The sequence below is a fragment of the Lepisosteus oculatus genome, chromosome 10 (assembly GCF_040954835.1).
Source record: "Lepisosteus oculatus isolate fLepOcu1 chromosome 10, fLepOcu1.hap2, whole genome shotgun sequence".
NCBI classification, from domain to species: domain Eukaryota; kingdom Metazoa; phylum Chordata; class Actinopteri; order Semionotiformes; family Lepisosteidae; genus Lepisosteus; species Lepisosteus oculatus.
The window spans coordinates 1,166,417-1,370,132 of NC_090705.1; the positions used below are offsets into that span (position 1 = coordinate 1,166,417).

General features: G+C 47.7%; 13 protein-coding genes across 29 annotated transcripts; 7 read left to right on the top strand and 6 right to left on the bottom strand.

Annotated features, from left to right (window-relative positions):
• Window positions 1-227: 227 nt before the first annotated feature.
• On the bottom strand, window positions 228-7,712 carry fam221a (family with sequence similarity 221 member A). Of its 2 annotated transcripts, XM_015357978.2 has the most exons (7): window positions 7,621-7,712; window positions 5,412-5,585; window positions 3,786-3,976; window positions 2,768-2,974; window positions 2,118-2,207; window positions 967-1,055; window positions 228-524 (listed from the first exon to the last, which is right to left on the bottom strand). In XM_015357978.2, exons 1-7 carry the CDS (start codon window positions 7,683-7,685, stop codon window positions 435-437), a joined length of 906 nt encoding a protein of 301 aa, XP_015213464.2. In that variant the 5' UTR covers window positions 7,686-7,712; the 3' UTR covers window positions 228-434. The 2 variants fall into 2 exon arrangements, with proteins under 2 accessions (XP_015213464.2, XP_015213465.2); XM_015357979.2 differs by lacking the exon at window positions 2,118-2,207.
• On the top strand, window positions 7,712-18,164 carry ccdc126 (coiled-coil domain containing 126). Of its 5 annotated transcripts, none has more exons than XM_015357984.2 (3): window positions 7,712-7,801; window positions 12,825-13,227; window positions 15,041-18,164. In XM_015357984.2, exons 2-3 carry the CDS (start codon window positions 12,993-12,995, stop codon window positions 15,211-15,213), a joined length of 408 nt encoding a protein of 135 aa, XP_015213470.1. In that variant the 5' UTR covers window positions 7,712-7,801; window positions 12,825-12,992; the 3' UTR covers window positions 15,214-18,164. The 5 variants fall into 5 exon arrangements, with proteins under 5 accessions (XP_015213470.1, XP_069050824.1, XP_069050822.1 ...); XM_069194723.1 differs by lacking the exon at window positions 7,712-7,801 and adding an exon at window positions 8,066-8,138; XM_069194721.1 differs by lacking the exon at window positions 7,712-7,801 and adding an exon at window positions 8,254-8,345.
• Window positions 18,165-20,013: 1,849 nt separating this feature from the next.
• Window positions 20,014-25,591, top strand: tra2a (transformer 2 alpha homolog). 4 transcript variants are annotated; one of them, XM_069194726.1, is made up of 9 exons: window positions 20,014-20,199; window positions 21,789-21,922; window positions 22,205-22,358; window positions 22,543-22,596; window positions 23,195-23,383; window positions 23,692-23,807; window positions 24,070-24,186; window positions 24,410-24,480; window positions 25,047-25,591. In XM_069194726.1, the coding sequence occupies exons 1-9, from the start codon at window positions 20,164-20,166 to the stop codon at window positions 25,055-25,057; spliced, it is 882 nt and encodes a 293-aa protein (XP_069050827.1). In that variant the 5' UTR covers window positions 20,014-20,163; the 3' UTR covers window positions 25,058-25,591. The 4 variants fall into 4 exon arrangements, with proteins under 4 accessions (XP_069050827.1, XP_069050826.1, XP_015213466.1 ...); XM_069194725.1 differs by having other exon boundaries at window positions 20,015-20,199; window positions 22,193-22,358; XM_015357980.2 differs by having other exon boundaries at window positions 20,015-20,199; window positions 22,193-22,358; window positions 24,073-24,186.
• A 13,963-nt stretch (window positions 25,592-39,554) lies between these two features.
• Window positions 39,555-80,218, top strand: igf2bp3 (insulin-like growth factor 2 mRNA binding protein 3). 3 transcript variants are annotated; one of them, XM_015357968.2, is made up of 16 exons: window positions 39,555-39,962; window positions 40,457-40,658; window positions 41,769-41,829; window positions 52,442-52,490; window positions 66,628-66,679; window positions 66,768-66,831; window positions 70,063-70,347; window positions 70,897-71,031; window positions 71,241-71,363; window positions 71,456-71,591; window positions 72,999-73,127; window positions 77,731-77,850; window positions 78,785-78,859; window positions 79,124-79,255; window positions 79,541-79,654; window positions 79,929-80,218. In XM_015357968.2, the coding sequence occupies exons 1-16, from the start codon at window positions 39,885-39,887 to the stop codon at window positions 80,028-80,030; spliced, it is 1,857 nt and encodes a 618-aa protein (XP_015213454.1). In that variant the 5' UTR covers window positions 39,555-39,884; the 3' UTR covers window positions 80,031-80,218. The 3 variants fall into 3 exon arrangements, with proteins under 3 accessions (XP_015213454.1, XP_015213455.1, XP_006636109.2); XM_015357969.2 differs by having other exon boundaries at window positions 39,556-39,962; window positions 77,734-77,850; XM_006636046.3 differs by having other exon boundaries at window positions 39,556-39,962; window positions 40,478-40,658.
• Window positions 80,219-83,330: 3,112 nt separating this feature from the next.
• On the bottom strand, window positions 83,331-85,804 carry malsu1 (mitochondrial assembly of ribosomal large subunit 1). Its single transcript, XM_006636205.3, has 4 exons — window positions 85,479-85,804; window positions 85,001-85,176; window positions 84,300-84,381; window positions 83,331-83,799 (listed from the first exon to the last, which is right to left on the bottom strand). Exons 1-4 carry the CDS (start codon window positions 85,747-85,749, stop codon window positions 83,633-83,635), a joined length of 696 nt encoding a protein of 231 aa, XP_006636268.2. The 5' UTR covers window positions 85,750-85,804; the 3' UTR covers window positions 83,331-83,632.
• A 1,571-nt stretch (window positions 85,805-87,375) lies between these two features.
• Window positions 87,376-100,164, bottom strand: gpnmb (glycoprotein (transmembrane) nmb). Of its 3 annotated transcripts, XM_015357765.2 has the most exons (13): window positions 99,899-100,164; window positions 98,331-98,510; window positions 96,818-96,958; window positions 96,145-96,288; window positions 95,390-95,566; window positions 94,478-94,639; window positions 92,116-92,439; window positions 91,915-91,986; window positions 91,216-91,458; window positions 90,821-90,926; window positions 89,868-90,073; window positions 89,210-89,306; window positions 87,376-89,101 (listed from the first exon to the last, which is right to left on the bottom strand). In XM_015357765.2, the coding sequence occupies exons 2-13, from the start codon at window positions 98,398-98,400 to the stop codon at window positions 88,957-88,959; spliced, it is 1,887 nt and encodes a 628-aa protein (XP_015213251.2). In that variant the 5' UTR covers window positions 98,401-98,510; window positions 99,899-100,164; the 3' UTR covers window positions 87,376-88,956. The 3 variants fall into 3 exon arrangements, with proteins under 3 accessions (XP_015213251.2, XP_015213250.2, XP_015213249.2); XM_015357764.2 differs by lacking the exons at window positions 98,331-98,510; window positions 99,899-100,164 and adding an exon at window positions 97,063-97,720 and having other exon boundaries at window positions 91,915-91,983; XM_015357763.2 differs by lacking the exons at window positions 98,331-98,510; window positions 99,899-100,164 and adding an exon at window positions 97,063-97,718.
• Window positions 100,165-101,068: 904 nt separating this feature from the next.
• Window positions 101,069-106,586, bottom strand: nup42 (nucleoporin 42). The gene is made up of 7 exons (XM_015357753.2): window positions 106,268-106,586; window positions 105,465-105,762; window positions 105,064-105,152; window positions 103,666-103,742; window positions 102,814-102,900; window positions 101,958-102,039; window positions 101,069-101,770 (listed from the first exon to the last, which is right to left on the bottom strand). Exons 1-7 carry the CDS (start codon window positions 106,389-106,391, stop codon window positions 101,265-101,267), a joined length of 1,263 nt encoding a protein of 420 aa, XP_015213239.2. The 5' UTR covers window positions 106,392-106,586; the 3' UTR covers window positions 101,069-101,264.
• A 436-nt stretch (window positions 106,587-107,022) lies between these two features.
• Window positions 107,023-116,677, bottom strand: klhl7 (kelch-like family member 7). The gene is made up of 11 exons (XM_006636045.3): window positions 116,541-116,677; window positions 115,946-116,048; window positions 115,463-115,556; window positions 115,043-115,167; window positions 114,108-114,283; window positions 113,427-113,601; window positions 112,696-112,838; window positions 111,808-112,048; window positions 110,703-110,904; window positions 110,146-110,243; window positions 107,023-109,263 (listed from the first exon to the last, which is right to left on the bottom strand). The coding sequence occupies exons 1-11, from the start codon at window positions 116,664-116,666 to the stop codon at window positions 108,980-108,982; spliced, it is 1,767 nt and encodes a 588-aa protein (XP_006636108.1). The 5' UTR covers window positions 116,667-116,677; the 3' UTR covers window positions 107,023-108,979.
• A 1,003-nt stretch (window positions 116,678-117,680) lies between these two features.
• On the top strand, window positions 117,681-126,552 carry LOC107078710 (uncharacterized). Its single transcript, XM_015358144.2, has 5 exons — window positions 117,681-117,763; window positions 118,994-119,048; window positions 121,345-121,548; window positions 122,214-123,046; window positions 124,537-126,552. Exons 1-4 carry the CDS (start codon window positions 117,707-117,709, stop codon window positions 122,579-122,581), a joined length of 684 nt encoding a protein of 227 aa, XP_015213630.2. The 5' UTR covers window positions 117,681-117,706; the 3' UTR covers window positions 122,582-123,046; window positions 124,537-126,552.
• A 1,747-nt stretch (window positions 126,553-128,299) lies between these two features.
• On the top strand, window positions 128,300-162,701 carry hycc1 (hyccin PI4KA lipid kinase complex subunit 1). Of its 4 annotated transcripts, none has more exons than XM_069194728.1 (12): window positions 128,300-128,432; window positions 129,292-129,450; window positions 145,381-145,462; window positions 146,415-146,516; window positions 147,779-147,958; window positions 150,948-151,028; window positions 151,588-151,703; window positions 152,570-152,665; window positions 155,768-155,884; window positions 156,522-156,609; window positions 157,406-157,565; window positions 160,686-162,701. In XM_069194728.1, exons 3-12 carry the CDS (start codon window positions 145,412-145,414, stop codon window positions 161,249-161,251), a joined length of 1,557 nt encoding a protein of 518 aa, XP_069050829.1. In that variant the 5' UTR covers window positions 128,300-128,432; window positions 129,292-129,450; window positions 145,381-145,411; the 3' UTR covers window positions 161,252-162,701. The 4 variants fall into 4 exon arrangements, with proteins under 4 accessions (XP_069050829.1, XP_015213649.1, XP_006636107.2 ...); XM_015358163.2 differs by lacking the exon at window positions 129,292-129,450 and adding an exon at window positions 159,081-159,367 and having other exon boundaries at window positions 160,686-160,774; XM_006636044.3 differs by lacking the exon at window positions 129,292-129,450.
• A 2,990-nt stretch (window positions 162,702-165,691) lies between these two features.
• On the top strand, window positions 165,692-175,493 carry LOC102696924 (ferroportin). 2 transcript variants are annotated; one of them, XM_069194729.1, is made up of 9 exons: window positions 165,692-165,817; window positions 167,444-167,603; window positions 168,132-168,199; window positions 168,635-168,794; window positions 169,449-169,564; window positions 170,595-170,721; window positions 171,465-171,716; window positions 172,267-172,941; window positions 173,709-175,493. In XM_069194729.1, the coding sequence occupies exons 2-9, from the start codon at window positions 167,501-167,503 to the stop codon at window positions 173,966-173,968; spliced, it is 1,761 nt and encodes a 586-aa protein (XP_069050830.1). In that variant the 5' UTR covers window positions 165,692-165,817; window positions 167,444-167,500; the 3' UTR covers window positions 173,969-175,493. The 2 variants fall into 2 exon arrangements, with proteins under 2 accessions (XP_069050830.1, XP_069050831.1); XM_069194730.1 differs by lacking the exon at window positions 165,692-165,817 and having other exon boundaries at window positions 167,355-167,603.
• Window positions 175,494-177,450: 1,957 nt separating this feature from the next.
• tomm7 (translocase of outer mitochondrial membrane 7 homolog (yeast)) lies at window positions 177,451-188,868 on the top strand. Its single transcript, XM_006636201.3, has 3 exons — window positions 177,451-177,646; window positions 185,307-185,355; window positions 188,604-188,868. The coding sequence occupies exons 1-3, from the start codon at window positions 177,544-177,546 to the stop codon at window positions 188,617-188,619; spliced, it is 168 nt and encodes a 55-aa protein (XP_006636264.2). The 5' UTR covers window positions 177,451-177,543; the 3' UTR covers window positions 188,620-188,868.
• A 2,809-nt stretch (window positions 188,869-191,677) lies between these two features.
• On the bottom strand, window positions 191,678-194,765 carry LOC107078662 (interleukin-6). Its single transcript, XM_015357803.2, has 6 exons — window positions 194,721-194,765; window positions 194,432-194,622; window positions 194,056-194,178; window positions 193,391-193,528; window positions 192,045-192,454; window positions 191,678-191,890 (listed from the first exon to the last, which is right to left on the bottom strand). The coding sequence occupies exons 1-5, from the start codon at window positions 194,734-194,736 to the stop codon at window positions 192,266-192,268; spliced, it is 657 nt and encodes a 218-aa protein (XP_015213289.2). The 5' UTR covers window positions 194,737-194,765; the 3' UTR covers window positions 191,678-191,890; window positions 192,045-192,265.
• Window positions 194,766-203,716: the final 8,951 nt, after the last annotated feature.

Here is a 203,716-nt window from a genome sequence, read left to right on the forward strand (position 1 = left end):
CCTGGACTCCCATGGCTACATCTTAACACCTTGTCACACTAGAGGGATGTGTTTTAATTTCTTCAGCAAGTAGAGTGGAACGAAACAGACTTGCACTGAAATTAATTTTGAGACAAGATCAATGTTTGGCTCCATTTCATAATCAAGTGTAAAAGAAGTCCGTGTGACCAAGAAAGAGCTGAGGTTCGCAATCTGAAGCTGACACACAAACATTACATTGTGATGAGTAAACCACAAGAAAATCATTTATTAAAATTCCACTTTATAACAATCAAAACCTTTTGAACTCTAACGTGCATCAGTGGCTCTGAACATTTGTTTGCTTGGGGTGACCCATACCCTCGTCACTTCTCCTGGACGTCGCCAGTAGTGTCAATGCTCTCATCCTCTAGGTGAAGCAGAAGTATCACGCCCCCTGCAGGCCTGCGGAGAGCTTACTTCGGCGCCTGCCGAGGTGTCCTACTTGGTAATTTGGCCCCAGACACAGGAGCCGTTCGACGATTTGCCATCTTCTCCATTTTCAGCTGCAAGTGTGAATCACATGAATGCATCTGGTTAATCAACTTTACATTCTAGGTTTGTAAACAGAAAACGTTCAAGCTGACTGATCCTGAGCTCCAGGCTCCGGGACTACCTGAGGAGCCTCTCGCTCATACTCATGGAAATATATAGCCTTTCCAAACAGCCAGGCTCACCAGGGATACATCTCAAATTTAGTGCTTGATGGTGGAAATAACGTTTTTTTCCTGGAAAATGCTCTAACATCCCAGCCATATCTATGAAATTCATTTTAAAAAAATCTCTCTTTAGCTCTGCAGTGTGTCAGGTCTGCAAGATTAAAAACAAACAAAACAAGGAAAGCTGAGAACATGTCGAGGCAGAGCGGGTGGCTTGTTTGTACACTGTACTGGTGTAAGAGCTGAGCTCTGAACTGTGTTTCCAGAAGAAGCGCTGCCCAGAACTCACCCTTTCCTGGTAACGCCTCTCAAAGTAAGCCATGTCATCCTCTTCGGGCAACCTCAAGCCTGGCACTGGCCGCGCCCCGGAGTTTAACTCTAGGTGGAAAGGAAAGAAGCAGGACTGTTACAGCGAGTGACCTGCAATAACTGACTATTTTCAATATTTGTCATGTTTATTGCCGTTTCTGGTGCTGGTGTTATTTATGCATCAAAGAGGGATAAATCGGAGCCTTACACAACTTTAGAAGGCACAAATACAGTACATAACAACAAACCTCTCACAAACTACTCGGCTCACCATGGACTGATGCACCCTAGCAATGGAGCCCAGTCATCCACTCTGTGTCTCAATGATTCCAGCTCTGTGCACTTGAGTGAAGGACCACCAGGGACTCAGGTCCCTCACCGGCACTGCGACAATGTCAGGGCTCTGTCAAAGCATTGCAGGCAGCGTGGCCTTCGACATTAACACACAGGGGCACACAGACACACAGCGGTAGACACCGGCCCTTTTTTTTTACCAGTAGCCAGTTGTCTTTGGAAACTGGAACAACGGTAGAGAACCCACACCAATATGGGGAGAACATACAAACTCCACACCGACAGCACCCCCATGTCCGGAACTGAACCCGCTGTGAAGCAGCAAGGCCCACCACTGTGACATCAAGCTGCGATGCAGCAATGCAAAACTTCCGTTGCAGAACTGACCGAAGCTTACTTAATGACTTCCAGGAGCCCTTCCGAGGGTTTGATACGGGAGGACAGCGGCAGCTGTGAATGGCTGCCGTGAACGAGGTCTTTACTGCACATCTACTACAGTCACGCAGCTCCACCTGTGGGGAAACACTGCTCCTTGTTCTGGGTTCGTTTTCTTGTGTTTTAAAACATTCAAATCGATCATTTGTTCACCAAACGCAAGGGCACCTCTAACTTGCGCAACGCTGATCTTCCCAAGAACATCCCCCGTGACTGTGTTCTGTGGAGGAGCCGGAACGCCGTGCCGGGACTGTGAGCCAGCGCCAGGTCACACGGGCTCGTCAAACCGCTGCGGAGACCCTCCTGGCCTTCAGGCCCAGCTGGGCTCCAGGCGCCGGGCGAACCCGCGGGCCACCCGCCCAGGGCTGCCTGATGGCAGCGAGACGCGTGTTGATTTCTTACCCCCGCCTGGCGTCTGCGCCCCGAAAGCCTCGACCAGCGTGTGACCGGCGGCGCTCCCGGAGGGTGGCACAGCGAGGGACGGGGGCACACCTGAAAGCACAGCACACCACAAACGCATGGCAACCGTATCCCGGGGACACCGCTCTGTACCCGGGGATACAACCCCAATACAGCCTGTCCTGCACGTGGAATCCCTCTCCCTTCGAGAATCAACTGCACCTTTTCAGGGAACAGGTTGCCATTTTGACTCCGGGGTACCCCCAACAGGCCAGGATTTTGAGCCAAGATGGTGGCTTTCTCACAGCACTACCTCTATCTCCAATTTTCTCCATTCATTGGAAGTTTCATTTCACACCTCTCTGCACCCATTCTGACTTCACACCTCTTGATTGGCCTCTCTTTCTGTCCCCTGCTCCCGCCTCTCACTCCTCCTCCCTCCCAACCTTTGTTCTCCCGCTACTTTACCTTTGCCTACTGCCCTGTCTCTCTCACACCTGAAGAAGGCTCCACGGCCGAAACGTTGTGTTCGTTGTGTTCTCTTTCTCCTTTTTTTCAGCATGGAATAAACCTATTACTTGTTCCTTTGCAGCCTACGCATGCTGACGCAGCTCCCCACCTGAACTACTACCTCTATCTCACCGAGCCCGTACCTGCTCCGCTGGCGTCCAGCCTCAGGTAGCCCTCTGCCAGGGAGCTGAACCCGGTCAGGCCCCCCATGGCGGCGTAGGGGACGGGGCGCCCCACGGGCCGGCCGCGAGCGCGCCGCTGCTCCTCCGTCTCCACCAGCGTCTCGTGGGCGTAGCCGGGCTGGCCGCAGCCGCAGGTGGACGGGCACCGGAACCCCGAGCAGGAGGCACCTGCGCGACCGGCCGACACGCAGAGCGTGAGCTGACCCTTACCGCCCGAGGGAGTGGGTGTGGCGCGTAACGCACAGCGCACACCACAATAATACTGTAATAACTCTCCCTTCAGGAAACCAGGCTTTAATGGCAAATACAGGCCTTCCTTAAGAACTCAAGCATAACTAATGAATTTCAGAGTGACAGGAAGCCATTTTTAATAATAATAATAATAATAATCATAATAATGTTTCTTTATTAGCCCTATACAATTTCTTGCATTAGGAATTCGTCTTTTCGCATACCCCAGCCTTTTTCTCCAAGGAGACACAGACACACAGACAGGGAGAGAGAAGCTGGGGGTCAGAGCGCAGGGTCTGCCATTGTACAGCGCCCCTGGAGCAGCTGGGGTGAAGGGCCTTGCTCAGGGGCCCAACAGAGTAGGAGTCCTCTGCCGGCCGCGGGATTTGAAATGGCAACCTTCCAGCCACAGGCGCAGATCCTGAGCCACAGAGCCTTACTGGCCTTTACCATGTACTGATCTTGGAGGAGGCTGCCCCCTATTTCCTACATTCCAAACATGTCCTAGATGCTGCAGGCGGGGTTTTTTGATTTGTACATACAGTATATTCTTTTCTCCATGCAGACATCTGAAATTCCTTATGAATTTCCTTCCAAGTGACAAAAACCCGTAGGCCACTTTTGACGTTCTATGCCTCGTGGGTTTTGTAAAAATAAAATGAACTGAAAAGAACGGCGGTGTCTGTCGGAAGGACGTCTCCCCCCGGGGGCAGGGGAGCAGGGGAGAGGGGGAACGAAGAGGACGTACACCTCCTGCAGGCCAGGCCCGGCGCCTCGCTGTGCTCCTCCGCGGCGTGCTTGCAGCTGCAGCGCGCGGGCTGGGAGCCGCGCCGCGGGACGTAGCGGTAGGACTCGCAGCCGCAGCCCCGCGCTCGGCAGGGCAGCAGGGGGCGCCGCAGCCCCGGGAGCCGCTCGAAGTCCGTCCGGTGCTGCTTGTACCTGCGGCGGAGACACGGAGGCAGAGCCGTCGGGCGCGGGTGCGAGAGAGCGGGGCCAGCGCCGCAGGGGCGAAACGATTTCACCCCTTTTTGTCGTTGCCACCCGCAGCAACGAGTTTGATGAAAAAACGACACTTCCTGCCCAGCCAGGGACCGTGGTGTTAGACCAGCAGACTCGACTGACCTTGCGAGTCTCCCGAGACCTCCACAGATTAGAGACGTGGTAAATAAATAGCTAAAACAGGGCTGAGCATCCCCAGTCCTGGAGAGCCAGGCCCCCGTAGGGCTCAGAGCAGGCTTCTAACTGCCCCTGGAATAAGACCGGGAAATCCCAGCTGACCAAACTGCTTACCCACTTAATTGGCTAATTAACTCACTAATTGTCAAAATTGCCCATTCCTGATCTTGGACTTGAACCCTGTTTTCTTTCTGTGCTATGCAATCCCAAGCACACAACTAACGGATGATCCTCATCATGTCCGGCTCCAGAGCAGCGGAACATGAGCGTGTTGTGACACAGCCCTGGGCTGCATGCTCTTGGTGACCTATAAACAAAATAAATGAATTTCTAGCACTTCCAAATGTTTGAACAGCTGAACAGGAAGATCCCGCCAGTGAAGGACTTATCGAGCTCAGCAGCGTTATAGCCTTGGCTGTAGCAGAGCAGAAAAACCCTGGTCAAAGTCCAGTAGGTTTTATACCTTAACCTCAAAATCATCATTCGCTAAAGACGGGGAAACCTGAACTGTGATCAGTTAAAAGAGGTCATGTCATTTGCCAAACCGCTTTGTACCATACAGTGTCACGGGAATCCGCAGCCTTCCTGACAAACAACGAGCACAAGCCAGGGTTCACCCTGGGCAGGGCGCCAGTCCATCGCAGGGCAAGTGCAAGCCAAGCATACATGGGGACAATTTGGAGGCCATGGTAAAAGCTGAGGGGGGAAATTTTGGCCCAGACACCTCGATAACTCCCTACTCTTATCGAGAAATGCCCGGGGATCTTTAATGACCACTGAGAGACAGGACCTTGGTTTAATGCCTCATCCGAAAGACGGTGTGATTCGTTAAATTAGTTAATGTAAAGGTCATTTGGAACAAAAGTCACAATACCAATACTTTGAGCTCTTAAGAACCAGAGCTGACCACAAGGCAAAAGGGATTAGTGCTCTCAATCACCAGACCTGGAGACCCCCGGCTGATAGTTTTACCTGCAGGGGGGCAAGTCTTCAAAAAAACATGACTCAATTTTACCAAACTTGCAAAAAGCGTAACTGCATCACAGAGCTTTTTTTTTTTTGCTTTGTTTTAAAAGAAATGGTGAAAAGGCACATTCCAGCGCGCGGGCCCTGGCCAGCCCTGAGCACCGCGCGTGTGTCCTGGACACGAGGACCCACCCGGGCAGCACCGCAGTGCCCCGAGCTCCGCGCGCCTCACCTGTGAGTGCAGAAGCAGGGCGTCTCGGGGCCAATGAGCTTGCAGTCGATCCCGCCCGGTACCCCCCAGCTGACGTACAGCCGGTTCCGCAGGCGCGAAGGCAGGACCCTCCTCTTGTACTCCTCGTACTCCTCAGGGGTGAACGTCTGCCCCCCGTCGTCATCGCCGACGATCCTGAACAGACAGTTCAGGTTAGACTCTTCTGGCCCCCAGAACTCCTCACCGTTACCTTTCTTTCAGTGCTAATGATTCTGTCCACCCCCTCATCCCACTGCTTCATCCAACTCAGGGCCGGGGGGAGCCGGAGCCTGTCCAGGCCAGCAACGGGCGCAAGGCGGGATTCACCCTGGACAGGATAATAGCCCATCGCAGGTCACACACAGACACAAACACACTCACGCCAGGGCCAGTTTTCCCAGAAGCCGGTTACTAGCTTCTCTTCCGACTGTGGGAGGGGTCTGGAGCACCGAAAGGAAACCCAGATGAACATGGGGAGAACATACAAACTCCACGCAGATACAGCACCCCAGGAATTGAACTCGGGGCCCCAGAGCTGTGTGGCGGTAACGCCGACTACTGCGCCACCGCTGTTCGTGAAAAACAATTCTTCTAAACCGAAGGGCAGCTGAGATCGAAAATGCAGATGATTCTGTGGCTAAGAGTTTGTGTTTGACCCAAATATCAAGCCATACCAATAACTGGTGACTATTTCATTTATCTTCAGTCACTGATTTAGCGATTGGTTTCAGGAGATAAACCAAGTCATACAGAGTGGGCCTGTGTAAGGGGATGTGCACCCAGCTATGTGCCACATGCAGTGACAGTTTCTCCGTCACAGCCTGCTGGTCACATCAGGAAGCAATCCAGGCTACAGAACCATGTCCCACAGCCCATTCACTCCGAGGTCCGAGGATCCTGCCACAGCCCCTCGGAGCCCTTTCAGGTATTCCCTGAACCCAAGCCGGAGCTCAGGTGCCAGGTTTAGCGGACAAGCCCTCCTATTTTCAGGAAACGGGACCGAGCGGATGTGGAGACACAGCACAGCTAAAGCATCACATCAGCTTCCCTGCTTCCCGGTGTTGTTTCAACAGGACGAGCCCTGGAGCGGCACACCTCCGGCATTACAGGTGTGGATGATTACAGAGCTCACAGGGAACACTTCGGCTGTGGAGCTGGAGACCCGTCACGACACTGTCCACTGTTCCCATGTCCGTCACCGGGCGGGCTGGCGCAGAACAGGACGCTCAGAGGTCCAACGGTTCATTTTGACAACAATCTCCAGATGCTTACTAAACACACACCTCCTGCCAGGGAGTGGAGGTCATGCTGTAGCCCAGGGACGGCCCTGTTTTAACAGAACTAAGTGACCCTTTTCTTTAGCTTTCCGCTTGCAATTCTGAAATGTAAAAAGGAAACTCAGAATTGCTTAGCAGGCGCATCAGGTGACATCTTGATGATTCGTACACCTGGAGTATTTTTCACGACTTGCGTGGCAAAAATGTTCCCTGTGAGCTCTGTAATCATCCACAACTGTAATGACGGAGACTCCTTCAAGGTGTCACCTGATGCGCCTGCTTCGCAGTACTGAGTTTCCTTTTTACATTTCGTGAAAAACACTTAAGTGTCGCATATCAGTGTGCTTCAGTACTCCATCTTGATGAATTGTACATCTGGAGTACTGAAGCACACCGATATGCGACATATCAGTGTTTTTCACGAAATGTGAAAAGGAAACTCAGTAGTGCGAAGCAGGCGCATCAGGTGACATCCTGATGATTTGCACACGTTGATCCTGCCGCGCAGTCATCACGCTAGATCGAAAGCACCGGCTTCGCACCATATGGTTTCTTTTAAGGGTGCGACAACGTCTATCAGAAGCGAGGTTTTCTAAAGCACTTTAAGAATGCTACAATATAATAAGTAGGTCTCACTTCCTTGAATAATATTCTCTGGCTAAAACTAGGTAAGTGCCCCCCTACGGCTGTTTGATTTTGTCTTACTGTTGCGCGTACAGATCAACGTGAACTAAATCTCCTGAACAAATGCCTCTCTCCAGCCTGAGCTGGATCATAACGCAGGTGAGCCGTCACCCCGCACACCAGCCCGTCCGAAAGGCCGGGGCGGGCTGCGGCTCTGTGACTCGTACCCGGCGCCGGGTCGCCGTGAAGCCGCTCGGTGCACTCAGGGCACGGAGACGCGCTGTACACACCTCCGGTACTCCAGGTACTCCTCCACCGCCAGTGACGCGTCCCCGGAGACGCTGATCTTCTCCATTTCTCACCAGGTCCCAAACCCTGCAGCAGCCGGCAGGACTGACCCGGCTCGCTCGGCTCGTCTCGTCTCCCCGGCGCTGCTGCGGTTGCCTAGCGACGACGCCCGGCCCAGCCCAGGTAAGCGCGCTCCTGACAACACGGCGACATGTAAATAAACTCCCCGGAAAAAAAATAAACAAGCTCCATTGTAGGCAGTATCGGAGTGGTTGACTATAGTAAATCGATCACATTTCTGGCCCGCCTAGTTCTCCAGAGCAGGATACATTGATTTTTAGTAAAATATTCCTCTGGTAACAAGGAAATTGATCCCAGAGATGCATTTATTAATAAGCGCGCAGAGAAAAATACATTTCCCACCTCCCCCCGCGGCCGACTCGAGACCGGAAGCGGGAGGCGGGAGCGCGCCGGGCGGCTCCGAGAGCGGCCGCCTGGAGAGAGAGAGGGAGAGAGAGAGGTATAAACACATGTAACGGGAAAACAGGAGCGAGAATGGAAACAGGACGGGCAACCGCGGACATCCGACTGGGCAGAGTTTACAAGGCGGCGGGGTTCTCGGGGAAGGGCGAGTAGAAGCGGGCTGCACCCCCGCTGCGGGTCTCCGGTCCGCCGGCTCCGGGCGCTGAGAGCAGTCCGGCTCGGCCCAGCCCGGCTCGGGTGTCCGGTAAGGGAAAGCGCCGCTGCTGCCCGGCCCCTGGTTGGCGAGGCGAGGAGGGGACAGTCGGCTGCCTCTTGGCAGGAAGGAGAAGTGAGTGGTCCTGCTGTGAGTTGTGGCGTGTCCGGACACTCCTGGTGCGATCTGACGAGGCGATGTCACGGGTCGTCACCAGCGACGCGTGTTTCTTTCTCACGGTTTGCTGTGCCGAAGAGGCGCAGATTCCGAGCTCCTCCACCGGTCCTGCGGGGCCGTTAGCCTTTGGCGAAGCGGGTCCTGTCAGGTGTGGTGGAGCAGCGTTCCCTGCGCTCTGTAGCCGGGGCTGGAGAGGCGGGGGGGTGCGCCAGGCACAAGCCAGCGGAGCTCCGGTGCCCAGACGGGGTCCTGTCCTCCAGGTGGCCTTTGACCCCCCAACGGCCTTGCCTGGCCTGCGTCTCGGCACCCACATCGCACCTGAGCGATCCCAGCCTCGACCCAACCGGCCGACTGCAAGCAGGCAACGGGGGAAAAAACCCGTGGTTGTGAGCTCATCACGGCGGATATTAACGGCTCGAGTTGCAGGTCATGACAGCCAGTTCATTGCAGCACTTGTTCCACACACAAAAGGTTTTTGTAATTTAGGAACAGCAGACCGGAAGGCCGCGGAGACGCAGGGTTCAGTAGCAGTGCTGCTCTGGCCCAGTGCCTTTGTGCCGGTCTGAATGGGGACGGGCTCCAGAGGACACCCGAGGAAGGGGGTTGACATCGGACCTGTCTGGAAGTCCGGCACCCGGCACGCCCCTGCTGCTCCCTGCTCGTGAGATGGCAGCTCGGAATGTCACTGCTCCTGTCGGGAGTTAAGATTCCAGCTGTGATAAAAACCACAGCTTTGCGTCGATTCCTGGAGAAAACCGTCTGCGTGCGGGAGGAGTGTGGCGAACCCCAGGGGGCTGAGCTGTGTGGTGATTTTTATTCTCGGGGGGGGTTCTCACTGCCCTGTCGCTCGGCGTGAGACCACCGCGACTGTGTGTCTCTGCCAGGGCCGCACAGGTGGGGCGTGGGTCGGACCCGGGCTGCGCTCGTTGCCTCGGCTCCTGTCCCAGGAGGTTCGGAGAGAAGGCTCATCTGCTTCCTCCCGCTGCCGGTCTTGTCTCCTCCCTGAGGGATAGGCGGGAGCTGTGAGCGCGGATAAAACATGACCCGGGACTGTTTCTGGGAGCACTGTGGAGAAGGTCTGGGCTCCGGAGTGTCGGAGGCTATCCCTGTGGTTCTGGGAACGCTGTGGAGAAGGTCTGGGCTCCGGAGTGTCGGAGGCTGTCCGTGTGTTTCTGGGAGCGCTGTGGAGAAGGTTTGGGCTCCAGTGTGTCGGAGGCTGTCCGTGTGTTTCTGGGAATGCTGTGGAGAAGGTCTGGGCTCCGGAGTGTCGGAGGCTATCCCTGTGGTTCTGGGAGCGCTGTGGAGAAGGTCTGGGCTCCAGAGTGTCGGAGGCTATCCCTGTGGTTCTGGGAGCGCTGTGGAGAAGGTCTGGGCTCCGGAGTGTCGGAGGCTGTCCGTGTGTTTCTGGGAACGCTGTGGAGAAGGTCTGGGCTCCAGAGTGTTGGAGGCTGTCCATGTGTTTCTGGGAATGCTGTGGAGAAGGTCTGGGCTCAGGGAGTGTCGGAGGCTGTCCGTGTGTTTCTGGGAACACTGTGGAGAAGGTTTGGGCTCCAGTGTGTCGGAGGCTGTCCGTGTGTTTCTGGGAACGCTGTGGAGAAGGTCTGGGCTTCAGAGGAGGCTGTGTGAGAAAACTTACATCTAGCAGGAGACATAGGTATGCTTTTGAGATGTCGTTACCTGCAGATGCTGGTACTGTACGCGCAACACGATAAAACGAGGCTTGATGCCCAGCAATAAAAATGCCGCATTGCAATGAGGTCAGAGGGGCTCCTTGATAGTACTGCTCACCATTCAGTCTTGGCTGGTTAGTAAGTAACTGGGCACAGTTCCTAGTTGGGCTGCCTTTCTTCAGAAAGTGTTTATTGGCAGGTGCTGTGCAAAGATGGAGAGTAAATGTTTGCAGAGGCTCTGCAGGTGTGTTTGGCACACTGAAGGCAAGGTGAGCTGCAGCTGTCTCTCCTCCGTGTGCAAGGGGGCTGTGCAGCACTGCCGCCAGGCCTGCAGGACATAGTCAGCCAGCGTTCGTCTTTCCACACACTGTGGTGCTCTCAAACTGAGAATGTCCTTGCTCGTCTAATAATAACTTTATATAGTTTATATAGCGCCTTTAAAGGTGGCTTCTCAGAGGGTTTTACCGAATGATGACAACAACAAAAAATATACACAAGATATGCACAATGAAAATACACCATGAGAAGGGACAGTAGTTGGGGGTACTGCATACAGTAGGAGCAAAGGGGTAGAGAACAGAACCAGTTTAGAAAAGGCCCTTCTAAAGAAGAATGTTTTCAGTCTCAATATGAAGGAGTTCAGGGAAGGTCACTCTGATATCCTTGGGGAGAGAGTTCCAGAGCTTGGCTCTGGCTGCGTTTCCCTGTCGTCACCTTTACAGCACAGCGGTGGATTTACTGAGGAAACCCACACACACACACACCGTGCCTGGAAAAGAGTTTAGAGCAGCCAATCGGAGCTGCACGCAGTCTGTAGGAGCTGGGAGGAAACCAGAAAGCACAGGCAAAGCACACGCTGAACAGAGCCCCAGCCTGGACCGGCCCCGGCGCCTGGCAGCTGGAGTTGAGCCTGTCCTTCCTTGGACCGTAAGAGACCGTCTGTTTGTTTTGTTAGGCTGCGGTGCAGGCGGCGAGTATCAAGTCAGGCAAGTCGCAGTGTCTCCCTCGGTTCACCCTGGAAGCTACAGATGGCAGTGCTCCTGTCTCTCTCCTGTCGTCTGTCTGTCCATTTAGTTACCATTGCTTGCTTTGTGTTGGTAAGGCAAGATTGCTTTCTACTTACACTCCCTGGATGTTGTGTAAGAGAATTACAAGTGATTTCCTAAGAGGGGTTTCCTGTCTGGTTTGGTGGTGCTGTACGGTGCAGGACGTACGTCCCTGTGTGAGCTGGCAGAGCTGCGATGGCTGAGACCAGGCATGTCCTCCGAGCTGTGAGCTGGGCACGCCACAGATGTGATCTGGTTGTCCAGTCCTTTAAAAGGGGCACTGCATCTCTGGGGCTGCATCGGATGCAGTGAACTTCTCAGGTGAACTGGTTGATGGCTGTCGCAGTCGAGCCACTGCAAATAAGGCCCACTCTTGCGGAAGTGTTTGGAAGGCGGAAGTCCTCTTCTCGGTGAGACTAGAAGGTTGCTGCCCGTCAGCAGTCCTCAACCAGCCATACAGGAGAACAGGTGACAGTTGCGCCAGCCCAGTGTGTAGAGTTGGCAGAGACTTGTCCAAAAAGACTCTCAGCTGTTATTGCTGCCAAACGCTTACTTACGCTTGACCCGGCAGGGTGGATACTTTTGCTGGTGTATTTACTGTGTGAGTCTTAGATTTTGTCTTTGTAGTTTTTGCAGATATTTACCTTCTTTCACCCATCGGTGCGATTGGTGTCGCTGATAAATTCTCACTTTGAAAGGGTATAGACATCATGTGTAAACGGGGTGGAGCATCGTTGGAAGGTGGTGAATAATCATCGTTATTAAGATGTCTTTCTCCACAGTCCTGTAGTGAACGGCAGATCTGACACTATTTTGATGTCTTTTTGGGGTTATTTTTGTTGCTCGCACCTGTTCTGGAACAGCCAGTTGTGTGTTGTTCAGTTTGAAAGCTGCCTATGCAAAACCTCTGCAAGGGACTTGGGTGGTTTCCCAAAACCTAGTAACTCAGTAACTGCAGCTACAGGGCTCACAGCAGTTACTAGGTTTTGGGAAACCACCCAAGTCCCCTGCAGAGATTTTGCATAGGCAGCTTACAAGGTGGCTCTCGGAGAGATGGGTGGCACACGATCAGTGTAGTTTGACTGGTTTCTCAACAGTCTGTGCAAAAATACGGCACCTTGGGTCTCGGGTCCAGCTGGTCCAGCTGTCGGCCCCAGACTCTCCTCTGAAGGTGAAGCTCCAAAACTGCCCCACTTTTTCTCAAAACCTCTAAAAACAAGAGAGCAGAGAAAATACATTTCTGGACTGCTGTGAGATGTGAAGTGGACAGTGGACAGAAGTGGCGTCTACCTACAGTCCCTTCTTAATTCATCTGGTGGAGCAGTTTCTCTCTCCTCCCCCTGTGCTGAATGGCTGCTGTGTGTCTCCCAGGTGGGGTTACTGGTGCAGAATGACATCTGTGTGTCTTTCAGGTGGGGCTGCGTTTCAGTGGTGGAGGAAGTGTCCTCTCCTATACAGGATGTGTAAAGTGCTTTAAGATCCTCTGGGGCTCCAGCAGTATAAAACTATGAGGAAATGCTATTAAAAGCCTTTTCTCCATTGACTCGAAGAACGGGGAGAGATTCCCTGTCCTTGTGACAGTGCCGGTACCTGGGAAAACTCAGAGATCTTACTAAAAACCTTGTCTGGTTTTGCAGGGGAACCATTCTTGGCCTGTGGGAATCCCACACTAGAAGCTGGTAGGCAGCCCGGAGAGCTCCCGGCTCCAACACACAGTTCCCTGTTCCGCCACGGAGGTGAACACCGGACTTCATGTTTGGCACGCAGGCAGCGCTCCGGCTCTGTGGTTGTCCTTCTGAAAGACCATGCTTGGAGCTCTGCTTCGGAGAAACATGTCCCAGAAGCTCAGCGTGCTGCTGCTGCTCTTCGGCTTTGCCTGGGGCCTGATGCTCATGAGGTACACCTTTCAGCAGCCCCGGCCGCAGAGCAGCGCCCAGCTGCGGGAGCAGATCCTGGATCTCAGCAGGAAATACGTCAAAGTGCTGACTGAGGAAAACCAGAATGCAGACGGATTGCACGGCACATCCATGGCTGGATACGGTACGTAGCAGGGGAGCACGATGTGTCGGAGGCTGATATATTATTCTCCGGGAAATTATTATTATTTATAATTATTATAAATTATCGTTCCGTTCAGTTTATTTATCAAAGTTTATTTGATAAATAAACTCTGATTTGATTTATTATTATCGTTCTGATACTTGGATTGCAGCCGATAAGGCGGCGGCGCCCTGTTTCTGTCCGTGCAACTCGTGTGTTTCATGTGTGCGCTCCGACGCACCAGACTGGGTCCAGTACACCTGCTGCAGAGGGAAAGTGTCGACGGTGGGGAACTTTCTCACCATTTCGGCAGAGGACAATGGAATCGCAATGTGCGACAAATGTGCAGCGAGGAGGAAACGGAGTAAAGATTGTCGATACCACTGATCGAATTGGTCTAATTGAAAACCCGTCATTCCAGTGATTTTATTTAAAGAATATGAGGCATTAGCAAGTGAACAAAAACGGTAGTGAGTGCAGCGTGCAGGCATGTGAAAATTGCAGAAAATGTGCCAAGGACAGTCCGAGGGCTAGGGCAGTCACAGACACAATCGTGGAGTTTACGGCACTTGATGACCAGCCCTTCTCGACTGTGGAGGATCGAGGATTCAATCAACTACGTGAGCGTTTGGAACCCCGTTACACTCTCCCAGGCCACCACTGCTCTTCTGATGTTCCCTTCTCGGCTCTGTATGACGCTGTTGACACACACACACACACACACACACACACACAACCTGATCAAAACTGACGTCGGAGACATGAGCTTCAAATGCAAAAAAGTAAAATGACCCGTTATCGGTATCAGTCGGCCACAACAAGCTGTTAATTATCGGTTATCGTTATCAGCCCAGGAATTCCACGCCGGTGCTTCCCTGGTGTGTGGTTTTACTGATGTTTAGGTCCCAGGCTGAAACAGTGGTGTTTCAGTTCAGTAGATCTTTGGGCTCGTGTTTCAGCTATAGGTGTAAAAGCAACAATGATTACTTGGGTTCTATAGAGTGACTGAATCAAAAAAGGATCCCTAAGCACTTTGTACACAAGAGGGGACCTGTGTCATCCACCACTGAAGTGAGGCGCCACTCTGGGTGATGTGTGTCAGCCGTTCTGTGCCGAAAGCTCTACCAAGCAGCAGATCAGATGTAGGAGTGAAAAACTGCACCACTGACTGAATTAAGGGGAGGCCTTCTCAAGCCTGTCAGTTCAACTCAATTTATTTTCATGTAGCGCCTTGGGGCAACCATGTCTGTTCAATACAGACCAGAAGACAACGGAGGAGAGGAACCAAAAACTCCTCAGTAAGGAAAGAAAAAAAACGCTAGGGGTCCAAGGTCAACTGGCTGCCCAACCCCTTTGGGAATGCTAACATATATATATATAATTTAAAAAAGGAAACGATGAGGGTATTAATCCGTCCAGCCATCATCTTCTGTGTGCATATCTCTGTAGACCAGTAAATTCCTCCTAAACGATGGCTATATCCACGATGTCCCTCTGGGATTCATGGCAATGATGGAGCATTCAACTCAGATGGTGGCCAGTCCGGGCGCCATCCAGACATGTGGGGAGGAGAGTAGGATAGTCTGGTCAGAACAGATGTATCGACCTGGTGGGCCAACAGAGACACACAATGGCATGTATAGTGGCACCAGCAGCCATGGCTGCAGAGCAAAAGCAAAGCAGAGGTGAGAAGTGACCGGTTAAGAGGCAGCTGTAAACTAAATCCCCCGGGGGCCGTGAGGACGCAGGGCGGCCCGCGTCGGGACTGTGCGAGGTTTGTTTTCATCGGCCCTGCGGTGTCCCTGTGTTCCAGCCGACCTCCGCCGGACGATCGCGGTCCTGCTGGACGACATCCTGCAGCGCCTGGTGAGGCTGGAGGGCAAGGTGGACGTCGCGGCGAACGGCTCGGCCGCGAACGGGACCGGCGCCGTGACGGCCCCGCCCCTCCCCAGCGGGCCCGCGGAGAGGCCGGGCCGCGGCAGGTAGCTGGCTCAGGGGGCGTCTTCCACTGCGCCCCCCCTCCCCGCGGCTGTCCGGCACACAGACGTTTCCGAGGGTGACTCTCGCCGTGGGAACCTCTCTCCTCTGGGGTTTATTTGAGCAAAATCGGATTCTGTTAGCGAGCGCTAAGCAGATCCACGGGATCTGCGGTTTCTGCCCTGAGACATTGACACACTTGCCTTTATCACTTTAATGCCCCTTTTCACCGCGGAAGACTTCGCCTGGCAGTCGTCGGCTTTCATCAAGATCGTGCGTGATCCTGCTTCAGACATCTACTTTACAATGTACAGTAAGAGACGAGTTAAAACCCAAAGAATGTAATTATTTGCACTATATATGAAAGCTAGGCTGTTTTTAATTTTAAAAAAAAACTGATACAAACTTAAAAGCGCCGGAATGCAAGCTTTATCTAACTTTAAAAAAAAAAAAAGAAATGTACGGAGTGGTGTTGGTCAGGCATTGTTAGTGCTTTTGAACTTGTAAACATCCTGACGTGGAAAGTCATCTATATTAAAAAATCCTGTTTTATAAAGACTGGAAATCTCAGCCAATTCTGACTGATAAAGCCTTAAGGTCCTGACTATCTCTGTCTAGCAGTCGCTATGACGTGCTCATTGTGTGCCTGATAAGTGTAGAAATGCAAAATGGATGATGTGGTGCTGGGGGCGGGGCGTCTCTGTGAGTCTGCACCCTTCTGCCAGGCTGCCAGGCGGGAGGCTTGCTTGCTTTCCAGCAGGTGTTGCCTCATTTCGCAGCCAGCTGGAAACCAGAAACCCAGAACAGGTCTGGCTTTGTCTGTGTGCGTGTGTCCAGGCTCACCGCCGGCCTGGGGCGTCGCACGCCTGCAGGAATGAAGCAGTCTCTCCTGTGCCAGTTGTACATATCGATTACTCACCTGTGCGCTGCCTGTACTGCATTATTAACTTTAGCATTCAAATCAAGGCTAGGCCACGGTAGAAAGGGAGATGCAGATATCCACTTTTTTTAAAACAATATGAGAGCATGCCTTAACAGGCTATTTTCCTTGGGTCTCTGTTCTGAAGGTCAAATTGTAAGGAGTGTGACAGTGGATGTTTTGAGCAATTTTTTGTCTCGGGTTACTGTATTTGTGAAAATACATACCTATGAATGAATCGTAATGGTCGTTCTGATTTTGAAGACTGAGGGGAGAATCTGCCTCTTTCACGAGACTGCAGGGAGCACTCATTCAGCTTCATACGCCTTAACCTTTATCACTTAGAGAGAGGGTAAAGGACGCCTAGAGAGGGCGAGCCGGTTTCTTCGTCTTCTGCCTCCCGTCCACTCAGAACGTTCGCCGGTCATGGAGAGCAGCACTGATCTCGGTCTACATTTACACTCTCGCCCGCTGTGGGGGAGTCCTGTGACGGACCTGACAGCGACTGTTGAGCGACACTGTTACACTGTGGTCACTCACTACAGGGGTCTCGCCCGTCGATTGGGAAGCTGCTGAGGTAGTACAACTTCACAAATACTCAAGTTTTTTGTAAGGAAATTAATTTGGCAGATTTGGCCTTTGAAAGAAAACTTCAGGAAGTGAAGAAATGAAGCGAGTAGTGTCCATGGCTTGAGGATCTTGGTGTTTGTTGTCCTGCAGGTTCAAAACACAGACAAAACTGAAGCAAGTAACTTCAGACCATCAAGAAGCCTGTTGGTCTGTTGCCTGTAAGGTTGTGCAAATGCGGATTGTAAATGACCTACAAGAACATTTGTGTAGTTGAGGGACTCTAGGGGATAATGCAGGTTAGGCTAATATTGATCTTTCAGCAAGCAACAGCAGTACGGCACACAGAGAATGCATCACAGTTTATTCAGAAGGCCTTTGACAAAGTTTCTCATAACAGATTAATTCTCATAATTCAGGCAGTCGCTATTCGAGAAAATGCACCTGGCTGGAGCAAGAGCTGGATATTTGGAGTATGATAGAGAGGCAAGGGCTCTGACTGGGGTGATCAAAATAGAATTCTGACATCGTTATTGGACTAGTGATCTTTGGGGATAGAGTAGAAGGATAAGTGGACTTTTGAAGTTGCCAAGGAAATTCCAGAGGATCAGAATTCAAGACTGGGCAAAGATCTGGCAGATGACATCACTTAATGCAGACAAGTGCAGAGCAGCTGGTAGCAAAAACAAACTATAGATTGAAATGGGCAGCTTGAGCTGAGTTTGAAAAGGCTGCTTTGTTTACCATTGTGGGAAACCAATAGATGGTAGCAAATAGACTGTTAGGGTGTATAGTTGAAAGTCCGGAACTGTAATGAAGTGGTGTTATATTAAAATTGTACAATGCAATAGTAAGACCTGTGTACAATTTAGAACAATTTGTTTACCAGTTGGTACTCAGGAGTGACTGCTCTGGAGTCAGCGCAGTGAAGATCCATCTGGTCCATTCCAGGACTCAGAGGATATCCGATCCTAATAGGATAAAAACACTGAATCTTTTCAGTCTTCAGCTGAGAAGATTAAGAGGGACCTGATCCAAGTCTTCAACTGCATCGACAAAGCCAACCCAGCAGACCTATTCAGGATCAGCGATGGGCCTCCTGTAGTGTGTAACCCTTGTTTTTAGTCGGAGGCGGAATGAATGGAAAGGCCACAGCATGGTGTTTCTTTGATTTCTGAGTGCTCACAGCCTGTATTCTCGTGTCTTGTATAGTTTCCCTCAGTTGAAAGGTAAAAAAATGTCCATTGTTAATTCTGAAATGTGCAGCACTTGAAATGTGTACCTAGAAAAGCACCATGTAACTTTGTCAGGTATTCAAAATTTTCTATCACTTCTGTATTTTTTTTTTTTTGCTTGTTGCATCCAAGTTCATATCAAATGATAAACCACTGTTCATTGTTTTTACACAGACAAAGGGTCTCATCAGATATTGAACTCAATAATCAATAAATCTATTTTGATTACTTTCCTTCAATGAATTGCCTTTTTTCTCATAACTATACACATAAACAAGGGGTGGACAGAATAATGGAAACACTAAGCAGCATATAAATATTAATTGGAAAGGAGCTGGGCCTCCCTTTGCCTTCAGAACGACCTCAGTCCTTCCTGGAATACTGTTACACAAGATATTAACTGTTTCTAGCAGGAGAGTAGTTGAAGTAGGGAGCTACCAGCATGCGTAGGCTGCACAGGAACAAATAAAGGTTTATTCCCTGCTGAAAAGAGAAGAAAGGAAACAACGTTTCGGCTGTGGAGCCTTCTTCAGGTGAAGAAGAAGGCTTGAACCGAGAGTGGGGGTTCTCCACAGCTAGGCCATCAGAAAGGCTGAAGACATAACAACCTGCCTGAAACTGCTCCTCTGTGACTACGTTCAGGCAGTCACAGTGTAAGAGGAGGACAAGGCCAACAAGTCCCCCAGCCTCTGGCCTGTGGAAATGTAAACAGTAACTGTTAATGCTGAAGGGCTTTTGCACCTCAAACAGCCCGCAGAAACGAATGTCCAGAGACGTGATCATCTCAAATAACATGCATCGCATGTAACTATTTTCAGAGCTGTAATTTATTTTTGCAAGAAATAAAGCATAAACCCATCCAGATGTAGGGAAAAGAGTAAAAAATGGCTCATCAGGCCATATTGCTTTCTTCCACTGTTCCGAAGTCCAGGTTTTGTTTACAGATTTTGTTGTGACTGTGTCACAGAGGTGTCCTGATAAGTGTCCATCTGTCCCTGTCGATGAGCTTTGATCTGTGACCACTTTCCTGATGCTGTTTTCCCTTGTGTGGCATGTGTCGTCATAACGTTTGACATCCTTCCCACTGACATTAAATCATGTTGGACTTTCTGTGACTGACACACCTGCAGTTCAGTCACCAACTACTTAATCTCTTTCAACATCTGTTAGCTCTCTCGGGTTGATGTTAAAGTGCAGATTATATGATGTCATTTATAGAAGAAATATATTGGTAGTAAGTATTGAAATAAATATGATCCTAGAAGAGGCTACGTATGAAAAATAGATGTTGAGGTTGACGCATGTTTTACATCTTCTAGACAATGTAGAGAAGTAAATTAAGAGACAAACAAAGTGCTAAGATATATAGTGACCAGTGGACATGGAGACCAATGGACATAGTCTAAGGACAGTTCCATCGCACTGCCTGGCCAATGGGCAATGAGACAGGCCGTTAACACACTGCCTGACCAATGGGCAATGAGACAGGCCGTTACCACACTGCCTGGCCAACGGGCAATGAGACAGGCCGTTACCACACTGCCTGAACAATGGACATGGAGACATACATATTCATTTTGTCAATGTCTTTATCAAGGGTGATTTACTGGTAACAGAGTTACCATGGACATTGTCAACTTAGATCCAGCTGTACAAAAAGTTGCTACCACTGAACCTCCTCACTGTCCTCCAAAAACATATTCCAAAAGGAATATTTGTAGACATTACCATATGTTAAATCATAGCAACCATAACAATAAATGTGTTAGGTCATATTTATTAAGAGATAATCACAATTCCAAACTTAGAACACTGGACCAAGGCAGAGGAAACAAACAGTATCACACATTCACAAATGTGCTTAGACATGGTCGTCTTCCACTTATCTGCTTATGCCACTTTGTTGTGAATTAATTTTGAGTAATTTTATGCTTCGTTTCTTTATTTTGAAAATAAACTGCTTTTGATAGTAGCGCCAGTTACACGAGACAAGCTTGCGGTACCACCCGCCATTTTGTATTGTCGCTGAGGCTCATGGGAAGAAGAAGGGCGGGCTTTGTGACGTAAAGCGCCCGTGCCCCACCTCCCGTGAGCAATAAAAACCGAAAACAGCCCGTCGCCATTTTCTCAGGCTAACACAGGCAGCAACGTAGGTTGTTTTGTAAGAATTTCTAAATATTATTTTCCTTTTAGGGTTAGCAGTAGATTTGTTTTATATACTTTAAACGTCCGTAGAAAATGAGTGACATCGAGGACAGCAATTTCGGAGGACGAGTAAGTATTTTTAGTTAAAACGATACGTAGTTACGTGTGTTTTTTTTTCAGGTCGTTGTGCCTTTTTTTTTGGGCTGCCGTCGCTTCAGTAGAAATAAGGCAGTGCTGGTACATCACGTATCTAGTCAGGAAAACCGTGATGTTTGTTTGTTTTTTTGTTATGTAATATTCTGTCGAAGGCGGGCTGATGTAGCCGAGCGTTAGGCGAGTGGGCCGAGGCGCCGCTCGAGCCGCGGTCGGGCGCCGCGCGGCTCGCGGCGGGAGCGGGCCCGGGTTGCCGGGGTGACCGTGCGGCGGCCGCGTGGGTGCTGTGCGCCGGGCTCGGCAGAGACCGATCCTGCGGGCTGCGGAGAGGCGGCTGTAACCCGGCCGGGCTCCCGTCGGGCGTGTGAAAGCTTAGGGCTGCAGCCGGGGGGGGGGGGACAGTGCCGGCCCGGTGCAGGCTTGCAGCCTGTCGGCAGGAGCGGCAGGGATGCGGGCACGGCTGCCCTCCGATTAGCTGCGGTTCAGCGAAGCCTGTCGCGGCGGAGAGCGTGTGGGGCGGCCTGTGCTTGTCCGTTTTGAAGCGCAGTCCCTCGCCGAACGCTGTTTTAATGCTCACTGAAAATGATCCTAGCGATCCGACGCATTGGTCGTCTTGAATTTGCCAGCTCCGTGACCTCGTCAGCCCCTGGCGCTTTGCTAGACAATATCTATAATTTGCGTGGTCTTCCGTGGCTAGGAGATCTGATTTAAAGTGAATACAAAGTCTTCAGCAGCCTTTGTGTTGCAGCTTGTAGTTGGTGCACCCTGGGTCTGTAATGGCGTGCATCATAAGTGGGTTACCTCCATACAAGGCCTGTAAACATTTGTGTAGCAACTAGTGCAATTGTTCTTTTTATCCTGCTGGATAAGATCTTTTTTTTTAAACTTGCCTTTTAACGTATAGAAAGATCCAGCAGGCATTTTTTTCTTTTCAAACCCCATGTTCTTAATTATACTGAATGTTCTTTTTTCGTTAAGGTAATTGATCGTGAAGGATTTGAAGAGTATTATCCAAGAATGTGGAAGAATATCCAAGATAAAAGAAGGCTAATGAAAATTTGTACAGATCAGAAAATAAAATGTGAAGGGAAAAAATGAACGGAAGAATGGTCAGATAGAAGCACGTGCGTTGTTAAGTCTTAAGTGAAACGGTTTCAATTTGGGGAAGAAAACCCGGAATATGAAACGGAAAAACGAAGAATGAAGAACAGTAGAAAGCCTGAGAGAAGTAGCATTAAAAGAATCTGGAAGAATGAATGAGTCCTAGGTTAAGTAAACGTATGGTTTATGTTCCAAGTGTCTGTATTCTCCTATTTGTAGTCTAAAATGCATGATCAATGTAGTTTATACTATGGTGATCAGGTGTAAGTAGGGAAATGTGTTTAATTCAAGGGATACTGTTATAATACTGTCAAATTAAACAGTAGAGGGTGATTTATTTTTAATAAAATGAAGTGATGGAATCTTAACCCTTTCTCCTACAGCACATGAAGTTCTGTTAATGTATTGCAGCCTGAGCGCGTGTGGTTTGCAGCGTGTTTTTTAACGTGCCCCTGTAACACTAGGAGTCCCGCTCTCAGTCGAAATCAGACCGAGGCAGCCCCGCTCACGTAAAGTCCGAGAGCAGGTCTGCGTCCCACAGCCCCTCCCGAGCCTCCAAGCGGTCCGAGTCCAGGTCGCAGTCCAGGTCCAAGTCCAGGTGAGTCCTGCCTGGCGTGTGTGTGAGGCCCTTGCCCTTGGGTGGGGGCCGTGCTGCTCTGGGTTTCTCCAGGGCAGGTCGGGCGGCCGCTTGATCTGGGGGCTTGAGTACGCCCGCCGTGGCGCCTGTGTTTCAGTCGAGTTTACCTGAAGCGGCAGGTCGTTCCGCCGCGGGCAGTCGGGAGCCCGGCGTGGGGGGGTGGTGGTGCTGGGGTTCCCCCGTGGCGTCGGGCGGCTCTCACGCTCTCTGGGGGGTCCCTCCCGCCCCCAGGTCGCGCTCCAGGAGGCACTCCCACCGGCACTACACGCGCTCCCGCTCCCGCTCCCACTCGCACCGCAAGAAGTCGCGCAGCCGCTCCTACTCCCCCGACTACCGCCGCAAGAAGAGCCAGAGCACCTCGCCCATGTCCAACCGCCGCCGGCACACGGGCAGCAGGGTGAGTCTCCTCCGGCTCCAGTCTTGGGCTCTGACTTGCATGGTCTGCGGAGTTTTAACACTTGCTCTGGTACCGATGCTGTGATTTCGCCTCTGCCCGACGAAGTGTGATGTTTGCATTTCACTGATCAACGGAAAGAACGCCGTGGAATTAAACAATTTTAATAACCCCTTTTATTCAACAGACCAGATTCAGCAATGACTTCAAAAAAGAAACATACAGTCATAGTGATGCCAGGGTATGTTGAAATTTATCCATCTTTTTTTAAACTGAATAGGTAGCTTTACGTAGATGTGAATGAGTGTCTAGAAATGAGGTGTCAGGTGTTTTTTTTATGTATATTGTGATGTTTTTGAAGGATTTTGGAAGGCACTTTCTCAAAAGGGGTTATTAAAACTGTCAAAACAGTTACCCACAAATGTCAACTCTGTTTTTGTCGTTTTTATTGTAAAACCTTAAATTAATGCTCTGTGAACATTTAAATGTAATGGAAATAATTACCTTAGTTTAAAGAGGGCTGTATATTTACTTACAGGCTTTTGGACCTTTTAAAGTGTTATTTACTTATATTTGCCCATTAGTTTTCATATTCCATCTTGTCTTCTGGAGGAAAGTATAATATGTATTGATAAATAAAGTGGAGTCTGTGTTGAAAACTTTCACTGTTGACAAGACGAGCCTTGCTTTAAACACTGTTGCTTAAGCTGTGGTCTGTCTCCAGGCAGTTAGGGAAACCGGAAGTACACTCCACACTACTGTAATAAGTGAAGCTTTAGTGTGAAAAAACGATATTGCCCTACTATATACTACTATCAGTGAGATGCGTCTCCCCGCAGGCCAACCCTGACCCGAACACCTGTCTGGGGGTGTTTGGCCTGAGCCTGTACACGACGGAGCGGGACCTGCGCGAGGTGTTCTCCCGCTACGGGCCGCTGGCAGGGGTCAACGTGGTGTACGACCAGAGGACCGGCCGCTCGAGGGGCTTCGCCTTCGTCTACTTCGAGAGAATCGACGACGCCAAGGAGGTGGGTTCCCCCGACCCGTCCGGCGCCAGGCGGGGGCGGCTTGGGCAGGGCAGCTGAAGGGAAGAGAGATGAGCGGTTCTGGGGTTTAGGAGCGCGGTGCCACTCCACAGTGTCTGTGGCAAAGTGCATGATGAGCTCACCTGAGCTGTTCTGGACAGTTCCGTGCCACAGGCTGATATGTACCACTGGGTGGCAGTGTAGGACAGTAATACACTGTCTCCCTTTCTGTGCCTTTTGCCAGTTAGTTGTGCACCTCTGTACAGGGTAAGGGCTTTCAGTAGGTGTAACCCTGTTCTCTGTGCACGTAGGCGATGGAGCGTGCCAACGGAATGGAGCTGGATGGGAGGCGCATCAGAGTGGACTACTCCATCACAAAACGCCCACACACGCCCACCCCTGGCATCTACATGGGGCGGCCCACCCAGTAGGTTTCTCTTGAGTTCCGCTGACCGGTGTCGTCGTGCCGCAAGTAGACATCATTGCACAAAAGCCAATCCAGGATTTTTGGTGCTAGTTTACATTTTGCTTAGAATTACGAGGTTGTGTTTTTTTTTGTGTGTGTGAAATGCATGGCGGTCTGTCCCTTTTTGATTTAGTAGTCTACAGGAATTCAGTTGTGCTGAATCATTCCATGTTGTGTTCTGCCAGCAGCAGAGGTGGGGGAAACCCACTTTTTTATTGAAAAGTAGTGTGTTCTCCTTCAGCAATGGTGGCAGCAGTAGCGGCGGGCGTCGCCGGGACTCTTACTACGACAGAGGCTACGACCGATACGACAGATACGACGAGTACGATTACAGATACAGGTGAGCAAGAGCGTGTTGGTGTTCTGTGTCAGCTAAGTGCGTCATCTAACTTCATCCAGTATAAAGAGCTGACCGGGCAGCTGTGTGTGAAAGCCCGTGCCTCCGAAATTGTAAAAAGTTGCCCGGATGTTACCATGGGCTGTAAATCTCAAATGCCTTGTGCAAGATCTTGTGTGAAACTTGTTGGCCGGTACTGACGTTGTGTTTGTCTTCTCCCCTGTAGCCGGAGGCGATCCCCGTCCCCGTATTACAGCCGATACAGATCCCGCTCCCGGTCTCGCTCGTACAGCCCCCGTGAGTATCCGGCAGGACTGGCCAGCGCCGGTGGTGTCCTCGCTGCGCCACTGGGAGCCGAGCGGTCTTCCCCGCAGGGGGGTGGTGTAGCTGAAGCGGGTCGCGCTCTGCTAGGGCTGCACGTCGGGGCCTGGCGTCCACACATCCGCTGGTCACGGCGTTGTGAGGCACCCCGGTCAATGACGCTGACCTGCTGGGAGCGGCTTGCTAGATCGGTGGCCGAGAGATGGCGCCCCGTGGTTTTAACGTCGGCGCGTTGTCGTGCCATCCTTGGGGTCCGACGAGGTTGCGAATGTGTGGGCCTGTGGAGGGGGGGTGATGCAAGTCGAGCTCCTCTGGCCGCTGGCGGTCCCAGAGCGCAGTTTAGTGGGAGTTTTTTCTGGGGCAGTGAGATCAGCATCCAGCTGTATATAGGTGAATCTATACCCTTAAATTCATCAATGAAAACTGACGGGGCCCTTCTGGGTTAGGGGCATGGTGTCTTCAATTGTAGTCTGCATCTGCAGTTAAGACCTTAATGTTGCAGTCATACACTGAGGTGACTTTTTTCTTTTTTTTTTTTGCAGGGCGGTACTAAGGAGAAGAGAACACTTTGGGAAGTTTTTTTCATATTGGATCTTTATAAGTTCTTTGACTTTTTTAAAAGAAATGTGGTAACTTTTGTGGCATTTTAAAAATGTATGCCAACACTTATTACTTAAAAGCTGTTTCTAATTCAACTGAGTGTGATTACCATAAAAGGTCATGTTTACTTTTTGATAGTGTCTTGTATAAGTTTTTGTTGGACTTTTCGTTCATCTGTGTACAGCATAATGAGGTAATTCAGAATATAAAACTTTTATTTTTCTTGTGTATACTACGTATTCATTGTGATTTTTCCTTATCTCAGTTGCAAGCATAGAGAGGCAGATTTGTTTCTGAATCATTATCCTCTTGTGAATATTGTTAGTTAATAGTTTTTTGAAACCAGGTAAACTCCTGAGCAAAGTTTGCTTTGAACAGAAAATGTCATTCAGTTCAGATATGATGAACTGGTTTATTTTGATAGGATGTGATTGTTTTTTTTCTTTTTTTTTTTTCAAAAACAAAATTAAAATTTATTTAAAACTGACTTGCCTGTCTGGTTTCATGTCTTTTACATTTTTTTAGATTTTAAAACAAACGTAACACTATTAACTCCTTCTAGACAACTTCAGCCTGTTAATTTGTGGTTTGCAGAAGAGTAGTTCTCACTCCAAGTGAATATTGCAGTGTCCTGCTTGTAGTCTTATCTTTACACTTAAAAAGCGGCACATCTCAAGCTTAGTAGCTGGAATCTTAGCTTCCTGTTTGTTCATATTACTCCTGTTCTTGAATCTGGAACCTGGCATTTGCATGTTGTGACTTCTGAGTCTTTGAACTTTGGTTTGTTCTCTTGTACAATTATCTCCTGCTTCTTACAACATTTGATCCCAAGACCAGACTGAACTTCCGTGTCCAAGCACTTAAGGGTGGAATGCGTTTCCAAATACAGTTAACACTTTTGACTTGAACCATTTCCAGTTGGTGTCCGAATATCAAGGACTCGTGACCCTGAACATTTTGACTTGGTGGAAGTTCATTGCATGTATCTTGACACTGGGGCTGTTATTAGAACTGAAGATGTGACCTACTGTTCTATGGTATGATATTTGAGATCTATGCTAAATTGTAACATTTGGGATTCTGGCAAGCTTGTAAAATGTAGAAGTAACAAAATGGAAAGCTGTTGCATAACTTCTTTAAGAAGCTCAGAATGGGCACTACTTTTGCCTGCTTTAAGAAGAACAGGCCAAAGGTCACAAGCTGCTAATAGGCAACAGTATAGTGCTCCAGTCATGAACACCATTTTAATCTGCAAGTTACAGAAGTACAGTGTGGTACTCTTAATCATGTTTATATAAATTATACAAATACAAACCTCAGTATATAGTAGAGGACTTTTTTTATTCTGCAGTGTAGAATAACAAATGATATTTTACTTTTTGCAGCACACTGTCAAGTAGCTTAAACAATTTGTATCTATTTTTTTCCCTCCACCAATTTTAAAACCGTTACAGTAGGTGTTACAGACCCTCCTTGCTGATAAGTTGAGAGGTCTGTCAGATAACTATGCACTCTACAACACAAGGTAACCCTCATGAAATAGAAATCCAGGATCTAGCTAAACTTCACAGAAAGCTGGAATGTCAAATAAGCTGTTAAAGTTTGAAGACCCCCTTTGACCTCATTTGCCTTACAGATTTGACCAGGAATCAAGGCAGCAGTGGTCATATCGCACATGTATGTTGTGCTGTAAATAGACTTGTGAGTACTCACTACTCACCTTTGAAAAGTCTTGTTTGGACTGACGGACACTATTTTGGGTTGCGCATCAAACTGAACCGAACTCCATCCTCTGGCAAACTGATGGATGATGGGCAGTGCCATGCACCTCATGTGACTCATACTGTAAGTATCCACCATGGGCTTCATGCAGCTTTCAAACAGAGCAAGCAGGGTGGTGCAGTACACTGTAAAGGTTAATTCCACATGGAAAAGATCAACCTTTCTGCTGCATGTGGGAATCGAGGGGCAGGAATGTGTGAAAGTGTTGGGGAAGATGGAAGACTAATTCCGCGGGAGTGCAAAAACCTGTCAATGGAGAGGTTGATGTGGTAAAGGATATACCCTCACACCTGAAGAAGGCTCCACGGCCGAAACGTTGTGTTCTCTTTCTTCTTTTTTTCAGCATGGAATAAACCTATTACTTGTTCCTTTGCAGCCTACGCATGCTGACGCAGCTACCCACCTGAACTACTACCTTATAATAATTGCTTACACTTATATAGCACTTTTCTGGACACTCCACTCAAAGCGCTTTACAGGTAATGGGGATCCCCTCCACCACCACCAGTGTGCAGCCCCACCTGGATGATGCGACGGCAGCCATAGTGCGCCAGAACACTCACCACACATCAGATATCAGTGGGGAGGAGAGCAGAGTAATGAAGCCAATTCATAGATGGGGATTATTAGGAGGCTATGATTGGTAAGGGCCAACGGGAAATTTGGCCAGGATGCCAGGGTTACACCCCTACTCTTTTCGAGAAACACCCTGGGATTTTTAATGACCACAGAGAGTCAGGACCTCGGTTTTACGTCTCATCCGAAGGATGGCACCTGTTCACAGTATAGTGTCCCTGTCACTACACTGGGGCAGTAGGACCCACATGGACCACAGGGTGAGCGCCCCCTGCTGGCCCCACTAACACCTCTTCCAGCAGCAGCCTTAGTTTTTCCCAGGAGGTCTCCCCTCCAGGTACTGACCAGGCTCACACCTGCTGAGCTCCAGTGGGGCTGCCAGCTGTGAGCTGCAGGGTGATATGGCTGCTGGCCAATATCCCCACTCTTTCCTACTTTTCAGAATGGAGTTAACCTCTGCGTCATTGCTTGGCCCTTCCAAATATAGTTGTCAGCTCTGTTCTCTTCACCTGAAATGTGCCAGTCCTTCAGAAAAACGGCCTCTGCCCGTGATGAAAACATGTAACAGTCAAAACCGGTGTCCTGCGATCAGCAGCGGGGGTGAACCTGCCCTGCGCGTTCAAGTGGCAGCCCAGGAAGCGCCGCCTTAGAGAGAGGGTTGGTTCCTGCCAATGTGTCTAGAGCTCAAGAGGGTTCAGACAGATTGTTGCACTCGTTGCTGCCTCTGGCCCCCTGTGCCACCTCATTGCAGAGCGTGGCGGCTTTAAGTGCACAGAAAACTGCGAGCATGCTCTTAAAGGCCCCTAGGGGGCGCTGTCCCTACTGTCTATCCAGGCATTACCAAAAGCTTTAAGTGTCTTTAGCGCCGGGCACTGATGCCAATTCACTGATTGTGAATCTTCTGTCGGGATCCCTCCCTATCTGTATTTAACTCGAAAGAGATGCCCTTACCCACAGGAATGACTGACTCTCAACAGGACTGATTCCAGAGCAACAGTAGCTTTCTATAGGGAAGTAACCAAAATTGTACACAAATATTACACAAGGTCCTACTTGTGCAGCGTACAATTTTAACATAACATCGTGATTTAAATTTAAATTTAAAAACTACTGCAGCCCCTTTCAGCTCGTCCAGCACTGTCGCAGAGCGCTTCAGCACAAGGCAGTGGTACTCCAGGCCTCTGCCATTCCTGCAAAGCCCAGGCAGGTGTTGTGCTGGATTCCAGGTCAGGATAACCACATCTTCCTGAAGCCTTGCACTCTGTTAACTCAGGAGAAACACCTTTACAACTGCAGAAGTGAAATTTCTTTCCATAACAGCAAGGTTTCAGAACTGTTCTTCTTTTAATTTACTCCATTTAGAATGTAGCTGTCCCGACACCAGGTGTAGCTACAGTGCTGTAAATCAGTCAGTTCTTTCAATTTAAACGTTTGAAGTGTATTACGTTTTTATGATTATTACTGTTTTCTTTGATCAAAGTAAAAATACATAAATCTTAATATGCAAATATATATATATATATATTTTTAAATGTCTAAAAAAGTTGCATAGAATAGATTACTTAATGTTATTAGCTCACACCCCCCTCTTTTCTATTTTTCCCATCATCGCATTCTGGAAAATTCCATATCGGCGTAGTCAGCTGCAGGTCAGGATTAGGAATGGCTCTTCCAGTGTTCAACTATGTTAGCAGACAGACCTTTGCCCAGTGTGTAGTCAAGCTGGAACATCTAGGAACATGTTCTATTATGTGGAAACATGTTTTCTGGTTTCTTACCAGTGTAGAAATAATTAATAATTACAGGCTGCAAACTTAACAGCGTTTCAGTCTAGTCTAGCTCATTCTTGGATTCATCTTTTGTCCTGCAAGGTCGTGCTCTGACGCGTCCAGCTGGCTCCTCCTGGTTTAATGCAGAATAGCGGACATCTCCATTATCAGTCCGCTCTGTGCTTTAACATTTATTGCGCGGTGGAGGATGCCCTAGCGGAGTTAAGAGAACTTGCCTCCGGCAGACGTTCAGAACTCATTTCCAGAGTTCAATGGTCCAGTGTTCGGGTTCTTTTTATCCTGGTTCTGCTGCTGCCTTCCGGCACACTGCTGTGCCTGCCTTCATACAGCTGCTTCGGCTCAGCCTCACACCTGCAGTAACTGCAGACCTGGAGCTACTGCCTGTCCTGAAACTACATGGAGTCAAAAAGTAACTTCTGTGGCTGAGCTGTGAAATACAAACTCCGTTGTGCCCAGAAGAGTTTAAGCATGTAACACACACCCTGGCAGCAATTTAATTTTAAACAGACAGGTTCTCCAAAATCATGCTGGAGAGCTCAGGCTGCATTAGCTAAATTACTGCAGCCATTTCACTAATATTCAATAAACCTGCACAACCTGAGCAATTTTCAACAAACTCACATAACTGAGCTGAGAAGCATCTAGATCCACAACAGATGAGTATTATAATTTAATTTTCTTGTGATTTAATGCTCTTCTGTGTGTGTGTGTATATATATATAGTGTCTATATATTTAACAAGTTTGATGAATGACTGCCTAATTAATCTTTTAAAATATAAAAATAGAAATGCTACTTTCAATACCACCTGCTGAGTCTAAGAAAATCTGTCTCTGAAGATTTTTTTCAAATGAAAATGGCTAATGTTAAGTTCACAAACACTTTTTCTAAGGACTACATGCATTGGAGTTTATTAATGTCCACATATCCTGAGGTGGTCTAATTTACTGTAAACCCACCTGGTTCATACGGAGAAGAAACACGAACCACAGACCCGAGAAACAGCTGCAGTGCAGGACGGCCCAGGGTGGAATGTGTGTTAACTGTGGGGTTAACACTCTCACCAACAGAGCCCCGAGATCTTCAATGACCACGCAGACAGGACCGCAGCTTATCCCTGGAAATACCCCAGCTCCTGCAGCCCTGTGCTCTCAGTCACCACAGCGAGGTATCTGTAAAACCTGGACCAGAGAGAAGAGCGCCGCCTACTGGTCCACCTCAGCAGTCCTTAGAGGGGCGTGCTCAGCTCCTGAGGACAGTGAGATCTGGCTACACAGTCAGTCCTGTGAGCTGCGCACTGTGGGATCGACAGGGGCTGAGCGCTGCAGGCGTTACCTTCTCTTCCACAGACTGCGAAATCCGTAGCCAGTAATCAACTTTTAAAAAGTGCAAAACAATGATTGGAAGTTAGGCAGCTGCTGTCAGAAGACAGGAGCTCATGTTTGCAAGCTGCTCCTGCTGTGCCAGGGATTCCCGTCATGGGGACAAAGTGAGGCAGCTCCAGACGCCGAGAGAAACGTCTGCTTGCAGGTGGGGTGTCGAAGGGTTTCGGAGCAGGGGAGAAGCAGTGGCTGGGAAAGGGGTACACGCCTGTCCTGTGCTCTCAGTCTGTTCTCACTCAGCTTCGCTCCTTCTGTGAGAGACAGTGTGAACCCATGGCGCCCTGTTCCACCAGCCAGTGTGTGGCCTAGTATCTCTTAGGTTTACTCACACGCACAACATTCTGGTTTTACATTTTTTGCACTACTTCATCCAGACCAGAACAACAAGGATTTTGTTGATTCACTAGAATTACACAATCTGGCACATCATCCTATTCCTCCACACTTCAATTGGATCTTTGTTTTCAATGATATGAAAATTAACTCGTATAGTGTTATTTTTTTCTTTTTGTTTGGGTGGAGTTGCTTTCTGGAGGTAGAAAACACCCCAGGAATACACTGCAGTTTATTTAAAGAATTCAAAGAATTCAAAGCTGACCCCAATCCCAAACTAAGATGTCTCAGAAGCCACTAACTCTGAAAAAAGCACACTTCTTGAAGTGTGGAAAAACAGTGTAAACACGCTGGGCTAGTGTGTTCATCTCCAGCTTGGATTCCTGAAGCCCTTCCTCAATCCCTGCGTTATTCCATTGCACTCGGAGGTCTGAAGTCCACCTCTCACAGAGTGCATGTAGAATCTCGGACAGTTCCAAAGCTGGAGCAGGAACAGCCACAATCATGTGCCATTTGCACACTTTCATGCAGCGTGTCTCAAAGTACCTGTGTGCTCTGAAAAAGAATGCAGATATTCTGTTGTAACACCTTCTTTCTACTCTGGCTCACATCGAGATTTTTTCAAATTAACTGTTGATTCAGAAGAATGGGAAAATACTTTGATTTAAAAAAATCTTCGTCTGAAGTGTGTGCTCTGCACTGAGGTCTGAGTGTTATGGACGCACTGTAATTAAAGCCTTATATTTAGTGGCACGAGGCTCTCTTTCAGAAAGAGTCATTTCGTCCGTACTTTCTGCCTGCTGCCCCCTTACTTTTTGAGAAAGTTTGAGAAATGAAACGGAGACCTTTAGGAAACTGAGATAAAGGCCTGAGGTGTCTTGCAGAGTAGTTTGCAGATTTGCCTATTTCATCACAGTCTGAAGAAACCACTGAGTAAGAGCGCAACACCTGTTCGGTCTTTGCACAGCTAATAGGTAAAGAATGTATTTTCAAAAAAGGAAAACTGACCACAGCTGAGGCAGATGAATCGGTAAACAAAGCAGTTTCCCCAGTAACACCCCCTAAATTCTGATGTTTCTGGACACACAGAAAAATGAAAATTCCCTCCTGCCTGCTTCATGAAAAAATACTTACATGTGGTTGTATTGTTTCAAAGCAGCAAAAGTATCAGAGAATTCGCAGAAGCCTGATGATGCCCAGGACTTCCGCATGAAGAATAACCAGTTCAACAGTCTAAGAGCTGGGAGAGTGTAACCTTCCATACTACACACTAAATAAAGTGCTGGGAGAACCAACTTTTTTTATTTAATCTCTCACTATCTGTCAAAGTGTATTGAACAATTTGTTAAGTGGGGGGTGGGGGTTCATGTTTATATTTAATACAAGTGTTAAAAAAATAATACGTGAAAAATTAAATTACAAATGAATATCCACATTGTAAATAACATTTTAATGTAAGACTCAGAATTATATTTACACTACAATAAAGCAAATACATTTTTTCACAACACATCACAGTAAGTATTCACACAGCAACAAAATATATTTTTACTCTTTCAACTAATTAAATGGTAAAAAGAGAATGCAATTATAATTACCAATTAACCTGAATACAAACTTGCAAAACATGATTACATATAAGTTCAGAAATTAATGTTAAAATAAAACCATTCTAAAGAATAAAAAGCTACGCTTTTCATTCATTCTGATTATGCCAGAAATCAGAATAAAACTGACATTTTAAATCTTTAAGATTGTTATCAATTTGTTGTTTCTTTTAATAAATAAAACGAAAACCATTTCCTTCAAATTAATTCTCTATAACCATTCTTGTGTGAAAACTCTACAGTCTTCTTAACATGCAGAAATACTTTGTCTTAATAAATATCTTTAGAATAACTTCATCAGTTGTTCTAAATCTACAGTTCACTTGAAATACGTTGATTTTGTCCTCCATCTAAACACAACATTTTACAAAACGACCTGAACCAGTTATTCGGTGGTTAAGTGAATATGTACATACTGAAACCAACCAATTGTCCCCTAAATAAAGCGAGAGTTCAGACTTCATAACAATCTATCACCGAGAACCCTCTTTCCCAGAAAGGTCGAAGGTGAAAACGATTTAATGCAGTTTATTGCGAGCAGTTACGGGCACAATAAACTAAAAGTTAAAATTCTGTTAAATTTCTAAAACGAATGAAAAAAAAACAATTCAATTAATTTAATCAAGTCGTTTTCAATTCCTAAATGATTTTTGCAACAAAAAGTGAAATACTTTCTGAGACACCGGAAGAATGATTTTTCTCATCCTTGTAAAGACATAAAGAAACCGTACTGAGAGATTACTTGCAATAAAAACAAGGATCGGATAATAAATTCGTTTCACTGCACAGAGGAAATTTTCACAGAAACAAAAACACGAAATAATTGACACCAGGACCTTGCTTCACGAATTCTTTACAGCTGAAAGGACAAGTACATTTCTAATCAGATGCCTCTTCCGTACAACAGTAAATAATAACGTCCACATTAAACGATTTATGAATCAGAAATGTTAAAGCTTTTAAAAACGAATCTCTTAAGCAAAGTTGAGATTTCAGGTTTGGAAAACGACCGCATAAACCTTCAAATTTACACGAATATCTTATTTAAAAGGAGATTTCTTTACAATATTTTTTTTTTTCTTGAGGGAGGGGGTGGGTTCTTAACAGTCTTATGGAAATTCGTTCGGGTTTTTTTTTACATCCCGACCACTTTCAGGCACGGTAGGTTAATTCTACCTTCTAACAAGCGATGCGCTTTTTTTTTTTTATTTAAAAGAACACCGAAACAATTTTTCTTTTAACGGCGACGGGTTTTGATGTTTTTTTTCTAAGAAACTTACCGCGTTGCGCAAGCCGAGAGCGCGTCCCCTATACAATATGGCTGTATAGCGCGACCTCCCCCGGGCAGCGGGGGGAGGCGCGGCCGCTATAGAGAAGCTCTCTCCCCGCGTTCACCCCCTCTTCTCATCTGTACATCTGCTCGGACTACTGCACGGCTTTCGTTTAGAAAATACAGCATCTCTAATGTATAGCTGTGGGCATCTCTGTTGCATCTCAGGAGATTCCAGCCCCATGTGTTTACGGGACGGGACACGGCAGTCTTAACACTAATAAATATATATATTTATATTTTTTAAAATCATGATATGAAAATCTCTAAATAACCACGAAACGATGCTATTTTGGGCGATGATGAACAGTCACCTTGGTGACACAAGAACCACCCCGAACAGTTGCACTTCAGCCGTAGGTTAAGAGTGTCTTCATTGTGCCTAATGGGCAGCTCGTTTTACTGGATTAATTAAAATGGCCACTGGCTTAAAAACTGAAGGTGAGCAAAAATAAACATAACCTCCATTTGGTAAATGATGAGTGTTTATTTTGTTTGTTTTTTTTTCTGGGGGAGGACTCAAAAGGATTATTGTTTACAAAACCTCTAGCCTCTGAGCACAATAAAATTAAATGCGTTTTGAAACACCTAGAATAATATCGTTCATTCCCTAAAGAAAACATACACGGCTTCCGAATGGGTCAGTACAATAATTCTCTCCGGATAAAACATTTCAAAATATCGCAACAGCTCCGCGTGTGCGACCTTTCCAAGATCTCAAATAAGCACCCCGGGTTGTACACGTGAATCTGCTGCCGGTCCACACAGCCTCCCGGTTTCCGTCGGATCTGTGACGACGGCCGGTTCGAAACGCAGAAGTACCGTCTCTTCGCGCCACAGCTGCGAGCGAAGCCCACGGACGGGCGAGCGGATGTGGACCCGGCCGAGCCGAGCAGAACCGAGCCCTGCGCGCCGTGCGCCCCCACCCAAACCACAGCGAGGAGTTCGAGTCAACGGCCGGGGATACCGGAGACAGGAGGATTGGACCCCCAGTTTCGCCGTTTTGATTTATTTGTGACAGACCGCTCCCAATCGCACTGGTGTGTGGTGGGGGTGCAGTCGGAAATGGCGAGTCCAGATAGTGGACACGGGCCCATGCGCATCTGATCGTGAGTGTCACATGTCAAGCAATGGAAAGGTTGACGCCTCCCCTCTCCCCCGCCCTCTTGGTCTCTGAAATGGTTAAGATTTTGCATGTTAAAAGACCGGTTTCGTACAATTGCAAAAAAAAATCTCCTCCCCGCCCTGGCGGCAGGGTGGGTGCTGTGCGCGCAGAGGACGAGCTTTTCCTCTCCCGCTGCTGCGGCGCCTGTGTGAAGCAGTTTCCTCTTCTTCTCGGGGGGGCTGCGTGGTAACACTCGTGTTCTCTGAAAAGTAGACTTCCACGCCTGACAATACAAAGAAAAAAAAAACCCCACGCAGACGTTCTTCCCCGGGCGTGAGGGAGACGGAGAAGGTGCAGGTGTCTGTACAGCTCGGACGGGGTCTTCTCTACAGTATTAACCTCTGCTTGCTCCAGACCGGACCTAGTTTCATCCACTTGGACACGGGCCGCTTACCTGCTCCAGCTCCGTGTGAAGGGGAGAGTATCAAACTTCGGTCTGGGAGACAACGGCTCAAGTTCCCGCAGTTCCCCAAAAGGCAGAGTACTCGTATAGGAAAATAAAATCCCAACAGTATAGATCCAAGTGCTATTTAAAGATTGGTTTGCGCAGTTTCCGGTTATTTAATAAAATCCATGTACGCGTTATTTCTGTAAGATACAACGCAAGGCTCCACAACAAGCTCTAATTGCAGAACAGTGTGTTCAAGCACATTTTCAAATCTTTAGAACACCGAAGCACAAGTCCCTGGCTTTGCAGAACAGACAGCAGAATATTTGGTTTAATATGTGGAATACTTATTTAATAACTGGAAAATCACAAGGTACGTCGTTGAAGTTGTAGTGCTTTTCTATTTACATTTGTTCTGTTGACACCAGACTACCCGTAGCGATGTCTTTTCGTCGTAAAGCTTGAATGCTACGTAGATAATTTGATCTTTCTTTCAAAATCTTTCAAAAATATATTGAATATTCAGCCTGAGTGGTTTCATTCTAGCCTTTGCACATGGTCTCACACATACTTAAAATATCTTATTAAAAGACACAGCTATCTTGAACTGTTAGCATTTCTTGTTCCTCATCCGTTTTGAAACAGCGGAAGTTGAATGTCCGCTCCTAACGGCGGCGGCAGTGGTCTGAACCCGCGGCCGGGCCTGCTCACGGGACCGATACAGGACCCGATGGGCTGCCAATGACCTGACTCGTCAGGACGAGCCAGACGAGGGCCCCGGCCTTCAGAGGGCGGCTGGAGAACCGCTGGCGATTCCTCCAGGAGACTCCCTCTTCTCCCCCACGGCTGGCCGCTGCCACGCTCGACACGGAGCTGTGAGACGAACCCACAGGTCCCCAATGTGCCCGGAGCCGGGTCGATATCCCGGGAAGAACGGGAAGCGGTCAGTGGAGAAAGAAGACCGCCAGGCGCGGGGGGCCGGGCGGGCCTGTGGCACGGTCCAGGCCTGCGGGACCCGGGTTCACCCCTCTCACAAGGGTGGCGAAGGGCCTCGTCCCTAAACGCGCCCGAAGACGAGATGAAAGGGCCCCCAGCAGCGGAGACGTAATTGGGTCGTCCAGACGGTTAATATCAGTTATTAGTCCTTACTTGCTCATTCTGCTTCATGGGAGCCGGGGGAGAGGCTCTTTTCAAACGAGCGAGAAGGGCTGGGCTTTGCGATTGCACCTTTCAAAGAGACACGGGACGTGCACCGTCAATAGGTGTCATTTATATCCCGATCATGCAATTTAAGAAACGTTTTGTCAGCTCATGTTTAAAGCACCGCACCTGGGCGAGAGTGTCATACACTCTGAAGCACAGCAGCGCAAGACATTTTGTATTTCTGAGTAGGAACGCAGCAGCTACAGGTGACCTACATGTGTGCGAGGATCAGGATACAGGCTAGCGAACTGCACCAGACACACTCCCGGGCAGCATCGAACGCGCGTGTCGTGGACAAATCGGGTTCGGGTCCCGCGCCAGCCGTCTGGAAAGCGGCGCAGAGCACGCGGCGTGGGGCAAGATGGCTCCTGGTGATGGAATGCGCGGTCCGCTGTGACATCACCGGCAGATCAGGGCGCCCATGTCGGGGATGAGCGCTGCTGTGACTGACTCGGTGCACAGACATGTCTGCCGAGGGGAAACGCTCTGCTGCTCATTCCCATGCTTCAGAACGTCTCACAAAACCGTGAACCGCCCTGTAGTCTCTCCGCGGTGCTGTCAGCTGTCAGCATTTTCAGACGAACACGTAGCCTACATATAAGTCTCCACATGCGCGTTATATGCGACGTTTCGCAGTAAATGCAAGTTCTGTGTCTCCGCAGAAGCCTGTTTATCAACTAATTACACACAACACCAGAGCAGAAATAACTGAACATCTTCTCTTAGCCAAGAAAGAAAATAACATGTTATAAAAAGCCTGCCATTTTAACAATCCAAATACTTCAACAGTAATATTCTAAGATGCAGGATTCGACGTGTTGTATGCCGAATTATGTGGGCTTCTTCTCCAGCTTTCCCTGCGCCTCCCTCGTTCGATATTCGGTGGCGATCATCCGCGATGGGCGATGGACCCGAGAGCCGGGGGCGTCTGCGGTGCCCGCCCTGCGGGTCAGGGCGTCTGGAGGCCGAGGCGCCGAGCCTTCCACGCAGGCAGCTGCGAGGGTGCTGTGATTTGTGAGCGTTATTATCCACTGCCACCGTCAGCCCTCCACGAATCCCCCCTTAATTAGGGGGGAAAAAAAAACTTTAAACGAGCAAACGGTCAACGTGTCTTGGAAAGCTGTGAACCCCTTTAGTCTTGGTAGGGCACTGCCACCCCAGACAAACTGGCACACTGGCAAGACAAAGCCATCACCCGTGTGGCTCATCTAGAAGTGCGGGAATATTTACTAGCACGGGAACTACTAGTTGTCTGAAACTGGAAGAAAACTGAAGCGTTTTTAATCACGCACGCTGTTCTCAAAAACATCGAAATGGAGACGATTTCAAAATAAATCACCCATGTACTGTATATTTGGACAGGCGATACCGAGTTATGCGGTGTAGAATTCAACTTTGCATCGTATATTTCAGAGCCACCGGTAAACTACATCGTGCACTGAAACAAGGTTTTGTAGATCTACGAGTTAAATATAAAATATCCTTTTACTAGCAATAACTATGTCGTGCCAGCACCTGACCTCTCAGATCTCTTAAGAGACTGTCTTATTTTTGTGAACAGATTTGACAGGTAATTTCCTCTTTCCCCACACTTGCTACATTATGTGTTGTTTTTCTTTTTTAAAAAAGGGAGTTTTTCCCGGAGTTAACCGCATTACCTTTGAGCACGTTGAACTACTTGGAAATGTACAGCCTCAAAGGGGCACTGAAGGCACGATCCCGCTAAAGAAACTGGAATGAACGAATGATTGTTTTTCATTAAACCGCCCTCGTCGCCTTGTCTCTTATTCACAAATACACACATCCCCACCAGTGTTTCACTGAAACGACGCGACTCTGTTCAGCCGTGTGCAAAGAAAGGGAGCCCAGCTACAGATCCTCGCTCGCTCGCTCACGGCTCGATACACATGAACCTGTTTTCGCTCCCCTCTCTCTCACCCGTGTCCCCAGCCACCACTGGCCTTGGCGCTCCGCGGCCGCCCTTTCTTGGACGGAGCGGAGGGGCCTGATGAGCTGCGCGCCGGGCTCTGGTTTGTCACAGTCCTGCATTGTCTGCGCTGGGCTCGGCTACAATGGAGGCCGCGGAGGGGAAGACAGGAACCCTGACTGTACTGCTGCTGCTCCCAGAGCAGAGTATCCCCACCACCACCACCACCAAGACGGCGTCCCCGCATAAGGGCACGTCGGCTACAGCCACACGTACGCGTACATGAATATGTTCGTGGCCTATTCGTACGCGAAAAGGCCTAAAGAGGAGACTTGGGCAATGCGTGTTGTGGAGATCAGAAACACACACACAGGCTACAGTATCCCTCCCCCTCCCACCCCAAACCCTTCACGACGTGTCGGCCTCGCAGAAAATACTTATACACACTAAAGCGGAGGAATTGTTCCCAGAGAAAGTACTGCATTTACCATATGGTCACACTATCGTTGAGGTACCGCTTTATTTATGCAAAATGGGCCTGTTTTTAGTATCGAAATCTAAAAGGTTATTTTTATTTTATAACCTGGAAGTACTCGGACGAATCCCACTGCTATAGATCGGGGTTATATTCCTGCTCTTGAAAGAATGTCTGAAACTAGCACTGTGCGTTTGGGTACACGCAGACGCAGTTGTTTTAGAATGTGCGCCACAACCTTTTACTTACGAGGAAGATTAATGTCGTCTAGCTATGAATCGAGCAGAAGTAATTCAGAGGGATTCAGCCCCTTCCCCACCCCCCCAGAAACGACTGTGCGGCGGAGGCGAGCAGAGCAGAGCCCCAGCACGCCCTTCCCACTCGGGAAATGGTTGCTGTGGCGGGGGGCCCGACGGTGAGGAGGAACAGTCGGACCCGTGTTTTGAGTTCCGGCTATACGGGCACTGGGCAGCGTCACAAGCCGGTCGTTGGCCGAGGCGCTCGGCTCCTCCATTGGGAAGGAAGGAAGAGCGACGCTTTTAAAAATGTGGTTTGATTCTGCTCACGGCGACACCCGCCTCACGCGTGGAGATGCATGCCCGCGGGTGAGGGGGCTGGAGAAGACGCCTCTCGCCCCCAGCAGGCGAGGGAGAACACATCACCACAGCCGTGGCCCTCGCACACGCCTATAGGCGCTCTCCTATAGGGCGCCCGCGGCGCGCCCCCTCCCCCGCCGCCGTGCAGCGCCCCCCCAGCCCCTGGCAGGCCGGCCGGCCCAGACCCTCGCCCGCGACGCGGCTCCACTGTTTCGGCCAGCAGCCAATGAGAAGCGGAGCACCGAGAGAAAGGCACCCGCATGAGATCCAAGAGCGATACGGCACCACACAAGATATCCTTAATGTACGTAGGTTTTCCAGTACTAATCCTCTTCCCAGCTCCCCCTCCCCTGTCCCCACCCGACTCCCGTGGCATTTTCCCCAATCTAGTATTTAATTGAGGAACTGGGATTCCTCACGTGAGAAGTTGATTTGTAGTTTGAACACGTGGCTCATTCAAAAAGCCGGAATATTCAAGTGATTTTTCCTCTCGGTTTTATTTAGAGGCGGCGCCTACATTAACGTGTGTGACATTTTCACAGTCTGTCTGCTAAGGGGGTTCGGAGGACGACAAAAAGTAGTTTTCTCCTCCTTTTCGCCAAGCCCGCCATCCTTAGGAAAGGCTGTTATAAAATATTCTTGTTAACTTATCCTGGGGGAAGAGTGCGCGCGTGAAACATCCATATATAAATATACTCTATATAAATAACACTCTGGTTGGTAGAAGTCCGTTTCACAAAAAAGAGAGAAAAAAAAGGCTGTACATCTGAGCGCATAAGTCTGCCTTTTTTCTGAAAGGTTTGCATTTTCGCCGTGCAGCACACCATGAATAAGCTTTATATCGGTAACTTGAGTGAAGACGCGAGTCCCGTCGAGTTGGAAAGTCTCTTTCAGGAGTGGAAGATTCCTTGTAGTGGCCCGTTTCTCGTCAAGACTGGTTACGCGTTTGTGGACTGCCCTGATGAGAAGGGTGCTATGAAGGCCATCGACACGCTCTCAGGTAAGAAAGAAGACCAACCGCCGGCGAACCTGGGTGGAAACCGAGTGCTCAAGAGTGTGTTTTGTTTTTGCTAATTGCTGCGGCGATCGTTTTAAATAAGAAAGATCCGTGCTCATTGAAACGAGGCGTGTGTGTGTATATATGTGTGTGTGGGTACCTAGGCTCCCCTTGTCTCGTACACTACCGACCTCGGCAGGTCTGGAGCCCGGCGCACGGGGCTCAGTTAGCAGTCCATGTTCTGATTACAATTGAAAATAAGCACTGCGATTGTTAGGCTCATACAACAAGTTTCAATTATCAATTACCGGGGGCCGAGGAAGCTGAGCGCCTGAGCTGCTGCATTTTACGTACAAATAACCAGCGGGCCAAGAAGGCCGATGACAGAGAACAGTGTACTTATGCAAAGTATTTACCTTCTAAACAAATTTTAATTACTATATTTATAGGTTCTCAAACAAGCCTGAAGTTTTTTTTTCCCCGCATTTTTTATATCGGGCTTCGTTCAAATAAATACCACCCTCTACAGAATTGTCTTTTTCGAGAAAACTGATATATCTAACTTAAAAAAAATGTTTTTAAATGTGTTTTGTTTAGAGTAGCGTGGCTACACTGGTGGTAGGTCCTGTGTCTTATTGTGCATTGCTACAACGTAACGAAAGGATCAAATACTTAAGGGATTTTTTGTAACGAATTTAAAGAAAAAAACACAGCTTGTAAATTCGAATCGAATACCTTTTGGTGGAAACTAATCTCTAAAAAATAGGATTTATATGACTGTGTAAAAAATATTCAACCTCAATTTACAAAGCCACTCAAATAGTCGTCTTGTACTTTGTTGTGGATATTTCCGCGGGGCAATTCGTCAGCCATAGCTGTTGTACTTCACTTGTGAAAAGTGTAAATTAGACCACACTTTGTTCGTGTTGTTTTTTTAAATCTTACGCTTAACATGACGATGGGAGTTAATTAACATTTTAAAAGGCCGAGTGATGACTGAAATTATCGATATTCTCTGAAAAGCCATCTCTCCATTTTCTCCTACAGTGCATTTTCCCGCTTTACTGGCACAGCAAAACTTATTTTTTTTTGTTTTTTTAATTTGTTTTCAAGGTAAAGTAGAACTCCACGGAAAAGTTATAGAGGTGGAACACTCAGTCCCGAAAAGACAAAGGTAAAGAATTTGCAACTCCCTCTGCTTGAACAACAGTTATTCATGTGGACTACCTGCTGTGTTTCGTTGTTTTATTTTTTAAAAAAAAACACATCAGTCTGCCAAGTCTTTTGAAATGAATATAATCTATCAATGATCATTTATGTATTTGACATCTGATTTCCCTCTAACTAAAAATCAACCTAACAAATTAACTTTACAAGCCAGTCTGTGGTCTTCGTGTGGATTTTAAAACCAAGTGAGGCACAGGCCTGCTGATATTTTCACCAAGGCAATACTGGGGCGTTAGCAGGAAATGAGGCAGGTTTTGCATTAATTTTAGCAAGCACGTGTGCATTTTAAATATTTGGTGTGTGTGGTGGGCTCTGAATTTGGGGTGCTTCAGGGACTTTCGTTTGTTCTGATGGTTAGGGTGACAAGAGGAGAGGTGGGGATGTCTGTGCATAAAACTGAAAACATTTTTTGAATAAATTGTTTTTGTTCGCTCACATCTGGCATCCTGCTCTCATTCCTAAATGTATACCTTCGCCTAACAAAATATTCTCCAGCGCCCGACGTGATCGTGAATCGAGGCTATTTATGAAACCCTTTCCTGGTGAATTAATGCAGAGACCGCAGTGGGTGTTTTCTTGAAAATGGTGTCGCCTAGCGAACCTCCGGACTCTCCATTTCACGTGCCACATGGCTTCCCCTGGCTTTCCTCGCGCAGGCTGGGGTGCAGGGAAGCGGCACAGTGGGTTTGAGAGACAGCAGTGGGGAAGAGGTCCCCAAATCCACTTCATTAGGGGGGCTAAAGGACCTACACTGCTCTTGTACAAGCTCAATAGTCACATTTACCGACTTAATAAAATTGATTTGTCTCGCGGTGCCATTGCATATGTATCACGCATATGAGTGCATGCATTTATTTTTCCATAGCATGGAAGGCAAGGGCCTAAGCGTGTATTTCTCGCTGCGAACGTGTAGCAATTCTAGATAGAGGCCTGTGCGTGTATGCATATGTATTGATATAGCGAGGTGAGGCGGGTAGAGTTTAAACCCATGTTTTATCGTGAATTCAGTGTTGACTTTTTGGGGAAAAAAAATCAGTAAATGAATGCTGATGTTCTAAATATTTGTTAAGGCTTGCACATTTTTCAAGGAGGCACTTGGCGAAACGTTTTTATGCTTATTCGCTATATGTGTTTTTGTATACGTTAAACGTATTTAAGTCCCTTTGGCCTTCGGTTTTTATAGGTGAAGCAACCTTAAGAACACATTTAAATTAAGTTTGATACAGGTGTAGTGTTACGATTGAAAGCATGTTTTAAAATGTATTTGGATGTTGGGGCGGGAGGCAGAGCTGGAAATTTGTGAGACGACATATAACGTTTTCTTGACGACTCTTTCATCTGCTGATGCGTACTTTTTCTTTAGAGTAATTTTACGAATTAATTTTGTATTTGAGACTTCGATACGTCTAACTTTGCCGTCTCTCTCAGTGTATTTTAATTTTGAAACCACGAAAAAGGTGTGTAAATTAAATGTTGGGCTAATGGATATATAACAATTGCATCAAATCGAAAATGACTGAGCCCCCCCCCCTGTATTGATGAAGGGTGTTTTTGTGCTGAGGCGCTCAGTGTACCTGTCCGCTGTGTCGTGCGCAGGTACACGCGTGCTCGTGTGTGAACGTGCCGCGCCTGTCTGCGCGCAGGGGCCCCCCAGTTTCCTGTCGCAGGCCTGCTGTGCGGTGACGTGTTCCGGGCTGCGCTCGCTGTGAGCTCCAGGGGTGGGTGGTGGGTCAAGACGGGGGTGCGCTCTTTCACGTGTTTGGCTTGCGTGGCCACCCTCCTGCTTCCCGCAGTGCCGCCCAGACTGCGTGGACACCTAAAACCAGTCCCCCCACAGTGGCGTGCACAGTGGGAGGCAACACCTCTCCCCTCCAGCTGTGATGCTCTCCAGCCCCGTGGGGGCCTGCATGGAGACAAAGGAGGGGAAAATGGCTCTCTGCCTCAGCAAAGCTTGGGAGGCGTTCACCAGGAGGCTCGGGAGGGAGAGCCCACTGGTGGCTGGCTTGTTGTTGGGAGTGAGTGTGGAGTGTTGCCCCCTCTCCGGGGTGTGATGTGGGACAGGGGTGCCCGTGAGCCCCCAGCTGAGGGCTGGGCTGGCCAGGCCTGCCGGGTGGACGAGCCTGTGCCGGACAGCCCCTGTGGGGCCCATGGGGAGTGTCTCTGCTGGCTTCCTGCTGCTCCCAGTCTCCGAGTGAATTCCTCAGAGGTGTGTGTTGCACGCGGAGGTGGTGGGGCAGTCTGGGGGAGTGTTGATAGTCCGTATCCCTGCTGCGGCATGGACTTCCGGTCTGTCCGGGAAGGGACACCGGGGTGTCGTTGCAGTACAGGGGGATGATGCACGAGCTCCAGCCTGGTGGTGCGGATCTCCGGCTGGCGGTGTGTGTGTCAGCGGGGGGGAGGGGCTGGGGCTGCACCCCAGTGTGTGTGGGTTCGGGTCTCCCTTGGCGCAGTCCTGCAGCGTGTAAAAGAGTGTCTGTAGGCCCCTCCCCCACGGACGCGAGCTGCCCCTGGGAGGTGGGGGAGGTGAGCGGCTGGGTGGCGCCTCCCCCTCTCCTCCTGCTTGACCCTTGACCCCTGTGGCCAGGGCGCGCAGCTGTCGTGTTCTGGTGGGCACTGCTGATGACGGCCCCGTCCTCCTGGTGGTCTTGTTTAAAACCTGGTTCGTTTCCTGAAGCAGAGTGTGGAAAGGGGGTTTGGTAACGCACAACATGTCTGCACACAGAAGTCCTGTGGTCTCGCTGACTGCACATGCCTGTAGAAAACAGGAACAGGCTCCAGGCGAGGTCTTGATTACAGGCAGTGTGATCCTTTAGGTTTCCCTTCCCCTTGTTTTATTGTGGAATTCTTTAAAGGATTAGATTTGTCATTTTCAAAAAGAGACCTTGAGATTTTTTTTGTGTGGTTTGGCTAAATTTGGAAGTGTAGAAATTTAATTTTTTGAGGATTTAAATGCCGAAACAGAAAAATCTGGTAGTGACAGCGTGTGTACGTGGTGACCAGATGTGAGATGGTAGTACTGATCTGATACATTGCTGTAATCGTTTTATTACTGTAATTTTGAATATTTAGGATGTTTTAGTTTTCATCCTGCACAACGTGTGAGCAACGTGCATAACATCTAACCACTGTTTCATTGTTCCTATTGTTTTCTTGCACCGGTGAAATTGCAATCTTCAGATCTGATCTGCCAATATTCCTGACTGAACCTGTTTAGTGATTTTTACATTTAAGTGGAAAAGTGCACTTGGAGATGTTCCTTTTACAATCTATGGTTTGTCTAAAGAGCGCACACAGCTATGGCAGTATTTTGACAGTAGAACCTTGGGAAATGTTCCTGTTCTAGGGTTTTGACAAAGCTTTTTATTTTCTCTAAATACAGCATCATTAGTTGAAATAATGGACTGCTACATTTTTTTTTTTTTGCCTGCAGTGAATTAATTTGACTGATGCTTTCATCCAAGGCAATTTCCAGAGGTTTTCTATAGGGAAATGAAATGAATTTCCAGTGCTGGGTTTTTGTCGCTGCATTTTGCTCGACCGGTCTCCGTGTGCTCTGGGGTTGAGGTAGGAAGGGAGACACCATGGGGCCCCGTTTTTGTTTTTTACCCTCTACAGATGTGGCTGACAAACCTTGGTCTGCCTCCCGTCAGTGCTGACCTCCGAGTTGTCGCGGTTCGAGGCAGAGGGAGGCTTGCCCTACTCTGAGGCGTTCCCGCCTTGCTCCTGGTGAAAGAGGAGAGAGTGCAGCTCTGGGGCTCCGGAAATCCGTCCCCAGGACCCGGTGTTGACTGGGAGGAGGCTCGGCTGCCCCCGCGATCCATGGTCTGGGTGTGCTGGGCTGGAATTAACGGAATTGTTTTGGAGGAGAGGAAGCCAGATTCTCAGAGCTGCAACGTTTCGGATGTGAAACATTTGGGGAGTTTTCTCCTGTGTAATCCCACTGGAAGTGTGACGATTGATTTCATCTAGAAAAAATTTAAACACTGTGCTTTGAGAATAACGTGCGACGCTACTTCAGATTTTTTTTTAATGCATGAAATCTTTGTAATTTGTTAGAATTTGATATTTGAGGACTGTGCTGTGCATTATGAAGAACTGGGCAAACCATCCATTGAGAAATGCAAAGATTAATCTGATGCCATCTGGTTATTTTTACTGGTGGTTTAGATTGTGTAATGTGAAATTATTTGATCCTGTTAAATGCTCTTCAAGCCATGGGTGAATTGTGCTGTTTTGCAGCACTTCACAGCATAAAAAAAAAAATGTTAAGACCCAACGTACTTAACAGCAACTTCCAGCTGGAATATTGGATGGATATGTAGAACTTCTTAGAATTAATATTAACATTAATAACTGCTCTAGCAATACAGCTGATATCTTTGATTAAACGTTTTGCATGTTGAAGAAGCTGGAAACTAAATTTAATGTAATTTCTTTTCTTTTTCTTCTGCGGAGCAATGGCTAATCATGTTGAAAAGATCCGGAGCTGTGAATCTGGCTGTTTTGTGTTTTTCTTGCGTACCAGTGGTTGGTGCTGTGTATAAAAGGGTTAATTTTATGTGCATAGTGAAGGTTGGGAGAATATTTATGCTTTCTTTTAATGAGTTCCTTTTCGGTTTATGGAAGCAAAAAAATAATTGATTAAATGTTCTCATTTGCATTGAAATTGTTTATTTTTTACCTCGGGAATTGGTCGATATTTAAAGGTGTCTTGCATAAAACTTTTAATCCTCATCACTTTATTTTAGATGTGAAAAAAATATAATCAAGTTGGGGGAAAAATCTTATTTTAGGCCCTGTTAAGATTTGAAGTAGGGGTTATTTTTAATCCTAAAATTAAGGGACGTGTCCAGGGTGAAGACTTTGAAGTGATTGTTTCCCCAGACTGAAGAATCATTAGTTGAACAAAAGTGAAGTTTGGATTTTTAAGTTCTAGTTTATGTAGGAACTATGGCTGTGATTTTGTGATTATTCTGTCCATCATAATAGATACATGTGGGGAAAAAACCATTGTCAGCTGAGTAATTGTTGGTCAATCTTGTCTACTGGCAGTGTGTTTCATTAACTGTTTTTAAGAAATTATAAAACAAGCTGCCCTGTACAGCTGGTCTTGACCCGTGTCCCCTGTGAAAGCAAATTTAAACTGCAATAAGTACTAAAAAAATCCTTAAATGTAAAAAGTGAATTAAATTGAGCCAGTAAGTTTAGAGGTAACATATTGCATAGATTCCATTTTTAAGGAATGGAAAAGGTGGAATTTTGCATAAAAGAGATGCAAAATCCAACTAATGGTCAGAGAAACAATTGTTCCTTTTCGTTTTAGACTTTAACCTTAATTTAGGTTAACTAAAGACCAGGCATCTGGTGTGATTTAAGAAAATATCGCCTGTAGAATTTTGTAAAAGTCCATTTTCACCAACAATCCAAGGATGGTGCTCAGGAAGGCTACTGCTTTATAAAAAAATCAGTTTAGTTTTAAATTTAGTTTAAATTGAAAACTGGGATTAGCGCATTTTTGCTTGTATATATCATTACATGCGCGGTATATGGACAAGTTCTCGGAAGGACTTCTGTGAGCAGTGAATGTGGAATGCCGTTACGAGCAGGAGTTCTCGGTGTGGTCAGAGGGTCAAGCTCCCCTCTGTCTCGAGAGCGGGGAGTCTGTTTGAACACCTTCCCTAAGCCGGCTTGGTAGTCATTGGTTTCTGCTGGTTAGGTGAGCAACCAGAAACGGAATTGTTAGAGAAATATTGTCTTCATGTTTGTGTATTGCAGAATACAATTTTGAACTGAAATTGTGCAGTTATCCTTTAAATACTGTTCATTTGTGCAAACTTTGTGTACTGGCTTCTCTTGGTTTAAGGTTCTCTGACCCAGATTCCTCCTTAAAAAGTTTCTAGATCAGCTTGTTCGTGCGCTCATCCCTTGTTAAACACACAGGTGAACGTACTCCCTGAAGTGAGCAATGCGTGAACACACCCGTTCTGCTAAACAAGTTGATTTAATCCCCTCTAGTACAACCTCTAACCCGTGTCTTGTCCTTACAGTTTTGTTACCCCTCTTGGTCGTCTTTTCTATCTGAACAGATTGTCAGGGTGTTATTATTGTACACAACCAGTACTGGCAATGGAAAGTGTTGAGGATTTTGTGAATCAATACTGTTAAGTTTATTTTGGTTGTGCGTGCTATGAATGCAGAGTGTTGATCACCTGAGAGTCTGATGCTCTTACTTGTACAGTTGTGGGTTTCATTCGGTCCTTGACTGGGCAATATTTATTAGTTTCAGCATTTTTGTTTAGGATGAAATTGTGTTCTGTAGAGATCGTGCAAGTTTTATTTCTCCACGTAACTGGTTCATAATTTAAACGTACCAGCTTGCATGAAAAATGTGCTGGTAAATTCTACTGGTTATAATGTATGCTTAGTAACTTATGCTGCTAAATTGTTTAAATACATCCGAAAAATACATTTATATTGTAAAAAAATCTTTAATTTGTTCCATGTTAGAGCATCACAAAATTCACATTAAAATTTTTGCCTATGAACTAAAATTTTGGAAGATGTGTTCTTAAAGTAGGGGATGATTGTATGGTGTTGACAAACTACAAACGTGTAAAGTTTCTAGGTTTTGTATTGTTAAACCAAACATTTTATGTTCCAGTGGACTTTTTATATCTAGGTCCATTTTATTTTCCCCACAGTGAACTTCCTGAAATATTGAAACATTTATATAACAAATCTGCATAAGTTACATGAACTGGTTAACCGCCATGGTTAAACCGGGTTTAAAATCTCTAACTACTGTGTGCACAGACACTTATCTGTGGACTCCTAGCATGACATTTTATTTAAATATTCACTGAACTTTGGTCCATTTCTGAAATGCATAGTGAATGGGTATCTGTATTGTTTTTAAAATCCCTATTTCCTACCCTGCCGTTAAAAAAAAAAAAGCTTTTTCAGAGGAAAATGAAGTGAAAGTGTGGAATTGATTGAATAGAAGGTCTATGGGGAATTATTCCCAGGGTTACAGGACATTTTTGCCCTGAACGTGCCCGTACAGGGTTCTCTGGTGGTGGTGTTCTGTGAAGACTGAATGGTTGGTGGTCCTTTCAGATGAACAGGTTCATTAACACTGGTTTAAAACCTTGAAAGGTGTTTTTGTGTAGCTTTGAAGCGGCTGTGGGTGAAAGGTCGTGTATCTGCTCTGTGGTGGTGTGTCCTCCGTCTGCGTGTAGAAACAAGGTGACATGGCGCACAGCGCTGAGCCTCCATGCTCCTGCCTGGACTCGAACCCGGCTTCTTAGCCGGCACAGCGCCTCTCCCGGCGCTGGAAGAGTGGGTGCTGTGGGGTACGGTCTGGGGGTTTCCTCTGCGCCAGGGTGAGGTGTGGGACCAAGGAGGACCCGTTTAAAAACGCGTTGCAGAGATCCAGCACCTGCTGGGTCACGCTGCTCTCTCGCCCCCCTTCAGACAGCGGTGCAGGCAGGAGTGTGGAACCCTGAGCGCTGCTCCTGTCTCCGGCCTGTGACTGGCCTGGGGGCGGGGCGGCTCCTCGGGCACCAGCCTGGCCGGGGCGTGGCTGGGAGAGGGCGTGAGGTCTGGGCCAGTCTTGGGACCCCCAGGTCTGAGGTGTCCTGCCATCGAGCTTTCGTGTCCCTCGGTCCATGTGAACGTGAGCAGGAGGGGAGAGTTATAAAGGTCGGATCTGTAACTGTTTCCTGTAAATACCCCAGCAGCGAGGGGAGGAAGTCTTGCATCACCTCCTGACCTTTGTCCTTCTGCTTCATGGCTCTGCAGCAGAGCTCTAGGCCATGTGCAACACCCAGGGCTCTGTGCTGAGTGCTGGTTTCCTATGACCAGAAATGTGACAGGATGAGTAAGGATGTCATTGATGGCTCCATTGATTTTTTTCTTTTTTTTTTGGAGACCATGCGACTTCTCCGACATGCTGGTCTAACTGGAGCTGTGGGTGCAGATTTGTTTTCCACAGGTGTGAATCGGCTCTCCTGTGCTCGGCGGTGTGCGGGGTCGAGATTGGAAGGGTTATACAGAGCCCTGGGAGAGCTCTCGAAGCACCTTGATCGCCCAGCTTCTGCTCGCGGTGTCTGGGATTGTCCAGGCAGGGGCTCTGTGCGGAGGCTGGGAGCGGGGTGACGGGTCAGCGACAAGGAAGCATCAGCCCTTGTCAGTACTGCTGGAGGCTGAGTCCTCCACCTAATATTTATCCTGGAAGGACACTAGGTCTTATTTGGTATTTGGTTGAGCATTAAGTTCTCACCCAAGTGAGAAGGTTTCATGCATTTTAAAATCGAGTCAGTTGTTCTGTGGAGGGGAAAATGTTTACAGATTTTTTTGTATACATATGAGTATTTTTCCAGTAAGGCGAAGACTGCAGTATGTTTTATTTAATAAACATGTAGATTTAGAGATCGTTTGCATCTCCATGATGCATTCATCTTTATGAAGAACCTTTGACGATGGGCTCAGTGTCGTAGAACCTTGAGCAAGAGGTGTTTTTTTGTGTTCCCCCTGTGTTGTCATGCAGGATCAATTTTCAGTCACTGACGATTTTTCATGTGACTCAACAGGCATTCATGAAGAACAATTTGTCAAAAAGATATAGCAGGCTTTGTAATTGCTGTAAAAGTGTGTGTGTGTACTGCAGGGAATTGTTGAAAAGAGTGAGTTTTGGTCTTTAGGTTTTTGTGTCCAGATGGACTGACTGACTGTACAGTGTGGGTCTTGTCTGCACAGCCACTGTGCTGTTATTTGCAGACTTTCATGCTCAGCTAAAGCTGTTCTGATTCATATACTCGACATAATTAGTCAGTGTTGGGGCATGTGATTCTTGCTCCAGATTTGTCATGGTGTGAAGAACGGTCTCTACTTCTCGCCATCCTGCCCTGCTCCCATATCTCCATATTTATTATATACGAAGTTTATCATCATCTTTTATTTATAAAGTGCCTTTCCAAACCCAAGGACGCTGTACATGGGGATAAAGAAAAAATTGGAAAAGTACACAAAAGCTGACAGGTTCCTACAGACAGAATGTAGGGAAATCGGGTATAGGTCCTGGTAAAAAGTTCCGAGTTTGGGTTTGAAGAGAGTCAAAGAATTTGTTTCCTGAAGAGTCCGAGAAAGGGCATTCCATAACCCTGGAGCAGCAACAGGAAAAGCATGATCTCGGAAAATCCCGGATTTTAGTCCCAGGTACTGTGAGCAAAGGACCGGCTTCAGCTGACCGGAGCCTACGAGAGGGAGTATAAACACGGAGGAGTTCAGAGATGGCGGAGGCAGATTGCTTAGAGCCTTGAAAGTCAGTAACAAGCTCTTATATTGGATACGTGGCTTTGTAGGATAACAATGTAGAGACTTAAGCGTAGGACTTCAGTTCACACACAAAGGAATCAAAGCAGAATTGGTTCCCTTTGCTTTGTGCTTTCATTCGTTTCTGATCCCCTTCACTGGTTTATTGCGGCTCAGGCCTGGAGCAGGAGGCCTGTACAGAGTGGGGGTCTGGATTGCTAGCGTCGGCGACGGGCGTCCATGTGGGTTTGAGCAGAGTAGTTTTTAAACTTGTTAAAGCTCTGGTCTGAGTGTTTAAATGGCAAACAAAAAAAACCCTGTTAATTCCGGTCTTTGAGTAGATGGCGGCTTAAAAATGTACATTTTTGCAGACGCATCTCGGTATGTACAGGACACAAGATGTGCTTATTTACCGGGCAGTAAGAACATCTCTGGTAGTGTACAGAAACAGACGGGATGAATGGGTCTTCAGTCTTGCAGGCTTTTCTCACCGTGCTCAACAGGGCTCGTTTCCCTTTTTCGGCAAAGGGATTGTGTGGGTTTTCACACTCCTGGGGGCTGAAAAATACTCCAATACTCCAAAATGCTTGTCTGCCGAACGCACAACTGGGAGAGCAGGGCTTTGACTTCCAGGATGAAGAATGTGAGGAATGCCCGGACTGCACAGCGCTCGGTCGAGCCCCTCTGCGTGAGGGAGGGTTGGGCTCCTTCTCCGTGGTTACTGCGGCTGCCCATGGCTGCCGATTGCCTGTTTTTAGAAGGAGAAGATGAACAATCGACTTGCTGGTGAATACTTGGCATGGTTGTCACCTCCTTACCGGCTGCTTGCACAGTCCTACGCAAGCCAGCGCAGCCCAGCGCCTGCTGTGCTTTGCTCTGTTGCATTGGAGGCGTTCAGCACTGAGGTTTAACTAAGGAGGTCCGATAGTTCATTTAGTCTATTCTACTTTTTTATTTTTTGCTCTCAAGTTCTCTATAGCGTAAGAATGAAACTGGTTAAAAAAGTTAGCTGCCCCTCCCCCGAGACAGTTCACAGACTGTTTCTGTGAAGCTCAGCTTGTGGTTTGTTTTTCCTGCTGTCTGTTCGGGAAATAAGCGCTGGGTGCTGCGTCTCTGCAGTGTTTGGGTGAGAGAAGAGCCAAACAAGATGCCTTTTTCAGGGACACACTGCCGATCTGTGAAGCCTTGTGTGCAGCCGACTGGACTGTGAGGGTACGCTGGTGTTAATGTGGGCTCTCTCTTCACAGGAGTCGCAAGCTACAGATCAGAAATATCCCTCCACATCTGCAGTGGGAGGTAAGTTATTTTTTTTATATTGGAAGTATTTATCCTATCCTTGTCAATGTTGCTGTTTTTCTGTAAACTAAGCTTTCCTTGCAAAGGCTGTGAAGAGTTTGCTTTTACTCAAGTGTTGTTCGAAGGAGCTCCTCTGTCAGGGGTTTTGCCTGGAAGGGCTGAGGGTTTCTCGCCACCTGTTACTCGCGGCGCCTCAGGTGGGAGGGAGCTGTTCGGCGGCGGCTGCAGCTGCTGCGCTCCGGTGCAGCGGTCCTGCCTGGCGGGAGGTGAGGAGTATCCGCTGGGAGCGGTGTGGCGGCTCCGACGGCGCTCCTGGGGCAGCGCCACTCCGCCCCGGAGATCAGAGAGACCGGTATTGACCGGAGTTTTCTCTGGGTGGTCAAGTCAGAAGCCGTTTTGTTGTGTAGCTTCGATTAGTTTCCCAAGCTGGAGGAAATCCTAACCAGAGATGTTATCTGTTGGCAGTGCTGTTCAAATGTTCCTCAGCTGTGCGGTCTCTGAAATACGGGGCTCTGTTCCATGGTAGCGCAGAGGAATCATCCTCATGAAACGCTCCCTAAAACGAGCATTTTTATCTTTGGAGAGGAATAGAAATTTATTTGGCAACCGACTTTCGTAACTTATGCTAAATACACAAAGCTTGTAAATGTGAACTTAATTTCTGTTTTGTGTGTGCATCTCTGCTACCCCATTCAAAACAAGGAATTGTATAACATTTTGCTCTGGATCAATTGATCACAGTTTATGTATCAAATGCACAACAATACAGTGTGCAGCAGCAGTAGTTCCTGGCAATGAAATGTCTTTTCTGCTACGGGAGGGGGTACCATAATCGTGCATTTCACCGTTTTCAAAAACTGCTGTGAAGTTCCCCTTCCCTCTGTGTGTCCAAACACCTTCATTTCTTCAGGTTTCTTGCTGTTGCTCATGCTGGTCCGTTAGATAAGTTCAAGCTGCCCTTCTCTGAGCCAGCAGTCATTCCTGTGACCTGGGAGAACATGTTGCTCATTGGAATGGATACATCTTCATCCGAATTGGTGTTTGTAGGTTTCAGGTGCTGGTTGGTGACGATCAGCTGGTAGTGGCAGTGGGCTAGTGACTTCTTGGTCTCATTTCCTGGTTCCTCTGCAGTTCTGCGCCTCTGAGTCGGAACGCTGAGATCTGTGGCTCCTATGATGTGGATTAATAGGAGTATAGCGTTGGGCAGCATGTGGAGGGAGATGTGGGGAGTTCTGGAACAGCTGTCTCTTCAGATGTCTTACTACTGTTTATTGTAGCACTGTTACGAAAGGGTGAGCTAAGTTCGTTGTGTATCGATACGCTTGGCAGATTTTTCCACTCTCGTGCATGTTTTATGTGCGCATTAATTTGTTATCACTTGAGTAAAGCATTCAACGTCAGCCCTCTGAGGGTTAGAGCTGAGGTTTGGACTTTCCTCGACGGGGGATTGGAAGGGAGTGACCCTCTGTACAGTGCGTTATGAAATCACCCACCTTCCTTTTAGGTTCTGGCGGAAGTAAATTCTAGTTTTTAGTTAATGCAACTTTGCATCACATTCTTTTGGCTATCAGGTCTTTCCAGCACATGTTAAAAATAAATGCAATAAAAGTAAATCCATTAGAGCTGCCTGTCCAACCCTGGTTCCTGAGGGGTTTCTGTGGTACACGAGTCCTCTTTTATGAGACATTTGTAGTTTTTCAAGCAAAACATTTTCCTGTCCTCGGAATTGATGTCTTTAAGGTCCAGGTACTGGATCCGGGTGTGGGTTAGAGCTCGATCTTGAATACAAGAATATTGGGGGGAGGAGAAATCTTCATTTATAAGTTTTGGTTGATTGTATGTGTTAGAGCATTTGTCATAAATTTAAAAAAAGTCAATATTTTATCATGGTCTTGACAAAACAATACCAATACTCTCAAAATGGTCCTGAAGTGGTGTTAATTTGGCCAAAGCACTTGGTTGTCAGCTGTTTTAGAAGATTCCAGCAGATGAGCAGATCTTCAGCGAGGAAAAGGAAATGAAGCAACACAAGGCTAACAGCTCAGGCTTGCACTTTGTGCGTATCTGGGTTTGGCCATGTGACTCGAGTGTCGACAATGGAACGGGAACAGTCTGTACTGGATTTGCTACAGACCTGCCCTCTTTATCTGCGCTAAGGAAGGGAAACTCAAAATCCATTTTGTGAGCTGCTGAACATGCATGGTAGGCAAACATATCCTGGACACACAAATCTTTTCGTCAGTGGCAGCTGGCTGTGGAACGACAAGGCCCTGGTCTCCAGTCTCATGCCACGCTCCTGGAGTGCTGGGGCAGTGCAGAGAGCTGCAACACTTTGTCTGGATTCATGTGGATGAAGTAGGAGCACTGACATTCCTCATTAAGAAAACTAACTTCACTTCAGTCTCTTTTCTGTTTCAAACTGCTTTGAGCAAAGGCAAGAGAATTTTATTTTTTAGTTGCTTCAAGTTTTACTAAATGGATATTTTTTTAATTACTTGAACATTCAATGTTGGGTTCACTTTCAAGCCAGTTTGGGTTTTCAGAGTAGACTTGTCATGGTCAACCTCCATTATGCTAAATATAAATGAGTAATTAAGTTGCCATGAAACATTTCAATTCAAGTTTTGTTGTTTGTTTAAAAAATTAAAGGTTGCGAATGAAGTAAGAAACTGACCACCTATTTGGGAGTTAGATGTCTTGAAAGGCAGCAACACTTGTTGCAGATCACAGATGAGGAGCTGATACTTTAAAAATATCTAAACATTACTGGTGTGTACCTACATAGCTTTTTATTTGCTGGTTTCATAGTTGTTTCTTCAAAATCCTGTTCTGAGGTATTGGAGAAGGCTGTCGCACAGTTTTGTCAAAAAGCCTTCTTGAATTTTGATCCATCTTCAGTTTCAAAGCTAGAATACATGTTTTGAAGATTTTCTCCAGTGTACTTAGGGCCATACATGTGTCTGTAAGAGGTGGTAATGAGACATTCTTTTAATGTGGACCTGAAAGGTTTTGCTTCTGAATTCAGGAAGCCTTATTTGAGAGAGGAAAAATGAAAACTTCATAGAAAAGACTTAATGTGCAGATGTGGTCAAACCTCTGCCCATTAATAACTGGTAAGTCCAGAAATGACTAAAGAGTAAACCTGGTTTAGGTTACCCCCTTCAGGGTAAACTGCTCCGTTGTAGAATCGGAGGAATGAAAGTTGCTCTGCCAGGTCAAGTGGTATAATCGCTGAGAGACACCGGTAACGTTCTAGTTCATATGTCATAGAAGAGGCTTAATCAGGGGCCCAGTTGGCTTAATCAGTCGATCAGGAAAATCAATAAATTGAAGAGTAACGGCGTCCAGGTAAGAGAGTTTATTGAACAGCAGGTTATGTAAATTCTATGTTAACAAGACAATGGGAGACGCATACCTGTGGTGGAGGCTCAGTTGTGTTTAGTATTACAGCTGCACAAGCCCAGGAAGGAACGAGGCTCAAGAGGTGGTCAAGGGGACTGGTAAGGTAGGGGTCCACCCAGCCATTTCTCTGAGGGCTCATTTTGACAGATGAGAAAGATCCTGAGCTACTTGGCTAGCACATACTATCAGTATAGTCATTAAATTATATAGTTATCGTATTCTAACTGTTTAATATGAAGGAAAAATGAGCTGGTCTGTATTTCAGCGTGATCAGTGAAGCTGTGTGATGGGCAGCCACCCTGTACGGAGGTGTTGGTGTTTGTTGGCTGGAGATATTGGTTTGATAAAGGAGACCCTGACATAGAGCTGTTTGGGTATTGAAGCGTTTCTCTTCAGAAGCCAGGACTTCGGAAGCCAATCGCAGCTTGCCTCGATTGTAGACGAAGGTCATTTTGCAGTCGTTTCCAAAGGCCCGTGCGCCCAGATGTTCCAGATGCAGGCGTGTGAGGGACACTGGGCCACGGCTCACCTCGAGGTCACTGGGCTCGCCCGTGCAGGAGGCCAGCAGTGGCTTCGTTTCCTAACAGCCTGTGGACCACAGATGGCAAATGTTGCAGTTGCTTGTTCTGCACTTGCTGTACTCGGAGATGGAGTGTCAATGTGAGATTTCACTGTGCTCTTCATTCCCGCGGTTCTCCCCAGTCTTGCCTTTCACAGCTGATTCACACGGTTCAGTCTTTGTGGCATGTCTGGTCTCATGTGTGGGACTTCGCTTGTGTGACTCGGCGAGAGTGTTGCTGTGCCACAAGGCCTCGTGTACAGGAACACCACCGGCTCACAGTTCGAGAAACAGTTTATTCTGTTCTGCACAAGTAGAATTAGTAACTGGTGTCCTAACCAGATGAGGTGCCTGTTGGTGAATGACAAATGGGGGAAACTGGAGTCGGCTTGGTCATTGCTTGTGCACCATAGGTTACCGATACTAGCTTCCCGACTAGCGCGTTCATTTGCATAGAATAGTTCTTAACCTTGTTAACTACATGACTCCTCCTGCTTGCAGCTTTGAAAGGCAACAACGTGAAGATGTCCTCGTGTGGGCCAGGGGCGTGCACACTCCTCTTGCCCTGGTGCTCAGCTCTGACTGCCCCCTGGAGCTGGAAGGCATGCCTTCGGGCTTGCCCGTGAAGTCTTCGCGGTTGTGCCGTCTGTGAATTCGGCTTTGGTTTAGACTCCTCGTGCTGCTTGTTTGAAAGGGTGGCTCTGTTACGGCAGCAGCTGTTTCTGCTGCTCCAGTAAAACCCGCTGGCTGGCAGCATTGCTCTCGCCCTGCACGTTGGACTGGCAGGCTTGTCTCCTCCTCCCACCCTGCCCAGCGTTTGCCCCGTTGAGCCCTGGGGCAGGTTGCAAATCTTTGACTGTCGGTTGCGTGTCCCCCTCACCCTCTCGGTGCATCCCGAGAGCACTTTCAAAAGAAAATGATTAAGCGGTGGTCAGGATAAATCTTTCTGGGACTGAATTAAGTGAAGCATTCATAAGGTGTTTAAATGCAGCTTTTCAAAGCTTCTTGCAGATTAGTCAATGGCAGATGAACTGCAAGCTGCTGGTGACCCTTTAGAAGATGCTGAAAGAGAAATGGCTGATATTAAATTAGTTTCAGTCAGATGTTTGCCAGGAGGAAATTAATATAATTCTTCAGGCTGAAGGCCTGCAGGTTCTATATTTAATAGAATAATTCTAATTGAGTGAGGCAGAAATTACAGGTGGTAAAATATTAGTAAGATAGAGATGCGAATGACGAATATTCCTGTCGCCAAAAGGTAAAAACCCAGCTACTTAATTGCTTGCTCAAATCGTAATTTTTACACTTTCATGGAAACAAAAACAATTTAATTTATTTCTGCGATTTTTTTCCCCTTATTTCATAGTGGTGTGAAGTGAATGTGGAGGGAGACTGGAAGCAGTTAAGAACAAATATTCAGTGACTGATGGTTTTCTACCAGTTGTACTTCAGGAAACAAGCAGTATCCGTTATAGACTCGCATTGCTCAGTGCTGGAGTAACACAATGAGTGGAAAATTGCTAATGTCACACTGATCCATAAAAAGCATCACAAAGCCGAACCAAGTAATTCTAAACTAGTAAGTCTTCTCTTGCATGTGAGGTTGTGGACATGTTAACTTGTAATTTAGAGGCTCATTGGTATTTCAGTAAGATCCTCAGGGATAATCTGCATGGTTTTAAAAAAGGAAACTCTTGCTTAACTTGTTACTGTTCTTTAAATAAGCAAAAATGGCAGTGGGCACAATCTGAGCACATGATAGTCTTTTGAATTTCATACGGCATTTGATTTGCTAGGATTAAGCTTAGGTAAATAGGCCAAACAAACTGCAGGAATCTCCTGTACCAACCTCTCTGCCCGTTTGTTGATTTAGTTGGGAAAGATTTTGCCCTGTTGAACGTCTGTGGCACTGTGGTTCACAAGACTATGAACTTGTGAAACTCGCTTATATTCTATTGTACACAGCTGCGTTGGTGTCAGTTTTTGTCAGGCAGATGTAGGGAAGCCATATCATTGTGATGAAGCATGAATTGGTTACTGGGCTAGTTCTGCTCTGCTCAGTGTTCACGTTGCTGGAGGTCTTTTGCTTTATTTTGGGGAGAACTTACTTTTGCTTAGCTGTAAAATAACAAACCTGCTTTCAGTGAGAAGTGCAGGGCAGGGTGACAGTGGTGATCATGCTGCAAGCGTTGCACAAAGTAGGTCACGAAAATTCCCCTCCAGTTCGATGTTCTTCAGCGTTTTCAGAAATGTAACCACAACGTAGTGAGGACAGGCTGGACAGGCAAGAGGTGAATGCTCAAGCTGGGGTGCTGTAACTAGTGGTGTCCCACATAGATCTTTATTAGGGCCACTGTTTTCCCCCTGATTGAGATCTGGGTTCTTAGTGGTCTTGCATCTTATGGGAGGAATTATAGAATGGTCTGAATGAGAGTTCTTAAGAGAGGAAACAAAATACTAAAAAGAAATGGTCTGATATTCAAACCTGGAGAAAAGGGTGGAAAAGTACCCTTTGCAGATTCCGAGTTCCAGCTGTTTTCCGGAAGGCAGACTGCAGAGCATTACAGCAGTCTGTATAACCACTGCATTACAAGCATGGGGTGGGATCAATATACATTCCCACACCTGTGTGACATTGCAAAGTTCCCATTAATATCATGGGCAAATGGGTTTTGGATGGGTGCTGAGAGAGTTAAAACAGCAGCCGAACCACCCAGATGACTTATACAAAGTGTTCCAGGATAGTTGGACCAACTTTCCACGGTCCTTCAATGATTAAACTGTATGAGATCAAAACAGCAAATTAATGTTCTGAACAATGTATTCATTCCTCTTTGCATGTTTGCGTTATGAATTGATTTTGTGTCAGTTTATTTATCGGAGCTTCTCATACTGCGATGAAGAGGTTTAAGACCTTTAATTGTGCCACTTGGTTTAAGAGGAGTGGTGGTGAAGAATCTTTACAGCTGAGATGCTCTTATACAGTCTGTAGCAAATGGGACTGTGCTATTAAGAACGCTGAAGTTCATTTGTCAACTACTCTGATGTAGTTCTGTTCAAAAGATCAGCGAGGCACATGAATATGGTAATAAATGCCCTGTGAGGGTCACAGTGACTGCTGTGGGTAGCCCCGTTTGCAACTTGACTGTAGAAAGACCCTGTATCCTGGCATCCTTGTGCACGTGACTGAGCTGGCAGGAGCCGTGTTCCCCCTGCGGTGAGAGCTCGGAGCACTGCCCCCTGACGTTAGCCCTGGCCAGGAGAGTTTCCCTATGACAGGGGGTCCTTAAGGCTCTGTAAAATGGTAATGAGATGTTGCCGTTGGGGGGGGGGGTTATTGCAGCTTGTGCTGCAAAAAGAGATTCGGGAGCATCATGAAGACCTGGCGCCTGCAGGTGGGATTGATATTCAGTATGGACGGCTAGCTGAGCCGCTTCTCTGCCGTCTGACCAGACGGATGTCTCTGGTTCCTGTGCAGCAGTGGCCCTTCCTGAGCTCTGTCCTGTACGTTTCGCTTAATTCTGCCTCTGGTCTCGCCAATACCAACGAACGTCGATTATAACCGTTACAAACTTACCAGATTTTAGGAAAGTGACACTTTTTGTAGCAGATGAACTGACACTCAATTTAATGGCTGTTGCATAAATTGGTTTATTATGCTCATGAGCATTTGTCGTCTTGGGGAGGAACATGAGCACAGTTTAGTGTGGAACTTTTAGAAAGCGATTCTAGAAAGAGATTTAATTCTAAGGAAATCCTTCCTAGAATAATGAATGAATATACTGGGGAAAAATTCAAGTATTTATCACAGATGCCAGTCAAGGACAAAGTAGAGATAAACTTAATTTAGACTAAAATGAATACTTTTGCAAAACAAATTTAAAATGAGCATAACCAAGTAATACAGTTTAATGTTTAGTTTTTTTAATTAACATCATAAAAGCACACTTACTTTTATTTAGGCTTTCAGGTATCTTAATCATGTAATTAAAGTGTTCAATTAATTCAAACTTGGTGCATCATAGTGCCTGCTGTCATCTACTTCCATCAGTCTCTTCCGAGCTCAGGATGCTGCGTTGTGACTGACATTTGAAGAGACACCTCTTGCAGAAGCATGCTCCAGCCACAGCGGAAGAGCCCTGAGTGTGCGACCACCTCGTTCCGCAGTGCAGACCCAGTTCACGGTTACCGGACTGCAGATCAGCAGCAGGGTGGCTGGGTTGACCCACGTGAATGGCATGCTTCCCTCCCCGGCACCTGCCGATCAAACTGTTTCCCCTCGTGGGCTCAGTAACCCTGTAGTCCTGTTCCAGTAACTTGTTCATTGGATTAAAAAAAATAACGTTGGGAAGAGCTTCACTACCTAATATTAACGCACTACATCAACCACGTGTCTGAGTGCAGAAATCTCTAGTCTAGTCGAGTATGGAGTCCACTGGCTTCAACAGTTCCCATTTCGTTGGTGGTCAATATTAATTCACAGGAACTGGGGTGCTAATATTCTGGTCTTGTATGACACTTGATTTCCCCGACCAAGAGTCTCAAAACCTATTGCGACATTGACACTTCAGCCCTCCTCACGTCTCCCGATCCCGGGTGTGTGAGGAGCTCTTCCCACTGGAGAGCGAATCCCAGCAGCTGTGTTACTGTTTCTGGACAGCATAGCCGGTCATCAGCGCTGCCTCTCGGTGGGTCTTGTGCGTCGGGTTTGGAAGTAAAGGAAACCAGTGATGTGCCGTCCAGGTTAATTAGCAACCGGACAAGCTAGATGGAGCACATGGTCTCCTCTACTCTCATCTGTAACCTTTTTCTTGGTGTCCGATTGACCGTTTGACCTGAAAATGAGAGAAAACTAAGATACGCATACTTGTAACTCAAAAATAAGAATTATTAATAGGTAAGAATTCTATCTGAAGCACTGGAAAGCAGCAGGTTTTTTAAAATAATTTTTCTACCTCAGATATTTTAAGAGCACGTGCAGTCTTTTTTTAAAAAAAAAAGTCCCCCAAATTTCACACTGTACGTTTTTTAGCCTGTGTTTTAGCCCGTAATTTGGGAAGAAGAGTTTGTGATCGTCCTGAGCTGCCTGTTACTGCTAGCTGTTGGAGATTTCTCCTAATATGGACCATATGAGTCCACAGCGTGTATATGATGAATTTAGTTCTGGCACAGTAGTTCAAAGGAAGATGTATGCTGGGTAATGATTGGTACAAGAGAATAATCAACATGTTGATATAGCTGATAGTATATTCAACGACTGAATCAAATTCGTTTCAGAGTGGCGATGCAATTGTTGCTAAGAGTTACGTCAGAAAAGAGCATTCCAGGTTGTGTGCTATATATGACTTCAAAATACTCTTGCTAATTACTACTAATACTCTTGTTAATTTTGTGTGAGCAGTCATTAACAGGGTCTTTATCTGGTTCGTGTCCTGTTAAGTATCTACGTGAACAGGAGTTGCAAGCCTGTTTAAGGGAGTTTGACTTGATAGTAAAGCTGTGCATGTCTGCAAATCCTCTATATAGCTGGCAACAGTAACTCTGCCATGGGACTGAAAGGCTATTCTTTGTGTAGGTCTCGGTTCCATGTATAGTTCATACAAAAAAGCCATTATTTTCTGTGCGCGATGCGAATCTGCACAGATGCCGTTGGAAGCTGCGTAAATCCGCGTGGTATAGGATTTCTCTCGTGACCGCCGTCTCCTCGCCCGCGTGCTGTAAGTGGACACGCCAGGACGTGCCAAGTGGCGGAGCAGAAGGCAGCATTCCGAGGCTTGGCTTTCACGGTATCCGGCACCTCTGTGGAAAGGCTTCCTGTTCCCAGCTAACAAACGCTCGAGGCCCGGCCGGCTCTCCTGTCCGTCTGCGTGGAAGCGAAGCCTCTGGTCTTGGGCAGGCCCATGGCCTCTTGTGGAATCTGATTCTAGTTTTTCAGAGTTTATCCAGCAGGTCTGAGTTTGAATCTTAGTGACAGCCTGGTATTTTTTTTTTATTATTTATTTATGGGCAAATGGCAGTCAACTTTTTTTTTTAACAAAGACCTGTTAATTTGCGAAGAGGTTTTCCAGGTTCAGTGTCGCTTTGCTCCTTGATTGCTGAGGGAGTGTCCAATGCAGAAGGCAGCTCTGACGTCTGGCATGTTTCATTATTTGTGCTTGTATCCTGCACGTCTAGAGTCAGTACTAAGTATTTAAAATGTCTACTAGAAAATCAAACCTATAGCACCTGAGTCTTTAAATGGTAAAAAGCTGAAAATGGAGTTTGATAGCACCTGAAATTTGAGCAAAAAACCTGCAGTATTGCAGTAGCAGTATTAAAAGATATTAACGTCCATGTTAGACTTCGGCCTTCACAGGGATCATGTGTTAATAAAATGTTTTTTCTAATCTGGATAGTGAAAGTGTAACTTTTCTTCTTTGTAAGGAAGATATTTCTGGAAATGCAACATTTGGTCATTGCTTGTTTTTGGTCTCAACTAAGCATATCGAAATAGATTAAGTGAGTTTTGTTAAAACTAAGTGTTCATATCGCTGATCTATTCACACCCTTGTTTGCTGCAGCGGAGAGTGTGGCTCATGTATGGGGAACTGGTTCAAGAGATGGCCTGGTTGTATTTTGAGTCTGTATGGTAGGACACCTATTTTGACCGTTATTCATTGTGCATGTGTTTGGTAACTACATAGGGAATCTGTTTCTTTGGAATCCTGGAACACATTAAAGGTTAAGACTCAAGAGTTTCTGAAGCCCGTTTGGTGATGTGTATGATGTCATTCTGCACATTTGTAAGTTGCACTGAACATGCCTGAGTGTTTGAGTAGTATGGAGCGCACAGCTGTCGTCGTGCCTCATGTTGCCAAAGGGTGGTCTGGTTTGCCTGGCACCCCAAATAAAAGCCTGTCAAATGTTTTCGAAGGTGCGTAGGAAGTGAACAAATGCCTGAGTTCTTGCATTTTGCAGCGTGTAGAAATCTGGAATTGGCATGGGAAGTTGCTCGCTTGCATTTTTCGCCCATGGCTTTCATCCGTCCGAGCGGGTTGAGCTTCGCTGCCGTCTCACTGCAGTGGTCCTGCTGATCAAAGTCTTGAAGGAAGACGGGGATTAAAGTGAGCTGCTCTCCTGATTGATTTCTTCAGTGATCCACAATAAGCCCACCAGAGCTAGCAGTGATCCAAACTAAAACCGGTAGCGCCATTGCCATGGGTATGTTTTTACTTGTATGAAACCATTCTTTTCTGGCGCACAGAATCCACCAGCCAGTTTACTTTGGGAATTGTGCCTGTAGTGGAGGGGAAAAATGAGGGTAAACAAGAATTTTCACCCGATTAGCATCTTCGGTGTCGGCATTTCCTGTTTACAAAGTTGCTTCCTTTAGGTTTATCTGGGATCCCTGAAAGCTGTTAAAAAATGAAACGTTCTTGTGATCTTCAGCCTCTGCCTTGATTCAGGATGGCCTTGTTTTTTTGACCAAGGGGGCAGAGTGTTGTACAGCACAGACCATGATGCTAGAAGCCTTGGCCAGGGACTACAGCTGCCATACAGAGGTAGATAATTGCTTACACTTATATAGCGCTCTACTCAAAGTGCTTTACAGGTAATGGGGACTCCCCTCCACCACCACCACTGTGCAGCCCCACCTGGATCCCTTCTAGAGCTAGAACTGCTTTTTTTCCCCCAACGTACTGCTTTCAAGGTGCCAGTAGCCATTCCAAAAGCCACCTGGCCCTGGCACAGGTCTCACGTTGTTGCTTTGTGATGACTGCAAGCTTTACTATCAGGTGGCTGTTTATATACATATACAAATACATTCGCTCCACAGGTTCAACACAAAAAAAACGAATAAATAAAAGGACAAGATACAATCATGAGCTCACCATTTTATTTATGTATTCACACCCTTTGTTTTGGCACATAAATGTAGGTGTATATAATTATCTTAAGCAGCCCCTCAGTTAGGCAGGTCTGTCTGTGCAGTAAGAGTGGTTTGCGTGATTCAGAATGAATACGACTGTCATTTTTTAACAGCTTTTGGGGATTCTGATAAATAAAAAGGAAGCAACTTTGTGAACAGGAAATGCATCCGTCAAAATATCATGCAAAGATTCAACCATGAAGACCAAAGAGCTTTTCAAGCAACTCGCAGCTTAAGCTGTATAAGAAGTCACAGTTGTGGAGTTGATAAAATTAAATCAAGAATCATATTCCACCTGAACACTGTCTCGTTCAAGATGTCCTTATCAGAGCTGCTGAGCGAGGAGGAAACGGGGGAGTGCTGTTGCTGGGAGGCCAGTGGTGACGAAGCTGGGGTTCAGTGGCTGAGGGAGAAATCTTCTACTGTGTAACAATTCCCGTCACTGCTCAAAGGGGGCTTGCATGGAGCTCAAGAAACACATCCGGTCCCATGTGAGGTTTGCAGCCATCGCAGAAGTGGACAAGGTTTTGTAGTCAAGTCCAAATGGGCACTTTTTCTGGTCTAAATGCAACACGTTCACATCTTCCACAAACCCAGCACAGTGCATCACGGTCGGCCCGTCCTTTCTGTGAAACATAGCAGCAGCAGGTGCACAGCAGTGTGGATGAGGGCTGCGAAGTCAAGTCTGTCTGCAATGGGCTGTATTCTTAGTGTGTTTAAGAAGGAGTTTCATTGTGCAGCACCTCTTGTTAGAGACCTGCGTTGTACAGGGCAGAACTTGGTTTAAGTGTGGTGAAGGAACTCTTGTTCCTCGGTGCTCTTGCTCACTGGCACTAACATGACCTCTGATTGGATGAAGGGCTTGCAGTAGATCTGTTTGGGTTGCTTTGATTCACTCCTGGTCCTACACGGCTGCTCTCTCTTCTGGTTTTATTTTCCTCCCTGACTCTTATCGACTTCGTTTCACCTCTTTCGGCCGTACTTCGATCGCTGGACGTCTCGGAAAGGCTTGAACATTGAGTTCATTTCCCGTCTAAAATTCCATCTGAACACTGGTGCATCTTCATATGGAAGTGCTGTTTTTGTAAGAGCCTGACTGCGCTCAGAGCGGATGTTTCCATCGCAGATTCAGAATGACCCACTAAGCTCGGTTTTCCATATTTGTACAAAATGAATTTACTTGTCGTGAAGAGCTGAGGCCAGCCCTAGAGCACTTGCTTTGTGTGCTAGGTGTTCCAGGCAGTTTTTCTCCTGAAATATTCTTGCTCTTGTACGGACTTCTACACTTGGCAGCAGACGGAAGCTTTTGGGAATTATAAATGCTGGATTGCTTCCCAAAGGATCTGTTGGATTTGTGAGCCACCTGTTCTGCAAAACATGAATCCAGTCCACAGACATGCAAAGAATCCTGTTCAGTTTGCACCCTCTCCGCTGAGCTTAACCCTTTTCTCCAGAGCTTGAAGATTTATCCGTGGACAGGCTGTTAAATATGGAAAGCCCTGTCCACCACAGGCAAGGCCAGACCAGGCTTCTGGCAGCATCACACGTGTGACACGTTCCATGACGTGCACACTGTAGACTGGTAAAAGGAAAAAGCATCTATTTCAAGACCACTGAAATTGTTTATGGTAAAAATAAACTAATTTGGGGTTTCTGGTTTCATAACCCTGAGTGAGAAATTTGTTCAGTTGAAATCCTTTGATGGAGATTAGTTCTGCCCTCCTTGTATCAGACTTGTGGTCTTGACCCAAAACCAAACTTCCCCAATGATTTCAGAGAAGAGGAAGAAGTCTTCCCCATGAACGCGGAGGCCCCGTTTTCTTGAGGAGTGTGGACCCCGAGAGCCCATTATTTCAAGCTGTAGGCCATTTTCTTTGTGGTGTTCAGAAAAGCTTTTCTGCCTCGGCAGGACTCTGATTTAACTGACAAGCCTGCTGTGCCACCTGAAGGGGTGCAGACGCCCAGCCCCGGAGCTCACTGGCGCTTGTGTCGGTGTGGGCTGCTGAGCCTACAGGTGCTCCCGGGAGCCGCGCGTTTCCCTCGCTGGTGGCTCAGCGTGGCCCTGCTGTCCACCCCTGGACAGGGCTGTACCTCTGTGGGGAGAGGGAAGCGATGTTGGGCTCTTAGTTAGTTGACGCTGGAATAATGCAGGTGCTGTTCTTCAGGCAGACCTGGGGCTTGCGAAATCTTGCACAATGTTCGTTGTAGGTCTGAAATTTCTTCCTGGATTTCATACGTTCTGACCTTGTCCTTTCTCCTCCCCGCAGGTATTGGACAGCTTGTTAGCTCAGTACGGCTCTGTCGAAAGTTGTGAACAAGGTACGTTCGTTTCGAGCTTCATCTGATTTGAACGCGCTCCGCAGCGCAGAGGAGGGCCCTCTCCAATGGTGTATCTTTTTCCCCGCAGTGAACACCGAGACGGAGACCGCCGTCGTCAATGTTAAGTACGGAGCCAAGGAGCAGGCCAGACAGTGAGTACATGGAGGGCTTCCTGTCCAAGACCGGCGGGAGGGTCTCTGGCCGGTGGGGTCCTGGAGAGCTCGGCCACGGAACAGCCTTTTTGGGGGGGAGGGGGAAAAAATCGAAGATCCGTCGAGCTCCTTCTTGCTGTGAGCACGAAAACATTTGGTTGGTACGGGGGTGTCTGACTGGTCCAGTTGACAGGTCAGCCCCGATCCCCTGTTTTAAGGGTCAGCAGCAGTGACTTGCAAGTAACATTCCCGTGAAGGCAGATCTGCTCCTGGAGGGCTGGAAGTTATTTTGTTCCATGTGATCTTTAGATTAGTGAATTGCACACACCTCCTGTTTAATTGATATTTAAGTTGTTCCAGGCCTTTAGAAATCTGATTTTTGAAGGCTGGTCTGTAAAATGTGCTGGAGTGGGGCTGTTCAGGACCTGAGATGGAGACCTCTCTGGGTTCACACATTAATTTTGTTGGAGAATGTTGCATACTGTTGCCCAGAGCTTGGCGAGACAGTTTTGTTCCAATAGAAAGTTGGATGAATGTATATCGTTATTGGCGTTTTAATTACTGACACTGATACTGTGGGTATGGTGACTGATAAATTCTAAACTTAATTTCCGAATTGAGTTTTGTAATGATCCGAGTACGGGAAGTTTTCCCCAGTGATCACTGCTTTATCTTAGCAGTTCTGCAGCTGAAAGTGTGGTAACGGTTTATTCCCACCCTGCGGAGTTGTCCAGCTTTTGTTTGGCTTCTTCGCAAACCTGGAAGCATCTCCTGCATCTGTGCTTGCAAACTGAATGTCATCAATGTTCTGTTCATAATCCTGGTTTGGCAAAGTTGCGAAAGTTTTGTCTCCTCTTTAGAAAGATACCACCCTGCATCCCCCTCACCTTTACTGGAGAGTAAAATTTTAAAGTGGTTAATGTCCAGGATTCTGGAAAATCAGATTTGTCCGCATTTTTGCTATTAGATTTTTTTTTACCTTGAGGTTTTCCTTCAAATTGAATATGGCTTGTAGATTTATTACTCTGCCAGAAAGTGCTGTTGAAAAGACTCGCCACCAGCTCAGCATGTGGACTCTTCACCACTTCTTCCTGAGAGAGACTGTGCTGCGTCTTCCATCACTCGGTCATTACCGCTACAGAGTCGCTTGATTTGAAACTATTTTGAGAGCTACTGTGGCACTGATGTTCCTGAAAGAGCAGGATGTCATGCGTCGGTAATGGACAGTGTTTGGAATTCCAGCGTGTGTGGATTTATATTTGTCCGATTTAAGTCCCTCTAGATGAAGATGGTTGATTTGACTTCGAATCAGATGGGTTTTCCAGGCACCTGGCTTAGCAGGGCCACTTGTGTCCTCAGGAATCATTGCAAGAAAATCCTCTATTTGACGTCACTTGGCTGTGTTCTTAGAATTCCATATTTCAAAGCTTCATTTCTGCTACAGGAACAGGATTTCGTTTCCTGATGTGGGGAAATGTTTTTAGATCCCCTGTTTCATGTCGGGGTTCCCTTTGCTTCAGTCAAGATTCATTCCGGAGTCTTCAGAGGTCTAGGAAGTCACCACAAATGAACAACTGTGTTATATGACCAGAAACGGGCGAGGTGCACGCTTGGGCATGGTCATCCTAAAAACATGGTGGCAATGGCGTGTTAGATAGTTGATTTTTGCAACAGCTTCTGCCCTGAGCATCCTTGAAAGGAGACCGTAGCCGGGTAGAGAGCTGCTATTAATTCACAGGCAGGAAGGAAAGACATTAAATAGAGATATGAGGTAAGATGCATAAAATAAACGTGCACATTCCCCATGGCAGTATGATGACTTGCAAACTCTGGCTGCAGACGCTTGCACGTTGAGTATTCAAGGGTGCGTATCCATTACATCGTGGGGATTAAAAGAACTTGAGCACAGTGTTTGAGCACGGTCGTCGGGCTCGTGCTTCAGGTGAAGAGGCTGTGGAACTGCGAGAGTTCACTGGCGAGTTAGTGGTTCAGCAAGTGCCTGGAAAGCATTGATCTGGACAGTGTGCCCGTTGCGTCTGAGCTGACGGGGTGGACGTGGCTGTTGCACTCTGGGCCAGCAGGTGAAGACACACAGGTGATCTGTGGAGTCTTACTGCTGCTGGGTGGCAATGACGGGCTCAGCCGCAAGCTCAGTCCACACCTCCAGCCACTGAGACGACCTTCCCAGGCCGCCCGCGGGTCGGAGCCGATGGCGTGCTGCGTGTGCGGTCGTGTTCCCAGGATCTCCGTTAGTGCTTCTTCACAAAGGGGGGGTAGGACACTATCAAGAGGATTTCGGCTACTCTTTGCACAATGTCATCCGTTAAAACCAAAATTATTTACATTTTCAAGATATGGAATTTGGTGGTTAAATTGGCACCAGGAAGATATTTGTGGATGTAGCACAGCAGCTTGTCATACAATGAAGCAACTGCTGCCTCCCAGTGTCCAGAAAGCTCACTGCAGCCATGTGTGAGCTGTTGTGCAATTTGGAACACAATTTAGTTGTTTGGGTGCCACTATTATAGTTCATTTTTGAAACCTAAACTTTCTAATTTCATTGTACACAGTCACTTGTGTAAAAAAAACAATTTTTCTGCCTCAATGGTTTTGCACTCCAGTTCAGGCTTTTATGAGAAGTTCCCTCAGCAGCAGTGTTAAATACAAGCATGATAAGCAGCGTTTGGGTTTTTCACAGTTGCAGAAGAGGAGTGGTAAAGTTTCTTTGCAGTTTTGTTCCCCGTGTGCGTGCACACGCGCATGCCTTACACACACCCTAGAGGACTGCATTATTAGTGTTGTAAGGGGGGGGTGTGGGTAGGGAGAGAGATCTGTACACAAGATGTCTGGGTTTAAAATGTGCATCTTCACAGTCATGAAGGAGGTGCTGCTGGAGCTCCGAGCGGCCGAGGTCCATCCAGGTAGAGCTCAGCGAGACTGATCACCCAGTGAGTGGCTCTAGTCAGTCCTGGGTCCACTGCCCAGGTGTTCTTGAGCTGGGGACTAGCTGGCACTTCTCATACAGGTGCAGACCTCCACTCCTGAGGGTCCCCTGTCCAAATTGATGCCAGTTCATTTTAAGTGCTTGAATGTTGATCTTTCCTATTAATTAAACTTCCATTTTTTTCTAAACATCTGTCTGATCGTTGAACAGTCATAGCTTTGGCTATGCTCGTGTAGGCTGCTGCTGTTTTACATACTGACTCGGTTTCTCTCTCCTGCTGCGCTCAGAGCCATTGAGAAGCTGAACGGCTACCAGCTGGAGAACTATGCTCTGAAGGTGACGTACATCCCCGATGAGATGGCCACACAGCAGCCTCCTCAATCACACCCCCTGGCCGGGCGGCGCGGGTTCGGAACCAGGGGTCCACCCCGCCAGGCCTCCCCCGGGGCAGGTACCCGCCCCAGGCAGTCCGACGTGCCCCTGCGGATGCTGGTGCCCACGCAGTTTGTAGGTGCTATAATAGGCAAAGAGGGAGCCACGATCAGGAACGTTACAAAACAGACACAGTCCAAGTAAGTCCGGGACCTTTCCCAGTCATATTCCTGGAGTTTTTTTTTTTTAGCATCCTACATCCGTTTAACTGGTCTGTCTTGAGAAGATCTATAAATATATCTTGACTCTTGGAGTTCTCATCTAAAAAAACTAGCCCTGTATATATTAGCTTGGGGTGATGCCCCTGTCCAGTGCAGCGTAAATATCTTCTAAGGCTTGTATTGACTTACATTCAGTCAAAGGAACGATCATGGAAGGTCAAATAAATTGTCAGTAAGTCTAGCACAGGCTGGAAGAGCAAAGCAACAAGTGCACTGGGACAAAATGTACACGGGAGGAGCTCAATCTCTGTACAGTGTTTGGACACAAAGTGGAGACTGATGGTTGCTAATGGGCAAGATGGCTAAGAGCAGTAAGCCCATGGTGAGCTTGAGAGGGAGAACATGCGAGCAACAGGGTGCGAGATGGTGATTGGAGTTGGGAGATCACCCGTGCCTTGTCCATGTTTCTCCTGACAACGAGCGGGGCTGTAGCTCATGTCCGTGAGGCTGCTTTTCCTTGTGTCCCAGGATTGACATTCACCGGAAAGAGAACGCGGGAGCCGCGGAGAAGCCCATCACCATTCACTCCACGCCAGAAGGCTGTTCGGCTGCTTGCAAGACCATCATGGAGATCATGCAGAAAGAAGCTCAGGACACCAAATTGTAAGATCATCACTATCTGTAAAGATTGTGCTTCTGTTTCTCCTACTCTCTCCTGCCTTCCCAGCTTTGTCCAACAGTATGGGTTTCAAAGTTCAAGACTCGACATGGCATAACTGAAGCAATTTAGTTTTCTGCAAATTTGACCACCTCATCTTTGTACTTGACTTCTTGCTGCATAAGTGTCCAATGTTTTTTTTTTATTGTTTCAGTACGGAAGAGATCCCTTTGAAGATACTGGCGCACAACAACTTTGTCGGACGCCTTATAGGGAAGGAAGGAAGGAATCTGAAGAAGATCGAGCAAGACACAGACACGAAGATCACCATCTCTCCGTGCGTGGTCCTTGGTCCCTTCATTTGGCTCATCTCTCCCCTCCCCCCCACCCCAGGTTTGGACAAATGCTAAACCCTGTCTCCTTCTCCAGATTGCAGGACCTGACGCTCTATAATCCAGAAAGAACCATCACCATCAAGGGCACCATTGAGGCCTGTGCCAAAGCTGAAGAAGAAGTCATGAAAAAAATCCGAGAATCTTATGAAAATGATGTCGCCGCCATGAATGTAAGTGTGATGAGCAGTTCAGTTGTGTCCATCATCATCGCTGCTGCTGAGGGCTTTCTTGCTGTGAAAAAACACACGTACCTTAGCTGTCTTGTGCCAAAAGCAGTAGCACTTTCGCAAACAGAGGAAATTACCTCTCCCACTGTCCTGCAGTGTTCAACAACTTGCAGTGAGACACAAAAGCGCAAAATATCAATAACCATTAAGGTCTCTTGAGTCTTAAACATGCGGTTATCTCAGTTTATAAAAGCAGGAGTCTACACACTTATGAGTTTGGTTATTACAAGTTACCATTTTTGCCTCTAGAAGCGGCTGTTGCTGTTCAGTTCCAAGCTGAGAGCTGTGTGCACACACTCTGGAACCAGCCCTCGTTAGTGCTGCTGGTCAGTTATGCTTTCAGTTTTGTCCTGTTGTGCCTCAGCGCTGCCTTTGATAGTCACACCACTCACACAGCTAAAAATACGATGAGCTGAAGAGCAACAGCCCCAGAGACAAAAATGGTAACTTATAATGACTGAACTCAAAGTGTTTAGGCTCTTGCTACAATGTTTAGTTGTTCAAAAACTCATGCAGCAAATTTTTGTATTTCTGCATTTTTTGGTGGTTTTAAATCTAACAAATCGGTTACTGCTCTCTCCTCATCCAATTTTGCGACACCTGGTGTCCTGCAGGTCTCTGTTCTCGGTCCCATTCTTTTTAATATCTCTCCGTTCTCTCTGGGCGTCGCTGTTCGTGTCTTTGCCAGTGACATCGCAGTTGGTTCACATGAACCTGGACATGAATCAAGTCTCGCTACAGTATTTAGATGGATACATCAGAGTTTTGCATTTCTGTTCATTGTTTTTCTTTATCCACTCTACTGGACTGATGCCAGGGCCAAGTACTCAGGACAAAAACCCCTCTGAACTCAGCCTTGCACTTAAAGCGCATGACGGTCACAATATAGTGAAGGTCTTATTCCTTTGAAATGTTCTTTAAAAGGTTTTCTATCCTCCTACATCTCTGCCAGTCTGATGCAGAACCGCCTGGGCATGTCTTCATGTTTTCCTAGCTTGATGTATGACAAAGCAGTGCTTGCTGGTATGTTCAAATAGCTGAAGCTGCGGTATGTTCTGAACTCGGCTGCTCGGATCTTAAGTAACGTGGGGGTTCATACATCGGTTATAGCTTCCTTGCACTGGCTCCCTGTCGATTTTTTCAGGAACTTTTTAAGGGGTTTGAATGGTCTGGCTCCCAGCTGCATCAGGGGGCTGTTAAGTCCTTTCGCACCGACAGGTGGTTTGTGCTCTTCACACTACAGCCTTCGTCTAGCTCCCGGTATGAGGCTCTGGGCGCTGTGAGCTGTGTGTGTGTGCTCTCCCCTACCCTTCCGTTTACCTGCTGATGCGCCTCTCTCCTTCCTCGCAGCTGCAGTCGAACCTGATCCCGGGGCTGAATCTCAATGCCCTGGGCCTGTTCCCTCCCTCCAACCCCGCCATGACTCCGCCGATGATGCCCGGCCCCCCTGCCGCTGGCGCCGCTGCTTATCCCATCTCGGTGAGTGCGGTCCTGCCAGGCCCCCGTCCTCCTGGGGTTTCGGGGTCTCGAGACGCGCACCGCATCGCGGTCGGGCACCTCCGAGCCGGCGCCCACCCTTGCATGAATCTCTCTACAGGTATTTTCTTCTACGCAAGTCGGCTTTAGATTCCCATTCTGTGACCTTCTCCATTTCACTTGATGGGTGGATTCTGGCAGAAGTAGGAGAGTAAATATCCCACTTCTGGTGACACGAGAGAGCCTGTCCACCACGCCCCAAACAGCACATTCCCTCCCACAGCTGCTAGTGGATTTAAAAGTTCCCCTTTGTTATAAGATCCAGTCTTTGCCATTTTAAAAAAGAGCCACAGCTGGCAGTTAACAGGGGAGACAGCTGCTTCAAAACCGGTTGTTTTGAGACAAGGATTTTGGAAAAGGCGAGACTCCTTGAGTTGGTAGAAGCTGAGAACTGTTTCCCTGAAGCACATCCAAAGCGAACCTGTCTTAGCTGGTGTGTGAGCAGCACAGAGAATCGCCACTCTCAGTACGGCAGAGATCCTCCTTTATTCGCCCCCTGCTGTCCGCGAGTGAGGAGGAAGGACAGGAGAGCAACTGCAGGCTCAGCAGGGCTCCTCGTCCTTGTGCGCCCAACAGGTGTGTGCTGGCGAGGGGGCAGCAAGAACACAGCAGCAGCACAGTCCTCTAGGGAGAGAGAGAGGAATCTCCTCCAGTTATACTGGAGGAGAGAAATAATGATGAATGAAAGTTTTAAAGCTCTAATTACAATAAATATCAAATTCACATACACTTAAAATAGGCAGTGCAGTTAATTAGACAATTCTTTGAAATTGCTACCCTGCACTGTACTTGGGCGCTTCCATGACGAGATTGAAATACAGGTTCCTTGTGATTTTCAGTGAAGAGGTGCAAGGTAACATGCAGTCGTTCCCTTGCCTGCGCCACAGCAGAAACAGTGTGAAACTGTGTGAAATGGAGCCCCAGGGGAGACGCGTTGTTGTCTCTGTTATTCATCTGCAGATGATCTTGCCACACAACCCTGCTCTCTGCATCTCGCACACTCTGCTGACCTGCAAAGTCTTACTCCAGGACTGAGGCGAGGATAATTGTTACTGAATATTTGGAATTCTATAAATAAGCCACTTTTGTTTCTAGAAAATATGTTCTATAAACTAGTTGGATTTTTGCGTTTAAGGGCAGAAAGCAGATAAATGTACATGCATTCCCATCAATATCGCATCAAGAGCAACTTGATACTGAGGAGATTTGTCATTCAGGTGCATATTTCTCATTTTGCTGTGAATTTGGAGTGCATGCATGGTATGAGATTCTGGTTTCCTGTGTGGACATGAACATTATAGAACAGTTGGGTCACTTCTAGACCATGGGCATGCTTTACATGTCTGCCTTACTAAAGGTTGTTCGATTTCAATTTCTTTGGTTTAAATCATGAAAATACAGAGGCATTAAAATGCAGAAAGATTGGTCTGGGCATTTTGTTGCATTTTTAATGGCTTTCCTTGTATGTGAGCTGTGTTACCAGCTTGTAGCCTGATGTGGTCAGATCTCGGGTGCTTAGCAAGGCTGGGCCCGGTCAGTCCTGGGATGGGAGATCTCCAGGAAAACCAGGTTGCTACTGCAAGTAGTTTTGGAGGACCAGTAGGTGGCGCTCTTGTCTGTGGACCAGATTTTCCAAACAATGCGGTATGGTGCCTTGTGCTTTTGCAGGTCCTATCCTTTGGATGATGCACTAAGCTGAGCTCTTGATTTACCAATAATGGCAGAGTAACTGTTGGAGTGTTACCCCCTTGTGTCCTTTCTAAACTCCTCTCCGGGTTTGAGCAGCCTGGCATCCTAAAAGATCCCCTTTTTTTTCCAATTAGTGAAGAAGTTTTCAGGAGCAAAATGGCTGCTGTGTCACCGAAGTGGGGCTGTACTTCAGTGGGGGCTGAAATGGATCCCTTCTTTATTCTATAGTGCTTGGTTGTGGAATGTGTTCATCAGTATTGTAAAATAGTCCATTTTAAGTGAATTACAGACTGCATGTTTGTGAGTCTGGGTTATTTTCAATTGCGTGATTCGAGTGGGCACATGAGCAAGGGGTTGGTCACAAAGGCAGTGTGCTTGAAGGATTCTTTATAACTGAGCTGTGTGAACTGAAGTTCATGCATAACTGACCCACAATCGAGGTTCAGTTCTGTTTGTGTAGTTCTGATTTCTGTTTAACCTGTGGTGTGTCGGTTCCGTTGCCTTGTGCTTTAGCTTTGGGCCCTTATAAAACTGTCGTTCACTTCTCTCCTGTGTGCTGTAGAGCTTCCCATCTGTGAGTGATGCCCCCTTTTGGGCATCAGTGGTTGGAGCAGGAGGCCAGCAGTTCTCTGTGAGTGAGTTGCTCCCTGGGGCTGCCGTGCACGGCTTCTGTAGTCTGAATGACTGAAGGGTGAGAGCTGGTGCAGCAGGAAACGGCTCGTCTCTTAAACTACACTTACTGCAGCTTGTCCTAAAGAGAAGCTCGTTATCTTTAGGGCCAGAAGATGTAAAGGGACAGTGTTATCAAATAGAGATTCTTGCACAGCCTTAACTGGATTGGGCAAGGTATCATTTACTTTGTTACGCTGGTGGGAAAAACATCAGATATTTACTGGAAGATCACTTTTAAATTGGGGAATTCAGGTTCACGGTGACCTAAACATCTACATCTGTCTGTTAGAGATGCATCTTGGAAAGCTTTTTAAAAAATTGCACCTCTGTTGGTCTTGACCTGGTGTGCCTAGCTTGTCCACAGAACAAGGTGCCGTTTTCACATTACTGGCGATTTGGATTTCTGCATCGGTATAGGAACAGTCACCAGCGCTTCAGTATTGCCTTCCGAGTGTAATGCACGAGTTAAAAAGGGCTAAATACTATTAAAGTGTACGTTTTTTTATTTGATTTTCCAATTAAGGAATTGGACACTTAATCTTCAAAGTTCCCTGCATCGCTTCTTTAATTTGAAGCTATAAACTTCTGTCAAGGTGTGGCTGGCAACGCCGGTCCGCAGGCCAGCGAGAAGGCAGGCGCCTGGCCTGCGCTCTTTATCCAGCTGCAGCGTGGGGCCGCTTCCGACATCATCCCGCAGAGGAGCTCGTGGGCGCGATGACCCGGCAGCTTTGGCTGAAAGAGAGGCTCGAGATGGAACACGCGGGGTCTCCGAGACTCGGACCCTCGGGGGGGGGAGTCCACCGCCAGCCGCGGCTCCTCCTCGCCAGCAGGGCGCCCCGGCCCGAGTCGGAAACGTCCTGTGCAGTGGGCGAGAAAGGGACTGGGGGAGTGGGGTGGGGAGAAATTGTGTCCTTTGTGTGGCTTTATCAGCTCAGGCGCTGCCCGTTCTCGCTGTGGCTGCTTGTGTTGGGTGCCTTCTCTCCCCCTGCTCTGCGAGAAGGTGTGGTGCCTGCTTCTCCTTCGCTCGAGACTGCCTGGTCTCTGGTTTGCTTCGGGAAGGGAGCCAAGAACCTGGCCTTTACATAATCTTATGCAATTGGGCTCATTGGCAGACAAAAGCTGGCTGTCTACCATCTCCAAACAGCCACACAAGTGGAGTTATGCAACTTTAAAAGTGGAAGATGTGTTATGTAATGTGTATTCTTCTTGCGGTTTTCTTTTTCCAATTAATGACGCTGCTTTTTGTTTTCTTGGCGTGGGAGCAGATGGCACCAGTCCACTCACTTAGATGTGGGGTACAGAAATATTTAACGATGGGGCTTGGCTGGTGGGGGAGGGGGGGCGCTGGCACGTCGTGTGTGTAATTTGATCGGCGGGCCTTGATGCTAGACGCCGCGCCGGTGCCACAGCTCTTCGTGGCAGGGAGGGCGGCACACGGCGGGGCGCCTCTGCACTCACACACGGCCCGCTGGGCCGGGGCTGGCGGCCCCCTGAGCTAGACGAGCCCGCGCGTGCCACCTCGGCTCTGGGGTGGAGGGCTGTGAGCCCCGGCGCTGACCGAGGGCGTGAAGCCCCGAGGGTCCCGGCTCCGTGCTCTCGGAGTGGGAAAATCCCCTTCTCCTCCCTTCCCCTCGGCCACGCAGCCCCTTCGGGCTTCGACTCTTCCGACAGGCGGCTGCACGGCTCGGAAAATGATTACTATATTAATGCGGATTTTTGTTTCGTCTGTCATTCTGACGGGCGTGTAAGTAGAGAAAAAAACGGCCTCGGAAAAGATTTAGGAAATTCCTGTGTTTTGCACCCCCCCCAAACTTTGAACTTTGCAAAGGATTCTGGATTCTGTCAGTCTTGATATTAACGTGCCTTTCCATTTCCACAGATTAAGATCACTTTATTGGCCATGCACAATTTCTTGCCTTAGGAATTTCTCTTTTCGCAGACCCCAGCTTGCTCTCCGTGAGAGAGACAGACGGGGAGAGAAGCTGGGGGTCAGAGCGCAGGGGCAGCCGTCTATACGGTGTCCCTGGAGCAGTTGGGGTTCAGGGCCTTGCTCAGGGGCCCAACGGAGTAGGGTTCCTCTGCCGGCCGCAGGATAAGAACCGGCAACCTTCCAGCCCCAGGATTCAAGGTGGTGGTGGTGTCTGGTGTTCCAGCTCTTTTACCTCTTTCTCTCTCTCTCTCTCAGCAGCAGCCGGAGTCAGAGACGGTACATTTGTTCATACCTGCGCTGGCAGTTGGAGCCATTATTGGTAAACAGGGGCAGCACATCAAGCAGCTGTCCCGCTTCGCAGGAGCGTCGATCAAGGTATGACGTGCTCTACCCCTCCAGCTGGGGCATGTCTCGCCCTGCGAAGCTTGGTCTTTCCTCTGAGCCAGCCTGCAGATGTCTACCCTGTTAGATGTGCTTCTTCCCCCAGTGGTTTAACCAGTAACTTCTCCCGAGTTGCACTTCTCCTGTTCCATAAGGAGACCTTGTGTAGTCATGAGCGGCAGAAGGCAGGCAGGGTCTGCTTGTTAAATACATCTATGTGCTACTTCAGGTCATGATCATGGCAAACAAAACTGCACTTTTAAAAGCAAGAGATTATGGTAAATCATCCGAGCAGATTAGATGTGTGCAGTCTAGGAAATGTCCTATACATACACATTCACCTCTGGATGTTTCGTACCTCCTTAAGTTGTGAAGTGTTTTATTGAACACATCCTCCACGTGCTGTGCTTTTTCTGCCATTACAGTTTAAAATCACAGTGATAGTTTGGAAATGGATTCTGAGCCTGCACATTCAGGAATCAAATGCATCTTTTGTCATGACGAGGAACAGAGTCCCTTCGTCAATTAAATTAATAGAGAGTCAGACGTGGTGATCGAAGCTGCGGTTGACCAGTCTGAACCAACAGATTTTACAGACAATTCTCCTAAGAGAACAGACCAAAACGGCTTCCCCATGCTTGAAGGCTTTGTCAGGCTCATTTGTTTAGAACTCTTTCCAATATCATGGTGAATTATTCTCTATTGAAATAGCATCAGTACTGCACTTGGAACTGTTTGGGGACAGGTCATAAAGTGCACTTGGAAGATGCTGCCTTCTTTATTAAGATGGGTGTTTTCCCTTAACAGAAGGGATAGTGGCACAGATTATCGTGAAAGGTAGCAGTGATGAGGTTCTGTAGGAGATGTTTTTCGGGTTGTAAATGTGAAGTGGAGAACCCGTTACCCTTACAGCTGTTCTGTGTGTCAGATCACCCCAGCAGAAGGGCCTGATGCCAAGCAGAGGATGGTGATCATCACAGGCCCACCAGAGGCCCAGTTCAAGGTGGGTGCTGCCTATAATCATGCACGGAAAGTCTCTGTTCAATGCTGAAGTTGTGTAATGACATTTCAAGAGTTTTTTTTGTAGATCAAGTCAATGATGTAATACTGATGCTTATGATCCCACTACTAACACCAATAACACCGCGTTCGACAGTTAAATGATGTTGCTTTTCCAGGGAGACAACCAACAAATACTACTCTCACAAGAGTACAGCGGTGACTCATGGACTTATAAGTGTATTGTTCCAACACTGTTCCTTCCCAGGCTCAAGGAAGAATATTTGGGAAACTAAAAGAAGAGAACTTTTTTGGACCGAAGGAGGAAGTGAAGCTGGAAACCCATATTAAAGTGCCATCGTACGCTGCAGGCCGGGTCATTGGAAAGGGGGGTAAAACGGTAGGTGTTCAGCCCTGGTGAAACCCAGGTCTTTACCAGGCAATATGAATCAGGTTGGGGTACCTGGGTCTGCAAGACCGATGCTTTTAGTTCCTTTTGAAAGACCAGAGGTGTAGTTAGACCGGGCCAGAGCTGAAATGTTTAGTTTACGAAGACCACGCCTGTCTGGTTTTTGGGGAAACTCCCGAGGGTTGCGGGGTGCTGAGGAGGAGCTGTACGGCACTCGCGGCTGCAACAGCACTGAAGCATTTCTGCTTTGCTAAGAGAACCTCTCCCGCCTCGCAGGTGAACGAGCTGCAGAACCTCACCAGCGCGGAGGTGGTAGTTCCTCGAGACCAGACCCCCGATGAAAACGACCAAGTAATAGTGAAGATAACTGGCCATTTCTACTCAAGCCAGGTATTATTCTCGCTCCCTCTTTCTAGAGAAACGGTACCTTCTTTTGCACGTGCCAGGGCACTATAGCTGCACCCCGAGAGCTTTTCAGGCCTGATCTTGATGGGGATGCTCTTCAGACGGAGACTGCCGGTCTCGGGGTGGCTCCCTGCTCCTGCAAGTCCTGACTTTAGCTGCACTACCGAGACGTGGGCCAGAGGATATCGCCGGGAACGCTGGCTTTCATTGCCAGTGAAACGGACTGTGTTGATCCTTTATTTGCTCTTGGTTCTGACAGGTTGCGCAGCGCAAAATTCAGGAAATTCTGTCCCAGGTAAAACGACAACAGCAGCAAAAGGCCGCACCCAGCGGCGCCCCCCCCCAGCTGAGGCGGAAGTAGGAGGTGCAGGGGCGCCCCCCCGGGCCCTTCGCCAAGACGCCAGACCAAAGAGGAAGGGGGACTGCTGGCGACGGGAAGCGTGGGGAGGTCCTGCCGGCGACAGTGCCAGCACGTCTTCGTGGGAATGTCTTCTTCAGGCTTCGGGGAACTTTGAGAGAGCCAGCTTAGATGACCGGAGACAAAAAGACCCTTTCCCTCCTTTGGTTCTGTGCTCGCCACTTCACATCAGCAGGTTTTGTTTTTCCCTAAATCCCGATTTATGATGTCAAATTCCAGTTCGACGAGGCTTTCTCCCCCGGCCTCTCTGGGAAGCGAGAGGCAGGGCTCTCCTGGTTCCATCTGGTGTGCGGGAGGGGCGGGGCGGACTCGTGGTTTCGAAGGGGGGGGGCCTGGGGAGCAGGAAGGCATGTCGTCCCAGTGCTGATCGAGGCATTTTAGAAATTCGGATGCATTTTATGAGAAAAAGAAGAAAAAAACACTGCCAGAATAACCTAAGGGAAGTGTTGAATGGTGTTGGCTAGGAAATAGTTTAATATGCATTTTACTGAACTACCTCAGGCATTTAGTACCTCAGCAAAAATTATATATATAATTTTTTTCCTTTTTTGCTTTCTGGTATTTTGTATACTTTATAAAAGCTGATAGTTCTTGAGCATTTTATTTTTTTAAGAAAAATTAAAATTTGATCAGCTACCATCAGGGTGTCCTTCAGCTCCATTTTACAGATATATGTACATATATATATATAGTGTATATAAAAGTTATATATGTACATATAAAAGATGCATTGGCAGAACGAAAAAGACAGAGCTGTGGTGCTCCTTGCTGTTAGCTGATGGGAGTATTAAATTAAAAAAATTGCCTCAGTTTTCCTGAGGTCTTCAGCGCCACCGTAAGGAATAACAGACATAGAGCAACGATTTTTGCAAGATGCCGAATAATGCCAACATTACTGAAATCAGCAATGCCCTTTATTTCTTGGGATGTTTGGGATTCAGAAATTCAATTGATGGTACATTATTTTGTTTCGGGGGGGTGGGGAGGGAGGGGGGCGCAGGGAGGTGATGAGAAGAGGCTGGAGGGGGGCTCGTTTGTCTCCGTTCACGGTGTTGCGCCCTCGGTGCCTTGGACCGTCGCCGCCTCCTCGTGGCCGAACGAGTTCATTCTGGGGAAACCCGTGCCAGGACGCCCGCGGCCTTCAGCTCGGCTGCTCGGCGACACGTCGCGGTCTGTCAGCAGGCGCGGCGCAGACCGGGTTAGGAGCAGCCTCGCATCACGCGCGTTTCATTTGCTTTTCTTTTTGTTGTTTGCATAATGGGGAAGAAAGATCACACTAACGATGTCGATGCTAAAGGATACGTTTACATATCCAACCGCTGTAAAGGGCCACTGTAAGCAGTACCTTCTGCGCTGGCTACTGCAGGGACAGCAGGGTTTATGCACGGGTGCAAACGGGAGGGTCTGGAACTTCTTTCTTGGAATCGAAACGCAAGGACTTAGGCAAAAGGCTCCATACTGGTTTTTGTTTCAATCGGTAATGTAAATGCAAAACGCGTTTTGTGGTAAAAGCTATTACGCATTCACGCTTCGACAGTAGAACATTTCTCGTCCTACCTCAACTCTCAAATTGTGGCCGTGCACGGGGTGCATAAAGACTGCTGTGTGGCCTTACAAGAGCCATGCTCATACCTCCTAAAAACCTTTGTGATGTTTTTGTGCATGAGGTCAGAAGCATCATGCTGCACTGATTTAAGGGGCACAACTTTGCATAGCTATTTTTTCTCACCGTTTTTGATCTACCTCTTAGTCATATATTAAAATAGAGGCATTTCTGCGTTAGGATAGAGTAATTTCCCAAAGATCATTTTGTAAAGATTTTACTTTTTGGAAAAAAAAATGGTCTGAAGTTTTTGTTTTGCTTGCATTTATTCTTTATCAGTTGATTTAAAACCTCAACGTATGCTGCAGCTTTAGTTTAGTCAAAAACATTTTTTGATCTGGCAGAGTGGCTTTCTCATGTAGTTTTAGACTTTCTTATTGAATTTGGGGGAAGAAAAGTCAATAGATGTTTAATTTAGATTTCTGTTAATGGCTAAGTCAAATGCCTACCTTTTTGTTTCTCAATATAAAATTTCAATTTTTGTTTTTGGAATACAGGTGCTGCATTTATATCTACTGAGTACTTTGATTTAAACCTGTTCTAGCTATTTCTAGGCTTTCTAGTGTGGATTTTTTTCTTCAAATGAGACTTAATTGGAATATTTGGAATTAGTTTGAAAGTAATACTGTAAGATGGGTGTTTATCAGAAAAGCATGGATCATATTTCATCTGTACTGTGCCCCTATGCAGCTCCACCTGTCAAATGCCTCTGAATAAAATAAAGAAATTAGCTCCTGTGATGGATGGGCTGTGCTTTTTTTTTTGTTCTTTAGGACTATGGATGAGACTCGGACACCTGACAATCGGTAGTGTCTTTTGAACGATCTTTCCTTCACTAGTTCTTTACCTAACCAAGGATATGCATTTTAAGATTCACACATTACGCAGGGTTATGATGACCTTTAGATTTGACTGGAGTGTTACAAGTAGAAAAACATTTTCAGAAACCGTTTTAAATCTTTTGCTGAAATGATTCAGGAAATACTAGACCGAGCTCCTTTCGTCCTTGACATCTCTACAAAGGATGTTCAATATTGATTTAATAGCTACCATAAAAACTACCCTGAAATAATGAAGAATGCTTATTTTATCCATGCCCTTTCATCGTACATCATCTCAAGGTGCTTTATAATTAAACAAGTAGAACTGTGACAAACGCCATTCCAAACTGGAGCACACTCCCTGCATCAGAGTACAGTGTGCGGTGTGGGAGTAAGTCTACACACCTTTTCCAAAGTGAACTCATTTTGTGTCCTAACAACCTGAAAGCAAGATGCTTTAATTAAGAATTTATTTCACCTTTATTTAAATACTGTAAATTTTTAAATACCAAGTGAAAACCAAATGCACAGACTTTATGAAATAGATCAGCCTATGGGCTCCATTGCATAATAAAATGTATTCTGGAATAAAGCCTTGTGATTTGGGTGTTTGAATACCAACAGGATTCAGTTTGTGTTTCAGGTCTACAAATATGCAAAAAGGAGTTTTACACATGCATATAAAATATTTCCCCCCTATTCATTGTCTTTTCATAAGCCTGAGCTAATATTGTCTCATACCTACTGATCAAACATTTTATGGTAAGATGGGAACACTAGTGCCACAATGCCATAAAACACCCCAGTACTTATCTCCAGGACTTGAAAGAGGTGTCCACTTTAATAGCAATGCGCACATTACCACCAAATATAAATGACATATAAGGCTACTTTACAATGTTATTCAAACAGAATATTTTTGCCATGATTCTGCAAATCTCCCATTTAGTAGTACAGTGTTGCCTTTAAACAGATCTTTGGTAAATCCAAACACGGCAAAGAGCGCAGTCTCCATCGTGACACAGCCCACACCAGTGAAGAAATGCTGGCTCCTGTCTTGGGGTTGGGGCTACTGCACACGGTGCCCCTTCTCAGCAGCTCAGGGGCTCAGCCCATTCCCGTCACTGCAAGGGTTCATTGCTGAATGCCGCTCCATAGGTGAAATCCTCCGGCAGGGTCTCTGGGGGGATCGCCCCTAACTGCTCGTCGTATGACCTCAGCGTCCACAGCTTCTCCAGCTCGTAAAGCTCCCTCGTCTCGGGCAGCATGAAGTGAACCACGATGTGTCCTAGGCAAGGAAAGAGAAGGAGATCGAGCCAATGATGGATGAGAAACGAGCTCTGAACGCTGCAATTTCAGCCACTGCTGGTTGTTTCCTTGGGGAGTTTATAAATGTTTCGATTTAACTGGCTGTCCTGTGTGATGTTTCATAGATTAATTATGTAAGAAAAATAAAAAAAGATGTTTTTGTTTGATCACAACCGGAAAGTGGGATAATCCCTCTTATTGACTTCCTTGCTGGGAATGTTCCATGCGAGGCATCAGGATTCCAGCCTGCTCCCTGCGTCCTCAACGGGAGTGAGGGGCCCAGAGATGTGCTTCACTATTCTACTGCACCTACTGGGTCGGCAGAGGAGAACAGAAATGCCAGCACCTGTCCGAGCCTCAGAACTCTGAATACACACTCTGTTCTGCCCCAGATTTTAAATCAGACTGAAAGAACCAGCCACATTCTTAAGGGTCAACACAAGAACAGCAATATTAAGAGGAAAAAAAAAGTGTATTTACCAAAATCTATGCACATCCAGTCATCTGCATCCTTGCCTTCAATCTGAATGTGGGGGTCGTCATTACGCTTCACGTGTTTGTACTGCCAAAGAACAAGCGGCCCTGTTCATACGTCACAGAAAATAAAACAGTGCACCTACCAGGGCCTCGTGTCCAAGAGCTAATTGCCAACAGCACATCCTTATGCTTCACACATCTAACCTACTTCATCCCTCCCACCCACTGAAGCGCAGCCCCACACAGAGGATCGGTCTGAAAAAAAGTGGCCAGCCAGGTGGATTAATTACTCAGCTGAAACATTTCTATTCGGGAACTGAATCTGAGCAGTCAGGACCTCACTTTCACCCCCTACAGGATACTGTCCCCGGTCCAGAGGAAGGAGCACCACTTTCTGCATGAACTGAATAGGATCTACAAGACTGGTGCTCAGGACTTACACACCAGGAGTAACACACCTGCGGCACCATTTTCAAACTACTGGGCAGTTCATTTTTGGCCCCCTCTTCTTAAAAAAAAAATGTAAACTGACTTTAAAATGTTCTGGCGCACTATGGCTGCCGTCGCATCATCCAGGTGGATGCTGCACATTGGTGGTGGTGGAGGGGAGTCCCCATTACCTGTAAAGTGCTTTGAGTGGAGTGTCCAGAAAAGCGCTATATAAGTGTAAGCAATTATTATTATTATTATAAAATAAATCTTACCACTTTGATCGCATACAAAGCCATAGCTCGCAGGTGTCTTGTGGAGGATCCGCTTACTACGACAAAATAGTCGGTGTACTTCATCTCCTCCGGCACCCTGATCACACAGATGTCCCCGGCGTTCTCCTGCCGCAGCAGGGCCACCAGGAAGTCGATACTGAAATCGGGACAGAGACCTGTGGGAGAGGGAACCAGGACAGGTGATAGATACTTTACCGACCCCGTGAGGGAAAATTGCAGGACAACAGCAGCTTAGCACAGTCAACACAGCATCATGACCAGGAAACTTAGAAGAACGAGCAAACGTAAAGCTTGGAACGAGTAAAGGTTTATTCCCTGCTGAAGAGAACAATAAGGAACTCGACGTCTCGGCTGTGGAGCCTTCTTCAGGTGTCAGGTGAAACGTGAAAGAAAGAGTCCTTCTGCGCTACTGCTTTATTCCAGAAGGAGGATAATGTGAACGCAGCTAGAAACTTACCAGTCCGCTTCTTTACTTCAAAACCTGCTCTGTCCTCCGCATGGCTGAGCTCCGTCCCGCCAGTGTGGCTGAGACGTCTCGGCAGATCCGCGCACGTCTTCAGGGGGAACCCACCTTCAGCACCGCGGTAAAATCCGCTCCACACCTGCTGGACAGCCGCTACCGCGTTCAGGCCTGTCTGCAGCCCCCGCCCAGCCTGCGTGTGAATGCTGGTTTGAGATAAGATAGGCAGCAGTCTTTTCGTCCAGGTGCTGAGAGCAACACGATTCATTGTTGTTTCGGACTGTTTTGTTTTCCTTCCTGCGAGTCCTCTACTATTAGCGTCACTTCCTGCCGTGGCTCCGCCCCCGGGATCTACGTAACCCGAGAGCCTTAAAGGGCCAGCGCACCCTTTATTCAACTTTAAACTTGACCCCGCCAAATAAGCCTATAAACTTTCGTTATCAATAAAAAAATCAATCGATTTCGAACACCTTCGCATTCTGCCTTGGACGTGCACTGAGCTGTAGCAATATGGCTGCTTTTTCATCATCGGGCATCTCTCGGACAAGATGTCTCATTCATCGCTGTGTTACAGCAGGAGTCATCTTCACGTAGGATCGCACGCCTGCTTGTGTCCCTTCCAGCCGAGCGTCGGGAGCTTTTGAGCAATTTTATTTCTATTTACAAGTTTGGTATTTCCGTTTACTGATGAAGTGAGATAATTAAAAGGCGACTCCCCCACCAACAAGTTTAAGAACTGAAAAAAATGCTTTTGTGTTTGTGCTAACTCTTCACTATGGCACCCATGCAGAGCTGGAAGGTTGCCGTATCTTGCGGCCGGCAGAGGAATCCTACTCCATTGGGCCCCTGAGCAAGGCCCTTCACCCCAGCTGCTCCAGGGGCGCTGTACAATGGCAGACCCTGCGCTCTGACCCCAAGCTTCTCTCCCTGTCTGTGTGTCTGTGTCTCATGGAGAACAAGCTGGGGTATGCGAAAAGACTTATTCCTAATACAAGAAATTGTATTTGGCTAATAAAGTGATCTTATCTTAGCTTTATGTCTTCACAGGTGTATGTCTGATATCTTCCAGCTTGAATGTGATCACACGAAGCTTTACATCCCAAAGAGTTTCTGCAGAATAACAGACCCACATGATCCACTACTGAAGTATGCACAGGGGCACTGACTTTAAGAATCTTGTCCAGAGGGTTCTCCTGGGACATCTCCTGTCCCAGTGCTACCAGAAGCTCCTGCGATCTGACTGTTGCTTTTTTTCCCAGTAAACCTACTATCTAAAAATGATTGCATTGTAAAAAAAACATCATATAGCTTTGTGGTGTAACCAAATATATCTCCCAGCTGGCATCCTTATTGGACTAGTCTAACTCCTTCTCAAACTTAATGTTTTCCTACAAAAAGCTTTTCTGATGTCAGGGAAGCAATGTCACCAAAATGGGACCCGGAGATTTAACATGTTTTATGATGTTTTGAATGGTGGAGTAGTGTGTCTCTTACTGACAGCAGAGTGAACCCTGATTGGTGGAGCAGTGTGTGTCTCACAGTCAGAGTGAGCACTGATTGGCTGAAGAGTGTGTCGCTCCTTGACAGCAGAGTGAACCCTGATTGGTGGAGCAGTGTGTCCCTCACTGACAGCGGAGTGAGTACTTGATTGGAGAAGCAGTGTGTCTCTCACATTCAGAGTGAGCACTGATTGGCTGAGGGATGTGTCGCTCGCTGACAGAAGAGTAAAGCCTAATAGGTGGAGCAGTGTGTCTCTCATGGACAGATTGAGCCCTGATTGGTGGAGCAGTATGTCTCTCATCAAACAGAAAGCTGAGGAGGCCCTGGCCAACTCAAGTCCTCCCAACCTTAAGAGCGCTAAACCAGCTGTTGGTGACTGAAGATCTTTCACCGAGTTTTATTTAGTAAGTTATGCAACAATCAAAGTCTATCAAGTGTATCACAGTCAGTCAAGATCGCCCAATTAACAAAAATAAAAACATTTAATAGATCTGCAAAATCTGCATTTATTTTTCTGAGAACATATGTGCAAAGCATGATATGTTTATTTTCATGCCCTATATATATTTTATATATATTCCATTGGGATGCACTATATTGTAACGTACTTTATCTAACCATTTTATGTTTGCACCAGCAACCAAAACAAATAAAAGTAAGATGAAAAATACTGATGTGACAGATAACACTCATCATAGTATTTTCTTTCTATATAATGGTGCCAGCAGGCATCTGTAGGGCTGTAGCAGTGAGCAAATCAGGAGTTGAATGTTAATGTACGGAACACGAATAGCACAGAGACAAAAGCATCAGCAATCCAAGCACAGGAAGGTACAGTCTGACTGCAGAGAGGAGAACGGGGCACCACACACAAGGAGCAGGACGGGTCACAGTCAGACAGGCGAGATGTGGCACCCAGACACGGTGCTCACAAACAGCGATACTCATCACTAATGATCATATTACAGTGATTATGTCAGTCTCAGTGTCCAGGGTTGTGCCCAGATCAGGCTCATGGCTCTGCCTGCACTGCAGACACCACAGAACACATTTACATCAAGGCTCCATGAAACTGCAGAGGCGTATAGATGTTTGGCTCTCTGTGTATTATATGCAGCGTGGACTCACAGTGATACCGAGTTCACGTGTCTTTGACAATAATATAAACAACAGATGCAGATGAAAAGCATAATTTACTGAGGGCCAACACAGTGTCTCCTCTGTTATCAACCCAAGTCAGTCTTTGTGCCAGTGTTTGTTCGGTGAACAGCTTTTAACACATAATTAGATGCACTTGTTTGATGATCAGTGCAATAGTAATATTGTCACCAGATCACTAGATCAGTCAAGAATGTCTGCTTGGTAGTGATTCATCTAGATTTCATGATCAAGTCTCACATGTTTTGCATCAGTAGATCTGATGCTTCCACCACAAATATGCTTTGAAATTTCCAAGGGCACTGCCTGTGGATTACATGTGCCTACTAGAATACAGTTTTATACAGCACCTTTAGAAATCAATTGTCTGAAAGAGCTTTAAATACATAAAAAGCACATTCTGCAATAAAATGAAAGTAACCCAAGAAAACAAAGCAGCTACAGAAGATGAAACAATCAACAAAAATCCTTTCCAATAAAAGCAGATTTCTAAGTTATATTTAAGAAGCGTCCACTGGGACAGAGATGCTGATTTCTTTTGAAGAGGTGAATAAAGGGTCCTGTTATCCCCAGACAGATCTTTTCAACAACTAAAAGTCTAAAAGTCTGAACAAATAGGCAAACTAAACCTGACAAGTCAACTGTGGTGAGAAAAATAATACTATGGGTGGACACAACTTTCAACAACAAGAAACTACACATGTAGTTCCAAATTGTAAAGACTTTTACAACTTAAATGGTTCAAATAAATGTCTCAGGAAGCCAGTGTGATACAATAGGCTGCAATCAGAAGAACAGACTCCAGGTTTCTCCAGCATTAGGGGTTTGGCTTGGCCTGTAACAGGGGGTTCCTTTCCTCGTTGCCTGGAAGCAAAGCGCTGTTCACCTGGCGAAAGGAGACCACGATTCCCTCTGCCCTGCTCTGGCCAGGCTTGCTCACAAGTTTATACTCCCTGGAATGCCTGGAAGGTGGGAGAAATGGGGATTTGAGTTACAACACTCTCCTTTGCATGACCCCATCACACATGTGCAGCAAATGAAAGGGGAGTGTGAACGGGGCAGTTACTTACCTGTAGAGTACAAAGGCCACAGCACTAAACAGAACCACAAGGACAGTACCAGCAATCAGCACCGTCTCCGCGGCTTGTGCAGAGCTGGACTCTGAAACTGGAGCAATACACAGTGATGTGCAGACTGTCAAAGAGAGACAGATCTAAAAAGCGTGGTACAGTAAATGAAAGGTTTCTGCAGAAGGGAAATGAAGTGCAATTCTTAATTTCAGTTTGAGTTTAACCTGTACAAATAGGGGGCATTATGGAGCAGCTCTGGGCCTCTTTACCTTGTGCTAGAAGATTATGTAGTGGGGATAACATCAGGGCGTTGAGCACGACCCTGGACAGAGACAGGCAGCAGCATTTGTAAAGGTTGAACCTGTAGTGAACTAACAAGCCATCTGGTGGGAGGGGGAGGGGTCTTGTACTCTCAGAGGTTTAAAAGCTACATAATCTGAGATAGAATCTAATCTTATGGGCTACTTGGGTTTAGTGGAGGGCTTTAATCCCCATTAAAAGAAGTCTTTTAATAAGCTGTCCAGGATACAACCTAAAGGCACAGCCTGACACACAGCCTGTGCACAGATCACAGGACAGCTGTCCCCACACCAGCGGCCCTGCCCTCGTGTGACTGGTGTACCGGGGGATCAGAAACAAACGGGCAGCCGAAACGCACCTTTCCCAACAGTCACGTGTGTGCTGGCCTGAGCGATGCTGGCGGGATGGGCGAGGGTGACGTTCACGCAGTAGGTCCCGGCCAGGCTGAAGGTGCGCTGGAGGGTCAGCTGGCAGCTCTCGGAGGGAGCTATGTCCTCACAGGCGACGCCCTTCAACGTCCTACACGTCCCATCGGAGATCAGCGTGCAGGCGATTGTGGGAATACTGTCGAAGAAAGCTGAGCTCTTTAACCAGCAGATCAGGCATCCAGTCTGCGCTCCCTTGGAGTATTTAAACTTCTAAAGTTTTCATACAAGTTTTGAACAACTGGAATAATAGGAAGGCTGAGACTCAAGGCACAGCACACGAGTGGATTAAAACTAGTTTAGATGAGTAGATGCAAGTTTCAAATCTCTATAGAGGGAACAACTCGTAAAAGATACTGGCGAGACATTCATCCATTTTCAAACCATGTCATGGAGCCTATCCCAGCAAGCAACAGGCGCAAGGTGGGAAACACCCTGGATGGGACGCCAGTCCATAACACACACACACACACACACACACACACACACACACACACACACACCAGAAGGCAAATAACCTACCAGCGTGTCTCTGGACTGGGAGGGGGGACTGCAGCACCCAGGGGAAACCCATGCAAACATGGGGAGAACATACAACCTCCACACAGACAGCACCACAGGTTTGGAACTGCGCTCAGAGCCCCAGCACTGAGAGCCACAGCAATGCTCACCACTGCGCCACGGTGTCACCCCACTAGCAAGACAGTTAGTTACATTACAGAGCAAAGAGCAGAAGCTGCTCACAGATCAGGGGAGCACCAGGGCTGAAGACACGAAGAGCACAACTGTGTGAAATGGCCGTACATCTAGAGAGAGAGGATCTTGGACAAAACTGAGTGGATGAAAGGAACTGCAGGTTCAAATGGAGTTAGAGACGTCTTCTCACCTGCCTATACACTTCACCACAAAATCCACGGTGATGTTGGCCACCTGCGCAGGGGACAGCTGCTCAATCACGTGCGACTGGATGCTCTCAACTGCTGTAACACCATCTAAAAATGCAAAAACAAAAGAGTTTATAAAGCACGGCAGGGTTTCTAAAGCTGAGCCAGGACCTGTCCATAGGCCCATCACCCTGATACGTGTGCTAGAAATACTACGCCTGCAGCACTGAGGAGGACAGATGTCAGCAAGCAGAGTGAAATGCTCCTGTGTCCGGCTGCTGTCTGGGAGAGGATTTCGTGTGCGGGTCCCTGTAATGAACAGGGGGCGAGGCGAGAAAACCTGCAGGTCCAGCTACAGAAAGGGGTGATGTGAGAACTGCATGTGGGGGCTCCTCACCCACGATGACCAGTTCCACTTCGAAGCTCCCGTACACGTAGCGCAGGCACTGAGAGCCGTGCTGCAGGGCAGGCCCGGCGCTCCAGGGCACGGCGGGGGCCGCAGTCTGCGCAGAGGTGCTGTTGAAGGCGGGTGTCGCTGTCCCCTCGGTGGCGGCAGTGCTGGACGACTCTGCCGGGCTGGTAGGAGGTTCAGCAGTAGTTGTTGAAGCAACAGTCGTTGTAGTCGGGGTGACGGAGGTCACTACAAAAAAGACAGTGTCAGGTGTACCTCATAAATCCTCTTCCAAAAGAGGGCGATGTGGAGCACCCTGCATTTTGTCCTGCTCTGTTTCAGTGGAAATTTTTCCAGTGGTTTCTCCTCCCTTTTACAGAAGGACAAGCTTGTTTTAACATTTACTGTTAAGAAGTCAGCATCACAGACAGAGGAGTTCATTTGCCATATGTCCATGTACTGTACAATGTGATTCTTATTCGAGATGATCTCTCAGGACTTGCACAGATACAACAGACACAATGTAGACAGTGCATTGCAAAACAGTAAATAATAAATAGTGACAGTACGTACACGTGATAAACGAACAGCATCGTGGAAGCACAGGCAGGTTTAGGCAGGTTAATCGTGCTGTGAAGTCACCGACAGATATCTTTTTTTATAGATCACAAGATCCATCCAATGAGCAAGTACTGGTTCTCTTACCAAAAGGTGTTGTCTCTGTGCTCGTCGTTGCTGGAGCCTCAGTAGTCAGTGCACTTGTTGTAGGGACCTCTGCTGTTTGAGACAAACAAACAAAAAGACTTCAGCAAGAATTGTGAATTGGTAGATTTCTTTCTTCCCCCCCGGAAGTCAAAACGAGACAGGCTCAGCTGCAGAGGGAGCCGCGGCTCGCTCAGACGTTACCCGTAGTGGGGTCGGGGGTGGTGGACGTCAGCCCCAGGGGTGTGGGGGTGGGAGGGGGGCACGGCGTGGGGAAGGCTGCTTTCACGGTGAGCTTCACAGTGACGTTCCCCGCCGCGCTGTAGGCGTGAGTGGCAACAGGGCTGTGAGTGATGAGCCTGTTGCCATCGCTGAAGTCCCAGGTGTAGCTGACGGCGCTCTTCCTGAGGTAGTGGCTGGGGTCGTGCAGCTGCACCGTGAAGACGATGTCCGACCCCTTGACGAAGACGTTGTCAGAAGAGTTACGGTCAACCTTCTGGGAGATGTTCACAACGAGCGGAATCTTATCTGCAAAAGATGCAAAATTAGATGACTTATCTGGGAAAGGCCAAGGGAAAGGGCAAGGAGGAAAGTGTTTAGTCGAGGGTCCTGTTGAGACAGCGGGGCCACAGCCCAGGAGTGTCCGTCCTTGTCCTGAAAAGCCTGAGATCAAAGAGTTAAAGATCTCAGGATCAATTCGCCAATCAGGAGAAGCCAACGCTAAAACAAGACACTTCAGAACAGAAGTAGAGTTGCTATCTAATCCATTTTGCAGTTAGTGGCTAAACAATCTGAGGGTTTCATTCAGCCATTTCTGGAAAGACACCAGGGTATCAACTTTATTTGTTTCATCAATATAAAGTGTTTCACAAAAATCCCAGGAAATGTTTTGAGAGTCATTAACAACATGAGAAAAATATTATATTCAAAGAAATCAAAGCTAGTATAAACGGATTGTGACATTGCAGTCTACCCTTTCTCTGGTACACAAGAGACAAGCACAATCACACAGGTAGTAGGATTTGATTGAGATTTGGAGGGAAAAACCCACATTCGTTTTAAATATCTGGGAAAATTACTTTTTTGGCAATCCTGTTCGAATACAGTTTAGGGCATTTTGCCAAATGGCGCAACCTTCTCTATACTTCTTTTGCAAAAACAGATCTTCCAGTAACATGTCCGGGTGTTACTTTGTCCAAATGCAGTTTGCTGCCAATGTCTTTTTTTTTTTGCTTGGGCTGGGTTAAAAAACTGAACTTTTTTTCCATAAATTAGTAAAACGAAACAGAAACTATGTGGAAGTGCATTTAAAAGTGAGAACTGGAGGTGATTCTTTACCCAAAGAGCTGTTGTGGAAGCAGATACTTTGTGTTTGTTCGAGAATTTGCTGAATGAGAGCCTGGATCAATGAGCTAACTACCAGAGAGACCAGTGAGGTCAGACACGAGGTGGCAAATCAATCTTTCTTATGTCCTTAGCAGGATGGGGCTCTCGCAGGGTGGCTTGCAGGTCACTGATGTCCTGGAAGAGATCGTCACTTAACACGGCCAGCTGGTTGTGCATCTGTCTCCAGTGTCCTGAGCTCTGCTGAACAGGCTCAGCAGAGCTGCAGCAATGAGCCGGCTTGCCCTATCTCGGTGGGATCTCGTGCACACAGGGACTGGGGGCAGGAGGCTGCAGGCCAGAGAGCGAGAGGGAGCTGGGCGTGCACACAGCACAGGGGTAGCATCGCCCCATCTGCGTCCAGCTGTTTCTCAGCCTCACTGCACACGGATCTGGGCACTGCCAGCCTGGGCACAGCGAGGCCCCCTCCACTCAGCGGAAGGGAAGAGGTTTAGACAGCGCAGTGTGATCCAGAGACATGGAGTCTGCACACCTCCCAGAGGGGAGCTGGGTGTGGCGATCTCTGCTGGGACAAATGACACAGGAGGGGAGGACTTGCAACTGCACGAGAAATGTAATGACTGAGCTTGAGAACTCGAGAGCGGAAACATCCACAGTACAATGTCCAAGCCTAAGAAAATAGGGAGGACAACGAGATTTAACACATGGAAAAGTGGAAGTTCATTTCGATTAGGAGAAGTTCAGAGAAGAGCAACAGGAATGAATCCCAGCTTCTGGAATCATGACATATAGGACAGGTTTAAAGAAGCTGCTGCAAGTCTCTTCAGTCTAGAACAAAGGAGTTGGAGAAGAGATGTGACTCAAGTACTAAGGGGGTACACACAGGGTCATCCCAGGGGACTGCTCATTCAACCGTGGACGAAGGATATGCTAACAACTGGAAACTAAAAAGTAAATTAGTTCAGGATGGAGAACAGGACGCACTTCTTAATGCAAAGAGTTGAGGGCACCTAGACCAGGCTTCCCAGCCAGGGGATTGAGTCCCGAACTCTGGGCTCCTTCGGGAGAAAGCTGGGTCAAAATTTTAATTTCACTTACCTGCAGTACTACCAGAGAGACAAGATGGGCTGAAATGCCACCTCACTCGAATGCAACCTCTCTCCCGTTCTTATACACGACAAAGTCCAATAAATGCCCACCCTGATCCCCAGGGCCAACGTACCGGTAACAAAATAGATGCCGTCTGCTGTGGCGGCTGGACTGTACTTCCGGCGCTCTCTCTTGTGGTACACCAGCACCTCCATCATGCCTGCACCGAGGGTGACGTTGGTGGTGTTCAGAGTGATGCTGGACACTGAGCCCCCGCAGGTCTGATAGTATTGACCTGCGAAGACCAACAGCAGGCAGAGGAGGCTCCTGTGAGGCAGGTACCACCACCATGCAAACACGGCTTGTGGACAGTTAGTAAGAGCTTAGCATGCCTGATTAGTGACTGATCAGAGGTTCGCAATAGTTAATTATTACTGATGAAATAACATCGTAATATACAAAGGCATCCTTTTACACAGTCCAGCGTTTGTTAAGCGCTGGGATGTCATTCGTACAAAACATCTCACATACGGGTGTCTCCTACTCTAAAGTTTTACAAATTAGTTGTTGTATTTTTAATAATCAATGAGGGCTGTTCCAAGGGAAACTCTTCCCAGTGACGATCCTGTATGGTATAGTCCACGGATGTTGTTTGAAAACAGACTGTCTCCACAATAGATTCTGAAATGATTCTGAAGGCCTCGTCAATACACTTGTACATACAGCAGAAGATAAGACTGTTTACTAATTGCTTACTTTCAGAAGCTGTAATTGTAATTGTACACTGAAGTTAGAGCAGCACAGTTATGGCAGATATTGTTTTTGGTTACTTCCTTGACACAAGATCATTGCAATGCCTTGTGGTTAAAAGGACAGAATCTACAGCATGGAAATTCAGAGATAACCTCTAATGCACCAGCTGCTGAGGTCTATCCTGCTATTCACAAGGACAACACGGAGAAGAACATCCGGCCGGAGTTCTCAGCCGGACCTAGCTAGAACCTGTGTCAGGGAGAAGCACAGGGCCCTGCTCACGGATCCTCACCCATGGTGTGCCACACGTAGACGAAACTCCTCCTCCTCCAGTCGTAGCGCTGGGGGAACGGCTTCCCGTCGGGAAACAGGTTACACCTGGACAGGTCTGTGCAGTTCCCGAAGCCGTAGTCGTCGATCCAGGAGGTCCAGTTGTACACGTAGCCACCAGCACGAACCAGGCCGTTCGCTGGGAGCACACATGCACACCAGACAAGGAGAGCGTGAGCTGATTCCACCAGAGACAGAGAGACTTATCCCCGCGGGGGCAGTTTGTTTTACAGCAGCAGTGCTGGTGTACAGATGGACAGGAAAAAACACAACAAAAATATAGACATATTTGCATAGAAAATCAAGTGTCAAGTAAGGATATGGCTACAGGTATGAACGGGAACTAAGATCTATTGGTTTTGGAGTTGGGGAGTCAGTGTCTGCGTTCTGATGGGAGTAACTGGAAACCATTAAACAAGGGGGGGTGAAGGATCATCGCAGACGGATGTTGCTTTAAGCAGAACACGTGCACGATAGATGCATGAGAGACGGGCTGGAAGATCAGCACCAACAACCCTCTGACATCTTTCCACAAGGCTCCCCGGTCTGTTATTGCAACCCAGAGTCAGGCTGCCAAACCAGCAGATCAGGGTAAAAGTCAGGACAGGTTCCAGGAAGGACCGGTAGAACAAAGTCAACACCGAATCAGGTGCAGACGCCCCAGTGCCCCAGCACTGCAGGCCAGGTCAGCCGCAGTCCCAGCCACTGCGTCCTTACCGTCTCTGCAGCGCCTGTCGAACACCAGGTCCCCGTTAGCATCCTCCTTCTGGCACTTCGGGAACTGGAGGGTGGTTGTGAACGTGATGCCGGACCCTGCTAGTGCTGGGCTGTCGCTGGTTAAATGGGCAACGATGGACCTCCCTGCGGAGCAGAAGGAACAGTCAGGGCCGCAGGGACAACGTGTGGGGGTCTCTCACTCCTGCAGAGGGAACAGAGCCGCAGGGACAACGTGTGGGGGTCTCTCACTCCTGCAGAGGGAACAGGGCCGCAGGGACAATGTGTGGGGGTCTCTCACTCCTGCAGAGAGGGAACAGGGCCGCAGGGACAGCGTGTGGGGGTCTCTCACTCCTGCAGAGAGGGAACAGGGCCACAGGGACAACGTGTGGGGGTCTCTCACTCCTGCAGAGGGAACAGGGCCGCAGGGACAACGTGTGGGGGTCTCTCACTCCTGCAGAGAGGGAACAGGGCCGCAGGGACAGCGTGTGGGGGTCTCTCACTCCTGCAGAGAGGGAACAGGGCCACAGGGACAACGTGTGGGGGTCTCTCACTCCTGCAGAGGGAACAGGGCCGCAGGGACAACGTGTGGGAGTCTCTCACTCCGGCAGAGAGGGAACAGCGGGGCCGGTGTTAAAGGTAATCACTTAGAGCTGACAGCTGACCGGAGCTTTACCTCTTCCTCTCCGGAGGTCCGCTTGCTTGAAACCCGGGTAGAGTTTTTCGTTCCAGGAGTTGGTGTCCGGGGACCAGCCCTCCAGCTGGGGATACTGCACAGACCCCGTCCGAGAACCGAGGGGCACCATGTCACGAACCCCTTGGGGAGACAGAGAGAACACCAGCTCTACACCCTCCCTCCACAGAGAGAGAGAGCGCTTGTTCCTCTGGAGAGGCGGAGAGGCAGAGGATTCGAGCAGACACCTGGGTCGGGGGCCAGGCCGCAGGGGTGAGAGCTGCTGTCCTGTCCGGCGCCAGGGGGCACACTGCTGGTCGGTCTGGAGGAGTGTCCAGTGTCCTGACATACTGTAGGGACAGGTACACTCTGGGTATGCCCCTGACCCCCTGACCGCCACTCCTTGTCTCCGGTTAGAATTATAATTGTGTTATTGGGGTGGTGGGGGCTTGTCATGCCAGCGGAGGAGACAGGAACCACACTCGTCAGGCCAGGGAGCAGGCAGGGAGGCTGCGTCTCTCCTCAGTTCCCTGCCGACAGATTCGCGACCGTCGCTTCCTCATCTTCGGCACGTCGTCCGCGTACGGAGTCGTGCGACGTGTCAAAAAAAAAATCAGATGTCGGAGATCGCTGAACACCCAGAAAATTAAAAAAAATGTATCAAAGTGTTAACCAGACTTACAGGGTGTGCCTGGAGCGGCTCATTTTCGTCTGGCTAGCCGTGACCTCTGCCGGTTTTAGCATACAGAATTAAAAAAACGTAGTCGAACACTTCATGGTAAATTACTTTTGCAAGTGAGCCAGACCTCGGTGTAGTTCTAAACACATCCTCACCGCTATACTGTATGAGTGTAAGCAATTATTAGTATTATAAATCGTGGAAATAAGCGTTAAGGTAGGAGCTCTTCAAACGCACCCGGTCTGATGTAAAACTGCAGTAGCCGGTACACATCGGCTCCAACAAACTGATGGAAACTGTTTGGAGCAGATACATCCAATTACCACTTTCAACAACCCCTTAGTGCAGGCTCGCAGAGTCAAGTACAGGCTGGATCGGCAGATACAGAACAGGGCGATCATACGGAGGGCATTTTTAAAAAGACCTATTCACCTGGAGTTCAGGAGGAAACAAGAGTACAAGGAGCGAAAATCCCACACACCCGCACCATCGAGACCGTACAAACTCCATACAGAAGGCCCACTAGACCAGAACTGGACCTGGCATCCGGGAGATTAGCACACCTTCACCTCCGTCCGCTCTTTTTCACTTGGGCTTTAAGGTGCGCCATCAAAAACTATGTCCCGTTCATTTCAAAGTTACGTTTAAAATAGTGACGAATCTCACTGTGCCCCGGTACACTTCAAATGGGAAAGAAGCCACTTTTGCATTGTTACAGAAACCTTAGAATCTCTAAAGGTTCATCTGTTCGAACTGTCACAAGACAATATTTTCTTTTTCCTCTATGATAGAACAAAAATGTTTCGAAAGAAAACAAAATTATGTGGGTTGACTTACTCTTTCTGCCATTTGCTCCTGAAACTAACAGCGCAGAGACCAAGCAGAGGGACAGGCGGAGAGGTTCCATGTCGGGTTTCAGCCAGAACCAACGCAGAGGACCGGACTTTCACTGACCCAGCGCTCCCCACAGCCTCCTCCGAGTGAACTCCACGGTTCCGATTTCACTTTTCCTCCCCTCTTAATTTAATAGATCCAGGACAGTTCATGTGACGTTCATAATGAGACACAGATGAGTGCTTATTAGGGGACTTGCAGTTAACCGACTCGCAACTCGTGTCTGTGAATCATAACTTTCGCCCCTTTCTTTTTCACAAACGGAAAAAATCATATTTGTGCGTTTTTTAAAAGTTAATTTTTAAAACTTTACCAGTCATAACAAAACAGGCGAACTACGAGTAATTATAGTACAACCACAGCTTATATCAGGAGGTATGTCTTTACACAAAGGGTTGTGGGAGTATGGAACAGGTTACCCAGCCATGTTGTTGAAGCCCAAACCCTGCATTGTCTCTGTGTCACAGTCTGCAATATAGTGTGTCACACTCTTTCATTTCAGCACAGAAAGCTCATTCACCCTGCAACTCTCCTATTGGCTAACAGAAAACCAGAGACAATATTAGTAACAACCTTTGCAGCCATGTGTGGTTTTAACGTGTCTACAGGAAAAACAAATGTGCATTCTTTTGCACACCCTGTTTTTTTTAAAGAAACAGATCATCAGATCACTTAGTTACTCCAGATGAGACAGATGTTGGTCATCTGTCTGTGGCATCTGTCTGTGGCCTGTCTTGCAGGCCCAGAAGCCCACAGCTAAAACTCAAAGGTCACACAGCAGGAGTCCCAGCCCAACATCGAACCCAGGACCCAGGCTGTGCCTGGCAGTGGTGCTAGCCACCATGACACTGCTCCCTAACCCAGGTGATGTTAAAAAAGAATTGACAGATTCTGTGCTCTGTGGTTTCCGGATGGCCATAGTGTTGGCAGCACTATGACATTCCGACTTCATGGTCCCCAGTGCCTGGCAGGAGACACTCTGCCCTCATAGTGCTACTCTGAGCACAGAGGTTTCAGGGGATAAAATAAGTGTTCAAAGCTGCTAGTGCAAATTTGAGCTCTGCCACATTACATTGAGTAAAACTCCCTTAATCCTTTTGTGTGTAAGGTAAATATACACCAACTTTCTCCCTAAAGGTCTGCATCAGGCCTGTGTGAGTCAGTTAGCTAAGCTACCAGATGTGTGATAGCGTTTTTATTTTACTTTTTTTTACCAAAACAGTTATGTATGAACATTTTATCAGAGAGCAGGGGGCGATTTGCATGGATCTGGAGAAAAAGCTGAAGTGTCTTAGTTTGCACAAGAAGAGTCAGTGCAGAGAACTGCACAGCAAGGCAGTCCTAGAGGAGGAAGGTGTCGTGTGCACCCTTGATGGGAACAGAGCGGCAGCGAGGTCCTCGTACCACAGTGGGATTCTTCGGCCACACTGGAAGGAGCTCATTACCACTCTCACTTGTTGAGCTCCTGCCAGTTTTAAAATTCTAATTTTGTTTTCATATACAGTACCCACCGCTAAGGCCTTCTGCCTGTGCCCAAGATACCAGTTCCATATGCTCATCCTCACAATAGACACAGGCGCCATTTCATGGTTGAGTCTTCAGTGCTCATGATACGCTCACGGGACAGTGTGGTGGCCCTGTGACTAAGGATCTGTGCCTGTGGCTGGAAGGTTGCCGGTTCGTATCCCGTGGCCGGCAGAGGAATCCTACTCCGTTGGGCCCCTGAGCAAGGCCCTTCACCCCAACTGCTCCAGGGGTGCTGGATAAACATCTGACCCCAGACTTCTCTCCCCGTCTGTGTGTCTCATGGAGAGCAACCTGGGGTCTGCAGAAAGACAAATTCCTAATGCAAGAAATCGTATATGGCTGATAAAGTGATCTTAAAATCTGAAATCTAAAGTGCAAGCCCTGTCCAATCTGAAATATTAGCTAATGAATTGTGACTGAGGAACTACGCAAATGAACAGGAAAAAAAAATCATAAGGACGTCCCCTTAATTAGATTATTTGGCCTATGCTTGGCAGCGGCGGGCAACTTCTTTCAATGATCATGTGACCTCCAGTCAGTCATCCACATGGTCAAGAAGGGAATGTAGAAAGCAAAACAATTATGCGCTTCTTAACGTGATTACATGAAATGCAGAAAATGTCTTTAAAAACCGTTCACTTTCGAAAACACAAATATCATTCCAAATGTCAATAGAAAAGCTAATATTTTTGCCTCCTAAAGCAACGAGTTAATCTAAAGGATAAATGTTTTAACACTGGTACATGCCTTTCCATTTAGTGATGAGTCCTTTGGAGATGTCAGCATTTTACGGAATAAGGGCTTGAGAAGTTATAGACCATGACTGACTTAATATCTGTAGTGCATTGGTTTAACTATCCTAAATGACTATGAAACAAAATATATTACTATGCACATATTTTGCTGTATTTCTAGTTTTAGAATCCCAGTCATCATTTTGTATTTGACCACAGGACTGTTCAGTTTTTTCAGTGGAGGTTTTTGAGGCTGTTTCAACTGTGTGCAAGAGGCACAAATATCAGTGAACTAATTTTTTCATCAAATGTAATGGGTATCAATGTTTACCAAAATGTTGACAACCTCCAAGGAAATGGATGGAGTCTAGAGATGGAAATGTAGGCATTGATGTATGGCACACAAGGCAGGAAAATGTGTGCATTAAAAAAGAGTTTTATTTAAATTGTATACAATTTTACATTTGTCCACTAGTACAACACTGGTGTATAGAGTCCCACGTGCAATTGTACTAATGTAGTGGATTGAAGCAGAAGATTGGCTTTCTAAAAAAGAAATGATGTGAACACATGAGGACGGAGCCCCCAGCCAGGCCAGGCACGAGGCGGCAGCGTCCTAGACGGCCAGCAGCTCCGCGGGAGGAGGCCTGAGAGGGATCTTGCCCAGGGTGAACCTCCTGGCTGCAAACTCCTTCATCTCCTCCGCGGTCAGCTCGCTCTGCGGGGAGAAGAGCTGTCCCGCGGCCGGCTGGGCCCCGCCCGCGCCCGCGCCCACGCCGCTCCCCGCGAACCCGGAGCTGCCGGCCGCCGCCGCGGAGGAGGAGGAGGAGGAGGAGGAGGAAGAGCCACCGAAGCTCGAAGAGCCGAACCCGGAGGGGGCACTGAACCCCGAAGGGGCACTGAACCCCGAAGGGGCACTGAACCCCGGGGGCATCTCGTTTCCCGCTGTAGGGAGCGCGAAGGAGAAGGAGGCGGCAGACGAAGGGGCCGCAGGGGCGCCGAAGCCGGCTGCCGCGCTCCCGAAGCCCGTGGAGCCCGTGGAGCCTGTGGAGCCCGTGGAGCCCCCCGCTGGATCCACACTGCCGAACCCGCTGCTGCCCGCCGAGCCAGTGGCACCGAAACCTGCACACGGGAAACACGCTTCACGGTCACTCTCCACGGCACCGGGCGGCGCTCACTTCAAGGCAGCAGGGACTAGAGATGGATCCCGTTAAACATCCCCCGCACACTGCATGTTAGTTACTGTAGCTCCGAAACTGAAAGCATTACAGAAAGATCGGTCGGACAAAACCTCACGGTGTCACCTTACCTCCTGATGTAAAAGCTGATGTCTGTGGAGCACCGAACTGCACAGATGGGGCTTTAGGGCTGGGGTTCTTCAGTTCTGCTACCTACAGAAACAGGGAGATATTGCTTCACGGTGGGAACAGACAGGATTGACAGCTGGCTTTAAAACAGACTGGAGTACAGCAAAGCCCTCGAAGGCTAAACTGGAAAACTGGTGGGTTTTTTTCACTTTTGTATGTCAGGAGACTGATGTGTTAGTGAAGATCATAAAACCACTAACAACATTTGTCTTGCCCATCTCTGCCTCTTCTCAAATGAGGACTCAGGAGATCCACGGCAGTGTATCACTCACTAACCCTCTGGACGCCAAAACAAACTCAGACTCTCCAGCTCTCCCCTGAATGATCCGCCGGGAGCTCATTCCACACGTGCAGCATCCAAACAGATTGCATGAACAGGCAATGCAACAGAACCCGACACCTGGCAAAAACTGACGTTTGTTTTCATGCATTTTCCAAGGAATTTAGGAAGATTAATTTAGTGTTGATAAAATGCATCATATCCTCAAAAGCTGGAAATAAATGTTTCTAGCCCTTTTCAACATGCTAGTGCTGTTCATAGCTATGAACATGTTTTTTCTTCACTCTTGCTGTTAAGTGAAAAATGCACATTTCTGTCCCTTATGTTTATTGCTTGGACAAGGATTTTGATTTGTGCGGCTCTCAACTTTGTTCAGCAACTCATTGCGGATCCTATCGAGCAGTACGTGTCGTGTCTTTCCTATAGGAAATGACACTCGAACACGACCTATTTCTGAAAAAGTGATTCTGTATGTGAGCGGTTTGCCCACTCGCTTCACAGGTTACCAAAGAGCTTACCAAAGCCACTCGTGTGACCGAGTTCTGCGTCTTTAACTCAAGCAGCCTGCTCTTCCACTGATTCACCAACTGTGTCACGGAGCTCATCTGGAAAGCAAAACCACACGCATGGAGATTTGGGGCATAATTAGATTTCCTTGCATTTGCACAGTGTCTTTCTACCCACAGGATCCCAAACAGCTTCATACACTAGAGGGAATCTGCTTCATTCACACCGGAGAGTGCAGCAGCCTCAATACACAGCAGATAAAGGGGAGAAGCCAGAAGTTACTTCCACAGTTTCACCAAGGAGAAAATTTAGGAGGCCAGATTATGCCTGGACTGGACTGGAATTCAGGCCTAAGAGGTTTTACCCTTTGTCTTACGAATTGGTCCATGGGATCTTTAATGACCACAATTATTCAGGGCCTCAGTTTAAATTCTCGCCTAAAGGACAGCACCTCTCCTACAGCATAATGTTCCCCGGTCATCACACTGAGGCGCCAGGTGAGCACCCGTGGTTCAGAGGGAAGACTGCCTGGTGTTCTTGGAAGATTCTTCATGCCTCACCCTTGTCAGACCTCAGAAGCTGAATAAGACCAGGCTACAAGATGGTAACACTGCTGTTATGGCCTGCAGTCTTTTTGTGAACTCAGAAGCATAAAGTTTTTTAGCACTGCGCAAAAGAAAAAAGACTGACTTCACAAACAAATAACTCATGCCTTCAGAATAATGAATTACACAAGCTGTCACATGGCAAGCCCACTGGCTGGTAATAAAGATCACAAGGAGGGGAATTCGGCAGTGTAGGTCAGGTCACTCAGAAAGCATCACTGTGTTTTTCAAGACTTAAAACAGAAAGGGCATTCTCACGTAGTTCTGCAGATTTCCTCCTTCTTTTCCATTGTAGTACTCAAGTCTCAGCTCTTCTGGAGAGATCTCAGGAAAGCCTGCAATCAATCAACAGAGAGACCACTTCTAAATCCTTCAGGACAGGCACTCCCATACGAACTAGACTGTAGGCTCTGCAGAATCGGGTACTGATAACAGCAATATAAAACATTAAAAAAAAAACAGAAATGTTTATATTCATAAGAGCCCAAGATGGGGCAGATGGAACAGCACCAGCGCCACAGGAGGAGAGACTCTGCCCGCTGCCGCCAGCTCCAACACTCCCAGCACCCGCTCAAGGACAGCCCACAGCTGGCCAGCATGTATGGCCGGTAGACACGCGACACCCCGACTCTCTCTCCGTCACGGGGCCCCCTCTGCCGAGAGGCACGAGCGTCAGACCCACAAGAATCATGATTAAGCAAAGTGCTGGCCCGTTCACTAATTGGGTGAGCCAAAACAAACAATGCACAGAAAAATCTAAACGAACACATTCTCTTCGCTGTCTCAGGAAGACACTTCACCAGCGAGAGGAGAAGGGGCTCTAGCTTCCTTCAAGCTCTACTAGAGACCTGAGAGAGGAGGACTGGAGTCTGACTCGTATACCAGGCACTCCTGCCTCTTGCTTCCACAAGTAGTGTTTCTAAATGGGAACTCTTACCACAATAATCAATCCAAATACAGCACAAGCATCACCTCTTTCCAAAGCAGCATGCAGTCTTTTTAATAGCTTCCTATTTCTTAACAACTCTTTCTGGAATTGCTAGGAGAATGGTTAACTTTTCACTTGGATGTGAGGAAATGATGGGGTAACCAGGCCACAAGAGGGCGCTACAGAAGCTCCCTGCAGCCAGCCAGTTTCTGCTCCACTGTTGAAGTGTCTGGTTAAACCATGAATACAGCTTTCGTGTGCGGTTTGTGTGTGTCAGTTTGTTCCCACACAGGGATCAAACACAACACCTATCTACCAATCCTTTTCATATGCCCTTCCTGGACAACAAAGATTCACAGGTGAGTCTGGGTTTGATGTATCTTGCAGCCAGGCACATGGTGACAGTAGTTCAGGTGGGTAGCTGCGTCAGCATGCGTAGGCTGCAAAGGAACAAGTAATAGGTTTATTCCATGCTGAAAAAAAGAAGACACCTGTGTGACACCTGAAGAAGGCTCCACGGCCGAAACGTTGTGTTCTCTTTCTTCTTTTTTTCAGCATGGAATAAACCTATTACTTGTTCCCCTACATGGTGACAGTACCTGCATAGTCCTGAACACAATCTGTTCAAAGCAACTGCTAGAATTGAAGGCTAAATCTAAGCCAAAAAGTTCTTTTTTTAGACTAAATTGAAATGATAAGCGAACGCTGGAGTATCATAAGGCTGTCACCTGAAATAGAGGCCTTGAGGACGGAGTAACAAGAGAAGATCCACTGGCCAGAGCTCTCCCACACCTCCATGTCCCTCCTGATGGTCTCCCTGGGGCAGAGAGGAGCAAGGCCGTCAGCTCTGAGCTGCACGTTATTGCAGGAGCAGAGAGAGGAAAAAGGCTTGCGGCGCACATCACAGACAACAGTTATGCAAACTGCACAGGTCTGACTAGAAATCCCATTGGAAGAGCTTGGGGGCTCCGTTTGGATACAAGACTAGCCGAGTCCTTAATACACCTTTATGGAAATGCAGCGGACTCCCAGCGGAGTGGAATGACAGCTGGACAGAACTCTCTCTGAACTGCCCAGAGCACGCAGATATGGGAGTGATCTCGGCGGGCCGTGGATGACGGATACTGACAGGCAGACCTCCAGCTGTTTCTCCGGGCTGTCCTCCGGGCCACCCCCGTCGAAGTCCGGCTGGGAGCTCAGGGCCGAGAACCTGCTGCCCGCGGAGAAGCTGAAGCTGGAGCTCCCCGTGCCGGAGAAACCCTTGCTCTCCTCCAGGCGTCCGGACCCCGAGGGCGCCCCAAACCGGCTCCGGCCCTCCTCTCGGCCGCCTCGCCCCCAGTCCTCCGGCCGGGAGAAGGAGGAGGGCTGGATGTAGTCCGACCCAGATGACCTCTGCGAGGGGTTGACCCAGACTCTGTTCCCAAACCCTGGCAAACGAGGAAGAAAAGACAGCCGAGGTCACTCCAGAGCTGTCCTCCCGCTGCGAGGAGCCGGACAGGGAGGCGGAAAGGCAGGCTGTGTGTAAACCGAGGTTACGATGAAACTGAACACCAGGCTCGACGGCTAATTGAGTTAATAATTACGCCTGTTTCTGAGGGCGAGCGGTCAGGGTGAGGCGAGTGCAGAGGCTCTCAGGGTCACGCAACTGCGACAAACTGATGCCCCTTCGTTAGTTTTAATGACAGCCGAGACCGAATGCACATCCAGCATATGGTCGAATACGTTCTATTTTAAAAAAAAAACAAATATTAAAACAAGCACTTAAGGGCAGATTTAAGAAGGTAAAAAGTAGATGTCAAGTTACTGAAGAACTTGCATGTTAATAATTTCCAAAATAGCCAGGGATTCCTAGCGTCGTGAGATGGTGTTCAGACGTGCGAGGTGGCGAAGTCGCAGGTCCAGTAGGTACCTGGCCCACGAAACAGCTCGTACCTCCGGCTCCGCGGTTGCCCTGCGGCCGGCTGTGATGGCCGCCTCCATCCCGGCTGGGGTGCTCATTCCAGCACCTCTCTCCGTACCGACACCGGCCCTGCAGGAAGAAACTGCACACCGTCATCCCGGCGCAGCGCACACCGGGGAGGCCGCACGCAGGTACAAGCTGCTCAAGAAGAGCCCTGCTCCGGGCAGGATTTCAAAACGCAGCCTGGCTGTCAGCGAAATGGCCTGCCGCTCTTCTCCGCGTTGAAGAAAAACAACAGCTACGAATCTTGAGAAACGCCGATACCAAGGAAACAGAAAAGGCGGAAGTCATTACATTTACCGTCGCAGGTCAATGACATCACAATCGGTCGCTGTAGTTTTGTAGCTCACCGGCGCCATCTTGTGTAGGTATTAGTACATCGTGTCAGGGTTGTACACTCTTCACGGGTTACAAGCAGTGGTGTAGGTATTCTCTTCGTTGTGCATGCCTTATGACAAACTTGATTAAAAAATTGCTAATCATTTACAAGTGTGTATTATGTATTATATTTTGTATTTCACTGATACTGCCATATGGATTGTCTCTGGTCTTCATCTATGTGGGTTTAAGTGCAATTTTGACTGCCCATAACCAACAAGTCAGACGCCTGAAAAAACCAAGCGGATGCAATTTAAAAAATAAAATGAAATTGTGGGGTTTATCCTCTTTTCTGAACAAAGTAGTTACTGTCGCAGGGTTTAAAGTTCTAGTGATGTAGAACTTACAAAACACGTTTATTGAACAGTTGATAATCTTTAATAAGAATTTCTCACATTTTTCAACATTTGGATACACTTTCCATAATGCATTATACCAACAACACAAAAAGTACATTTGTATTCCATTAATGGCATGACATTCTTACAATACACTGCTAAAACATTCCATTTTCCTTTTATATAATAAAATTGACCTGAATATTGGTACTTTTCTGTACTTCATAATTAAAATTACAAATAATATGATAACTGTTTGCACTTAATGGACTGGTGTTCCCTGATCTCTGTTTTGACCAAAGTCCCTCTGTAAAGTGACTAAGGGACAGTGCCACCCCCGCAGGCCCCTGTTTGAAAACCTGCATGAACCACTGTCCTCTTTTTAAATAAAACAGAGCTGCCTTCACCACATACTGGCCCAGTGTGGGAGCCAGCAGGTGTGTTATGTACGGGACAGACTGCACTGGAGAATAGGGAGAGGCAGACAAGCTCTTCTCACCTGTGATTCATCTGCAGAGACACTACAAGCTGCAGGGAACCAGCACCAGTGCAGGGACTGGGCCGGTACCAACTGGAGGGCCAGTACGTGTCCCCGCCCCGACACTCTTCGCAGATGGACTCCCAGTCCATCCCCCAACCTCAGCTGTGCTCCGTGAACTCTCTGCAGCCTCCGGAGAAATCCCCTGCTGGGCTGCTGCTGCCCAGCCGATCTAGTGACCCCGGCTCAAGCCCCTGACCGCTGGACAGAGCCCCAGCTGCGTCTGAAGTGAGCACCTCCACCGATCCACCCTGGTAATCATCTTTCCCATTTAATAATGTGCAATGGTTTTTAATTTTGTAACGCAGCGACTTTCTAAAAAAAAAAACTGAAATGGTTTAAAATCCCATTTATCCTTTTTCAGTGGCTCATCCAGTGTCTCCGCCTTTAACTCGTTTATTTCCATGACTGCTGGCGCCGGAGCCCACGCTACAACAAGCCTCTGGCAGACTCGGCCCCGGTCACAGAGACTGGAGTTCATGCTCTTCCTAGCAGAGATCACGTGCGATCGCCTCTCCAGATGTATTTTGAGAACAAAGGTACTGACATTTCGACTAATACAGAAATTTGAGCAAAAAGGTCAAACGGTGATGAAATAATTTTTTCAAAAGTCATTACAGTCTTGCCTTATTGAGATCTGGAGTCTTTAGCAGTAACTTGCACACTTTAACCACAAGATGTCCCCCTGTACAGCAAGAACAAGTTGTGAGCCCGTGGCAGCAGCCAATGGTGAGGGAGACAGCACTGCCACATGGGCCAGCAAGATGGAGCACAACTACAACTTAAACAGCGGTGCCATCAGCGCACAGAATTACAAACCGCTAACAACAAAACTCGGGAGGGCCGACAACAGGACTTCGAAACCTTCTGCACCTCTGAAAATATCTGGACAAACACTTTCAGATCTGGTCAAGGGGTCAAACAGCAGCTCTCTGGAGTTCATCAGGGGGTCTCACACCCAGCCGTGAGCACGGAGAGGCCTTGCAAGCCGCAGGGGGGCGAAACGAGCCAGTGACCTCGGCCGACTGTGACCTGCGCCGTGCAGGGGCTGGCCGGCAGCTTCCGGGGGACACCCGGACACGGCGAGCTCTTCCCGAGCCATAACGCACTCCTGTACGGGATGTCCAGCTGCTGCCTGCCAGCTTCCAGCGCTTCAGTCTTCATTTCCCAGGATGGCAGACCGCCTCTCGGGACAATTTAGGAACAATAAAAAATAAATCTACTTCTTGGCTCTAAGCCACGATGGGAACACATTTACTACGCCCATCCTTCTGTGTCAGGCTGGGGGCTTACAATAGAGACCCCGTTTTACCGGGAGGAGATCCTTTCCAAACGGGAGAGACACCTAAAACGGGCGCCGGCGCCAAGCGCGACGAAGGCCGCCCCGGCGGGGCGCAGGCCCCGCGCGCCGTCGTCGCCACGCCCCCGGGTCACGTCTCGTGCGTGTCCTCGTTGGCGCCGCACGTGTCCACCACGCAGATCAGGCAGCTGGTCACGGGGAAGGCCCGCACCTTGCTGCAGGCCACCCACTTGTCCGTCTCCGTGTAGTACTCCAGGATGTGCCCCAGCCGCCCCACTCCCTGGAAGCCGGCCAGGACGTAGATGATGGAGCCCACGGCGGCACACTTGACCGTCACCCCCTTCCACGGCATCGGGGACACCATCTTCCACTCGTTACTGCCGATGTCGTAATACTCCACCGAATCCAGGCCCCCTGCAAGCACAGCAGCAACAGACCGTCAGACGGACGTACAGGAGCGCGCTGCCGCCCCGCCAGCACTCTCTCCAGGGGCCTGCCGGGGGACTGACCCCCTCAGCACACGCCCGTGACGGGACCCCGAAAATCTTAAAAGGATAGTCAAGAATAAAGAATCGCAGGAAACCAGAACCATCTTCAAAAGTATATGAAGGGTGTCTGGATGAGATGCCTTCCAAATGATGCAAATCAAATAAAAATTTAACAAGCAATTCACCCGATTACATTTGCAGACATCAGTCCTTCCTAAGAAACAAAATGGTTCAAGTAGTCTTTTTTGGAATAAACCTTTACTTGTTCCTAAGAAACAAAACGTCTGCCTTTTGCTTCCGTTTTAAGGAATTTCCCAGCCCAGTTACGGAATTCCAGGAGCCTGTGGAACTCCACAGGGTCTCGGCAAGGGATCTGAGGACTGGACTGGCCAGATAAGGGTTTGGTTTGAAAACTCCCCGTTTCTCCTCCTCCTCTACAAAAGCTAGGCAATTCAGAATTCAGAATTCAGTTTTGATCACTGGCCTGTTGTATTTTAATGTTTTTTTGCAGCTCTGCTTTTTTAACCTTTGGCTCATACAGTCTGTTTCCTGGGAATTGAGAAACTCAAATCTCTAAACACCACTACAGTTACTTAAATACAATACTTCTACAAGCTGATTAAACACAATCTCTACAGATGAAAAAGTGCATTTGCTAATAAAGCTTCTCTCAAGATACAGCTACAACCGTGTACAAACTTTTGCACTGTCACCACTTGAAAAATGTTACACAGTACAGTTAGGACATAGTCTTGCTATTAAGACAGTGAAACATTTTTTAAAAATCCAAGATAACTTCATGACATACCCATTCCATTCTGCCCTCCAACAGCATAGATCTTCTCATTGACGAAGACTAAGCCGTGGTTTTTCCTGGCCTCGATCATTGGGCACAGTTCTGTCCATCTGAAAGGCAATTCAACCCAACGGTTAACACTCAACGTGGAGAACTGCTGCCCGAACCCGAGATTACAGACACACCTGCTATGAGAGGGTGAGATATGCACTTGCATCTGACCACCACTAGACGGATCTGTTGCCAAGTAACACACAAGGTTTACAAATGGAAGCCGAAGTCCCATGAGCTCTTGAGCGTTCAGAAAAGGGACATTCTGGTGGTGGGAGAACTGCAAAATTTGTATTCACCATAACCCGAGTATTTCAAACGGCTGTTTTCCACTTTGTATTCCATCATGCACCGATTGAACGGGCCGCCCCCAAGTCAAGGTCAGATCACACGGCCATGCCTCGGAGGTCAGATGGGAAAGGCGGCGGGCGCGCGAATCGAGGGGCGCCAGAGCCTCGTCGCCCCGTTTCGGAGCCAGCTCCCCCAGCACTCCAGCAGCCGCGGGCGCGGACACTCACGTCTCGGTGGAGGGGTCGTAGACCTCGCAGGAGTTGAGCACGCGGCCCGAAACGTTGTTGCCCAGGCTGCCGCCGCAGACGTAGATCAGCCCGTTGGCCTCCACCATGCCGTGGCTGCAGCGCGGCATCAGCATGCTGGGCTTGTTGTGCCAGCTCTCTGTCCGGGTGTCGTAGCACTCGAAGAGGTACAGGGCGGAGTTCCCTGAAGGCAACCGCAGATCAGAGAGGCGTCAGCATGAGGAAACACCAACCCCTCGACCTCCCGTCCCGCGGGCACACCGGCCCCTCGACCTCCCGTCCCGCGGGCACACCGGCCCCTCGACCTCCCGTCCCGCGGGCACACCGGCCCCTCGACCTCCCGTCCCGCGGGCACACCGGCCCCTCGACCGGCAGCGCGGCCCACACCGACCCCTCGACCTCCCGTCCCGCGGGCACACCGGCCCCTCGACCGGCAGCGCGGCCCACACCGACCCCTCGACCTCTCGTCCCGCAGGCAAACCGACCCCTCGACCTCTCGTCCCGCAGGCACACCGACCCCTCGACCGGCACCGCGGCCCACACCGACCCCTCGACCTCTCGTCCCGCAGGCACACCGACCCCTCGACCGGCAGCGCGGCCCACACCGACCCCTCGACCTCTCGTCCCGCGGCCCACACCGACCCCTCGACCTCCCGTCCCGCAGGCACACCAACCCCTCGACCGGCAGCGCGGCCCACACAAACCAGTCCAGTGAATACTCAACACTAACTGATAATGAATTTTCCAAGTCTGGGATAACAAAGGTTTTCTAATGTACTAGCAACATGGCTTACACTAACCAATCAACCAGCGGCATAGTCTCCACTCATCAACCAGTTAGCAACAGGGCAGGTCAGGGGAGACGGGGATGACCTGCCAAAACGCTTCACAGCAAGTCTCTTTAATTAAACTGAACATCTCATTATTATTTCAGCGACTTCATCTCGCATGCCTGGTGTTCCAAATAAGGTCCCTCCTTGCCCACTGAATTACAATATTTAGAATGATCTTCACGAGCTTTCGTTAGAGCTAAGGTTAGGCCGATCGAGCGGTCTGCGGCGGCCGACGCGTCGCTCCGGGTGCGTACCCACTTCGGAGCCTCCGGAAGTGTAGATCTTCCCGTTAGAGGCGCAGGCCGCGAGGCTGTCTCTGGGGTTGGGCGGCCCCAGTTTGGAGTACCAGCTGTCCTTCACCACGTTGTAGCAGTCCATCCTCTTGATGGGGAAGAGCTGAGAGCCGCCCAGGATATAGACGACGTTGTCCCAGAACACCGAGGCGGCATCTCTTCTCTTCTCGAAGGGGCAACGGATGTCCGTCCAGCTGTAGTCCTACAACCAGAGGCAGCGCAGAGAGGGACACGCAGTCAAATCACAGATCTTCTTGGTGCTGACGGGTTGCAGATACTATGGTGGAAGTGCATTTAAAATCGAGAACAGGAGACACTTCTTTACACAAAGCGTTGTGGGAGTATGAGACAACCTATCCAGTCCAGTAGTTTGGCTTCCTTGAGGAAACACCTGGATGAGGCCCCGGGATCAATTAGCTACCAACTACTAAATGGGCCAAATGACCATCTCTTGTTTGTACCTTGTCTTATGTTCTCAATGCCCTGTTATCAAGTGGTTTTCTAAAGGAATTGCGAAGTTAAAAACCCCCTCTTAAAGATGACGTCACCTTGCCTTAAAGCCAGTTTATTTTATCGCAGTTATGGTAGGCCAACATCAACAGGAATCGCCGGGTTTGATTTTCCTGCAAGGAATGACCGCCAGCCCCAGACAGGGACACGTCTTGTAGGACAGATCGTCGGCCACAGTGTATTTAAGCGTCGACCTGCACGTGGAGCTCGCGAGCAGATTGCTCTGCGGGCGTCCGGCCCTGGTCCTGGCGCGGCGCCGGTAGCTGGTCGGGTCGGGTGACGGGGGGCGGGCCGGACAGGAGACCAGCCCCTGACCCCGCCCGAGCAGGAGCCGCTCACCTTGGGGTTGAAGTAGCGGCAGGACTGCGGCTGGGAGCCCCCGAAGAGCGCGATGCGGTAATCGTGCTTCTTCCTCCGCGGCCGGCTGCTCTCCCCCAGCTCCTCGCGGTCCTCCGGGGACAGCAGGTGGTAGCGCATCCCGCCTGTCGCACAACAACACAGGCAGGGAAGCACGCGTCTGCCGGGGGGGGGGGGGGGGTCCATCTCGAGGCAGACGCGCTGCTCCATCCTTCACAGGAGCTCGTTCGCAAGGAGGGCTCGAGTCTTTTCTAGACAGCGGAGCCACGACAACACGCGGACCCCAAGACCAGCGGTGGTGCTTCACTCCTCCAGCCGGTCTGCTGGTGGCCGGGCACCAGGCCACACGGGGGCCGTGCTGGAGGGGTGGAGGCAGCGGACCCCCTCCTCTATGCGAGCTATTCTGTGATCACGCACAGGAAAGGAAGGAAGGAGGGGGTTTTGGAAACCCTTTTCAAGGTTGCGTCCATCGTCAACCTTCAGCTCCTCCGTGTTCTGGTTCAGAGTCGTTCCTGCATTGACCCCGACCCTGACGACGGACTAGCTGTGAGAAGACACCCTACTGCCCTGCCCGAGTCCGAGAGTCCTTCAGCGGCTAAGGGCAGGGTAAGTGAGACAGGCGGGGGCGTCCTCTCACAGCTAGCCTGCCGTTAAGAGTCCGTCTCGGCGCTGGCAGCAGCGATAAGCCCGTCGGAGACCGAGAGCCCACTTACTGATAACCATCTTGAGGCACTCAGGGTTGTCCTGGATCAGTGGCTCCGCCTGCACTGTCTTGCTCAGGAAGTTCTTGGACACGAGCGGGAAGCGGACCTTGGCCAGAATGTCCACGATGTACTGCTGGCGGTTCTGCTCGTCATACTTCAGCCACCGGACGGCCGCGTCGTAGACCTTCGGGAACAAGGAGACGTCACCGTTCCCGCCCGCCGAGACGCAGGAGGCCCTGCCGTGAGGCTTGCGGGACACTTCACCACTGTGGAGAGCTGTGTAGTTTCAGCTTAAACTCAAGTGGAACAATGGTTCGCCATCTCTTCCAGCACGAAGCAGCTTTTTAGAGAATATCTCACTGGTTCTGCCTCACCTGCATGCGTGCCTTTCATGTGCGATTGTGATTTTACCGACTTTTGTTTTAATCGCTAGACATCTTCACGCACGTTCCCTGACTTTTACTGTACTGCTCTATCCTTCCCCTGAATCCTGTACATGGTGCCCAGGAATATTTTAATAAGAACACATTTAAATACAGGGAACTGCGTCTGTCCTCCCCAGAATTACAATATTTTCAGTGCGGGCTTAAAGAGGTGGATTTGGGCTGGGAGTCGGATGTCTCAGCCTCAGTTCCAAGCTGGACAGACGTGTGTAAACAGAGGGCAGGGGCACTGTGCCAGCTGCCTCACCTGGTCCTCTGCCCGCACGGTCAGAGTGTCCTGGTGCAGCAGGTGAGTCACCCTCTTCACGTCCAGCTGCAGGAACTCGTCCGTCTTGTACACCTCGGTGAAGTGCTGGTGGATGAAGTCGTCGGCGGTGGTCTTGAGCTCCGGGCAGTCCAGGCACTCCGCCAGCACGCTGATACCTGCGAGCAGGACGCACAGACACTCTCGTCAGGGCAGGTGTCGGATCAGAGCGGAGCTGCTCCGTTTTCTCCACTTTGCAAGGATGGGGAAGAGCAAAGACAAGTGTGTGAAAGCAGCATTCAGTGGTGCACTCATTTTTTTCATGTTGGGAACTACTTGCACTTGAGCTATCAATGTCAAGAGACAGAGGAAACATCTGGGATCATCTGCCTACTTTCAAGTCCAGTTCCAGGCTATTCTAAGGTCCTCGCGTACAAATACAAGTGCTGAGAAAAGGTATGGGAGCCCCTAGGTTGGTCCATATTCTTGGTCAATTTAGTCCTTAAACATAATTGGATCTTCAAGAAAGTATCGATAAAAGATGAAGATAACCTCCACACTGTAGTTCCTCTCTATACCCGAGGTCTGCTGATGCAGGTCTTCTCCCCTTGAAGAGCAGCCTCCACACAGTGCTCCTGGAGCACCTCCTGGTCAGCACTTTCAAGACTTGAAGACCTGTCTTTTCACTAAAACGTTTAGTGTGTCATTTATTTCGGCTTGTGGTTATCTTCATCGTGTGCAAATGCACAGAGCTTTTCGTTTTTTCTGAAACGTGCTTGTAAATAAAAGCGTTCACAAACTCGGTAGGTTTTTCTAGTGAATGATACTCCAAAGGAAGCCAATAAAAGGTGGGGCAAGATTTAAATTCAACAGGGAATCTTTAAAAGACACTCTGCCTCAGCACTGACGTCAGTTCAGAGCCACATCACAAATCTTACCCAGACAATTTGATGCATCCACCTGCTCTTTGAGATACTCAACGCACATCTTCTTGACCGGCTCAATCTGATACTGATTGGCTGCATCCAGTAAGGACTGAACGTTGTTGCTATTAACAGAGATCCTAAAATACAAAGGCACTAAAATTACAATGTGATCTTGAGGATGGCCTCTACCTTCAGAAATCCACCCACTAGCACAATACTAAAATGATCAGTCCGAGATGACAGTTTTGGCCAAATGCTCCATGAACTTTACGCTCAGGTGAAAAAGCGGATTCTCAGCTGATGAGGTACAGGCAGGACTTTTAAGGCACAAATGCAGAAATGGACATGATTCAGAAAATACACGTCAGTTCTTCAAAACCGCTCGGGACCGATTTCTGATGACCCACCGCGAGGCGAGGCGAGATCCGTTACCTTGCAGTGTAGGCGAATTCCACAAGCTGCTCAATAATGTCTGGCTCTGCGTCCTTCAGCTCCACTTCAAAGGACTTGGATTCCAGCATGTTGGCTGTGGAAACGACACTCGTGTTATAATGAAGCAAGGTCATTTCCCCGAGCGCACAGATGGCAGGCCACGGTCACGCTCGCATTTCCGTTCCACACCCATACCGCCTGGAAAACAACTTGAGAATCCTTCAAGACCGGAACCAGGTAGGTCTATCAGCATTCCCGGACCCTGAAGCACTTTCACGGCTGAGGACCGGAAGCGCCTCTTTACACAAAGGGTGGTGGGAGTCAGGAACACTAACCGAGGGGGGCTGTTGACACCCAGAGGTTTTAAAGAACCAGCTGGATCCCTCAGCTACTCCTGGAGCGGTCAGCTACTGAGGCGCAAGATGGACTCCTCTGCCAAGGTAATTTTGCACTCGTGCTCTCCCGGGGGGAGTCATTACTCACAGGTGAACATCAGGCTGAAGAAGTGGCTGGCTGCGGCGAGCACCACCCGGTGTCCCGGGATCTCCCTGTCCTGTACCACTAGCACCACGTCACACAGCGTCTTCTGCTCGCGGGACAGAGAGGAACATCAGCAACAACAACAACAACAACAACCCCGGCAGATCAAAACCTCATCTTCTGGGAAACAAACTCTCTGCACGGGGGTCGGGACCCGGGACCTGGAGCAGTGGGGCAGCGGAGCACATTCTCAGGTAGTAGTGTAGTGTCCCCGTCACTACACTGGGGCAGTAGGACCCACACAGACCGGAGGGTGAACGCCCCCTGCTCGCCCCACTAACACGTCTTCCAGCAGCAGCCTCGGCTTTCCCAGGAGTCTCCCCTCCAGGTACTGGCCAGGCTCACACCTGCTGGGCTCCAGCTATGAGCTGCAGGGTGACAGTGCTGCTGGCTGATCTACCACTACAGTACTGAAGCCTTTAAAGGCTCAACCACAGCTGCTGGCTGCCGACTTGAAGGGTCAGATCGAGGGCTGAAGCACACCTGCGCCTCTCGGGCGAATACGGAAGCCCCAGGCGCTTCGCGTCTCCCCTCTCACCTGTTTCCGGAAGTTGTTCATCACCCCCATGAAGCTCGCCAGCAGCTTGGCCTCCTCCTTGGCAGCGAATTTCTTCTCGGCCTTCTTCTTCGAGCTGCAGGGCTTGTCCGTGCCGGCGGAAGCCATCGCGTCTCCCCGGCTCCGCACCCGCCCGACGCCTCCGTGCCCCGCAAGGACGTGAAACCCCCTCCCCGGCTCTCGCCCCGCTGTCCCGCTGGCAGGGCCTCTCGGGTCCCCCCCTGAGGAGATGCCAAACCTCGGCAACTACCCGAGAATGCCCAGCGCAAACGGACCCACTGCGCCCGCTCAAGCCGGGCTGTCAGCAGGCAGGGAGACGCCGTGCGCTGCCCGATGACAGACCCGAGGTACCCGGCGTCGGTGCAAGGCGACGGGGCTTTCAGAAAGGCGCAGACTGTTTCTGGAAGACAACGCCGCAACTACGTAACCCTTTTGTTTCTAAGCAGGCTGACAATGCATCCCCGCTTGTTTATTTCCTCTCCTTTCCCACATCCCCCTGCGAGCGAGCGAGCGGGGCAAAGACTCGGTCTCGCCACCTGGCGTGGATGATCTCGGCCAGCTCCCCCTGCCGACTCGGAGCCCCTGTTTTTTTTTACTCCTCTTCCTCTCCTGTCTCCTCTGCAGCATACAGGTCCACACGCTTCTTTGTTTTTTGTTTTCTTCTTGAGCTGATGAAATATATCCTAACGTGACCTGGGGCGCGCATTCTGCCAGGCAGCAACGACATTAAGCACGCAAACGCGATTACAGGTCGCTGTGCAGACTTCGCTTGTGAAAGACGCGACTCTCAAAAGAGCTGTTCCCTCCCATAAGGCACTTGAGATTTAATGAGCCAGTAAATAGGACAGACAGAAATCACTGACAGTGCATTCTGTATTACTCGCTTTTATGACCCATTACACCTTCCCCTGCTCGGTGCACGATGCGACACCGCGGACGGGCCGGCCGGAGCCGCTCAGGTGTGCGGACCCGGGTCCGGCCCTCCAGGTGATCGCCTGCGCCAGGGTCCCGTGACTCTGACGTCATTGGCATAGCTCAGCTCGGCCAAGTGTGAGGTTGTCCAACTTTGCTGCTGTTGTTCTGTTCTTGACGTGCTTTGTTTTTCTTCCCTCAACTCATCCTTTATTCTCTGGTTTTCCTTTAAAAAAATGTCTTTCTTGTTTTGCTGCTGTTCTTGTCCTGCACAGGCAGAAAACCCGGCAGAAGTAAGTATTCGGGCTTCTTTTTTTATACAAAAAGTATCTGCTAGGCGCAATAAGAGCACGAAAATACCATCACTGGGGAATAGTGTTTTTTTCCTTCTCTTAACGCCTTGTTAAAAAAAAAAGATCTCCCCGATGCAGTTTTGCGCTCCCCGTGCTGGAATGTGTCCGGTAGGAAGTCTCAGGCGGTCTGAGGCGCTACAGTGTCGTGGAGTCCGTCTTCAGAGAGAAACCCCTCCTCTCTTTCCCGCTTCCACTGTCGAGCTGTGGGCTACAACATGGAGACGTAATTAAGTCAGCGAAGTCGTTTAATCAAAAGGGAATTGTAGTCTTGACGTATTGGACAAGCCCAGAGTGAAAAGTTAGCCGGGACACTAGAGTCAGCACTCCCGCAAAACATTACAGCTTCACTGTAACATCTCACCTCCTGCAGCAGGTCGGAATCTCATGGTGGGCGTGTGAAGCAGCGCGTTATTCCCACCTGTCTGTTGATCGTGAGCTGATCAGCTGTCGGGAGTCAGCAGTAAGGGCGAGGGAGGAGAGGAGAGGCTGCTTGAATGTCTCTGTGTGCCGAGGCTGCTGGAGCGGGCTTGTTACAAACAGGCCCGAGTGGGCCAATCAGTTCAAGCCATCGATCTGCAGCTCCCCTCTTCATCCCGCGCAGCAGAAACCAGCAGCTGGAAACTATTGCCCCGCAGAACAGTATCCTTGAAGATCGCTATACTGTACTGAGGGTTCCCTCTGCTCCGGAGGGAACAGCGCCACCTGCTGGACAGCCAGCACCGCTTACAGCACAAGCCTGCTTTCCTCAGTCTCCCATCCCAGTACTGAGCCGGCCCGGCTTGCTGACACCCAGCCCATGGGAGCCCATTCCGGGTGCTGGGGGGGCTGCTGTCTTGCAGCTTCTCCAGCTCCCGAATCCCCTGAGGATGACGGAGAGCATCACCGACCGGTCCAGGTGAGCCAGTAGCGAACGGAGGCCTGCAGGACCAGGGTCGGACTCTCCTGGGCTAGCAGGTGCTGGTGCAGCTTCTGCCTGGGGGGCCGGCCTGACGTGGACTGAGCCCGCGGTGCAGGAAAAGCCGCCTTGCTAAGCGAAGTCTTCGGTCCGGAACGGGCGGTATACTCTGTGATTCTGGAGCTCGGGCCTGCGGGCCTGTGGGCGAGGAGCTCCTGTCCGGCGGGGCCTCTTCTCGGGCTGCATAAACACTCTTCACTCTCTGCTTCTTCCAGCGGCAGCCCTTGCTCCAGCCCCAGTCTGCCCGGCAGTTTCGCCCAGAAAGGCACGGTACGTCAGCGGAGGTGTTTTGAAGTTTACATTCATTTCCAGCGCTGTAGACACTCTCATGCCGGAGAGCGCGAAGAAATGAACCACCTGCCTTCGGCCTCTCTTCACTCTTGCTCTGGCTGTTCAGGCGAGCTTGAGTCTCTCAGCAGCTCACTGTGAGGTGCCGATGCCGTGCGTGTCTGACCCACGATTTAAAACGAAAAAGTAGAAATCCCATTTGTTTTTGTTTTGATCTATTTACGAATCCATTCATCCATTTTCAAAGCTTGTGTACACATGGACACAGGGACGGTGAGGTTGGTAATGCTAATCCAAAAGACAGACAAGAAGGCACACGAGGCACTGACACACTCTCTCGGCGTGATCGGGGTTTATTTTGTCCTGCCGGTGTTCTTCACCTGAGCCGTTCCCTGAATGAAACCAGGGCGTCTGCTTCAGCAGCATGACTGGGCAGCTTGTTCCCCACCCCCGCCACCCTTGTGAGAAAAGGGTTCACACCTTGACTGAGAACATGAGAAGGTGAGACAAGTCCCTTCGAAGGGAGCGACTGGGCCTGGGACTCTGGGCGCCGGGGCACAGAGGCGAGCCGATTCCCCCTCTGAGAGCTGTCCCCGGGGGGCCCTGTCCAGCAGGGGTGAACGCAGTCGACACAAGCAGTTCTTGAGTCTGTAGGGACCGTTCGGGTAACGGCATGAGCCGCAGTGTGGTATTCAAAAATCTAAATAGACGGCTTGTTTACACCTGGATTTTATCATGACAGGTGTTTTAGGATACAGCAGCGTTTACTGCCGAGAGGAAGTCATTCTTGCATATCTGCTGCCTCATGGCTAATCAGTCCCAGAATGCTGTGCAGCTCTTTCTGAAGGACCGCAGTGAGTCAGGTTTAACAGCAGACAGTTGGCAAGTGGCTCTTGTTTTCTCTCCTCCAGTCAGAATGAAGTGACATGCATGTAAAGCATGGCATAACACTGATTCATCACCATTGGACATTACGTCACCTTGTTTTTATGTAACACTTAAAATATTCAAAACAGATTTTGCATTACTGTAAACGCAGTTAACAAATATGACCTCACCATCTCTCAGTCTCTCCCAGGTCCCTGTATTTCCCAGGATTCTGACTGGAATCACCACGTAGGTTGTATTGCAATGTAGGGCAGCAGCAGTGAGAGGCCACATTCTTCAATGAGACCAGCGCCTGAGAGTTTTCTCTCAGCTTGAAGTTTCCCTCGTAAAGGTCTCTGGCAGTAAGAAAGGGCCTGGCTCTTACTGTCATGTAATGGTTTGAAAGCTGCAATCATCTGTAGCAAGTCTCTCTCGAGGCGTAACAAAGAGGCTTTTCAGATAATACATTCAGAGCTTTTAAAGGTTCTGTTAAACAGTGTTTTCTGTGGAACTGGAGAAGCTTTAAGAAAACCTACTGTTCCACCCCAATGCAGAGCATGGCTCTCATCAGCTGAAACTCATGGAAAGGGGAAAAAGTAGTGTTTTTTGGCACATCCTGTCCAGATGGACTATAAATTTCCATTTTTCTTACATTGTGATAAATACAGAGCAGAGGAGATATACAATTTCAATGTTGGGAGTCTGCCTGTTGTTACAGTTACACTAAAGCATGCTGGTGTTTGTCAGTATCATCTTAGAGAAGCGAGGGATATTAGAGGGCATTTCAGACAACAGGCAGGGTTGTTTGAAGAAACAGATTCTGTAGTAAACTTGTGCAAGTATCTGTGTTGGCTGTATATAATATAATATAATTGAAGATAATCATGTACAGTGCATTTTAAAATGTTGCAAAGGAACAAGTAATAGGTTTATTCCATGCTGAAAAAAAGAAGAAAGAAAACACGTTTCTGACACACCTAAAGAAGGCTCCACGGCTGAAACGTTGTGTTTTCTTTCTTCTTTTTTTCAGCATGGAATAAATCTATTCCTTGTTTCTTTGCAGCCTACGCATGCTGACGCAACTACCCACCTGAACTACTGTATTTTAAAATGTTGTTTACTCAGCATTTTGGGAAGATTAAGGCGACTGCTGTCCTCATGCTCTGTATTCCCTGCTGCTGGCTGATTAGTATATTAGGACATCTTTATATATTTTTATATTTGATAGGATTCCATAATAGAATTTGGACTGCAGAACAGGGGTACACATTTGTAATACACTCTTAGGCAAGGTGTAGAAAATTTAATCAGTTCTGTTCAGTGCCAATCTGGCTGTGTTTCCCTTTAATTGCTCTGGTTGTGCTAATTGACATGATTAAAGTAATCGATGCCCGTTCCTCTCTTGGCACAGGAGAGAAATGTGGTAGGTGCGTCGTCAAGCTGGTCGGAGTGCCGGAGCTGGATCAGAGCTTTGTGGACATCGCCGACACCTTCAATCGCCAGCAGGAGGGTCACCAGGCTATGACACAAAGCGTAAGACGGCTGAAGAGCAGCGCCGGGGGCGGCCCTGGGAGCAGTCTGAGTGACTGTCTGGAGCAGATGAAGAAGGAGCACGGTGAGGTCCAGTGGGGATCACCTGGCTATGGCTTCCCCCCTCGTCTGCTGTGCTGCGGTCAATTTTCTGTCCAGACAGCCCCGCGCCACGCGTGCATTCAAACGCATTTGGTCACATGGAGTTTGTGAAAGAATAAAAGCGGGTTAGAGTATGGAGAGGAAGCATGTCAGGAAATGCATGTATTCTGGGGCGAGGGGTGATGATAATCTTGGGTGATTATCCAGAATGGAAATATTTTAATGGGCTTTGGCTTAACCCTAACTTGTAGAATGGTTTTCCTTTGATCCTCATTCTGCTGAGTATAAGAATTCTTATATACAGCAGTAGTGCTATTGAAGGTGAGCAGAAAAAAAGGTTCCTTTCTGTTTTGATTTTTCAAATTTTGACTTTATTTTTAACAGCTGAGATGCGTGCTTTTTTCTCCCATTATTGGGCAGATGTTTATGAGAGGAAAAACCAACAGAAATGAGTTCCGAATTGCGTGTTGTTGTTAGAAGTACATTCAGTGATGTCGTTAATCACTCTGCACGATCATCAGTGAAAGGCTGGTTAAAACGGTCTGTACGTCACAGAGTCTCTCTGACGCTTCACAGCTTCCTTGATGCTTGCAGTCGAGGGAAACGAGGTCAGGGTGGGTCACTCATCACGTCTCCGTTCCCTTGCAGGTGCCTGCAACATCAGCATTCAGATGAAGGGCTATGACTTCTCGCTGGTGGTGCAGCCAGACGCCACCTCTGCCAAGCTGCTGGAGGCCCAGGAGCAGGTCAGGAGGGCCAGTCAGGGGTCCAAGTCCGTAGCCGCTGCTGGCACCAAGCTGCAGGAGATGATCAGCTCGGTGCTGCAGGGCGAGGCGCTGCTGTCCCGGAGAGTGAAGGAGGCCAGCCAGACCTACCAGGAGCAGGTCCGCGTGGAGGCCAACCTGAGGGACAACCTTCTGGAGGTCCGCAGAGCCAGGGAGCTCTCGGCCCAGTACAGGAAAGAGGCCGGTGCCCTGCTCAATGAGGTGGCACAGCTCGCCGGCATCACCCCCTAGTTCACTGCAGCGCTGCAGCTCAGCGCAGCAGGATGCGCAGCTCTCACCTGCTCTGCTGTAGGACCTCAAGTGTCTGCTTCTGCGCTGGAGGTGGCAGTGAAGAGCAGCGGTGAGGCCGCTGGGCTGCTGCCTGGAGGGCTGTGTGTGCTTGAGGGAAGGACTTGACTGTCTGCATCACTTTACACGCCGGTATCGGCTTTGCGTGGGTTAGCCCTGCGGGGCACCTGTGGCCCCCCCGGGGGCGAGTCTCACGCTCTTTCTGCCTCCAGCCTGATGAGACACTAGGCATGAGGAAGGACTCTCCCTTACTTTCTACAAGCATTGTAAGTGTATGCTAGATATAAATGTTGGGGTGGGGAGCTGCGTCAGCATGCGTAGGCTGCAAGGGAACAAGTAATAGGTTTATTCCATGCTGAAAAAAAGAAGAAAGAGAACACAACGTTTCGGCCGTGGAGCCTTCTTCAGGTGCCTTCTTCAGGCTCTTTGACACCTGAAGAAGGCTCCACGGCCGAAACGTTGTGTTCTCTTTCTTCTTTTTTTCAGCATGGAATAAACCCATTACTTGTTCCTAGATATAAATGTGTGAGCATATTAATACAGAGTATTCATAGGTGTTAAAGGTATTCATGGCATATAAGATGGTGTATTATGTTTTTAAAACATAATCACCGTCAGTGTATTTTCTAACAATTAATTGCTTGAGTTTGTACAGCGATTAACATATAGGAGAGGACTCACTTCTGAAGGGAATTCACCACTGAAGCACAGCCCCCAGCTCCACTGTGCAGCAGATCAGGTGGAGAACGGGGACACGGGTTCACTCTCTGAATGAAGGCAGACATTTACATTGACTTACAGTACTCTTATGGCACTGCTCTTTGGCCCTTTGGTTTGGTGTTCTGTTTGACTGATGGTGCCCGGCGCTCCTCTCGCTGGGCGAGATGAAAGGAGATCTCACCCACACCCTGCCCGGGGCGTCGGAGAGAACGCGCTTCTCAGCTGTGGGCTCCCAGCTGGCTTGTGCATCCCTGGCCGAGCAGGCTTGAAAGGGCTTTGAAAGGTGGGCTCATCCTAAGTTGGGGAGCTCTGTTTGCACCATTTCTGAAAACCTTTTCCCTGCAGCCCTGCCAGGTTTCTAAGACACTGCATTGAACAGCAGTGGAGGCTTCTCTGGAAACTGAACTTTTTATGTAACTGGAGCCTGCTGTTGCGTAACACAGAGGCTGAGAATATCAGCTCTTTTCAAGTGTTAGTAAAATTCTGGCCCTTGTAGGGACAGTATGTATCTTTTGCGGGCTCTTCTGGAATGAGCTCTTCACTCTAAAGGCAGCTGTTGATATCGGCTCATGCTGTTATTCGCATAGGACCCGAGGAGGGATGTCTGCCTTCTTCAGGCTGTGTTTAAACGTGTTGTAGCTCTGCAAGGACCCTGCTGTCACACGGACTCGCACGCTGCTCCCTGCTGCAGGGGACGAGCCCTGAAGGTGCCTGCAGCACGTGGCGGCTCGGCTGTCATCGGGAGAGCATGCAGCGCTCAGGGAGGATCTGCAGACCCGGCTCAGCCCCGAAAGCATGTCTTGAAGTTTGTTGTGCAGCTGGAAGGTGGTTGCTTCCAGTGTGCCTGACTCGTCTCTATGTGTGTTGCTGTTCCCCACATGGTGACCCTAATTAGACTTGACAGGGTGAAGGTCGTGGTTGGAGGGTAGGAAGGGCTCACTGACTGCGGCAAAGGGCTTCCAAGAGCCTGGAGTTGAGCCATGAAGCCGCTGTTGTTGTTGATGTTGTCTCCTGCTAGCCGGCGCCTCTGTTTTCCCTGCAGGAGAAGTGCAATGGGTAGTGGGGGTGGGTAAATGTAGGCAAGTGAGCCTGAGAGAGGGACAGGCTGTAGCAAAGGGATGGAATTTGAAAATGTCGTATTTTAGACAATGGCAGTGGTTTCCACTTTAACTGATCAGGTGGAATTTCAATATGGCACACACTATCTCTGCATTTTAAGTGCCTTTAAGTATATTAACCCCCTATGCCCTTATGAATTCGTACCATATGCTTGTGCCTACAACAGAGCATCATGTCTGCATGCAGTGGCGGTGTTTGTACATCCTTCTGATTTTTTTGAACACAGTGATTTTAGGAACTTGGCCACTCCTGACTTAATGGGACCAGTAAATTACTAATTATCCAACCTCAGAAGTGTTACGAATGTTAAGAGATCCATGAATTAAGTCTCCCAGGCCTGGTGCTGGTCACACCCTGTCCTCTGCAGAGACTGGGGCGGATCAGGACCAGGGTCGAGACCCCCTGAGCCAGAAGACCTGTGGGATGCAGAAGTGATGATATGAATGAAAGCTGATATGATAATATTTCTTCTCACTATTCAGTTACATACTGTATGGCTCTGTTGGTTCTTCTCGGAGTAGTGTAGAGGACAGTTTATTTTATATTCTTAAAGATTAACTGAGAAATGCTTGTTTTATTCATTATTGCAAAAAGATTTTCTGAGCATGCGCTTGTCATTAAGTGTATGAGCACTGATCGAGTGTTGTAACTAGCAAGATCTGATTTGAATAATGAATTAATTTCGAGCCCTGAAATGTAATGATGTACCGGAAATATCTTTACTTCTTGAACATGGTGTATTTGTGAAATTTATAAGAATATTTTACCTGCACTATTACTGTGAAAGTAGGTTTTTCAACTGTTTTTGTTTCTTGTACACTAAATCCCCTCTGTACCCCTGTAAGGGCTTCAGTTTTGTGCTTTGCTGCTCTGTATAATGTGTTAGCTTCATTAACCATCATCTTGCTTTGCAATGGCCCTAATATGTATCTCTATTTTATACACAAATATTCTCTTTACTTAAAAAAAAAACTAATTTCTAAAATTGTTCAGTTGAAAGGATCTATAATTTCAGTTTACCACTTTTGTCAAAGTTGATACCTTGGCTCTTTTCAACACAAGGCCGGATGAGATCCTCAGCTTCTTTAGCTACTGAAAAGCAGACGTGCTGGATGAGCCGAGAGAGCTGTTCTCCTTGGTAACTGTGCTCAAAAGCTACAGTGAACGATAACAGACAGCAAACTGACACATGAAGTAAGGACATAAAGAAGGATTCAAACGAGAAGGGGCCACTCAGTCCATTTAGTCTTTAGTAGCTGTAAACATCTGAACAGTTAGAAATTACAGGAAGCCATTTGGCCTGTCAAGCTCTGATGGTATCTGGTAGTTAATTGACCTGAGGATCACAGTGTTTCTTCAGCTAAACCAGAGTTTCTCCTTCAACAACATGGCTGGGCAGTGTGTTCCCAACTCTAACAGCCTTTATAAGAACATAATTATTTACGGATTGAGCAGTTTTTAGTTTTAATGACTTTAAAGACCTGGTACCCTTTTTACTTTCAGAATGCTATTGCCATTGAAAATGGACCTTTTAAAACTATGAATATGTGATCATTGTTCTCTGCCCTAGCACAAATCTTTTTAATTATTCTGTTTTTGTTTGTTGTTAATGGATTTACACTCCATTCCATCAGGAACATGTGATGCATTTTTGTTCTTGTGAATCTGAGCCCCTGAGTAAAGCCTTCATTGTATATTGCTGAGAAGAGAATGTGAACAGTTCAAAGGTTTATTTCTATAATTGCATGTAATTAGCAGATTGAATCACATTTATAAAAATGCTGCATTAAGTTAATAATGTGATACTGTGATTTTGAAGAATCAAAATGAAGTATTTTATGTATATTGTAGTTTTAATTTAAAACCTCTTGAAGTCTAAAATACTGTATATTATTGAAGTTGCTTGTTGTGTATTCATGCATTGTACTAATAGCACTTTGGTGGTAATCTTAGTTTGCCATAATAAACTGATGACCTATAAAATGTAAGGGTTACTGGTTAATTATACTTTTGACATGGTCTCTGAATTTTGGAATTAAATTTATGTTGCCGAATAAATGTTGCAGTAAATTAAATTTGTTGCAGACTCAAAACCAGATTTATTGATATTCCATATATAATAGAAAACAAAAACGTCCTATAGAAGAATGAGTTATATATTGGATAATGTCTCATTTATCTTTTTAATAATGTAATATCATAAAATTATAATAGCATTTGTACAGAATAAAGCCGTATTTGTCATGAATATACAGTATTAAATTCAAGCATTGCATCCCAAAAGGGTCAAACAAGAGGGTCACATTTATTCACACAAAGTATCCCTTCAAATCAAATTCAGCATAAATCTTCTACAATACAGTTTCCAGGCCAAATATAGGCCTCTAAAGGTTTCTTGTTTTCCTGGAGCATCAAAGGAGGGAACACAGACATACACACCAGAGCTTGCAGCTCACCACTGGAGCTCAGCAGGTGTGAGCCTGGTCAGTACGTGGATGGGAGACCTCCTGGGAGAAACTGAGGTTGCTGCTGGAAGAGATGCTAGTGGGGCCAGCAGGGGGTGCTCACCCTGTGGTCTGTGTGGGTCCTACTGCCCCAGTATAGTGACAGGGACACTACACTGTAAACGGGTGCCATCCTTTGGATGAGACATAAAACCAAGGCCCTCACTCTGTTGTCACTTAAAAATCCAAAGCTGTTTCTTGAAGAGTAGGGGTGTTACTCCGGAGTTCTGGCCAAAATACCCCCCTGGCCTTTACCAATCATGAACTGTCTTCATGCTGTTCTGCATCATCCAGGTGGGGCTGCACACTGGTGGTGGTGGAGGGGATCCCCATGACCTGTAAAGCACTTGGAGTGGAGTGTCCAGAACAGCGCTATATAAGTGTGAGGAGTTTATTTTGAAGACATATAGTAGCAGCATCATTATTATCATTATTATTACACTTAACATCAGAGAGCTTTCAGCAAGCAAGCAGTCATTGACCCCCACAGAGAGATGAATATAAAAGAAAAGCTGAATCTGTGACTTCCTACGGTACTTGGAGAAAATGAAGGCTTCTAGTATAGTGGCCACTAATGCCAGGAAGAGAGTAAGTGTCTTCAAACAGGACTGATCTCTCAGAAAAGAGCTAATTCATGGTTCTTACAATGCCAGCAGCTTAATATGGCGAATAAAATTAATCAATAACGCTAAACCATTACACATACAGAAGAGCAATTAGTACCAGCGTGGTGCAGGAGCTCTGTGAAATCGTATTTGTAACGGAGCATTATGGTCCAACACTTTCGCTACGACACCGGGAATAAGCTGGTTTCTGCTCACTGGTGGTTGGGTGCTTACTTTGGTAACTCATAGCGAAAGTGCTCAATAAATAGCTTCTTATAAACAATATTTACGCTGAACAATTTACCAAGACCAGGAGATAGAGACAGTAACTTTTTTTTCGCGATTGCTATAAACTCTCTCCTTCTACAGGACGTCGAAGCTTCTTTTAGAATAAATACTATTAAAGAATAAATCCTAATAAGGTTGCCGGACGAAAAAACAATAAAAACTGCAAATATTCAAAAGGCAGAGGAACTGCGCTCCGTTTACATGTCAGACAACATTCACACAAATCGCCACCAGACCGTCCAAATTTCGGACCTTCCTAGCTGCAATAACGACGCAGCCTACCCCACTAACGGAAACTGTTCTGCCACGCCCCCGGCCCTCAATTGATTGGTTCACATTTCCGGAGGGGTCCGTTTCTCTCCACTGATTGGCTGGCGGCAACTGCCACCCTCGTCCTCTGCCGGGCTTCAAGTTTGTCTGCGCGGTGAAAGTGATGAAGATGGAGGAGTCGCCGTTCTTTAATTATTAAGTGAATTTATGGAGTAAATTTATACCGCTGACAACGGAACAAAGGGAGACGGGGCGGATAGGGACGTTTGGAAGAAAGATAGCATGGTAGTAAGTAACGCCTCTTCAAGTTGACGTGCCTAATGTCATGTAACACGATTTTGAGCGAGCGCTTTTATTCAGTATAATGCAGGATTAGCAGATGTACCAGTGTTGTCAAAGTGCGAAACATGAACTTCTTTGACGAACGGAGAAGGCAGCCCCTGTAGTGGCATTGCTTTCTGTAATCAGAATGCTAGCTGGAGTTAAGTCAAGTTGTTTAAAAAGTTTTTTTTTCTTGGTTTTAAATTGGGTATCAATGAGTTAAGTTTTGTTTCTTAGCCGTGAGATATGCACGCCGATCGAGAGCATTTCACCGTATGGACCAGCGGTCTGATTTCCACCTCTTTTATTCCTGAAAACAGCTGGTGACTTGCTTTGTTCGTGGTTGCTGCAGTCGATGACCCGAACCGTTGCCGTTGCATTGTTTCAGAAATATTTTTGAAAACCCATCTATGTTTTGGGGGTGTACAGTACCCGTTTGTAACTTGCGGGACCGAGTCGTTTTCTGGGGGTACAGTGTAGTGAACCCCAGCTCTCCTGGGCTCGGTGGTCTCTGGCCGGATCCCGGGAGCAGCGATGCGCTGAAATAAGGCTCGTCTGGGTCATGATGTCAACGTACTGTATCTAACTTTAGAAAACAAATACATCCTGCAGCCTGTTTAACCATTTATGTTGAGCGCGCAGGCTGCTTGCGCACAAGGGGCAGGGCGCAACCCTGGTCTTGGACAGCGCGGAGGGTCCTTACACGCACGGGAACCCGGGGAGACATTTCTGCAAGCGTGTTGTTTGTCAGCTCAGTAGTAGCTCACCAACTCTTCGTGCAACATTTCCCCCTTTCTGGTTCTGTGATACCCGGCGCACGGAGCAGAGAGCTGGGGTGTCGGATAGGGCTGTGAAGGTGGTCTCTGTCCGATGGGCCAGTAGCAACCAGCAAGCCGGCGGCCGGGCAGCCGTGGGTGTTGTGGAGTCCTAGACGGCGAGGTGGCCGGGGCTGCGAACTGAGATTTGTTTTGCTCAAGGGAACCAGGTAATTTGCTCACGGGGAATTTAAACAAGTTTTCAGCTTTATTTGCATGGTTACTGGGATCTGGTAACAGACCACAGAGCAGCGCTAGTACTTGAAAGCTTTGACTTTCCTTTTGCTAAAACGTTTATGTTGATGACTATGTACAGTATACAATTAAAATAAAGCTTGCCCTGAAACAGTTTTAAGCACGGGCATCAGGTGGACTCTTGGCTGTTTTTAAAGACAAAGATGTGTTTTCTGTGGATTGTCCCCATATACATGGACAGCATTTTGAGCTGCTGTACTGTACGTAACTAGTCAGCTTTCTCCCTCTCTCACGATTTTACTTGTAATCCATTTTTTTCTGGATCTGTGGTAACCAGCAGGTGTCCAGGATGAGGAAATGAAGTCTGTGAATTAATGTGTGTATTGTAACGTGTGAAACTTTGTCAGTGTTTTAAAAGAAAACAAGCTGGGGTGGTTACACATACTGTACTGTTCCTGGAGTGAGATTGCTGCTGCTTCTGTCGTGTGAAGACAAAAGATAGAAACAGCCAAAACATTTTCTGAACGAAAGGGGTTGGTGTGCTAAACCTGAAGTCAGCTGGGCTTGTTTACTGGAACAGCATACCTCCTGGCTCCTCCTGTGTGACAGAGTCCCTGCACAAAGGGTTGTAGGAGTGGGGAGCAGGCCGCCCGGCTGCGCTGCTGCTGATGGATGAGAGCCTTGGATGGACTGGCCTGGCCGAGGCGCCCCGAGGGGTGGCGTGACTCCCCGCGAGCCGGCAGCGCCCCCGGCCGCCCCCGCCCCCTCCTCGCCCTGCGGCTCCGTGGATCACGGCGTTAATCCGGTCGGCGGATCAGGAGTGGGAAGGGGGGCGAGGGGGGGAGGGGGCAGGGGCAGTGTGAAACGGGAGCAGTAGTTCTGCTGTGAGCCAGTTACTCGGGCAGGATGGGAGCCCCCCTCGGACACGAGAGGCAGCCCCCCGTCTCTTTCAGGTCCGCAGGGCCTGGGCGTCCGGGCAGCTGCACGGAGCTGTCCGCTCCAGAGTGTCGCCAGCTGAGCGCCGCTCCAGATCCAATCCCGTTCAATATTCCCGGGTTTTTTTTGGCACTCCCAGGTGAATAGGCTGGGCTTCGGGGTTTTTTCCAGCCGGAATTTGCAGCGGGACCAGAGCTGGCGGCGCAGCAGTTGATCCCAGTCCCGGTCTCATGCTGAAGTGCGCACTATTACTAATTGATGGATGTGTGCATGACTGGCAGCATGGAAAGAGTGAACTCAGTTGAGTTCATGTGCTGCCTAATTGCATAATATTTACTGGCAGGCAGCAGGCTTCCTATGGCTGCTGAGGCTGGCTGGAGAACAGATACTGTAACTCCTGCACTAATGATGGGCTCACTCCCCCTTCTCCTCAGCAGGGGAATGCAGGTGTGTCATGTGCTTGACATGGATTTTGTGCTCAGAGCTTCCCAGTTGCTCTTCAGTGCTGTAATTTCTCCTCGGAGACGGGGGGCTTACTCCACAGCTCGGCTGTCAGCTCTGGTGCACCTCTCAAACGTGCTATTGCTTGAAAGAACAACTGAGTTTCGGATGAGGGGATTCTCTCAGGCTGACAGGCCTCTGGCTACATCTCTGAATTTGTTTTGCATGAAAGAAGACAGTGCTTAAGTATTTCAGAGGCCCGTGAAAAGTGCAGATATGCTTTCGAGACTTACTTTATATAAATTGCATGTCATGGTTAAAAGCTCGTATAAGCAGTGTGCGTCTTGGACATCTATTTAAAAACTGTCTCCATGTAAGTAAAATAGCTCATTACAATGTTTGTTCTAGGACTTGGCCACTGGGATTATATTTAAGACATTACAATCCTATAAATCCCAGTGGTATTAGAGAAGGAGGAGCTTTTAGAGGTTTGCAAGCAGCAGGGAATTTAAATCACATTACAGAGCGACAGCTTTTCGTTGCTGGTACTGTCATATTGTGTTGTCAGGAGTGGTGCACTGGTTTTCGTAAATTACAGGAACTTCACAAATGGTATAGTATCATATTCATTATTCATTTATTTTCCCTAGGAACCAATTATTATTAACTTAAGTGTTTTAAAACACAACAAAACGATCCATCTGAAAGAGCCTCCTTTCATTTGATGAGCCTTTTGGCCCATCTAGCCATTATTAGTGAATTGATCCAGCCGTTTCTTGAAAGACGTCAAGCTATCTGCCTCAACAACATGGCTGGTGGGCTGTTCCCTTCTCCCACACACCTCTGGGTGAAGTAGTTTGTGGTTTTAAACAGTCTTCTGCGTCGTTTCCAAGATGCAGCAATTTTCCAACCCTCCTTATCGCCCCAGAGTGCTGCCCCTCTCGAATGTCCTGCCCCAGGATCTGTGAAATGATAGGAATGGGGAACTCCATGGGATCACTGCGAAGACGCCGGGATCCAGTGACTCCAGAGGAGCGGATGTGTAGATTCCCAGCACAGTGCAGACATCTTCTTAGCTCCAGCGACACCAGCCAACCTGATCCGTTTCAGCTGCAGGGAGAGGCAGAGCACAGGCTGAGGCCAGGGAGCGTCCTTGTTGAGATTAGTGTCCTGGGACAGTAGATTTCAGAAATCCTACAGATTTTGAATATTAATGAAATACCTTTGGCATCATTTTGGCTCCACGATTATTCATGAGTGACTGGGATGCACTTGCATTGATTAGTGAGAAGATTTGACCTCCAGAATGTGAAGCCTGGAGAAGGAACTGACGCACCACTTATTAAGAGACTTTGAGCCATTGGTATGACGGAGCAACACCCAGATGGACATACGTTTGGAACCGAGCCCTCTGCAGCAATGAACCGAGGTTTTGTGTCAACTGCACAGGTGGACCTGGAGACGTGTCGCGTAGATGTGTAGGACGATGCACTTATCGTTGTGTATGAGAGACCATCCGATGGCGACCTCCAAGCACGATGGTCTAGCCAATCCAGAGATCCGTGTGCGGTGACTGATGGCATGGCCTAGATCACATCCTGGGACCTCACCTGGGGAAAATGTCCTCACTCCAGCAGGACAGCACCTGTCCTCGGTGCTTCTGCAACAGCTCGTCTCGGCAGAAAGCCGAAAGTGGCGGAATGTGTTCTGCTGGGGACGCCCTCTTCTCTCCAGACCTGATCCCCACTGAACGTGGCGGGACGAGCTGGGACGGCCCATGGCATCTAGGGCTCGGAGACCAGAGATCAGACCCGGGCCTGTCCAGGCTGCAGGAGAGGAACGGGATAGAATCCCACGAGACCCCCTCTGCACCCTGGTGCAAAGCGCACGTCACAGGTGTGCAGCTTGTGCCTTTTCCTGTGCATGGTGCACATGCTGCACAGCTGTTGTAACGTGTGCCAGCTGCAGAGCTGTTGCGGTTATGAGCGGTCATGTAAATAGATGCGGATCTTGTAGTGTGGGTGGAGTAGTGGGGGGCATCGGATGCAGGATGCAGGGCTGTAATCAGGCTTGTCGGATTGTGTTGTACTAGTTTTGCAATAAATAACCCTCCAGCCAGTGTGACACACAGCAGCTGAACACACAGTTTGACACCGCAGTGAATCGGGAAGACAGCTCGCTCAAAGTGAGGGATACAGTGGTAGTATTAACATCCCTCTATAAAGAACCTTGCTCGGTGGCAGTCCGTTTCACATTTTATGCAGAAGAGGAACCTAGTGAGGACCAAAAAGTCAGATAATACTGGAAAGGGATGGCAGCGGTCCCGGGTGACGTGTCCTGTGTGTGTGTGTGTCATGTTGTGAGCTGCTCTGTTCGGCTCAGACGGGAATACTTGCCAGACCAGTCCAGCTGCCTCTGCCAGATTCCCTGATCAACTCAGATGTCCAAATAGTTTAGCAGAAAAAGGGCTAAATGTGGAGTTTATGTGCACTGGTTCTGACAGTAATTCACCCAGTGTCAGTCTGATGGCTGGATTATGCTCAAAATGTTTATTGCTCCTGAGTCTTGAAGGTAATAAATGACGAGGGCTGTGTGCCATTTAAGTAATTATTCTTTCCATGGTTATGTATAAAATTCCAGTGCGATTTTAAGCAGCAAAATTAAAGCTTTTCTAATAAGGTTTGTTTTCACCAGGGTAAAGTCTGAAAAAGTGGTCTGTTGGGTATGCTCTAGAATAGCCATCTTGGGTTCTGTTTGAATTGTTATTAAAAGACTGCAAATCTTTAGTGGTTGCTCAGCAAGACTTCTGAATGACTCACTTTCCCTGTGAGAGACGTGTTTTTTTCCCCACTTAACATTAACCTCCTAATTCCGATCACTGTGCAGTTGTGGCCTCCTTGAATAAATTGCCTGGTGATTGCTTCATAATTGGCTTGAATTGACAGCTATTACAGCCACATTTATTTTCACTGTTCCATCTAGGCTGAAGTTCATCTGACTATAAAAATTTGTAGCTCATTTTATCTTAAATGGGGAAAAAATACAATAGCTGAGATGTTTCTGTCTTGCACCTACACAGACTTATTGGTGTTGTCTACCACATTGCTACTAAGCTGTCAGTTTCCATAGCGTTGTCAGTATCAGTATCGTTATCGGCAATATCAGTTCTTTTTAGAAAGCTTTTAGAGACTTCTGTCATATTAAATTGATGCACTCAATGTATAGGTATAGGTCTGTGTGTCGTTGACATAGTTTTATTAACAGAAAATCCATTTTCATCAGTAGATATCAGTTCCATCATGTTGGGCATACAACAGAGTTGTGTCTTTGCTGAATTTGCAGAGGCGTACATACGGATGGATAAATATCCCTTCTGCACCGTTTGTTTTTCAAGAGTGTTTCAGTTTCATGGCACCTGAACTGTGGCATTTAACACAGCTTTTGGGTCTAAACTGGAGTGCCTTCCGTTCGGAGTCTTCCCGTGTTCCTGTGGATGTTTCCTCAGGTGTTCCGGTTCTGGTCTCTGAACTGTCTTGGTGTGTGTGTGTGTCCTGTGGCGGGCGGGCGCCCCCTCCAGGGTGTATTGTGTGGCATGACGTGAACAGGGCTGTGTGACCCTCACCAGGAATTATGGGAATGGGTGGGGGGGTGATAGTATATTATATTTCCCTTACACTTAATGTGTTAAAAATAAATCAGTGCACACCAGTATAGAACAAATTGCTAAGGTTCTTTCTGACACTTACTGAAGGTTGGTTTAAGTTCCCAGTCAGTTAACGCATCTTTGCCCTGCTGTCCTCAGTGTTGTTTTGAGTTTTTAATACTTGCATATTTACCCTGCAGAGTAACCGCCGCTTTAGAAGGTTGTGGATGACCTCAGGCTCTTCTAGGTGTTGCATTAAAAAAACAAATCGCTGTAGTGGAGTAAACTTAAGGCATAAACCAGACTTTCAGGTTCTGCTTGACCCAGGTGAAAGTGGTGTAACAGCTTTTCGGCTTTCCAAATAGAAAACAGTCTGTAGCTCTAGCCGTAAGAAAATGTGTAGATGCTCTGTTACAAATCCACCCGCGAATGGGACCCTCGTGTACGTGTGAAAGGCGTGAGTGTTATATTTGGAGCTAGAAAACCTTTTGTGGTTTTGCACATCTTTGACGTGTTGGTTCCCTGCAGAGCTGTAGAAGGAAGTCGTTCTGCACAGTAGGGTAGTTGGGTTCTGCCGCTGGTTATGCAGGCAGATCCAGTCCTGATACAGTGTCTCCCAGTTGGCGGGAGCATGGTGACTTGGGCAGGGCCAGTGGCTCCTGCGTGTAGCTAAACAGCCCGGTACTGTAAGCACTCCTCCGCTGCTGGCAGCCTGTTCAGTACAGTGTCGTTTTCAGAAGCGCTAATATGCATTTTTAATGTGAGGCTGCTACTGAACCTTAATTAGAGCAGCTTGCTGTGGGCTGCAGCTGCACTGTCACCAGTAACTGGGGCATTTCTTTGCGATTCCCAGGTTTCGTTGGGATGACCTGCAGGGCCCGGCCGGGCTGCAGGGCTCGCGGCGCGCAGCACTGTGAGCGACGGGAGTTACACAAGACCCGCCGTTTCGCAATCTCGTGGTCTGGCGCTTGTAGCCGCTGGAGGGGGCGGCCGTGCGGCTCGCGCCCGTTCACACGCGCGGCACAGCAGGGCCAGACCTCCCTCGCACCGAGAGGGGCGCGGACTGAGGCCGCCTGGCAGGGCCTCCCGGGGCCGCCTGGAGAGCAGGTTCGGATGCGGCGGCCGCTTTGGCGGAAGGGAACGGTCTGGGAGGTTGTCCTGCAGCGAGGTCACCAGCACGTGCCCGAGCTCGGGTTTGTTTGAGGCGAGGCTCCTCTGCGGTCTGCTGGTGCAGCGCTGCTCTTGGGCAGAGCAGGCCTGGCTGAAAGGGCACCCTGTGGGCGTGCCCTAACCCCGTCCAATCCACATGTGACCGAAGCATGTGCACCCTGGAGCACCCCTCTCCGGTGTTCATTCCCACTCCTCTGCGGTCTGCGCGTGCAAGCTATTATTTCCTTAACAAATAGGCCTATCTGCTCGGGCTTACAATTCTAATCGAAACAAGTTCCATGGATGTCAAAAGGGCGCTGTGCAATTATTCAGGACACAGTGGATTCATTACAGAGAATAAATATTTAAAAGCTGCCATCTGCTGTGTTGGCTGGCTGCTGGACCACACTGGATAACGGGAAGGCTGTAGGTAAACTCCAGCAGCCCTGTACACCCCGTCTTCCCCTCTTCCGGTACTCGGGAGAAGTGGGAGCTGATAGTTCTGAGCTGCAGGACCCCCGAATGCTTTCAAATGAATCAATTGTTCAAATTCAGAAAATGCAATAAACTGATAAGTAAGGTTTACTGAGTTGGCATTTCTGTGGACTAATGGAGCACATTGTCAGCTGGCTAGAGGGAGACTGAAAGGATTTGCCTAGCAGTGAGAGTAGGAGGGAGATGCACTGGCATTGCTGTAGGAGGGGGGGCGTCAGTCAGGATTCAGTGCTAGAATAGAGCAAAATGGGGCACGAGACATCTTTATCTGCTGTGGTGTGTCCCAGAGAACAGCAGACTCCTGCTACGGGTGTTTCATTGAGGAAAAAATGCGTGAGCCACCTTTTCATCATTTCTCATTCAAAAGAACATCCTGTGGCAAAAGTGACTCACCCGTCCGGCCCCTTTGAACAGGCTGAGATTAATTTTCTCTGTGCACTGTTTTTTTTTGTGTGTGTTTCCTCACCGGTCAGTCCTTGACATTTTCCTCGGTCTCGGGGGGTGAAGGTGGAGGCGGGGGGTTCTTACTGAAGGGGATGGGGCTTCACTCCGGAAGAGCTGAGAGCTCGGGCCGGGAGAGTGAGCCCACTAACGGGACCCCAGTGCCTGGGCTGTGCGCGTGGGCAGAGAAAGTCCTGGCCCTGCCGCCCTGTGGCTGTTCAGCCCAGATTCATGGGGCGCCGCCCTGTCTGCGGCAGCAGCTCAGACGCCACACGTGGAGCTCAGTTCTGCTCTGAACCCTCGGAGGGAGAGGAGTCGGGGTGTTGGCCCGAGGCGTGCTGGGGGGGGGGGTGACTCCCCAGACAGATCCCTGCCAGGAGTGTGACGGGAGCAGGTGGAACCGCGCAGGGGCCTCCGCGACCCCCTCGTCACCCGACTCGGGACCAGGACAGGACTGGGAAAGGGACCCCCAGGTCTCCGGCGTCAGGGACCCTTTGACTGGGACACTTGCCGCCTGTGTCGCTCGGAAGCGAGGATCTGCCCTTGTTCCTGTTGCATGGAGTGGAGGCTCAGCCCAGCTCCAGCAGCCCCACTCCTCCTCCTCCTCCTCCTCCTCCTCCTCCTCTGTGGCTCAGCGCCCGGAGTTTCTCGCCCTGTTCAGGCCGGGAGGAGTGGAGCTGGGGGGCCGGGGGTCTGACGGACTGCGATCAGTAATGACTGACCGTGCCTGTAGCTGACCGGTGAATAGACGGAGATTCCTAAAGCAGGAGGGTACAGAGGAGCCGTGTGATTGGACCGTTTGTATTATAGCAATTTCTACACAGGTAGATTTTCTTTTCTTACCACGGCATAAACAACCGGCCGACTTCGCTTTTGCAATGTGAAGACGCCCCCTTCTTCAGAGCAGGGAAAGACAGCTTCTTGAAGAAGCAAGCAGGAGTCAGGACTCAGAGTCGAGCACCGAGGATCATTTTGTTTTTGGAGGTTTAACGCTGGGGGGGACAATAGAAAGAGGTGCTACGGTTTGCCATTTTTTTTTCTCAGAAGTTGACCTGAATTTCCATAATCCTGTAGTTCAGGAACAAGGCCAACCACAGGCTCACAGTTAGTTGTTTTTTTTTGCCAGGACAGTGAAATGATGTATTACACCGCACTGTGAGCTCTGTTGAGAAAGATCTCCCCCAGACCAGAAGAAACGGGGTGTCCAGTGGAGGACCCGCGGAGGCTCTGTGCTGAGCGGGGCAGGGAGGAGGAAGCTGGTCCCTGGACAGCGCTCCTGTGGCTCGGCGAGGCTCGAGGCTTCGTGCGGAGAGAGAGTGAATCACTGGGCCGGGGGGCGTGGCTGCCCGCTGTGAAGAAACCCACTGCTCGGCTTCAGGAAGAGGCCACGCTGAAAGACGCTCTCCGCCCGAGCTGCCGCCTCCACGCTCGCTCCCACAGAGCCTTCCCCGCCGGGCTCAGCCCCTCCGTGGAGGAGAGAGAGCGTTTAGAGCAGGAATTCGGGAAACAGAACAAAAGTGTTTTACTCTTCTGAGAGAGCGAGCTGTGTGTTTTCCCTGCTGTCTTGGAGATCTCTACCACACATCTGACTGCCAAAACACTTCCTCCCTTCTGTGAGTAAAGCCCTTTTGTTCTTCAGACACAAGCGAGCTGTCTTTTTCTACGGGCAGTTTCCTTTTCTACACTTCTGCCGATTTAGGGGTGGGAACAATGTTGCTGTTGAGTACTTTTGTATGTGCGGTTGGTGAACTTTGTCAAAGCTATATGATCAGGCGCTGACAGCTAATTTTTATATTGTTGGCTAGGAGATACAGTATGACCCTCAGCCAACAAATGCCTCATTTATATAAGCATCTTCGGTCATGTTCTGCTCGAGTCATATCAACATTCTGGAAGAAATGAATGAGTCTGCTGTATTAGGGATTTTGAAGGAGTCTGTGAACCTACAGTCGTCTTTTAGCTTTCATCAACTTACTGTCTGATGACAGTAAGTTGTAATTCTGCTGCTTGTGTCCTCGAAACATTACATAGGAAAGTGTCTTAAGCAGTGCGCCCCTGACAAATCATTTCAGATGTCAACAATGCATGTTTTGCAGCCTAACCCCTCCGGTATCACTATAGCAAGAAATCTTTACCCTTACTGTGGTATTTGGTGCATTCTGAATTACTTGAAGTCGGAGTTTGCTATAAATTGTAGTCTGCCTTTGTCGCTCAGTCAGTCCTCTTATTTTAATTTGAAAGGGCATGCATGGCAGCTCTTCATTGTAAGGTTGGGAATGGCTGTGATGGGCGGCCTGCAGTAATTTGTGGCGAAGGTTAAACCGTAGCTCACGTCAGATCCCACTGTACACAAATGGAGCGGTTATATACAGCATAATGTGACAGGCACAAGGCCCCTTAATAACTGTAATCTTTTTCTTACATTGCCTCTTGGACAGAATGTTTCATTGTGACTATTGAAGTAGTGAATGATTTCAAGACAGAGTCTCTGCTCAGGCTTTAGAACTTTATCTCAAGACAAAAGTCTGTAACAACCTTGGCTTAAAACTATCACGGGGGGCTTTATAGAGCTGGTTACAAAGTTCATTCTGATAGTGTATTTAAATAACTGCTCGGGCTCAGCATTAGGAGTGGAAATGGAAAGCTGATGGCAAGCTGTGTTTAATATGATTTGCATTTGTTGGAAATTTCATGTTGATGTACATTTTTGCTTTCTGTCTTCATTGTTAATTGGTAGCTAGAAATTCAGACATAGAAGGAGGAATACCCCTGTGTACCTCCAGGGCACTATAGAAACACATTGTATAAGACACTGACAGTTTCATTACCTTCTGTTGGATACAGTGTCTACCTTAAATTTAAATCGCTGGTTTTGCTGTTTTGATATGCGTCTGGCCCTAGTGATTCAGGGGTGTGCGAACAGCAGTCTTTATCCTTATAGCTCCTTATAGATCTCCCTTGCAAAACAACAGCACTTTAACTCTGTCAGCTTTTCTTAAACTAACAGCTTTAAGATCAGGTTGGTTTTTAGCCCAAAGGCCTGAGCTCCACCTTGCAGGCCGTCTCTCACCTGACGAGGTGTGCCGAGGAAAGTGGAATCCTTTTGTTCCACAACACCACTACAGTGGACAGATTCAGAGTGCCTCTGTAAAGTTTAAAAAAAAAAAAAACTGAACATCTCCAGACCTCTTCGGTTCCCAAGCTGTTAACATGCTGTAAGTCGCCCATCAGCTCGAGCAGCCATGGGGAAGGTGCTTTTTCAGCTGGCTGTGATAAGACTGGAATTATTACTACACGTAAATTCGTTGCTTATAAACTTACAGGGCATTTCACAGGGGCAAAGACTTACTAAAGTCCTAGTAATTGTGGGTGTGGGTGTGGGTGTCACTGGACTGCTGTGGCGTGGGCCAGTCGTCAGTGAGACGGTGTTTTCCGTCTGTCTCTGATCTGGGGTGAGTGGAGGCCGAGCCTGTGCTCCTTCGCCCTGCTTCGCTTGACTCGGGCGTTCCTGCTCGCAGTTTCGATCTCTTCCAACAGACCCCTCTGGTCGTATTAAGGCTCTGGAAGCCGTCACGGTGTACGGACTGGGTTTAAGACAGCGCCGCGATAAGTCAAGACTTTCCTCTGGAAGACCCCTCTGCCTTGTGTTCGCGCTCTGCCTGAGCAGCTCTGTAACTTGCTTTGCGAAGTCTTTGTCAGCTGAGCTGCCAGTCAGGTTTTTGCACTATTAAATGGGTAAGTTGTACTTTTCAGTTTGAGATTTAATTGTCCTTTGCTCCACCCCGTACTGACAGGTTCAAGTGTTGCCTGTTTTAAGCCCTTACCAATTACCTTATTGTGACATAACTGGCCAGGCGGCATTCATGACAACATCATGCCGATCAAGTGCAGTGCTGATTCAGTAGCTTTCTCATCAACCATTCATCTCCCCCCTGTAGAAATACCACAAGACAGCTGCGCACCTACTGTACAGTACCTCGTCGAACCCTCAGTCCTAGCCTCTTCTAGAAACACTGGAGATAAGTAGCTGCTGTTTGGTAATAGATAGCAGTGAGCGTATGAGGAGGAAGAGTGGTCTAAAACAGAAGTAATACATTTTGAAATTTCAGCTTGTGATTGGACACGTTGAGAAATCCCTTGTGTTTCTCAATGGCAATGTGCTTAATCTTCCTGCAGTTCTGAATTTTAGCACGCAGCGCTAAACCCACAGCACCACATGAAAGGACATCTTTTTTGGGAAAAGATTATGATAGTGCCTCTAAAATAGAGAGCCCGAGCCTCAGCAAGCACAATTAAAAATGCCAATCGGTTTTAAATACCAGAGGCTGACTCATCTACAGATGAGAGTTAAATAGAGTTAATTATTGTGTTTAAAACATGCTAGCCCCCTTAATGAGCCTGCTACTGTCAGAAACCCTTATCATTATTACTGCATGTTACGTGACAACATGCAATTCTTTAAAACGGATTGAACAAGTTTCCCATTTAGTCTTCTATTCATGTGAAAAGCTCTCCCGACTTTTCAGCAGTGCACAGTTAATGCAAGGATGGTGTTGTTGCAGTTCTAAGAGAAAACCCATAGAACAATATTTAAATATTTTTACTTGTGTTTAACTAATATATTTAAATGTGCATTTCTTTTTCTCTAGCAGATATGTAAATGTCAGGAGTACAGACTACTGATAAAGACTTCCAACATTTCTGTCACTGTGGGTAATACATTCGTGTCTTTCTGTGGTACAGGTAGTTATTAGGTGAAGTACTACTGGACATAAATGTAGTGTAGAAATGTATACTTTTAATTAACCTGCATTTCAAAGGCAAGTCGTCTGTGTTGAGAATTAAATTAGAACAGCACACCTGAGTTTAAGGCAACAGATACACCTGTGCAGTGCCTGTGTGAATGGAGAGGCAGCCACAGTGCTGTTGTTCGACAGCAGTGCTGCACACTGCATTCCAAAGAGGGTCAGGATGATGATGATGATGATTTTTTTTGGGAGAAATTTAAATACCCCTGACTCCCAGTCTGCTCGAATGCTGTATTTTTCAGGCAGCCGGCATGATAATCTGTCAAGGAATTCTAAGACCTAGCGTAAGAATATATCTGCACATTATTTTCCAGGTTAAATAATTACATTTAAAAATGTCTTCCCAGAAATAGAAATATTAGCAGTGGGTTAATTCACGGATGGTTTTTGCTTTGCCCTCAGGTTACAAGGCTGATCTAATGCATGTGCTGTACTGCTTGACTGCACTGAAATGCTACAAATTGGATTTGTGTTTTAGAAGGAGATGTTTCTTTCTTACTCAGTCAGAGAGACTTTCTCTTTGCTGTCTCCTATACACAGTTGCCCAGAATAAGAACAAAATGTCATTGAACGTTTAAAGCAGTAGTTTAAAACCTCTTGCTTTCCTTGCTTATTTCTTGAGAATAAACTGATCAGTTGTATTGGAGTTCTGCTGGCTGTGATCACGCAGCGATGTTCTTCACCACCTACACGGCTCCATGCTTTGTGCAGGAAATCCCTTTGTTTTTGTGGAGGATAACTAAGGCTGTGCTGTGGCATGAAAAGAACTGTATTTGATCCAGGGGTGGGCCTGGCCGCCCGATTCACAAGCCCTGGAATGAGAGGGAGTGCGGGAGTGACTCACGGGCTTGTGTGAAGCAGGCAGAGCTCCAGGCGCACTTGCATGGGGCTCCTCTAGTGTGACCCGAGAGTGACCGGACAGCTGCAGCAGGGCTGGGACCCGCGTCCAGCTCCGGGAGCAAGAGTGAGCCGAGCGTTTGCGTCGCCGGGCGCGACGGCGGTCCGGGAGGAATGCCCGGGCCGTTCCCCCTGGCGGAGCGCGGCTGCGGTGCCTTTCGGAGACGTGGACGGGTGAGACGCTACCGCGCGCGTCTGGTTAGCTTGTCTGAGAGCACGCGGTCTGTGGTGAACAGAACTGCCATCTTTGTTTCCGCTGAAAGAGTTTGATTTAGGCAGAGAAATACTCCTGTTTCTGCAGTACAGTAGAGCAGCTGAGGGACTCCAGTCTGGCTCAAATTCCTGGAGAACGTGTGAGGTCTGTGGAATTGTGGATTATGCCAATCCATAATGTGTAACTGCTGCTATTATATATCTGTCCCTCTTGGTGCTTTCTTGGTTTTTGAATCATCTTAATGCTGCCCTGGTAGAAATCTCCTTAAAGATCCATCAGAACGGCTGCAAACGGGAGTAGATGTTTGTTTTTTTCACACTTGATGGAAGCCAGGGCAAATTCACCACCATGGCTGGGCAGCTCCTTCTCTTGCCACCCTTTCTGTACAGTAGCTTTGGACATTTGGATGCTGTAACGCGTAGTGCTGGGCTCCACGCGAACATGTGGAAGGAAGACGGGAAGGTCTTCCTCTGAAATAAAACGATCCACGTGCCCTGGAAAGGTGGTACTTTTCTTCTGTCCGCCTGGTGCCATCTTTCAAACTGCAGCGTTTGGGTTTCGCCAGCTGCTGTTCGCGAGCGGCTTTACCTGGTGGCTTGTGGGTACCGATTGTGCGCAACACCCCCTTCGCCAGGACCCGTATGGACAGAGACGCCCACAGCACAGGCAGGCGGAAACAGCCCAGATGTCTGTGAGCACGCTGTAGGTAAAGCGGTTTTAATGCATAACTGATGATTGCTGTTGAGAATCGAGAGCAAAACACATGTGAGAAAAGTGTTCACCTGTAGGAACCTTAAATTCGATTTCTGTTACCCAAAGACAGAAATGGTCACCATGGTGACCAGAATGGTTGTTGCTCAAGGGGCGGCTGCAGCCTTTTGTATATAAGCAACTGTTTGAATGATATTATATAACACTATTAGTGGTAAACAATTTGATCTCTGTGAAATACATTTTTAACCTGTTTTCTCTGTAGTGTTGCCTGAGCGTGATATCGATCAGATCCCAGATCCTCGTTCACTCTTGCAAGAGGTCTTTCAGGGCGCCGTTATCGAAGAACACCTTGGTCACGAGGACCGTGTGGGGTTAATGTCGGGGCTTCTCGAGTTGGATTTCATACAGTATTCTGTTCCGTATTGAGATGTGTGCAATCCTGAGCCGACTGGAGAAGAACAGATCTTCTATAATAAATTTAAGGATCCTACAGCATATTGTGCATAATCCAGAAATCTTACATGGCATTTTGTAAGATTCTTGGGGCTCCAGTAGTAGCCTTCCAGTGCAAACGTCCTGGCATCCTGTTCAGACTGCATGGGTCTCACTGTCGGGCCTCCTGGGGAGCAGCACTGATGGTTGTGGTCAGAGGGTTCGACTGTGAACAATACTGCTGGACTGGACTTAGACTGATCCAGCAGATGGGTACCAAAATGATCAATGCTTTGAACTAAAAAGTGTTTCTCCCGCACTTTGATATCAAGAAGACCCTGTTAGCACACTTGTAGGATCCTGTAAAGAATCTTGTAGGATCTCTAACAGATCCGGTCAGACCTCGAATCATCTTGCTCAGTTCGTTTGGGCTGTTATGTGCTCTAGGACATTGATTCCTTTCATTTCACTTGTAGGTTCTTGTAAGATCCCACAAGATTTTGTAGGATCTTGCACATGAACTTATTATAGGGTCCCACAAGATCCCCCAGGGTGCACATGAGATTTTTATAGCTGTTAGTTGAATTATCTTATTAAATATTTTAGTTATTAGTTTTGTGTGGCGCCTTTTATTACGGCATCTCTGTTACATTTATGAGCTTTGCAGTTGCAAAGGAAGTTTTCTGTATTGTACGCCTCATTAAATGTTTTGTGGGTGTGTTGCCTATTTTTTTTCCTGTACCACAAGATTCAGTAATTATTTTCCATATTTTATGAAGATGCGTCGTTAAACTTTGAGCCTTTTTTATGAATGAAAATTCTTTTGCCATGGCAGAATTGCATGTTTTTACCTAGTATGCTGAAAGGAATGAGATTATCTCCTTAGAGAGAGCTGGCTGAGTGGTTTACTGGTTCAGAGGATGGATGGAGTGTCGGGAATCTACAGTGCAATCTCTTGTTTTGAAGGGCTGAAACATTCCAGGGTTTGGTGAGCTGTGATGTTGAAACTGTTAAAACCACGGAGTTGTAGAGACTTGAGATGATGAGCAGTTTATCCAGGTGATTCTATACACTGTTCTGCTCAGGGGAAGAGCAGGTGGCCTTCATGTACCCAGTGCTACACCTTGCTGTGACCCTCATGGAGATAAGTCCCCTCTCTTATCTTCATGTGGAGTGGTGAAGTTCTTGTTATGAATGTTTACTGCAATATTTCTCATAGTACGTAATGGTTTTTCATGGCTTGAGTCCTTCTTCGATTTCTGTGTGCTTTACAACACTTTCCTCTGCTTTTACTGTGGTATACCGCAACAAAACCTCCTAAGCCATATTGCTGCAGTATAATGTTTGTGAGTTCTTGGAAATTCACTTTGGCACAATGTGCATCGTGGCCTGTGGAAAAATGTGACCGCTGCTCTGTCGTTTCAGTGTGTGGTTTAACTGAGGAGCTGTGCAGAGCAGATACTGTACATGCGGCCTTTTCTGTCCACTTACACAGGCAATGAGTAAGCAGGTGTGTTTTCCAGAAATTGGCATCCGGTCTGGCTGTGGGGGAAATCTTTGTTAATGGGTTGGATCAAGACGCACAGAGCATGAGACAGACAATATGAATATCCTCATGCAACCAGAATGGTTGTTGCAGCCGTGGCTCCGTCGGACTCGGGTGTCTTTCGGCACGGCCAGCAGCGAGCCCGGTAGACCTGAGCCTGACCGCTCTGCTCCTCTCTGTCCGTCCCAGGTTGAAACCTCCGAGCAGCAGATGCAGGAAGATGCTGGCTATGGACCAAGGGGTAGTGGAAGAGTGGTTGTCCGAATTTAAGGTAAGCTGGCCTTGAATATCCCAGCATGCTCCGTTGTTTTGTTGTGAATCTCTGCGGGGATCGCGCTGATGTCAGGGCTGGTTCTTCAGCGCTCCACCCCTCTGAGCTGTTCTGTGAGCTTGGGGTCAGCTGAGGAAAATGTCCGGATCACCTTGTACCCAGACTAGCCTGAGATTCTGTGCATTAACCTAGCTAACCCCATCGTCACTCTGCAGGTGACTGCAAAGGGTTTTGTTTTCTCCGGACTCCTGACTCTTCCTGAGGGATATCCAGACAGGGCGAACTTTATAGTGTAGAAGGACTGCTTGTGAAATTTGTCTCTGCTCCCGAGACACTGCTGGGTCTCACGCCAGTGTGTGTGCTGGTGATAAATGCCTTCACGACTCAGTGAAGGTGCCGAAGAGCCTCGTTTATTAACAGCTGCCTGTTTGTCTTGGCACAGACAGTCCTTCTGTGCAGCCTGAGTGCCTTTGTGTAGTAGGTCAGAATTCTGGGGAATTAAGAGACTGGAAATATTCTAACACAGCTGGCAAGAATTTTAAAATAATACATCCTTTGATTGTTTCATTAAACTCAATCCAGATTGACAAAATTGACATTAATGATTATGGACAAGCCACAGCACTCTCCATTGCAGCAGAAGATCATTTTCAATCTAATTACATTTCGGAATGTTGACCAGCTTCTTAAAAAATGATTCATGCTGACGTTTTAAAGAGTGCCTGCGTCTGAGAGAAGGCTCAGGCGTCCGTGCCGGCTTGTCAAGATGCAGAGGGTCTGTTGCAGTGTTTCTTGTGAAATTTGAATTGAGGGAGCCAAGCCACCACCAGGACTCCACCTCCTTCTATGGCAGAGAGTAAGCCTAGTCATATGCTGTTTGGGAAGTTGTGCCTCAATAAAAGTCACGGGTTTTTGTGAGGTGTGACCTTTCTTTGTCCCTGTTTTCCTCTAGACCCTTCCTGAGACCGCAATCTCCAGCTATGCTGCATCTTTGAAAGACAAGACCTCCTTAGTTCCAGCCCTCTACAAAGTCATCCAGGAGCCCCAGAGTGAGGTAATTCCCCAGGTGAACTTGCCCTGGGATCTACCAGGCACAACGGTCTTTGCGCTCAGCGGTACAGACTTGACTTCTGCTTTGCTTAGACTAACTGCAACGTTGATCTGGTGCTTCTAGGCAAATCACTGGATCATCTGACAGTCTAATCACTTCTGCAGGATTAGCAGCTGCTCCGAAGCGGTGCTGAGAGCTTCCAGAGGCGCTGTGGTCTGGGAAACGCTATGCAAATTTCTCACAATTGTGTGGTAATTGGCACCCTTAAGTTTAACAGGAGATGTCTGGGGTAGATCTGCGTATCTCTGTTTCACTGCGGTGGCTGTACACAGCCTGCAGGTGTCAGGTGAATGGAGCTCAGAGCTCCTGCTGACGGCACAAGCCCAGCTCCTAGCCCCCTGGCCACAGCTGTCACCCCCAGCGAAAGGAAGCAGCCCTGCGGTACAGATGCCTCATGATCAAGCCCTGCACTGGGACTGCACTGCGGCGCTCAGTAATCGAGCTCACTGACCACTGAAACACTTCTCTCCCCAGCGCGCACGAGTCCCATGAAGACACACAAGGGCAGCTCTGGTATCAGTCCTGCAGTGGGCAAGGACAAGGGCCTCAGGACACGCTTACGGGAGAATAGTTAACACTTGCAAGAGGAGAAATTAATCCTTTGTCTAATCTGCTACAGACTCAGTCCTCAAAAGAGGATGTGTGGCCACAGTAATCCTGTGCTCGATGGCCAAGCACATCAAACATGGCTTTAGTTATTGTGTTCCCTGTTATTTGCTCTTTTTTTATGTAACATTGCTCTAGGGGCATAAAAAAACCATAATTACTTCTCTTTTTTTTCCATTTCCCATTTGTCTGTTGTGATGAGATGTTTTCACGGGAAACGCTACTGTTCCCCAAGAGTAACGTTTTTTGAAATGTCAGCGGTTCTGTGCTGAAACGTGAATACTGCGGTCAGGGTTGCAGAAGGAGCAGTGGCGCTGTGGGCACTGAACTCCCGGAGTCGGAGAATAGTGCCTGTTCTGGCACTTGGCCTTTCTGTTGCAAAACGCCCAGGGGCGCCCGAGCTGTAGAAGTGGGTGCCCTTGTCAAGCCAGGGTTGAGTCGAACCTTCAGCCCGTCCGCTGTCCGCCAGTGTCTGGTGATGTCCGACACGCTGCTCGTCCTCCTGCCCGTGGTGCCGCTAGAGGGGGGGTTTCTGCGGGGCGCTCTGCTCCAGTCCGGGAGTCTGACCCGCTGCCCTGTCCCGCCTGCCCCCCGCGCAGCTCCTGGAGCCCGTGTGCCACCAGCTGTTCGAGTTCTACCGCAGCGGCGAGCCCCGGCTCCAGCGCTTCGCCCTGCAGCTGCTGCCCGAGCTCCTGTGGTGCTACCTCTCCCTGGCCGGCGGCCGGGGCCCGCGCTGCAGCGGCTGCGTGGAGGCACTGCTCCTGGGCATCTACAACCTGGTGAGTAGGGCCTGCTGCCCCCCAGGAACCGGGCCTGGGCTCTTCTGGGTCGCTGGTCCTGGTTCCAGACGCCCGAGCCCCCTGTGTAAACGCATGCTTCCTGTTCTTGGTTTGCAAAGCACGTCCAGGCGGTTTTCACCTGAGCCGCTGTCCTCTCCTCAATCCCAGGATTGCATCCAGCTGTTTCTTGGAAAACGTCCAGAGCATCTGCTTCCACAGCGGGGCTGGGCAGCTGGCTCAGGACTCCCTCTGCCCTTATAGACCAGAGTGTCTCGTGTAGACCCGTTATTTAACAGTGTTTAATCCCTCTGCCGATCTTCAGGATTTAGTCCGTAACCTTTTCCTTAGTCTCTGAAGTAAGACTAATACAGTTGTGTGAAGACGGGGGTCTAGCTTCATACAGGCTCTGCTTGGGTCAAAGGGCAGCAGGGTCCCCGAGATGCTTTAGTCCATAATTCAAACTCTCGCTTTCCAAATTTTCCAAAAACCAGTAAAAGAAGGTACGTGTGGTATGAGATTTTAAACATCTGTCCTTCTACACTTTTGACTTCAGTATTCAAAGTATTTAAGAGCTTTCATTTGATTTCTTTGTCCCTCAGGGAATCTTACTTGTCGTGTTTACGGGTCTTAAGGTTAAGAAGAAAGCACTCCTGTGTCACAGCTGTGCTGTGAGGGCAGTGTCTCATCAGGGCCGTGTCAATTGCTTTAAAAGGCCGATTTTAATATAATGCTGTGGGGACTGTAAGCTGTGGAGCTGTTTGGAAATAGTTTCGGCCTGTCCGTGAACGGGGCTGTGTGATGCAGGTACGAACGTCGGGTTGTGGGGATGCAGACATTCTGCTTTTCCCTTTTCTTCTCCTCATAAAGAGACGCGATTGAGCGGTATTATCCCCGTGTTTCCATGGTAATGACTCGAGATGCCTGTGCTGCCTGAGTGGCGGCGCTGCCAGCAGTGTCTGCCCTTGGCAGCCCAGGCAGAGAATTAGCAGTAGACCTGGAGCCTGGAGGACAGTATGAATACACACTTCAGCCGCCTGAGGATGTTCTTGTCAAGGGCTGTGTGATGGATTAGAACCTCTGTGCAGTTACCACTGCTAATAATAACAACACAAGAAATGCAGGAAAAATCCTTCAGCTACAAACATAGGAATCGGCCAGAGTACTCCCATCTTGTAAAATCCACAGGAGTGCCATCTTAAACAAGTACTTTCTATTTCACACCTCCGTAGAATATAATCCACAGGACTCTGAGACGGGCAGGACAGGGCAGTGCAAAACTATGGACTGTTTCCTTCACTTACCACTGCAGTCTGCGAATAGCATCGCCTTCTTGGATCTCTTTACAGCACCAGATATTTTGGTTTTATTGTTTCTGAGGGCGTCGCAAAAGGATAAGAAAATAGGCCATCCGTCGTTCATGATGAAGTGATCGGAGTCAGATCCTGAAGTTTATTCAGTTTATTATTTTAGAAGCCCGTTTTCCCTGGTGGGGACTTTGCTGCCCCAGACCGCGCTGTCAGGCAGGGTTATCCTCAGCCCTCCGAGACCAGTCAGAGCTCTTCTCTCCTCGGTGGTTTCTGGGCTGCTGCAGGGTCTCAGCTTTGAAAAGCAGTGCTTGACCCGTGTTGAATCGCGCTCGGAGCTCAGCAGGTTTCTGTTGTACAGCCGCTGCTGTCGAGACCTGTGCCAGGACCTTTCTGTGGGAGGAAGTGATGGGCGCTGATCACACTCTTGGATTTCCTTCCTGCTGCCATGAGACAGACTTCAAACTCATGCGAAAGGAATGAAGAGCCGAGCTGAATTTAAAGTCATGAGCTACAAGGAAAGCAGGAATATTAGAAAGCAAAATGAATTAAGCTTCTGTGTGAGTGTTCCCACAGCACTGTTCCCGGCGTATGGCCAGTGTCCGGCCTGTCCAGTTCCACGTTCCGACCTCCAGAGCTCTGGACCCTGGAGGGAGGTCAGGGTGGCGTATTGCTGTCTTTATTGGGATGTGAGGAATGGTGGATTTGCATTTAGCAGTCCTGCTAAATTTGCAAGGCACCTGGACTCTCTGAGTCAGTGTGAAAATCCATGCTGTGTATATAGCCACTCTGATTCAGGGGTAGGGTCTTTTACATACAGTATGATCGTGATGGGGTCTTTTACCTGTTACATCCTGATACAATTATCTAATGCCAAATGAATGGCTTATTAATGTTTCTTTGTGCGGCTCTGAAATTCTGTAGTACTGTACATGAAGTACACTAGTGCAGTGCATCATCTTTACTCAGAGGGCAGCAAACACTTACATTTCCAAACCTCTAAGTCAGATTCTCCAGCCCTGCTCATGCAGAGAGACAGCCCAGCCAGTTTTATAGTTCGCCATTGAATCATCCATTTAGAAGTCTTGACACCATTTCACTATGATCAATTAAGTAGGTGACTCTTTAAATTCCTTAATTAAGAGATCACAGGGGATCAAACACAGAGTACCCTTTGCTCCCCATGTCCAGAGTCCCTTAATTAATGAGAATACTTGCTAAATTCATCAGTAACTTCCTTCTTAAGCGTTGCGACACCTGTAAGACCTGTGAGATTCTCTAGAGTGGGGCTCCTCAGGACCAGGCTTGGAGCCCCAGCTCTAAGGTAACCTGCGCTTTTCTTTGGCACCGTTTCTGAAGATGAGACGGGAGGAGAATGTGTTGTGGGTTTTCCTGGTGAATAGAAATAGTGCTCTCCAGGAGCAATCAAGCTGCAGCAGCCTCAGTGCAGGGGACGTGGAAATGCTATATTCTGGGCACGGAGAGATCTGATTACTTGATGCCTGTTGAGTGTAGTAAACTTCCATTTACTACAGGTAACTAACTGGATGTTAAATAGACAACAGTCTTACACCTCCTGGCTTTGCGCTTTGGAGTGGAGGTGAGTGTCTTCTGACCTAGATGAAGAAATGCATCCTGATTCCTCTTTGTCCGTAAAGAAATCTCATTTGCATTTCTCTTCTCAGGAGATCGTTGACAAGGATGGCCAGAGCAAAGTGCTGTCGTTCACGGTCCCTTCCTTGTCGAAGCCCTCTGTGTACCATGAGGTGAGTGGCCTCACAGTGCCTTGGTTTCTCTGGAAGCTGCTCAGTAATTTAGCAGTTTCTTTATATGAACGGGGTGCTTAGCTTAGTGAGATCTGAGATAAAGGATGGTTTTGAAGCCGGGGTCTTTGTGACTCCAGGAAATCTGTCACGATGCATTGAAGTTGTTGATATTTCTCTGTTATTCTGCACCTGTGCGCTGGAACTTAGGGATACATATCTTTCTGAGGCATGATCCACAGGACCTGTCTGATGAGTTATCGATAGTAATCTTGGCCCAAATGCTGCTAATTGTGATCGGCCTCCTGCATTTCCAGCATGAGGAAGTTGTCCGTAAAAAGATGAACTTTCCCTAATCGGTGCACTGATGGGTACTTCCCCAGCAGCTGCTGCTTGTGTTCCAACAGTACCGAGTTCAGCCCTGTGCCTTCTGCTCCGCCAGCTTTCACCGGTCGGCAGGACGTGTTGTGGTGTTTTTCCCGCCAGGGCAGCGTGGGAGCGCGGTGTGTTCCCGCCGCTCTGTAGGGTGTGCGGTGCGCTGACCTGCTGCTCTCGTTTCCAGCCGTCCATGTTCGGGTCGCTGGCGCTGACGGAGGGCGCACTGGCCATGCACGGCCTGAGCCGCGTGGTGTACAGCGGACCCCACCCGCAGAGAGAGACCTTCACGGCCCAGAACAGGTGGGTCTCCGCGGGCAGGTCGAGGCCCGGTGCTCAGGAGGTGCCAGGGGGCCTTCTCGAGCCCCCTCCTCCCGTGCGTCACCCTGCAGCCTGTGTGTCCCCCCAGCTCCCTGAAACCCTGCTGGATCAGACTCTTCTAATGCCACACATTCTGAATGCACACGACTTCTGGGATTATGGAACAAGGCTAGTTTCCTTGGGAATTTGTGCGCAAGGTGGACAGCACGTGTTGTTTCCCTTTATCCCCACTGTGCAGTTTTGCAGATATCCATTCAAGTGCTCAGAAGGGGCCGGCAAGGGCGTTTTTTGAACATGACGGCTTTTGGCCTTTCCTGGAGCTGACATAGCTGAGCCATGACATCAGGCTGGACCGGGGCCCTGTGTAGGCTCAGGCCTTGGCTCAAGATCTGAAAACATCCTGTCCTTAGGCAGAAAGGTTTTATTTACATGAGTATTGGAACCCTACAATGTCCAGCAGAGGTCAGGTTTAAGCTGAATTTCTATAGATGTGCATTTCATGCATGAAACATACAGTCTCTTGTATGATCCTGTTCTTGCTGTAAGAAGGGCCAAATTCATAGTAGCTCATTGATCTGAGCATCTCTTCCACCCACTTCCTGAAAGCCGCTGGCTGGTTGTGAGATTGCTTGCATCACACTTTACTCCTTCAATTCCATCTGTGCCCTCTGATTCGTGCTTCACTGTTGGTTTCAATAAAATCCAGAAAGTCTCCCGGCAGACCGTAGACCCCCTTCTCCTGCGTGTGAGTTGAGCTGACAGGTTGGTGGTGAGGGCACAGATGCCCCCCCTTGCCCGCGTGCGCTCCCGCGCCCCCCAGTGGCTGATCTGTGCTTGCTCCTCGGCAGGTTCGAGGTGCTCACCTTCCTGCTCCTGTGCTACAACGCTGCCCTGAGCTACATGACGAGCGCTTCGCTGCAGTCCCTCTGCCAGCTCAGTTCCAGGTGAGCCTCGCATCGGGGCCCTGTCGGGGGGTGGGACTGTGGGCCCGTTTGAGACGGGGGGGCTGTTTGAGGCGGGGGGCAGGGTGTGGGGCAGGGTGGGGGGGCTGTTTGAGGCGGGGGGCAGGGTGTGCAGGTGTTGCTATATTTGTGAGGACCACACTGGAGGAAATGTCCTCACAGCAATGGTGCCTCCTGAGAGGCAGGCATTGTGGAGACCTGTGAGGCAGTCTTCACGAGTCAAAATATGTTTCTTTCTTCTGAACTGGATTGCATTGGTTGTAATAACTATCTGTTTGTGGTCTACTTTCAGCCTTTGTGCAGTAAAGAACTGTAAACTGAAATAGTGAGAGTCAGTTGGGAGATGCACACAAATATAGACATACCATATGAGTGTTTGTGTATATACTGTGTGTGTTAGTGAATAATATATGTACACACATATACATATATAAGTGTGTGTACAGTAGTGCAGGTAAGTAATTGTTTTATTTTTCTCATGCCTTATGACTGTGCTGTAAAAGTAATCCAGGTCTGTGTGCAAAAGATCTTTAGAGATCTGCCTGTGTTTATCTGTGCTTGAAAAGGCTGATTTTCCTCCACTGCTGTTAGTCTCTCTTTCTGGCACATCACTGAGGTGAAAGGCTGGTTGATGCGAGCTGTGTAACAGACAGATGGATTCGGGGTGATTGCAGAGCCTCCAGCAGGACAAGCGCGTGTGGTCTGTATGGTAAGATTGTACTGCCTCTCCATCAGTACTGGCAGTGATCTTTACACGCTGAGCGCTGTAAATGTCCCCAAGAGAGCTCGTTCGTGGACGATTCCTGCCTGGTTAGTGCGTTTTGATTTCTCCTTCGCTCACAACGTCTGGAGTTAAAGTGGGGAACGTGGTCTTTTGAAGAACCCTTTTAGAGTGCTTTGTTACTTGGATACTGACGAGGCTGCTCTGGGGGGAGATTAATTGATTTCAAGCATTAATAACGAAGGAAAAGAAACTGTCAGGCGGAATTGATCTTCCGGGCAGTGACTGCAGAACTGTCTAATCAGGTCGCTAATGAACTCTCGGAGCAGTAATTACTCTGCTTGGTGCAGAGCTCTTGGTGTGCAGGTGAGTTGAGAGGAAACGGTTCTGTGTTGTGGTGGCCTGAGCGCTGGGCTGCGATGGCAGGGGTGCAGGGGCAGCCCTGACAGCAGCCCTCCTCTGCAGGGCCTGGCCTGGGTGTCGGAGCGGCGCTCTCGTCCCTGTCAGGAGTGGTGAAATTGATCAGGGTGCAGGATCCTGTAGAATAGCAGACAAGAGTATTGTTGTTCCCATGTGAAATGCCCATGTTTGTATGGAAGTGAAGCTGATGATGACGAGTCTGTTAGAAGTGTGGCGTTTTCTTCTTGTATTTCTGTACTAGGAGTTTGGTTGGGAGGTGGCAGTCCTGCAGCTCTTGTGCTGGAATGTCAGGGGTGAGCGCAGCCCCACGCTGTTTCCTCCTGTGCCCTTGGGTTTGTGTTTTGCTGTTCATGCTGAAGCAGTCCGCTGCCTTCACTGTGTCAGTACCTCGGAGGATTTTAAAGTGCTTCTCTACCAAGTTCCTTCGTAGCCTTCTGTGTTCAGGACTGAAAAGGTTCAGCTCCATCAGCCTGTCTGTGTAAGCCCTTAAGCCCTGGGATGCATCTAGTTGCTCTTCTCTGAACAGTGCCTTTTCAATACTGGTGACCAAAATTGTACACAAATTCAAAATGAGGCCTTATTAATGCATAATGCATTTCTGCAGACTGTCCTCCTGTTGGAGTTGCTGGGCTGTAATACTTTCATCCTGCTGGGACTGTTGCTCAGACTCTGGTGCTGTGCAGGTAGCTGATTTATTTCTCAATAGCTGGCATTTGTTCTCCGAGTCAAGTAGAAATAATGACAGACCTCACCATTATGGCTTGGTAGCAGACAATACATTGTTTTTTCCTTTCCCAGTGGGCAATAATGTAGTTTTGCTGCGCTTTTCTACACTATTGTGGTCTACCAGTTCTGCTGATTGGCCTCAGGGGTCTGTTCTTGTAATAGCTCAGAACTGCCTTAATATTCCCTGGACTAAGCACGTTTGCATCTGCTTTACTGCGCTGTGGCCCGGATTGGTGTGGACGGGTATCGAGATAACCCTGATCTGATCGGGGAGAGTACTGTAACGGGAGCCGGTCCAGGCTCCCGCGATGGGTAGTTCAGGACCCTATGCCGACGGTATAATCCGGAAGTAAGTGGAGAAGGACAACAGGGAGGAGACGAAGAGGATCAGGACGGGGCGTGGCCAAGGCAAATTGATCCAGACAATCCAAGGGGGAAATCCGGGGCACAGTCCAAAGTCCAAAATCGGGGGATCTGTCCGAGACGAGACAAAACGTGGTTAAAATCCGGAATGGGATCCAGAACAGGGACGGGGAATAAAACCAGGATGACGAGGCCAAGCGCTCTGAGCCCCGGACTCAGATGGTCAGGACGCTGTGATGAAGCCTGTGCTGTCGGGTCTCTCCTGGACCCGCTGGTAGGCGGGCTTCCGGGCGTCCATCTCCCAGTGCTGAGCCAGGAATAGGGAGAGCGCCAGGCTGAAATAATGAGGGACAAACAGAGGGCAGGCGCACGTAATCGACTGAAATACGAAAGGGTCGGAGCGCCCTTGAGGAGAGGGACTGCGATCGTGACAGGTACAGGGGCATGGAGTTGAGCAGGGTTCTTGGGTCCCAGCACTGGGTACCTTCTGTGCGTCATGGGCTTGTTTCTCTTCTCCACGCTCGTGTGGGTGTCTCGGGACGCCCCAGTTCTGTCCCGTATGTTTAGAACGTGGACAACAAGACCATTAGGTAGCGACCTGAGCTGAATTGTTTTAGTGCCTGTAAAGTGTTAACCCAGATTTGTTTAATCCACCCCAGCGTTTTTAGTTTTTATTAATCCCAAACTAGAGCTTTCTTATCTTGGGGATCTCCAAAACTGCCCTTTTAAAGTTTTTGTTTTTCATATACTGTAGGCTCAAATGCACTTCCTCAGAAACCCACCTTGTGTTGTGTGCTGCGTGCGTTATTGTCTGGGCTTCCCTTGATTGGAATATCTTTGTGTTTCTTTTCCAGAGTGAGCACCTGTGGGTATCCCAGGCAGCACTTGAGAAAATACAAAGGCGTGAACACTAGACTGTCTGTTTCTTCTGAGTTTCTCGTTCAGTTGATAACGGGCATTTATTATGCCATGTGAGTATAACAAGTTATTCTGCATTACTGCATGGAACTGTCTGCTTCTGGTGTTCTGTGAGGCAGTTGGCTTCTGCGTGGAGAAAATGTAATGGAAAAAGCTTTTATAGGTGTACTTCTGTCCCAAAGTCTCCATCTACAATAAAGCTGACTTAAAATAACTGATTTATTGCCAGCTGCCATATCACCTGCAATTCAAAGCTGGCAGCCCACTGAAGCTCAGCAGGTGTGAGCCTGGTCAGTACCTGGATGGGGGACCTCCTGGGAAAAACTAAGGTTGCTGCTAGAAGAAGTGCTAGTGGGGCCAGTAGGGGGCGCCGAATGTCCCAGTCTAGTGACGGGGACACCATTCTGTAAAAAAGGCACCATCCTTCGGATGAGACATAACACTGACTCTCTTTAGTCATTAAAACTCCCAGGGTGTTTCTCGAAAAGAGTAGGGGTGTTACTCCAGTGTCCTGGCCAAATTTCCCGTTGGTCTTAATCAGTCATGGCCTCCTAATAATCCCCGTCTCTGAACTGGCTCACTCCCAGCATGCTTCTTAGAAGACCATGTGAGACGTTTCTCATTAGTTTATCTTCACAGATGTGTTATGGCTTCTCTTAGTATCAAATCACCTTGTTTGATCATTTATAGGTACAATGGAGAGTCTGAAATGGCATCAAAAGCTTTGGATGACGTCCTCTACAGAGCTCAGCTGGAGCTGTACCCCGAAGCATTATTAGTGAGTGTCCGTTTGAACTAAAAGTTTCATGGTCACTAACTGTACTGTACTCTTGGTAAAGACGTCTCTATAACACTTTCTGGATCCGGATCTCGTTAATGTACGAGAAATTCAGGAAAGCTCCACACAACAGCCCATCTGGCTTGTGTGGGTCATGGATGCATGACGAGCTGCTGTTGAAACGATCCCAGGGAATCATCATTAGCAGCATCAGAGGTTTGGAATCCTTGAAGACGGAAATATCCCATCTTCCTGCCCAAATACACTTGGACTGCCATTTTGGCAATTCCATCTTCATTTTCTTCCAAAGCTTTGAAGCTTGTCTGCGGAAACTTGGTGCATTCCTTTCAAGATCTGGAATTGCTGAATCAGGTCCCTGCAAAGCTTTCCGAGTCCCAGGGTTGAGAGATTGCATGTTAGGATTAACGTGACCATGCAACATCCTCTGCGCATTCTTATACCCACTTGGAACAATTTTAGAAACAGTTTTATGAGCCAGTTGTGCTTACTAATGCATGATAGAAATTACCTGCTCAGGTCTTATGAATTCATTCGAGTGTGATAAACATAGTATACACATCAAACACAATCGGAGAACATATAAAAAACATGGGAATTGTAAAACCTGCAGTTTTGATTTCTGAGAGATTCTCATATCACGGGGATCTACTGTCTCTCTGAGCTGCAGCACTGGAAGGTCAAACAGAGATCCAGATCATAGACTTGACTCTTGGGAACCTTGCCTCGCGCTGGCAGCTGAAGCGTTCTTGTTTTGATGGGTTTTTCCCCTGTGTAGGTGGGCAATGCCATCAAGTCTTCCTGGCATGGAGAGGCATTGAAATCGAACAAGGAGGGCACTCGCTGTATTCAGGTAGAAATCACTCCAACCTCGTCCAGAATATCCAGGAACGCGGTTACCAGCCTGTCGATCCGTGGACATCGCTGGAAGAGGCACGGTAAGCAGTGGGAGAGGTGTCCAGGCTGGCTTGAAGTCTCCACTAACAAGGGTTTTCATTGTCTGGCCTCTTTTCCTCAAAATGCATTTCTGCAAAAGCATTGCGTTCGCAGCCTGATGAGTTTTCTGGTTCCTGGTTTCAAGTGAAGTACACGAAGAAATGTTGGGTAGCAGCTATGGAGAATGAGATCAACAAGTGTCTTAATGCTCGTCTTTCTGGCTCTGCATTGCCTACATGTTCCTTTTACAGACGTTTGATGAAGTTCTTTCACAGCAGTTTGCTAAGAACGCTTACCATGTCTCAGCATTCACTTTTTAGAAAGAGATCTTAGAATCCACATAGTGGAATCCACATGAGGAAATGGATTGACACTGAAACAGCACCAGCCTGCCAGTACGATAGGGCACTGCAAAGGTGTCAGCGCCCTTTGAGCCCGTGAACCCATGATGGAGACTGCAGGAGATCTCATGCCCTTCCTGCGCACAGTGCTGAAAAGCACAGCTCAGTGCGCCTGTCAGCTGCACAGGCCCGGTCTCTCTGCTCCAGCAGGGACTGGAAGGCAGAGCTCAAGGCTCCCGTGTGCTGTCTGCTCTGTCCACACCAGCCCACTGCATCGGTGCGGATCAGCAAGAGAGCTTTCAAAGAGACACGGCCAGCGAGCTGCTGTGCGTCTCACGCCAATGGCCTTGTGAAGTCAGTATGCCCTGTTTGCATGAACTGATTTGCTAGAATTAAAAAAGGGAGGTTGAAAATAAACCTCATAGACTCTGGTTTTCAAAGTGAGGTTTGTTGTTTTCCACAGGACTGTATGCCTTAGGTTTATATGTAACTGTACAATAACTTGGGAAAAGTGAGGCTTTTAAACTGAGGCATTATAATAAAGCTTGAATGAACCATAGCACATTTTAAATAAAATGTTTTCGATTGTAGGATGACAAGATGTTTAATTATTACTGTGGTAAAATGTATATACCTGTACCATAGATGTTTGTGGGAAAGGTATAGAATTTAAAGTTCTTTTCCTCTTTTTGAGCTGTCTTTTAATGAATCATTAACAGCAGGTCTCTTGTACTCCTCCAGTTTGTGTTTTAATTGCTTCGTTAAGCAGTGCATCATTATCATTAAGCTCCTGTTTTTTTTTGCTGTGAACTGCAGTACATGATGAATAATAATTGGGTTTCCAGCAAGTCGGCCAAATTAAGAATATTCCTCTGAACTCTGTTTTTTTTATTGAACGTGTGTATTCAACTGGCTGCCAGTAATTCACTTGTGTGTTTTTTTTGTGCTGTAGTACTGTGCAACAATGCCAAGAATCTTAATTGACTTGTGCATATAAACGAGCCCCCGAATGAGCTCGTGCCGTGGGCCAGCTCTTCCGGGACTGGCCAGACGGCGCGGTGATTCATCACCAAGAGGGGACTCGCTGTTGTCTGTGCTGCTGTTGTTGTTGCTGTTGTTCTGTTCTCCTTTCTGTGTGTTTCAGCCATCGTGTGTTCTTGTCATTTCCGACCCTAGAGTCTCCCGAGAGCAGTGCTGAGGCCGCAGACACGGCCGCCGTGTCCGTCCCCGAGATTAGTGTGACAGGGGTGAGCGGCGAGCGCGTGGTGAACGGGGACTCGCAGAGAAACAGAGCAGAGGGGGAGACGCAGGGGGGACAGGAGCTGGGCGCTGACTCTAGAGCAGACAGCAAAAGCCTGGCTGAGATCAGGAGGCAGAAGTCTTTCAGGAGGCTAATGGAGGACGGCGTGAACTCGGCAGGCAGAGTCCAGTACTAGCCGAGCGCTGTTAAACGCCACCCAGAGGTACTTTGGGTTGGGCTCTGGTGCTGGTGTGGGGAAGGGAAGACACTAGTGCATGGCACTGCTGACTAATCCTCTGTACCTCTCAGAGCCACTTGGGGTTACATATTGCAGCATGCTAACGGAGTTCCAGCACTGCAGTCCCGAACTCTGTATAACCGCATGTCACCTGAACCTCTGTCCCGCCAGTCACTACGTGACTTGCTCCCCTGAACTGGAGCGCTGCCCGTTACCTTTACATTTGCACCGATCTTCATTTACATGTAAAGTCATTCATTTAATCATGCATTCGTGAAATCCATTTTCTTTGTGCACGTACTGTTCTTCTCTGTCCAAACCCACGGCGGCAGTGGTTTCCGAACTTCTGACCTCCAGTTAATGTACTGTGTCGGTATTTGAAAGCAGCCCCTCTGTGGCAGCACCGTGACCACAAACAGAAGCCCGTGTCTGCAATGCTGAAAGATACCTCCTGCTTTTCATCACACTGGTGTTATTCCTGATTTGATTAAAACTAGCTAATAGCAACTGTTCCTGCTTGTTCCTAAGGCAATGTTCAACTAATCGGTAGAATCACAGTTTCAACTGCAAGTGATGAATTCTGCTTTTGAACAACACGAGCTTTGCACACAGACATCTTCTGACAGGCGGAAAGAATCTGAAATCTGGAAAGAGTTCGTGAAAAAAGGATGACGTTTGTGATGTTCGAATATGCGCTAGGCAGTTCATATTTGGATAATGTGTCAGGCGAAGTCTGTGTAAAATTAAGGTTTGGCAAATCAAAGAGCAATTTCTGTGAATTGTTGTCAGAAGAATTTCTGTAACCGCACGTTTAATGTTATTGTGCTCTTTCAAAATACACACTATATTTTTTTGTGGTTTAGAATATTTAGACAAATGAGTTTTTAATGAGATGTACAACAATGTAGAGCAGTTACAGACTTTCACTCTTCTGACTTAAATTTTGCACTCCTGCATCTTGGCTGAGTGGACTCCCTTTGTGTGGCTGTCTTGCCGGTCAGTAGACATTTCCCCTTGAGCATCTATTTTCCAGATTTATTAAACTACCTGCATGGAAAATATTCTGCAAACATGCTTTTGCTTTTTTTCTAACCTGGTATTTTTTTCCTCAACACATGAGTTGTCGATTGTAGGTAAGTGTGAGTGCTTGAGTCTGTGTGGAAATGCTGCTGCTGTAGACTTGGCTTTGCTCCAGACAGCATGTGGGGCTTGTTCCTGGCCTTGCTTGTGTGGTGGATCTGCAGGGAGGGGCCCAGTGCGTGCAGGCTGGTTTTCTGCAGACGTGTTGTTGCGCTCCCTGCAGATGCGCTCGACCTGACCTCGCCGGAGGACCTGATGGAGATCTCGGAAGCGGATGAGGGCTTCTGCTCCAGGGCAGCCCCGAGCTCCAGCCCGCCCGTGATCGTCGTCAGCAGCTCCGCTCCCAGCGGGAAGCCGTCGGGGAAGAGCCAGCGGAAGGCAGGCGGCGGCGGCGGCGGCGGCGGCGGCGGCAGGGTGGGGAAAGACAGGGAGGCGGGCTCGGAGAGCTGCCGGGAGCAGCTGTCCCGAAAGCAGGCGCAGAGGGCCATGAGCGAGAACCTGGAGCTGCTGTCCTTGAAGAGGCTGACCCTGACCACCAGCCAGTCGCTCCCCAAGCCGGGCAGCCTCAGCCTGTCCCACACCGCCAGCGCCGTCTTCAGCAAGTCCTTCGAGCAGGTCAGCGGCGTGTTCGGCGCCGGCCGCTCCGCCGGCGCCTCCGAGGCCAGCCGCTGCTCCGCCTGCAGCCTCCAGGAGGAGAAGCTGGCCTACGTCTCGGAGCACCTGAGCCCCGCCCCCCCGCACAAGCCCCGCCCCCCCAGCATCAGCATCCAGCTCTCCACAGACCTGTGACCCCGTGACCCCGTGACCCCCAGCACGGCGCGGAGGGCGGCTCAGGAGACGGAGCTCGTGCCGCTGGCGCTGAGCAATAGCAGTGTGTGGGCTTGGAACGAGGGCTGCGCTGGGTTCGTGTTGACCGGCCCCAGCACCCCCGCCTGCAGAGAGCTCCCAGCCCAGTCCTGCCTCACCCACTCGCCGAGCTGCTCCAGAGGCGCCGGATACTGAAGACTGCCGGAACTGAAGGGATCGTTGTAGGCCTGTTTTTTTTTTTAAATGTGACATTCAATGTGATCGATTGTTTTAAGAATACAGGTACTGCAGAAGAAAATAACTGAAGAGGGATGTTTTTTAAACAACAGCCAAACGTCTGGAGGCTACAGTCACGCCCCTGGGGACTGACCGATACGAACCGAGCCCGAGGAGGAAAGGCGGATTTTGAGATTTCATATGTGTTATCCCTGGTCTGCGGTGCTCTTGCGTAGGATCTGGTCTGTCTTGTGACTCTCCCTTTCCCTTTACACACCCCGAGTGTTTTTGCACACTGAAACCTGCCTAAAACTTCACTAAGTTAGAAACCAAAAACCCTGCTGGTGTTGCCGTCCTTGTGTGTTTGACACTGCTGCTGGATTGATATAACAGGCATTTGCAAAGGAGAGTCTGGAGTTTGAAGGTCAGTGTGTACCTTAGTACTTTAATGAGCTCTTTTCCAGTGTCATGAAGTATGCTCTGTGTTCAATATCAACAGTCTGAACAGTTTCCAGTGGAGGAAAATCTTGCAGTATTTTTTTGGCCCCCTGTGAAACCCACCGCTGTACCGACAGTGACGTCCTGCGGCGCTGTGGCAACACGCAGACCAGGAGTGGAGTACAGTTCGGAGCTGCCTTGTAATCGGGGTGAGCCCATGGGGTCAGACGCTGCAATCTCCTGACTTTCAAAGCACAGGACACAGTAGGTCACACCCACACAACCTAGGCTGTGTGTGTGCTTGTGTGCCCGTGACCTGGGCTGTGTGCGTGTGCGTGTGCGTGACCTGGGCTGTGCGTGTGTGCGTGAGTGACTGACCTGGGATATGTGTGTGTGTGACCAGGCTGAAAGCAGAGCTGACCGTAGTGTCACCTTTCAGATATTTTTACCTGCTGTTTACCTTTTGTAACGATTTTCTAAATAACAGAACACTGTGGTACCTTTCCCCACTGTTTCACTCCTGTTTATTACAGATTTATGAAGTGATTTGTGAAAGCATTACTGTTGACTGTTTTGGTACACCTAGCGAATCGTACTGTGGATGTTCTATTTTTCATAAGGTGGAATAGTAACAATCATGTTCCTGTTTTTGTATACAGAAAGCGATTTTGCTTGTGTGAGTTGTACAGTTTATTGTACTAAAGTATTTGCCTTTCGACTGAAAATAACTATGGATACTTTAGTTTCACAAAAAAATAAAATACATTTATATATTTTAGTGGTGTTCTTTTGTTTTGTTTGTACGGTACACATTGCTTCGATGCTATACAGACTCCACCTTATAGTTTGGGCTTAAATCTTAAAAACAGAACAGCCATGCACTTGGCTCAAACGAATCCCGGTTAATCAATGAGAATCTTTGCAGGATCAGGATTCTACCAGCTGCAGACTTGGAGCACAAGAATGGTTGCAGTCTGGCGGAAGCCTGCAGCTCTCTTGATAGTCTAACAGTTAAGTTGATCTAAAATGTCATCCAGATCTATCAGGACTTCGGTCACCTGTCTGCCAACCTGTTCCGGAGCCCTTCGTAGAGTGGAGAATTTGCTGTTCTCTGTTCTCAATGAACACCCTTAGTTCTCATCTGTGTCACACCGAAGTGTGATATAGTCCTTCACCTATGCCTCAGTCCTTCTCTCAGTCTCCTTTATCATAGACTGGAGAGACTTAACTCGTTTATCCTGTCTGGATAGGACAGTCCCCTGAGATGAACAACTCCTGTTGCACGTCCTTGAACTCTTCCCAACACTATGGCATATATATATATAATGTACAATATATGTATTATATAATATTATCATATATAAAACTAACCTGAATTTAATATTTTGCTCAGAGGATTCCGTTTGGTATTTTATTGCGTCTCTGCTTTCTCGATGACTGCCTAGAAGAGACTAGACAGGACCAGTCAGCCCGTCTGTCCGATCGGGGTCTTGGTCGCTAGCTGATCGGGGGGTCTTGTGCAGCTGTGTTTTGTAGGAGGCGGTGGTATCGGCTTAGACGACACAGCTGGGCAGCTGTCCCTTCGTGCTAAAGTCCCCTTGAAAGGGTGTGGTCCCGTTTTCTGAAGGCTCTGCGACTGTATTGGGAAGTCTTGATTCCTTCCATGTAGTCTGTTGGCGCTGCGGATCGTGCTGTGAGTCACCACTCTGGGAGCGATCATTTCTGTCAGGACAATAGCCAGCGAGTGGAAGAGGCTCCCTGGATCCATCGGCAGTTCGGAAAAGGAGGAAGTCCGCTTCTGGCATGATATCCCATGTAAGTTAATTGAAATGATGTTTGGGCGGTGTGGTGTCTAGTTAGCGCAGCTGCATCCTGTGTCCTAGGGTTCAGTTCAACGATAAATTTCAAGGCTTGTACTTCAGGTGTAAATGAAATACATTCATACACTCTCTTACAGCACTTTACTCCAGATAAAGCAACGCAAAGCCATATTCTTGTGCTGCTCTTTCCAACCTCTAACATTAGAAAGAAGAACGTAACAAATATTGAACTGGCCTAAACCTAACATTCGGCATGTATATATCTTCTACATAAACCATTTACCTTTTTGTCTTGTAGGGGTATCTAACGATTCCGAAGTCTGAGGCTATTAGTGCAGACCAGATTCCTGCAGGAATTAGCAGGGCTCGGAATTGTCCACAAGGTGGAAGGCCATTTCTAAATCATCTACTGCAGCACAGCATGCAGGTGTCTGCTGGAAAGATCAATTACATGAGCAATGATAAAACATGAACACACTTTCCAAGATCCTTTAGTTGGAAAGTGGCTCTGTGATTATTGCAGAATTTGAAATAAGCCGCTCACTCACACGTCTAACCTGTGCCGACCCCCTGGTTTTAATTTGTGTCAGTTAATGGCTCTCATTATGTGCAGTTAATCCAAATGCATGATTGATTCTTGTTGGAAAAGTCAGGTTGTCACAAACACCAGTTGCTTCACACAGACAGGTGGATGTGACTTTGCTTTGAACGCACACCAACGCCGATTAGTCTACGTTTCTGCATGATACCCGTTAGATCCATGCATCCATTATCTAACTACTGCTTCCAACCGGGGGTCGCAGGGGAGCCGGGGCCAATCCTGGTACCCCCCTGCCTAGACGCCAGTCCATCGCAGGGCAGACAGACACGCACTCATACTCACGCCAGGGCCAGTTCTCCCAGAGGCCACTGTACTGTATGTCTTTGAGTTGTCAAGGAAACCAGAACACCAGGAGAAAGCCCATGCATGCACGTGGAGAACATGCGAACTCCACACAGACAGCACCCCAGGTCCATAATTAAACCCAGGGCCCCAGTGATGCAAGGGAGCAGTCCTAACCACTAAAGAAGGCTCCATTCAGCCCGTCCAGCCCATTTAGAAGCTAGTGCCCAGGGACCCATCCAGATGCGTCTTGAACCAGGGTACGAACACAGGCATGCAGTGATCCTAGTACATATCTCATTGATAAGAAATGCTTCCTTACAGGTTCCTGGACACTCCACTCAAAGTGATTTACAGGCAATGGGGCTCCCCTCCACCACTGCCAGTGTGTACCCCCACCTGGATGATGCGACGGCAGCCATAGTGGACTGCTGAAGCCAGTTCAGAGAGGGGGACTGCTCCGTGCTGGCTGGCCATTTCCATTTTCAAATAAAACAAGACAAGTGTCTTCGTCTTGGGAGGTCTGTGGCTCAGAAGAGGCACTCGGCAGAGTGGCGCAGCGGCAGCGTGCTGCGCCCATAACCCAGAGGTCGATGGATCGAAACTATCCTCTGCTATCCACATTTCATCAGTTTCCCTTCAGGATCAATAAAGTCTTATCTATCTTCTCTGCGATACGTGTGAATCGGACTGTGGACTAAGAAGTATATTGTTTGTCTTCCCTTGCAGTTTTTACTGTTTCGCACACGCTGCTCCTGAGACAGTAACTGGAGCCGCGTTCTACGAAGAGTGTGGGGCTCCTTCGCGCGGTCGATTTCCGCACGTGGCTTCAGAAGCGTGCGAGCCGCCCTGCGCGCTGCTCTCTCGTGTGGATTGTCTGTCTTTAGTCCTGTGTGTCATACGAGTGACAGAGTTGCCCTTTTTGTGATGTGAAAGATGGGTGATATTGTCCAGGGCCCTCACGTGCTTTGGAATATGCTGGCTGCCTTTGTGAACAATCCACTGTTCTGCTTTTCTGGCAATTTCATACAATGGAGCCCTTCTGCTCACTGATGTTATCAGGTCTCTGAGGCCACAAGAGTTTGAACCCACCCTACAGGAGTGGAGAGAGGTCTGCTGTTACGTCGAAAACTACCTCTGATACACAGGGTGCGACCAAACCCGAAAAACCATTTCTGGTGTTCAGCCAAGGTGAGGCCAGATTTTCTGTGATATATTCTATGTTTTATGTGCTTTTCTAAACAAAAAACTACTATTTTTGTATTCTTAATAAATGCCTTCTAGTCTGTGTACATGTGTTTGTCTTGCTGAGTGAGATCAGGGGAATTTTGCTTTGGGCAAGAGAGGGAAAAAAGGTTGACAATCAGAAAAGGGGATTATTTTCGAAGATTTTTTTTTTAACTGCAGTCTGTAGCTAACAGCTGCTGCGCACTGTGTGAGATGTGGGACCTCACTTCCTGTTTAAAGGCTGAAGCTCGATTAGAAAAATACTAGGGAATCCTAGATTCATCACTGGATTCCCCAGAGTCTGTAGCTCCAAAGTGTAGCATTATCTTCATCGCCTGAGGAGTGAATTTGCTTGAAATGCCCTTGGGTTGCCAAGATTGTTCGGGAGTTAAGTGTTTAATGGAGTTGATACAGCTGTGAGTTTCCAGCCTCATCTGCACCTCCTGGGTTATCTTCTTCCTTCAGGTCTCTACAGAACCCGTAGCTCCTGGTGTAGCTGGGTTCAAGTTTTCCTTTGTAAGAATCAGGCGTCAGGCGTGTCCAAGCCAGAGGCTGACAGCACAGCTCATCTCGGCTCCTGCCTCACCTCCTGTAGCGTGTGGAGGAGAGAGAGAGAAGAGAGATGCAGCTATCCTGCTAGCCATGATCACTGTGCGGACGAGTGCTATAGAATTCCTGCTGCTTGGGTTCCCCTGCGGGAAAGTGAACAGTCTCTGTGGACACTGCCTGGAAAAGTCTCCCATTGGCCATTTGGGATCTCAGGTTAAATTCCCAGCAAAATCTTTACAGCACAGTGTGTTAAGTGCTCTATATTGATTTCATGTGTAGAAGAAACAACAGTTCCAAATGAGAGGAGATCTTTCAGTCCATGTAGGACTTACGTATAGAAGTATACATGACACATTTTCGATTTAACACGGAGATTCTAAGCATCACAGCACGTGTTCACTTTGACATTTGTTAAAGATTTAGTTTTACACTTGAGAGTGTAAAACTCAGTATTTGGTTGCATATCCCTTTGAGTCAGACCCGCGTGATTGAGTGACCCACTGAGTCTCGAATCTCCCTGTGTGGTCATTTGTGTTGCTTTGCAGCAGCTACTTCTTGCTTGTGATTGGGCTGTTCTGGCCTTACTTATTTCTACAGCAAGTGCATGCTCACTCCTAGCTTAATGTGGAAGATCGACCTGGTCGGTCTAATATTTGTCTCCTGTTCTCCTGATGAAATCTTTGGTGGCAGTGGGTTTGAGTTTGGGCTCATTATCATGCTGTGTAGTGAAGCTCTTCCCAGTAAGAATGGAAGCAGCTTCTTTCTGGGCACTGCACAAGAAGCACCCTCCCGGCTCTTTAAACCGATTTAGAAAAACTACCATTTCTTCTCCCTGTAAAAACAGTGACCCTGAACAAATGCAACTTTTCTCTTGCAACACTTTGCTATTTTCCTTTTGAACCAGAGATGAAGGAATTGGCCTTTCGATACCTCACGATGTAGCACTTTTAGTTGAAACTGCATTTTCACCCGCTCTTCCTCTCCCACCTGTCCACCATTGCTGCCGTCCCCTCATGGGCTTCCCTGTCGCTGCCTCAGCAGGCGGGGTGCGGGCCCTGGGTCCTCTGCGTGTTGTACCGCGGCCCTGCAGAGCAGGAGATGTCGTCGAGGTCGGAGTTGGCTCGCTGCGGCCGCGTGACTGTGGAGTTCGAGATCGAAGAGGCTCGAGAGGCCCGAGACAGGAAGGCCAGAAGTATTTCAGGTGAGGCCTTTCTGAATTCGTGTGGTTGTTTGCTCTTTCACCTTATTCTGCAGGAAGGCACGGTGCACTGGATTCGTGTTGTAGCAGCAGGGTGGATCAGCTGCCTCACAGCTCCGGGGTTAGTGAGTGAGTGGGTACAGTATGTGCCCCAGGAGGAACTGGTGTCCTGTCCATGATGTTGTCCCAGCTTGGTGTGAATGATGCTGTGTGTTCTAGGTTAGGGTCCATATTTACCATGACTGTCAAGAATATAATAGTTATAAAAGAGAGGTATTTTTTATTTAATAAAAGTAGATGTGAATTGTCTTTATCAGACACTATTCCACTGTTATCAAGAGCTCCATGCTGGCTTTCCTGTTGTGAATGAAACTACCGACAATGCTGCTGCTTTAGGGCAACTTGATCTTATAATAATGGATTTCCAAAATGAAATACTGTTACTGTTACTTAAATAGTTAAGATTGCAGTTCATATTTACCTTGTGCACTTCTCATTTGGTATCTCCTTGTTTCACTTCTCTTCTTGCAGGATCAGCTCTGATCTACCTCAGGGGGCCCAAGTTCCTGATTTATGTCAGTGGTGCATTGTCAATGTGGGTAAGAGGACAGCCATTGCCTCCGACGTTATAGTATTAGAAAACGAAGACAGTCAGTGGCTGTGTGCTGCAGTACTGAAAAGCCACCATGACAGCGCAGATGTGAAGCGGGCTGTAGAAGGATTAATATTACAGGGATATTTGTGAAGTCCTGAGTAGAACTGGAGAACAGTCCAACATCGTGACTCAGCTGAATAACCAGTGCAGTCCTTTGGCTTTACACTAAACTAGGAGCAGTGAGTGCTGTAGATGCTGGTGTGGTTCACAGGTGCTGTCCCAGGCGAGGATACCGAGAAAGACATGCTCATGGTTCACCTGGCTGGGCTCCTGCACACAAGCTGTCTTCGTCTCCGCATGGGAGAAATCCTCCTCCCAGTGGTGGCGTAGGGCCGGCTCTGGGGCTGCTCAGACCCACGCTCCATCTGCTTTCCCGCAGGGCGACCGCATGTGGCACTTCGCCATCTCCGTCTTCCTCATCGAGCTCTACGGCCACAACCTGCTGCTGACGGCTGTCTTCGGCCTGGTGGTCGCCGGCTCTGTGCTGCTGCTCGGGGCTCTGATAGGCGACTGGGTGGACAGGAACCCCAGAAACAAAGGTAGCGTACGTCTTCACCAGCAGGCGTGCCTGCAGGACTTCGGCTCTGTGACGCCTGTCAGTGCTGGGGTGGCTCTCTCCTGGGCTGCGCTGGAAGAAACTGCACGGCCTCAGTGCAGGAAACAGATTTGGCTTCTCTAAAGACCTGTTGCCACTGCTAACAGCTTTACTGTTTCCAGAGGTGGAATAAATGTGATAGACCGAAAATAACGAATTAATAACGCAACAGTGGAATTTGAGGGTAAGATGCGCCCCTTTGTTTTCATTCTAACTTCATGACACTAGACACTAGTGTTTGCAAAAACAGACTAAGAATAATAGCTAAAAATAATATGGCATTGTAAATTCCACCTTAACTCTGTTCTTTGTTGCTTGATTATGTTTTCTGGCCATCTTTTTTTGTAAGATTTTACTACATATTTGCTTAAATGTCTCCATCCTGTAAGGAGCTACTGGTGATTTCAATACCACTACCTGAGTACAGTGCTTCTGTGTAATCTCAGATGTCACTTATGCCTTGAACAGCAGAGTGGATGCAGAGTGTTGCATGTTTGCGCTCTAAAGAGCTCTGGAAGCTTCTGAGAAGGTACTGCTGGCCTCCTGGATACACCACTTCTAAGCGAAGTATATCTGTTTTGTGTTTTCTCGGCTGTAGTTGCTCACGCATCCTTGTTCATTCAGAACATTTCAGTCACCATGTGCAGCATTGTGTTGATGCTGGTGTTTTCAAACAAGCAGTGGATTGAACGAGTCTGGGACGGCTGGTTAACGGTGAGTGTTCCTTTACCCCAGCTTCTCACGTTTCGCTTTCATTACTTATTCAGTTAATTGGCTGAATAATTAACGAGAATCTGTGGCTGCCCATGTTTCAGTTTATGACGATATTATGCTCTCTGTGCAAATTGCCAACCCATATTTTGGATGTAGCCTCAAAGAAGCATGAAGAGGCCTAAAGCCTGATCAAAGAGACTGAAGAATCTCATCTTTAACCCCCCACATCTTCCAATCTAGCATGTCTAAATAGCAAGTGAGAAGTCATCTGCTGAACAGCATGTGTGCACAACAGGTTTCCATTTTTGGTGAGTTACTAAGGAGAGTAATGCTCTCTAGATGCATTATAAAAACAGAAAACAGACATCTTCATTAAAAGATTCTCATTCGTTTTAATCAAAAGATTGACAAAACATATAGAAATCTTAAAACAGTTGCAAAAATTCCTTGACATCCAAAATGTATTTTCCCCATCAGAAATACAGACATTCCCAAAGAATGTGTTCTTTGAACGATTGGTCAGAATGTGTCTGTAGTGGAGTCCTCACTTGAGCTCAGCTGCCATGTGAACCAGAGTCATCAGCGAGTCACAGCAGATGTGGTTTGCTCTTTTGACTTCTTAGACTACAAACACTTCATTTTCTGCTGATTCTCCGTTTATTAAAACCTGTTTATTATAACAGATTATCTAAATGTTTATACATATATGGTGTAATATACACAGTATACACGTGTACACACAGGGAGGCTGTAGCAGTTGTCAGATATGTGTAATGCTATTATGTAAAGATTTTTACTGAATGGAAGGTGTTATTGTATTGTCTGAAACCATGCTCTGAGTAGTAAAAACAATCACCGAACATTTTTAAGAAACAGGAAAATGAGAATTTCCTGATGACTTTCCAAATAACAAGATCTCAGAGGAAACTGCAAATTGTAGTAATACTTAAAAGATTATTTTTTTTAAATAAGACTTGATTTTGATACGTAGTGTCTTATTTAACATGTTGCGTCACACAACTCACAAAAGGTGGTTTGTTATACGGTGGTGATCATCCTGGCAGATGTGGCTAACCTCGCCAGCACAGCCCTCACCATCGCTATCCAGAGGGACTGGATTGTCGTCATCACTGGCTACAACCGGGGTCACCTTGCAGGTGAGACCTGCTCTGCAGAGCGCCACACTGGTGTGAGCCACATTTTCCAGAATGCTCTGGGGACTCATTCGGTCAACAGACGGTCCCTCTATACCAATAACTGGGCAGCTAGGCTGCCGCATGCTTCTCAAAAATATCTCTGTATCAAAAGCAACTTTCTCTCACAAACACTTTCACAGTTTCTCTCTGAGACTCTTTTCAAAACACCTCTTTCCCAAAAATCTCACATGTGCTCACGTTCCACCCACTGGTCATTGTGTCAGCTCCTTCTCCTGTTGCTGCCAGGTACTTCACAGTGTCTGCTCTGTGTCACTAGGTGGTGGATGTGGAATGACTTCAGCTTTTGGTGGTCTTTGAAATTGTCATGTGACTGAGGATGGCAGCTCATCCCCCACAGCATCCTGGGGAATGTGGTTCACACAAGGACCTCCATCTTTTTCTGTACCTACCACCCTCTAACATAAGGCACATCATTCTAGCAAAACCTGCAGAGATGCACAGCACACTGCTGGGTTGCAGTAGAGCAGTAGCACACAGCTTGATTCTACACAACAACACATGATCACACTGTTCTTTCAAGAGCTGGGAATGGGACTGGGGGCCAGCCAGTGGCTAGAAACACTTGACTGTCACACATGAAAGGTGTCGCTGCGTGGTTTAGAAACATGTGCCCTGTCTAGACTCTGGTGCCGCTGTGCTTGTGGCTCTGAGGTCTGACCACGCCTTCCCCTCTGTCTCCTCAGGAATGAACGCCACCATGAGAAGAATTGATCAAGTCACCAACATCCTGGCTCCTCTGGCAGTGGGGCAGGTGATGACCTTGGCGTCCAATGTGGTTGGGTGTGGCTTCATCCTTGGCTGGAACCTGGTGTCCTTGATCGTGGAGTTTATCTTCCTGTCCAGAGTGTACCGAATTGTCCCTGCCTTATCCCTGAAGCCCACAGCTGAAGAGAGTCAGGATCCGAGCCTGGAGGAGAAGACTGCAAAGAAGCAGGGTCAGTGGAACAAAATGCCGGTGGCGATTTTCCCATTGTGTCCTGTGTCCTGATCCGACATTGCTGCACACTTTCACAGCGCAGTAGATACACTGAAATGTTTTTCTTTAATTTTCTGCTAATGAGCAGAAGAAACCTTGTTGTGGGAATCATTGAAGGAAAGGAAAGGGCTCAGCGGGCCCTTGCTCGGGGTGCAGGTTGAGGTCTGTAGTCCACACAGCACTGGTCTGAGCTTGGGCAGTGCCTTGTGCCAGCTGTGTCTGCAGTTCCTCAAGCCAGGGTCCGACAGCTGCTGCTAGTCCTGGGCACCTTGAGGCTTTCAACATGAAGCTTAGTTTCAGGACAAGGTCCTTCTCCTCCTTCTGCTGGTTATACGGATAGCTCCAGAGTGGGATTGATCATAAATCAGGAGTTCCAAAATGAAAAGACCTTTTAATTTACGGATAAATCTTTCATGGGTTGTTAAGCATTGGAGTGTAGGAGAGTAGTCCAGTCAGTGCTGCGTGGTGCTCAGCCGCAGGGAAATGAGAGTTCCTCTGTTCCATTGCAGGGGCTCCCCCGGTCCCTGGGGGCTCAGAGCTCCCAGAAGGGAGCTGCGAAGGCAGCCGGGAGCGAGGGGCCGCCGCCCTGCCGCTGTGCCTCCAGAGGCTCCGGGGCCTGATCGGCACCTGCCGCGACGGCTGGAGGGCGTACTACAGGCAGCCGGTCTTCCTGACAGGCATGGGCCTGGCGTTCCTCTACACCACCGTGCTGGGGTTCGACTGCATCACCACTGGCTACGCCTACACTCAGGGCATCAGCGGGTCCCTGCTCAGCCTGCTCATGGGCGTCTCCGCCATCGCGGGGCTCATGGGGACGGTGATCTTCACCAAGCTGAGGAGGCTCTACGGCCTGGTCACCACTGGGGTCATCTCCAGCTGCCTGCACCTGGGCTGTCTGATGCTGTGTGTGGTGTCGGTCTTTGCCCCCGGCAGCCCCCTGGACCTCAGCCTGCTGGGCCCCAGCACGGGCGCAAACTCCTCGGCCACGGGGGGCCCTTCGGGGCCCCGGCCGAAGCACACGTACCCCCTGCAGGGCAGCAGCAACCAGCCCCTGCTCCCCGACCGCTCCTCCATCCACTGGACGAACAACACGGTGCTCCTGGAGAACGTGCCCTCGGGCACGGCCCCCGAGTCCTACACCTCCATCATCCTGCTCTTCCTGGGCGTCATCACGGCCCGGATCGGTGAGTTGGGTGGGCGAGTGTACTCAGAGGGTGGTGGGAGTGTGGATCAAGCTGCCCCGCCAGGTGGTTCCCAGTGGTGTTTTGGCTTCTATCAAGAGACAGCTGGAGAGCTCCTGGGATAAACGAACCACTGACCATCAACCGGGCCAGATGGGCAGAAAGGCCCCCCCTCGTCTGTAACCTTTCCCAAATGTGTTGAAATACCGGCGGTAAAAAAGAAAAGGAAAAATCTGACGTTTAGTAACTGTTTCTGAAACTGATTTTTGTTATTTTTGTTTCAAGATTGAGTTGGTAACATAGAACAGATCTGTCTGTAATTATAAAGGTTATTTACTGTATTATTACAGATAAATAAGATAAGAGAAAAGAAAGGCATAATAATGAAAACAATAACTGTACTGTAATAACTTCAATGAGGCTCAAGTTATTAACTTAGATTTGACTTTGCTAAAAGCTAAAATGTCCCATATAGTGTATAATTTCATTACTTGTTGTAGGACTGACTTTCAAGTCTTTATCTTTAGAGTCTGAGCGCACACTATGACGAGATCAGACAGGATGGCCACCCTGGCTGTCGTCAGGCTGGTCTGAGCGAAAGTCCATATTTGCTGTTCCAGGAGAGGGTCTGGTGTTTAGATGGCCACGTTAGTGAGCTGTGAGCCCATGAAGGAACAGTGGGCCGCCGTATGATGGAGTGGAGGTGGTCCTGGACGATACCAGCCGGAGCAGTGCGGGCGAACTGACCATCAGTCATGTTGTTCCCACAGGCCTGTGGTCCTTCGACCTGACCGTCACCCAGCTCCTGCAGGAGAGCATCTGTGAGTCGGAGAGGGGGGTGGTGAATGGGGTGCAGAGCTCCATGAACTACCTGATGGACCTGCTGCACTTCGTCATGGTGATATCGGCCCCCCAGCCCCAGCACTTCGGGGTGCTGGTCCTCGTCTCCGTGCTCTTCATCACCACTGGGCACACCATGTACTTCGTGTACGCCAGGAAGGCCAGGAGAAGACACGCGCCCGACACGTAGGCAGAGGCAGAGACCTCCACTCGCGCGGACTCCTCACGCCAGTGAAATGGATGTCTTTTCCAGTGCTCTCCTCCTTCATATCGCCATTCATTCCCACCCATGACTGCAGCTCCAGCAGATCCCGTCTCCCACCCCTGCCGCTGCCCGGGACGCCAGTGAAGAGGACTGGGAAGCACAGCGCCTGCCGGTGGGGAGGAGAGGAGGCGGAGCTGAGGGCAGCCCCAGGCCAGCACACCGGCCTCGTCGTAGAAACCGCCTCTCCGCCCGAGACTCTGCGACGAGAAGACTAACTCATCCCAGGAGCCTGGGAATCCAACTTCATGAGCTCTACATCCATCGTCGCAGCAACTGAAAGCTGCAAAAACGAAAGAAGTTAACATTGATTAGCTGAACGGTTCGACCCAAATATTACATCTCCCTTTTGCAGCTGATTGACGTGAGTCTAACGTTAAACACAGCGAAATATTTCAGTTGGTATCGGCATCAGGTCAGTATGATGTTGTTTGACAGCAAAAAGAAAACGTTTAAAGGTCATGTAAAACCAGGTCTTCTTTGAAGAACTGTTTGTGATGGTTACTTCACAGTTTACTCAGAAGCTGCACACGGAAAACTGGTGTGATGGTAATTTCAGGCTTGTATTACATTGGAATAAGCATTGGGGGAGATTGTTCTGTTTCGGGCTACTGTCATATCACTTCATTTGCAGAGTGAATGAAATCCAACCAGTCACATCTCCATCAGCATCGAGCAGCATCAGCAGATGGTCAGAAGAGAACAAAACTCAACCAGGCTGTTTTCAAACTGGCGGTCATCATGAAATATATGACATCGTAGAAGTTAAAGCTAGTTTTCAGTTCATAAAGATAGCAAATACCTGTTTTTCTCTTCTGATCGTACACAAGGTCTTAGATTCTAGAATATAATTGTCTGGAGATCAGCAGAATTACATTGTGCTTATAAGTATTCAGGTATTCATTAGATAAATGTGTTTTGAAGGGAACAGATGAGCTTTTGAGCGTGATTTAGAACAAACCTGAGACTCTTGGGGAGTTTCATTTCTAATTGTTCATGTATCAGATAAGAACAACCCAGGAAAGACTAAAATAACACAATGAAAGATAGGACTCAAGGAAATTGATTCTGTAAAGATGAATATTCCCCACCACATGACCTTCTGGAGAAAGAGTTGATTTAACTTGGTGCAATGTTAAGAACATACAGGGCTCTGTCTTTGTGTGTGGTTACTAGTACATAGACCTGGATCTCTTATTTCCTCCAAGTCTGGATACTTGAGTACTAGGTTAGCATCAAAAGATCGTGTTCATATTTATTCTAGGATATCTATGCATTGCTATATTGTTTGAAAATCATGTGTCTGAATAATGCACACTGGCTAATCTACTCTATTCATAATGTAAACCTTGTCTATCTATACAATGTTTCCACCTGGCACAGCCATTCATATTGTCAACATCAGTACAGTATATTGAAGTTTTATTTAAAAGACAACAGTCTTGTATTTTAATTTTTTTCACTTTTATTTCATTCTACAATGCTCTGTAAAATGATTTCCTAGTTATGGAAAGACCTTTTTACACTTTTGGCTGTTCTGTGGAAGGTGGTTTAATAAACATGACCACGATGAACTTGACAAAGCTTATTTTTTCACAGAGTTACCAGTACACAGCCGTCGTGAATTATCTCATATCAACTCTCTTGTCATTCAGCCTGGAAAACGTCAGTGTTCAGTTTTAAGCAGAACACGACAGAAGAACTCTTCTCGTACCATAACGTCTTCCCTCTTCGATCTGGGCCTTGTCTCTCACTTCAGATCTTTGCAGTCTGTGGTTTTTTGCTGAGGCTCATTCTTGTTTTCCGGCCCCTGACTTTGGCCGATTCCGTCCGCAGGAGCGGTGTGGTCTGTGCCCTGAGCGCCGCGAGCTCTGGTCGGACCTAGATGACAGCTTTCTGGTTTGAGCACAGTTTCCAGCCATGACAAGACAATGTGCTGCTAAATCCTGCAGCTTATCCTCTATTATTGACATTAATCAGAATAATTCTCACCCGTAACCGGTTTCACCACTGCCTCACCACCCCACCGCAGTAGTGCCTCACACTGCTGCCTCACAATGCCTCAACGCCACACCACAATCCTGCCTCAACACCACACCACAATCCTGCCCCACAATGTCTCAACACCACACCACAATCCTGCCCCACGCTGCCTCACACTACTGCCTCAACACCACACCACAATCCTGCCTCACACCACTGCCTCACACTGCCTCAACACCACACCACAATCCTGCCTCACACTGCCTCACACTGCCTCAACACCACACCACAATCCTGCCCCACACTGCCTCACACTTCTGCCTCAACACCAAACCACAATCCTGCCTCACACTACTGCCTCACACTGCCTCAACACCACACCACAATCCTGCCTCACACTGCCTCAACACCACACCACAATCCTGCCCCACACTGCCTCACACTTCTGCCTCAACACCAAACCACAATCCTGCCTCACACTACTGCCTCACACTGCCTCAACACCACACCACAATCCTGCCTCACACTACCTCAAAACCACACCACAATCCTGCCCCACACTGCCTCACACTGTCTCAACACCACACCACAATCCTGACCCACACTGTCTCAACACCACACCACAACCCTGCCCCACACTGCTGCCGGAGTCTTTGCACTGGCTTCCTGTCAGGATTTGTGTTGATTTTTAAATGTCCTAAAATGCTTCTTCTCCCAGTTAAGGCTCTAGTCGGCCCGTGGCCCCAGTATCTAGAGGGAGCTGTGTGCTGGCTCTTTCCTGTGTCCCCCTGTGTCCTGTTCTACAGCGGCCCGCCCAGGTCTGGCTGCCAAGAGCCAGATCTCCAGATCTCCTCCAGGATTCATACTGTAGGTCTCTTTAGACCCCCAGCTCCTGAAGAGCACGGAAAGGCTTCGACTTGTCTAGTTAAGAAAACAGGGAGTTCAGTTAGGTCATTATGGGCTCAGATAGAAAGAACACCAGAAACCTTCAGGTCATCCAGTGTTTGAGTTCTGCCCCCCTGATCTACACTCGGGGGGTCACAAGCTGCTGTACCCCAGAACCCAGTAATACCACCCCAGAAGAGATCAGGGACTTTGAGGGTATTTAGATCTGGCCTGAAACTACATGCACTTTTGTTAGAAAGGCTTTTTTTGTGAGTTTTACCTTCTGTGTTTGCCTTGATTCTAGAGGCAGGTTTCAGTTCAATTTTCAATTAAAATTGAATTTAAATGACATTTATTTTATTTTGTTATGGTGACATTTTTATTTCCTTACTGCAAAGGGGTTTGAGATGAGTGCTTTTGAAGGCGTTACAATATAATAGTTTGGCGTCAGCAGCTCTTCATTACGCACCAGCAGAGGGCGATCGATTTTAAAGATTGTAGCCCTCTACTGTCGCAAAGAGCTGGGTTTACGCAAAGCTGCATTACGGTTTCTCTTTACGACTGTACGCATGGTGGTTGTGCTTGAGTTCGCCAAAGTCGCCTTGTGAATTATCCGGTTATCCCTGCTAGAAACCATGCCCAAACTAAGCAAGGAGGCGAAGCAGCGGCTGCAGCAGCTCTTCCAGTGCGGACAGTTCGTTATTCGGTGGGGATTTATCCCTACGGTGCTGTACTTAGGTTAGTATGTGTTTTGAACTGTGCTCTTTGCTGCTCGTTGCTCTGCTGGGAACAAGTGTAGTGTTCACACTGTCAGATGTCGACCTACACGGGTTTTGAGATGCAGGCAGTGTTTCTGGTGCATTCTTTTTAAAATCCTGGAGGTGAAACAAAATCAAAGCTTACATAAAATACATAGGTCAGATTTTTTACGTAATCATACGTAACAGCCTGGCTTTCCAAACGCTGTTTAGAGGTGTAGTTTGCCCAGTATGTAGTATCTTGCCTTGCACAGCTAACGTTGATCTTTCTATGGAAATAGGTGATCTCAAGCAAAAAGCGATACCGTCTGGAATTGAGAGTTAATACAGAGAAGCCCGCTTGCCATGCCAGTTAACTGTGCGTCTGTCTATCCGGCGATACTGTGTAAAAGTAGTAAACGCTTGAGGAGTGCTTAAGTACTAAATAACGAGGGCTAGCGATTGGGCAGGCCTAGGGAATTCGTATCCCGGCTCCGGTTGTGCGCATGTGTGACGTCCTCCCCATCTCTGAACTGGCTTCATCACTCTGCTCTCCTCCCCACTGAGAGCTGGTGTGTGGGGAGCAGACTGGCGCATCATCCAGGTGGGGCTGCACACTGGTGGTGGTGGATGGGAGTCCCCATTACCTGTAAAGTGCTTTGAGTTGAGTGTCCAGGAAACAGCTATATAAGTGTAAGCAATTATTATTATGAGTAGTAGTGTGTATTTGAAGACCCTGTGTGGAGATGGGCATCGCTCTCGCCCCTGGGTGACTTATTTCTTGCAGAGTGGCCTGCTTCGAGGAGTTTCTCTGTAGCATATTTAACCTTAAATATTGCTGCATGGTACCTGACATTAAAACAACCATAAACACTTAGCTTTAAACTGTCAGGGCTGTCCTGGTTCATTCAGCGTCTTCCACAACTGCGCTCTGGACCAGACTTTCCAGACCAAGGCTGCAGTTCAGTGTGTCAGCATTATATTCTGTCCTTCCAAACGTTTCCTCTGTGTCATTTCCGATGTAAATGCTGGGTTTGTTTGACTGTAAGCAGTTTAGGCTGTAAGAGTTAGCACTTCCTGGTCTGATCTGGTCGGATCTTCGAAGCTGGGCGGGGCGGGTCAGTACTGGGATGGGAGACCTCTGTGGACAGCCAGGCTGCTGCTGGAAGTGTGTGTGATAGGGCTGTAGGCGGCACTCTTCTCTGTAAACTACAAAAGGCCCCCGCATGGTGCCTGGGGACACTGTGCTCTCCGTTAGATGAGATACTGACAGGCTGACTTGGTCATCAGTGATCCCTTAGCACTGTTTCTAAGAATAAGGGCATGCCAGTGTCCAGGCTGAGTTCCGCTTTGAGCTTGCACAATCTGGTCGCCCAGGGCGAACTATGATCATACGGAGAAGCATTCTTTCAGTTCTTCACACAGAGCTCACTTCAGTGGGGGATGAAGTGGTCCAAACTGTATGTGAAGTTCTTTGGGATCCTCTATGAATGCAAGCCAATATCACCAATTTAAATTCCTGGATTACATCTGTACCTGCTTCCTCCATAATTTTAAAATGTCGTACACTCTTGCTTTGCCTTAAAACATTTTAAAGGGAAAACATTAAACGAGTTGAATTACAGAGTTAAAATCTGAATGATTTTTAATCAGTGTAGAATACTCCTTATATATGTAGGTAATCAAACTTTTATTTATCTGCAGATATCTAAGTAATTTTAAGTTTAATCGTTTATATTATCAATCCTTAGAGAGCAAATGTGAAAAATACAAGAAACCTGCTCATACTTGTGTGCAATTTCCAGGGAGTAATCATTCCTTTTTTTTTTTACGGGACATTAATAAACTGGTGAATTGTTAGTTTTTAAACCCAATATAAATCCCAGTCTCCCGTTTCCTGAGACCTTTGTAGACAGTTTAATGTACAAACATAAAAATAAAGAAGTTCAATGTGCCAACGTTATATGCTGTCCACAAATCAAATTTTTTCCACTCTGCGTCATTTCAGGTGTAAATGCTGGGTTTGTTTCACTGTAAGCAACTTAGGTCGGAAGTGTCAGCAGCTCCTGGTCTGATCTGGTCGGATGTCGGAGGCTGGGCTGGGCGGGGCCGGGTCAGAGGGAGACCAGGCTGTAGCTGTAAGTGATGTAGCTGGCTGTTTTCCCTCTGGACCAGCACATCTACTCTAATATCCCAGCGGGTGTCATTTTGCTTAAATTGATCCCTCATGATTTAACATTTCTGCCTCTCAGTGCTGGAGCCCTGGAGCACCAAGCCTGGGTTTCTGTTCTCCCAGTGTTCGCACGGGTTTCCTCTGGAAGCTCCGGTTTCCTCCCACACTCCAGTAACATGCTGGTTGTTTCATTTGCTTCTGGGAGCATTGGCCCTGCTGTGCGTGTGCCTGTCTGTGTCTGTGTGTGCCCTGCGATGGACTGGCGCCCTGCCCAGCGTGTCCATGGGTGGATGGATCCCTCATGAATGACTACAGTGACTTTGAGAACTGCTCCAGCACTGAATTACCTCGTTAGTGTGAGTGTTCATTGGACAAGTGTTCTATCCTGTTGAATGTTAATCCCATAAGGAAAGAAACACGCAGGAGGGAGCCAGAATGAGAAAGCACCTTGGTGAAATCTGTGAAGATGTTAATGCCAGACAGTTCTGGCAATGACAGGCCATGATATGAGACGTCCTCATGACAGTTCGAGGTGTGATGGCCTGGCCAGCATGGTCTAGTCACTACAGGACTCCTCTTGTACTGCTGGCAAACTGACGGCATGGTGCTACACTGATCACGTTTCTGCAGAAACAAATACATCTGTGGTTGGGAAGAATGTTTCTCAATAGCGAAATCGTGTATGAGCAAATTTCCATAGGTTTGTGAGGGAATCCTGTAATTGGCACTTCAGTAAAATGTGCTAAATATATTTCAAATGTGGGTTTCAAGAATGCAGAAGCTCCATTTATGAACGACTGGGCAGAGATCACAGTGCGCATGTGCACAATATGAAGGAGGGCTCCTCTGAAGAAATGCAGACCAGACCTCCCAGTCGCTATCAGACAGATGCTGCATGTGACTATGCCGATGACCCAGCTCTTGCCAGTCATAAAAAAGACCCAGCTGCTGGAGACTCGCTCCAAATCCGAGGAAAACTGCTTCAGCCCGGCAAGCGCCAAGCCAACCAAAAACTGGCCGCCGCCGCTTCCTGTGAAGGTTCCTGAAGTGTCTTGGTGGAGCTCTGCACAGGAACAAGGGTGGAACCCCACAGAAGAGACGAAGAGGAAAGTGCATTTGAGTGAAGTGGTCTGCAGACGCCGAGCGCTGATCTCTGCAGCAGCACGCTGCTTCCCGGTTTGGAACCTGCACGTCGGCACACAGATTCTCTGGGAGGCAAGAAAGCGCATCGTTCTGGTTGAGTGAATATCACGTCCTTAAAGCCAAACCTCACGAGCACCAGCGATAGGTGAGGAATCGCCATGATCACCTCAGGACCACCGGAGGACGACGGTGTGAAGCCCCAGTTATCTTGCTACTTATTTTCACTCATTTCCCCAACCTACTTAAATTAACGATACTGATGTTGCCAAAGTAATAGAGATTGTAGGGAAAAAATGGAAAATCAAAGAGTCAATTTCTCAGTGTACCACATCATTACAAATTGCCCGATTACGTATTTCAGTGTAAACTAATGAGTCTTAAATTCCCCTCCCCACTGTAGGAATACAGTACGGTATCGCAAACGTTTCTCCCGATCTCCTGACTGTGTTGTCAATGATGTATCCTGTCTTTAGCGGGGAAGGGTCCTGTTGTGACGGTAGTGTGGCTCCCTCAGACCTCCGGACAAGCTTTCTGTGCTTTTCCTGTAAGAACAGGCAGTTTCCTTGAAGCAGGGGCAGATACAGTGGTACACGGCACTGGCAGGGAGTGGAGCTTCAGCTTTTACTTGAACAGAGCTTTGCCATGGCTGAGCCTCTGCGCAGAGCCAGGCGCTGTCAGGTGGGTCTTGTGAATGAAGTGGTGGCAGTGACAGGCCTCTGAAAGATCACAGGGAAGAAAAGGCTCGCCAGCCTTTTCTTTCTGGTGCTTCCTGTTTCCTGACTCGTTACTGTAAGGAACCACAGCTGGAAGTTAAGAGGAGATTGTCCTCGGCTGTAGAGAATTACTTCAGCTTCACTTTATAATTGCTTTATTTCCAAGACTCATTTGACAATGTGCTCTTGGGTCTGTGCTGTGTCTCGGTCAGTGGTGGGTAGAAAATGAAACTTGACGGAAATTGTTTCTGGTTAATCTAAAAATCAATTGTAGGATGAGGATTTGAGTGAACAGTTTCTAACGGCGTGACACTTGTGATGGGACAGAACTCCCAGTTTTCAAAGAGGAGGGAATAATCCCCTCCTCAAACTCACCCACATGCAGTTTCACTTTGTATGTCAGCCTTATGTCCAGAATTTTTCATTGTCTAATTTCTAAGAAGTTATTGCTGCTTTTTTGCATATATGATAAAACTTAAAATTCTTCACAGAGCACTGGGTACTATTTGCTCACGTCATTTTAAGCTTGAGCAAGTTTGTCAAGAGGCGTTTGTCAACGCCCCCAACCACCAGTACTGGGAATTACTGAGCTTCTAATGGTGAAAAAAAGGGTTTCCACATGAATGTGGCAAATAAGATGGTGCTGCTCAGCAGTGGAGTTTCCCTTCACAGGTTCTCTCTTACAGCGCAGCCAGAAGGAGCGGTCATTATTAATTCCATACATTTGAAGAAAGGTACACAACACAACACAGAAGGTTTTAAAACAGCTCTTCTCCAGATGTATGATCAGAATGAAAATGATTACAAGTTACTAGGTTAATACAGATAATTACAGCTGCTCATTACACACACCACTCTTGCTGTTTCTGCATCTGTTAGCAAAAAATTGACGCTTCTGCATTTCACAGATAAAAATAGAGATTTCATTAAGTAATGAGGGTGAATTGTCTCCGTTTCCTAATTGAGTTGCTTACACAAATAAATTTTTGTGAGAGCTCCAAAAACCCAGTGTTGTTCCCTGAGTAAGGATTCCTGGGGTTGTTGAGGGAGAGTACCAGATCGGAGCTCGATTCGATTATTTTTAGGTCCTGAAAGAGTCCCTATTTTGTCATTTTTTCATATTTGTGATCAAAACGTTTATCATGTTTCACTTCTGTTTCAGAAGACCTTAATGCTTAACTGACAGTAACATTTATTTTCTGCAATTAAGTCATGATAATGAGCAACCCAATTAGGACTATTACATATAAATAATTCCAGTCTATTAATAGAAAATACACTAGATATATTCTATCGTTTTGTTGAAATAGATTACATCAACATGGCATCAGTTTTTGTTATATGGCATTTGTTTTCTATGCCTATCTTTTGTATGCGGTATCTGTATGCTGTGTTTATACTGTACAGTATGTGAATTTCTGGACTTGTGTTAGCTTGTCCCAGTTCTGTCGACTGCAGAAGTACTGCTCTACCTTGGTCTGGGTTATGAGCTGCCAGAGCCCAGGAGTCTGGGGTCCCCTCTCCCCTCTCCCCCTCGCATCCACTCCAGGAGTCTGGGGTCCCCTCTCCCACTCACACCCACTCTAGGAGTCTGGGGTCCCTTCTCCCCCTCACACCCACTCTAGGAGTCTGGGGTCCCTTCTCCCCCTTACAAGGGCGGAGCGGTGGCTCTGTGGCTCAGGATCTGCGCCCGTGGCTGGAAGGTTGCCGGTTCAAATTCTGCGGCCGGCAGAGGAATCCAACTCTATTGGGCCCCTGAGCAAGGCCCTTCACCCCAACTGCTCCAGAGACACCGTATAGACGGCTGCCCCTGCGCTCTGACCCCCAGCTTCTCTCCCCGTCTGTCTCTCTCACGGAGAGCAAGCTGGGGTCTGCGAAGAGACAAATTCCTAATGCAAGAAATTGTATATGACCAATAAAGTGATCTTAGCTAATCCCTCACTATATGAGCGATTCCTATGCCCCAAGTGTTCCTTTGTACGAGATGTCATATTTTGTGTCTGTATTTTCATTTACCCAGCAGATTCTCCCTCTCGTGCACTGGGCTGTGGTAAAGCATTGCCGAGATTTTTTTTTTTCTTGCCTCTTCTCCCATGAGGAATTTACTTTTTATCTTTCCTTACCTTTCAGCTTTTTCCCCCATAAGGCTTGTGTGTGTTAAGTGCATATGTTACAGGATTGTATGTAGTTGTTTATGTGTTTGCTATGGACTGTAACAATGTAACAGTGCTGTGAATACGCAGGAGTGTTATTACTTCCTACCTGTTGTTTATGCATCAGCTGATGACTTTAAACATGTTTCTTGAATAATGAACCAGGAATGTAATTGTTTTCGTACTAAGATTATTAAGGTGCATTAAGGTGAGGCTTGGGTGTTTGAGAGAACCGGTCAGAGATTATACAATGGGAGGCAGTGGGATATTTATTTTTTGTTATACGTGTCTTCACCTTCCAAACAGTTTTTAAGGAATAAATTAAGCTCTTATAAAGAGGGCCTACTGTATTGAGAAATAAAAGTGCAGTGATAAAGCATGGTTTTAATGCAGTGCAGAGGGATCACCACAGGGAGTGACAGCAATACTGAACATCCTTGTTGTCATTGTCAGCCTTTACTAGAAACAGACCTGTCTCATCTCTCTCTCTGGAGACTAAAGCTGTTTTTATAACAGAAGTATTTAATGTTACGCGTATCATTTTTTAGACAAGCGAGGTCACAGGCTGGAGGAAACCGTTTGGCCCGTTCGGTAGTTATGTAGTTAATTGATCTGAGGATTTCCTAAAAGGAGCCAAGGTATCAGCTTCAGCAACATGGCTGGGGTAGCTTGTTCCCTACTCCCACAACCTTCTGGGTAAAGGCTGCCACTCTGGTGCGGATCGTTCATGAATTACTTGCAGGAGGGGGTGGGTTTGGCGAAGAATGTTGTGAAACTGCTGTTACTCTATTTAAGAAAAGAAGGCGGCAGCGTTGAGATTAGTCAGCTCATCGAGGGCAGCACGTCGCTTGATGAAAGGGGCCGCAGGTGGGCGTGCCAGCAGGGCGCGCCCGAGACGCTCGCTCTGTCCCAGGCACGGTTTCGGCTCGCTGTGCAGATTGTTCCAGCGGGAATTTGACATGACTTCCTCCCCGAGTCCGTTGCTGACCTTGGAAGCTTGAGTTTCAGAAAAGCGCTCCGTGTTGAATATCTGCACTAGTGCAGATAACTGCAACGTTCATTAGAGAGGCGACTTCCCATTTCAAGAGCTGGAAATGAATTTTGGCCTCTGAAGCCCAGAGGGAGATCCAGTCGGAGAGTAGAGATCCAGTCAGAGATGACGAGGCCAGCGATCAGGTGCCGAGACTGAAGCTAGAATTCCCCTAGTGCAGCCTGCAAAGCAAGGAGACCAAGTCTAGGCTTGACATTGGTCAACATGCATAACCTTAACAGCCTGACCCAGCCCAGAGCTGGTCATATATCAGTATAGCTTGAAAGTTCAAACAGCGCCCAGCCAGTTGCTTAGACATTTCTAAACTGACAAGTTTTTATAGCTCTTGCTCCTCTGTGTCAGAGCAGTGTGAGGTTGAGTGTTTGATATCGTTCATTTTGTTTATTGACGCGTTGATAATCACGAATCAATTTTTGCTTTGCCTGCAGGGTTCAAGAGAGGAGCTGACCCCGGGATGCCGGAACCCACTGTTTTAAGGTAGAGTCGGCTTTAATCAATAATAATAACTGCTTACGCTTATATAGCACTTTCCTGGACGCTCCACTCAAAGTGCTTTACAGGTCATGGGGATCCCCTCCACCCCCACCAATGTGCAGCCCCACCTGGATGATGCTCCAGAACGCTCACCACACACCAGCTATCAGTGGGGAGGAGAGCAGAGTGATGAAGCCAATTCAGAGATGGGGATTATTAGGAGGCCATGATTGGTAAGGGCCAATGGGAAATTTGGCCTGGACGTTGGGGTTACACCCCTACTCTTTTCGAGAAATACCCTGGGATTTTTAATGACCACAGAGAGTCAGGACCTCGGTTTTACGTCTCATCCGAAGGACAGCGCCTGTTTACAGTATAGTGTCCCCATCACTATACTGGGGCAGTAGGACCCACACAGACCACAGTGTGAGCACCCCCTGCTGGCCCCACTAACACCTCTTCCAGCAGCAACCTAAGTTTTTCCCAGGAGGTCTCCTATCCAGGTACTGACCAGGCTCACACCTGCTGAGCTCCAGTGGGGCTGCCAGCTGTGAGCTGCAGGGTGAGAGGGCTGCTGGCATTCTTCTCACGTGAGCTGACCTCTGCATCCTCCCACAGCACGCTTCAGAGCGCAAAGGCGAGCATGTGCTGAATACAGCGGCCTGGCCATTAGGGTAGTTGCAGTGCTCTCAGTACTGTAGAGTGCTGTGTCACAGCTTTAACACTTAACTTCGGCACCCCTGTGGAATGGGTCAGTCTGTTTGTTCTGTGGCTGTGCCAGGAGGAATCCAGAAAGCCAGAGTAATGCAACCTTAGCACAAAGTTCTACCTTAGGCGCTTTGACTCCGAATTCATCTGGTATTGCATTGAACACATTTCTAATCTTAAAAAAGCAACGTCTACAGAGATGATATTCCCTGTGAGCAACATCACCTTATTGTCTTGCACCAGATAAACTCGAAGAGCAGTCTTGTTTGGTGCAGGTTTCCGGTACAGAAACATTCCCACTATGTTCTGGGGTTCAATGGTTTTTTTTTGCCGCACAATCTGTGCCGGTTTGATGGAGGGTGGGGGCAAGAAAAAAACTCATAAAACAGTTTGTTTTTCCATTTCTGAAATGGATTCATTAAATCTGTTTCCTGCTGAGTAAACTGTCTAAACTGTATTTGTATGCTCATTTTAACCATCAGCCCACTGAAAGTGATTCATCTTTCCATGTGAGATGTTGGATGACCTGTAAATACTGTAGTTTTCTGGAATGTAAAACAGACATTTTTACGCTTATAACATACAGTACGGTGCTCACAAGCGTCCTGATCGTAGATGTCACCTCGGAGATCATCGATTTGAATTATTTTCGTGTGCCTTTTCAGTAAAGGAAAGTGAAAATCTGCAAAATATTGCAGAATGTATTTTTGTTAGGGGGGTGCGTTTGTGTTTTATTGTTTGAACATATTCTTCATTTAATTTGCTGGTGTTATCATTTATGTTCTTAATAAAAGTGGAAAAGGAAGTTCTCGTCACTAGATGAATAACCCTTTTGCTGATGTTGCTGTGTGTCAAAGAGGTTGTTCAGATACCAGCATCGCAGTTTGTGCGATTTCAGACAAAGCTAACCCAAGCAGAGGGCGGTGCTCTGCAAGGGGAGCCCGTCTAGTTTCTTACCGACATGCTTTGGGTGAGCATCTCCCAGCATGTGAGAAGATGCAGACAGATGTGATGCAGAGCACATCTTGACGGAGACATAGCCCATAAAGTCATAGCATTGAGTAAGGAGTGAACTGTGTCATTTAATCGCAGCTTCAAGAACGGGTTTGTCAGTCGGAAGTAACACAGGAAGAAGTTTAAAATTCAAGATTAAGATTGTAAGGGCTGCCTGTGCTGCCCGCTCATGTTGTAGCTCCCCATGATGTACAGAGAACACCAGTGCCAAGCTCACACTTGGCATTATTCTTTGGTATCTCTCATTGCTGTTTTCGTCCCGAAAATCAGTCCCATGTGACTTGCACTTACGAATGTTCAACTAGTCTTGCACATGTTCTTGTCGGTACAGGACCTAAATGGTTTCTATACTTTTTTATAACATATGTCATTCAGACAAAAGAAGAAGACAGGTTGTTACATATATTCATTAAGGGAGCTGTAGATCTGCATGCCCTGTCCAGTCCTGTTGTTAAATTCGGCACCCTGGCTTCTCTCAGACTGCAAGTTGGATCAGTTCAGTACTGAAACCTAAACCCTAAATGAGCATGATGGGGTGAATGGCCTTGTTTTCATATCATACATTTTCAGAATTATCCGGGCTTTACAAAGTTTCTTCCATTGTCCCTCCGAAGGGAAGATGAGGGTAATTCTGCAGGGGTGTTGCGTGATGGATCCGTGAAACTGAAAAAACTGTCATTTTTTCACGGTTATGTATGGTCTCCTTTACTGGGAGACCTGCATAGTTACAGATGTAACTTTAACTGCCCCCACAGTTTTAGACATCCCAGGGGGGTCGCTGGTTGGTTTCTGGGCATGTTCCATCCAGGCCGGATGAGCAGTCTTGCTGTCGTTGTGTTCCGAATGCCCCTGACATCTACCCTATTAGGTAAAGCCAGGATGTATTGACTGATGGATATTTTGAGAGATGGCACATTTTGCTCTCCCTGAGGGGAAATGGGATGGGTTTGCTGACGACCTCATCTGATTTCTGAACCCCCATCGTCACAGGAATGGTACAGTACATGCTGCCTTCCTCATACTTTCCTCTGCGAAACACGGGCGACCAATATGGTATCTTCCTGTGCCAGGAAACAGCAACAGCCCGAAGAGCTGGAGGAAACAGCAATAGTATTTAATAAACAGAAGACTTATCAGATGGGTCAACAGCATTGTCTGCTAACAAAGTAAGACCGTTCAGCACCTGGCGTGTTTTAGTGTCAACTGCCAGGTGTGTTTCTGATTAACGACAGATTACTGTTCTTTTAAATTTTCTCCATTCATTGGAAGTTTCATTTCACACCTCTCTGCACCCATTCTGCCTTCACACCTCTTGATTGGCCTCTCTTTCTGTCCCCTGCTCCCGCCTCTCACTCCTCCTCCCTCCCAACCTTTGTTCTCCCGCTACTTTACCTTTGCCTACTGCCCTGTCTCTCTCACACCTGAAGAAGGCTCCACGGCCGAAACGTTGTGTTCTCTTTCTTCTTTTTTTCAGCATGGAATAAACCTATTATGTGTTTCTGATACAGTCTGTTTGTTTTTATTTACAGCTTGCTCTGGGGATAACAGTCCTATAAACATGAAAACGAGCAGCCTGCAGTCAGAACAACCAGGAGACCTGGTTTCCTGGTATGAACCAGGAGAACAACCGCCAGCTCTTTTTGTAGCGTCTGCGTTATTTTTCGTTAGATCTAACTCTTCTGTTAGATGGCTACATCTTGCCTTGTCAAACAAATTTGTGGTGGAAAAGCAATGTAAGAATAACCGTTTAAGTAGTCAAATAAAAATGCATAAAAAAGGAAAAACAATATAAAATATTGAGTTAACCTTGTTTTTGTTGACCTTGGGATGCTCTTTAGAGATCAAACGGCTCACATCTCCTTGAGCAATGAGGTTGATCATGTGGCCATGAATACGAAATGAGGTAAGGATGGTCCAAGTTCTTTTGAAAAATTCACTAATATCGGTATAGCTTAACTGTGCCACGCTGTTTGTGAAGCATAGAACAAGATTGTGTTTATGAAGCAGTAATCGATTCCATGTAATAACACTCTGAGGTTTGGAGGGTAGCACTCCAGTCCGCTTTCATTGATTTTGCCTACAATAGCCTGGTTTCAGTTTCATTTCTCTGGTAGCAGCTACAGTTCTTACTCAGCGCTGTCCTAATTCTCCCCAGGTCTGTATGCAAGCCAACGTGCCCAAGAAGTATTTTTTTATCTTTTTTCCTTTAGCCTTGGGCCAAATTGTGTGATGATGGTTGTGGTGAAGATTTGAAACCTCTGACACGGTACTGCAGTCTCGAGTAAATGTGCCTTGAGTTGCACCCTTCCCTTTTTTATATTTAAAAACTTTAACCTCCGTTTACTTCAGTGTTGTACAGTTCTAAAAGAACTTTGCTGACTTACATACTCAATGGAAATGTTAGCAGAAATGCTTTTTCCACCTTGTTCAGAGAATGTTCCTGGAAATGTGATGTCCTGTTGCATGTTCATCAGAAGAAGTTAAAACCGTTTGTTTCTGGATTATTGCAGTTGTTCAGAATAATGGTTATTACACCAGACGTTGGCTGTTCTTGCTATGTGCAAGGCAGTTTCTGCTCCTCCCGAATGGAAGGAGAGTGTTTGTTCTTGCTGAGGGAAAGCTTAAACTGCATCTGGAGAGTGCCATGTGTGGAATTTGCACTGAAAAGCCCTTCACGACCGCTGACCTCTGTGTCCTGGTGTTTCTGAAAGGCCCAGGCCCTGCTGTCCCTGGGCTTTCGGCAGCGTGTGCCAGTGAGCCCAGGGCCCTGGAGGACAGAGCCGGGCTTGGCCAGTGGCCAGTGCCGAGAGATTCCGTTCATGCCTCTAGCCTCTAGTCCCCAAAGCAACAGAGACCTCTCATTTGGTTGTGGTAAGATTGATAGCTGGAGACCAGGTTAATCTGCAGCAGGAATTTTTAGACCCAAAAAGCCTTTTTTGTTTCATGCGACTTTTTTGTAGTTGTGTTAGCTTCTGCTTGGAGAGGGCAGATACACAAGAATTTACTGTTACCACAAATCGGAGAAGTTTTTATTTGTTCTAATATGTTTGGCTTGAAGTTCCACCAGCTTCTGTTTTTTGTATGACTATTAACACCTCTTTAGATATATTATAATATATTTTCATGTAAGTGCATTTTAAATACATTTAAAGAATAAGAATTTGGATTTAAATGACCAAGTTAAAGGACTTCTGGTTGGGACGTGGGCTAGAATGACAGTGTAACACAGATCGTCTCCCGACAACAGTCCTGAAAATACTGTTGTTTCTTTACATTGAGTTTCTAAAATAATAATTTTGGCTGAAGGGGCTGTGATGAGAAGGCAGGAGAAAGCTACCAACTGTGGGAGATATTGAAATAGCATCTTCTGAACACAATCAGACACAATAGTCTCCAGAAAATACTGGAGGAACTCGGAGACTTCCGACGGGATAATGATCAGGAGCTCACGGATATGAAACAGGTGTTGCCTGGGGTTAATAAATGAAAAAGCTGAAACAAGGGGGCTAACAGTAGGTACTCTGGGTAAACAGTTTTTAAGATGACAACGGCAGTAGGATGGTTTTTGATGATGTCCCATGTACATTGCATATCATTAACTATATTGAACAATATAACTTAGAATCTGCTCTGATGAGCCTAAATGCTGAGAAGGCCTTTGAGCCAGTTGGAAATGTCTTTATAGGGTCTTGAGTAGGTTTGGCTTCAAACCTTACATGATAGACCAATAGCACAAATGAAAATAAATGGATATTTATCCAACACTATCATGTTTGGACGTGGGACTAGACAGGGCTGACCTCTTTCTCCCCTGCTCTTTGCTCTTTGTGTAGAGCCACTTGCTGGGTGGATACGACAAAACAAGATCAAGGGTATGACTGCAGAAGGAGAGAACGGCAAGACTGCAGAAAATGTCTTGTTATAGCTAGAGGAACCCACAAGCTCAATTCCAGAATGAATGAAGCTTCTGGACAGCTTTGGTTCGTTGGCAGGCTATAAATTAAATGTCCATAGGAGTGAGATATCTAAGAGTCTGTTTTTCAATAGATATGCATTATCAGCAATTAATTATGGACCCTTTATAACTAGAATTAGAGCAGATCTATTGAGGTAGAATCTGATCTCCTTCATGAGTTTTAGTTCTAGAATTGAATCGGTAAAAGTGAAGGTGTTGCCACACTTAATCTTCTTAGTTCAAGCTCTCCCTCTAGAAGTCTCTCCAAAACAATTTTCAGAATGTGGTGATTTCTGGATTTATGTGGCAGGGGAGAAAACCAAGAATAAGACTGATAAACATTGCAACTTTCAAAAGATACCAAGTTTGAGAGAGTACTGTTATGCATCTCAAATTAAATACTTGTTGAATTCCTGTAATCCAGATGATCAAACCAGGTGGAAAGACATTGAATCATCCCTTATGAGCAACCCCCCTAATTCAGGCATTATTGGGTGAGAATATCTTGGAGAAAGTCATTGAATAAATACTAAATCCATGGATAAAACTTCAACTAAAGATATGGAATTCAGTTATAAAAGAATATCACTCAAAGGCTGTAGTAAAGGTACTTGGATATTGTGCCTACAATACGGAGTTTAAACCAAATAGATTGGATCATAAACTTTATAGCAAAAGGAATAACAGCATTTTGTACGATAACAGAAAAAATCAGTTACAAAGCTTTCAGTTTTTAAAAGAGAAACACCATTTGGAGAATCAAAATTTTCTGTAGATGCAGTATCTCCAAGTCCGCCACTACTTTCACAGTGCTGTTAAAAAGGAGGAGGATGATGTGGTGGTAAAGGCAGTTATGGAAGCCTACAAATCAAAATAAAAAATAAACATTTATTTTATTTATATTTAGAATATAAATAATTTAAAATAATGAATTAATATTTATTATAGCTACAGTTTCAGACATTTAAACCATGTAAGGTTTTGGTTCGTAATGTAGAACAAATTTACTGCTCACATCAGGTAGCAGATCCCGCATCAAGCAGACGGAGCTCAGCCCCGCCTGTCTGGCCTCGCACGTTTCAGAGATCCGAGGATTCTGGAGGGATGTGATGGAGTCGGATCATGGATCCTGCAATCCCCTGTGAACGGTGTCTCTCTGGTTTCCCCTCCTCCACGCTTCCCCTTGTGTCATAAATGATCATGCTCATAGAGTCCCAGTCTCTCGTGGCCGGAGTGCTAGCACTGCTGTCTCCTGCAGTTCAGGAAGCGGACGGCGCGGAAGGCCTGCTGCAGGAACCGGGCGAGCTCCCTGAAGACGATGTGCGCGGCCTTCTGCGTCTCCCATGCCCGGCCTCCCTCGTCGCTCCGCAGGCCGATCCGCAGCTGCAGTCCGCCCAGCTCCTCCACGCCCCTGGAGCTCCTCGTCTGGAAAACAACCGTTCAGAAACTAACCCAACTGGGCGAGCATCGCCACCCCTGCGCCACGGCCACCTGGTTCCCTTTCCAACTGCGCTCCTCTGGTCGCAGGATTACAGCGTGGAAACGGCTGTCTCCTCTAGGTGCCCGTGTTATTCACACACACGGTAATCTGAAGTCCTCCAGGGGCTCACAATTGCCAGTAGACATGATGGCAATGCTGGGGTGAGCCCTCTGCCCTCGGCCTGAGACGATGTATTAACAGCTGCTCGCACGTGGCTGTGGTCCGCTAGTCCTCGGAGAGTCAAGACTTGGGAGCAGTGCTGATGAAGACCAGTCAGATGAGCGAGTCAAGTCATTAAGTCTTGAGGCCCAGAGGCACTGCAGCTCTCCAGGACCAGGGGGGAACAGCGGGATCACACAGATGAGCAGGAAGTGGAGAATTTATTTCTGTTCTGCTCTGTTTCAGAGAGCGGTTTTTCAGGACCTGCCAGCAGGACACTGAAAGGGTGATGTCATCTCACTGTGCAATACCTGAGAGACTTCAGGCCAGCAGTGTCCGGCCCTGGTCCTTAAGCTTCAATAGGATTTTATTCAGAGACCTCACTGGTCTCATATACAGTAACCACTTCTTCAGGTAAGAGTGCATTTAAAAATTCAAAAGCTCCTAGAAAACCAGCAGGTTCACCAAACACCCAGGGCCAGGATGTAAAAGAGCTCACGCCATGAACAGGTGATTCAGCCCATGGGTGCTCACTACACACTAAGTCCTTCTGTGACAGTGTGTTTCTCTACCCTTTTCACTAATGCTTTCAAATTGTGTGAAGATGGACAGTCATGTCGTTTCAGCATCTTCTGCTGTATGTTCTTACTTGTGTAATTCTAACCAGTGTGGTTTCCAGCTTTATTCTTGATTTTTTCGTGGCGCTCTGTGAACCCACTCACCCTCCGCAGGATGTCGTTGGCCAGACACTGTGTGTTCCACTGCAGGTCCTCGGTGCGCTCGGGGTACAGGTGCCTCACCTGCTCCAGGTAGACTCCGTACTCCCGCAGGCCTGTGGAAAGGCTGGCTAAGCACTTCTCCTGCAGAAGAAAACACTGACGTTATCTTAGCAGGTATTGGCAGCTACACAGACACATCAAGCGATCTGCAGCGTTTTGTGCAAAGGCTTTGAATCTGAAACTCGAACACACATTTTGTCCGCAGTCTTCTTCTGCTGGAGAGCACAACTCTCATGTCTTCATTTTGTCTTCTGCTCCTCCACATGCAATAAGAGATCACTTTGGTTCACAGCAATATTTTGTCATTTTGTCATTGGTAATTTATGTGACTTGTTAACAAGCCATTAAAATAGTCATTCTTTAGAAATTTATATTGTTTACTTTATTATCATTTTCAAACACGAGATGGTTACATATTTACATTAAAATACATATGTATTTATATGTTTATTACAGACACCTACTATAAATGTATATATACACATTTAGTGTCTTATCAGAATACATTAATGGTTTCATTCATCGACAGGTTGTTGCTTCTTTAAAACCGTTGAAAGCAATTAGTGTATATGCATTGAGCGGATTTTTAAATACATTATTACTCTTACTTTGTTGAATTTAGATGGTAAACATCCATCGATCTGAGAAAGCACGATTTGGTCATCAAAATGTTTCTTGCATGCCGACAAAGTTTCATTCTCAGTCTTGTAATCCTTAAAATTATCGAGACACTGAAAAAAAGAAAAACGGTAAAGACGTGTTAGTTCAGACTCGAAATGCGGCGCGTTTAGTAAAACAGAATGGTACTTACAAAAAGTATTCGGGGCATCTTTCAGAAACTGGCGAGCGAAAAATAGCGCTCCCCCAAGTGTAAAGCTTTTTGCTGTTGCTTCTGCCTAAGAGTCTGGCAAAGCAATTTCTTCGTAGAGTACCATGATCGCGCAGGTGCTTGGGTGAGGACCAGGGCGCACCTGGGGCTCCTACCTGTTGCTTGAGGAGAGCTGTAACCTGCGCCAGCAGCATCTCGGTCCAGCTCTGCCAGTCTGTGAATCCGACGCAGGGCAGACCCTCCGGGACCTCCTCCCCCGAAGTTTCCGTCAGTTCGGCGGGACCCGAAAACGGAGCAGCCCGAACCAGCGAGACTGGCAAGAGCACAGCGAGCAGCCGGAGCGGGGCTGCAAGGGGAGAGAGAGAGAGCACAGCAGCGGGCGTCAGCGCAGGCCGGTCGTACTGCCTGAAGGGACAAAAACGTACAACGTGACGTTTCACTCACATTGCGTAAAGAGCATCTTCGTGAATGCGTACTTCTCACTGTCAAGTCCTGGGATAAACGTCTTGTGTCTTATATACCCATGTATCGGGGAAATTCCGAGTGTGACGTACTGTAGTAAAGCCATTCTCCAAACGTCCCACGTGATGAAATACAGTAAAAGTATATCGTTTGAAAATGCTCTTCTCATTACAAAAGAATATTGGAAATTAATGCTAAACCGAAAATATTAAAATAAATACATTTCACATCTGGTTGCCTGAAGGAGGGGATATTACGTTTTTTTTTCCTAAAGAGGGGTTCGTGGTGTCACCCCCAAGGTCTGTAGCTGGGGTTCTCTGGGTAAAGAATTCACTCAGCCTATGTTTTTCAAGTTGTTTGTTTCTTGTTACTGTAGATGATGTTTTCAGAAACAAGTGGTAATAAGTAACATTGACTTTGGACAAGATACAGTTTGTGTAAAAGTGAGAAAAGGAAAGTATTCCATGAATCCAAAGGAACAGCGATGATGTTCATGCCTCTGCTTCTGGAATTGTGCTGAATGTATTCTGCTTCATTCTGTAAGCAAGGCACCTGACCCAGCTGACACAGTGTTTCCACCAATAATTGTAACCTACCTGCACTTCCTTCTAACAACAAGAGCGTTCTTTTGCATATGAATTCATCCGTAGGGGGTCTAAGGGTATCTAAGAGACTCTCCGGCTGCACTGCCCCATACTGAAGGATGAGCTTTGATTGGGTGAGAGAAGTGTCCCTCACATTCGAGAATCTCACTGCATTGTGAAACAGCACAATCATTTTTTATATAGCTTTTACAGTACATTGAGAAATAAAAGTCCCTGTCTTGGATTTTCTTTCTGTTAATTGAGTCTTGGCTAAAATATTTCTGTGACATATTATCCTTTTCCAAAATTTCACAATAGCTTTTCAGTTTGTACATCGGAGGCTGCTTTCTCTGTCACGGCTCCGTCTTTATGGAATATCCTTCCTTCGGCCCATCAAGAGGCAGATTCTCTGTTTTTAAATCAGACCCTCAGACTCACCATTTCATTAAGACCCACGCTTTGATGGTTTTATATCCTGTTGTTATATAGACTCTTGTATCCAAACATACTGCTGTCACTGAATTTTCAACTTTACAGGTTGTCCTTTAACTCTGAATTTGCGCAGCGGTTATGTAGTGTTGTCCTGTCCTTTTGGATACTTCAGGATGGCTTTGACTGGATTTGTGTGAAAGAAGTACAGTATATTGGCAGACCCTGCAGTCCGAACAGATTCAAGGCCTTATCTGGCCTGCGGACGGGGTTTAGAGTGGCTTTGCCGATGGAGGCAGATGCTGTTGTTTGGTGTGTCTGTGCAGCTGCACTTCAGCTGGACTCGTATCTGTGCAACTGCCAGGGTCATATTGGAACGGGCACAACTGCTGAAGGCTAAACTGCTTCCGAAGCCAGTTGCCCTGGACAGATACCAAAAAGACTGGCAAGCAGGAAGCTGTGTCAAAAGCAGGTTTTGGAAACGCCGGCCGAAGGGTGTTAGGATGATTTGATTTGATTTAACGCAGGCCGACTTCAACTGACGCCTCTGAAATCCGCTGAGCCAGCACTTTCTGTGGTGCTCTCCAGAAGCACAAGGCTTTCATCATATTCGCTATCAAAATGACTGAAGAGGGAAAAACGATGAATGTACTGCGTTTTTTTTACAGTCGCTGAGCAGGATCGTTGCTAAATAAGGGTTTCATCTACGTCAATGGAAAACGGCTGAACTTCTCAAACTGGCATCCCACAGAACAAGGGGCAGTTATAGATGATGGAACATTGAGAAACAAAACATACTTTTCTGGAGGATATTCCCAAAAAGACTGTAATAAAAACTGTGAGTGGATCATTGCCTGGAACTCTGATCATGGTGTTACAAGAATAAAATAATATTAAGAATGGAAAAATGACAAAAAGAAAATCTAAGCCTCTTACAAATATTCAACATCCACTTGAAAATAAATGATAACAGTTCGTATTATTGTTGGCTTCGTACATCAGTGACTCTCGTAAAGCCATTATGCAGTGTAATGGAATATCCAATTACAAGGGTGAAGGTGGCCTTCTGAGCTACGTGAGACTGGCCTGACCTGGAAACTTCCAGAACAAACCAGCTGAGAACCAGCTATGGATCCTTTTAAAGGAGAAGCCTTTAAGCAGACAGGGATTGGTCAGGTGGTAAATGAGTTGACATAATTGCAAAGAATGGGATAAAGCAGGAGGATCATGTGTCAATAGGCGCCCTGTGCATCATTGGGAATGGGCTGAGTAATCATCTAGATTCTAGAGGTTGTTTTACGCAGGTAGTCTGAGAGGAACATTTGAATACAACACCGACATCAAATACATGTGACGTAATAGAGCAGAATTAATAAAGAATAGTTCATCCAGAGACAAAACTCCTGTGATATTGTTGGATGTATTATATTGGATTCAATTGTACTGTGATCACGTCTGTGTTACAGCAGTATGTCAGTCACAGGTGATACCTAGACATCAAGGTAGTGAAAGGTGTCCGGTCTCCAGTCTGCCCACAAGCAGCTCTGCGGTGCCCCTGTGAGGCCCCGGGCAGGTGCAGGCTGGCTCTGTGCCGTGGCCCCCAGAACATCTGTAGCAGCCCGTGGCCCCCGGCCCTACCTCCCCTTCTGCCCGACCCCATGTGCTGCTGATTCCCGCGAGGCTCCGGGGTGCTGCCCGCCTGCTGGCGCCGCTGTCCCAGCCAGAGCTGGTGGGCGAGATTCAAGGCAGGAATGTCAGGGACACTGTCCTGTCGCATTTCCAGTGTGTGACTTTCTGAATTCTATACTAAGAGGCATTAAAAAAGCAAAACATGAGAACCGGAACTGGTAACGCTTGTCCTGTGTCGGGATTTTGTCTAAATTGTCCTGGCTTTTCCTTGCGTCTTTTATTATATATATATACACTGTATAACTAGACCAGAACCTTGATCGTTGATATTGTAGAGAGTTCAGGTTCTTGGGGTTTCATCCCCCACATCAGGATCGAACCCAGGCCTCCGGCGTCGCTCAACAGAGGTCTTGCCAGCTGAGCTAAAGAAGGCCTTCGTCAGCCCGGGCAGCCAACCACCCTGTTATGTGCAGGGGAGTAGAGGGGGGTGTTGCCACCGCGCTGCAGCCGGCTCGTACCACCTGTATGTCAGCTGTTCGTTACAATGTACATTAAGGACAGCAGTGGTCCTAGTGCAGACCTCTGCAGTACTCCTCACCCCTATTAGAACTTAGAACATACACCTGTTATCTCTACTGTCAGTTTTTGATCCTTTGACCAGCTCCTAATCCAAATACATGAATTTAATTTAAAACACGATCTTACTACTTGCAATTTAAGAATTAATCTTTTATGAGGTCATTTAATTAAAATAAAAAAATAATATAGTAAATTGATCTTCGATTTAATCAAAAGCTTTCTGAAAATGTAAATATTCCATGTAATGTGCCCCGTGTATTGATTGCTCAATTAACTCTTACAAGTTATTCCTGACCTTTCGATCCGATCCTTTTCGAATCCACGGAATCGTATTTCCACTAAGAAGATCCTCTGTATTAGTTCTGATTATAACTTCCGTAACCTTGCATGTCTGTTATCGTTTCAGCTTCATCGGGGCTGTTTGGGTGGTACTGTGATATTGCCCTTGTCCTGAGGGACTGTTGGAAGAGTCCTGTTTCTCTAAGTAATCTTGGTAGAATACCATCAGACCCTGGAGGTTTATCTTATATACCTACAGTATATTACTTCTGCCACCTCTGTTAAAATAGTTACCGAACTATTTTACTAAATTTGGATACTAAAATTGCCCAACCCTTTCTTACCTGGGAGGTCTTTTTAATTAGGGGTGTCCTCCGAATTCACGATCTAGTCAGAACCAAGAGTCCATTCGGACAGCTCGGCTCTTCGTCTGCTTTCTCCCTGCATCACTCTGCCCTGTCTCTCCAAGCCCCTGCATGCCTGGCCGAGACTTCCTCAGCGCCACGACACTGCTCAGCACGTGCTGGTTGTTCAAGGTAAATTAAAAAGTGATTAAAAAATTGAGTTTACAACACAAAATGTAAAAATTCCCCTGAACTATTTTGCAGTAAAAATGAAACTGTTATATGTACGCTTCAGGCATAATGGACCGTCTACTCAGTTACCCTGTGTGAAAATGTGTGAAAATGAGTAAGTGCTGTGAGCTCATACAGTAGCATGATGCTGCAAAGAGGATTGAAAGAGCGAATGTTGCCAAAAGGGGCAAAGTCAAGTATTGGTCGTTCCAAGTTGTTTTTAATTGAGTTATTGCGAATTTTATCTTATTCCCTTGTGATGAGATCTTAGCAGTTTATCCATAGTTCAGATAACTCATTCGCAGTAATAACGATAAGAGGCGGAGAAATACAATGTTTTAATATAGATATGCAGACATTGCACTTCTTTATCTGTTCATCACTTGTTTCAGATGTATAAGTATTAATAGTGCTTTCTTTGAAAACTGTCTCAGAACTTCAAAGCACGAAACGCATTTGACACACTGATGCACAAACGAAACACAGCACACAGGCTGAATGGATTTAATTATTGTAAGTGGAGCTTTGCAGGTAGGACAATGTAAGAATCCCCATTTCTAGGTCTCAGCATGGCCAGCTTTTCCCCTTACCTAATCCGAAGGAGCATCAGTGGTACGTGCTCATAACATGCTGCAGCTGCACAGGGAGAGTGGTGAGAGTGGGGGAGCAGCCCACAGCAGTCTGTCCGGAGGCAGATCGGGTCTGTGCTTCAGCACTGCCAGAGTTGTGTTTCTGCTCATACCTTTTGCTAACTTTGCAATGTCTATATTTTGACAACATGTCACCATTCTGTTAGACCCTGTTTCACAGCAGAAACCTGGTTTTCTTTAGAGTCTCATCCCAGTACTGTCTAAAAAACCCAGCCTCACTTGTCTTCTGAAATGTGGAGAGATCAGACTGCAAGGTTTTAGTGCTGCTGTGAGATTTTGGATTGTCTAGCACAGGGGTGGGGAATGGCCGTATACGGCCCGCGAAATCATTTGGTCTGGCTGTGCCAAGGCAACCGCAGGCGTAGAGCCTGGCGATCATTCGATAACGATAATTATCGCGATATAATTTTCCTCAATATAATTTTAACACGGTAACATGACTGCTCGAGCGCGCGTGCGTGTTGCAGACCGGGCAGCTAACAGATTTGTTTAATGTTTCTGCTGTTTGGCAAGTGTTGTGTTCTTAAAATAAAGAGTTCAGTTCACCAATTAACTGTCTGGTTTCTTCAACTTTCACTCAGGAGAAAAAAATCTGCCTTTAAACTTGAAAGAAATAATGATTTGACATTTATCGTGATAATTATCGATATCGACTGATATGAATGTTTTCATCGTGATAATGTTTTTGGCCATATCGCCCAGGCCTACGCAGGCGGGACTTGAAATTCAATAAATCTAGGAGCTTTTTTCATAGCAACATAAATTTATATTAAGTTAATCATAATAATAACAACGTTAATTTTGAGGGACAAGCAAGGAACGTCCATTACGGGACAGACAGGACACATACGAGTCCATGACGGGACAGACACGCATGCTTCTCGCCGGCTGCCTGCGGCCCGTCTGCCTGTATCGCGGTGACTCAGAGGGCAGTCAGTGCCAGGCAGGCTGGGAGTGTACACGTTGCGAAAGTGTTAACACACTGCGTTTTACGAACTGCGGGATGAAGTCAAGCAGTTCATGGAGGTGAAGGGAAAACCTGTCACCAAAGAGAGGCAGTTCCAGCCATCACACTAGGGGTGAGTTAATTAAATGTTTGACCAAATATAGCAGGCTAATTTTTAAATGGATAATTTTGTATGGCCCGTGAATGATGTCATAAATATCCAAATGGCCCTTGACATTCCCCACCCCTGGTCTAGCAGGAGCAAGGAAACTGTTTTCTCATGTCTGGAGCTAATTAGGTTTCTGTGTTTTTCATGTCTCATTTCCTTCAGGAAGACTGGGGAAATACCATCATAACACCGAAAATCATTCATTTTTTAACCATTTTAGCCCCCATACAACATTAGTTTCAGTGATGCTAAAATTAGCCGATATACATTATGTAATACTGGTTGCCTAATCTTCATTAAGCATGTTTGCTGTTTCTTGTTCTATTATTAATGTTCTGTTATCTCACAAACTACTTCTGCTTTCATGATTCCTGTACTGTTGTAGCTTCGCAGTATATCTTGCAGAACACTTTTCTGTCTTTGACTTCTCGGTTTTTAAGTCTTGCAGGTGTAGCTTGGTATGGTCTTTTCATAGCTCTGAATCCTGTCTGTGGAGTGAGTGCTCTTTTCTTTCTGATTTTCTTCTTGTTTCTTCTTCATTAAAACATACAGGCCACATTTGTGTAGCCTCTGACTTATTGTTTTAGGGATTAACTTGTAAACATGATCATTTTGAAGTTTAATCACCCTTCTTCAGTTGAATTCTGTTCCCAGTTCACTGATTGTAAGCTCTGCCTCATACTTTCACAGTCTTTTATAGTTTTTCTAAAATGATAGACTCTGATTCTGGACACAGATTTCAGAGATTTCAAGTACACATCAAAAGATGTCATAGAGCTGTCGTAATTTCCCAGTGGTTTTACCACATCTATTCTCTTAATTATATCCAGGTGGTTTAGAAAGACTAGGTCAATAAGCAAATCAGTAATAATTTCAATCATCCTAATTTCAGCTTCTGTTTCCCATCAGAACACGGAAATGGAGAAAATGTGGAGAAAATATTTCCCAGTAATATAACACTACTGTAGATATACTATGATCCCTATATCCTCAGATTGTCATCCTTGTGGCAGAGCTTCTCGATCTTATCATGCTGTAAGCTATGTGATAGGTGCCCGTATCTGCATTGGGTGGTTTAGAACATACACCTATTGTTAAGCCCTTACAAAGAGCCTAATCTTCTGGTACGTGCCTGCATCATTTTTCTATCCTGCTGATTAGTTTTCATATTTAGCCCTCACCCCCCTACTTTTATCCTGCCCATCTTTCTGAAAAATGTGTAAGTTTGAATTTTCCCCCCTGATTCCAGTGCTGGTATATCATACTGTGCAGCAGCTCCATGTTAGTGCTGTGCTCTTGTGCTCCTGCCCTTGGCTCCTTATCCCTGTGGCACTGCAGGGTCAGTATTTCAGAAAAGATCTGCTGTTAGTTTAAGTTTGTTCTTAGTGTGTTTTTGTGTGAAGTCCTGATCCTGCCACAGCTGGCCAGATGTCAGCTGCCCCACACCCCTGGTTTAAATACCCCTCAGCTGCTCCGTGCTCTCACTCCCCCCCGGGACTCGAACCCTGTGCCTGACATTCCTCAGAGGCCAGGAATTCACCCTGAGACTCTTTCAGGTACAGAGCTGAAGGCAGCTCTGCAGGAGGACTCACAGGTGCAGCGAATGTGCTCAGATTTGCTTGGGTTCGATGCTGACCTCGGGTTTCCTGAGGGGACTCACCGCCTGGAGTCCTTCAGGCAAATCTGACCACTGTGGTTTCCCCTTCTGTTTTACCCACTTTATAAAAACATTACATTCACGTTCTAAATTAAAATAAAGGAATTTTTTATTTGTAGGGGCGGTAGGGATAAATTAATAAGAAGACAACAGTGTTGTCAGAGTCATCAAATTGTTTTCTTAATGAGTAAGCACTTCTTGTAAATTCTCACCTTATCATCATTAATAATTTAGCAGCCAAGGATTCAACTCCCACTGGTTTCACATTGCCGGAACCCACTGAAGAGGGTTTGCGATAGATGAAAGACATAAATTGCTGAGCTATGGAATTGTGGCCAGTCTTTCAAACCACTTCGGCTAGAGTTTGAAAACTGTACACGGAAGAGCCCAGTGATTCATAGAAAATGATTTTGAGGTGTTCCATTGATCGAGGGGGTGCCCCCCCCACTCATGCCTATCCTCGGCGAGCCCTTGCGAAGCCCGTAGGCAAGGTGTGAACTGCACTCTCATCAGGAAAGTGTGCCGTACAGACGCACTGTACCAGACAGGAATGATTCACTGACCACCCACACTGACACAGGCAGGCCAGCACCAGGCCGGAGAGCGTGGAAGAGGGTCCGGTCAGTCCCAGAGGGACAGGCACCATCAACAGATATGACCACAGTTACACCTCTGCACCCGTGTGTCAGCCCAGCACCAGACAAAGATGAGCCCGGCGTCTGCCAGAACTCCTCGTCGAATCAGTGAGGAAAGAAACGCTAATTATACGCGGTAATTGAGACCAACACCCTTCCTTATCTGACGCAACTTAGAGAGCGTGTGCATTTTCCTAACCGACTCGTTTTCGTTGTCTCTTTGATACAATTAGTGCAAATGCGTAGTTTGAGCGCAGAGCTGCGTCAGCGTGTCTTGGCTGCGAAGGAACAAGCAAAGGTTAATTCCCCTCTGAAGAGTGGAATGAAGAAACGAAGCTCTTCGGCTGTGGAGACGTCTTCAGGTGTGCAGCTTGCCATGAGCACCATCAATCTTTTCCACTCGCTCCGCATTACTGACTAATGTTATTCACAGCCGTATCCAAAACATCACAGGGTGTGTGAGTGTGTGAGTGTGTGTGTCCTGTGATGGACTGCTGTCCTGTCCAGGGTGATCCTGTTTTGCGCACTCTGCTTCCTGAGTTCAGCTCCAGTTCCCCCTGCGATCCACTATTGGCAAAGTGAATTAGAAAATGGATGGATGGATTTTTGCTTTTTCATTGCTTCCCCACATTGTCTAAACTACAGTATATAAATGCTGTGGCAGCAACAACGCCCATGTCGTTTCCATAGGCAGCTGCTTCAGGCTCAGCGTTTCCAAACATTACATTTAGAGCTTCTGTTGGGCTTTACTACATGTGACATTCTGCCCAGTGATCTAAATCTTTCTTATTTTTCCTTACAGTTTCTGCAGCATTTTCTAATCTGCCCATTTTGGTAACATTTGAA

Coding starts and splice junctions, on each gene's coding strand:
- LOC102696924 (XM_069194729.1), top strand. CDS start 167,501: ATGTCGTCGAGGTCGGAGTTGGCTCGCTGCGGCCGCGTGACTGTGGAG. Junction 168,795..169,448: donor CAGGAACCCCAGAAACAAAG/GTAGCGTACGTC, acceptor TCTCGGCTGTAG/TTGCTCACGCATCCTTGTTC. Junction 169,565..170,594: donor TCTGGGACGGCTGGTTAACG/GTGAGTGTTCCT, acceptor AACTCACAAAAG/GTGGTTTGTTATACGGTGGT.
- tomm7 (XM_006636201.3), top strand. CDS start 177,544: ATGCCCAAACTAAGCAAGGAGGCGAAGCAGCGGCTGCAGCAGCTCTTC. Junction 177,647..185,306: donor CCCTACGGTGCTGTACTTAG/GTTAGTATGTGT, acceptor CTTTGCCTGCAG/GGTTCAAGAGAGGAGCTGAC.
- nup42 (XM_015357753.2), bottom strand. CDS start 106,391: ATGACGGTGTGCAGTTTCTTCCTGCAGGGCCGGTGTCGGTACGGAGAG. Junction 105,763..106,267: donor GGGCAACCGCGGAGCCGGAG/GTACGAGCTGTT, acceptor CTCGTTTGCCAG/GGTTTGGGAACAGAGTCTGG. Junction 101,771..101,957: donor ATCAGCTTTTACATCAGGAG/GTAAGGTGACAC, acceptor TCCCGTGTGCAG/GTTTCGGTGCCACTGGCTCG.
- ccdc126 (XM_015357984.2), top strand. CDS start 12,993: ATGCTTGGAGCTCTGCTTCGGAGAAACATGTCCCAGAAGCTCAGCGTG. Junction 13,228..15,040: donor CACATCCATGGCTGGATACG/GTACGTAGCAGG, acceptor CCTGTGTTCCAG/CCGACCTCCGCCGGACGATC.
- malsu1 (XM_006636205.3), bottom strand. CDS start 85,749: ATGAATCGTGTTGCTCTCAGCACCTGGACGAAAAGACTGCTGCCTATC. Junction 85,177..85,478: donor TGAAGTAAAGAAGCGGACTG/GTAAGTTTCTAG, acceptor CCTCTCCCACAG/GTCTCTGTCCCGATTTCAGT. Junction 84,382..85,000: donor CTTTGTATGCGATCAAAGTG/GTAAGATTTATT, acceptor GTTCTTTGGCAG/TACAAACACGTGAAGCGTAA.
- tra2a (XM_069194725.1), top strand. CDS start 20,164: ATGAGTGACATCGAGGACAGCAATTTCGGAGGACGA. Junction 20,200..21,788: donor ACAGCAATTTCGGAGGACGA/GTAAGTATTTTT, acceptor CTGTAACACTAG/GAGTCCCGCTCTCAGTCGAA. Junction 22,597..23,194: donor ACAGTCATAGTGATGCCAGG/GTATGTTGAAAT, acceptor GTCTCCCCGCAG/GCCAACCCTGACCCGAACAC.
- klhl7 (XM_006636045.3), bottom strand. CDS start 116,666: ATGGCTTCCGCCGGCACGGACAAGCCCTGCAGCTCGAAGAAGAAGGCC. Junction 115,168..115,462: donor GAATTCGCCTACACTGCAAG/GTAACGGATCTC, acceptor TTTGTATTTTAG/GATCTCTGTTAATAGCAACA. Junction 112,839..113,426: donor GTGCCTCAAGATGGTTATCA/GTAAGTGGGCTC, acceptor GTTGTGCGACAG/GCGGGATGCGCTACCACCTG.
- LOC107078662 (XM_015357803.2), bottom strand. Junction 193,529..194,055: donor TACCATCTAAATTCAACAAA/GTAAGAGTAATA, acceptor TTTCTTCTGCAG/GAGAAGTGCTTAGCCAGCCT. Junction 192,455..193,390: donor CCAACGACATCCTGCGGAGG/GTGAGTGGGTTC, acceptor GTTGTTTTCCAG/ACGAGGAGCTCCAGGGGCGT.
- LOC107078710 (XM_015358144.2), top strand. CDS start 117,707: ATGTCTTTCTTGTTTTGCTGCTGTTCTTGTCCTGCACAGGCAGAAAAC. Junction 119,049..121,344: donor GTTTCGCCCAGAAAGGCACG/GTACGTCAGCGG, acceptor CTCTTGGCACAG/GAGAGAAATGTGGTAGGTGC. Junction 121,549..122,213: donor GCAGATGAAGAAGGAGCACG/GTGAGGTCCAGT, acceptor GTTCCCTTGCAG/GTGCCTGCAACATCAGCATT.
- hycc1 (XM_069194728.1), top strand. CDS start 145,412: ATGCTGGCTATGGACCAAGGGGTAGTGGAAGAGTGGTTGTCCGAATTT. Junction 147,959..150,947: donor TCCTGGGCATCTACAACCTG/GTGAGTAGGGCC, acceptor TTCTCTTCTCAG/GAGATCGTTGACAAGGATGG. Junction 151,029..151,587: donor AGCCCTCTGTGTACCATGAG/GTGAGTGGCCTC, acceptor TCTCGTTTCCAG/CCGTCCATGTTCGGGTCGCT.
- igf2bp3 (XM_015357968.2), top strand. CDS start 39,885: ATGAGAAGCGGAGCACCGAGAGAAAGGCACCCGCATGAGATCCAAGAG. Junction 66,832..70,062: donor GCCAAGGAGCAGGCCAGACA/GTGAGTACATGG, acceptor TGCTGCGCTCAG/AGCCATTGAGAAGCTGAACG. Junction 78,860..79,123: donor CACCAGAGGCCCAGTTCAAG/GTGGGTGCTGCC, acceptor GTTCCTTCCCAG/GCTCAAGGAAGAATATTTGG.
- fam221a (XM_015357978.2), bottom strand. CDS start 7,685: ATGGAGAAGATCAGCGTCTCCGGGGACGCGTCACTGGCGGTGGAGGAG. Junction 3,977..5,411: donor CCCTGCTTCTGCACTCACAG/GTGAGGCGCGCG, acceptor TCTCCGCCGCAG/GTACAAGCAGCACCGGACGG. Junction 2,208..2,767: donor GCTGGACGCCAGCGGAGCAG/GTACGGGCTCGG, acceptor CTGTGCTTTCAG/GTGTGCCCCCGTCCCTCGCT.
- gpnmb (XM_015357763.2), bottom strand. CDS start 97,270: ATGACAAGCCCCCACCACCCCAATAACACAATTATAATTCTAACCGGA. Junction 90,927..91,215: donor AGTGGAACTGGTCATCGTGG/GTGAGGAGCCCC, acceptor TTGCATTTTTAG/ATGGTGTTACAGCAGTTGAG. Junction 89,307..89,867: donor ACACGTGACTGTTGGGAAAG/GTGCGTTTCGGC, acceptor GTATTGCTCCAG/TTTCAGAGTCCAGCTCTGCA.